The sequence below is a fragment of the Carcharhinus amblyrhynchos genome, chromosome 2 (assembly GCF_965287045.1).
Source record: "Carcharhinus amblyrhynchos chromosome 2, sCarAmb.v2.hapA, whole genome shotgun sequence".
Lineage (NCBI taxonomy): Eukaryota > Metazoa > Chordata > Chondrichthyes > Carcharhiniformes > Carcharhinidae > Carcharhinus > Carcharhinus amblyrhynchos.
In genome coordinates, this window is record NC_137325.1 from 119,832,744 (window position 1) to 120,083,359 (window position 250,616).

At 41.6% G+C, this 250,616-nt stretch overlaps 1 protein-coding gene across 3 annotated transcripts; it reads right to left on the reverse strand.

The window, feature by feature from the left end:
• Positions 1-6,074: 6,074 nt before the first annotated feature.
• arhgap12b (Rho GTPase activating protein 12b) lies at positions 6,075-226,662 on the reverse strand. Of its 3 annotated transcripts, XM_080212026.1 has the most exons (19): positions 226,472-226,662; positions 214,059-214,853; positions 127,497-127,754; positions 117,674-117,811; positions 116,846-116,926; positions 80,796-80,927; positions 66,732-66,812; positions 63,420-63,503; positions 57,280-57,341; positions 55,121-55,202; positions 37,707-37,811; positions 35,805-35,903; positions 34,507-34,609; positions 24,815-24,931; positions 21,323-21,421; positions 20,918-20,995; positions 13,999-14,133; positions 9,061-9,166; positions 6,075-7,563 (listed from the first exon to the last, which is right to left on the reverse strand). In XM_080212026.1, the coding sequence occupies exons 2-19, from the start codon at positions 214,788-214,790 to the stop codon at positions 7,386-7,388; spliced, it is 2,670 nt and encodes an 889-aa protein (XP_080068152.1). In that variant the 5' UTR covers positions 214,791-214,853; positions 226,472-226,662; the 3' UTR covers positions 6,075-7,385. The 3 variants fall into 3 exon arrangements, with proteins under 3 accessions (XP_080068152.1, XP_080068163.1, XP_080068172.1); XM_080212037.1 differs by lacking the exon at positions 117,674-117,811; XM_080212046.1 differs by lacking the exons at positions 116,846-116,926; positions 117,674-117,811.
• Between the last annotated feature and the right edge of the window lie 23,954 nt (positions 226,663-250,616).

Here is a 250,616-nt window from a genome sequence, read left to right on the forward strand (position 1 = left end):
ATGGTATTTATCTCTGTCAAATGCAAGGTGATGCACTTTGGAAGAAACAAGATGAGGGAGGACTTAATAAAAGGCAGGACACTGGGAACCTCAGAGGAAAAGATGGATCTTGGGCTATTTATTCACAGATCCTTGAAGTCAGCAGAGCAGGTGAATAGAATAGTTAAACATATGGGACACCTGCTTTCATCAGTGGTGGCACAGAGTATTGGAGCAAGGAGATAATGTTGGAATTGTACAGAGCATTGGTTGGCCACAAGTGGAGTACAGTGTGTAGTTCTGGTCACCTCAATGTAAGAAACATGTGACAGCACCCAAGGGAGTACAGAGGACATTCACCAGGATGTTGCCTGGGATGGAGCATTTGAACTATAAGGTGGGTAGATAGGCTTGAATCATTTTCTTTAGAGCAGAGAAGGCTGAGGAAGGACATGATTGAGTTGTACAAGATTGAGGGTATGGACAGGGTGAATGGCAGCTGTTCTCCTTGATTGAGGAATTCATCACGGCGGTGGGGGGGGGGGGGGGGGGCATTTGTCTTGGGATGAGGGACAGGAGATAGAGGGGATTTGAGAAAAAGATTTTTCACTCAGGGGTGCTGGGAGTCTGGAATGCAATGCCTGGGAAGGTAGTGGAGGGAAGAAACCTTCCAACCTTTAAAAAATATTTGGATGAGCACATGAAATACCATAACATTCAAGAATATGGGACAAGTGTAGGACACTTGAGTTGTCAGTGCAGACTCGATAGGCTGAAGGGCTTCTTGTACACTTTGTTTTTGCTCAATAGCTAAAATCATTCTTTTTTGTAGTTTAGCTCTTGAACATAATGCTTTTCATGGGCTCAGTCAATACTCTTGCGAGATCAAAATTATTCTGTGGGTGGAAAAGTTTGGGAAACCCCGCATTGGAGGGTACAGAGACTTACAAGAATGATATCTGAAAGGGAGAATTTTAGTTATGATACTGGGATTGTTGCCTTGGAAACAGAAGAACTTGGACGAAGATTTAATCGAGGCTATAAAATTGTGTGGCCTAGATAAAGTGGATAGGGAAGATCTATTCCCTTTAGTAGAACCACAGGATGTATATTTAAAGTACTTAGCAGAAGGATGAAAGACAAGTTGAGAAATATTTTTTCACCCAGAGATTCGGGGGATGGTGTGGTATAATCTACCCGTAGTACTGGCAAATATCTTCATATTTAAAAAAATAGCTGGAGATACACTTGAAGTGCTGTAACCTACAAGGCTATGGATCAGGAACTGGAAAATGGGATGAGGCAGGATAACTTTCTTGTCTGACATATGATGGGCTTTGTTGTACATTTTTTAGGTTTCTATGGCAATGGGTTAAGCATTTTTAAGGAGTACATTTTGCTACAAAACTCCATTCCATTTCCGGGATCAAATCTATCAGTCTGTTCACCACATCCCTCACTCATTTTGCTCTTTGCAAACTGAACCCTTTACACCTTTTATTTTAAAATGATGATCCATCCTGTGCAACACATCACCTATTTCAAGGCTTCTGACTGTGACACCTTGTCAAAAAGCTCTGATGTAAGCATGTGTCAACATGTCAACTGCATTTTCTTTCTTCTTCACCAGCATGTTATCTATATATTATCATAGCTGAAAATTTCCAAAAGCACTTCACAAGGATACAATCACCATGTCAATAATGCCTCTGAAAAGCTAGCAGTTGTTAAATATTGTCACCTTTGCTCAAGTCCAATCTGACTGCTCTTCAAGACTTGTCCTACAACCTGTTAAATTTTGACAAATGCCATGACCAACACGTGGTTTTCAAGTGTCTAGCTCCTCTGTTATTGAAGAGAGAAGCTGTGACCTTTGAATCTGATTGATTGTCGTGTTACTTTCTGATTGATTGGCTGCAGCACTGATGCATGTTTCACTTGGAATTCCATTTTATGAAGGTAGCATTTTCAAAGAAGCTGGGTCAACACAGTAGCAAGTAAAACAAACAGGTCTGGAACAAAGGGGCAGAGTTTAAAATCAGTGCTGCCCTTGTACAAATGCTCTGGTAACAAATTTCTCTGTAATATAAACAGAGACATTAATTTAATTTCAAATCGGTAAACACCCGCATTAAAACAGGAGAGCTGAGTCTGCTGTGTTTGTGTGTAAACAAACTTTGTATGGATTCGAAAACAGGCCCAACATTATAAACCTAGAACGACATTTCTGGAGCATGATTAGTTGGCGAGTGTTGAGCTAAGCAATACCAAAGCAGCAGCAAGCAATCTTGCAATGAAATATGGAGCCAACGTTGGATCAAAAACAAAAGTCTACCTTAAAAAATATGACTTGTTGCTGATAATGGATAAGGTTCCATGCTTAATAAGCCTAGTCCCTAAACTTTGAAGTTTAATTTGGGCTTTTAAGTTTTTTTTGGAAAAGGACAGCAAAAAAGACATGGATAAATTCCACAGGATGCAGAAAATGCGTTATTGGTGGAGTCAAAAGATTCAGGAAGTGTCATGTGCTTGTTTCAATTTTTCACAATTACTGAAGCATTTATGGTGCTTCAAGTGCTGACCTTATTAAAGTTTATTTACTTGTGTCACAAGTAAGCTTACATTAGCACTGCAATGAGGTTACTGTGATAATCCCCTAATGGCCACACTTCGGTGCCTGTTTGGGTGAACTGAGGGAGAATTTAGCATGGCCAAAGCATCAAACCAGCACATCTTTTGGACCATGGGAGGAAACTGGAGTACCCGGAGGAAACCCACACAGGCACAGGGAGGACATGCAGATTCCACACAGTCATCCAAGGCTGAAACTGAACCCAGGTCCCTGGTGCTGTGAGGCAGCAGCGCTAACCACTGTGCCACCCAATGTTTAGGAAAATGATCTTGTTGTGAATATCTAATTTCATGAATACAAATGTTTTATATGTGCAACTTTAAAATAGGAATTAAAATGTTAAATTTATGATAAATGGAAACACCGGAGTGAGAAACTGGCAAAAACCCAGAAGCAAGTGCAATTCAAACAAACCTGGGATAATTACAGTTTTAAGGGTAACCCATGTTTACTTAATAAGGTCAGTTAGAAATGAGAAAACTTTAAAACAAATGATTACCCCATCTCTGAGCTTTTGATAAGGATGGAACATCTACAGTTTTCTCAATAAGGAATTTAAATTATTCACGTAGTTCCCAGAACAAAAGATGCTAAACACAACTTATAAACACCAGGTTTTAGGCATAATCAGCAAGTCTGGAAAAAGGGCCGTTAACTCCAAAATACAAATTATTCACTTGGATCACATCATCAGGTTGTTTTGAAGGTGAAAGGTAATTTATATTTCTGTTGGCGCATCCCAATTATGCCACATTGCTATGGAGATGGGCTATACAAAGGTGGGGGGGGGGGGGGGGGGTCCTGTATGTTCAGGGTTTAGCTATATGTGTTTTCTCAGCTCACCGAAACAGGCTGCCAAAAGGTTTTTGGGTTGGAGCTGGAAGCAACCAAGTTAGTGTGTGTAAGCCTCGAGTTAAGGCGGCAGCAGAAAAGAATTTGCCAAAAGCTGTGGAACAGGAGAATCAGGAGCTATTAGAACCTAGGGGTGTTTCTAATTTTCTGCTTATGTCACACTGCGAGTGAAGCTTGTGCTTGAGCTGAGAAGTCCCAGACCTCACGCTGTGGATAAGTTCAGAGCTAGTCTCCACAAAGTGCAGAACCTTCAAAAATCTCTAGCAGCCAATGAGTCATAGTGAGCAAAAGTGGAAAAGGTTTGGTTGAGGAAGTTTAACTGTGGATTTTAATACTGCTTATTTATAGTACCTGTGCAGTAAAATTCATTTGTTTTGAACTGTGCAGTGTCATTCTATTTGTACATAACTGGGATTTTGAATTTCTTAATAAAAAGTTGATCTTTCTGATCCTGCGAAATATCTCAAACTTAGCAATGTACAAAAATATCAGTTAAAACTTCACTAATTTCAGTTGCCACCTCCTTTAAGATTTATGGATTACATATACTGTTTATAGCTGTATGGGCAACACAGTGGATAGCACCGCTGCCTCAGTGCCAGAGACCTGGGTTCAATTCCCGGCTTGGGTCACTGTCTGTATGGAGTTTGCACATTCTCTCCATGTCTGCATGGATTTCCTCCAGGTGCTCCAGTTTCCTCCCACAGTCCAAGGATGTGCTGATTAGGTGGATTGGCCACATTAAAATTGCCCCTTCTCGTTAGAGGGACTACCTAGGGTAAATGCATGGGGTTATTGGGCTAGGGTAGGATTGTGGTTGGTGCCGACTTGATGGGCCAAGTGACCCCCATCTGTACTGTAGTATTCTATGATAGTTGTATACAGCCTTTTTTTATTGTATTTATATTTTTAATATCAGAATTATGCAACTTCCTGAATGAAGGCTTCGAAAATATCCATCTTAAAATTAATTTTCTTTCTACGGGACTCCACTTAAAATTTCAACGGGCAGATGTATTATTTTATTTCCCTGTTTATTGGATGTATAATTGCCAATTGTAAATGTCAGCATTCTTGCATTCATTCATTGTTTCTTAATCTATTTGTTCATAAGCATATTTAAATAGGCGGACAACAAACTATTAATGCATTCCAAAACTACTTTCTACTTTGAATATTCTTTTAAAAAAAGGAAATTTAAGTGCAGTACTTTTATTAAAGTACTTGTTAGAGAATAGTCTAGGCAAATTTATCTTTGGCCATTTTAACAAACAGTTTCTTACCTCAAGTTGCTTTTATCATTTGTTCAACATGGGCATCATTGGAAATGCTAGCATCAACAGCATATTCTTAATTGACAGAATAAAAGGAACATTTTCAGGTTGGCAAATTGTAATGGCCACTGCACAAAATAAGAGCTCGTGGTGTTGGGCGTGACATGTTACAATCACCAAATTGTTACAGCACAGGAGGCGGCCATTCAGCTCATCATGTCTGCACCAGTTCTCCAAATTAGCGTAGAAAGAGGATTGGCTAAGTAACAAAGTTGGGATAAATGGATCATTTTTTAGATTGGCAAACTGTAACGAATGGAGTGCCACAGCTATTAATCTTAACTATTCACAATCTATATTGATGACTTGGATGAAGGGACGAGCTCTACTGTAGCCAAATTTGCTAACAATACAAGTACAGGCAGGAACACAAGTTATGAGGAGGATGCAAAGAATCTGCAAAGAGGTATAGGTTGATTCAGTAGAAAAGAGCTTGGCAGGTGAAGTACAACGTGGATAAACATCACGTCCATTTTGAAAGAAGCACGGAATATTATTTAAATGGGGAGACTGCAGAAGGCTATGGTACAATCGGATGGATGGGTATGTCCTGCTACATGAATCACAAAAAGTTAGCATGCAGATAGAGCAAGCAATTAGGATAGCAAATGGAATGCTGGCCTCTATTGCGAGGGAAAGAAATATAAAAGTGATATCTTGCCACAACTGTACAGTTGTAAGACTACACATAGAGGGCTGTGCATGGTTTTAGTCTCCTTACTTAAAGGCCAATATACTTGCATTGGAAGCAGTTTCAGAGGAGGTTCATTAGGCTAATTCTTGGGATGAAGGGACTGTCTTATGATAAAACTTTCAGCAGGATTGGCCTATAATTATTCGTGTCTGTAAGAACAAGAAGTGAAACGTACATGATTCACTGTGGGCTAGACAGGATGGATGCTGAGGTGATGTTTTCCCCTCATTGGGGAACCAAGAGCTCAAGGCACAATGCAGGGTTGTCCATTTAAGACAGCGACAAAGAGACTTTCTTTTCCTCTCAAGAGTGTTTTAATTTTTGGAATTCTCACCCACAGAGAGCACTGGAGGCTAGGTCATTAAATATATTCATGGCCAAGTTAGACAGATCTCTAAACGACAAATGGTTAAAGAATTATGGGAGGCAGGCAAACAAGGCCACTATCAGATCAACCAAGATCTTACTGAATGTTGGAACATGCTTGATGGGCTGAATGGCCAATCCTACTCCTATTTCTTATGATCTTACCAGAACCATTACACCAAAACACTTAAAAGCAAATTCATTCAGAATTCTGAAATAAACAGTTTTTCATCATTTTGTTTTAATTTTTGATTAGACATAGCATATCGCCATACAGCAGTTAGTTTAAAAAAATACATTCAAATGAAATCTTCAGATCATGTGCCCAGAAGCAGGTAGTATTCCAAACAGTCCACATCAGTAAAACAGACAAATCCAATTGAGCGTCAAGTGAATCTGCTTTAATACCAGTGCATACATGAAATTTTATTAAATGTTAGCACTTATTGTACAATAAATTGCTAAGCAGATTCTTTTCAAATTTTGTCTGTACATTTTAAATAAACAGCTTTTGTTGTAGTGCACCTAGAAAGCACAAGCCTACACAATACTTTCCAGTACCATTTGAAATACAAATGGTTAAGATTTGCCCTGCATCACAATTACCAATAGCTAAAAAGTGCACGCAGCTTCTTAGTATACCTAAGAATAGCCCCCCGTGTTGCCTGTCATAAAATACCCAAAAAAAGCTCTTAGTACTGATCTTTGCTGGTACACTGGCCAGCAATTGAATATTACAAGTTGGCAAAATTTGATTAGAAAATGTTACTGTATGAAAAACATACTTTGTTAAGGAACTATACACAGATTATATATACATTGTTTGAGAGCATGTTATCTTAATGTATTACACTCTATTTATCTGTACATCACTAGTGTTCTGAAACACTGGGCGTGATCATCTGACCTCTGTACTAACAGTAGGTTTGAGGGAACAGCAAGTGCAGGATTGCTTATAGTCCATATTCATCAACCAGGAAGAATCAACATTAATACTTTAGCTCTTGCCTTTCGAGTAAACCTGTAAAAAATAAATTACCACAAAACCTGGCCACGCTTTTGTATGGACTCAGCAACAATATACAGTATTAGGACTTCTGCTATGCCAAATGGCAGAGAAGGCTGCTAGAGAAGTTTGCTAACTATGTGCAGGAAATAGAAATTTCCTAAATATATCTACACATGTACAGAAGAGTACTGCCAAGTTCCTCAGGCAAATATTGTTTCAAAAGAACCCAGTGTATATAACTACTGTATACTTAGGTATCTACTCTCCATTATAACCAGGTGATATGCTTCCCTGCATCTGTCTATATCACATTTTATGCAAAACATCTGCAGCAGTGCCATCTGCTTTCAAGATTGAAAACCACTGGAAAAAAACAGATCCTTTTAAAAACCAGAGGAAGACAAGTGCAAAGATTACCATTTTCTGGTTGACTCAAGGTACAAAAAAAACACTTAAAATATATATTTTTTTCTCTCATAGTGGGTTTTGGTAGATTTGCATTTCACTTGCTCATTTTTTTCAACTTCTTCCAAATACGGTATCATACTCCGATAAGATCAACTCCACAATCTGATTCTGGTATACCATGTGAACGGCAATATTTCCTGTCTCTTTCTCTGGCCTCAAGAGGGTGGGGCCAAATACAATGGCAACGCTTTGACTGGTCATTCGGTTTACTTCAGAACGGGCAATAACTCTGGAGAGAAAAGTTTAAAAAAGTTCAAGAAACAGACACCTACAAAGCCAACAATTACTAATAACTTGGTACAGAATAGCATGTCCAATTTACTAATGGAATAAACGCATCCCAATTGTTAACCTTTCCTTTTTCAAATGCCTTTAATCTGTTGTGCATTTCCAGTAATTTGTGCCTTGCAGTTTTTCTTATACATAACAATGAAAGCTGATGCCACACAGACTATTGATTAGATCATATCAGATAAATGAATTTGTTTTTTTTTGTTTTGATGGATTGTAGCAGTGTCACAGCTCCAATATTACAGTATCACTTAAACAGTTCACTTATCAGTGTCAAGTGTTACACTAGTGCATGATCCCCTTTCAAGATAGAATGTACAACATAGTTGTGCATACTATAAAAGAAAGTTTAGTCTATATCATGCATGTACAATGGCTGACCTGGGAGTGTTTTATGACAGCAAGTGCCTGACTGGACAAAATGTCTCATTTTCTAGTATTATTCCAACGAGTACTAAAAGTATTGAAAATAAAGTCAAATAACTGAAGCAACGTATTGCAAATACTGAAAATAATTTGGGGTAGACATTAATAACATGTTATTGGGTAGGAAAGCAATTTACATAATGGGTCAGATTTTGCTGGGAACCAAAAAAAGGTTCATTATTAATGAACAATTTGCATGAATTGTGAATCACTAGTTGCTGGTTTTGCTGCTCCACTGTTAGTTTTGTGAAAACATCATCTTGCATTTAACTACCATGAAGTTGCTACATTTGCACATTAATTGTATATTAAACTTGCCAGAGGAAAAAAGTTAAATGTAATAATTACTAGCACAAGTAACCCATTAATATGGTATTTGTTAATTGCCAACCAACCACAAAACTGTGTGACATCTCATGCTTCTACTTGTGAACTGTTTTTTGAGATTTAGAATATGTCAAATATTAAACTTAATTAGTTCCCCCCACTGTTACGAGCTCTCACTACCTGTAACTTAGTGGACAAAATATTTATAAACCTAAACTTGCAGAAACAAGTCTAACCAATGGGCATACCACCAGATGCCCCATCCTAAGGAAATCTGATTGGAAAAAATAACATTAAATGCTAAAACTCAATGCAAAATGAGCTTTAAATATATGGATTTTTTTTCTTCCATTCGTTCATGGGACGTAGACATCACTAACTAGGTCAGCATTTGTTGCCCATCTCTAATTGCCCTTGAATTGAGTGGCAAGCTAAACCATTTACAGGGCAACAGTTGCCGTGGCTCTGGATTCACATGTATTTATTGAATTCAATTCTACTATGGTGCGACTCAAACATGGGTCCCCAGAGCATTGACCTGGTATGTGGATTACTAGTCCAGTGACAATACCACTACCCCATTGCCATCAAACATGATCAACATGTTATGCACAATATTTCTTTCTGACCACAGCTATGCACTGCCATAAGAAAACTCATTACAGGTACAATTCACACTTACTTGACAAGGTGCTTGAATAGAGCTTGCATAGTGTCATGGTTCGGTTTAGGTAACTGCCTGATTAGTTCAGAAATACCCTGAATACGGTGCTTGTAGTCTTGAATTTCTGAAAACCATTAAATACAATTGGTTTTTTGCTTGCTGTTTTGTGTATATAAATATGAAATATACAAAGTTATATTTTGTAACAAAATTCACTTAAGAACTAGACAACATTCTGGCCCAGTCTGATCACTGGTTAATGGATTAAGTACAAGTAGCTTTGTAGATATAATAATTTGGAATGTCATTTTTTAATTATTAGTTGCTACTCATGTTTATTATAGTATCAACAGAGGTAAACTTAACTAAAAAAACATAACTCTTCAAACATTACCATGATTTTTCTCTACACAGATATCGATTGACCCACTTTGTATTTCCAGCATTTTGTGCCATCTGTTAGATTTTATACAGTATTTGTCTGTTAACATGAACAGACAAGATGAAAGAACAAATTTATGGGGTTGCAGTTTTTTTTCCAAAAATGCACTCAGGATATGGACGTCATTGACAAGGCTGGCATTTATTGTCCATCACCAGTTGCCCTTGGGAAGGTGGTAAGGGGCCATCTTGACTCGCTGCTATCTGCATGGTGAAGGCACTTGCACGTGCGATTCATAAGGAGGTCACGAAAGAATTTTGATACAATAAGAAAGAAGAAATGCTGACGTGCGACTTGCAGTGGAATTTGGATGAAATGATACTCCCATGCATATGCTGTCCTTGTTCTTCTTGATGATAGAAATCATGGGTTTAAGAGATGCTGTTGTAGTAGTCTGGGAAAATTATATCAACGTATCCTATAGGCACAATTGCCCACTAATGGTAGAGGAAGTTGATGTTTTAATCAGTGGATGGTGTGTAGATTAAGTGGACAACTTTGTCCTGGATGTGTTGAGCTTATTTAGCGTTGCTGAAGCTGCACCCATTCTGGAAAGTAGAGAATATTCAATCACACTCTTAATTTGTGCCTTCTAGGTGGTAGAGTGCCTTTGGGTAGTCACTGGCCAGAAGTTACCTGTTTAGTTAGCCACAACATTTATGTGGCTGGTTTGTGGTCAATGCTGCCCTCCAGGATGTTGATGGTCAAAAATTTGCTGTGGGTAACACCCCTGAATGTCAAGGGAGGTGGTTATGTGCTTGTTCAAGGTAGTCATTGCGTGATATTGTATAGTGTGAATGTTACCTGTCACACGTGTCCAGCTTTTGCAGCATAGCTGCATGGAATACTTTATCAGCAAAAAATACTGTCACTGGAATTGATGCAATTAGCTAACAGCCACACTTGTGACTTTCTGATGGAGCAGGCAAAGATAACTGAACCCTGCCAAAGATTGCACCTCATGAGCTTTAAACTCCTTGTTCAGATGTATTTAAAAGGTCCCAAAGAAGGCAATGAGAATCTTTCCTGTGTCCTAGTTAGTACAGATCCTTCAAACAACAACACCTGTAACAAGTTATTTGGTCATTTCTCTCCTTATTCTTTGCAATTGGATGCTGTATTTGCCTAAACTGCCATGACTCTAAACTTTGAAAGTTCAGTTGAGTATCTTTGATCTGTAAATCCAAAAGCCGAACTCAAAACCAAACATGTACAAAAACTGCACTTTTTTGAACCTCAACCTTTAACAGGGGAAGACCCGGGCCCAAAGCAATATGGTCCGAGCGAACACGAACCCCACCGATTGCATTTAACTTATAGCCTGCAGATTCACATCTTGAACGCTTCCTACATACTGGATCGCAGATGGCGCCATGGGTGGCGAGCTATTACAGTAACCCTGTATTTTATTATTCATACATCTTACTTTTCTAGCCATCTTATTTACTTCAGATTATAACTAACCTAGACTTAGTGTTGCAGGTAGGCCTAGTCCTATAATGCAATATTTGAAAAACAAAAGTATCCGAAATCCGAAATGTTATCGGCCTCAAGGATTTTGAATAATGGATACCTGACCTGTACCTCACTGGCTGGAAACCTGTTTGAGCACAAGAAAGACACTATGCAAGTCCTTTCCTTTCTTGGAAGGCAAAAATTAAAATTAAAAATTAATTGCAGGAAGTTTTTTAATACCATATATATTTTTCCAAGTACATCTGGAAAAACTGGCAAAATCAGTCCATCTTTGAAGAAATAAATGTTTTAAAGTTTATTGATTAGTGTCACAAATAGGCTTACATTAACATTGCAATAATGTTACTGTGAAAATCCTGTAGTCGCCACACTCCGGTGCCTATTCAGGTACCCTGAGGGGGAATTTAGCATGGCCAATGCACCTAACCAGCATCTCTTTCAGACTGTGGAAGGAAACTGGAGCATCCGGAGGAAACTCACGTAGACGTGGGGAGAACGTGCAGACTCTGCAAGATAGTGACCCAAGCTGGGAATCAAACCCAGGTCCCTGGTGCTGTGAAGCAGCAGTGCTAAACACTGTGCCAACAGATGTTAGAAGTGGCACTGAATTTACGGCTTCAAACTCAACCTGTCCTCTTGGTTAAATTTTTCTTTATGGTAAAAGAAAACTGAAGGACCTGAATGGGGAAATAAACTGCATGAAACAATGAAAGTTTTAAACTGATTTAATTTTATCCTTTTTCTGAGGTTCTTTTAATATTTACTTGGATTTTTATAATTTTTCCCATTATATTCAAAAGTTAACAGTGCAAGAAATTATAACTTTGTCACTGTCTATAACAGACTGCCAGGAGGAATACTCGAGAGGCAAAGTCAAAAATATTGGAATGTTGCAAATGCCACTCTGTGGCTGAACTGTGCACTACAAGTTTTTGAAAAAAGGGCAATGCGCAATGATAAAATACTAGTGACCAGCAAATCCTTTAGCCACCAATCCTGCTAGCTTATAAACCCTCCTTTTCCATAGTTTCTGAGTGTGGCTGAATTGTAAACTTGCCTGCTTTCCAGCAACGAGTGGATGTGGTTTCCTTACCTCCAAATCCTTTGACTGAACCTTTGACTGAAGGCCTCAGGTTGGGTGAGAAACTATAAGAACATAAGAACATAAGAAATAGGAGCAGGAGTAGGCCATCTGGCCCTTCGAGCCTGCCCCGCCATTCAATAAGATCATGGCTGATCTGTCGTGGCTCAGTTCCACTTTCCCGCCCTCTCCCCATAACCCTTAATCCCCTCTCTTATCAAAAACCCATCAACCCGCTTCTTAAAAATATTTAGCGAGGCAGCCTCCACCACTTCAACGGGCAGAGAATTCCAGAGATTCACCACCCTTTGAGTGAAGAAGTTCCTCCTCAACTCCGTTCTGAACCGCCCCCCCTTTATCTTGAGGCTGTGCCCCCTAGTCCTACTGTCTTTTTTGAGCGGGAAGAGTCTTTCCACCTCTATCCTATCCATCCCATTCATCATCTTATACGTCTCAATGAGATCTCCCCTCATTCTTCTAAACTCTAACGAGTACAAGCCTAGTTTATTCAGCCTCTCCTCATAGCTCAACCCCCTCAACTCCGGTATCAGCCTAGTAAACCTCCTCTGCACTCCCTCCAAGGCCAAAATATCCTTGCGCAGGTGCGGCGCCCAAAACTGCACACAGTACTCCAGCTGCGGCCTCACCAGTGCCCTATACAGCTGCAGCAAGACCTCCCTACTTTTATATTCAATCCCCCTCGCTATGAAGGCCAGCATCCCATTCGCCTTCCTGACCACCTGCTGCCTCCCTGCATAGTTCTTCCCTGGCCACAGTCAGAAGGCTGGGTGAAAAAGAATTGGTTGGACTTCCAGTTAGGAAGCAAGGAGTCGAGTGGCAACCCAAATCTGATTCCTATCCTGCAGAAGTTCAGCTTCTAACAGTTTTGGCCCAATCAATTATACTCAAAGTCTGAATTCATCTAAACTACAGTTTAGGGGATCTGCAATAATGAGGCAGTTTTACATGACTATTTTCTGGCAAGTATTAAAATACCCATCATTATTAACAGTCCTTAATAACGTAAATAACATTAATAAATACAAGTATTTTACATTAATTTCACGGCATGTGGTGGACTTTTTATTTGTTCCTGGGACATGGGACGTCACTGAATTGGCCATCATTAATTGCCCATCTCTGAGATCTTTTAATTGTTAACCACACTGCTGTGGATCTGGAGTCCAGTGTGGGCCAGACCAAGTAAACACAACAGATTTCCTGCCCTAAAGGACATTAATGAACCTTTTTATGTCAATTGATAACGGTTTCATGGTCATCATTAAACTTTTTTGCAACAATTACTGTGACAAGGCATTTTTATCTCATTCATAAGAAAAACACTAATGTCACAAAAGCAATACACTGTAGACGTTTGAAATGAGAGTTCTTTTATCACTCCTGACCATCATTCAAAAAGAATGGTACACTGTAGGTACCAACTGATAGTTCCAAAATCCAAACTATTAAAAAAGCAGATGTTTTTAATTCAACAAAAATAAAAGGTAATGTAAATACCAGAAGTTGACTATCTGGGTGACTTAGGCTACCTAATTAGTTAAAGCATACAGACCAAGAAAGTTTCATACAATCCCTATTATGTACTAACTTAGCTACTCTCAATCAAGGTAGCAATAGGAAGAAAAGAAATCGGAAAGAAGTCTAACAGTTAGTTCACAATGTTTGTTACCAGATAAGAGATATGAATTCCAGGTTTTTTTTTGGAGGGGTGAGAGAAGTGGATTGATGCTGCCGAGGTCTCAGTTTAACATTTCCACTGACAGCACTACTGTGCAGCACTCCCTCAGTACATCAGTGCAAGTTTTGCCTAACTTGTTGTGTTCAACTTTTGGAGTAGGTTTCAAAGATGACATACTACAATCAAATGATCATAAACTCTTTAAATCAGCAAGTTTAAAAATTAGGTCAAGACAATATCATTGTGACTTATACTTACTGATTGCATTGACAAAGTCATTAAAGAGATGATACGTGAAGAGAGGTTCTGGCAATTCTCTGAAAAACATCTTGAGGGCGCCGGTAATAACATTGATATCCTCCCACTTACTATCACTCAAGTCCAGCTTCTCATCTGTAAGGAAGGCATAACTGATTGGCATATTTAGGTAGTAAATCTGTATTTCATAACTACTGTTTTAAAAATGGAGGAATAATAATTATTGTGCATCTTTTCACCTACGAATCATGAAATCAAATCTGAGCCAGAATGTTAGGTATTAGGGTCCAATAAGGAATGGAGTTTGGGCAAACAGAATAAAGGATCAAATCCTCCTAGAATCTGGAGAGAAGTAGCGGTCTGAATGATCATTAGGGTGATAATGAAGAATGGGAAAATGCATATGAATGAGCAAAGATTCACCAACGCCCAACCAAAAAAAACCGAGATTGGAAGATTAAGCAGCAGCACTGAAAGCACCAGTGCAGATATGGAATTTAGCACAATTGAGAAAAAAGGAAAGAAATAGGGAATTTGATTGGGAAAAATCACAATCTCAGCATATACAATAGCTTATTTCTTTAAAAGTAAACACTGCGGGCTCAAAATTTGGCCGTCCTTGCTCCAACACCACAAACTGCAGTTATGAACAGCTTATCCTATATTTAGGGGTAGGATCATTTTCATTCTCAGAATAGGCAAATTGTATCAGCAAGAGACCCCGCTCCAATGGAAGCTGAGTGGCATCATGCTAATTTGGCCATACAAAAGTCCAGGACAAGCTGAAGAGAGGTTATGTTTCTTTCCATTATTCAGTTTCTCATTGAGACATCGGACACAACTGTAGATAACCAATTTCAGGATCTATTTTCTTTTTCAAAATTTTGGAGTCTTAGGAACATATGAGAGTTCTCAACTATCTGCTGTAGCTCCAAAACTTGAAAATAGCCACATTGAAAACAAGGAGAGATTCCCAGTGGAACAAGCTCCCCCCCAACACCATTTTCTGGTTTCTAGTCAGGTACATAAGAATATAAGAAATAGGAGCAGGAGTAGGCCATCTAGCCCTTCGAGCCTGCCCCGCCATTCAATAAGATCATGGCTGATATGTCGTGGCTCAGTTCCACATTCCTGCCCTCTCCCCATAACCCTTAATCCCCTCGCTTATCAAAAACCCATCAACCCGCGTCTTAAAAATATTTAGCGAGGCAGCCTCCACCACTTCAACGGGCACAGAATTCCAGAGATTCACCACCCTTTGAGTGAAGAAGTTCCTCCTCAACTCCGTTCTAAACCGCCCCCCCTTTATCTTGAGGCTGTGCCCCCTAGTCCTACTGTCCTTTGAGTGGGAAGAGTCTCTCCACCTCTATCCTATCCATCCCATTCATCATCTTATATGTCTCAATGAGATCTCCCCTCATTCTTCTAAACTCTAACGAGTACAAGCCTAGTTTATTCAGCCTCTCCTCATAGCTCAACCCCCTCAACTCTGGCATCAGCCTAGTAAACCTCCTCTGCACTCCCTCCAAGGCCAAAATATCCTTGCGTAAGTGCGGCAACCAAAACTGCACACAGTACTCCAGCTGCGGCCTCACCAATGCCCTATACAGCTGCAGCAAGACCTCCCTACTTTTATATTCAATCCCCCTCGCTATGAAGGCCAGCATCCCATTCGCCTTCCTGACCACCTGCTGCACCTGCAGGCTGGGTTTTTGCAACTCATGCACAAGGACCCCGAGGTCCCTCTGCACCGTCGCCTGCTGCAGTTTTTCGCCACGTAAGTAATAGTCCTTCCTACCATTATTCCTACCAAAGTGGACCACCTTGCACTTGCCAACATTAAATTCCATTTGCCAGTTCCTGGCTCATTCGCCCAGCCTATCTAGATCCTTCTGCAGACTCTCCACACCCTCCGCACAATTTGCTGTTCCACCAATCTTGGTGTCATCAGCAAATTTTGACACCATACACTCGGTTCCCTCCTCCAGATCATCTATATAAATGGTAAATAGCTGAGGCCCCAGCACCGACGCCTGGGGCACTCCACTAGTCACCAACCGCCAATCCGAATAGCACCCATTGGCCCCCACTCTCTGCCTCCTATTTGACAACCAATCCTCTATCCACGCTAACACCCTACCCCCAACTCCATGCCCCCTTACCTTCTGCAATAACCTCGTGAGATACCTTGTCAAACGCCTTCTGAAAATCAAGAAAGGCCACATCCACCGGCTCTCCTCTATCCACCGCCCTAGACACATCCTCATAGAACTCCAATAAATTTATCAGACACGACTTCCCCTTAATGAAACCATGCTGCGTCTGCTCTATCAAGCAATTCCCCTCAAGATGCCTCGCTATTTCCTCCTTGATGACGGATTCTAACATTTTACCTACAGACGTTAAACTAACCGACCTATAATTCCCTGCCTTTTGCCTGCCACCCTTCTTAAACAACGGCGTAACATTAGCCGTTTTCCAATCTTCCGGCACTTCCCCGGAATCCAGCGACGTTTGGAAAAAAACCACCAAGGCATCCACTATCACCTCGCCATTTCTTTCAGAACCCTCGGATGCATTCCATCCGGTCCTGGGGACTTGTCCGCAATCAGTCCCTCTAGTCTATAATCCACCCCAAATCCTCTATAGGAATTACAAGTTTTACATATTGGAGAATCAGCCCAAATCACATTTTGAACAAATAAATTGCTGATTTTAGTGTTAAATAGCTTTCTTTCTGCACAATGCTTATAAAACACATTTCCCTTCCATCAACACAGTTTAATCGAAAATAACCATGAACTCAACACATAACTCTCTAAAAATAAGTGCACATTGATTAAGGCATACTAGAAATTGTTTTATTTATGAACCTCTCCTTCAATACACTCACTATCCAATGGTTAGAAAAATACTTTCCACTTATTCAGTCATTTATTTAGTACTGAAAATTTGAGCAGAAATAATCTATACAATGTTGCAATGAGGCATGGTACCATCTATCTTGTTTATAAGTTGGCCATATTTTGTAGATTTCAATTTACAAATCGGAATTGGTCAGTTTTCCGAAATCACCATCCCTTTTCATGTAATCAGGCTCTCCTGATTTGGTAGCTAGAATCTTCCATGCAACAGGACAAGTGTGGGAAGATTAGGTCAATCACAGTTAAAGGGGAAAACCTTTTTGTATGTGAAGCAGAAGTAGACCACTGTGGTTACTGGAGGCCAGTTATTGCAGCCACAGAACAATTTTCAGGAAACTGGCAATGACCAAGGCACTGCCCACCAGGCATCAGGCCTGCACAGAGATCAGTGGCAGAGGGAGGGAACAGGGTGGATTGGGGCTGGCCATCTGGTTTTTTTGCGGGTGGAGGGGGGGTGTGCATGAATCTTGCTAGGGCACTCTGCAACGCTCAGATTGTCAGATATTAAGTCTGAAAATCCAGCTTAAAAAAAATCAGCAGGAGTTATTCCAGTTTTCGTGCGAATTTGGCATGTAGAATTTTTTTTGGGAGAATCACCACCCCCCCCAAATGCAAACATATCCACTTCTGACCCTATGACAGCAGAAGACTGCAGTATGTGTAATCTCCAATGTGCAGGGCAACAATCGATCGAAGTGTTTTTAGTAAGACCTCCCTTCCCTCTATACCCTACCACCAGAAAAGAAAAAACTGGCAACTATATGTAACAAGTTCATTTCCAAGTTGCATATAACCATGACCTGGACATATATCACTTGGTTCATTATTAAGAAATCCATAAGATTTGAGGTAGCCATGGATAAGGGTACTTATTTGGGCGAGGGCTAATTACATTCAATTTAGACAGGAACTGGGGGATGTGGATTGGGAGTGACTATGAGGGCAAATCTACATCTGGCATCTGGTAGACTTTTAAAAGTCAGTTGATTGAAGTGCAGGACATGGCATATCCCCACAAAAATGAAGGACAGAAATAGCAGGATTTGGGAACCATGGATGACAAGGAAAACTGTAAGATTAGTCAAAGGAAAAAGGAAGCATACAATAGGTTTAGGCATCTAAAAACTGACAAAGTCCTTGAGGAATATAATGAAAATTAGGAAGTAAGTTAAATGTGGAATTAGGATGGCTAAAAAGGAACCATGAAATATCTTTAGCAAACAGGGTCAAGGAGAATCCCATGGATTATTACGTACATGTTGGTAGCAAGAGAAAGAGTAGGCCCACTCAAGGGCCATGGAGGCAAGTTATGTGTGGAGCCACAGGAAGTAGGTGAAATCCTTACTCAGTAAGTACTTTGTATCAATATTCACCAAGGAGAAGGACATGACAGATGTTGAAGTCAGGGATAGGTATGTAAATGTTCTAGAGAATGTCAATGTCTAAAGAGAAAGTGCTGAGTATTCTAAATTGCATTAAGGTAGAGAAGTCCTTGGAGCCACATGGGATCTATCCCAGGTTACTGTGGGAAGCAAGGGAAGAAATAGCTGGGGCCTTAACAGATATCTTCACATCCTCTTTGACCACAGGCGAGGTTCCAGGGGACTGCAGAAAAGCCAATGTAGTTCCCATGTTTAAGAAAGGAAGCAGGGATAATCAAGGAAGTTATAGGCCAGTGAACCTGATGTCAGTGATGGGGAAGCTTTTGGAGAGATACTGAGAGACAGCATATATGCACATTTGGAAGAAAATAGACTACTTAGTGACAGACAGCATGGTTTTGTATGGGAAAAGTCATGTCTCACCAACCTGATTGAGTTTTTTGAAGAGATGACAAAGATAATTGATGACAGAAGCACTGCAGATAAGTTTATGTGGACTTTAGCAAGGCACTTGACAAAGTCCCACATGGCAGACTGGTACAAACACTAAAATCACATGGGATTCAAGTTGAGCTGGCTGGACGGATACAGAACTGACTTGGTTATAGAATGATGTGCAGATGCCGGCATTGGGCTGGGGTAAACACACTGAGAAGTCACACAATATTTTAACCTGGTGCTGTGAGACTTCTTATTTGGTTATAGAAGACAGTAAGTAGCAGTGGAAGGGCATTTTTCAGAATAGAGATCAGTAGTTAGTTTGTTCTACAGGGATCAGTGCTGGGTCCTCTGTTGTTTGTAGTACAATAGAAGGAGAACGTAGGGGGGTCTGGTTAGTAAGTTTGCGGATGAATGAAGATTGGTAAAGTTGCTGATAGTGCTGGGGATTGTCAGAGGATACAACAGGATATGATAGATTGGAGACTTGGGCACAGAAATAGATGAAGTTTAATCCATACAAATGCGAGGTGATGCATTTTGGAGGATCAAATTTAGGTATGAATTATACTGTAAATAGCAGGACCCTTAGGAATATTAACATACAGGGGGATTTGGATGTGCGAGTTCACAGTTCCCTAAAAGTGGCAATACAGGTGGTCAAGGTGATTAAGAAAGCATATGGTATGCTTGCCTTTATCAGCCAGGACACAGTATAAGAGTTGGGAAATCTTGTTGCAGCTATATAAAACCTTGTTTAGGCTGCATTTGGAGCACTACATGTAGTTCTGGTCATCATATTACCGGAAGAATGTGGAAGCTTTGGAGAGAGCGCAAAGAAGGTTCCCCAGGATGTTGCCCGGCTCGAGGGTGTTGATAATGAGGAGAGGTTGAATAAACTAGGATTATTTTCACTGGAAAGATGGAGACTGAGGGGAGACCTGATTGAGGGCTACAAAGTTATGAGAAGCATAGACAGGGTGTATAGTCAGAGGCTTTTCCTAGGATAGAAGTGTTAGTTGTAAAGGGCCACGAGTTCAAGGTGAGAGAGAGAAAATTTAAAGGAATGGGCAGGGGAGGTTTTTCATGTGATGGGTGCCTGTAACGCATTGCCAGAGGATGTGGTGGAAGCAGGCACATGAACAACATTTAAGGGGCATCCAGCTGGGTACATGAATAGGGAGGGAATAGAGGGATATGGACCAAGTAAGGGCAGAAGAATTTGAGAGTTTGGTTAGAGCATCATGATCAACACGGGCTTGGGGGTCTGAAGAACCTGTTCTTCTGCTGTACTTAACTTTGTTTTAAGTGTAATCAAAATTTTGAAACTCTCTACCCAAACACCATTGTGGGACCATCATTATCACAGCAACTGGTCATAAAGAAACTTCTCAGAAAAGTTAGGTAGGTCATCAACACCCACATTGAGGACAATTGAAGAAAAATCTGGATCAACTGAGGTGATCTACATTCTCTGTTGCCCATATGCCAATCTGTATGTTAAGCTTCATCTTCATAGATCAGGTATCTTTCTTGATAAACATAAGTTGCTATCAACTCTCAATTTCTTCCTCACTTAATAATGTGGTATGGTTAGTTACTTCTAATTCTGCTCAAGTAACATTTCTTAGCTTGCAGCTGTGGAATACTAAGTGGAAATCAGTTTAAAAACCAACCAAAAATCAGTTTAAATACTAAAAGCAACGTGGTTTATATTAATGAATCTATGTGCTATGTTCATGATTTTAACAAGTTTCTCAGATCTAAATCTAGGTGCTACATATAAGGAAGAAAATAAAAGTCTGAGGGCACCTAACTTTGAAGTGTCATTCCACACTTCAGTGACTGGATCTACAGAAACTAGAAGCAGGAGTAGGCCAAGTCTATTCCATTATTCATTTTGATCATTAATTCAATATTTTATCCCCTCATATTCCTTTAGCCCCCAGGAGCTATTTCTACAGCTCAAGAGAATCAATAGCAGAGATTGAGAAACAGGCAATTTACCATGCCTCTTGCTTTTCACCTCATTTGCTTTTTTTTTTGTGCGCATTCAAGATTTAAATGCTCTGAACTTGAAGGTGTGCTTAACCAAATTTACAAACATTAAATGCTCTACTGCCAACTAGATACATTATCACTGAAAAATTTCACGTGGTTAATAAAATAACTTACCATGGTTGACTGCAAAGCGAAGTTTTTGTATCACAGCTAGATTGCCACTCACTCTATACAGACCATCAATGTTTAAGCCTGATGACATAATAGAACAACATAAGAACAGGTAAGAGTGTCAAGGACCAGAAACTCCGAGACTAATGGATCTGAATTGCAAAATATTATAGTCCAACATTATCAGAACATGTGCTTTTTAATCATGCAAAAAAAGTAGCAAAATATGATCAATTTAAATTTATACTACAATTAAAGGAAACACAGATATTGAGAGCCAGACACAGTATTTTTGTGCTATTTTGTATCGTTACTCTGAATGAGCAAACAATTCTGGTTATATAGAAATTAGTTCATAAACAATATACCACAGTAGTTTAAAAAAAATCAAGTCTTAGAATAACATACCCTCTTTCTCCACATGATCAATACACATCACCACAAATTTTGGTATAGTTGTGTTCTCTCTCTGACAAAGACTATTTAGATTGCATCCAAACACTTGATCTGCACAAAAAAATTTACAGGCAAACTCATTTATTTTCAGATAATGGCTCAGAATTTATATTAAGTATAACAGCAAGGCAAACAGTGATCATTGTAATTAAGGAAAACAGTAAACAACTTAGGCACCTGCAGATGCATAGTTAACTGTCGAGTTGTTGTTCGAGTGCCCTATTTCTTGCCAAGCTTCACTATATGTATCTTTCGAGAAAATGCAGCATTATACTGGAATGGTGATGTTGGGGTAATCACCAACTAAATACAGCAGAAAATGTTAGATCTTGTATAGTCAAATGTAAATTATTTTTAATGCACAGAATACTTAATTACTGTGAAATAATCCATCTAGAACTGAAAATTTACTTTTATTGTAGTGTCTCATTCCTTCCAATTTTAACTATTAGCAAACATTTTTTAAACATGTATTTTTTGACATTTTCTTTCTGTGCTTTATCATGATCTCTTAATCCCACTATTTTTTCTGCAATGATTTGGCATTAAATGAAATATTCTAAATGATGTTTCCTGGTTGAGACACTGCACGATTCAGTAAAAATTTGTCACTCTGATTGAAGGAGGCAGAATTCCATTTGTTACACTCTTTATACAGGCCAAAGAGTCTGAGGACCACTAAGTGCAATGAATGTTCATTCACCACTCATTGCAAAATCTGGGCCAATATTACTTTAAATAACATGGTTTGTATTCATTTGTGAAGTTTTAAGAAAATAATTAAATCTGTGGTTTATATAAATGAATTCCTTCAAAACCATGATCCCTATGCCAAAACACTTTTACACTTCACAACCTCAGTATAAAACCATTGTACAAATACATCATGATTTCTCTTGAAAAAATAAATTCTTTACTTAGTGGTTCAAACTAAGGGAAGTGTGTGTGAAACTTGGGGCAGGGGGCACTGGCCATAACTTTTCAATCTTTCTTCAATTCTGAGGTGATGCCAGATGACCAGAAAATTGTGGTACAAGGTACAACCTTGTTGAGAAAAAAAAAAGATAAGCTCAGCAACTCCAGGTCTGTCACTTTAATCTTGGCGATAGGGAAGCATTCGAAGATAATAACTTGGGACAAAATTAATAGTCACTTGAGCAAAGAAAGCCATCGAGAATTTGTGATGGGCAAATTGTGCTTTACTGCTCGAGATTTTTGATGAGGTCACAGAGAGGTTGATGAGGGTAATACTGTTGATGCAAAGTACATGGACTTCCAAACGGCTATTAATAAAGTGCACACAACAGACTGATGGGTTAAGTTGGAGCTCATGGAATAAAAGGGACAGTGGCAACAGGGATACAAAATAAGCAAGATTATTGGTGAATGAAATAAAAGCAGTATTCTGCTTTTATTCTAGTAGTGGTGAACAGTTGTTTTTCCAGATCGGACAGAAGTTTATAGTTGCATTCCCCAAGAGTTGATGTCAGCACCACTGCTCTTCCTGGTATAATATCCTGGTGTACATGGCTCAATTTCAAAATTCTCAGACAATCTGAAACTTGGAAGTATTATGGACAGTCAGGAGGATACTGTATCACTTCAAAAGGAGGTAAACAAGTTGTTGTAATGAGTAGACAAATGAGAAGTGATTTGTTTGGATAGGAAGAACAGAGACGTGATACCAAATAAAAATTACAATTCTAAATGGGCTATACCATCAGAGGGACCTTGATGTATATGTGCACAAATCATTCAAGTTGGAATGACAGGTTAATAAAGCACACAGGATCCTGGCAATTAAAAGTAGTGGTATAGAGTACAAAAGCAAGGAAATTATGTGAAACCTGTATAAAAGACGTTTGGCTTCAACTGCAGCATTGCATCCAATTTTGGGCACCGCACTTTGGAAAGGTATTACAGAGGCTGCAGCAAACATTAATGATTATGGCTTCAGGATGAGCAACTTCAGTTATGTCGCTAGATTAGTGAAGCTTGGACCATTCTCCTTGGAGAATAAAAGGTTGAGAGGAGATTTAATTCAAAATCACGAGGGCTCTGATCAGAGGAGAAAGGGAGAAACTACTCTGACTGCTGGAATCAGTCAGATCAAAACCAGAGGTCGCAGATTTAGGTAATTGACAAAAAAGTACAGACAAATGAGTAAAGCCGTTTTCATACAATGAGTGGTTAGGATTTGGAATGCACAGTTGGTTACTGTGGTGGAGGCAGTTCAATAAGACATTCAGAAGGGAATGTGATCATTATCTAAAACAAAAAATGAAATATGCGGTGTTACAGGGAAAGGATGGCTGATTGGCATTAGGTGAGTTGCTCTTACAGAGATGGCACAAACAACGGGCCAATTGACTTCCTTCTGTGCTGTAACCATTCTGTTCTACAATCCAATGCTCAGGTTTACCCGCAGTACTGTGTTTAATAGAATGACATAAGAACATAAGAACATAAGAAATAGGAGCAGGAGTAGGCCATCTAGCCCTTCGAGCCTGCCCCGCCATTCAATAAGATCATGGCTGATCTGTTGTGGCTCAGTTCCACTTTCCCGCCCTCTCCCCATAACCCTTAATCCCCTCTCTTATCAAAAACCCATCAACCCGCTTCTTAAAAATATTTAGCGAGGCAGCCTCCACCACTTCAGCGGGCAGAGAATTCCAGAGATTCACCACCCTTTGAGTGAAGAAGTTCCTCCTCAACTCTGTTCTAAACCGCCTCCCCTTTATCTTGAGGCTGTGCCCCCTAGTCCTACTGTCTTTTTTGAGCGGGAAGAGTCTCTCCACCTCTATCCTATCCATCCCATTCATCATCTTATACGTCTCAATGAGATCTCCCCTCATTCTTCTAAACTTAAACATATTACATTAAACATATTACACAACCTGCACTTTTGAGGGGAAGTAATACTACAACTGAATAAAATAAAGCATTTTCTTAGCTTCCAATTATGAATTTATGTAGACTTAAAAAAAAAATCAGTGTTTTAAAAGTCTGACATTTTAACATATTTAGAGTTTGGTAGGAAACCACAATGCCACTGACAGGAAGGATATGAGTTATTCTGTTCACTCTGCTGAATTCCCTTGCTCTTACATAGGGGGTCGGAGGAAGAGAATTGTAGGGAAACATACACTTCCTTGCGGTGTGTTAAATAGCAACTTTGCCAGAGATCTGTGAAAAGAGCTAATGTCTGCTTAGATGTAAAAGGATATGACCCAGTGAGAACTTTGAGAGAAGGGAAGGAACAGATTACTTACACGTACTCAGTAGAAACAACAATAAAAATCTAAAATGTTTAAGCAAAATTGAAATACATTTATCCCTGAAATGCTTGCAATAAAAATAACTGGACTTCTTTCACTCATACTCAAAAATTCATTGTACTGCCACTTTGCCTTGAAGAAAGCTATGGTACATAGTATTTCTTACCTTTTATATAGCCTTTGTCTCGAACTGCTTGCAGTGTTGGTCTTCGGGTCAAGAACTTCTTCAATTTTGTTTTTGTCTTCTTTTGATCTGCAGTATCTATGCTACTAGATTTTATTGCTATAATAAATGGGAACAAATAAAAATGATTAAGTTATGAAGTAATTAAAACTACAATATGATTAAATCCCATTAAGAAATGAGTGAGCAAGATTCTATCATTAAGAAAAAATAAGATGACTGGTTGTCAGTCATGGCTCAGTTAGTAATATTCTCACGTCTAAATCAGAGGGTTGTGGGTTCAAGTCCCACTCCAGACGAGCACAAAAGTCTAGACTGACTCAGCAATATAGTACTGTGGAAATGCTATCAAATGAGCACTGAAGTTGAGCGTCTGCCTGTTCTCTTAGTGGATATAAAAGATTCCACGGAATTATTCCCAAGAAGAGAGTTGGCTTAATCAGCTAAATTCTTTGGTCATTGTTCTACTGCTGTTTGTGGGATTTTTCTGTGCATAAATTGGTTGCTGTGTTTCTGACACTATTAGCTGTAAAGTGCTTGGAATGTCCCAACATCATGAAAAGTGACACAGAAATGCAATTCTTTATTTTTATTACTGGTATAGTATGTTAATGTCTTTAACACAGAGGGCAATAATGTAATCGATTTCCCCAGTGCTTCTAATTCCATTGGCACGAATAGCCAACAAGCCATAGCATTTTTAAAAAGTAGCTGAATTAAAAATTCGTTCATTTGATGTGGACATCACTGTCTAGGCCAGCATTTATTGCCTGCCATCCCCAGTTGCCTTCAGGTGGTGGTGAGTTGCCTTCTTGAACTACTGCAGTCCTGGAGTTGTAGGCAGGCCCACAGTACTGTTAAGGAGGGAGTTCCAGCATTTTGATCCAGCAACAGTGAAGGAACTACAATATGTTTCAAGTCAGGATGGTGAGTGGCTTAGAAGGGTTCTTCCCGGTGGCTGTGTTTCCAGGTATTTGCTGCTCGTGCTTCTAGATGGCAGAGGTTGAGAATTTGGAAGATGCTGCCTATGGAGCTTTGGTGAGTTCCTGTAGTGCAACTTGTAGATGGCGCAGACTGCTGCTACTGTTCAGAGGTGCAGGGAGCAAATGTTGTCGAAGGGGTAGCAATCAAGTGGGCTTTGTCCTAAATGGTATTGGGCTTCTCAAGTGTTGTTGAACCTGCACTCATCCAGAGAAGTGGAGAGTCTTCCACCACTCTCCTGACTTGTGCCTTTTAGATGGCGGACAGGTTTGGTTTGGGGAGACAGGAAGTGAGTTACTTCCCTCAGGATTCATAGTCTCTGTAGCCACAGTATTTATATGACCAGTCCATTTGAGTTTCTGGAGTGGAGTCTCATTGCTGATAACCCCATTGATTGTCAACAGGAAATGATTAAATTCGTCGTCAGAGATGGTCATTTTTTGGCACTTGTGTGGCACAAATTATGCTGAGTCAGGAATTTGGTACAGGTGGCATATCTCTGGTAAGTTTCTCTAAAACTATAATTTACATAAATAGTCAGACTCTAATTTCAAACTTTAAAACTGAAAGCTAGTCAAGATATCCAGTTTAACAGAAATTGCCTAGTAATGGCCGTTTTCCGCCAATCAGTGAAAGTGGTTGCCTGATTAGGCTGGAAGTCGACTTCACAGCTGCAACCTGGGTGACAGTCATCAACTCACTATAAACACAGACAAGTTTTGCAACAGCACGGAGTGAGATGACGAGGCTGAGTGCGCTGGGGAATGAGTGCTAACTTAGGGAATTTGGTACTGGTTGTGACCTCTTGCTCAAAAACGGGTGTAGAATGACTGGTGGCTCTAACATTCATTATTTTGAAGTGCTTCGATAGGTTAATCATGGCACGAATTAATTCCAGTCTCCTGGACTACCTGGATCCACTACAGTTTGCCTACCGCTGCAACAGGTCCATAGCAGACGCCATTTCCCTGGCCATGCTCTCAACCCTGGAACACCTAGATAACAAGGACACCTATGTCAGACTCCTATATATTGACTACAGCTCAGCCGTCAACATTATTATTCTCATAAAACGCATCTCCTGGGTCTCGGCACCTCCCTCTGCGACTGGATCCTGAGCTTCCAAACGCACAGACCGCAATCAGTCCTCAACACTGGTGCCCCACAAGACCGTGTTCTCAGCCCCCTACCATACTCCTTATACACCTATAACTGTGCGGCCAAATTCCCTCCAATTCGATTTTCAAGTTTGCTGACAACACCACTGTAGTAGGTTGGATCTCAAACATCGAGACAGAGTACAGGAATGAGATAGAGAATCTGGTGAACTGATGCGGCAGCAAAAATCTCTCCCTCAATGTCAGCAAAATGAAGGAGATTATGCTTCCTGAAGTCGATGATAAAGAAGAACATGCCCTTGTCTACATCAATGGGACGAAGTAGAAAAGGTCGAGGGCTTCAAGTTTTTCAGTGTCCAGATCACCAATCTATCCTGGTCCCCCCCATGCCGACATGATAGTTAGAAGAAAGCCCATTAACAGCTCTACTTTCTCAAAAGACTAAGGAAATTTGGCATGTCAGCTACAACTCTCACCAACTTTTATAGATGCACCATAGAAAGCATTCTTTTTAGTTGCATCACAGCTTGGTATGGCTCATGTTCTGCCCAAGACCGCATGGAACTACAAAAGGTTGTGAATGTAGCCCAATCCATCACACAAACCAGCTTCCCATCCATTGACTCTGTCTACACTTCCTGCTGCCTCAGCAAAATTAAGGACCTCACACACCCCAGACATTCTCTCTTCCAGCTCCTTCCTGTGGGAAAAAGATACAAAAGTCTGAGGTCATGTACCAACCGACTCAAGAACAGCTTCTTCTCTGCTGCTGTCAGACTTTTGAATGAACTTACTTTGCATTAAATTGACCTTTCTCCACACCCTGGCTAAGTCTGTATCACTACATTCTGCACTCTCTCATTTCCTTCTCTATGAATGAGATGTTTTGTCTGTATAGTGTACAATAAACAATACTTTTCACTATACGTTAATACATGTGACAATAATAAATCAAATCAAAAATTTAGTGCAAAAGGGGAAAGAGGTGCTACTTTCTATACTCTGGTGACTATTCTTCTGTCTCCAAACAAATAGACTTGCTATTACTTTAGCTGTACAAGTTAATAATTAACTGACTACTAAAAAAAATAAGGTTAGTCAAGCATGGCAGGAATGGTATTGCGTTGTGAATGCAATGTGAGAATCTGTGGAACGTACTACAACCTTAGATAATCATATGGTGGAAAAGGTTTATAGTGTGAGCAACTTGGACAAGAATTGGAGTCTGAGCTGCATACATGTTGGAGCATTAAAGATAGGGACGGTTACCTGGACACTGTTTTAGGAGTCGTCGCAACCCTTAGGTCAGGTCAGGAACAGGGAAGTGTGACTGCCAGCCAGGGAGGTATGGGGATACAGAAGATAGTGATGGAGGAGCCTCAGCCTTGACCTTGATGAGCAAACTGACCATGGCACCATGGTAAAGAATGCCATTCAAGTCGGCAGGAGCAAAAGGGAATATGGCAATATTATGCGCTTAGTATAGTTAGTGGGAAAGTCGGGAGAAGGACACCAACGAGTTGCAAAGAGATGTAGATAGGTAAGCAAATGGGCAAGGTGGCAGCTGGAGTATCATCTAGGCGTGTGAGGTTATTCATTTTAACCCTAAGAATAGAAAAATAGAACATTTTCTTAAGGCCCACAACTTGGACGCTGATGTTCAGAAAGACTTGGGTATACAGAACTAATTTGGCATACAAGTACAAGCAACATCTTCACTCAAAGGGTTGTGAATCTTTGGGTTTTCTGCCCCAGCAGGGGTTATGGGTGTTCCATCACTGACTATATTTAACGGGGGAAGAGAGGGATGTGTAGCTTGGTTGGCTGGATGACAATGCCAAGTGACGCAACAGCACAGGTTTAATTCCCATACCAGTTGAGGGTCTCCAGGAAGGCTCCATCTTGAGTTGTGGTGACCCACAGGTTTAATCACCACCAGTCAGCTCTCTCTCTCAAAAGGAGAAAGCAGCCTCTGGTCCTCTGAGATTTTCACAACTTTCATTTAAGACTGGGATTGACAGAGTTGAAATGGAGCAGTCAAACGCGTTCTCTTTCCATGACGTACTAGTTGAGAAATCTTTCCAAGATGTTTGTTATCACAGTCCGTAAGCTTACCTTCAATGATCAGCTTTTAAAAAATTTATTCATTAGTGTCACAGGTAGCTTACATTAACACTGCAATGAACTTACTATGAACATCCCCTAGACGCCACACACTGGTGCATGTTCAAGTAGGCAGAGGGAGAATTTAGCATGGCCAATGTACCTACTACAAAATTGGCCTAATCAAAAATCTTGTAAAGGGTGCCTGAGCCATTTTCTCACAATGCAAGCTTGGATGCTGAAATAGGATGTATCAAAGGACTTGGATAACGGCTACCTTGCTCAGCTTATTTTGCGCTGTACATCATGCAAACTCATGAATAGGCTTAAGGCTTCGCTTTCAGGTCCAAAAAATGCCCAGTCTACCTCAGCTAATCGTGGAAGGGAAAGGCATCTCAAATTTGAATAACAGGCGAAGCGAGCTGTTTCATGCTGCTATTATGCTGTAGCAACACATGTGCTATCTGCCACTAACAGGACACTGCCATCAAACCAAAAAGGCATTCTGCCCATCACACAATTTAAGTCCCAGTGTGATGCTAGGCATATAGGCTGTACATCCCAAAGTGTGGCAAATCATATCAAACACATGTCCCTTCCATTCTTTGCAATGGGCAAGGTACTATACCCAACCAGACTGTATTTACAAAACTCAAAACAGTGTCCAAAATTAGATGTCATACTGTGATTGGACAATATTTGCTAACTAATCCTCCATGGGCTAAGATTGTATGCTGGCAACCAATTTAAGATCGTTAGCTGGGCTCGTACTGTGGCATATTTACAATGCACTAGAAGCTACATACACAACAGGGCCCTGTTCCTTGCCGGCAGATGGGATATATAAACACCGTGTGCCAGTTTCGGCTAGAAAAAAAAATAACTGACAGCTATTTGCTGGTTGATTCCTCAGGGAAATGTCCTGACTAATCCGAGTTAAGCTGCCTGCTTTAACTGTCAGTCACCATGAACTGGGGGGCATTCTCATAGCAAAGCATCTACCAATCTGAGTCTACATGCCAACCAAATCAGCATTCTCTTTTCATAACAGTATAAACTTGTTGTTTCCCTTGCATTGGTATTCTTGAAAATTATCCTGATGAGTGTAAGACAAAAAGCTCTAACAAAAAAAACCTCTTTTTTCTTTGAGGAAGAATCAATGGATATGGCGAGCAGGCAGGCAAGTAGAGTAGAAGCCCAAGAACAGCCCTGATCCCACTGAATGACAGAGTACTCTCAACAGGCTGTATGGTCTACAATTTTTTACCCCAGTGACCCAGTTTTGCAAATGGCTATCTCTGGCAACCCATGTCACATTCACTTACTAATGTGTCAGGTGAGCCTGCTTGGTTCTCATGATCTCACTCCAATCAGGTTCACAGGATGTGATGATAATAGGCATATCAGGTGCGGAATTCAGCCAGTTCCTTTGTGCTGTCACCTTAGTGAGAACAGAAAATCCCACCTCGCACGTGTAGGTTGTTGTGAAGGGCAACAGCAATAAAATGCTTGTTTTATTCAGCACTGGATACTTCCGGTAGATACTAATCCAAAGATTTGTTCCCCACATTGCCATGATTAGTCTTCAAATGTCTTTGCTGTTTTGACGATTTTATACTCTCATTTGCCAGTATTTTCCCACATTTTAACACACATGGACTTTGCACCCTGATTTGCACCGACACAATTAACAAAATCATACCTCAAAGACGTGGAAATGCCAGCATTGGACTGTGTGGGCACAGCAAGAAGTCTCATAATACCAGGTTAAAGTCCAACAGGTTTATTTGGAATCACGAGCTTTTGGAGCACTGATCCTTCCTTAGGTGAGCAGAAAGTTGGGTTCACAAACACAACATACATAGGCAGAGATGCAATTGCAAGATAATGGTTGGAATTCAAGTCTTTACAGGTACAGACAATGCGAGTGGTCAGAAGGATAATCACAAATTAAAGAGGTATCAATTGTCACAAGCCAGGACAGTTAGTGGGATTTTGCAAGCCCAGGTAAAATGGTGGCGGTTACATGAAGTGTGACATGAACCCAAGATCCTGGTTGAGCCCAGCCTGTCTATACATGTTCTGTTTATGAACCTAACTTTCCACTTACCTGAGGAAGGAGCAGTACTCTGAAAGTTCATGATTTCAAATAAACCTTTGACCTGGTATTGTGAGACTTCTTACTACCTCAAAAAATTCGTTTTTATACTCCTTTGTTCCTGATTTTAGTTCTTTCTTTCCAGTTGGACATTGGAAGCCCTGCTACTCTGCTCATAGCTGATGTTAGTCCTGCTCTGTCCTGTATGGACTAGACAGAGTAATTAATGCTCTCTCTGCCAGATACAGATACGAGATCCTGGCCAGTAGGTTTATCGTCGGCTGGTGTCTCTGGCCATCTTTCATATAACAAAACAACCATGTCTACAACCGGCTTACTAGAAAGGGGAAGAAATTTGGCACCAAAGTGCACGCACGTACAGAATGCATGGTATCAAGTGTCGGTGCACTGCAAACTCTATACCCATCTTATGTTCTTGTGATGACCAATACCTATTCTGTATCTCAGCAGCCTGGTTGTAGCACAGAGAACTATCATTGATTGAATGAGTCATAACCACTGATGAGTTAGTGTTTACAGGCTGCACGATGCATTAACTGCACACTGATGATTCACTTTTCATTGGTGAAGACATCAGGATGCTGACAGGGATCACTAGCCACTGTGAATCAATGGTACCATGCACCACAGGAATTCCTGCCATGAGACTGGGAAACCTAATGCTTTCTCATCCTGCTTTTCTGTCAATAGAGAATGAAAAACTGCATCCCTCAGCACTCTACAGCCAAACTAAATACTTTTGAAGTACAGAGATTGTTATAACGTGACCTCCCTGATATACTGACATGCTTTGAACTGTCAGATGTTATTGATATTGCCTGTTGCAGCCTAAGAGTCCACAGCATGAACTTTACGCTTCCTGTAACCTTTAAAGCCACAGTTTTTAAGGGTGGATTTGTGGCTGACAACCTCCTTGGTGAAACAAAAAATCTTCTGCTCTGGTGTCACCAATGTCAGACTAAACTTATTCTGTTATGCTAAAGTAACTGTGGATTTAATGTTACTGGAGGAGAAGGAAAATATAAGGTTTCAATTATGTACCGGAAAATGTTTTTAATTTCCTTTCATCTATATTGCTGGAAGTTTGATAATTAGTAACATACAAGTTGGCCTAAGATAGTAATTGCATCCATTTTAATATTGGATTGGTGCCATCAATACATCGTGAGACATTTGCTATTATGCTCAGAAGAACAATGCATTTTTACACATTGGTAGGTGTTTTATTATTTCCCTACGATTATAAAACACTGCTCTAACGGCAAATACCCTAATTGATGGAGTGGGGAAAATATCAGCCGAGTGTACCGTACATCCATCTTCTGTTCACAGAAACATAGAAAATAGAAATTGATTGAGTTTTAGATACAACAGTGCACCTAAAAACAACTGCAAGTGAAATCACCATGGTATAGTCAAGAAGGAAAAAAGTTAGCAAATGTTGACCCTTAATAAAACTTTCTTTGATCAGTCATCATTCAATTTATGGGGGTGATTCTCACATTGCAACCTGCAAATTTTCTGGCGGATCCAAACGGGAGAATCGAATATTGGCCATTTGGTGGGATTTGCACATAAATTCCTGATGCATGCGCATCTCCCAGAGCCAGGGGGCACGTGCAGTCAGGACCGCGCTGGAAACTGGTGGGAAGAGAGGCAAGTAATTTTAATTTATTTTAAATATATTTTAAATGTAGTTAAATGTCATTATCAGACTCAGCATGGAACTTGCTGGGCCCGATAGCATCTTCTGTCACTCTGACAGGGTTTAGAGTAGCTCCCCACTCGCAGGGAACCAGCAGGAGATCCCGGAGTGACATGGGGGCAATTTATGCCCCCCCAAGAGTTCAGGCAGCAGGGAGGGTGATGCTCTCTGGGTATGGGCAACCTGGCAGTGCCAGCCTGTGCTCCCACCACTGCTCAAGGGGCAAAATGTCCATGATGAAGGGGCATCACCCCCCGCTGGGGGCATGGGACAGTGTCAAGGCAGGTGGGACTATTGTGGGTGGGACCTAGGAGGAGATTAGTGGGAATGGGTGGTCCTGCTCCCACTCTGCATGGGGATTGGTCTGGGCTGCCTCCGGTGGGAGTGGGGGATGGGGAAGTGGATTGGTCTGCTAGGGAGAGGTCAGCTGTGGTGGTGGGGTTATTGCCAGCGCTGGTGAGGCGTGGGCTGAACATGGAGTGTGGGATGGGGTGCTCCAGGACGGAGAGCGGAATGGGGGAGTAGGGAGGGAGCTGGAGGGGTAGCACTGCAGTGGTCCTGGGCTGGCCAGCAAACGGGGAGACTGACAGATCAGAGCCACTGCGCATGCGTAGAGTTCCAGGACTGTCAGATTCTGGCGTGAATAGGCCCTGCCCCCTGGGTTTTTAATGATATTCACAATTGCGACCTCTGCATTGCAGAGCGTGGAGAGATTCGGGTCTGAAGTTGCACTGAAAGAAAATGGTGTGATCTAGACCAGTTTTCTCGCCAATTCAGCACTTCTGGGAGAATCACCCCTATATTACAGCAGGCCATTGCATTTTTACCAACAGAAAACCGGCAAGTTCTCTTACCTCAAATAAATGTGTTTTACATACAGGACATGCTGAGCACTAACCTACAAAACTTACTCTTTCTGGTTGTATTAGAATTCCTGCTCTGTCCAAGACCACAAAAAAAACTACAAAGCGTCATGAACAAAGCCCAGTCCATCACTCAAGCCAGCATCCCACCCACTGACACTGTCTACACTTCCCGCTGCCTCAGAAAAGCAGCCAGGACATTCTCTCTCCACCTTCTTCCATCGGGAAAAAAGATGCAAAAGTCTGAGATCACGTATCAATCGACTCAAGAACATCTTATTTCTTGCTATCATCAGACTTTTGAGTGGACCTACCTTGCATTAAGTTGATCTTTTTCTACACCCTAGCTATGACCATAACACTACATTTCACACCCTCTCCCTTCCTTCTCTATGTATGGTATGCTTTGTCTGTATAGCATGCAAGAAACAATCCTTTTCACTGTATACTAATACATGTAACAATAATAAATCAGTATCATTCCCAAAGGAATAATTCAGCTTAAATAGAGCAGTGATGTTTGGTATTAAGCTGTTTACGCTTGCATATAAAATACCTTTATTGGCTATACCAATGAAACTATTCACCAGTCTTATTAAAACTATAAGGAGCAAGTCCAAAATGGCAATTTCAAACTCAACTCTCTTTTTTAAACTGTTGCAAAAGTTGTGCTTGTGGGGAGAAAGTTAAATGAGAATTAATCACAACTTTTTCTTGTAGACCAAAACTATAAAACACATACATTTAGTCTAACTTTGTGAAATTATTCTGTTTTTATGACTTACGGCGTGATTTCTTTAAGTCTTTATTAGTTTTATCCTTATCATGTTTTTCAATTCCAGGGGACTCTGGAGTATCATCTTCAGCAGCTTCATCAGACTCCACTGTCTGTAATGAAATTAGTTGCAGTATCAAAATCCGTTTTCATACAATTTGTTTTCATCTTTCACGGGGAGGGGTGCTGTTGGCTGGCCCAGTTTTTTTTGCTCATCCCTATGTGTCCTTGAGGTGGTGGTGCTGAGCCATTTTCTTGAACCGCTGCGGCCCATTCAGATTTGGCATACCCACTGTGCAGTTACAGAGGGAGCTCCAGGATTTTAACTCAATAACAGTGAAGGAATGGCATTACAGTTCCAAGTCAGAATGCCGTGCAACTTGAAGGGAATTTGCAGGAGGTGTTCCCATGAATCTGCTACCCTTGTCATTCTAGTTGGAAGTGGTCACGGGTTTGGGAGGTGCTGCTGAAGGAGTCTTAAAGTTTCAGCAGTGTATCTTTGTAGATGGTACACACAAATGCCACTGTGTGTTGGTGGAGTGTGTATATGTTGAAGGTGATAGATGGGGTGCCAATCAAGAAGGCTACTTTCTTCTGGATGGTGTTGAGCTTCTCGAGTATTGTTGGATGCCGCACTCATATATACACGAGTGGAGAGCACACCATACCATTGCACTCCTGACTTGTGTCTTGTGGATGATGGATAGGTTTTGGGGAGTCAGGGAAAGAATTACTCTCTGCAGTATTCCCAGCTTCTGGCCTGTTCCTTTATCCACAATATTGTATGTCTAGTTCAGTTGAGTTTCTGGTCAATGGTAATCCTCCCAGGAGACTGATAGAGAGGAGGATTCAGTGATGATATTGCTATTGCATGACAAGAGGAAATCGTTGGATTCTCTCTTGTTGGAAATTGTCTATTATTTGCGAGGCATGAACATAACTTGCCACTTATCAGCCCAAGCCTGAATGTTCTCTAGATCTTGCTGCAGAGGCAAGGAATGCTTCAGTATCTGAGGAGTTGCAAATTGTGAACTATCAGCGAACATCCCCACTTTTGATGGAGGGAAGGTCACCGATGAAGCAGCTGAAGTTGGTTGGGCCTAGGACACTGCCCTGAGGAACTCCTGCAATGATGTTGTGGGACTGAGGAGATTGACCTCCAACAACCCGAACCATCTTCCTTTGTGTTAGGTGTATTGCATCCCGTGTATGTTGTGAAGCATTTATCAGTGAATCAGTAAAAGCAAGAGAAATTAGTGTGTCAAAAACGAAGAGGTGGAAATCAAAATGTTCAAACTGAATACACACCTGATTGCCAATAGTCTCCTCAAGAGCTTTATACCATTCATTGATGAGATTGTCATTGTCCAGCTGAATTAGTAATTCTGTTCCTTGACGTGTTTTGAGCTGGAAAACAGCAAGATTTTGAAAAATAAACGTAGGATCACATTTATTCATAACCATCCTATCACTTGCAATACTAATTCTGTGTACAGCTTAGACTGTCTTGTGCTCTACAATTTAAGCCTAACATATGTAACTCTAACGACTGTTTGAATTCTGGTCAATTACATTACATTTCAGTAGAGCACCATCTCTCACTGGTGTCACCAATTATTACTTCAACATTAATATCCGACAATTCTCTGGGCCCAGAATTCGCATTAACAAATCAGTAAGCCTAATTTACATAAATATATTATGCATTTCAATTTTATGTTTTGACCAATGATAAGCTTCTATGGAGTTCTGAAATCTTTTTAGTAAGTTAAAGTTCATAAAAGTTTCAAAATTTTAGGCAAGTGTCAATCTGGCTCATTTTAAGAAAATCACTGATGGAATACTGGAGGAGGTAGGTTGCTTGCCATTTTAGTTGGGGATGTTGGTATAACAAGCAAAATCTGTGACCATCAGTAAAGAATAATTGGATGCACTTCTGTTGATATATTCCACAATTTATATCACAAGTGCAAATGCAAGCTTTATTCCCAATAAAGTCTCAAGATACAAATGTTGCCACCATTGTCAAATTCTAACTGCGGAAACCATCAAGACAACAAAACTAATTTCTGAAACAGGTTACAGCCAATTTAAAGCAAACAGCAAATTAACAAACTTACAATCCATTAGTTTTTAAAATTAGAGTCAATTTGTAAAATTTGTGTCAGCTTCTCTACCATACACAGCGCACTGAGATCACCAACTGTTATCCCTTCTTGAAATCCAGATTTCAATCTTGTTCCCCTGCTAATCCAGGGTTTCAAAATCCATTTCCTTGTATTCAAAGGAATACATGCATCAAAATGCCTCTGGCTGAAGGCAGCATTTGAATGTTGTGCTTTCTTTGGGAAAACCAGAACAGAAAACACATTAATTAATTAATTCTGGGTTTGTATATAATGAAATTGAAGCTTTGTTAATTTCTCAGTATGGAATACTCTGCTGTTCTCCTCTCAATCGGCTAGTTTACCTCGAAGTTTCTGCCTTTTTTTCCTGAAGGCCCTTGTTAAATGGCAGTTGAATTAACATATCCATCATTTAGTTTTACAGAACAGGTGATGCTGCCTCTGGGGCATTTCTGGAAACTATCAGTTCAAGAAATGATAGCTGCTTTGAACATTACAAGGGACTAGGTTTCATGTTACAAATTTGATGACGAACATCAATGCAATTGATACGAAGTTTGTTGCATCAATCATTAAGCTAAACCATTCTATCCCCGACAGAAAGGAGCACCTTACATTGACTTGGTTTATAACTCAACATCTCATTTGGTATATTAGATATAGTGGTGTTTGAGTGAGACAGCCAATTTCTAAGTCATGCTCTCAATCCACTGGGCACTGAGGCTGACACCAAAATTATTTCATACAATAAGGAAAGGAAACTTTCATTTGCCAATTTGGTGTGGATTAAAATCTCAGATCCCAGAGTCGTCCATCTGAGGGCCGTGTAACTCGTCTGACAAGTCTTTAGAAACTAACCAAAACTGAGCACTGGGGAAAGTAATCAGGGAAGTACTGAAAAACACCTAAGAATAGCAGAAAATGTAACTAATCTGGGTTTGCACCACATCCCTTGATTGTTATCATATAATAAAATACATTACTCTAAAAAGTTAGTGAGTAGCAACGAATAATGCAACAAAGCATTGATTAGGTGCTTAGAACATGGAACATACAAACTGCATTGATAAACTAAAAGATTTACCTCAATCACATTCTTCTTACTGGATTTGTCTTTTGAAGCCCACTCTAATGCAGCTCCTTTCAGATCCACAGTGAACTCAGGTTTGGATTGGTTGCCACCAAATTTCTAAAATGTCAAAAATTGAAATTGTAAACGTTCACTTGAATTATAACCAATAACTATTAAAACATGAATTTGTTTATATTTTGATCAATCTTGTCTCCTCTCTTTCTGATGTCATGGACCTCTTCACAAGGTAGCATTTTCTAGGTGTTGGTCTCTCAAGTATTTTCCAAACTATCCATCTTACACTTTAGAACCTGACTTCTGCACAACATTATAATTGAACTAGGCCTCATCAATATGTACACTTCAAACAATACATTCTGGATAGTGATATCATCTCCAGTCAAAATGGCTCAATTAGGGGCATGGAATTGCCAAAAAACAATGAGAAAATACTTACCAACATGAATCAATGAGTTTGAAATGAAATGTTAAACCTGTTTCCAAAGTTCCACCAACGTCTTCCGATATCATGTTTATGATCATTATAATAGAAATTTTATGGAGCTGCAATGGTATAATTTTCACCCATATTGATTCTGGGAATTCCAGGATCAATCTGCCCTATTAAAAACTTATTTTCCATAAAACAATTACTTGCATATAACTTTTAACTACACTAAAACTGAATATTTAATATATAGTTCAAAATGCACCACTGTGACCTACAGGATTTGAATTCTATCAAATATGTATTCCTCACTACAACTCAAGTGATTGTTTAATTACATATTTTTAGATCATATTTTAAGATAATTTCAAACTCTATACATAAATACGGCCTGATGTAATTTCACTAGGGAATGACTAGTCATTATAAGACCCTTGTCAGACCCCATTTGGAGTACTGTACGCAGTTCTGGTCACCTCACTGCAAGAAGGATGTGGAAGCTATTGAGAGGGTGCACAGGAGATTTACAAGGACGTTGCCTGGATTGGGAGGCATGCCTTATGAAGATAGGTTGAGGGAGCTGGGTCTCTTCTCCCTGGAGAGACGAAAGTTGAGAGGCGACCTGATAGAGGTTTATAAAACGTTGAGAGGAATAGATAGGGTGGATTCTCAGAGGCTATTTCCCAGGGCTGAAATGGTCACTACGAGAAGACACAGGTTTAAGGTGCTGGGAAGCAAGTACAGAGGAGATGTTAGGGGTAAGTTTTTCACTCAGAGGGTGGTGACTGAGTGGAATCAGCTGCCATCAGTGGTGGTAGAGGCGAACTCGCTGGGGTCTTTTAAAAGACTTCTGGATGAGTATATGGGATTTAATGGGATTGGGAGTTACAGATAGTTCTATGGCTTGGTAGGTATGGATGTGATTGGCGCAACTTGTGGGCCGAAGGGCCTGTTTGTGCTGTAGAGTTCTATGTTCTATAAGGCAGGCAGTGGTGGCCGATATGAATGATAGGGTTGGGACTCTAGTTTATTTTTTAAATTATACCCTGGATAAATGCTCACTTCTCGAAAAAGCACTAGCGATCATTGAATAAGAAGAAAAAAAACGAAGCGTCACAATATATGCAAACAATGACATTAGAGCCAGAATCCATGAGCGAATCCAAAACTTCATCTGGAAAATTTTGAAACCATCGTATACAAGTTAACATGTACCTGGCTCAGGACTTTGACTCAACAACAATGAGAGAAAGGTGGTCTATGTCCATATTAGGTTGATTTGTGACTTGGAGGAATTAGGTGATTGCTTTTTCCTGAATGTTGTTGTTCTTGTTTTACTGGGTGGAGGTGGTGGACTAGGAGCTGCTGTTGAAGTATCCATGGTAAGTTGCTGAAGTGCTTCCTGTAAATCATGCATATTGCAGCCATTGGTGATGGAGGGGGTGGATATCCAGTACTCAAAACACTAAACAAACAGACAGCTCCAAGCTGAGTTTTATAGCTGCAGCCATTGAACAAGTGGTGAGTATTACATCACACCCAAGTTTGTGCCTTCTTATTGATGGTGTAAAGGGTTTGTTGGGTCAGAAAATGAGTTCACTTTCAGGATATTGAACCTTTGGCCTGCTCCTTAGCATGGTGTCGATGTGACTGATGACAGCCGTTCTTCCAAAGATGTTTGTGGTGTAGTGGTCAGTAATGAAGTTTTGTGATGGAACAGCTTTCTTGTTGGGAGTTATTGCTTGGCATTTGTGTGGCAAAAACATTACCTATCATTTATCAGGAAATTTGTTGTCCAGATTCTGCTACAGGCTGACATAAGTTGCTTTACTATTCAAAGATTTGTAAATGTTGAAATACTAGTATTGGCTAAAATGCTTATTTCTTGTCTTTATGACAAAGGGAATCATTGATAAATTATGGCGTGTGTCAAAGCTGCTGCCCTGAGGAACTCCTACAATAATGTCCTGGGGCTGTGATCATTGGCTTCTGACATTCAAAATTATCCTAGTTTATGTTAGCTATGAATCAAGCCACTGATTGGTTTGCCACTAGCCTCAATTTTGTTAAGTCTCATTGGTGCCATAATTACTCAAATGCTGTCTTTATGATGTAAGGATAACCTTTCTCACCTCTCCCTGGCACTCACTCTTACATCCATGTTTGGATCTAGACTGTAATGGGCTTTGGAGCTGAACGGTTCTGGTGAAACAAAAACAGCATCATGGAGAATCACTGAATATTAGGATTTTTTTTATTTCATAGGTTATCGGTCTTGCTGGCAAGGTGTTGCCCATCCCCAATTGCCCTGGAGAAGGTGACGGTGAGCTTCCTTTTTGAGTCACTGCAGTAAACATGGCAAATCTTTTGACTTTTCTGCTTAGTAAAACTAGGGGACTTATTAGGCCATTTCAGAGGGTAATCAAGAGTCAACCACATGGCTGTGGGTTTGGAGTTACATATGGACTTGGCTAGATAAAAATGCCAGATTCTTTAGAAGACACAAGTGCATTTGATAAATTTTTGCAACAATACGTGATGGTTTAATGGTCAGCATTATTGGGACTCACTTTCATAGAATCATAGAAGCCTACAGTGCACAAAGAGGCCCTTCAGCCCATTGAGTCTGCACCGAACACAATCCCACCCAGGCCCTACCCCACATCCCTACATACTTTACCCACTAATCCCTCTAACCTACGCATCCCTGGACACTAAGGGGCAATTTCTTAGTATGGCCAATCAACCTAACCTGCACATCTTTGGATTGTGGGAGGAAACCAGAGCACCTGGAGGAAACCCATGCAGACACGGGAAGAGCGTGCAAACTCCACATAGACAGCGACCCAAGCCGGGAATTGAACCCAGGACCCTGGAGCTGTGAAGCAGCAGTGTTGACCACTGTGCTACTATGCCACCCAAATTTCAATTCAAGATTTTTAGTAATTGAATGTATTAATTCTGCTAGGATGGTATTTCACCCATATTCCAGGAGTATTAATCAAGGCCTTTGTATTACTTATCCAGTTACATTACCGCTAGGCCACCATCTCCCTGATGTGCAGAAATTGGCTGTGTTAAGTTTGTCAAGTTTTGGAGCTAAGACATACCTCAAGTTATCAGGCAGATGTCAGAGTGCCAGCTGCATTGTAAACTTAACTACATCTGGCATTTAGCCAAATTGACAGGATGCTGTAAAAGCCTGAAGCCTTTGGCCATGTCCAATGCACTCAGCACTTTGTAAAATCAAACTGACTTGTCACTTGCATCTGAGGATCATCCTTTTGACATTTTTGGCTGAAGATGCTTACAAACACCTCTCATTAATACAAGATTCTGCCACAATGGCTTGAGCTTCTAATTATTTTAGAACTAGTAATGACACTGGAACTTGTGTTACAAATGAGGCAAATCCGGCTAAATGGATGAAATAATCCCTTGTAGAAGGATAATATAGAAGGGACCCTTTGAAAAATCCTAGGTAGGGTTTTCTCCTTGGCAGGTGAATTATAGGTGGGAAATTTAATGGACAGTAGCATAGTGGTTATGTTGCAGGATTGGCAACCCCAGAGAATGGTTTGAAAATTTAATCTATTTGACCACACCTTACCAATATAGCTGTCGCACGTTCATCTGTGCACAACTGCATTTGTTGGTATGACGATTGCACAGTCCTTGTAGAGAGTAAGACTCGCTTTTGTGTACTGCAGCACGACCATCACACCATAAGAATGCCTTTTATAGTCCAGAACTGGGTATCCATCCGACACCAGCAGCAAAAAGACTGTACACCATCACAATGTGTAATCTCATGACTCAGCATATCCTTCACCCTCTCATCACCACCAAGCCAATGAGCTACACTGGGTGCAATGTGGATTGCAGAATGAAAGCAGCACCCAGCATTGCTTAATATGAGAAACCAATCTGATGAAACTACAGCACAAGGTGTGTTCATACTAAACAGTGAAAGAGACATGCTGTGGACATTAAGTGATCTCACAACCAGCAACTCATTCAAAGCCTAAAAATACTACTATATCCAGTCATGAATAGTGATAGATAATTAAGCAACTAATGGGAGGAGGAAGACCCATGAATATTCCCATCATCAATGACAGTGGAACCCAGCACCAAAGTCCTAAAGACAAGGCTGATACATATGCAACCATCTTCAGTCAGGAGTGCTGAAGCTCTGGTCCTTTTCAGTGTCCTAAGGTCCTCATAAATAGGTTTTCAGCCAATTTGATTCATTCTGCATGACAGGAAGAAACACTGAACACAGTAAACAACATTATAGCACATACACATAACATTGAAGGTTTGCACTCTAGAATTGGCCACATTTTTTAGTACAGGTACAGCACTGGCATCTGTGCCACAATGCAGAAAATTGCATATGTATATGTTGTCCATAAAAAGCAACACAAACCCAATCTACCCAATTACTGCCCACTCTTAAAAATAGCAAAGTCATAGAAGGGTCTTTCCAAATTTTACTTGCTCACCAATAACTTGCTGCAAATTGGTGTTTGATTTCAAGAAGAAATTAGAAATAGCTCGTGTGGCTAAAGGGATCAAGGGATATGGCTGGGGGGGGGGTGGAGGGGGAAGAATCTCAGACTGTGTCCCAACAAGACCACCCTACTCCAGGCTTCATTACACCCTTGGTCCGATCATGGATGCAAAATCTAAGTTCAAGAAGTGAGATGAGATTGACTGCCCTCGAAGGAACAATTGGAACAAATCTGGCAGAATTAGCTGAATCACAGAAGGTTAGGGGCAGCAGATGCATGGAAACACAATCATCTCCAAGTTTATCTTCAACTGGCTCAGCTATATGTCACCATTCCTCCATCTCACTAGCTCAAAATCCCAATCAAACATTACCCCCAGCATCTGAAAAACATCAACTTCTCAAGGGCTACCAGCATTGCCCCAACCCAAGAACGTTTTATTCTTAAAGGCACTTGGAGTTGCTTCTCATTGTTGGCCTTAAGTATCACTATTAACCTGAACTGGAATTGGTGCTTCAGAAGGTATGGGATATTAAGATGAGGTTTTGAAATAATGTTGGTGCCCTGAATTCCCTAAGCACTCTCTAAGATCTGATATTGGGCAGGAATGTATCAACTGCCAACCTAAAGTCTAGAAATGAACCCTCTTTATAGCTCTCAAAGTTTACAAACTGGCATTGAACTTTACTTGTTTGGTGTATCTTTCCTGAAATGCTCTTACAGAATATTTCCTTACTCAAGATTTTTTATTCAACTCAAAATCTGAAGTCCACTTTTCAAAAATGATTCCCAAGGTCACTTTCCATTGATAGGAATCTGATAATCAGACTTGCTTTTGGGTAAAAGTAATGTCTAACCAGTGTGCTGAATTTGGACCAATTTCCCTGTTCTGAATGCTGTATGGCATAAAGTGTTGTATGAGTTGCTCACTGAAAAGGCTCAACGGCATTCAATAGAGATTTTGAGACTGGAGAAGGGCTTAGACCAGAATGATAGAAAAAGTGTGATTTTTTTTTCCTTTCCATGACAAAGTAACAATTGCCAAGCAGAATAAACAAGATAAAATATAGCATCTACATTCCTACACTGTTGTTCTTTGTTTATGCAAAATTAGACTTCAGTATTCACTCTATTGTTTACTTTTACACTATTTTTATAACGAAGTTATATGTATTTTAAAGTTGGTTATTACAATCAACATAGATGGACAGCAACTCCAAAGCGAGTCATACTGCAAAAACCAGGTAGAATTTTTCAAGGCAATCACTCGTGGCTGAATACCATTAATGATCAACTTTGGCTTGATCTTGATCAGAATTCCAATCCGATGTTGATGAAGAATGTAGTACCACCAGAATTAACACAAATCTCTCCTACAGAACTATATCCTAAAACAGAGTACAGATTAGGACTAATGGCAGCCACAAAGTATTATGCATCCCCGTAAAAGATGGTAACATGACCATTTGTTTTTCTGCTGTGGAAGGAGACAAAAACTCAATTCCATTGTAATGTAATGATGTAGGCTTTGTAGTAAACTCTATATGCGCAAGTGATGTTAAAAGGCCCATTTATTAAAGCATTTTTCTAGAAATTGTAATATTGGAAAGTACAGCAAAGTTATTTAGACTGGTACCACAAAAGGCTTAAACATAGCAGAAGCAAGCAAGCAAGCAAAGCAGGTGAGATTCTCTAGCTAAGCACACCCCAAATTACTGCAGCCTATGACATGCTGATGAAATGTAGTTATGCGCTTTTAAATGTCACAGTGCATGCAGAAAGAACATACAGTGGCAGTTGGACAGTTTACATAGGTGACTGCAGGCCGACACTTGACAGCACTTTTCCACGTGGCAAGGAGAGAAAGCAGGAGCTCTGGAACTGAGCTCCAATGGTAGAATGACTTGGTGGAAAGAGGGAAGAAAAGTGAAATCACAAATGAAATGCACAACACAGTAGCAACAATATATTTTGCAGATATACAACCAAAATATCCACTGAGAATTTTTTGCAACAATGAATGATTTTCCAAACACTTAGGTGATAACTAAACCAAGACTTGTCCCACATTAGTTGTTATAGGTACAGTAATGCCAAATCTTTAAACTGTGCAATCTGTCAGCTACATATGTATAAACAGATCCTCTTCAATGTTACTTTGGCAAAACCAATTTTAAGAAAAAGCTCAACAAACTTACTATTGTCATATCAAGGGGAAGCTCTTACTTCAATTACGCAATAGGAAGGAAAATTAGTATCCAGTTCCCATTAGAAAAATAAACACATTTTCTCCTTGTGAGCAATCAATTAGGTTTGCCACATTGACGTAGATAGTTGTGTAAAGAATGAGGAAATTTCTGGCCCATTAGATTTGTTGGTACTACAGCATTGATGGATTTCATCTGATGTAAAGTAATAGTATCTTTTGCACTTACCTAAAAATTTTCTCAAACAAAATTCCCTCAAAACAAAAGTCTGTCTGCTTATTTTCCACAGTTCTAAACAAATTTACAGCTGATTGCTGTAACAGCTTTGTTTTCTGTAGCGTTATTCAGAATGTTTTGGATGAAATCTGGTGTGACTGGAAAGACTTGCGTGGCACTGGTGTCTACTTGGCTAGTTTGATTATGAATGAACTAATCCAAACCTCTTAATAACTTCCATTTATGTGATCTCTTCACTAGAGAAAAACATCCCAAAGCACTTCACAAACAATTAGGAAGGCTAGCAAAAGGCTGCTCAAGAAGTGGGTTTTAGGAGAGAGGAAGGTAGGTAGTGCAAGAGCTTTAGGGAGGCAATTCCAGAGTGTGCACCTTAAACAGTTGAAGGAATAGTGTAAACAGTGTGGTAATGGGCAGAAGAGGCCAGAGTCAGAGTCACAGGGATAGTGGCATAGATTAGGGTGGAGTTTAAAGGACGAAGAATATCGTAAAGACAGGATGAGGCAAGACACAAGGGCATGAATAGACTTAACGGTGATGTGAATCAGAAGTTTCCTCTGTGTGCACAGCTACTTCTTTCATGAAGCACCCACAAAATGAGCACTGGGAGATTTCCAAATTACCTGATCTGAAACCACTTAAAGTTAGGCTACCAATTTTAAGATTTACATTTTGATGGCAGGAATTTTTGTTTCAGTTTGAAGCAGTCCTAGTGTTTTGATCCAGCAATAGTGAAGGAATAGTGATATATTTCCAAGTCAGGATAGTGTGTGGTTTGGGGCATATAGAATCATAGAACCATACAGTGCAGAAGATGCCCTTCAACCCATCAAATCCATTCCGACACAAGAAACACCAGAATTCCCACCTAATCCCATCTGCCAGCAGTTGGCCTATAGAACTGAATGTTATGATGTGCAAGTGTTCATCTAGATACTTTTTACAGGGTGTGAGGTAACTCACCTCTTATCACCCTCCCAGACCTCTCACCACCTTCTGGGTAAAAACATTTTTCCTCACATCCTCCCCTAAACTTTCTGTCCCTCACCTTGAGCCTATGTCCCCTTGTAACTGACTCTTCAACTAAGGGGAACAGTTACTCCTTTTCCACTGTTCACGTCTCTCAATCTTGTACACCTTGATCAGTTCTCTCAGCTCCAATGAAAACAACCCAAGCTTACGCAACCTGTCTTTATAATTTAAATATTCCATCCCAGGCAGCATCCTGGTGAACGTCCTCAGAACCCTCCTCCCCCCTCCCCTCTGCCACGCCATGCAATCGCATCCTTCTGATAATGTGGCGAACAGAACTGCACATGGTACTCTAGCTGTGGCCTCACCAAAGTTCAATACAACTCCAACGTGACTTTGCTGCTTTTCTAATCTATATCGCGATTGATAAAGGCAAGTGTCCCACAGGTCTTTTTCACCACTTTACTAATACGCCCTTCCGCCTTCAGAGATCTTTGGACAAACGTGCCAAAGTCCCTTTGTTCCACAGAACTTCCTAGTGTCCTAACATTCATTAAGTACTTTCTTGTCAAATTACTCCTTTCAAAATGTATCACTTCATACTTTTCAGGGTTAAATTCCATCTCTACAATTAGTAAATAGGTGGTAAAGGAGGAGTTGTGCCCATTAAGAACCGAAGGGAGTTTACCTATGGAGACAGAGGGTATGGCTGAGTTATTAAATGAATACTTTGCATTGGTCTTTGCCAAAGAAAACGATAGACATCTGGAATAAGCTTCCTGTGAGGTTGGTGGAGGCAGAACAGGTTGAGAAAGCAATTAATAAAGTGCACAGTTTCTCGACTTATTTTAAAGCATCAGGGGTCTGGACAGAGTAGATAACAAGCAATTGTTTCCACTTGTGAAAGGATTGAGAATCAGAGGGCACAGATTTAAAGATAATTAGCAAAAAAACACCAGAGACATGAAGAAAAACATGTTTACGCAGCACGTAGTTAGGATCCAGAAAGCTATGCCTGAGAAGGCAGGTTTCACCGACGCAAGGGGGAATTAGATAATCTGAAAAGGATAAACGTGCAGCATTACAGGCAGAAAGCAGGGGATTGCTTCTCCAGAGAACTAGCACAGATATGGATGGTCCAAATGGTCTCCTTCTGTGCTGTAATAATTCTATCCTCATATATTACCCCCAACATTATCTTGTGTAGCAGCCTTGTAAGTGGCATCTGATCAAATGCTTTTTTGAAATTCAAATACACCATTTCTACTGGTTCCCCTTTATCCACCCTACTTGATATATTCTCAAAATAGCTATACCAAACTTGTCAAAAACAATGGAGACATAGTGGCATAGTGGTATAATTGTTGGACTCTTAATCCAGACACCTGGGTTCAAATCCCACCACAGCAAATGGCAATATTTGAATTTAATAAAAAATCTGGAATTAAAAATCTACAGATGACCATTAAACTACTGTCGATTATTGGAAAAAACAATCTGGTGCGCTATGTCCTTCTGGGAAGGGAATCTGCTGTCCTTACCCGATCTGGCTCACGTGACTCCTGATCCATACCAACGTGGTCGATTCTTAAATGCCCTCATGGGATGTGCAACAAATGCTGGTCCAGTCAATGACACCGGCATCCCATGAATGATTTTTTAAAATATTCCCTTTCATAATACTACAATGACTCTGTTTCATCGTATAATGATTTTCCTGCGACTACTTTTTCATAATGGGTTGCAACATTTTCTTGCTATCTCTCCCCTTTCTTGAAAAGGGGTATTGCAGTTGAATTTTGGCAATCCACTGGAACCATTTCAGAATCTAGGGAATTTTGGAAGATTGCAACTAATGCATCCACTGCCTCTGCAACTGCTCTTCAGACTTGGATGCAGGTCATCAGGTCCAAGGAACTGTCAGCATTTAAATCCATTAGCTTTCCTAGTAGTTTTTCTCCAGTAATAGTGACCGTTTTACATTTGCCTCTTAATTTTCTATTATTCTTGGAATGCTTTTTCTGTCTTCCACTGTGAGGACAGGTACAAAATACCTGTTCCACATCTCTTCCGTTTCTTTGTTTCCTATTAATTCCCCAGTCCTGTTCTCTAAAGGTACCAGTGCTTACTATAGCTACTCTTTTTCTTTTTATATACTTGTAGAAGCTTTACTTGTCTTTTTTTTGCTAGCTTACTTGCATACTCTAATTTCTCCTTTAAGTATTCCTTGGCCTGTTTCTAGTATTTATTTAGTTTAAGACACTAGCTTCAGACCCAGATTTCATCTTCAAACTGAATGTGAAGTTCTATCGTATACTGAACACTTGCTCAGAGGGTCCTTTACTCTGAGCTCATTAATTAATCCTGTTCATTACCTCCTGCCAGCTCAAAAGAAGCTTGTTTCCTTGTTGGCTCCAGAATGTATTGTTCTAAGGAACTGTCCTGAATATACACTATGCACTCATCCTCCAGAGTACCTTGATCAATTTAATGCATCTAATCTATATGATGATTGAAACCGTCCACAATTATTGCATACAATATCTTTCCTGCAAACATTTATTATTTATTGATTTATAATCTGTCCTGTGGCATAGTCACTGTTGGGGAGTGTATAAACGACACCCTTTAGTGACTTTCCAATACATTTTTTCATTCAAACTTATTCCATTTTATCTACCAAGCCAAGATGATTTCATAACACTGTACAGTTCTCATCGTTTATTAACAGCTCACCAACTCCCTTTCCTTTCTTCCCATCTTTTAGGAATGTCAAAAACCCCTCGAATATTCAGTTCTCAACCTTGGTCATCTTGCAACCACATCTCTAATTGCCATCATATTCATTTATTTTGATTTGAGCTACAAATTCATGCATCTTGTTATAAATGCTACTTGCATTCAGATAAAGACGTAGTAATTTTGCCTATTATTTTCTCTATTCTGACCTTATTGTTGCTGCACTTTTGTGTGTGTATGCTCTGCTCCTTTCTGTCACGCTGTGGTGATCGTTACTTGCATTAGCTACCCTGCACTATTGTCTTGTTCTTTGCCATTAACTTTCCAGATCTCTCATGTAAGCCCTAGGAAATGGATATATTGCAAAGGGATGGTGGGTCAATTTTGAGGGCAACGATGAAGTTCTTTGCAACTGAAAGGAAACCTCAACATGCAGTCTCTTTCGTTATGCCTAGGTACAACTGATGCATGTAGTCTTCTCTCTCTCTTCTCCTCGTCCTCCTCCTCCCAAGAATCTCAGGAAATAGCAGCCTTCATGATAGCAAGGCCATGGAAGATGCAAGACATGAATACAAAGAGGGCGTCTGCAGTGTTATGTAAAGATCCCCATAGGTGATTCAGGCAGTCACGTCTCTGCTTTAGCAGACTCATGGCTTGCTCTACAGTGTTAGCGTGGATACATTCTGACCTGCATGGTGGGATGATGGAAGGGGGTCAGGGGCCACGCCTGGAGGAGATGTTCCCCCACCTCAAAGCAACAATTTTGTTGTTTGTCCTGCAGGCCCAAGCTCCATCAGTGGCACTGACTGTTGAAGGGTGAAAACATATTTTAGCTTCCAGGGAAGTAGCTACTCACTATTGAGAACAACAGCCATGAATGTGCGATTTGTGGAGCACGACAACACTACAGTAAGCTCTCAATATTAATGAATTCACTTGCCCTTATTGTGGTCTTCCTTCATCAGGGAAAAGAGAACGAAATCTCCTTGTGGCTTGTGGGGGACCTTATTTATGTTGCTGGTTGCTGCCTGAAAGGAATTGACTGCACAGAAGGAAGCAACAATGGTGATCTTCACTGGTACTGGGAAGGCCAGGTCTTACTGAAGTAAGTGACAAAACCATCTTCTTACTCAAGTGAAGCATTGAAGGACTGCTTCTTGCTCATTCCAATGTAGGCACGTTATGCCATCTTGGGGTATGATCTACTCAAAAAAAAATTTATTTTCCTCCAACCTGACAAAGGCTCCCCTCTTCCTCTTCTTCTCTGCTGGTTTTGTTGCTGCTGCAGAGCAACTGGCCCTGCATTACCTGCCTCTATATTTATCAAAGGCTACGCAATTCTCTCAGCCTGTGGTCAGCAGAAACCTTCATAATTCCCCAGCAATTCACGACAATGCTTTCACCAACCTGGAACATAAGTCAAAAGCGTGTCAGCTGAAATTTTTTGGATGGCACTTTAAATAGCCCCAGAGCCAGGCCCATCGTTGTTGTTTCAGGGTAAATTAGAAACACAATCCCTGCACATTCATTTGCCAATATTTACATTTGTGCACAGCATTAGCTTGTTGATTGTGATATCGCGCTGTTCAATGCACAAAGGGTGCTCCTGAGTGTGTCACTTCTGTCACCTGACACCGCACAATGTTCCCATGCCAATAACAAGTCTATCTAAAACTGACATGCAACTGAACCGCAATGCTACAGTCATTCAGTATCGTTTTGGAAGCAATTCCTTCTTGTATGAGAAACAAATCTTAAGCAAGAGGCCATATTATGCTTGGATGAAAGTGGCCATTACTAACAACAAAGTCTGGTTAAGCTCAACAGTAGGCAATTTTGATAACCATAGAAGAATCTCTCCATAAATTTCTTGATATCCATGAAAAAAAAATTTCAAGTTCTCTCTCATTACTTTAAACTGTCCTGGTATCAACTATGTGATTTTTCACTCTATTCTTCCCATATTCTTTCTGAATGAAAGATTTAAAACAGCAAGTTGTTCAACTATGCTCGAATCATTGCTTTGTACAAATGTATGTGCCTTGCTCTAATTGAAACATAGGTCACACTAAAAATGTACAGAACCTTACTCAAACCATTCTCAGTAAGTGGGCATGTCTTTGATCACCATATTCAAAAAGATATATAGGAGCATTGGAAAAAGTCTAAAAAAAATTTATAAAGATAAAACCAGAAGTTATAACTGTCAGAAAAGGCTGAACAGGTTGTGTCGTTTTTCTAGAAAAGTGAAAGTTTGGGGATGACCTAGTAGAAGTCTTAAAAATAATGAAGGGGGTATTATAGAGTAAGTGGAGAAAAGGTGTTTCTTCTTGTGGAAGAGAAGACATGACTAATGATAGTCGCTAATAAATCACAACAAGGAATTCATGAAAAATCTCTGATCAATAATGTTTCAGTGTGGAACTTGTTACCACACAGACTAGTCGAGATGAACAGTACAGATGCACTTAAGGGGAAGAAACAAGTAAGAGAATATGCTCACATGAAGTAGGATAGTGGGAGTCTTGTCAGGAGCATAAACAGCACACACTAATTGGGAAGAACTGACCATTCCTGTGCTGTATATTCTATGTAATGTCCAATGCTCTTAAGTACAAAACTCAGGCTTGCCAAGGCCTTGCATTCTCTATGTTTCTGCCTCCTTAGATTTCTGATCCTGTAATCTGAGTTTTACCATTTTTTATTACCATAATTACTTTACATAGACACTTTTTCAGAAATTTAAAGCTTTATATTTTTCTGTGTCAAATTGCAACTCCCAAATTCTGCATTTTTTCTTAGCTTGTCATGACTCAGTTTTGGGAATCATAAGTAAACTTCAAACTTCCAAAATGGAAAATAGAAGTCGCCCCAGTACCAATGCCTGGGACACAATGTTATCTACACCCTACCAATCTGGCTAAAAAAAAAACACCATTTAAAATTGCACATGGATAAAACACTATACTTTCATCCAAGTGTATGAAACAATTTTGTGTGGTTTTATTGATTTAAAATCAAAAGAAATGGCAATGGAATCATACACATGGTTCCCCAATTATTTTCTCAAAAGCTAAAAAAAATTCTAGGGATAAGTATTTCCATATTTGCAAGGTATAGATATATTACAGAACTCCTTGGTGGAATCCTAATTGTTTGTTTTCTCAGAGTAATAAAAAAAGCATAATTCTAGGAACATAAATTTAGGGGAACCTTCTTGCATTTTTCGTTTTCTGGTCCTTGGGCAGGTATGCTAAGTCTGTAAATAGATTTATTTAAAAATTTAAAACAATTTCAAAAGAAAATAATTGCAGCCTCTGGGATACAAAGGAAAAAAATAGCTGTGACCACTTCAAAATATGCTTATTCATACCAATTTACAATAATTTTCCTTCTTATTTCACTTTAGATTTTTACAGTTTGATCTGAGAATGCTTTAGTACAAGTTAAATGTAATTGTAGCATGATAGGGCAAGGTTAAATTAAACAAAACATATTGGTGACATGAGACATATGGTGATGTAAACGCACTGCATAGCTTCAGAAAATATTGCAATTTTAGATTTCATTTTGTCCTTACAAAATGTCAAAGCTTCACACAATGAGCTACTTTTGAAATGCAGTGCCTATCATTACATAGATAATTGCTACAAACATTCTGTTCTAGTCTCATCCCACAAACAGCAACAATATGAATGACTGTCAATCTGTTTTGTGATGGTATTGACTGACTGTTGATCCAATACCGATCATTTAATATACTTAAGAGTATCTCCACATATGCAAACATACTGTTCAGTAAAAATTAACATATTAGTGGAAGTACAGGTGTGCCATGTACAGTTAACAGGTGTTAGGAAAATAAAGGTAGTCTTAAGGAATTTATATTTGTAAACGTTATACATAAAGATGTCATCTTACATCAGTTTATTTTATTGTGTGTATCTTTGGAAGGGTAAAACCTATAGTCAGATTCATAAAAGGCAAAGGTCTTTATATATGTGTAGGGCTTGGTTTCATATTGTGCTTAAAAGGGCTACAGTGTGAAGAGTAAATTAGCTAGCAATGGTCGCTTAGCAACTGGGGCTTCATAAGGTAGAGAAGCTTTTAAGTTTTAATTTAGAACATTTGATTGCAGTTGGAGATAGGTACTGAGAGGCAATTTTAGCTCTGCTAGGAGCAGTTGATTTTAGAAGGTTAAAGAGGGAATGTATCTCTCAATTTTGCTAGAAAAGCCATACTATGGTCAAGAAAACAGACGTCTAGTTAGTTAAGGAAAAGACAGAAATGATGAGAAGTTTCCAAGAGGTATGGAGTTAACAGAATAGAGAAAACTGGGGACCAGAACACAATCAATGTGGGCATTGCTGGCTGGGTCAACATTTGTTGTCCATTTATTACCCAATTCAGAGCGCATTGTAGAGGCAATCGCATGGCTGCTGACCTGGAGTCACAAATAGGCTGGACCAGACCAGCTAAGGACAGCAGATTGGTTTTTAACGACAATGGTTTTATGGTCACCATTAAAATTTAAATCCATTTTTGTTTTAATCAAATTCAAATTTCACCATCTGGGATAGGATTTGAACCTGGAACCCCAGATCTTACTCTGGGTCCCTGGCTTACTTGCCCAGTGACAATACCACTATGCCACTGAGTACTGTTCAGTAAGTCACAGGGAGTTGAAAAGGCATTAAGCCATGAGAGACCAGTAAGGTTTCTGTTGTAGGGCTAAGGTTTGAGAAGTGGATTGAGATGTTAAATTCTCTGTGGACCTGAACAGGCACTGGTGTGGGGCAAATTTGGGATTTTCACAGTAACTTCATTAAGCCTGCTTGTGACACTAATAAATAAAAATTAAATTACCAAAGTTCGGGAGACATTATTTGATATGATTGTGGAAATAGGTGGTTGGATCTCTGAACTTATGTAGAAGCCTTTTGAGACAAAGGAAAATTGAAGTGAGAGGTGGAAAACCTAAATGTGAACCCTTGATGGAAGCAGTAGAGAGAGCGAAAGCATTAATTGAAATAAGACTGAAAGTGTGACTTTCAAAAGGGGAATTTTAAATCATCCGTGGGGGAGCCAGAGTTCAGTGATACAAGGTGGTAGAATAATTATTTGGGGGGACCCTGAGGAGAAATCCATAGGTATTCATTTAGGTTCAGAGAGGAGTGTGCTGTACCGCTGTCATCTTATGAGACCATTGTAGCTTAAGATGCATCTTGTAATCCACATTAATCTTAACGTGTGGGGAACTGGTGAGCTAAGGCGGGGGTAAAGGTCTATTGTACTATAATCCAATATACGTTTAATAGTTTTGTCGTTAAAACTAATTAGCAGTCCTGAGACTCTGTTCGTCAACATTTTATTAAAAAAGTTAGTGTTTTGAGCCACGGGTCCATTCTGCGAACTTCCCCTCTAATTATATCATCAGCTAGGAACGTAACACATGTCTGAGCTAGTAAAATATGCACTTTTTTTATTTATGAAAAACGGTATCAAACATTCTTTTAAATATTTTCCACTTTCACTACTGCCCTGCACCAAAGCAAATAAAGTATAATAGGTATATAAAAGGAATACAATCAAGCCCTTAGCTGTGCAATAAGACATCACCTACCAAACCCTCCTCACTAGTATGACAACACAAAAGACCAGCAATAGCTCAATCTGGGTAGCAGTTCCAACTGAAGTGATATGATGATTACCATTTATAATTTAAAACTAATTTCTGATTAGTATTTTGACTATCTTCTCAATGCTAATTACATGAAGGTAAGATAATGCTAGATTTATTTTACTTGCAAAAGGACCACATAATAATGCATATTTCAGGAATGTGAATGAAAATTCCAGAAAACTGCAAAGAATTATTACTTTACTGCTGAACCCATTGGGCACAACTAATGAAAAATTAATAACACCCATCTTTTAACAACTTGCATCACTGCATAAAATTGCACATTTTAAAAGATTTTTTAAAAAGATAAATTATAAATTGCAATACAATGTACCTGCTTATATTTATGCATCAAATTGTCAAAAAGAAATGTCCATTTAAGAGTTGGATATAGGTATTTGCATTCACTAACTTGTGATTTTCAAGAATCCATGGTTGAGAATGACAGGTGATCTCACGTGCTTATACTATAATGCATCAATGTTGCATACCATCATTCCTGTTATTGGGCCGTGATCTAAATAGTTCATATACACTGCAATAAAATTTACTCTGAGCATCATTACTGTAGTGGAAGGACAATGTGTATGTACTACATTATAAAGCATGTTAGAAATATTTATTACCCAGCCACTTCCACTGCCTTGATTTTTGGCAAATAGCAGAGATGACCCTTGCAAGACTGTCCAAGATGATGTCCAATTCTTTCTATAAGTAAGTTTGTTAAAACACACCCATTAAAATACAGAGAATTACTGTGACAACATATATTTAAATAGCATATATTTCAACCATACATACTCTAAGCATAATTTTAATAACTTCCTTTGAATTATAAATACATATTAATTTTACAGTTATATTTACACAGAATCAAATTAATAATTACTAAGCTAAAGACATAAAATAGTGAATAATCATTTTTATTCATCTTCAAGTAGTTGTAATATTTCAATTTCTGATATAAAACTATTAGAACATAAGAACATAAGAAATAGGAGCAGGAGTAGGCCATATAGCCCTTCGAGCCTGCCCCGCCATTCAATAAGACCATGGCTGATCTGTCGTGGCTCAGTTCCACATTCCCACCCTCTCCCCATAACCCTTAATCCCCTCTCTTATCAAAAACCCATCAACCCGCGTCTTAAAAATATTTAGCGAGGTAGCCTCCACCACTTCAACGGGCAGAGAATTCCAGAGATTCACCACCCTTTGAGTGAAGAAGTTCCTCCTCAACTCCGTTCTAAACCGCCCCCCTTTTATCTTGAGGCTGTGCCCCCTAGTCCTACTATCCTTTCTGAGCGGGAAGGGTCTCTCCACCTCTATCCTATCCATCCCATTCATCATCTTATACGTCTCAATGAGATCTCCCCTCATTCTTCTAAACTCTAACGAGTACAAGCCTAATTTATTCAGCCTCTCCTCATAGCTCAACCCCCTCAACTCCGGCATCAGCCTAGTAAACCTCCTCTGCACTCCCTCCAAGGCCAAAATATCTTTGCATAAGTACGGCGCCCAAAACTGCACACAGTACTCCAGCTGCGGCCTCACCAATGCCCTATACAGCCGCAGCAAGACCTCCCTACTTTTATATTCAATCCCCCTTGCTATGAAGGCCAGCATCCCATTCGCCTTCCTGCCCACCTGCTGCACCTGCAAGCTGGGTTTTTGTGACTCATGCACAAGGACCCCGAGGTCCCTCTGCACCGTCGCCTGCTGCAGTTTTTTGCCACGTAAGTAATAATCCTTCCTACCATTATTGTACCTCCTCGTATAATTATAATGTTATGCCTAGAATTGTGATGCTACTACCTCTTCAGTCATGTTTCAGAAACTGTGAGCACTATCCTTGTAATTAATTAAATCCCACAACCACGTCTGTACCATTTCTGGTTTAACTGTTCAACTGAAAACGAGAGTTTGGTTCTATCAAGAGAAGCTTTGCAAATGGCATGACAATTCTCAAGCTCTTGGGCATTACATTTCAATCTCATTTGCATCCTCAATCCCAACTTCAGCCATTCAAGATAATGGCTGTTCACAGGCTACACAGTGTGAGCTTCTGTCACTCCGATACGTGACCCAACATCCTGTTATCACTGCAGCTGCACTCTCAGCACTATTCCTTCCCACTTTGGGTTCCATCAACAATCCTGAGTTTGCACCTCTATGAAACAAAATCCCAATTGTGATTTTCTGCTTAGAGAAAAAACAAGATCTTTTTTGATAATGGAGCAAGGGGGCAGGAGGAGAGACACAGAGAGACATTCCAGATGGGAAACTACTTCTGCTCCTTGTAGTCCATAGGCAATGCTCTAAACCCTCTAGAAAACGAGGTCTCCATGGATTTAAAAAAATCCTATTAGAGGGAAGGTATGTAACCTTCTGAAAGGCTTTTTGCTGGCAGGCTTGCCTGTTAACAGCTGTTTAGTCACCTTTGACTCATCACCAATAAATCTGCAAACGGATGTGTTGAAGGTCAGTTTGACAATATAAATTTTCTTCTTCTAATCTTTCCACCCATCCTTTGGAGTTCAAATTTTTAATTGAAATTGTCTTTGAGGTACACATTTTCAACAACATCTTCTTTAGAAAGTGGCAAACAGACCATTAATTTAAAATGTCATAACTGAAAATTGGCTCGTTGAGTCAGGTAACAAATTGGAAACATGTTATCCTCTGATGCATAATCAGTTTTTCATTAAAATGTCATATTTACCATTGGAGTGGAAAACATTAAAGTATTTGAATTTTCATACAAGTTGCCTGAGTCTTGTGTACGCACCTGACTTTTTTGCCATTCTCTGTGATCTTTGTTACGTTAAGTAATCCATATTTTTCAGAAACCTGCAAATTTAGTGAAAGACAAGTTTGTTTGGCGTTGCAAGACACAATAACATTTTACCTACCACAGACGTTAAACTAACCGCCCTATAATTCCCCGCCTTTTGCCTGGCACCCTTCTTAAACAACGGCGTAACATTAGCTGTTTTCCAATCTTCCGGCACTTCCCCGGAATCCAGTGACGTCTGGAAAATAACCACCAAGGCATCCACTATAACCTCCGCCATTTCTTTCAGAACCCTCGGATGCATTCCATCCGGTCCTGGGGACTTGTCCACAATCAGCCCCCTCCAGTCTGTCGAGCACCGCCTCTCTAGTAACAGTAATGTCATTAAGACCCTCCAGTCCTACCACCTTTCCATCGCTAACACCCGGCAAATTATTCACGTCCTCCTCCGTGAAGACAGAAACAAAAAAGTTATTCAAGACCTTAGCCATATCCCCATCCCCTACCACTAGGTCCCCTTTCTCATCCTCTAAAGGACCAACGTTCACCCTAGCCAGCCTCTTCCTTTTTACACATTTATAAAAACTCTTGCTATCCTTTTTTATATTAAGTGCTAGCCCAGCTTCCTAGCTTCTCCTACCCTCCTTTATCAACTTCTCTGTCAATCTTTGTTGACATTTAAACCTTTCCCAATCTTCTTCTCGCCCACTGCTCTTAGCTACTCTAAATTCCTCCGCTTTTAATTTAACACGTTCCTTCACCTCCTTCGTTATCCACGGCTTATTACCTCTCCTCCTACGGTCCTTTTTGACCATCGGAATAAATTTCTGCTGAGCACCAAGAAAGATCTCCTTAAAGATCCTCCACTGCTCCTCAGCAGACCTACCTTCCAACGCGCTCCCCCAGTCCACATTCGCCAATTCTTCTCTCATCCTACCATACTCCCCTCTATTCAAACAAAGGACGCGTGTCCGGGAACCCACTTTCTCCTCCTCCATCTGCACCAGAAACTCCACCATACAATGATCACTCTCTCCAAGAGGATCCTTCACCGCAAGGTCCCTAATTCTACCCGCCTCATTACATAGCACCAGATCCAAGATAGCTTGCTCCCTCGTCGGCTCCAACATACACTGTTCAAGGAAATTATCCCGGCAGCATTCCAAGAACTCCTCCTCGAGCCCACCTCGTCCAACATGGGTCGACCAATCAATATGCAGATTGAAATCCCCCATAACTACGGCTGTCCCATTCCTGCACGCCGCACTTATTTGCGCGTTAACAGCCCACCCCACCTCCAGATCATTATTCGGGGGCCTATAGACGACACCCACCAGCATCTTCCTCCCTTTGCTGTTCCTAATCTCCACCCACAACGATTCCACTTTCTGCTCTTTGGCTCCGATATCATCCCTTGCTACCACCTTGATACTATCCTTAATCAGCAGAGCTACGCCACCCCCTCTTTCCTCCTGCCTATCCTTCCTAAACACTTGATGGCCCTGTACATTCATCTCCCAGTCCCTGTCACCTTGCAGCCACGTCTCTGTAATGGCCACCAGATCGTATCCATTTGTGTTGATCTGCGCCACCAGCTCATCCACTTTATTCCGAATGCTTCGTGCATTCAGATAAAGCGCTTTCATCCCAGCCTTCACCTGGACCCTATTTGCCGTAACGCCACCAATTGGGACATCCTCGGCCTCTTCCCTTACCTGTACCCTATCCTTAACTTTAGACCTCGTAACGTCACCTACCCTCGCACCCTCCCCCCCCCTAATTAGTTTAAAGCCCTGTCTACAGTCCTCTTTACTCGATTCGCCAGCACTCTGGTCCCAGCACGGTTCAGACCAACCCCATCCCGCCCGAACAAGTCCCACCTACCCCAATACTGGTGCCAATGCCCCATAAATTCGAACCCATTCCTCCCACACCAATCCCTGAGCCACCCATTCACTTCCTTTATCCTGTCAACCCTACGCCCGTCTGCACTCGGTTCAGGCAGTAGCCCAGAGACGACCACCTTGTCGGTTCTACTTTTTAATTCCATTCCCAGCTTCTCATACTCCCTCCCCAGATCCTCAGTCCGCACTTTGCCTACGTCGCCGGCACCCACATGTACTACAACGACCGGGTTCTCACCCTCCCACTCCAGATTCCTCTGCAGCCCAGCTGCGACATCCTGTACCCGAGCACCAGGCAGACAACACACCCTTCTGTGCACTTTGTCATTGTGACAAAGGACAGTGTCAATACCCTTCACCCCACTATCCCCAATCACTACTACGTTCCTTTTCCCCTTCTCTTTGCCTATGTCCTGCTGCATCACTGTACCGTGTGCAGTTTGCTCACCAACCTCACCTACCTCGTCCTCTTCCAGAGTGGAAGCAAGAACCTCAAACCTGTTATGCAGATTAAGAGGCTGAGGCCTACGCTCCTCACCCCCCTTCCTCCTCCCAGCAGCCCCCTTTTGTCCCTGACCCTTAGATTTAGCCAGTCTAGGGGGGGGGTGGATGTCACTTGCACCCCATTGACAATGGCACCCTCTCTCCCCCTGATGAGCCTCAGTGTCTGTAGCTCAGAGGCCAGCTCATCCACCTTGAGCTGGAGCTCTTCCAGCAACCTGCACTTACTGCAGACATGGTCACTGGGAAGGACCCTGGGGTCCACCAGTTCCCACATCATACAGAAACCACACATCACATGCCCCTCCATTATTCACTGTAATTTTTTATGGGGAAAAATTTTTTTTCCTTGTTTCTTGCTGTAGTAGTTTTGAAAAAATTTTTTTTCCTTGTTTTTTCAAACAAACTCACCTGGCCTTTTTTCCTTCCAGCCCTTTTTGATATTAAGCCCTATTAGCTCACTCTGCTTCCCACTCACTCCGCTGCCCGCTGTCTACACCAGGCCTCCTTTTAAACCTGGCGCTGATTTAAAGCAGGCTGGTCCACAAATGCCTTTTAACCACTCCCTCAGAATTCTTAAAGCAGTAAATACAATAAATAAATGCTTTAAACAGTTCTACAAAGAGTAAAGTGCTTTAAACTTATTTTAAACAGGTAAAATCTTAGCTCTCTCTCTGCTCCAGCAAACAATGGAAGACTTCACCGTGTGGCCCCTTGATAATTAAAGCAGGCTGGTCCACAAATGCCTTTTAACCACTCCCTCAGAATTCTTAAAGCAGTAAATACAATAAATAAATGCTTTAAACTTATTTTAAACAGGTAAAATCTTAGCTCTCTCTCTGCTCCAGCAAACAATGGAAGACTTCACCGTGTGGCCCCTTGATAATTAAAGCAGGCTGGTCCACAAATGCCTTTTAACCACTCCCTCAGAATTCTTAAAGCAGTAAATACAATAAATAAATGCTTTAAACAGTTCTACAAAGAGTAAAGTGCTTTAAACTTATCTTAAACAGGTTTTTAACAGGTAAAATCTTAGCTCTCTCTCTGCTACAGCAATCAATGGAAGGCTTCCGTCATTAAGGAGGAAATTGCGAGGCATCTTGAAGGGAATTGCTTGATAGGGCAGACGCAACACGGTTTCATTAAAGGGAAGTCGTGTCTGACAAATTTACTGGAGTTCTATGAGGATGTGTCTAGGGCAGTGGATAGAGGAGAGCCGGTGGATGTGGTCTTTCTGGATTTTCAGAAGGCGTTTGACAAGGTACCTCACAAGAGGTTATTGCAGAAGGTCAGGGGACATGGAGTTGGGGGTAGGGTGTTAGCGTGGATAGAGGATTGGTTGTCAAATAGGAGGCAGAGAGTGGGGGTCAACGGGGGCTATTCGGATTGGCGGTTGGTGACTAGTGGGGTGCCCCAGGGGTCGGTGCTGGGGCCTCAGCTATTTACCATTTATATAGATGATCTGGAGGAGGGAACCGAGTGTAGGGTGTCGAAATTTGCTGATGACACCAAGATTGGGGGAAAGGCAAATTGTGCGGAGGGTGTGGAGAGTCTGCAGAAGGATCTAGATAGGCTGGGCGAATGGGCCAGGAAATGGCAAATGGAATTGAATGTTGGCAAGTGTGAGGTGGTCCACTTTGGTAGGAAGAATGGTAGGAAGGACTATTACTTACGTGGCGAAAAACTGCAGCAGGCGACGGTGCAGAGGGACCTCGGGGTCCTTGTGCATGAGTCGCAAAAACCCAGCTTGCAGGTGCAGCAGGTGGTCAGGAAGGCGAATGGGATGCTGGCCTTCATAGCGAGGGGGATTGAATATAAAAGTAGGGAGGTCTTGCTGCAGCTGTATAGGGCATTGGTGAGGCCGCAGCTGGAGTACTGTGTGCAGTTTTGGGCGCCGCACCTGCGCAAGGATATTTTGGCCTTGGAGGGAGTGCAGAGGGGGTTTACTAGGCTGATACCGGAGTTGAGGGGGTTGAGCTATGAGGAGAGGCTGAATAAACTAGGCTTGTACTCGTTAGAGTTTAGAAGAATGAGGGGAGATCTCATTGAGACGTATAAGATGATGAATGGGATGGATAGGATAGAGGTGGAGAGACTCTTCCCGCTCAGAAAGGATAGTAGGACTAGGGGGCATAGCCTCAAGATAAAGGGGGGGCGGTTTAGAACAGAGTTGAGGAGGAACTTCTTCACTCAAAGGGTGGTGAATCTCTGGAATTCTCTGCCCGTTGAAGTGGTGGAGGCTGCCTCGTTAAATATTTTTAAGAAGCTGGTTGATGGGTTCTTGATAAGAGAGGGGATTAAGGGTTATGGGGAGAGGGCGGGAAAGTGGAACTGAGCCACGACAGATCAGCCATGATCTTATTGAATGGCGGGGCAGGCTCGAAGGGCTAGATGGCCTACTCCTGCTCCTATTTCTTATGTTCTTATAAGAACATAAGAAATAGGAGCAGGAGTAGGCCATCTAGCCCTTCGAGCCTGCCCCGCCATTCAATAAGATCATGGCTGATCTGAAAAGGCTCAGTTCCACTTTCCTGCTTTCTCCCCATAACCCTCAATTCCCTTGTCTGCCAAAAACCTATCTACCCGCGTCTTAAATATATTTAGCGAGGTAGCCTCCACCACTTCAACGGGCAGAGAATTCCAGAGATTCACCACCCTTTGAGTGAAGAAGTTCCTCCTCAACTCTGTTCTAAACTGCTCCCCCCCTTATCTTGAGGCTGTGCCCTCTAGTCCTGCTGTCCTTTCTGAGTGGGAAGAATCTCTCTACCTCTACCCTATCCATCCCTTTCATTACCTTATACGTCTCTTTAACATCCCCCCTCATCCTTCTAAACTCCAACGAGTACAGACCCAGTCTATTTAGTCTCTCTTCATAGTCTAACCCCCTCATCTCCAGTATCAGCCTAGTGAACCTCCTCTGCACTCCCTCCAAGGCCAGAATATCCTTGCGCAAGTGCGGCGGCCAAAACTGCACAGTACTCCAGCTGCGACCTCACCAGTGCCCTGTACAGTTGAAGCAAGACCTCCCTGCTTTTATATTCTATCCCCCTCGCTATAAAGGCCAGCATCCTATTCGCCTTCTTGATCACCTGCTGCACCTGCAGACTGGGTTTTTGCGACTCATGCTCAAGGACCCCCAGGTCCCTCTGCATCGTAGCATGCTGCAGCTTTTCGCCCTTTAAATAGTAATCCCTCCTACTATTATTCCTGCCAAAGTAGATAACCTCACACTTGCCAACATTGTACTCCATCTGCCAGGTCCTCGTCCACTCGCTCAGCCTATCTAGATCCCTCTGCAGACTTTCCACACCCTCTGCACAATTTGCTTTTCCACTCATCTTTGTGTCATCAGCAAATTTTGTCACCCTACACTCAGCCCCCTCCTCCAGATCATCTATATAAATGGTAAATAGCTGAGGCCCCAGCACCGATCCCTGCGGCACTCCACTAGTTACCAACTGCCAATCAGAACAGCACCCATTGATACCAATTCTCTGCCTCCTATTAGGCAACCAATCCTCTATCCACACTAACACCTTACCCCCAACTCCATGCCCCCTAACCTTCTGAAGCAATCTTTTGTGCAGCACAACAAGCAATGGAGTTGATTAAGTAATTTGTAGTTAGGTTAATTCATTGCTGTTAGCTAGAAATAATAATTTTCTTTCACATGACATTTAGACTAACTTTAACTGGTTGTCTTTTTTTTGCTGCTTAACGTATACTTACAGTTGGTGAAGACTGCAAATACTTTGGTGATGAGGGTGGTTCATTGTTATTGTCGTGGATTAACTTTGGACTAGTCGCAGGCTCCTAAAAAGACCAAAAATGTTGCAACATTATAACTGACTTAAAGAAAGATCATGAGGATCAAACCATAAACAATGTCTACTTCAATGTCATTTTCAGTGAAATTTCAAAATCCCGGAACTCAGTTCCTAACAGCACTGTGCACAGTTACATGGCCTGCAGTACTTCAAGAGAGTTCATCATCAGCTTATCAAGGGTAATTAGGGATGGGCAATAAATGCTGACCTAGCCAACAATGCCCAGATTCTGTGAATAAATAAACATAAGAACATAAGAAATAGGAGCAGGAGTAGGCCATCTAGCCCTTCGAGCCTGCCCCACCATTCAATAAGATCATGGCTGATCTGTCGCTGCTCAGTTCCACTTTCCTGCCCTCTCCCCATAACCCTTAATCCCCTCTCTTATCAAACACCCATCAACCCGCGTCTTAAAAATATTTAGCGAGGCAGCCTCCACCACTTCAACGGGCAGAGAATTCCAGAGATTCACCACCCTTTGAGTGAAGAAGTTCCTCCTCAACTCCGTTCTAAACCGCCCCCCTTTTATCTTGAGGCTGTGCCCCCTAGTCCTACTGTCTTTTTTGAGCGGGAAGAGTCTCTCCACCTCTATCCTATCCATCCCATTCATCATCTTATACGTCTCAATGAGATCTCCCCTCATTCTTCTAAAAAAGTCAATTAATGTTGTGCTAATAATTTAAAACAAGATGCAGTCATACTAACAGTTCAGGTGGGTAAGTAAACAACAAACTGTCATAACTTATGGAAATATGTTAACAGTGAAGATGAAACCAAGGTTAGTCAAAGCAAAGAGTTAAAGCTGAGAAATTGACAATCCTTTACAATTATTTCCCAGGTTAATTCCAGCACAGAACTATACCTAGTCAATACAACAACAGCAATGTTCAAATAACGGATTATCTTGCTTTTGACTTCTTTCCAAAGAGTCAAATACAGGTCAAGTAATTTTCACAACAATGCTTACAATTTTGCATCTACTCACACTTAAGGGCCCTGACTACAGGTACAATTTGGTCTGATTTTACATTAGTTTGACATTATTTATTAAGACTAAATGACAGATAATGTAAGCAAGTATGTTGGCATTGTAGTTATATTTATGGAATAGCAATCCAGAGACTTAGACAAATGATCTGGTAGACAGACAAGTTCAAATCCCACCACCACAGCTGGGGAATTTAAATTCAGTTAATTAAATAAATTTGGAATGAAAAGCTAATAGCAGTAATGGAGATTAGGAAACTATCAGGTTGCCATAAGAAGCCATCTGGCCTCAGGTTTTATGATAATTTTGGAGAAATCTCCTCTTCCACTATTTGATGCTGACAGACAAGTGGTGATAATATAATCTGGTTAGTAGCAGTGGTAGTATAACAATGAGAGAAGAAAATAAAAGGCACCCACACTGCGTAACTACAGGACGAAAAGCCATGGTAAGTAATATAATGATTGTGCTAGACAGGCAGAAGTGCAGCCAAGGGATGACAGTGCTGCAGAGGTGAACCACAGAGAGGGGATAATGGAAGAGAATGGGGTGCTAAATATTATAAAGATGTCAGGAAAGTATGTACTATGGTTGCAGTCAGAAAGAATGGCCACAGGGAACTAGAGCGATGATAATTCAATAACTTTGAGGCAGTGAATTCTAACGTATTAGACTGAAATGCTGTTGATGCAACGCCTTGCACAGGGAATAAACAGCCCCAGTCGAAGGCCTTATTGGGAGTGAAAATATCGCCATCTGAGGGGCAAATTTCAATCAAAATCCCTTTGATGCAATAATTGCAAGTTTCAAAGTTTGAAGCAAACTTTGCTTTTTATTCATTCATGAGATATGGACGTCGCTGGCTGGCCAGCATTTATTGCCCATCTGTAGTTGCCCTTGAAGGACAGTTGAGATTCCACCACACTGCTGTGGCTCTCGAGTCACATGTAGGCCAGCAGATCTCCTCCCCTAAAGGACATTAGTGCACTAGGTGGGTTTTTCTGACAATCAAAAATGGTTTCATGGTCATCACATTATTAAATTCCAGATTTTACATGGGTAATAAATTCTACTCCAGAATATTTTTACTTCTTTGATAACTTAAAGTTACAATAGGTGGATAAACTCTAACTTCTTTAGAAATAAGTTACTGTGTACCTCATTCTTACTGCTATTATTTTATGAACTCAGTGTAAACAATATTATAAAGCAATTGTGTAGCAATAGAGTTATATCGGACTTTTCCCTCCCACTGGAATTTGAAAGTTACTTCTCTATACAAATTGTGGACACAAAGAAAAATGCATGGTTATTATTTAGTAAACTCAGCATGAATCAATCAATTCAATTTCAACCAAAAATACAAAAACAGTTTTAGAATATAAATTTGCAATTTTGGTGATGCAGTACAAGCTGCACAATGATTAATTTTTACATTCTCCTGTACAATTCATAGTTACATATGGTATACATACATGTTAAATGCATCATTGCTCAGAAACTGATGACATTCTCTACGTTTTAACGTCATGGTCAGAAGTTGGAGCAAATGCATCAATTACATTCTTAAAAAAAATGCTTTTAAATGCTTTGTGTCCCTGATAGCAAAACAAAGCGACGTTTACCAATCTTTTGAATGTTCAGCTCAAAATTTAGACAATTGCAACATCAACTGTGTATTTTACACTTTCTCTATATATCTGCGTGTTTCCTCTGGGTGCTCCAGCTTCCTCCTACAATCCAAAAATACGTAGTTAGGTGGATTAGCCATGGTAAATGCATGGAGTTACGGGAATAAGGCAGGGGTGAGGGTGGACTTGAGTGAAATGTTCTGAGTTGATGCAGATTCGATAGGCTGAATGGCCTCCTTGTGCCTTGTATGAATTGTATGGGATTCGATGACACATCTACTTCACTGAAAGTATAATTGTTACTTAGTAGGCCAATAACTTCCTCAGCAAGAAATTCAAACTATTATACTTTTTCAAAATAACATATGTACTGTAACAAATTTCAAGTCAAGACAAGACATCATAATTCAAGAACACCATACCGTAATGAGAATTGTCCAGAATGTCAATGTTAGTTCAAACAGAAAAACTCAGAAGAACTGAAATTCATTAAGACTAACACAAATCAAAAAAAAATAAAAACAATGGAAACTTAAGAGATGTATTTACATTAAAGGGCATTTCAGGATAATTTATATTAAAATAAAATACTAACTTGATCTGGGTGCTGCGAAGGCAATGAAGACGGAGCACAGAGATGTTCAGAGGAATTGCGCTTGTGCTTTTTTGCAGTGAACTGGAAAATCAAGATGTTTCTCATTGGTTACTCATGTATCCTCAATTTGCTATGGCTTTAAAAATTCAAAAAGAACTTGGATCTTTATCAAATAAACAAATATAGGACTGATACCTACTTTACTAATGACTGAAGTTACAGTACCTGCTATTCATTTTTCCCAGCTTGATGATCTCTGAATTCATACATTTTTAAATTATTTGTAATAACAAATTATTTAGCCTACTGTTTACTAAAAACACTATTCAAAAAGTGTCACAGGTATAATACCTATCTCCATAACAATGAAACCTATTGGTGGGAACATAGCAGCCATTTTCTTTGATCAGAGCCGTAAATGATGGTTGTGTTACATACTCTTGGCAAACTGATTTACTATCCAACTTTTTTTTTCTACAAATTTTTTCATTTACTGGAGTGTCACTCCCTAGTCCAGGGAAGAGAGATGTAGCCTGTACGTCTATCCACCATAATGAGATTAACTTCAGATCTGGCGACATTCTCCAAGGTCATTTTTGCACCTTTTACATGGCCTCCAACGCAAGTTCAAAACAACATCAGCATAACACATCTACTTTTCAACTTTAACCCTCTAAAATAAACTCTAGTGCTTAATTTACTATTGATATAAACTTACCACCCTGTGGCACAACTTTTATTGATCTGTGCACTGGCTTTCCCAGATCCCTTTGTTCCTGTATCTTACTTAGATTCTTATTTCCTTACCAAAATGCAGTGTCTCACATCATGCCAATTAAAAGTCAATTCTTTAAGTTTATTGATGTCTTCTTGCAAACTGTTGCAGTCTCTTCAATATTCAGTATCCCTCCCAGTTTGGTGTTGCCTACAAATGTGGAAATTGCAATTTTGATTCCAAAGTCCAAATCGCTGTTATGAATTGCGAACATGAATGGCCCCAGCACTAATCCTCATGGGAACCCAATTCCTACTTCTTGCCATTGAGAATTGCGATCCTGTAGCCCTTTGCATTCAGGCTTTTAGCTGGCCACTAATTATTCATTCTGCTACTTTACCCCCTGATCTTGCGCGCTGTAACTATATTAGTTCATTGTCTAACTAAAATATTATCAAAAGCTTTTGGAAATCTAGATAGATTTCAGCAAATAAATTGTCCTGATCTATTCACCTGTCTTCAATGAAGAGTTTTATCCAGCAAGACTCTCTCTCTCTTCTGAATGAATGTTGCATATGCATTCTTATCTTTCAAACATAGAAAGATGGAAAATAGGCAATTTGGTCTTTCGAGCCTGCTCCGCCATTCATCATGATCATGACAGGTCATCCAACTCAGTAACCTGTTCCTGCTTTCACCCCATATTCCTTGATCCATTTAATCCCAAGAGCTATACCCAACTGTTTCTTGAAAACATATAATGTTTTGGCCTCATTTGTTTTTTGGAGTAGAGAATGCCATAGCCTCACCATCCACTGGGTGAAGAAATTTCTCATCTCAGTCTTATAAAGTTTATCCCATATCCTTAGATTATGACACCTGGTTCTGGACTCCCACACCATCACGAACATCATTCCTGCATTTACCCTGTCTAGCCCTGTTAGAATTTTATAGGTTTCCTTAAGGTTCCCACCTTATTCTTCTAAACTCCTGTGAATTTAATTCTAACCGATTCAATTTCTCCTCATATGTCAGCCCAGCTATCCCAGGATTCAGTTTGGTAAACGTTCGCTGCATTACCTCTCTAAGCCTTCCACAGATAAGGAAATCAAAACTGCAAACAAGATTCCAGGGATGGTGTCACCAAGGCCCTGTATAACTGCAGCAGAACATTCTTGTTCCTGTGCTCAAATTCTCTCTCAATGAAGGCCAACATACCAATTTGCCTTCTTCACCACCTGCATACTTAGTTTCAGCAACTGCTCAAGTCCCAGATTTCAAAAATAATAACCTGCTTTCCTGTTTTTACTCCCAAAGTAGATAACCTCACATTGTAGACTGCATCTCTTATGCATGTGCCCACTCACTCAACTTGTCCAAATCACACTGAAGCATCTTCGCATCCTTCTCACAGCTCACCCTCCCACCCAGCTTTGTCTCATCTGTAATTCTGGAGATGTTATATTTAGTTCCCTCATCCAAATCATTAATATAAATCTTGCATAATGGACTCTAGCATTTTCACCAGTCAGGATGACTGGTCCATAGTTCTGTTTTTGTTCTACCTCCCTTTTCATCAGCTACCCTTCAATCCATAGGAACTGAGCCAGGGTCTATAGAATCATGGAAGGTGACAATCAATGCATCCACTACTTCGAGGGCCACTTCCTCACGTACACAGGGATGTAGGTTATCAGGTCCTGGCGATTTATAAGCTTTCATTCCTATCGATTTCCCCCAAATCATTTCTTTACCAATGCTGATTTCCTTCAGTTCCCTCTCACGAAACCTAGTATTCCCTAACATTTCCGGTGCATTATTTATGTCCTCCATTGTGAAGAGAGAACAAATGTATGTACTTAATTAGTCAGCCATTTCTTTGTTCCCCATTATAAATTCCCCAGTTTCTGACTACCTTCATGATTCATTTTGTCAATCAGTTTTTATGTTCCCTGCAAGCTTACTCGCGTCCTTTATTTCTTGCCTCTTCAATCTCTCTTTCCTCCTTTGTTCAATTCTAAATTGCTTCCGATCCTCACGTCTGCTGCTTTTTGAGCTATTCTGTACACCTCTTCCTTGAATCTAATACTATCTCTAAGCTCGTTTGTAAGCCATGATTTGGCCACATTTCCCATTTTAATTTTCTGCCAGACAGGAATGAACAATTATTGCAGTTCACCCATGTGGCCTTTGAATGGTTGCCAATGTCTATCAACTGTCATCCCTTTTAAGTAACATTTCCCAATCCATCATAGCCAATTCGTTTATACCATCATAGTTTCCTTTATTTAGATTCAGGACCATAGTCTCACGATCCACTATGTCACTCTCCATCTTGAAGAGTTCTATCATATTGTGGTTGTTCATCTCTAAGGAACCTTGCACAACTAAATTGCCAATTATTCCCTTTTCATCACACAATACCCAGTCTAAGATGGCCGATTCTCTAGCTGATTTCTCAACATATTGGTCCAGAAAAACATCCATACGCTCTCCAGGGATTCCTCCCCTATGGTATTTTATTAATTTGATTTGCCCAATCTATATGCAGATTAAAGTTATCCATAATTACAGATGTTCCTTAATTGTATGCATCTCTAATTTCCTGTTCAATGCCTTCCCCAACATCCCTACTACTGTTTGGGAGTGTAGATACAACCCTCACTAATGCTTTTGGCATGTGGTTTATCTCAGCCCTACCTGTGCAGATTCCACATCATTTAAGGGAATGCCCTTCCTCATTATTGCATTAATTTCTTCTTTGCTCAGCAGTGCAACTTCACCACTTTTTCCTTTTTGTCTGTCCTTTTTAAATACAGAACACGCCTGTTGTTCAGTTCACATCCCTGGTCACCCTGCAGCCATATCGTCGTAATACAAATGGCATCATACCCGTTTACATCTATTTGCACAATTAGTTCATCCACTTTATTGCGATTGCTCCATGCATTAAGGCACAAAGTCTTTAGGCTTGTCTTGCTAACATTCACTGTCCTATTCCCATTATTTTTCACCGTGGCCCTGTTTGCTTCTGGCCTTTGGTTTCTCTGCCACTTTTCTTACTCCTGTCTTTTGTTTTCATCCTGGTTTCCCCCTCCTCTGACTCCTTACGTAGGTTTCCACCCCTCTACCACTTTAGTTTAACCACCACCACCCCCACCCGCCCTCCAACTACTCAAGCAAATATCCTTTAGATGTTTCTAAATCTTTTAATATTTTCTTGTTTAGTATGACATTACTTTTCCGACCACCAATGTAAAGCTGAATAGCCTATATTTTCATCCTCAAGTGGCCACACAGCTTGTCCGACAACTCTTTTACTGTTAATTAACTTGAAGATCTTTAGATTCAGGCAGCACGATGGCACAATGGTTAGCACTGCTGCCTCTCAGCGTCAGAGGCCTGGGTTCAATTCCCAACTTAGGTAACTGTGGAATTTGCACATTCGCCGTGTCTGTGCGTGTTTCCTCTGCTTGCTCCCACAGTACAAAGATGTGTGTGTTAGATGGATTGGCCAGGCTAAATTGCCCCTTATGGCAGAGGGATGAGCTAGGGTAAATGCCTGGGATTATGGGGATAGGACTTGGGTGGGATTAAGGTCAATGCAGTCTCAATGGGCCAAATGGCTTCCTTCTGCACTGCAGGATTCTATGATTCCTTAATTTAACTGCCAGTCCATTCCTGTTGTTGCTTTGCTCTGTGAATTTTAGATTCAAACTCGTATGTCAAGCTGATATCTATCATACACCCCCATTTTTGCTTCATTCTACTTTCCATCAGCTTTGTCATCCAGGGAGCTCTGGTTTTTGGTTGCTCTCCCTTTCCTGTTTGTGGAATGAACCTGGGCTGTTCAAGCCACCTCCTCTTAAAGATCACACACTGCAACATTACATTTCTGTCTGCCCATCTTTGACTCTAATTTATCCGAGCCAAATCAGTCCACAACTAAAATTAGCCTCCCTCCAGTTGTTTGTGGACTAGAAATCCACAGAGCCTGACTAATGCCCTGGGACTATGAGTTCAAATCCCACTACAGCAGCTGATGCAATTTTGATTCAATGAATTACTAAATCTGGAATTAAAAGCTCATCTCAGGAATGGTAACCATGAGATCATCAGTAGGTGCTGAAGGGACCAACAAGAAAAAACCTATGAGACCTCACTCACCAATCTTGTCTCCTAGTCACAATCGCACCCACCCATGAAAGTATGGATAGAAATGACCAGCACACAGCCCTTATGGGCGAAATACTGAATTCACATTGAGGATTCAACCCATTGCTTTATGTGGTATTATCACCATGTAAAATGGGATAGATTCAGAACAGATCTAGTAGCTCAAAATTCGGCATCCATGAGGTGTTGGGAATTATCAGCATTGAACTGCATTCAACCACAATCACTGCTCAACAAATCCATCAGGATACCATTACCATCAAGCCAAGGGATCAACATTCAGTGAGCAGAGTGCCAGAAGAAGCATCAAGATATCAAGAAATAGCTGAAGGCAAAGGATGTGGACCCTGACAACATGAGCAGAAGACTTCTACTTGAGAACTAAGCAGGTTGTGTCAGTACAGCGAGAAATGCTCAGTCAGGTTCTGCCAGGGCCACCTGACTGTATCCTGACGTCGGACCAAACGTTGACAAAAGACCCAAATTCAAGGCAGCAGCTGGCACAGTGGTTAGCACTGCTGCTTCTCAGTGCCAGGTACACAGGTTCAATTCCGGCCTCGGGTCACTGTCTGTGTAGAGTTGGCACTTTCTCCCAGTGTCTGCGTGGGTTTCTTCTGGAAGTTCCGGTTTCCTCCCACAGTCCAAAGATGTGCAGGTTGGGTTGATTGGCCAAGCTAAATTGACCTTCATGTCAGGGGAATTAGAATGGCAAATGTGTATGGTTATGAGAAGAGCGCCTGGGTCAGATTGTGGTCAGTACAGACTCAATGGGCTGAATGACCTTCTTCTATACTGCGGGGATTCTATGAGGTCCAAGTGACAGCCCTTGACATCAAGTTGAATTTGACTAAATGTGATACCTTATACAAAGCAAACTAGTTCTCGTTTTTGGAGACCAATCATCTCAATCTCAGGACATCACTACAACAGTTCCTCAAAGTGGCATTCTAGGCCGAATCAATTTGAGCTGCTTTATCGTAAGTTCAGAAGTGGGGACATTTGCTGATGACTGCAGTGTTTAGTACTATTCACAACTTCTCAGATACTGAAGCAGTCTGTGCCCATATGCAGCACGGCCTGAACAACATTCAGTGGCAAGTAACATTAGTGCCACACAAATGCCAGACATCGACCAAGTCCAAATAGAGGGAATCTAACCATTTCCCCATGCCATTCAATGGCAATGCCATCATGGAATCCCTCACCAACAATACCCTGGCGTTACCATTGACCAGAAACACACTGACCTGCTTTGGTAACTACAGGATGTATGTGGCAAGTTGCCAGTGTATATACTGTATGTCTGGTGGATGCATCATCTCACGTGAGAACACCATCCACCAAGTACACAGGATATACTTTTGCAACTTGGCCAATGTCATCTACCTGATACGCTGCAGGAAAGGACGTCCCGTGCCATGGTACACTGGGGAGACTATGCAGACGTTATGACAACAGATGAATGAACACCGCTCAACCATCACCAGGCAACAATGTTCTCTTCCTGTTGGAGAACACTTCAGTGGTCACAGACATTCAGCCTCTGATCTTCAAGTAAGCGTTCTCCAAGGCAGCCTTCACGACACACAAAAATGCAGATTCGCTGAGCAGAAACTGATAGCCAATTTCCGCACACGAGGACAGTCTCAACCGGTATCTTGGGTTCATGTCACACTATCCGTAACCCCTATGACTTGCCTGGGCTTGCAAAATCTCACTGTCTGGCTGGAGACAATACACATCTCTTTAACCTGTGTTTAACACTTTCTCCACTCACACTGTCTGTGCCTTTAAGACTTGATTACTTACAAAGACTCGCACTCCAACTATTATTTTGTAAATTGAGTTTGGGTCTTTATATGCCCTGTTTGTGAACAGAACTCCCACTCATCTGTAGGGGCAGCACTCAAAGCTGGTGGCTTGTACTACCAAATAAATCTGCTGGATTTTAACCTGGTATTGAGAGACTTATCATGGCAGATATTAGAACTTATGAAATACTCTCCACTTGCCTGGATAAATGAAGCTCTAACACGCAACAAATGCTGTAAACCTCTGACTCTGAGGAACTCGACACCTCGCAGGAAAAAGCTGGTACCCTATTCACTACTTTAAACATTCACTATCCGTACCAGTGGCACCAGTGTGTACCATCAAGTTACATTACAGTAAATCAGAAAGACCCATTTGATGTCATCTTCCAAGCTGCCAAATTCTATCACCCAGAAAGATGAGAGCAGCTGACACGTGGGCACACACTACCTGCAAGTTGCCTTCCAAGCCACACATCATCCTTACCCGAGACTATATAGTTTGTTTCATGGGCCATTGCAAAAAATACCTGGAACTCCCTTCCTAACAACATTTTGGGACTGGATGGGCTACAGCAATCAAGGTGGTGTCTCATTTCTACCTTCAGAAGGACAATTTAGGAATGGCAACAAATGCTGGTCTTGCCAGTGACTTTCATACTTAGATTACTGTTTGTCCTTCTCCATAACTGACCTGAACCTTATGGATACCAAGATTGGTGGCATAGAACATAACAGTACAGGCCCTACACAGTCCTCGATGTTGCGCCGACTTGTGAAACCAATCTAAAGCCCATCTAACCTACACTATTCCAATATCATCCATATGTTTATCCAATGACCATTTAAATGCCCTTAATGTTGGCAAGTCCACTACTGTTGCAGGCAGGGCATTCCACGCCCTTACTTCTCTGAGTAAAGAACCTACCTCTGATATTCATCCTATATCTATCACCCTTCAATTTAAAGCTATGTCCCCTTGTGCTAGTCATTTCCATCCAAGGAAAAATGCTCTCACTATCCACCCTATCTAATCCTCTGATCATCTTATACGCCTCTATAAGTCACCTCTTAACCTTCTTCTCTCTAACGAAAACAGCCTCAAGTCCCTCAGCCTTTCCTCAGAAGACCTTTAAAGTGGACAGTGAAGAAAGTTATCTCCAATTGCAATAGGATCTTGATCAATTCAGCCAGTGGACTAATGAATGGCAGATTCACTTTAATTTAGATAAATGCAAGGTGATGCATTTTGGTGGATTAATCCAGGGCAGGACTTATTCAGTCAATGGTAGGGCACTGGGGAGAGGTATAGAACAAAGAGATCTAGGGGTGCATGTTCATAGCTGCTTGAAAGTGGAGTCACAGGTGGACAGAGTGGTGAAAAAGACATTCAACATGCTTGGTTTCATCAGTCAGAACATTGAATACAAGAGTTGTGATGTCTTGTTGAAGTTGTACAAAATATTTTAAGGCCACATTTGGAATACTGTACACAATTCTGGTCACCCTATTATATAAAGGATAATATTAAACTAGAAAGTGTGCAGAAAAGATTTACTAGGATGTTACTGGGACTTGATGGTTTGAGTTATAAGGAGAGACTGGATAGACCGGGATTCTTTTCTCTGGAGCATAGGAGGCTGAGGGGTGATCTTATTGAGGTCTATAAAATGAAGGACGTAGATCAGCTTGATAATCAATATCTTTTTCCAAAGGAAGGGGAGTCTAAAACTAGAGGGCATAGGTTTAAAGTGAGAGGGGAGAAATACAAAAGTGTTCAGAGGAGCAATTTTTTCCACACGGGGTGGTGAGTGTCTGGAACAAGCTGCCAGAGGTCGTAGTAGAGACAAGTACAATTTGTCTTTTAAAAAGCATTTAGGCAGTTACATGGTTGAGATGGGTATAGAGAGATATGGGTCAAATGTGGGCAATTGGGATTATCTTAGGGGTTTATAAAAAAGGGCAGCACGGACAAGTTAGGCCGAAGGGCATGTTTCCATGCTGTAAACCTCTATGACTCTATACTCTGATTACGACTTTCCACAATGCTTCCCAACTGTTTCGTTTTCCATTTGATCCACCTACTTCCCCAGGAAGGGACTACTTCTTCCTCATTGGGAAGGAAACATTCTGATCAAGAAAATTCTTCCTTTGAACACAATCATCGCTCCATTCAACACTAGGATATTGGAGTTCTTGCATTATTACTTAGTTCTTGTACCTCCCAGTAATTTCTTTACAAATCCATTCCTTTATCTCCTTCCCAATATTTGGTGGTTTATAAAGGATACCAAGTAGTGCAGTAGCTCCTTTATTGTGTTTCAACTCCAAACAAATTGATACTGGCCTTAATGCCTCAAAGATATTCCCTTTTTCCAGCACCGTAATACTTCCTCAACCAAAACTGCTACCCTTCCACACCATTTATTCCTCCCCATGATTTCTGAATACCCAGTACCCAGAAATACTGAGCATCCAAATTCTTGCCTTTTTTGAATGTCTCATTATCACTACATCATATTTGAACGTGGCATTTATGTTTGCGAGTCACCAGCCTTATTAGCTACCTTTCATGCATTTATATCCACTCCAAGCTAATATTTAGACCTCTTCATAATTCCTATGTTCTGACCTCATTCTGTATTATTTATAATTTTGCCTCTTCTAGTCCACTATGCATCTTTTCTTCTACTTTTTAGTACTATAACTTGGTGCCCAGCCACACGTCATTTTAAACCTGCTTTCTCATTCAGAATTTACCTTATACATTGGGTGATTGCATTGAATTGCTACCCTTCCCCTGAAATTACAGAACTGTGGGTGTGTGCCTTACAGATACTAAAACACTAACACATACAGTTCAGAAAATGAGGATCTGTCATGCGTGTGCGCTTTTGCCTACACTATAACTGGGCACATTATATCTGAAAATCTACTTAAAATATCCTCCTCACAATTCTATCATACCTCTGTGAATTCTCACCAATTCTCTCCATGTTTGCATAACATTTCAAGTCCGTTAAACATTTAATGATAATACGCAGTCAACTATTCTGTTGGCACAAATTACATTTAAGCTATTTGAACAAATAAAATTATGCAAAGAAATTATATTAAAAAATGTAATTGCACTAAAGCCAGAAACTAAAATATGATAAAGGGATAAGTGAATAATGTACATTTCATTGAAGTAAATACTTGATTTCTTTCTGTTATTATATAGCTATTTTAAAAAGTGTGTGCACTTTTGTTAGATTTCCCAAATGAATTTATTCCACCTGAATACTGAGTGAGTTTAAAGTCAAAAAGCCAATTTTTAAATTGAATGTGGTCCGTTTGTACCATGAAGTACTGAAACCTATTTGTGAACACAACAGTTAAAATGTTTTTTTCCAGGTCCCTTGGGTCTAGCAGATAAGAGCAGATTCAATTTCAGATACATTACTCAAATCAATACGAGAAAAATCACATTCAATTTTAAAGGTTGGATTGTGGGGGTTGGGATGCAGTGAAAGGAGATACCAGGGTGTGTATGTACACAAATCTTTGAAGGTAGCAGGACAAGCTGACAAGGTCACTTGGAAAAAAAGGCACATGGGATCTTTGGCTTTATAAATAGAGGTATAGGAAGAGTACAAAAGCAAAGAAGCTATGTTAGACCTTTATGAATCACTGGTTAAGCCTCAGCTGGGGAATTTTGTCTAATTTTGGCTACCGCACTTTAGGAAGGATGTCAAAGGATTAGAGCAAGTAGAGATGAGTTTCACTAGACTGTTAAGGGATGAGAGACCAGAGAAAGTGGAACTGCTCTCCTTACAACAGAGGAGAATAAGGGGAGATTTAGCAGAGGTGTTCAAAATAATGTATGTTTTCAATAATGTAAATAAGTAGAAATTGTTTTCAGTGGCAAAAGCACCAGTAATCAGATTTAAGATAATTAGCAAAAAGAAGCAGAAGCATGATAAGGACTTTTTTTTTTAAATTAAAAATGAGTTTTGGCCTGGAATGCATTGCCTGAGAATGCTGGGAGCAGATTCAATAACTTTAAAATCAGAATTAAATTAAGATTTAAATGGGAAAAATTTGCAGGGCTCTGGGGAAAGAAAAGAATGAGACCAACTAACTGGATAGCCCTTTCAAAAAGCCTGCACAGATAAGATGAATTGTCCTCTCTCTATCATCCTATGACCCTATATTGCACCACTTTCCATATGGCACATTGCCATTAAGCTGAATTTTAAAGACATCGATACTTCTGTTAAAATTATGGTTGGGCAAAAAAAACTCAAATTTAATTTATTATGGATACTCAGTTGTGCAGAGATGGAATAATATTCCATTCAGTCCATGGACTAGCTCTGCCTATATATCGGAGCTGATATTTTTATTATAAAAATCCAGCACTACGTTTTGCAGAATGTAAAGAATTTCACCTATAATCAAGATTAATCTCTATTTTAAATAAATTAAATTTTTGCTTGCCCCTTGTCTCCCATATTGGCAGGTGTGGGGGTGATATCAGGCAGCCCACCCACCCTTGAACCTAAGAAAGCCCTTGAGCAGCTGTTAATGGCTACTTAAGGATCTCATGCTGGATCTACAAAATTGAGAAGATGGCAGCTATCAAGGTGAAGCAGGACCTGCCTCCTCAAAGGGGTTGTGAATCTGTGGATTACAAAAGGAACCTCCCCAGGGGGAGTCAACAGGTTTCAGCATGTTTGGGACTGGATTAAGTTTACTCTGTGGATATTGGAAGCTGTTCAGGTGGAACATGGAGGGGAAGGCACCTTCAGTTTGCATGCATCATTGCTACCTCTGCTGCATGCTAAGCAGGATTGGAGGTCTCTGCCTCTCAAAGGGGCAAGAAGCCCTAATTATGGAGGATGTTCCAGGCTGGAAAGTTGGCCAGACTGTTTACAACTCTAACAGCTGGCCCACACCATCAGCAGTGGAGCTTTATAACTACAACCCGAGGAAGAATACCACAGAGTAAAGATCAGATTCCAGCGGTACATATGACTGCTGTGTGAGAACTTCAACCAGGGATCTGATGTTTACTTACACACACACACACACACACCACAGCAGCAGCACCACCACCCCCCCTCCACCTCCCCAGTGGTTAACTTCGCAACAAATGCGGTATTGCTAATAAAACTGATGTATGTAGTTTCCAAAAAAAAGGAAGCAAGGCAGGAAGTCCACCTGCTTTCACTGCATGGGCTGCTGGGGGGCCGATAGGGGTTCTACCTCCTCTTAGGCTTTCCTGTGTTAATCAGAGGCACCCTCAGACCTCTAAAATACTGCCCACACAAAAATCTGCCAGGCAGGCCCAATTAAATTCCCCAGGCTCATTTTAAGTGCAGCATCCACAACATTTCTTCCACAGGGACTACTTTGTAGTTCTAGCAGTGGCCATTACTTCACCCTCACGCTACTGCGATTAAAGAGCTGCCTGACAATCAGGTTGGATGGCTGCTCTTTAGGATGGGAAGGAGAAAGAGGTACAATTTCCACCCTTATTTATTTAAGGCTGCCCCCAGCTGCTTTGTGTTGCATTTTCAGCTGGTGCAACACCAGCAGACTTTTCAATCGTTGGGGGTGGGGGGAGGGGTGTGTGTGTGTGTGTCAGTCAGTCAGGGATGATGGTGGTGGGTTTTTGAGGGGGGGGCAGGGAGGAGGGCCACACAGAGTTGGTTCAAGTGTTTTCTGTTGTTATTACACCAGATTCCTATCATCTGCAATATCTTGTTTTTATATTTCTGCCCAAATCACAGAAAAAAAAGAAAAAGATCAATTTATGTAGTGCTTTAATCATGTCACCTCAAAGTACTGTCATTATTGTCAGTAAACTTGGCAATAAGCAAGCACACAACAATGCTCCACAGACAGCAATGTAGTTACTTTAGGTAAAATGTTAGAATCCGTCATCAAGGAGGAAATAGCGAGGCATCTTGAGGGGAACTGCTTGATAGAGCAGACGCAGCACGGTTTCCTTAAAGGGAAGTCGTGTCTGACAAATTTACTGGAGTTCTATGAGGATGTGTCTAGGGCGGTGGATAGAGGAGAGCCGGTGGATGTGGTCTTTCTGGATTTTCAGAAGGCGTTTGACAAGGTTATTGCAGAAGGTAAGGGGGCATGGAGTTGGGGGTAGGGTGTTAGCGTGGATAGAGGATTGGTTGTCAAATAGGAGGCAGAGAGTGGGGGTCAATGGGTGCTATTCGGATTGGCAGATGGTGACTAGTGGAGTGCCCCAGGGGTCGGTGCTGGGGCCTCAGCTATTTACCATTTATATAGATGATCTGGAGGAGGGAACCGAGTGTAGGGTGTCGAAATTTGCTGATGACACCAAGATTGGGGGAAAGGCAAATTGTGCGGAGGGTGTGGAGAGTCTACAGAAGGATCTAGATAGGCTGGGCGAATGGGCCAGGAAATGGCAAATGGAATTTAATGTTGGCAAGTGCGAGGTGGTCCACTTTGGTAGGAATAATGGTAGGAAGGATTATTACTTACGTGGAGAAAAACTGCAGCAGGCGACGGTGCAGAGGGACCTCGGGGTCCTTGTGCATGAGTCACAAAAACCCAGCTTGCAGGTGCAGGAGGTGGTCAGGAAGGCGAATGGGATGCTGGCCTTCATCGCGAGGGGGATTGAATATAAAAGTAGGGAGGTCTTGCTGCGGCTGTATAGGGCATTGGTGAGGCCGCAGCTGGAGTACTGCGTGCAGTTTTGGGCGCCGTACTTACGCAAGGATATTTTAGCCTTGGAGGGAGTGCAGAGGATGTTTACTAGGCTGATGCCAGAGTTGAGGGGGTTGAGCTATGAGGAGAGGCTGAATAGATTAGGCTTGTACTCGTTAGAGTTTAGAAGAATGAGGGGAGATCTCATTGAGACGTATATGATGATGAATGGGATGGATAGGATAGAGGTGGAAAGACTCTTCCCGCTCAGAAAGGATAGTAGGACTAGGGGGCATAGCCTCAAGATAAAGGGGGGGCGGTTTAGAACAGAGTTGAGGAGGAACTTCTTCACTCAAAGGGTGGTGAATCTCTGGAATTCTCTGCCCGTTGAAGTGGTGGGGGCTGCCTCGCTAAATATTTTTAAGATGCGGGTTGATGGGTTTTTGATAAGAGAAGGGATTAAGGGTTATGGGGAGAGGGCGGGAATGTGGAACTGAGCCATGACAGATCAGCCATGATCTTATTGAATGGTGGGGCAGGCTCGAAGGGCTAGTTGGCCTACTCCTGCTCCTATTTCTTATGTTCTTATGTTCAAATCAGCATTGAGTTAACCACTGATGTTGGGAATAGCAACTTTATGCATTAAATAAGTTTTCACTTAGTTAACTGGGTACAATTTCCTACCTTTTCAAGGTCCAATTGCCCAACTCCATATGTGCTATGTCTCCAATTTGTCAACACTAACGGCTCAGTTGGCTTCCTGTCCAAGCTTCTACTTTTACCAACAGCTTCCTGTTGCTTGGCTGAGATGTTGTACTATTAATAAAAAAAATGAAAACGTGATGTTCATCATTTACTAAAACTAGCAAAAGCTAGTTTTTGCTACTTCACCTTTAACTTACCTTCTGTAAATCTGACACAATGGAAAATTGTTAACTCAAAAGTGTCATTCAATATTAAGCCATGAAATAAATTATTATACTGAAGGTAGAGCAAGACATCAGGCTGTGGTATCTAATCTTCTCTGGCCACATTACTGTGGTCATTGTCCAAGAAGCAACTACATGGAGTGGGAAGACCGACATCTCCCTACAGCTAGAAAAAACTCTGGACAGGAATCAGTTTTGTGCAGGCACCATATCTTCTCTATAGTGCTCAAATTGTTTTCTGTCTTGTGCTTGTAGAATGCTTTCAGTGTGTGCTTAGAGTTGGAATAGAGGACACAGGCAGCATTGCTTCCCCCCAACCACCACCACTACCATCACAATATCCCTTCCACTGGAGCTGGAAGATTGGAATCATGCTGTATTAATACTTAAAGGAGCAGTGAGGCTTCACCATTACTGGGTGTTTTTCCTCTCCTTTTGATTAACTCAATAGTGGCAGCGATTAGTGCTGCTGCCTCAGTGCCAGGGACCAAGGTTCGATTCCTGGCATGGGTCACTGTCTGTGTGGAGTTTGCATGTTCACCCTGTGTCTGCATGGGTTTCCTCTGGGTGTTCGGGTTTCCTCTCAGTCTGAAGAACATGCTGATTTGGTGTGTTGACCCGAAAAGGCGCCTGAGTGTGGCAACTCGGGGGAATTTCACCGGAACTTCATTGTCGTGTTAATATAAACCTTACATGTGACTAATAAACAAACTTTTTTTTAAAACTTGTGTTCCCAGTAGCTGACATGCAAACAATGAGTAGAGATTCCAATGTTTCATTTTGTTTGAGGAAGTATAATGATCCTTCTCTTGACCTCCCAAAATCTCATTAATACACATTCAATAACAAGCAACAATTTAACTTTCAAATTGTGGCGCACCTTTATTTATAGCTTTAATGGAAAGTCTGGCATCAGTCCTTGCTTCCATCTGTCCCACTGAACGAGTCAAATGGAAATGACTGTAGTATTGACATTACAAAATGGATTACTACTTTTTTTTAATGGAACGTCTGAGGAAGATGGGATGTTTAAGTACACAGGCAAGTGTGGACAACTAGACAATGATCATGAGTTGAAATACATTGTAGTGTTTTGTTTTATGGTTCATGACCCTTCAACCAGGTTTCTTAAAAAGAAATAAAATGTATGGCACACACTGGGGTTGGTTTAAGCTCAGTTGGCTGGACAGCTGGTTTGTCATGTAGAGCAACATCAACCGCAAGGGTTCAAATCCCGTACCAACCGAAATTCTTCATGAACGCCCCACCTTCTCAATCTTGTCCCTTGCCTGAGGTATAGTGATCCTCAGGTTAAATTGTCAACAGTCAGCTCTCCCCTTCAAAGCAGCTAAGGTCATCTGTGACAATGCTGACTTTATCTTACACTTGTTACATTTCCCTACTTGCTGGAAAAAAATGCTTTCAAGCAGCATACAAATCATCAGTTTTACAGTATATTTTTTACTTCCGTTCCTAAAAGGAAACATCAGTTCACACACAGCCTCTAGTTATGGGTTTTTTCCAAGAAAATTCGAACGAACAGTTCAAATGCAGGACTTGAAAACAACTTGAGGAATTCCACTCACGTGAAACAGATGGTAATTTACACACATCTGGTTCTTTCCCTGTCTGTCCTGCATTCCTCTGCCTACACAGCAGGAAGTTAGCTTTGCAGCACTTGAATTGGTGAGCAGGAAGTTAGTGATAAGCATATGACTCAAACTGACAAAAAAACGGGAATGAATATACGAATCAAAGGGAAGGGAACATAAGCATGGGGCATTTGAATCCCTGCTGATTTTCATCAACAAATATGGGCAATTGGACACCGATCAATGTTCACATAACATGTACAAAACAACATCACTGAACTTTTTCCCCCCCAATAGTATACTTTATTTTATTCATTATACTTGTAATGTTAAGGCACAGTACATAACAGTTCAAATTTGACATTACATCAAGTACAAAATAGATCAGTGTGGTAAATTTGCCACAAAAAGGTAGTCAAATATGTTGTGATATTCAATCTTCAATATTTAAAATATGAGGTCATCCATTTTCATAGGAATGACAGCAAAATGGATTATTTAAATGGTAAAAAATTGCAGCATGCTGCTGTGCACTTGGGTGTCCTTGTGCATGAATCATAAAAAGTTGGTTTCCAGATGCAGCAGGTAATTAAGGCGGCAAATGGAATTTTGTCCTTCATTGTTAGAGGGATGGAATTTAAAAACAGCGAGGTTATGCTACAGCTGTATAAGGTGCTGGTGAGACCACATCTGGACTACTGTGTACAGTTTTGGTCTCCTTACTTGAGAAAGGATATACTGGCACTGGAAACAGAGGACACTCACTAGACTGATTCCAGATTTGAGAGGGTTGGCTTATGAGGACAGACTGAGTAGACTGGGGCTATACTCATTGGAATTCAGAAGAATGCGGGGAGATCTTTTAGAAACATAAGATTATGAAAGAAATAGATAAGACAGTTGCAGGAAAGTTGTTTCCACTGGTAGGCGAAACTAGACCTAGGGAGCATGGCCTCAAAATAAGGAAGAGCAGGTTTCGGACTGAGTTGAGAAGCAACTTCTTCACAAAGGATTGTGAATCTATGGAATTCCTTGCCCAGTGAAGCAGTTGAGTGTGCCTCACTGAATGTTAAGGTAAAGACAGATACATTTTTGAACAGCAAAGGAATTAAGAGTTATGCTGAACAGGCTCAGGACTGGAGGCAGCTTATTACACAGGTCCCTTGTATTAAGACTAGGCCTGCTAAAGATATCAACATTCAAATAAGGACATGCTTACTGTAACACTTCATCATCACTCGCTGCCAAACTTCCCTCTTAATTTTAATCCCCTTTAAGGAAAGAAACATAAAACTCAGGTCTCAAATTATACATTAGTGTTTCAGGAGCTTTACAACTACACTGACCCATGACTTCCACTTTCAATGGAGCTGAACTTGTTGGCACATGAGATGGTCAGTCATCGGTGCAAGAATGCCCCTCCCTTTACTGGAGTAGGGTCCGCTGGAAATCCTTGTGTATTAGAAACCACTTCTTGTCAAGTGTCCATGGCAGCATTTTCTTCTAATGTGTGTCTGGAAATTTTGCTGTCTCCGAGTCACGTCATAGATGAATGTGACCCTGAAGTCTGAAGAACTCTTCCATTGGTCAGTTTCACTACCAAAGATACTGGAACAGTTTTGTTCAGTATAACTCCAGGCAGCCAACACTGGTTACTGCCAACATGCCTTACATCAGGTTGAAATGTCTCTCCTCCTGCTTTTCCTGCCTCTTTCCCACTCTTGCTTTGGCATCTGGATGTAGCAGATCCAAGTAAGACTGACTTCCTAACCACCAGTAATTCAACTGGTGAGAGTCCCGATGTTGTTTGTGGCTTGGAACAAGCACTGAGTTTGGTTCCCAGGGTATCACCTGCCATTATCCTCAATCCTTTTCTCAGAGTCTGAACAGCTAGCTCCGCTAAACATTTTAAAGTTGGATGTAAAGGCACGATACGCACATGATGCATTCCATTCCTTTGCATAAACTCTTGGAACAAATTATTTTGATTTGATTAATTATAGTCACATGTATTAGTATACAGTGGAAAGTACTGCTTCTTACAAGGTATACAAACAAAACATACCGATTATAGAGAAGGAGAGAAGAGGGTGCAGAATGTGGTGTTATAGTCATAGCTAGGGTGTAGTAACAGGTCAACTTAACACAAGTTAGGTCCATTCAAAAGTCTGATGGCAGCAAGAAAGGTGGTGTTCTTGAGTTGGTTGGTATGTGTCCTTAGAGTTTTGTATCTTTTTCCCTAGAGAAGGTGGAAGAGAGAATGCCCAGGGTGCGTGGGATCCTTAATTATGCTTTTCCGAGTGTCAATGCATGGGAGACTGGTTTGTGCAATTGACTGGGCTTCATTCATGACCCTCTGTAGTTTGTTGCAGTCTTGGTCAGAGCAGGAGCCTGGCCAAGCTCTGACACAACCAGAATGAATGCTTTCTATGATGCATCTGTAAAAGTTGGTGAGAGTCATAATGGGTATGCCAAATTTCCTTAGTTTTCTGAGAAAGTAGAGGCATTGACCGGGTTTAACTGTAGTGTCTACATGGAGGGACCAGGACAGATTGATGATGATCTGGACACCTAAAGCCTTGAAGCTCTTGACCATTGCAACTTTATCTCCATTGACATAGACAGGGACATATCCTCCACTATGTTTCCTGAAGTCGATGATTACTTCCTTCCTTTTGTTGACATTGGAGGGAGAGATGGTCGTTACAGCAGTTCACCAGATTCTCTATCTTTTTCCTGTACTCCATCTTGGCATTGTTTGAAATCCGATCCACTACAGTGTCATCAACAAACTTGAAAATCGATTTGGAGGGAATTTGGCCACACAATCATTGGTGTATAAAGAGCATAATAAGGGGCTGAGGACTGTGGGGCACTGGTGTGGAGGGTACATTCATAGGAAAAATGGTGTGGAAGGCTGAGCTGTAGTTGATAAATAGGAGTCTGACATAGGTGTCTTTGTTATCCAGGTGTTCCAGGACTGAGTGCAGGGCCAGGGAGATAGCATCTGCTGTGGACTTGTTGCAGCGGTAGGCAAACTGTAGTGGATCCAGGTAATCTGGGAAGCTGGAATGGATTCATGTCATGACTAACCTTTCGAAGCACTTCATAATGATTGATGTCAGAACCATCGAATGATAGTCATTAAGGCAGCTACCTGGCTTTTCTTTGTAAATATTTTACCGTTATCAGAAACATGAGAACCCCGTAAACCATGAGGAGCAAAAAGCCTGGCATAGCTTCTTTTTTGTAATGGGAGCTGCAATGTTGCTTATGACGTGTACTTCTACCCACTAAGGATGTGCACCCATGATGACTAGAAACGTATGACCCATGAACAGTCCTGCAAAGTCCACAAGAAGCCTAGACCACAGATGAGCAGACCACTCCCATGGATGTAATGGTGCTGGTGTTGCCATCCTCTGATTGTTCTGACATGCAGAACAGGATTTCACCAAGTTCTGATCCACCTTAAATATATTATCTGGCTAAACTTTTCATTTGGGAGGCACCTAGGTGACCTTCATGAAATTCATTCAAGACTTGTGAAAGACCAGAGGGTGGGATGACTATTCTGGACTCCGAGATTACAACCATTCTACACACTCAGCTCATCTTTTCACTTTGCATGTGGTCTCAATTCATCATTCTCTCCAACCTTCGGCCAACCCTGCATCAGGAATTTCTTCGACTAATTAAATCTTTCACAGCAAAAACGACGGCTAGACTTTTCCTGGTTAACTGCAAATATCCCTTCTCAACCGTTGTCAGCGTACATGATGTAAAACCAATGTGTTTTTTGACCAGCCCTCCATCAAATGCCAGAGTACTGCCCCAACACAGTAGGGTGGGGGATTGCATGTCAAGAGTTCTTTGTCTTGATCAAAGTGAACCAACAGGTTAGCTAATTCTAACAGCACTTGCATGTCTTTGAAACTTTTTATGTAAGCCCTCACTTCCATTTTGTTTCTGCGTGCAGTAGATACAGTGGCACCAACACTACTTAAAGGCCTGGCAGAAACTTCCTGCAGTAATGACCTGAACACAAACGCACTTCTGGGGTTTGGAACTTCCTTGATGGAAACATATGTAGAAGCATAGAAGATAGCAGTAGGAAGTCATTTGGCCCTTCGAGCCTGTTCTGCCATTCATCACAACCACAACTGATCATCCAACTTAATAGCCTAATCTGATCCTGCTTTTTCCCCATAATCTTGGATCCCATTCGCCCCAAGTGCTATATCTAGCTGCCTCTTGAATACATTCAATGTTCTGTCACCAATTACCTCCTGTGGTAATGAATTCCACACATTGACAGCTCTGACTTCGCCTTCCACTGAGGACAGACACTGCATTGTGATTTTGTGACACAAATATTCCAAACTCTGTGCCTGGAAGAAGCACTTGCTATGCTTCAGGCATGGTTCTGCCTCTAAAAATCTTCTTAACACTTGATCTAGGTTGTTGAGGTGCCCCATCTCAGTTTTCAAGTAAACTGCTACATTAGGATTCCCCTGCAACTGATTATCCATCGTCTTCTGGAAAATCACCAGACTAGAGGACACTCTCAAAACCAGACGACTGCATTTGAACAAACCATTAGTGTTGATTGTGACACGTTTCGAGTCCTCCTCTAACAAAAGCTGTTAGTAGGCATGGCTCATGTCAAGTTTAGAGAATGTCTTGCTCCTGCAATGGGGGAAACAGATCTTCTACCCTTGACAATAGATAGACATCCAGTTTAGAGGTCTGATTAATGGCAAATTTGTAATTCATAGAATCATAGAACCCTACAGTGCAGAAAGAGGTCCTTCAGCCCTTCAAGCCTGCACCAACCACAATCCCACCCAGGCCCTACCCCCATATCCCTACATATTATACCCACTAATCTCTCTAACCTACGCATCCCTAGACACTAAGGGGCAATTTCTTAGTAATGCCAATCAAGCTAACCCGCACATCTTTGGACTGTGGGAGGAAACCGGAGTACCCGGAGGAAACCCACACAGACATGAGGAGAACATGCAAACTCCACACAGAGTGATCCAAGCTGGGAATCGAATCCAGGTCCCTGGAGCTGTGAAGCAGCAGTGCTAACCACTGTGCTACCATGCCGTACTGTAATTCCCACATACGTGCACAGTACCATCACTTTTAGAAACAGAAATAAATGGAACTCCCAGATGTGAGAACCAAATGGGCTCAATGATTCCAAGCCTCTGCAGCCATTCCAATTCCTTTACCACACTGCTTTTCATGACATAGAACACTGTCCTGGCCCTGAAAATGCTTTGAGAAGCCAGAGAATTTACAAATAACTGTACTACCATGCAAAGTACCCAGTTAATCTTGAAAACGTCAGGATGTTTCTGAATTATACTCTGTTACCTCTGTGCGTTTAACCTTTCTTTTAAAATTTAAACCTCATGTATTACTCACAAGTAGGCTTACATTAACACAGCAATAAAGTTACTATGAAATTCCGCTAGTCACCACACTCTGGCGCCTGCTTAGGTCAAAGCACCTAACCAGCACGTCTTTCAGACTGTGGGAGGAAACTGAAGCACCTGGAAGAAACCCATCCAGACACTGGGAGAACATGCACAGACTCCACAAAGATAGAGACCCATGCCAGGAATCGGACCCAGGACCCTGGTACTGTGAGGCAGCAGTGCTAACCACTGTGCCGCCCCAATAACACCATGTTGCCCCGATCCAAAAAAAATTTTAATTGAACCAGTCGAGTAAACGAGTCCAGTTTCTTTTTAACCACCAGGAGCCCTGCTCTTGCTTCTTGACTGTTGTAGGTAATGTCCAACTCTAACACCTCAAGCAGTGATATAGCCTCTCCGGTATATATTCAAAGTTGGATCCTTGTCCGAGTAAAGGCTGGTACCTACTTAGAGCTCCAAGTCTTCCTGTAGGACTCTGTTAATTATTGAAGCGGGGGCTTGTGTGTCCACCACCATCTTGATTTGTTTTCTATCGATCTCTACTGTAGAATAGATAGGCTCCACATGCTCATCACTCACATTTAACAGTGCTTCTCTGCCTGCCCTGAGCTTTTCAGGCAACGTGTCACTGACAAAGGCTTTCTGAATCTGAATTTCCCGTTCAGCCTTTAACCTGATCTTGGCACTTCTGCAATTCCATTTCTTTGGCCATCTTTATTGCAATGGTGGCAAACAGCATCCATAAATTTGCAATGATTTGCATAGTGTTCTTTCATACCTGAAACATTCTACGGCTTTCACCTTATTGCTTGCAGCTTCAGTCTTCACACGATGCATTGTACCTGCCTGTGCACCACCAACGGCCTTTTGAATATCTTTTGCATTGCTGGCAGCCATCTCTATACCCTTAGAAATTTCTAATGCCTTCTTGAAGGTCAGGGTGGCTTCTCCAAACAAGTGACACTGAATGTGGTACTCATTACTGTCACAGACTAGTCTGTCCCAGAGCATGTCCACCAATGCTACTCCAAACTCTCATATTCTGAGAGTTACCTTAAGTCAGCAACAGGGCTAGTCACAGATTGTCCTGTGTTCAGAAAATGGCTACGGAACTTGAAGAACTGGACAATCACTGAAGGCTGAGGATTGTGGTATTCTGAATGAATGGAACCAAATCCACAAATGAAATATCCCAGTTTCTGTGGTGTTGCTACATCCCTCAGTAGTTTCTAAGCCTTTGCACCATACACACTCAGGAGAATTGAGCACTTTTTAGCATTAGCTGCAATTCCATTTGAAAAAAAAGTTTTCCAACCTTCCCACAAATTGAATCCAGCCCCCTTTCTCTTCAACAAATTCACTGGTAGTTCCAAACAGTCATGGTGCTGCTAACTTGTTTCTAATTAGTAAACTTATGAATCCACTGATCAGAGTCACTGACCACCATTCATATTGCAAATTATCTACTCACTGTGCAAATCTTCATAGCACCAAGTTGAACATTGAATATTTATTTTCCAGTTTTCTCCTCGTTGGGAAAAAGATTGCTTACTTGGTCACAAAAAAAGGTAGTCAAACACATTGTGTTATTCAATCTTCTTCACTTATAAAGAAGTGGTTCCTATTTTCAAGAAAGGGCACAGGGATAGCCCTGGAAATTACCGACTGGTGAGTCTGACTTCAGTGGTTGGTAAGTTGATGGAGAGTATTCTGAGGGACAGGATTTATGAGCATTTAGAGAAGTTTAGAACAATCAGAAATAAACAGCACGGCTTTGCCAAGGGCAGGTCGTGCTTTACGAGCCTAGTTGAGTTCTTTGAAAATGCAACTGAATACATGGACGAAGGAAGAGCAGTGGACGTGGTTTACATGGACTTCAGCAAGGCGTTTGATAAGGTCCCCCATGCAAGACTTCTTGAGAAGGTGAGAGGGCATGGGATCGAAGGGGCTTTGGCCTTGTGGATCCAGAACTGGCTTGCCTGCAGAAGGCAGAGAGTGGTTGTGGATGGGTCTTTTTCTGCATGGAGGTCGGTCACCAGTGGAGTGTCCCAGGGATCTGTTCTGGGACCCTTGGTGTTTGTCATTTTCATAAATGACCTGGATGAGGAAGTGGAGGGATAGGTTAATAAGTTCGCTGATGATACGAAAGTTGGTGGTGTTGTGGATAGTCTGGAGGGATGTCAGAAGGTGCAGCGTGACATAGATAGGATGCAAGACTGTGCGGAGAAGTGGCAGATGGACTTCAACGCGGATAAATGTGTAGTGGTCCATTTTGGCAGGACCAACGGGATGCAGGAGTACAATATCAGGGGTAGGAGTCTTAGCAGTGTTGAGGAGCAGAAGGATCTTGGGGTCCGGGTCCATAGGACTCTTAAATCGGCCTCGCAGGTGGAGGATGCGGTCAAGAAGGCGTATGGTGCGCTGGCCTTCGTTAATCGAGGGACTGAGTTTAGGAGTCGGGAGGTAATGCTGCAACTTTATAAGACCCTTGTCAGACCCCACTTGGAGTACTGTGCGCAGTTCTGGTCGCCTCACTACAGGAAGGATGTGGAAGCTATTGAGAGGGTGCGCAGGAGATTTACAAGCATGTTGCCTGGATTGGGAGGCATGCCTTATGAAGATGGGTTGAGGGAGCCAGGTCTCTTCTCCCTGGAGAGGCAAAAGTTGAGAGGCGACCTGATAGAGGTTTATAAAATGTTGAGAGGAATAGATAGGGTGGATTCTCGGAGGCTATTTCCCAGGGCTGAAACAGTCGCTACAAGAGGACACAGGTTTAAGGTGCTGGGAAGCAAGTACAGAGGAGATGTTAGGGATAAGTTTTTCACTCAGAGGGTGGTGAGTGAGTGGAATCGGCTGCCGTCGGTGATGGTAGAGGCGAACTCGCTGAGGTCTTTTAAAAGACTTCTGGATGAGTACCTGGGATTTAATGGGATTGGGAGTTACAGATAGTTCTATGGCCTGGTAGCAATGGGTATGATCGGCACAACTTGTGGGCCAAAGAGCCTGTTTGTGCTGTAGTGTTCTATGTTCTATATAAAAAAAAGTACAGCATGGACTCAGAGCTGCAGGCAGTTAGTTACACAGCTCCTTTGTGGCAAGACTGAACCTGCGAAAACCATACTACAGATAATTCCACTTGCGCATGTTCATACCCATTAAAGATATTAGTACATAAATTCAAATAGAAAGATGCTTATTGTAATTCTTTTAATTCAGCACCAAATTCCTAACTAAATGTACAAATAGAAGTCATACCTACAAGTGCATTAATATCTTACGTCAAACGTTCACTTATACATATAATTGGAGGGGTTTTATATGGGTTCCAGTACCTTGGTGTACTATAGCAGAGGCCGTGGCCTTTCCTCTGGAGCCTTTCTAGCAACTGCATCAAGTTTTACTGTAATCCTGAGTATATGGTTCTGAGCCGTGGAGTGTGCCAGTCTGCAACACTATGCACTGGAAGACAAGTTTAGGGCAAACCAAACAGCACCTTTCACTGAGTTAATAGTTCTCCAGCAGCAGGTGATCTTTATTTCAATCTGTTTTCCTGGAAAAGCCTATTGAGTTACAGAGCTGCATGGGATGAAGACAAAAATTTACTTAACACTTTGCAGAGGCGGATTCCAGGTGGCGGTAGGGGATGGTCTCCTCCCCACCACAGCGACCTTGGGGGGCAGTATGTGGAGAAAGAGAGACTTTTGGCATGAAGGAATGATATGACAAGGAGGGCCTTTCTCACCACCATCCAAGCTAGACCTTGGTGCTTGTTTTAAAGTTCTGGTGATGACACATTCTGCCAAATAACTTGACAGTTCGCTCACTGTTGGGTCTTTGATTCCTATATTGTATTATTAATCTTACATTCTCCAACAATAAAATGCTGCACTGTACTGCCCAGGGCATGCATTTTAAAGTAAATATTGTTAGGGTTTTGTAAAATAAATCAAGTCCAAAGCATAAAAGTAGGTTATTTGAGGAGGCGGCAGTGGAAAAGAATAACGAAAAAAGCTGAACTTTTAAGACTGAACACTTGTGTACGTACATAATTCTTTGAAGACTGCAGGTCAGGTTAGAAAAGGCCACAAATCTGATGAATGAGATTCTAACATTTATGCACAGGGGATTATGTAGAAAAGCAAGGAAATTATCAACTTGAATTAATGGGGAGTACTGGTGCAATTCTGGACCCCGTTGCAGAAAGAACGGTGGTGAGACCACACAAATTACCATGCACTGGTTTGGTCACCATGTTTTTAGGATATAAAAGGATATAGAAGAATGGACACGGAGTTGAACAGAAAAGGAATTATAACGATTGGCGTTTTTCAAACCAGGAATGCACTAAAATTTGGGACAACTCAAACTCAACGGGAAAAGGCCACAGTAAGGCCCTCCCACAGCAAAGGGCTGGAAACGGTGGAAAACCCTGGGCTGTATACTTCAGTGGTTTGACATGAAATGGATATTTTAAACATAACCAGTAACTATATTGAATAAAACAGAACTGTACTGCACTCTGATATCAAAACTGAACTTTACATAATGTACTTTTGCAATAGAACAAGAGAGAAAATATAGCCTGTGTTACTCATAGTACAATCATTGTACTGTGCAGTGATTCCATATATTGATGTCTATACCTTCAATGTTAAAAATTCTGCACGGATAAAAATGATGACAAAAAGTGAGGTAGCTGCATTTCAATTATCTTATATCCTAAATATCTTGAAAGATTAGCTTGGCTTTCAAATCTACATTTTCAAATGATATTTTAGTTTTCTAATTTCAGAAGCTTACAATTCTTGATAAACACCTGCCTTAATGTCAAATACAATAATCACATAATAAGATTCAAATTTACTTATCCATTCAATTGCATGTTTAATTCTCAAAGGTTTATACCTGCCTGTGAAATAATTTATCCACATTTAACTCTGCCAGTCATCTTGTATCCTACAAAACTATAGTTGTAGTGTCATGGACATGTTTGGCATATTATGTAAATGCTCTGAATTAATTATAAAGATATGCAACTGTGGCTCTGCAGTCACTCTCTTGTACACAAGAACAATGATGCAAGAAAAACTCAACTCTGTGACAGACTGAACCCAATTCCCGTTGTTCCATCCTCCAACACATCGATGGTCTAATACACAATATTTCTGCAAATCAGTTATCAAAATTTCAAGAATACAAAACATGGGCTGGAATTCTCTGGTTGTTCACACCCTGCCAGAGGGGAGAGAGAATTTGGCACTCAGTCAAATCTCCATTCACTGCAGTGGGATGAAGTGAATGGCCGGAGAATCCTGCCCATTGTCTTTTATGATTAAAACAGAATTTTTTGGACATTAGTGTAAAAAGAGTTTTTTTGAGTTATAAAATTATTTAAAAATATACAGATTTTGCTTATCCTATCAAAATTGTACAATGCGTACAAGTGCAACATGATTTTCATTAATCAGGTGATAGCTTAATGGATAAACCTATAGACAAATGGTGGGAAGTATTCAAACAAGTATTTGGTATGATACAAAACAAGTCCAAATGAGTAAGTATCTTTGCAGCATGGGTTAATAACTGGTCAAGAGGTAGAAGACAGAGTAAGGATAGAGATAACATCCTCTGATTCGTGGAATGAAACAAGTGGTGTTCTACAGAAACATATTAGGTCGTCAGAACTTTATCTCAAAGCGAAGGGGCATGCAGACGAAGCACAGATTAATCAGCCATCTAACAACAGTGTAAAGGTTTGAGGGACAGCATCATCTTCTTCTGTTTCTACATTACAAAAAGTTAAGAAAGCCCACCAATGCCTCTACTTTCTCAGAAGACTAAGAAAATTTGGCATGTCAGCTACAACTTTTATAGACGCACCAAAGAAAGCAATTTTTCTGGCTGTATCACAACTTGGTATGGCTCTTGCTTTGCCCAAGACCGCAAGGAGCTACAGAAGGTCATGAATGTAGCCCAATCCATCACGCAAACCAGTCTCGCATCCACTGACTCTGTATACACTTCTCACTGCCTCGGCGAAACAGCCAGCATAATTAAAAACTCCCATGCACCACGGACATTCTCTCTTCCGCTTTCACTGACAGGGAAAAAGATACAAAAGTCTAAGGTCACATACCAATCAACTCAGTTTCTTCCCTGCTGCCATCAGACTTTTGAATAGACCTGCCACGCATTTTTATCTTTCTTCACGCCCTAGCTATGACTCTAACACTACATTCTGCATTCTCTCATTTCCTTCTCTACGAACGGTATGCTTTGTATAGCGTGTAAGAAACAATACTTTTCACTGGTGGTTTGAGGGAATTGTTTTTCAAACTGGAGGCCTGTGATCAGTGGTGTGCCTCAGGGATCAGTGCTGGCTCCACTGTTACCTGTCATTTAGAGTAATGATTTGGATGAGAATATAGGAGGCATGGTTAGTAAGTTTGCAGATGACACTAAGACTGGTGGCAGAGTGGACAGTGAAGAAAGTTATCTCCAATTGCAACTGGATCTTGATCCATTGGGCCAGTGGGCTGACGGACAGCAGATGGAGTTTAATTTCAAATCGCAGAATCCTACAGTACAGAAAGAGGCCTTTCAGCCCATCGTGTCTGCACCGAACACAGAGGGTAGGGTCCACCCAGGCCCTACCCTCATATCCCTACATATTATACCCACTAATCTCGCTAACCTACGCATCCCTAGACACTAAGGGGCAATTTCTTAGCATGGCTAATCAACCTAACCCGCACATCTTTGGACTGTGGGAGGAAACCCATGCAGAAATGAGGAGAATGTGCAAACTCCACACAGACAGTGACCCAAGCCAGGAATCGAACCCAGGACCCTGGAGCTGTGAAGCAGCAGTGTTAACTACTGTGCTACCGTGCCGCCCCAAATTTAGACAAATGTGAGAAGATGCATTTTGGTAGATTGAGCCAGGGCAGGACTTACTCAGTTAATGATAGGGCATTGGGAAGAATTACAGAACAAATAGATTTAGGTGTACATGTTCATAGCTCCTTGAAAGTGAAGTCACAGGTGGACAGAGTGGTGAAGAAGGCATTTGACATGCTTGGTTTCATTGGTCAGAACACCGAGTACAGGATTTGGAATGTCCTGTTGAACTTGTACAAGGCATTGGTATGACCACACTTGGAATACTGTGTGCAATTATAGAAAGGATAATATTAAACTAGAAAGAGTACAGAAAAGATTTACTAGGATGCTACCAGGACTTGATGGATTGAGTTATAAGGAGAGGCTGGATAGATTGGGACATTTTCCTCTGGAGTGTAGGAGCTGAGAGGTGATCTTGTAGAGGTCTATAAAATAACAAGGGGCACAGATCAGCTAGATGGTCAATATCTTTTCCCAAAGGTAGGGGAGTCTAAAACTAAAGGGCATAGGTTTAAAGTGAGGGGGGGGGGGAGAATAAAAAAGTGTCCAGAAGGGCAATTTTTTCACAAAGGGTGTAAGTGTCTGGAATAAGCTGCCACAGGTAGTAGTAGAGGCAGGTACAACTTTGTCTTTTAAAAAGCATTTAGATAGTTACATGGGTATGATGGGTATAGAGGGATATGGGCCAAATGCAGGCAATTTGGATTAATTTAGGAGTTTTTAGAAAGGGCAGCATGGACAAGTTGGGCCGAAGGGCCTGTTTCCATGCTGTAAGCCGCTATAGCTACGTATACAGGTGACAATAATAAATTAAAAACAGTTATTTGCATGAGATAAAATACATCTTAACATTTCAATTAAATATTGAGCAAATAGGGAAGGATGATTTGTTTTTCCCGAACATGAAGTGGGTAGATGGTTTTAGAACAATAGTTAATTGCTCGAGGAACAATAACAGTTGAGGTTTTCCTTGAACTATTTGTTCGCAATACGAAGAGGAGCCATTTTTATGCCACTGGGTGGCACTAGTGCACAAACCTAAATTTCATTACTTTTCCCACAGCAAGATAATTGTCTGGGTTGAAATTACATTTAACTTTAACGGCAAATAGGGTCCAGGTGAAGGCTGGGATGAAAGCGCTTTATCTGAATGCACGAAGCATTCGGAATAAAGTGGATGAGCTGGTGGCGCAGATCGACACAAATGGATACGATCTGGTGGCCATTACAGAGACGTGGCTGCAGGGTGACAGGGACTGGGAGCTGAATGTACAGGGCTATCAAGTGTTTAGGAAGGATAGGCAGGAGGGAAAAGGGGGGGGCGTAGCTCTGCTGATTAAGGATAGCATCAGGGTGGTAGCAAGGGATGATACTGGAGCCAAGGAGCAGAACGTGGAATCGTTGTGGGTGGAGATTCGGAACAGCAAAGGGAGGAAGATGCTGGTGGGTGTCGTCTATAGGCCCCCGAATAATGATCTGGAGGTGGGGCGGGCTGTTAACGTGCAAATAAGTGCGGCGTGCAGGAATGGGACGGCCGTAGTTATGGGGGATTTCAATCTGCATATTGATTGGTCGACCCATGTTGGATGCGGGGGGCTCGAGGAAGAGTTCTTGGAATGCTGCCGGGATAGTTTCCTCGAACAGTGTGTGTTGGAGCCGACGAGGGAGCGAGCTATCTTGGATCTGGTGCTATGTAATGAGGCGGGTAGAATTAGGGACCTTGTGGTGAAGGATCCTCTTGGGGAGAGTGATCATTGTATGGTGGAGTTTCTGGTGCAGATGGAGGAGGAGAAAGTGGGTTCCCGGACACGCGTCCTCTGTTTGAATAGAGGGGAGTACGGTAGGATGAGAGAAGAATTGGCGAATGTGGACTGGGGGAGCGCGTTGGAGGGAGGGTCTGCTGAGGAGCAGTGGAGGATCTTTAAGGAGATCTTTCTTGGTGCTCAATGGAAATTTATTCCGATGGTCAAAAAGGATAGTAGGAGGAGAGGTAATAAGCCGTGGATAACGAAGGAGGTGAAGGAAAGTGTTAAACTAAAAGCGGAGGAATTTAGAATAGCTAAGAGTAGTGGGCGAGAAGAGGATTGGGAGAGGTTTAAATGTCAACAAAGATTGACAAAGAAGTTGATAAAGAAGGGTAGGAGAAACTATGAAGCTGGGCTAGCGCTTAACATAAAAAAGGATAGCAAGAGTTTTTATAAATATATAAAAAGGACGAGGCTGGCTAGGGTGAATGTTGGTCCTTTAGAGGATGAGAAAGGGGACCTAGTGGTAGGGGATGGGGATATGGCTAAGGTATTGAATAACTTTTTTGTTTCTGTCTTCACAGAGGAGGACGTGAATAATTTGCCGGGTGTTAGCGATGGAAAGGTAGTAGGACTGGAGGGTCTTAATGACATTACTGTTACTAGAGAGGCGGTGCTCGACAGACTGGAGGGGCTGATTGTGGACAAGTCCCCAGGACCGGATGGAATGCATCTGAGGGTTCTGAAAGAAATGGCGGAGGTGATAGTGGATGCTTTGGTGGTTCTTTTCCAGACGTCGCTGGATTCCGGGGAAGTGCCGGATGATTGGAAAACGGCTAATGTTACGCCGTTGTTTAAGAAGGGTGCCAGGCAAAAAGCGGGGAATTATAGGCCGGTTAGTTTAACGTCTGTGGTAGGTAAAATGTTAGAATCTGTCATTAAGGAGGAAATTGCGAGGCATCTTGAAGGGAATTGCTTGATAGAGCAGACGCAGCACGGTTTCATTAAAGGGAAGTCGTGTCTGACAAATTTACTGGAGTTCTATGAGGATGTGTCTAGGACGGTGGATAGAGGAGAGCCGGTGGATGTGGTCTTTCTAGATTTTCAGAATGCGTTTGACAAACTACCTCACAAGAGGTTAATGCAGAAGGTCGAGGGACAAGAAGTTGGGGGTAGGGTGTTAGCGTGGACAGAGGATTGGTTGTCAAATAGGAGGCAGAGAGTGGGGGTCAATGGGTGCTATTCGGATTGGCGGATGGTGACTAGTGGAGTGCCCCAGGGGTCGGTGCTGGGGCCTCAGCTATTTACCATTTATATAGATGATCTGGAGGAGGGAACCAAGTGTAGGGTGTCGAAATTTACTGATGACACCAAGACTGGGGGAACGGCAAATTGTGCGGAGGGTGTGGAGAGTCTGCAGAAGGATCTAGATAGGCTGGGCGAATGGGCCAGGAAATGGCAAATGGAATTTAATGTTGGCAAGTGTGAGGTGGTCCACTTTGGTAGGAAGAATGGTAGGAAGGACTATTACTTACGGGGCGAAAAACTGCAGCAGGCGACGGTGCAGAGGGACCTCGGGATCCTTGTGCATGAGTCGCAAAAACCCAGCTTGCAGGTGCAGCAGGTGGTCAGGAGGTCAGGAAGGCGAATGGGATGCTGGCCTTCATAGCGAGGGGGATTGAATATAAAAGTAGGGAGGTCTTGCTGCAGCTGTATAGGGCATTGGTGAGGCTGCAGCTGGAGTACTGTGTGCAATTTTGGGCACCGCACCTGCGCCAAGATATTTTGGCCTTGGAGGGAATGCAGAGGAGGTTTACTAGGCTGATGCCGGAGTTGAGGGGGTTGAGCTATGAGGAGAGGCTGAATAAACTGGGCTTGTACTCGTTAGAGTTTAGAAGAATGAGGGGAGATCTCATTGAGACGTATAAGATGATGAATGGGATGGATAGGATAGAGGTGGAGAGACTCTTCCCGCTCAAAAAAGACAGTAGGACTAGGGGGCACAGCCTCAAGATAAAAGGGGGGCGGTTTAGAACGGAGTTGAGGAGGAACTTCTTCACTCAAAGGGTGGTGAATCTCTGGAATTCTCTGCCCGTTGAAGTGGTGGAGGCTGCCTCGCTAAATATTTTTAAGACGTGGGTTGATGGGTTTTTGATAAGAGAGGGGATTAAGGGTTATGGGGAGAGGGCGGCAAAGTGGAACTGAGTAGCGACAGATCAGCCATGATCTTATTGAATGGCGGGGCAGGCTCGAAGGGCTAGATGGCCTACTTTTGCTCCCATTTCTTATGTTCTTAAGAATTTTAACTAAAAGAGCAAACAGCTGTTAACAATGAAAACTTTTAAAAAAATCTGCATTGCAGTGCCAACATTAGGACACAAACTCTTATTTTTGCTTTCCAACAAAAGAAATTCCTTCAATCTCAATGCAAGTGACAGCTCAGTGACTATCATTGTTTGTTGTGCACAATGGATTTGGGCCGGTGTCTGTGGGAGTTTGCACGCTCTCCCCGTGATTGCATGGGTTTTCTCCAGGTACTCCGGTTTCCTCCCACATCCCAAAAAACATGCTCTTAGGCTGATTGGTGTAACAAATTGTCCCTAAATTAGTCTTCCCTCAATCTTCCCCAATAGGTGTAGACAAAGGTCATGGGTAGAGGAGGGCACTCAATGTTAAAATGGCAGCGTGGACTCGTTGGGCCGAAGGGCCTGTTTCCTGTGCTGTGTTGTTCTTTGTTCCTAATCAAAGGTGTCTTTTAAGAAATTATTTCATGGGATGTGGGCTTCTCTGGCCTTGCCCATCCTTAACTGCTCTCGAAAGGTGGTGACCTAGTCATCTTGAAATGCCTCAGTCCAAATAGTGTTGGGACACCACAGTCGTTGTGGTAGGAAGACAGTTCAAGATACTTTGACCCAATGACAGTGACTATATAGTTTCAAGTTAGCATGGTGAGAGATGTCGGAGGGGTACTTACAGATGGTGGCTTTCCACAAGTCTGTTGTAGTTCTTCTTGATGGTAGAGGTCACGGGTTTGGAAGGTGCTGTTGAATATGCCTTGGTGAATTGTTGCAGTGCATTTTGTAAATCATAGCATCCCTACACTGCAGGAGGCCACCATTTGGCCCACTAAATCTGCACCAACTCTCCAACAGAGCATCTTCTCCAGGCCCTATCCTTGTAACCCCACCAATCCCATAACCTACACATCTTTCAACATTAAGGGACAATTTAGCATGGCCAATTCCACGTAACCTACACATCTCTGGATTGTGGAAGGAAACCAGAAACACATGGAGGAAACCATGCAGACATGGGAAGAACGTGTGAACTCCACACAGACACACATCGCCCAAAGCTAGAATGAAACCTAGGCCCTTGGCACTGTGATGCAGCAGTGCTAGCCATTGTGTCATACTACACGCTACCAGTATTGTGCATTGGTGACAGAGGGAGTGAACCCTGAAGGTGGAGAATGGGACTTTGATCAAGCCCGCTGCTTTGTCCTGGATTGCGTCAAGCTCCGAGATACTTGTTAAAGCCACATTCACCCAGGCCAATTGAAGAATATTTCATCAAACTCCTGACTTGTAATTTGGGAGTCAGAAAGTCAGTTACTCACTGCTGAACACCAAGCCTCTGACCTGTTCTTGTAGTTACAGTATGTATTTGGCTGGTCCAGTCCATTTTGTGGTCAATCAAAACTCCCGGGGATGCTGATGGTGGGGATTTAGTGATGCTAAGGCCACTGAACATCAAGAGGAGAGGGTTAGATTGCCTCTTCTTGGATATGATCATTACCTGGCACTTCTGAGGCAGGATCTGACTTTGTACTTATCAGTCCAAGCCTGAATGTTGTCAAAGGGCAGAACTTTATTGACCGCCATAATCAAGTCTAAGGCCAGCTAGGTGAAGAGGAGATTGTAAAACACAACATGCGGTCTGTCCACTGCCTTTCCATCTGTCCCCCATTATATGGTAGGTGAAGGCAGCATTTGAGTGGTTCACCCACCTTTGGGCCAATAACACCTTGAAGTGTCTCATCATGCTCCCACCATTTATTTCACATGTGGTGGGGGAAGGTGGAAGCCATGTACCCTGGCAGTTTTCGTTGTGCAAGCTGGGTGTCAACCAATTGGCAAGGGGCATGAGGTGCACAAACACGCAGAACAATGACTGTGCTGCAAAAGTACATCATTGCTGTTAAAACAGTTTGGACATGCTGAAACGAGTGATATAAATGCACTTTTTTTTTCTTCTTTCATTATGCTTTAATAATTTAGTTTGCACCTTAGAAACAACTGGTGTCCACAGAGTCTCAGAAACAAGACATTCTCTATTTGTATTGTGTCATCAAGCTTTTGAGCTGCAGCAATAATCTGAACTACGTTCTAAAAATCATAGAGGCTGATTGCACAGGAAAAGGGTGTTGAAAGCCAGGAAACACCTTCTCGTTTACACATCTACTAGTTCAACAATGGAGTGCTTAACCACAACTGACCGACCAGACATGAATATGTCCAATCGGGAAACTCAGAGCCAAATATGCAGCTAATTCCAGGCGTCTTTATGCACATCTCCTTACTGCAAGCAGTACTGCAATACTGGAAGGGCTGAAAGAAGTAGACCAGAATGTCCTCAAAATAACAGCAACTGGAAAAGGCTAAATGGAATATCACATGTTGGGATCTGATAACTTTAGACTTGCATCAGATATTTAATAACATTCTTTACCTTTTATAGACTAAGTACTTCACACACAGCAATAAGCTAGTAACTGTAATTTTAGACTAAAGTTTAGTAATCTTACCATCAAAACTAGAAAAGTTTTTAAAAAATGGTAACATATTTGAATAATAAACCAAAAGGAAAATTAACAAAAATAAATAAATTATTATAATTAAAATGTAAAAGGGCTGCATTTGTGTGAAGACATCACAAGACTATTTAGGTGATCTTTGCATGTTTATTGGTCTGATAAATCAAGAGTCAAGATGGACGAAAAGGGATTGGTATAGGCTAGTGGGTCATTGTTTTTGTAACTGGTCGGCGCAACATCGTGGGCCGAAGGGCCTGTTCTGCGCTGTAATGTTCTATGTTCTATGTTCTAACTGGACTTGTGTGTGATGTGGAGTGAGACCGCTCTTCCAGGAAGTCTCATTCCAGTTTGTACTGGAATTTCGTCCGGCACTGATTCCAGATTTAGACAACATTACTATAGCCAGCATTTCTGTAAAATACTGATTGTGTATGCACAGGAAATACATTCATTTAATTGTCTGCTTTTCCCACGTTAATCCATTGTGACTCAGATTTCCTACTTTCACTTCCTTGCATATCTTCTGTTATGTGATTAATTCACAAATTGTATTATTCTCAATGACGTCACCATAAATAACATACAGGCATAAAACACAAGAAAAAATGTGCTTTTGCTTCATAAAGAAGAGCATTAAACATTTATTTTAATGACTTTTATATAAAATCACCTGCATTTGAGTCATAACGATGCAACTTGTGTTGTTACTGAAGCATTTTAGAGAATTGTGGCCACATTATTTTGTACAAGTTTTAAAAATATATTTCTAAAGAATACATAAGAACATAAGAAATAGGAGCAGGAGTAGGCCATATAGCCCTTCGAGCCTGCCCCGCCATTCAATAAGATCATGGCTGATCTGTCGCTGCTCAGTTCCACATTCCCGCCCTCTCCCCATAACCCTTAATCCTCTCTCTTATCAAAAACCCATCAACCCGCGTCTTAAAAATATTTAGCGAGGTAGCCTCCACCACTTCAACGGGCAGAGAATTCCAGAGATTCACCACCCTTTGAGTGAAGAAGTTCTTCCTCAACTCTGTTCTAAACCGCCCCCCCCTTTTATCTTGAGGCTGTGCCCCCTAGTCCTACTGTCCTTTCTGAGCGGGAAGAGTCTCTCCACCTCTATCCTATCCATCCCATTCATCATCTTTTATGTCTCAATGAGATCTTCCCTCATTCTTCTAAACTCGAACGAGTACAAGCCTAGTTTATTCAGCCTCTCCTCATAGCTCAACCCCCTCAACTCCGGCATCAGCCTAGTAAACCTCCTCTGCACTCCCTCCAAGGCCAAAATACCCTTGCGTAAGTACGGCGCCCAAAACTGCACACAGTACTCCAGCTGTGGCCTCACCAATGCCCTATATAGCCGCAGCAAGACCTCCCTACTTTTATATTCAATCCCCCTCACTATGAAGGCCAGCATCCCATTACAGAATTACAGAGCTCCCCCATATAGGCCTGCATGCTTCCATAAGAGTGAAATCAGTGCACTGGGATAATATTTAGCAAAACTTGGATACAGCATCTATGACATTTGGTGTGAACAAGACGGTGTGTTTACAATTCTCCTCCCACCCCAATTTCCAGCCAGCATCTACAAATACATAGCAAAATTCAGCATCGACAATAAAACAAGAAAAGGCAGAATACAATCACAAACCAGGAAAAAGTGTGCACGTGCAAGGACACACAAAGAAAATAAGAAAGGCAACAATGAGAGAAGATTAACAGATAATATGAAACATAACCAAAGTAATAAGATAGTTAGAAATCATGGAGCGGAGTGGGGGCAAAAATGAAATCTCGTGGAGGCACAGGACAGGAGTACTAAAATGGTTTTACTTCTGAAAATTAACACAAGCTTTGAATTTGTTTCTTCGGCCATGCAGGCTATTAGCACCATAAACCACATCTTAAGCTTGTCGCTGTCACTGGAACGGTTTTCAAACTTCTGTACTTCAAAGTTTAGCTGCTGGGCACAAAATTCATGGGCACTTCATCCATGTTGCCAAACGATTCAGTGGGTACTCATGTTTATGCTGCTGTCTGATAAACTGGTGGAAATTGATAATTTTGGCTGAGATCATTTGGTAGCCTCACAGAGATCTTGGATTTCTGTCCCACACAGTTTCGTTCCATGAAGCTGTTATGGTAACTAACTGTTGGTCTGAAACCTTGGCTGGAGTTGAGGGTTTGATTTGAAACGCTTAAATGCATTTCCGGTGATGTAACCATTATGACACTTTTCAAGGATCCATTCTGATGCATGCTTTTCAATATCTGAAAAATGATTGGTCTTTGTCCTGTTAGCACATTTGGTCTTGGACATCATCTTCAGGGCAGATCCTGTCTTCTTTCATTCTCACTACAGTTTTTCATTAACACTAAATTCTACTGCTGACAAGTTAGCAAATGTTACAACTTTTAGCTTCAAACTAGTTTCATACTGCATTCTTCTTGCATAAGGATCCATTTCTATTCGTTACCTGCCCTGCCACGAGGATCTGCTTTGTGTGGACAAATTAAACTCCTACTTCTATCTTGCAACACAGCCTGTATGGTCCATGCAGCGACTTACAGTACAAGATAAATAAAACATGTTTCCTAGGGTGAGGCTGATGATTAATACAAATAAGGCATTTCGTAGCTGAGAAGTGGGGTCATCTTATATGGCAGGTCAACTTGTACACCATGATCAATGGTAAATGTGAAATGATGTACTTTGGAAGAAACATATAGAAAGCCAGCAGGAACTAAATAACGACTTAAATAATGACTTAAAGTAAATAACGACTTTGAATAGAAAATCCTGTTGCCTATCAATGCAAGATGGTCACCGATACCTGTCAGCACTTGCGCACTTAGCAGCACATTTGCAGAATTCTATGTTGTCATTTATAGGAGACAGTGCTGATTGGAAGTCATTCACCCAGTCTGAGCCCTGCAGCGGGCAGGCAATTAGGGCACAGCCTCTCGGCAGTTTCCTGGGATCAGAATGGGGAAGGGAGTGGAGGCTTCTGATCCACCCAGTAACAGCTGCAATTCTGTTTGCAGCTCTGGGGCTCGATTATCCCAGGCGACCACATTAAATCATTTACAGGGCAGTCAGATGGTGGAATACAGGCTTTATTAGCCAGCATCCTTCCCATACCACTGAGATGTGCTGCAATCACAGGATGATTTATTAGAAGAAAGAATGGGGGAATCAAAGGCTCAAAAAATGTCAACGAAATCAAATGAGATCAAAAAAGGTCAGACCAGAGAGATCATGTTGCTGGCACTGTAATATTTGCAACTCCAGGACCAGTGGTCACTGTGCATGCACCCTGCTACATATTGTCTTCTATAAAGATGGTGACCACACATTCATGGCGTTGACAACATACGTAGCCAATACAAAAATAAGGACGCCATGTTGAAACTTTGCATGTCATGGTTAGACTTTAGCATCAAATTTTGAAAAGGGTCGTGGAAGAGGAATCAAGAGCAAGTTTATCAGGATGAGTTGTGTGTACACGTTGGTGAAGGTGGCATTACTCTCCGTGGAGCAGAGAAGGCACTAAATACCTAAAAGTAGGTATTTAAAGTTATAAACATTTTAATAGAATAAATACGAGGAAACCAAGTAGGTAAAATGTTAGAATCCGTCATTAAGGAGGAAATTGCGAGGCATCTTGAAGGGAATTGCTTGATAGGGCGGACGCAACACGGTTTCATTAAAGGGAAGTCGTGTCTGACAAATTTACTGGAGTTCTATGAGGATGTGTCTAGGGCAGTGGATAGAGGAGAGCCGGTGGATGTGGTCTTTCTGGATTTTCAGAAGGCGTTTGACAAGGTACCTCACAAGAGGTTATTGCAGAAGGTCAGGGGACATGGAGTTGGGTGTAGGGTGTTAGTGTGGATAGAGGATTGGTTGTCAAATAGGAGGCAGAGAGTGGGGGTCAATGGGTGCTATTCGGATTGGCGGTTGGTGACTAGTGGGGTGCCCCAGGGGTCGGTGCTGGGGCCTCAGCTATTTACCATTTATATAGATGATCTGGAGGAGGGAACCGAGTGCAGGGTGTCGAAATTTGCTGATGACACCAAGATTGGGGGAAAGGCAAATTGTGCGGAGGGTGTGGAGAGTCTGCAGAAGGATCTGGATAGGCTGGGCGAATGGGCCAGGAAATGGCAAATGGAATTTAATGTTGGCAAGTGTGAGGTGGTCCACTTTGGTAGGAAGAATGGTAGGAAGGACTATTACTTACGTGGCGAAAAACTGCAGCAGGCGACGGTGCAGAGGGACCTCGGGGTCCTTGTGCATGAGTCGCAAAAACCCAGCTTGCAGGTGCAGCAGGTGGTCAGGAAGGCGAATGGGATGCTGGCCTTCATAGCGAGGGGGATTGAATATAAAAGTAGGGAGGTCTTGCTGCAGCTGTATAGGGCATTGGTGAGGCCGCAGCTGGAGTACTGTGTGCAGTTTTGGGCGCCGCACCTGCGCAAGGATATTTTGGCCCTGGAGGGAGTGCAGAGGAGGTTTACTAGGCTGATACCGGAGTTGAGGGGATTGAGCTATGAGGAGAGGCTGAATAAACTAGGCTTGTACTCGTTAGAGTTTAGAAGAATGAGGGGAGATCTCATTGAGACGTATAAGATGATGAATGGGATGGATAGGATAGAGGTGGAGAGACTCTTCCCGCTCAAAAAAGACAGTAGGACTAGGGGGCACAGCCTCAAGATAAAGGGGAGGCGGTTTAGAACGGAGTTGAGGAGGAACTTCTTCACTCAAAGGGTGGTGAATCTCTGGAATTCTCTGCCCGTTGAAGTGGTGGAGGCTGCCTCGCTAAATATTTTTAAGAAGCGGGTTGATGGGTTCTTGATAAGAGAGGGGATTAAGGGTTATGGGGAGAGGGCGGGAAAGTGGAACTGAGCCACAACAGATCAGCCATGATCTTATTGAATGGCGGGGCAGGCTCGAAGGGCTAGATGGCCTACTCCTGCTGCTATTTCTTATGTTCTTATGTTCTTATGTAACCAGAGGCCAGAGATTTAAAATAATTGAAAAACAGGGGAAATTAGGAGGTTTTTTTTCCCACAGAAAACCTGGAACTCTCTAACTGAAAGGATAGTGAAATCAGATTTCATAGCAACTTTCAAAAGACAATTGGGCATGTACTTGAAGAATGGCTTGCATGATTATAGGCAAAATGTTGGACAATTTCTAAAGCTCCTACAAATGCACAACTGGGCAAATGCCATCTTTGTGCCGTAAGATTCTATGACCTCACTGAGATTAGGAAGTGCAAAAAATGTCTGCATAGAGTTACCAGAACAATGTGCCCATGCCAGCTCAGCTCAGATTTTGTTTGCACCAAAATGGTGTATTTGGCACCCACTGCCGCAGAACAGCATCTGCAGAGAGCTGGAAGCAAGACTCTAAAATCATCCTCTCTTTCCACTTGTGCTACTCCACTTCCTTTCTTGTCTTCAATTCTGCCCAAACTTATTACATTCCAAGGTGTTTATTCCCCATTCATGTCTAGATTTTAGCCAATTTCTGTAAATGCTTTTAAGAGCTAGATGTTTCTGGTGCTTTCAATTCCTCTGACTTTAGTTCTCAAAATGTGCACTTATAATAAATCATTATAACTTTTTTTTCCTTAAAAAACCCTTTACTCACTTTCCCGTGACTTTTTTTGTCCATGCTACCTACTAATTTCCAGGGGTCAATTAGCTCAACTGGCTAGATAGCTAGCATGTGATTCAGGATAACACCAGGAGTGTGGGTTCAATTCCTGTTCTGACTGAGGTAGATACAGACCCTGCCACCTCATCCTGCCCCCCAAGAGCATAAGGCAATGGCAAAAGACCACTGACAAAAATTGACAAGTAAATAGCTCCAAGTGATGCATCAGCCAGCAATGAGCTAAGGACCTGCATTCGGGCACAGCACACATCGTATAACTTTACCCAAGTTCCAACTGCCATTCCTCCCCACCATACGTAATCAGTCAATAATACCGTATACATCTATTCCACACACTCATGGGTTAAGGTGACCCATGACCTCCAGGCCTGTTATATTGATTTTTTTTTAATGAGCATAGATTAAAAACTTGAAATGTAGAAGCCAAGTTTAAACCTAGCCAGACTCTACAATTTGCAAACTGCAAAGCTGGAGCACACAGCATTCCTGCAGCCAACCCTTGGACAATCAACTTCCCATCGAAACCAGACAGACCTGGAACTGCCTGGCCATGTGCCTGCAGCCACATTGCTTCAGAGCAAACCACTGCTTACACCTCCAGTGAACCTACTTTGTTAGAAGAATGCTACACAGCCTTGGTGGCATCCAGCTCAGACTGAGGTCAGAGGCACAGCATGAAAAGAACAGCTGAAGATTCAAAAACATGCCCTCTGCTTCTATTGGGCACAGAGTCTTCGAGAGGGATACGAAGAAGGGGAATAAAAGGAACAACTGGAGCCCCTCTCTCTCCAATTTTGCACCTTCTTTAACAGTGCCTCCAGAGAGCACCTTCAACTAGCAGCTAAGCAGTACATCTTGGTGAGGATCACCAGACTGACCAGACCTAGATGATTACCCCGGTGAGACAACCTGAAAACCAGAATCCTGTAAATCTCGAAACATCAGTCAACCCTTAAAGACCGAGACACAGCCTGACCCAGCTTAACTCAATGCGTATTACTTGTCTTTTCAGACAAACAATTCAAATACAGTGATAGGGACCTGTGGATAGGGTGTAGCAAATCCTTGGAAGCACGTGTCAGAAGTAGATAGCTAGTGTAGATTTAAGACTGTTTACTGAAAAGTCCCGTGAAGTGATTGATAGAGTTTAAAGTCCAATAGTAGAGACTGATAAATATTATTTTTTCTTAATTGAGTGTTCAATCAATGTTTTGGACATTCACCTGACTCTTGTTCCCTATGTCTACCTCACTGCATAATACACCCCAGTTAAAAAGAGTTACTGCAAACTGGTCAAGGTTAGTCTCAGCACATTTACTCATGTTTTGCTTTACAACACCCTACTTGGCTAAATACTTTTCAACATGAATATTACCGTCATGTACTTCTTGATTTTTTGTTTGCCAATCCTGGCTGGTTTTATTTTGTAGCAAACGCCGCAAGCTTTCGGAACTGGCTGTCCCTTCATCAGGTGGCTGGAAGTTCAACGCCCAGCCACTTGACGAAGGGACAGACTATTCCGAAAGCTTGCAGCATTTTTTCTGTTCTATTTTTATTCCAATTCAATCCAATCAAATCCAATTCAGAGTCTCAACAAGTTGAGACATTCCAGATCCAAGCTGACAAGACAGGGCTCTCACCACCTGTCTTGGGCTTGATCTACATGATCCAAGCTGATCGGAGTAGGCATAGCTCCTCCTCCAAGGCTTGATCTTATTTGCATCTTAGCCAAAAAGTTGAGATGCTGCTTTAAAAAATTACTTCAAATGAAGCTAAAATGTAACCTAATGACTTCAACCAAGCACAGCATGTCGATACTACGCTTGATCTTAGCCAAAAGGCAAAGCTTGTGACATTTTTTGTTACTACAAACAAACTTGTTGGACGTCAAGCTGGTATTGTGGGATTTCTTTCTGTTTTACCCCAGTCCAATGCCGGCATCTCCACATCATGGTTTTACTTTCGCTGCCTTCCTTGTTTAATTACGCATCACTTCACGATGTAACCATCTTGTTGGTATATTAGCATCCTCCATGATCCATGCAGCTGATCTTTGTTGAATATCCTTCAATGCCAGAAACATTGCCAAAATGGAATCCCCTTCAGTTATACACTGATTTCTTTAAATTTCCTGTGCTTCCCTCATATCACATTACTGGGGAAGTAATCCGGAGAAATCCTGCTCTAATCTCAACAACTGGATCCCTAAATTCAACTTAAAGGATTACAGACCTTTCTTCACCAATATAGTACACTGCGAAGTGGACCACAATTACACGTTGCTATTGCTTGCTTTGCACAATCTTTTCCATTCTATTCAATATGTTGGTTAATCTTGCACTATGGAAGTAACAAGACAAAAACTCATGAAAACCCATTTACTATTAAAACCCCGATCACCACTGCATTTCCAGCTATGCTGCTAATTTACCAGTCTGCTATTTACTTCATGTTGTCTTTCACATCCATTTATCTGGCTTGTCTAGAGTCCTCACGTTGCCACAGAAGATTAGAGATACAAATCTATTTGAAAGCATAAATTGCCCTGGGTACTTCTGCTTTTTCCCGTTCAACAATCCCCCTCCACTGCTTTATCCATGTCTCTATATAAAGCTCTCAAATACTCCCTCTAAAAATTATCTGACCTGTCAAATTGGCTCCAGCAACTTCTCCCCTTAAAATTTTCAGCTTAAGCAATGAACATTGGGGGCACATTGTGTTACTGTTTGCTTAGGTCATCACCTTGTGCTTGAAATTTTCATATCTTACAGAAACGTGCCAACAATATTCCTTCCTGTGTCTACATTTTTAGATTTTTTTAAATTTTGAAGTTTGTATTACTTGCCAATATCTGCTAGCCGTCTTAACATCTAATTGTCACCTCCTTCGCCCTTTGCATCAGATTTTAATTTTCACCAAATACACATTTTAAGGGTCTTTTTCTGAAATTATCAAACTGCTTGTCTAGTGTCCAACACTGGGTAAGCAGTTTTTTCCTAAAATTAAACACTGGAAAGACTAAAGCCATTGCTCTGGTCCTGAGCGACTGTCTCCATTCCTCTTTCTGGTAATTGTCTGAAACTGACTTAGGCTGTTCACAACTTTGACTCTGCTGACCACAGTTCTACACAATCACTAAGATCACCTGTTCACACTTCGACAAAACTACCCATCTCTGTCCTTTCCCTAGCTCGCTTGCAGCTGAAACTCTCATTCAACCTTTCTTACTTTAGGTGTCACCATTCCAACTCTGCTGGAATTTCTGCTGCCCATGTCCTTACTTCTAACTTGTTCACTCATCACAGCCATTACTCATTGGTCGACATTAGTTCTCAGTTAAGCGATGCCTCGATTTTAAAGTTCTCATCCTTGTTTGCCAAGTCCCTTCAAGGCTCATCCCTACTTATCGCTATAATCTCCCTGGCCCCACAAACCTCTGAGATACCTGCTCACTGCTTTTTATCTGTTGCATATTCCCCAGTTTTAATTTATCATTGATGGCTCTACCTTCAGCTGCATAGACGCTAAGTTCTGGAATTCTATCCTAAACCTTTTTAGCTGTCTTTCTCACTGTCCTTCTTAATGCTCCTTAAAATCTATTTCTTTTAAGAAGTTTCAGGTCATCTACTCTGATATTGCCATATGTGGCTCAGTGCCAAATGCTGCTTTACAAAACTCTTGAGAATATTAAACAAACATTCTTGTTTAATATGTTAAAAAGTTGTGGTCATTTAATCAATCATTCTTTTCTCACTTCACTGCATTACCAGTTCAAGCTGATGCATTTTCGGCTCAAGCTCGACTCCTACAACTCCAAAAGGTGTGTGGGTTAGGTTGATTGGCCACGCTGCATTGCCCCTTAGTGTCAGAGGACTAGCGGGGTAAATATGCAGAGTTATGGATAGAGGGCCTGGGTGGGAATGCTGTTGGTGCAGGCCTGACTGGCCAAATGGCCTCCTTCTGCACTGTAGGGATTCTATGAGCTATCTTACTTCATATCAGGCAGACAGAAATCATTTTCAATTAGTTACTTGTTCCCTTCTAACGATACCCAATTAACATCAAGCAAGTGATCTACTTACAGTTGACAAACAGATGGAAGAAAGTGGTCTGTGGTTTGGGAACAGATGGAAAGGGGAAGGAGAAAGATGAGATGTAAAACAGTTACATTGATGGTCTTGAAAAAAATTCCACTAACTCCTTGAACTTGCAAAAAAAACTTGCATTTTTATAATGCCTTTCATAACCACATGACATCGCAAAGCTTGGGATGTCACCCAATGAGTTACTTTTGAAGAACAACGTGTAATATTATAATGTAGGATGTAAGCTGGTTTTCCGTGATAATGGAGTTTCCAGCATGGAAACATGCCCTTAATCTCAACTTATCCATGCTGCCCAGTTTTTAACCACTAAGTTAGTCCCAATTGGCCACTTTTGGCGATATCACTCGATACCCATGTTACCCATGCAACAATTTAAATGCTTTTTAAAAGATAAAATTGTACCTGCCTATTACCTCTGGCAGCTTGTTCCAGACACTCACCACCCTTTGGACCCTTTTGTAACTCTTCCCCCCCCCCTCACCTTAAACCTGTGCCCTCTAGTTTCAGGTTCACACACCTTTGGGAAAAATACACTGATGTATCTATTCCCTCATTATTTTATAGATCTCAATAAAATCACTACGAAGCCTCCTACGCTCCACAGAAAAATGTCCCAGTTCATCCAGCCTCTCCTTACAACTCAAACCATCAAGTCCCGGTAACATCCTAGTAAATCTTTTCGGCACTCTTTCTAGTTTAATAATATCCTTTCTATAATAGGGTGACTCGAACTACACACAGTGTTCCAAGTGTGACCATACCAATATCTTGCTCAACTTCAACAAGACATCCAACTCATGTATTTAATATCCTGACCAATGAAACTAAGCATGCAGAATGACTTCTTCACCACCTTGTCCACCTGTGTCTCCACTTTTCATAAGCTATGAACCTGTACTTCTCGTTCCCTTTGTTCAGGAACTCCCCAATGCTCTACCATTAACTCAGTAAATCCTGCCCTGATTCAATCTACCAAAATGCATCACCTGCCCTGGTTCAATCTACCAAAATGCATCACCTCACATTTATCTAAATTAAACTTCATCTGCCATTCATCAGTCCACTGGCTGAATTGATCAAGATCCTATTGCAATCCTAGATAACCTTCTTTACTGTCCATTATACCACTAATTTACCAAACCAGCCTCCCATCTCTAGTCTCTGTCTACACTTTTCACTGCCTCGGAAAAGCAGCCAGCATAATTAAAGACCTCACACGCCCCGCGCATTCTCTCTTCCACCTTCTTCCTTCGGGAAAAGATACAAAAGTCTGAGGTCAAGTACCAACTGACTCAACAACAGCTTCTTCCCCGCTTCTGTCAGACTTTTGAATGGCCTTACCTTGCATTAAGTTGATCTTTCTCTATACCCTAGCTACAACTGTAACACTACATTCTGCACTCTCTCGTTTCTTTGTCTTTGAATGGTATGTTTTGTCTGCAGAGTATGCAAGGAACAATACTTTTCACAGGATGTTAATACATGTGACAATAATAAACCAAATCAAAAAAATGCCTCCTAAATCCTCATCCAAATTATTGATAAAATGACAAACAACAGTGGACCCAGTGCCAATCTCTTAAGCACACTACTGGTCACAGAACTCCAGTTTGAAAAACAATCCTCTACAACCACCTCTGTTCCCATAAGATATAACATTACGCAACAACCTACCAAGCAATACCTTATCAAAGGCCTTGCTAAAGTCCACGTAGACAATGTTGACTGCACTGCCCTCATCTACTTCTTGGTTACCCCTTCAACAAAGTCAATCAAAATTTGTGAGACATGATTTTCCAATCACTAGGCCACACTGACTGTCCTTAAATCAGTCCTTGTCTTTCTAAATATCTGTAGATTTGGGCTTAATGAAGATGGAAGTGAGAAAATTGGATTTTAGGAAGAGGTAACAGTTTTAATTTAATTTCCAATTCTCAAATTTGACATTCAGAATAAAAGGTGGACATAATACATAATTTTAATATAGGTCCTTTTGACCTAAATATGCATTCAAGAAGAATTTCTAACTTTAAAAGAAATATTTAGCTAAATAAATTAGACTCAGTGAAGACAAAGTCTCAGAACAAATGTTCAAAAAAAAACTTTGTTTAAGTTTACCAAATGCAAAAAAGTAACAAGTTTCAACATTAGAACTACTCATTTACACTAATATTGGGCATTCAGGAGCGAAAGAGACAATATTTTCAACAATATAAAATTGTTAACGTGATAATATTGTTTTAATATGAAAAACATATATAATAATGCAGTGATTGAGTTTAAAACCCAATTAAGGAAACAGCAGTGAACATTTCAAGGATTATTGCTGCAGTAAGTGCCTGAGAGGATAAAACAGTCATAAAACATAGAACAGTACAGGCCCTTCGGCCCTCGATGTTGTGCTGAGCTATGTCCGAACCCAAGATCAAGCCATCCCACTCCCTATCATTCTGGTGTGCTCCATGTGCCTATCCAATAACTGCTTGAAAGTTCCTAAAGTGTCTGACTCCACTATCACAGCAGGCAGTCCATTCCGCGCCTCAGCCACTCTGAGTAAAGAATCTACCTTGGACATCCGTCCCATCTCTCACACCATGAACCTTATAATTATGTCCCCTAGTAACAGCTACATCCACCCAAGGAAGTAATCTCTCCCCCTTGTCATCTTATAAACCTCTATTAAGTCGCCTCTCATCCCCCTCCGTTCTAAAGAGAAAAGCTCCAGCTCCTTCAACCTTTCCTCATAAGACCTACTCTCCCAACCAGGCAGCATCTTGGTAATTCTCCTCTGCACTCTCTCCAATGCTTCCACATCCTTCTTATATAGTGAGGTGACCAGAACTGAATATAATACTCCAAGTGTGGTCTCACCAACGTCTGGTATAGTTGCAGCATAACCCCATGACTCAAGCTCAAACCCCCTGTTAATAAACTCGAACACACTATAAGCCTTCTTCACGAGTCTTTCTACTTGACTGGCAACCTTCAGACATCTATTGATATGAACCCCAAGATCTCTCTGTTCCATCAATTCCTTAGAACCCTGCCGCTGACCCTGTAATCCGCATTCAAGTTTGTCCTACCAAAATGAATCACCTCGCACTTATCAGGGTTAAACTCCATCTGCCACTTTTTGGCCCAGCTCTGCATGCTATTAATGTCTCTTTGCAGCCTACAAAAGCCCTCCATCTCATCCACTACTCCACCAATCTTGGTGTCATCAGCAAATCTACTAACCCACCCTTCAGCCCCCTCTTCCAAGTCATTGATAAAAATCACAAATAGCAGAGGACCCAGCACTGATCCTTGTGGTACACCACTGGTAACTGGCCTCCAGTCTGAAAATTTTCCCCTCCACCACCACCCTCTGTCTTCTATAAGACAATCAATTACTTATCCAATCAGCCAAATTTCCTTCTAGCCCACACCTCCTTTCTTTCTTCATGAGCCTACCATGGGGAACCTTATCAAACGCCTTACTAAAATCCACATATACAACATCAACTGCTCTACCTTCGTCTGCGCACTTCATTACCTCCTCGAAGAATTCAATCAAATTTGTGAGGCAGTCCACGAAATCTTGCTTAAAGACCATGTTCAGAACAATCATAAAAGGTCTCCTAGTCGGCACCAATTAGAAGAATTTGATTTAAAGTCTTTCATGACATTGTCATCAATTAAATACTTTGAAGTCTAAATGGCTTAAATACTATAGCATCCAATTTGCACAAATCCCATAAAGCAACAATGAGACAAATGATAAAATATTTTTCAATGTTGGCTGAGGGAAAAAGGTTGGCCAGGACACTGGGAAAATCTCCCTGCTCTCCTTCGCGTAATATAGTAGGGTCTTTTATATTGGTGACTAGTGGGGTGCCCCAGGGGTCGGTGCTGGGGCCTCAGCTATTTACCATTTATATAGATGATCTGGAGGAGGGAACCGAGTGTAGGGTGTCGAAATTTGCTGATGACACCAAGATTGGGGGAAAGGCAAATTGTGCGGAGGGTGTGGAGAGTCTGCAGAAGGATCTGGATAGGCTGGGCGAATGGGCCAGGAAATGGCAAATGGAATTTAATGTTGGCAAGTGTGAGGTGGTCCACTTTGGTAGGAAGAATGGTAGGAAGGACTATTACTTATGTGGCGAAAAACTGCAGCAGGCGACGGTGCAGAGGGACCTCGGGGTCCTTGTGCATGAGTCGCAAAAACCCAGCCTGCAGGTGCAGCAGGTGGTCAGGAAGGCGAATGGGATGCTGGCCTTCATAGCGAGGGGGATTGAATATAAAAGTAGGGAGGTCTTGCTGCAGCTGTATAGGGCATTGGTGAGGCCGCAGCTGGAGTACTGTGTGCAGTTTTGGGCGCCGCACCTGCGCAAGGATATTTTGGCCTTGGAGGGAGTGCAGAGGAGGTTTACTAGGCTGATACCGGAGTTGAGGGGGTTGAGCTATGAGGAGAGGCTGAATAAACTAGGCTTGTACTCGTTAGAGTTTAGAAGAATGAGGGGAGATCTCATTGAGACGTATAAGATGATGAATGGGATGGATAGGATAGAGGTGGAGAGACTCTTCCCGCTCAAAAAAGACAGTAGGACTAGGGGGCACAGCCTCAAGATAAAGGGGGGGCGGTTTAGAACGGAGTTGAGGAGGAACTTCTTCACTCAAAGGGTGGTGAATCTCTGGAATTCTCTGCCCGTTGAAGTGGTGGAGGCTGCCTCGCTAAATATTTTTAAGAAGCGGGTTGATGGGTTCTTGATAAGAGAGGGGATTAAGGGTTATGGGGAGAGGGCGGGAAAGTGGAACTGAGCCACGACAGATCAGCCATGATCTTATTGAATGGCGGGGCAGGCTCGAAGGGCCAGATGGCCTACTCCTGCTCCTATTTCTTATGTTCTTATGTTTACCTGAGACAGAGGAGAAAGCAGTTTAACATTTTGCTTGATAGTCTCCCTCCTCCAAAGATGCAGCATTCTCTCAGTACCACACATACGTATGTGTCAGCCCACTTATGTGCTCAAGTCTAGGGCTTACAGGTTCTTTTGACTTAGAATGCTTCAACTGAGCCAAGATTAACATCAGTACCCATAATTGGAATGTGCATTCTCCAAGTTTTAAAACGTATAATTGTCGACGTCAATATCCAATTTAGTCATTTTTGTTATTCATCTTTACCCAGTCAAAAATTGTATTTGAAATCAAACATCTCCCAAAGAACATGCAGACATATATAAGTGATTTTACAACTGATTCTCCTTACTCCCCCAAAATGGTTGCCAAAAAGCCACCCACACTTATTATGCACCTACACTAGGATTGCACACGTTACTATTTTCTTAAGACAAATATTCAGCAAATACTAATAAATATTCATGAATCCCTTGGCTGAATCAAGGACCAATCACCAGGATTACAAACAACTTTTTAGAGCTGCCTGAAACTGCAAACTCACTCAACCAGATGCACAATCAGGATTAAGATTGCTCAGCAATTGTGAACTTAATTATACATACCTGTGGCAATTCCCATTCAGATTTGGATCCATCTGTGCGATAGTAATACTGTCGGCCTTGATCATCTGTATGTTTCATCCACTGCAAACAAATACATTGTTTTACATTTTTGAGCAACTGTTCATAGGATTCAGCAACGCCTTGACGTTATAAAGAGGAAATTGAAAATGCTGCTACATTGCACGAGTAATGATCCACAAAAGTTTAAGTCCTAATTCTTTAGCCGACAGAAAATTTTGAAATTGAGACAATGTAAATCAATACCGAGCTTCAATCATCAATTGCAATATTGACAAGAAACTGCCAAAGCCTTTACTATTTCGTTGGATAATGGAGGCATATTAATTTCTCTAAAAACACTTACATTCTCATAAGCAAATACTTAAATTTTAGAAATATAAATAATCTGTTCTAATGACATTAAGAAACGATAACGAATCTGCTCAACCTCTTGCAACCTACAAGAAGCCAAACAGAAACTTACAAGGACATGCAAAGCTCTTCATATCCAATAGAATGTATGTGTAAATTTTAGCTTGCCCCCAAAATGTGACCCTCACTTCACTGAAAATGTTGTCAACAAATATTCAGTTGATTAATAGGAATCCTTCTAATTTATTTGCACCCGACACTAATCATTCACAATATTGCCGACTGAAAATGGTACTTAATTTAACAGAGATTGTCAATCTAGGGAAATTTCAAATGCATTTGTCTCCGTAATAGAAATTTACACGAGTAATAAAAGTTGTACAGTTGCCTTTTAATTAATATAGTAAGAGCAGACCGATAAAGAGCAAATCAACTGAAGAGAAGAAATCAAAGTACCTTTTCATCAGTATATTCATTGACATACAAAGTTTGGCCACGCTCATCCATTTCTTCTGACCAACCACGTGGAGGTAAATCAAACTGATCTGAATGGCTGGAGTAAATGCTGCGGTAGCTCTCTTCTGTGTTGTGATGCTGGAAGCATTTAGAGAAGGAACATGTTGTGCTTTATGTGTCTGATTATGTAAGCTTCAGGCATTTGAGAACTGCTGTTACTGAAAAAATATAGAAGTAGATACAGATTTCCCTTTGACAGAAAGTATCCCCTTAATTTAAAGAAATGAGAAGTGAAGGAAACACTTAATTCTGAGTTCTCCCAAAACATACCAAGAATCACAGGGAAGAGAGAAAGTTCCAAAATTCTATCACCTTGTATACAAAGAAGTGTTTCCCAAACACGCTCCAAAACCTGGCTCTAATTTTTAGACTATGCTGCTTAACTTGAGGCTCCCAAGCTAACAGAGTAATTTCTCCCAATCTATCCCATGTGCCCCCTAATATCTTGATCAAATCACTCCTTAGCCATCCAAATTTTAAAAAATATAACTTTAGTTTATGCAATGTATTCTCAGTTTAACCAAGTACCATTCTAGTAAATCTACATTGCACTCCCTCCAAAGCTAATGTATCTTGCTACGGTGTGGTGCCCAGCAGTGCTTCATATTCCAGGTTTGCTCCAATTAGAGCTTTACATAAAGGAACAATAACATCCACCTCCCCATATTCTATTCCTTTACATATAAAGGCCACTCTATTAACATTTTTAATTTTCTGAACTTGTTTGCGAAATTTTAATGATCTGAGTACCTGGACTCTCAAAGTTTCTTTGGATTTTCATAGTTTCTCACCAGGGAGTACTAGCAACACAAAGTACTTTGTTCCATCCTTGATAGATTGTTTGCCAAATATATTAGAAATATTAATAGAGCAAAGGTAGGTACATAGAATTAAGCTGCAGATGAGCCATCATCTCTGTGACTGGCAGAATAGGCTTGAGGAACTAATTGATCTATTATGTTCTTTTGCAAGCATGGTTACTATTTTCAGGTTACAAATAAGCTGCTTTAAATCAGTGTGTTTAAACAAAAATCAGCACTACTTTAGCCCTCAGCAAGCCCTGCTCGCCAATAACTGCCCACTTAAATTGGTTCCTGGTTCCCAGTGCCTCAGATTTTAAATTGCCATCCACATATCCATACATAGTTTGTATTCAGAAGGCATTTGATAATATTCCCAATAAAGGCCCATTAGCTAAAATTATAGCTCATGGTAAAGAGAGACTTGTCAAAGCTTTTCATTTTCCATTCATCAGGACAGGTGCAAGAATGCCTCACCAAATTTTCTTCCACAGCACCTCCTAAACCTGCGACCTCTACCATCTAGAATGACAAAGGAAGCAGATGCATGGAATATCGCCATCTTTCCCTTTCAAGCTCCCCTCCAAGTTACACACTACCCTGTCTTGGAACTACATTGTTGTTCCTTTAATGTCACTGTCACTTGACTGTCCCTGCATATGAATATTTGTAGCTTCCAACAAGGTTAAGTGCACTACATTGCGAGCCTGACTGCTAATCTTAAAATGGTCGGTAGTTTAATTCTTGACACATTCAGAATTGGCCAGAAGAGCCTGGAACTTACTTCCTGATTGGTGGCACGGTGGCTAGCATTTTTGTCTCATAGCGCCAGGAACCAAGGTTCAACTCCTGGCTTGGGTTACTGTGTGGAGTTTGCATGTTCTCCCTGTGCCTGCATGGGTTTCCCTCTGGGTGCTCCGGTTTCCTCCCACAGTTCAAAGATGTGCAGATTAGGTAGATTTGTATGCTGAATTGCCCCTTAGTGTCACAGGGACTAGCTATAGGGTAAATGCGTGGGCTTGAGAGGATAGAGCCTGGGTGGGATTGTGATCGGTGCAAACTCAATGGGCCAAATGGCTTCCTTCTGCACTGCAGGGATTCTATGATTCTAATGGCATTGTGGGTGTGCCTATAATGGGCTGCAGAGGTTCAAGGAGGCAGCACATCACCACTTCAAGGGCAATTAGGTTTGGGCAATAAATGCTAGCTTATTCAACAAAGCCACATCCCAATAACAAATATTTTTAAAATTCAAATTTCAAAAAGGGACAATATTTAAATTATGAGAAGACAGAAACTAACTGGCAAGTCAGCTCTGATTTTTGAGACATCACTAGAGTAAATGCAGAAGGAAACCATGCTTTTCTTTATTTAAAAAAGGTACAATGTCTGCAGAGGACAGGTCCCTGTATATGAATATGTGTAGTTTCTAGCAAGGGTAAGTCAGCTGCATTGCAATCCTGACTGATCATCTTAAACTGGTTGGTAGTGTAATTCTTAGCAAACTCAGAATTGTTCAGCAAATGCTGCCCAAGTGCAGAATCACATCAAATGTTAGACATATTCTGAGTTTTGCAAGCAGAGGTTAGTGAAATAAAGTCAGTATGCTGCCTTTTATGAACAGCCAAAGTGACATGCTTTTTCTTAGGCTGTGCCAGTTATTGAGACATACGGCCTACATACCTGGCAGTGCAGCGAAATTCATAAACCATGTTACTCGTGTGTGTCTTAGGCGAACGTTGTTTTGCTTTGACAACAGCATCTTGTTCGCGGAAAACACTACTTGTATTGTCACTGCATGGTAGCAACTTGAAATAGCCAGCTTCACCTGTCATTCAAATTTTTGGAACACTTCATCTGTGGTAGGGTGAGCACTTTAAGTCCAAAAGTGGCAGCCTTAGGCCCATTCATGAATACGTATGATATAAAGCAAACAGTGATCTGATAAGGGGACTATTGTGCTGCAGGATAACTTGCAGTTATATTCTACTACGGCCCATTTCATTGTAAGGTTTGGTCAATAAGCAATTGGCTCAGGCCCTTCTTAGAAGTTTGTTGTTAAGGCTTCCCTAGCCATTGCATATTTCTGATATGCAGATCACATGATTGCTTTAACAAAATATGCAGCTGCATGTAACAATTTCCTTGCATACCTTAGTGTGCTCCAAATTCACCTTTGAAATGGAGTAGCCTGTTAAGCTTCCTTTCCTCGACATGCTAGTTGAGAAATGTGTTAATGGGGTCTTGCCTGCTGCCTACCATAAGCCTATCTTCATTGGTCAATATATGCATTGCAATTTCTACAGTTCCAATATGCTACAGGATTGGCCTTATTGCCAACCTTTTCTCATACAGTTGAGATTATTGTTCCCTTTGAAGTTTGGTATTTTCCCATCCATCCTGATGAGTGCAAGACATGAAGCTTTGATAGCCTGTCTCTTTTTTTCATAAAATTACTGACCTAGTTAGAAGATTGGTTAGATAGTAAAAATCAGAGTATGGATCATGAGTGAATTGGAAGGCTTGACTAAATAGTGTCTGGAAATAATGCTTAAGGGGTGATTTGATAGCAATTTTAGAATTTTGAAAAGGGTTGCTAGGGTAGAGAGAGAGAGAGAGAGAGAGAGAGAGAGTTTAGTGGTGCAGGAATCTAGAACAAGGGAGCATAAACTTACAATCAGATCCAGGCTATTCAGAAAGCACTTCTTTATGTAAAGAGCAGTAAAATTGTGGAACATTCTCCTACAAACTGCAACAGATGCAGGCTCAATTAATTAATAGATTTTCCCAAGGCAGGAGTATAAAAGGATATGGAAAAAAGGTGCATGGGTGGAGTTAAGATTCCGGTCAGTCACGATCTCATCAAATGGCAAACAAGCTTGAAGGATTGAAAAGCCTATTCCTCTGGATTGTGTTTCATTAAGTTATTCAACTATGAGCATAATCCTATCCTTGTCTGACTTTCATAATCACATACATTTTCCACTCAGTAACTACTACAAGCAGGGTCTTCAGTTATTTCCCTTTGTCGAGAGAGAGAGTATTTAGTGGTGCAGGAATCTAGAACAAGGAAGCATAAACTTACAGTCAGAATCAGGCTACTCAGAAAACACTTTTTTACATAAAGAGCAGTAGAACTGTGGAACACTTTCTCACAAATTGCACAGATACAGGCTCAATTAATAATTTCAAATCTGAAATCAATAGATTTTCCCAAGACAGGAGTATAAAAGGATATGGAGCAAAGGTAGACGGATGGAGTTAAGATACTGGTCAGTCATGATCTCGCCAAATGGCAAACAAGCTTGAAGGATTGAAAAGCCTATTCCTGCGGACTGTGTTTCATTAAGTTATTCAACTATGAACATAATCCTATCCTTAGCTGACTTTCACAATCACATACATTTTCCACTCAATAACTACTAGAAGCAGGGTCATCAGTTATTTCTTTGTCACAGGAACAGGATAACTAAAAGCAGCTAACACCGTAGCTAGTTAGAGGTTGTAGTTCAGTACCATATAGAATTCAAATAAAGCCTTAACAGAAAGCTTTGAATACATTTTTATATTTAAAGGACTCAACAGTTTCTGGTTCTTAACTTGTAAATTTCAGCAAATAACGATACTTTAGTTAGCAGATACATTTCATTTATCTATTCAGTGCTAGACTTAAGTAAAGAATACTGCATATAACCTACACAGATGAACCTCCGCAATCATTTAAGACTTAAAATATCAAGGTATGACAGTTCACATAATGCCACATATACTTAGTTACTCAATAATATGTATTTCACCAATATGTGCATCTCAATCGCTTGGTGTACCTACTGCACTAAATGCAATTATAGGATCAAAATAAAAATGCAAGCGCTTCTGTAAAACTTAGTTTAAAATTCACATAGTTTTAGTGCTCATTTTGTATGTCTTTAAAACTAAATATAGCTGTACAATCAGTAAAAAGTGATAATTCTTCAAACTGCCTATAAATTCTAAGATATCTTAAACAACAATAGAAATGTTGAGGAATTTCACAATTATGACAACATTACAACATTTTGAAACGTCCAGTATTGTGTACTCCACATATATCCAGAACTCTCAAATGCTCCAAGTAGCACATCATCATCTTCCTCCCCTCTGAGCAATCATGAGGCTTAGCTCTCTCTGACACTCTGATCCACTCCTCAGTTGCCCTCAACAACTCCTCGTCTACCAATACATGCATGGGATGAAACATCTGTCATTTTACTTGCTCCCTTCCCATCACATAGAGCCCCAAACACACCTTCACGAGAAATAGCATTTATTTGTATCTACTTCAATTTTCCATACTGCATTCGCTGCTTATGTTGTAGTCTCCTCTATTGCTTTGAAATGCAATTGGGTAGTTGCTTTGTGGAATTCCTCCATTCAGTTCACGTGAGGGTCTGAGCTTCTAGTCACTGCTCATTTTAATTCACAAATGGACTATCCGCCAGTTCAGACAGCGTTAGGCAGATGGGACACTTCAATAGTTTAATCCCTTCGCTAAATTTGTGGAGAAAGGAATTTCAGGTGAATATGTTATGCATTAATGTGTAAATTACTGATACTTTCATGACCAGTATTTTAACTTGAATTAATTAGAACGCCAAATTTCAGGAAAAACATACAAGATAAAAGTCTGTGAACTCATAAAACGTACACTACTGTATGGGTTTCCTCCAGGAGCTCCAGCTTCCTCCGACAGTCCAAAGATGTGTAGGTTTCGTGGATTAGCCATGGTAAATGCACAGGGTTTATGGGAATAGGACAGAGTCAGTACAGATCTGGTGGACTGGATGGCCTCTTTCTGTCCTGTAGGGATTCCATGATTAACATGTTCACCCTAATGTGAAATCAATTTCTGAAACTGCAATATACTATACTCTGGGCTTTCAGATTCAAATAAATGCTGAGAGCCACACACGACTAAAATACAAACTATTTATGAAGAAACCGCTCAGACAAGGATACAGCATATAGAATCCCTACAGTGCAGGAGGCGGCCATTTAGCCCATCAAGTCTGAACCGACTCTCCAAAAGCCCAGAATCGAAACCGGGTCCCTGGCACTGTGAGGCAGCAGTGTTAACCACTATCCACCGTGCAGTCCTTGTTACAAAAAAAGGATTTTATTACTGCATGTTTTGATCCTTTTAGAATTTTTGCAAACGCTGTGCTCATTAATTTACAAATTTTCATATAATTTACACCGAAAAACCAAGCTCTCATGAGCCAAGTTCTTTAGTTTAGCGTAGTGGCACAGTAATGAGCACTGCTGCCCCACAGCACGAAGGACCCAGGTTCAATCCCCAGCTTGGGTGACTGTGTGGAGTTGGCACGTTCTCCCCACGTCTGCATGGGTTTCCTCCAGGTGCTCCAGTTTCCTCCCACAGTCTGAAAGACGCGCTCATAAGGTGCATTGACCTGAACAGGCACCGGAGCGTGGCAACTAGGGGAATTTCACAGTAACTTCATTGCAGTGTTAATATAAGCCTTACTTGTGACTAATAAATAAAACTATAATTTTTAACTTCAGCACAGCTTAATCTTTCGGTCTGCAATCACAAAAACAGTCACAGAAGCATCTCACATAAATCACTTCAGCAATAGGAAACAATTATATATCTGGTAGTGAAATAGGCACATTTTGACACATTTGAACATATGGATTAGGAGAAGTAGGCCATTCAGCCCCTTGGGCTTGCTCTGTCATTCAATAAAATCACAGTCGATTGTAATCTTAGCCTCAACTTCATATTCCTGTCTAGCCCTGATAATCTTTCAATGTTTATCAAAAGTCTATCTACTTTTGCCTTAAAAATAGTCAAAGAATCTGCTGCAATCACCTTTTGAGGGAGAATTCCAACAAATCACAACCCCTCAGGGAATTTCCTTCAGGCGTCTTAAATGGGTGATCCCTTATTTTTAAACAGCGGCCCCTATTTCTAGATTCTCCCACTAGAGGGAACATTCTTTCCACATCCACTGTGTTTGGTCCTCTCCAACATTCGGAACACTGCATTTCTTTTTTTAAAGAAGCTTTAAATTATATCCTTTTGGAGTGAGTAGAATATATACAGATTTATAAACAAAATTTCAGTAGAAATTTGATCTGACGTACATGCAATAGAGACTATTGGTGAAATAATGGTCTTTGACCTCTGCTGTTATACTCCTTGGCCCACATGTAAAAGAAAAAAATACAAAAGGCCTTTTTGATGTCTCTATCTGCATGCACACTTCAAAACAATTTTCAATCTCTACATTCATCAGTATTTTTTCATACTCACATTTCTTGCTTTTCCTCAGAAAATGCTTCTGTGCATTAAATTTTATGATAACTATTAGGTTACTCTGCCCTACTGTTGTACCCTCTGTCTACATCCAAATCACATAAGCGTACACAGGTCCAGAAGATTTGACAGAGGCTCTCAATGCTCATGATTTTTGAGGGGTTAAGCATTTGGCCCATCGTGTCCATGCTGCCTCTCTGCAAAAGCAATGCACTGAGTACCACTGCCTTGTCTTGCCTTCTGTCCACTGCCCTGAAAAATCACACCCAGAGACTTGGCATTCAACATATGGAATGATGTGAAGCTGCGGTAATTCAATGATAGATATCCACTTTGCACGCAAGAAAAAAGTTATAGCTTTTTTGTTCAAGAGTGAATTTTCAATGCTGTACCAAGTCTTAATTACCAAATTCCCTAGCACCAAAAATTAACAAGCGTAAAGCATTCATTTTTCATAATCATAGTGCAAGAGGCCATTCAGCCCATTGAGTCTGCATCAACCAAAAACCCACCCAGGCCCTACTCCCTCATATTTACCCTGCTAATCCCCTTGACACTTGGATCAATTTAGCACGGCCAATTAACCTAACCCACACATCTTTGGACTGTGGGAGGAAAGCAGAGCACCAGGAGGAAACCCACGCAAACACAGAGAACATGCAAACTCCACACAAAATGGTTTTTCACAAAATCTTTCTCATCTTTATATTGTATGTAACTTGACACTGAAGCTACATTACTATTCAAGCTTACACTTTCAGCTTAGATGTGTAGTTTACTATGGATTGTTTGATTTCATTGATTAAGAAGAAATTCCATTACTTGCCCGATTCACACAGGCCCACATCCCCTTTAGATGGCGCTGGCTTTTTCAAAATCTCAAAAAAACTAAAACCTTTAGTGCAAAAGCCTATGGCTTTGTTCCTTTGCGGCTAGCATTGTTCCTTTGCTGCTGATCACAAATTCCAGGATGAGACAGAGAGGAAATAGGTTGAAAAACAAAATGGACCTACACAAATCCAGGAGGAAAACTGCGGCCTACCTGAGCCACACCCATTGTCTCCTATACATTAAACAGCAAGCTGAAATTATCAATAAGTTGTAGATGATTTGACTGTTTAACTTACAGTTCTATTCCTTTACAGTTGTTACTTTAAACAAGTCCTCAATCATCACTTAATATCTGCATTGCACTTCACATTAATTACATAAGACTTCTAATTCACAGGAGTATACAGCTGCACCTCAAGTTTGTAGATCATAAAAACTTCCTTGCTAGTACCCCTTATGAATTATTTAATTAGTGAAATTATTCTACAGCATTTCTTTAAAAAGTTTCACACTTGTTATTCAACTTACTCCAGGGAAATTAAAAGAAATGGGGCTGACTCTTATAATGGATGCCTCAGCACTTACACTAGATAAATAATATCTGCTGTCAGCTGTAAGGATCTTAAAGGAGTTACGGTTACCTGAATCCGGTTACTAGTGCAGGTGGAGTCCTATTATAAAAGTCTACCAAATCAGTACAAAACTGGGTATCTCACTTGATTTTTCAAGACGGCTAGCATAAGAAGCAAAAACTATGACAGGTGCAATTTCACCAATCTCAAGAGTATGTTGCGTGGGTAGTACTAAGAGTCACAGAATCCCCAAAGTGCAGAAGAGGCCATTCGAACCACTGAGTCTGTGCCGAGTCTCTGACAGACTATCATACCCTGGCCTCCAGTCTGAAAATTTTCCCCTCCGCCTGTCTTCTTTGAGATAGCCAGTTACTTATCCAATCAGCCAAATTTCCCTCTATCCCACACTTCCTTACTTTCTTCATGAGCCTACCATGGGGAACCTTGTCAAACGTCTTACGAAAATCCATGTTTACGACATCAAATGCTCGACCTTCATCCATACACTTAGTTACCTACTCAAAGAATTCAATCAAATTTGTGTGGCAAGACTTACCCTTCACGAATCTGTGTTGACTATCCCAGATTAAGCTACAACTTTCCAAATGGCCATAAATCCTATCCCTCAGGATCTTTTCCATTAACTTACCGACTACTGAAGTAAGACTGACCAGTCTATAATTATCAGGGACATTGCTATTTCCTTTCTTGAACAGAGGAACAACATTCGCCATTCTCCAATCCTCTGGCACTATTGCAGTGGACAGTGAGGACCCGAAGATTAAAGCCAAAGGCTCTGCAAACTCCTCCCTTGCCTCCCAATGAGTCCTAGGATATATCCCACATGGCCCAGGGGATTATCAGCCCTCAGGTTTTTCAAAAGGTTTTTCAGAGCATCTACCTCCTTTAGCCTATCAGCCTGTATCACACACTCATCCTCAATAACATAGCCCCTCTCCTTGGTGAGCACTGAAGAGCACTGTGTTGCATTGTTCTATGTTCTAATCCATCTAAATTTAGACATCTTGGGACACCAAGGGGCAATTTAGCATGGCTGATCCACCTAATGTGCACATCTTTGGATTGTTTGCCCTAGCTCTGAAACGGTATTACTGCTCGAGTGATATGTCATTTTCGTAGCTAAGACAGCTAGCAATTTTGTCCTCAACAACAGCAGGAATTTTGTAGATAATGCACTATAATAGTATTAGTAAATCTTGTTTGTAAACGCACGTACTTACTCCATGGTTTACAGAATCCCCCTGGCTATCGGGTTCTTTATTTACAGAGTCTCTGGTCCATCGAGGTGGCTTCCAGCTTCTTTCTTGCGTTCCCCTGTTGTAATAGTACGTGCGTCCTGTTGCATCTTTATGCACCTCCCATTCACCGTGAATTTGCATGGGAGGGCTAGTGGGGGTTGGCGGCGTATTAGCTAGAGTTATTTTCAAATCCTGCAAATTTGCATACACTGGAGATTCTGGTCTTGCAGGTGGAATGATCTGCAAAAATAAAAAGCAATATCTATTACTAAAGAATATTTGAAAACGTGACTGAACACATTGACGAAGGAAGAGCGGTGGATGTGGTTTACATGGACTTCAGCAAGGCATTTGATAAGGTCCCCCACGCAAGACTTCCTGAGAAGGTGAGAGGGCACAGCATCCAAGGGGCTTTGGCCTTGTGGATCTAGAACTGGCTTGCCTGCAGAAGGCAGAGAGTGGTTGTGGATGGGTCTTTTTCTGCATGGAGGTCAGTCACCAGTGGAGTGCCCCAGGGATCTGTTCTAGGACCCTTGCTGTTTGTCATTTTCATAAATGACCTGGATGAGGAAGTGGAGGAATGGGTTAGTAAGTTCGCCGACGGTGCGAAAGTTGGTGGTGTTGTGGATAGTCTGGAGGGATGTCAGAAGTTGCAACGTGACACAGATAGGATGCAAGACTGGGCAGAGAAGTGGCAGATGGACTTCAACGCGGATAAATGTGTAGTGGTCCATTTTGGCAGGAACAATGGGATGCAGGAGTACAATATCAAGGGTAGGAGCAGAAGGATCTTGGGGTCCGGGTCCATAGGACTCTTAAATCAATCTCGCAGGTGGAGGACGTGGTCAAGAAGGCGTATGGTGTACTGGCCTTCATTAATCGAGGGATTGAGTTTAGGAGTCAGGAGGAAATGCTGCAACTTTATAAAACCCTTGTCAGACCCCACTTGGAGTACTGTGCGCAGTTCTGGTCACCTCACAGGACGTGGAAGCTATTGAGAGGGTGCAGAAGAGATTTACAAGCATGTTGCCTGGATTGGGAAGCATGCCTTATGAAGATAGGTTGAGGGAGCCAGGTCTCTTCTCCCTGGAGAGGTGAAGGTTGAGAGGCAAACTGATAGAGGTTTATAAAATGTTGAGAGGAATAGATAGGGTGGATTCTCAGAGGCTATTTCCCAAGGCTGAAATGGTCGCTACAAGAGGACACAGGTTTAAGGTACCGGGAAGCAAGTACAGAGGAGATGTTAGGGTAAGTTTTTCACTGAGGGTAGTGAGTGAGTGGAATCGGCTGCCGTCAGTGGTGGTAGAGGCTATCTCGCTGGGGTCTTTTAAAAGACTTCTGGATGAGTACATGGGAGCCATGATCTTATTGAATGGCGGGGCAGGCTCGAGGGGCTGGATGGCCTACTCCTGCTCCTATTTCTTATGTTATGATTTAATGGGATTGGGAGTTACAGATAGTTCTATGGCTTGGTAGGTATGGATGTGATCGGCGCAACCTGTGGGCCGAAGGGCCTGTTTGTGCTGTAGTGTTCTATGTAATCGGAATATCTGTCCAGCTTGACAAATGATTTTATTTGTATCTAGAATATAGGAATTGGAGAAAAACAGACTTTCAATTATGCCGTAGCCCTTAAGTAACTTTCCTAGTCTCAATATCACTTCAATACCATCAACAGTATTGTAACCAAAGTAGCAAGTCACATTTCTCACTATATTAGAAATTTAAGTACCACCAGATAAGAAACATTGTCTAATATTTGTTTTATCTTCTGGTTGATGGTGTGGGTCCCATTTTTTCTGGCTCTGCTTAGGACCTCAATACAGTGAAGGACAATACATCTTCCCAGTCTGTGGCACTACACATCATTAATCCAGGCAAGGAACTACCAAACAACAACAAGCTTTACTGTGGATTTGCCCACTTCTCCGGTTGATCTTTTTTCAAAGCTTGTTTTACAGAAAAGCTATGAACATTGATTTTCTAGACCCCAATAAGCATGTGACACTAACTACAGATTTTGTCAAAATAACAGAGGTTAACTGTGCTCTCTGCCAGGCTCTCTCTCCCTTCCACTTGCCCATTTTCTTCCAGGTATGTACTTGGATATCAACCTTGAGCTGACAGAACACTGCCTGATTGATTTGTGACCTTGAGTTGTTCTAACAGACAACGAAGGCTGCTTATTTTTGTTCCAGGCAGTCACATATTTCTGCAACATTTTTGTTGAACCAGTCCTGGTGATGGCAATGTTTGAACCCAATGGTCTGGGCACAGGAATCTAGTACAGCTGGTTTTATTTTGGCCTTGGAGGGAGTGCAGAGGAGGTTTACTAGGCTGATACCGGAGTTGAGGGGGTTGAGCTATGAGGAGAGGCTGAATAAACTAGGCTTGTACTCGTTAGAGTTTAGAAGAATGAGGGGAGATCTCATTGAGACGTATAAGATGATGAATGGGATGGATAGGATAGAGGTGGAGAGACTCTTCCCGCTCAGAAAGGACAGTAGGACTGGGGGCACAGCCTCAAGATAAAGGGGGGGCGGTTTAGAATGGAGTTGAGGAGGAACTTCTTCACTCAAAGGGTGGTGAATCTCTGGAATTCTCTGCCCGTTGAAGTGGTGGAGGCTGCCTCGCTAAATATTTTTAAGACGCGGGTTGATGGGTTTTTGATAAGAGAGGGGATTAAGGGTTATGGGGAGAGGGCGGGAAAGTGGAACTGAGCCACGACAGATCAGCCATGATCTTATTGAATGGCGGGGCAGGCTCGAAGGGCTAGATGGCCTACTCCTGCTCCGAATTCTTATGTTCTTATGTTCTTCTCCTCAGATTGGGCTGGATTTGTGAACATTTTCAAGACTGCAGCTGGAATACCATATTGAGGTCCTAACCAGAAATACTGATCATCTTCATCTTGGTTCTCACAATGCCTCGATGCTGGATGGGTGTACATCGCCAATGATGATCTGTTCAGCAGGCATCATGCCCTCGTGTGGATCAAGTGATGCAGACATCATTTAGATCTTTGACTCGAATAGTGACATAATTTATGACTTAACAGTGCTTTGATCAAGGATACCACAGTGTGCCTTTGTATTTGTCCTTCTGGTGTTTATTATAACAAGGTCACGCTGAGCATTCTTTGTTAGCGACAGGATGCTGTTTCAACAGGCTTTCTCCACCCAGATTTTCCCCAGCAGTTCTGCTCCAGGCATCAGTCACGTCAACCATGACATTAAAAGGACCCCAAAAAGATGATATTTTCTTCTTTTGGGATGGCAGTGAAGATTTCACCAAGGACAGGATAGGACTTTTCCTTAACATTTTCATCCAAGTTGAGGGACGGGGCAAAAACAGTGGCATATTAATTATGGCAGAGCTATAGGGGAAGTTTCATTTCTCAATTGGGCAGTGCAGCCAAGATCTGATTCCAGATGGCAAAACCAACTCTGCAAACGTGAGTGTCATTATTAACCTTTCTTTTCCTTTCCAGACCATGGTGCATTTTCCTGCTTGTTCTATCCCCCAGCCTCACCAAAAATGCATGAGTCGCTGAGGGAAAAATGTCAATTTCAACTTGATAATTCACGTGATATCATGAACAGGTCTTCTTTCCATATAGTCCCTCGCAAGGTTATTCATGAATGCTCTAACAGTCCCCATTTGCAAAATTTGAAGAAGTTTACTTTGACCGTGGAGATGGTAATCCCACAGATCATGGTTCTCTAGCCCATACAATGGAATAGCAGCTGTATGTAGATCTGCAAAATGCATTACAGCAAGTCATTTTCAAAAGCATTTTCCACACATGACCTCCGCAAACTAGAAGAGCAAGAGAATCACCGCAAGTTCTCCTTTAAATGACACACAAAACTAACCTGAAATTTTATGACCATTCCTTCATTGTTGCTGGTCAAAATCTTGGAACTCCCTTCCCACCTACACTGAAGGAGTCCCTTCAGCACATAGAACATAACAGCCCCTTGATGTTGCGCCGACCAGTGGAATCAATCTAATGACCCTCTAACCTAAACTATTCCAATATTATCCATATGTCTATCCATTGACCATTTGAATGCCCTTAAAGTTGGCGAGCCCACAACTGCTGCAGGCAGGGCATTCCATGCCCTTACTACCCTCTGAGTAAAGAACCTACCTCTGACATCTGTCCTATATTTATCACCCCTCAATTTAAAGCTATGTCCCCTCGTGTTAGCCATCACCATCCGAGGAAAAAGGCTCTCACTATCCACCCCATCTAATCATCTTGTATGCCTCAATTAAGTCACCTCTTAACCTCCTTCTCTCTAACAAAAACAACCTCAAGTCCCTCAGCCTTCCCTCATAAGACCTTCCCACCATACCAGGCAACATCCTGGTAAATCTCCTCTGCACCCTTTCCAATGCTTCCATATCTTTCTTATAATGCAGCGACCAGAACTGTACACAATACTCCCAGTGCGGCCACACCAGAGTTTTGTACGGCTGCGGCATGATCTCATGGCTCCGAAACTCAATCCCTCTACCAATAAAAGCTAACACACCGTATGCCTTCTTAACAACCCTATCAACCTGAGTGCCAACTTTCATGGACCTATGCACATGTACACTGAAATCTCTCTGCTCATCCACACTACCAAGAGTCTTTCCATTAGCCCAGTACTCTCTAATCTTGTTACTCCTTCCAAAGTGAATCACCTATAAATATATAAAAAGGAAGAGGCTGACTAGGGTGAACGTTGGACCCTTCGAGGATGAGAGGGGGGACTTAGTGGTAGGGGATGGGGAAATAGCTGAGGCCTTGAATAACTTTTTTGTTTCGGTCTTCACGGAGGAGGGCGTGAATAATTTGCTGGGTGTTAGCGACGGAAAGATGGTAGGACGGGAGGGCCTGAATGACATTATTGTTACTAGAGAGGCAGTGCTCGAAAGACTGGAGGGACTGATTGTGGACAAGTCCACAGGACCGGATGGAATGCATCCAAGGGTTCTGAAAGAAGTGGCGGAGGTGATAGTGGACGCCTTGGTGATTATTTTCCAAACGTCGCTGGATTCCGGGGAAGTGCCGGAAGATTGGAAAACGGCTAATGTTACGCCGTTGTTTAAGAAGGATGGCAGGCAAAAGGCAGGGAATTATAGGCCGGTTAGTTTAACGTCTGTTGTAGGTAAAATGTTAGAATCCGTCATCAAGGAGAAAATAGCGAGGTATCTTGAGGAGAATTGTTTGATAGAGCAGACGCAGCACGGCTTCGTTAAGGGGAAGTCGTGTCTGACGAATTTATTGGAGTTCTATGAGGATGTGTCGAGGGCGGTGGATAGAGGAGAGCCGGTGGATGTGGTCTTTCTTGATTTTCAGAAGGCGTTTGATAAGGTGCCGCACAAGAGGTTATTACAGAAGGTCAGGGGGCATGGAGTTGGGGGTAGAGTGTTAGCGTGGATAGGGGATTGGCTATTAAATAGGAGGCAGAGAGTGGGGGTCAATGGGTGCTATTCGGATTGGCGGTTGATGACTAGTGGAGTGCCCCAGGGGTCAGTGCTGGGGCCTCAGCTATTTACCATTTATATAGATGATCTGGAGGAGGAACCGAGTGTATGGTGTCGAAATTTGCTGATGACACCAAGATTGGTGGAACGGCAAATTGTGTGGAGGGTGTGGAAAGTCTGCAGAAGGATCTAGATAGGCTGGGTGAATGGGCCAGGAGCTGGCAAATGGAATTTAATGTTGGCAAGTGTGAAGTTGTCCACTTTGGTAGGAATAATGGTAGGAAGGACTATTACTTACATGGCGAAACACTGCAGCATGCGACGGTGCAGAGGGACCTTGGGGTCCTTGTGCATGAGTCGCAAAAACCCAGCCTGCAGGTGCAACAGGTGGTCAGGAAGGCGAATGGGCTGCTGGCCTTCATAGCGAGGGGGATTGAATATAAAAGCAGGGAGGTCTTGCTGCAACTGTATAGGGCACTGGTGAGGCCGCAGCTGGAGTACTGTGTGCAGTTTTGGTCGCCGCACTTACGCAAGGATATTTTGGCCTTAGAGGGAGTGCAGAGGAGGTTTACTAGGCTGATGCCGGAGTTGAGGGGGTTGAGCTATGAGGAGAGAATGAATAAACTAGGCTTGTACTCGTTAGAGTTTTGAAGAATGAAGGGAGATCTCATTGAGACATATAAGATGATGAATAGGATGGATAGGATAGAGGTGGAGAGGCTCTTCCCGCTCAGAAAGGACAGTAGGACTAGGGGGCACAGCCTCAAGATAAAGGGGGGGCGGTTTAGAACTGAGTTGAGGAAGAACTTCTTCACTCAAAGGGTGGTGAATCTCTGGAATTCTCTGCCCGTTGAAGTGGTGGAGGCTGCCTCGCTAAATATATTTAAGACACGGGTTGATGGGTTTTTGATAAGTGAGGGGATTAAGGGTTATGGGGAGAGGGCGGGAAGGTGGAACTGAGACACGACAGATCAGCCATGATCTTATTGAATGGCGGGGCAGGCTCGAAGGGCTGGATGGCCTACTCCTGCTCCTATTTCTTATGTTCTTATGTTCTTACCTCACACTTTTCCGCATTAAACTCTATTTGCCACCTCTCAGCCCAGCTCTGCAGCTTATCTATGTCTCTCTGCAAACTGTAACATCCATCCACACTGTCTACAACTCCTCCGACTTTAGTGTCATCCACAAATTTACTAACCCATCCTTCTACACCCTCATCTAAGTCATTTATCAAAATGATAAACAGCAGTGGCCCCAAAACAGATCCCTGCGGTACACCACTAGTAACTGAACTCCAGGGTGAACGTTTCCCATCAACCACCACCCTGTCTTCTTTCAGCTAGTTAATTCCTGATCCAAACTGCTAAATCACCCTCACTCCCACGCATCCGTATTTTCTGCAGTAGCTTACCATGGGGAACCTTATCAAACACTTTACTGAAATCCATATATACCACATCAACTGCTTTACCCTCATCCACCTCTTTGGTCACCTTCTCAAAGAACTCAATAAGGTTTGTGAGGCACGAACTACCCTTCACAAAACCGTGTTGACTATCCCTACTCAAATTATTTTTCTCTAGATGATTATAAATCCTATCTCTTATATTCCTTTCCAAAACTTGGCCCACAACAGAAGTAAGGCTCACTGGTCTATAATTTCCAGCATGGTCTCTACTCCCCTTCTTGAACAAGGGGACAACATTTGCTATCCTCCAGTCTTCCGGCACTATACCAGTTGACAATGATGACATAAAGATCAAAGCCAAAGGCTCTGCAATCTCCTCCTTAGTCTCCCAGAGAATCCTAGGATAAATCCCATCCGGCCCAGGGGACTTACCTATTTTCACTTTCTAGAATTGCTAACATCTCCTCCTTACGTACCTCAATCCCGTCAAGTCTAAAAGCCTGTATCTCAGTATTCTTCACGACATTGACTTTTTCCTCCGTGAATACTGACGAAAAATATTCATTTAGTGCCTCTCCTATCTCTTCAGGCTCCACGCACAACTTCCCACTACTGTCCTTGACAGGCCCTAATCATTCTTTTATTCCTGGCATACCTATAGAAAGCTTTAAGGTTCTCCTTGATCCTACCTGCCAAAGACTTCTCATGTCTTCTTCTGGATCTTCTTAACTCTCTCTTTAGTTCTTTCCTGGCTAACTTGTAACTCCAACGCCGGCATCTCCACATCATAACTTGTAACTCTCCAGTGCCCTAATTGAGCCTTCATGTCTCACCTTTAAATAAATCTCCTTCTTCCTCTTCACAAGAGAGGACTGCAATGGTTCAAGAAGGCAACTCACCATTTTCTTAGAACATAGAACAGTATAGTACAGTACGGACCCTTGGGCCCTCACTGTTGTGCTGAGCTATGTTCAAACCCAAGATCAAGCTATCCCACTCCCCATCATTCTGGTGTGCTCCATGTGCCTATCCAATAACCACTTGAAAGTTCCTAAAATGTCTGACTCCGCTATCACAGCAGGCAGTGTATTCCACACCCCAACCACTCAGTGAAGAATTTACCTCAAACATCTGTCCTATATCTCACACCATGAGCCTTATGGTTATGCCCCCTAATAACAGCTACGCCCACCCGAGGAAATAGTCTCTGCACGCCCACTCTATCTATCCCCCTCATCATTTTATAAATCACTATTCAGTCACCTCTCATCTGACTCCGCTCTAAAGAGAAAAGCCCCAGCTCCCTCAACCTTTCTTCATAAGACCTACCCTCCAAACCAGGCAGCATCCTGGTAAATCTCCTCTGCACTCTCTCCAATGCTTCCACATCCTTCTTATAGTGAGGTGACCAGAACTGAACACAATATTCCAAATCTGGTCTCACCAACGTCTGGTATAATTGCAGCATAACCCCACGGCTCTTAAACTCAAACCCCCGTTAATAAACACTAACACATTATAAGCCTTCTTCACGGCTCTATCCACTTGAGTGGCAACCTTCAGAGATGTGAAATGAACCCCAAGATCTCTTTATTCCTCAGAACCCTGCCGTTGACCTTGTAATCTGCATTCAAGTTTGTCCTATTAAAATGAATCAGCTCGCACTCATCAGGGTTGAACTCCATTTACCACTTTTCGGCCCAGCTCTGCATTCTATCAATGTCTCTTTGCAGCCTACAAGAGCCCTCCACCAATCTTGATGTCATCAGCAAATTTACTAACCTACCCTTCAGCCCCCTCTTCCAAGTCATTGATAAAAATCACAAATAGCAGAGGACTCAGCACTGACGCCTGTGGTACACCGCTGGTAACTGGCCTCCAGTCTTCAAGGGCAATTAGATAGTCAACAAATGCTGGCTGTGCCAGCAACACACATCCCGTTAAAGAATTAAAAAAAACACGGTAGATATAAACTAAACTCTGCACTGCCACGACAACAGATTATAGCCCTGAACTTGTGGACATACTGAACTTTGAAGAAAGATTTGTTTTTAAAAAGCTAAGGGCATACAAGCCAAACTGGTTGAGACTGCAAAGTGACAATTTGCTGGAATTCCCATGTGGATTAGACTCAGTCTTGAAACAGAGACAGAGACACTTCAACAGAAGAAGCAATGCAAAAAAGAGATCATGGAAGCTGATTATCGTCTAGACCGAAACCATCCTGAGCGTTATATCCCAGACATGTTTTTGATCTTCCATTTCCAGGAATACACGGGGAACTGGGATAAAAGCCAACTGCAGATCTAATCAGGGCACATTGGTGCTGGGGTGTCACAGTACGTGACACAGAAAATAGAGGAGACATGTCAGTCACCCTTGCAAATGAAACTCTAATAGAAGAAAGCTCAGCAAAAGCCACAAGCTAAAGGAAACCTGAAAGCTTTCCAGCTACCCTAAAGAATCTAATGTCTCCGAACCAGCTGCAACTCTGGTCTGCTATTCTAGTTCTATTGTGCTAGTGTATGTTGTGAAAGGTCACCACCAAAGAACATTGATGATGTATCCTCATTGCTAGCAAGTTCTCACTCTGATTGTTGGAAGCGAATCAAATCTGTAAAACCATAGCTGAAGAGGAAGCTGAACAACTTCTTTCAGCTAACCCGCTGAAACAAGAATCTCCGAATAAGAATCTCTCAACTGCCGAAATCAGCAATACTGGATCCACGCATCTTAATGGCTACAATGTTTCACCGTTGCGTTTTTATTTTACTTTTAGTTTTAGACTCAAATTCTCATTTCTGATCTGTGTGCGTGTATGTTGCTTATTATTTTCTTGTGTTCAATAACTAATAAATTCACTCTCTCTTTAGCTCAAGAAAATCTGGTTAAATTGGCTCCTTTTAACACAAATACATTTGGACTTGGAGGCACCGACAAGGGAAGGGATCCTTTTTAAAATAACCTTGTTGCGACCAACTGAGGGGCTGAATAAAGACAGTTCTTCCCTCCTCACCTGGGAGCATAACCATTTGGGGTAGCTCATCCAGAATCAAATTGTGAGGTCCAATTCCTTCAAGTATTAACTCTTGTTGGAGACTAAGTGTAAGATTTCTAATCTTATTCTTTAAAAGTGCTTCCCTTTGTCTCTTTTTCTCCCCCCCTCCCTCAATCAAATCTCTTCCCTACTCTCTCTCTCTTTTTGTATTCGCCGATTCAAATTTGCACTTCATTCTCAGTCCTTGAACAGTTAATTTCAGTACCCTCCAATCCGATCTATTCAGAAAATATACAGATGCTTGCCCTTTTCACTTAGGTCCCAGATACATGCTGCTTCCTTTGCTGTGTTGTCATAAGTTCACACTTTCGGCAATATGACACAAAGAAGTGTAAAAACTAAATATGCAAGGGAAAGTCTAACCTCACGAGAGACACTGTTGGATGGGCTGCTATATCAATTTTGGCTCATAGGCATTACTTGGAAAGATTCAAGTCATGATTAATGTCAGAGGCTTTCCTACTTCCTGGCATTTCAGCCAATCTTTACTCAGTTGGTTGTACACAACAATGGAAGAGTCTGAGTAATTCAGAGGAATATGTATCTTTGTTAAGCCATAACCTGAACATTAACTGATAAGACACAAATTAGGTCACTTCTTTAAATATGATATAAAAAATCAAAATTATAACTCGCAAGTATTGTAATAACATTACAGCATCCCTGACATGTTATCAAACTGGGGGGGGGAGAAAAGAGAAGAGAGAGAGAGAGACAGAGACAGAGACACAAAGCATTCAGCCCATCAAGTACGTACAGACCACAATTCCCACCCAGGCCTTAACCCCATAACCCCACATATTTACCCTGCTAATCCCCCAGACACTAAGGGGCAATTCAGCATGGCCAATCTGACCCACACCTTTGAACTATGGGACGAATCGCAGCACTTGGAGGAAACGCATACAGACACAGGCAGTAGCTGCAAACTCCACACAGAGTGACCCAAAGCTAGATTTGAACCCGGGTCCTTGGTAGTGAGGCAGCAATGCAAACCACTGTGCCACTATGTCCTTCCAGAGGAACTTTTAATTTTCCAAAGCACAGAAAACCAAATGAAATTAGTAGAAAATGTATTTTATTCAATCAGCCTGCAATCTATAATTAGTCAACAGCCATTTCCTGAAGCAGATTGTCTTGGAAAAGGAACTGGCTCAGCAGAATGGCTGCAGTGAGCAAAACAGAACTCCAGTCTGACACCTCATTTGAACAGTTTGCCCAAATTGGTAAATGTAATAGTGTACACCATTTTAACTACAGATAATGATTAGGATTGCCTCCTAAGTTTATGGAGATGATTTTAAAATTGTATGTAATTTTCTGAACTTTGTTTGTTCATTAATTGCGTCACACTTTACAGATCTGCTTGGCTAATACCACAAAGTTCCTGATACAAGGATTAACCATTTATATAGTACCTTTAACATTATGTAAGCAACCCAAGGTATTCAGAGTGAAACCAAGCAAAAATTCCTAAGAAGCCAAAAGGGGAAAAAAAGGAGGAATGGTGATGAAAAGCTTGATTGAAGAGGTAGTTGTTAAGAGTGTCTTAAAAGAGGAGAGAAATAATGATGAAGGGGGACAAAGTTTCAGCGACGGATGAAGGCACAACCAGCAATGGCAGGACAACAGTGTCTGCTGAGAGTTAGACTTTCCCTTGCATATTCAGTTCTTATATTTATGTGTCTCATGTTGCTGAAAGTGAGCGAATGGCAATACAGTAAAGGAAACAGTGCATCTGGGACCAGAATGAAAAGGGCAAGCATCTGTATAACTTCTCAACAGATTGGATTGGAGGGTACTGAAATTAACTGTGCAAGAACTGGGAATGAAGTGCAAATTTGAATGGGTGAAAAGTACAAAAGAAAGAACAAAGTTGATAGAACACAGGCTTCTTGGAGGGTTGTAGGGCGGTTACAGTGATAGATAGGTGCAAAGCCATGGAGGGGATAGGAACATGAACGACATCTTCAGACTGATACATACAGTTTTCAAAAGAACATTAGGAAAGTTACATTTTTACAAGAATTCAGTTGCAGCATTAAAACCACACAACTAAAACTTCCTTTCCTGCTTCAATCAGCACTCTAAAGAACATACCCTTGATAACTTCAGTGACACAACACCAAATGTTGCAATGAAAATGTTTGGTTTATTTTCAGTTGAAAAAGTCAGGGGTGGGGGTGGTGATGCACAAACAGTTAAATTGCCCAAGTTTTTTTGTCAATCCATAGTGCAGTTATATTAGGTAATGCTCAAACAAAAGTACAAATGGGGGTCCAACTGATTAAAGTTTTAAATGAAATTAGTTTTTCAGTACTAGCATTTTACTAGTGTACCAAAATTGCTCAACAGTTCAAGAAACTGCCAGATAGCAAATCAACAGTTTATTGCCACACCAAATAAGCCGAAAACTGTTTTGTAATTCTAACATGACACTATCCGCAAAGAAAGCTGGATTAAAATCAACAATTTAGAATAAAAACAAGAGAGTGCTCAATAGTAGAAAATAAATACTGTGTCTCCTCTTACACATTTCAACACACTAAGACAAAATGATTGAATCATAGCACTTTGTTATGATCCCAGTTGATGTAACTGGATGGGAAAAGATTCCAGAATGGAACTCTGGCTCAAAAGACTAATTGTTACTTTTTTTAAAAAAGAAAATGTGGAGGAAGAGAGATACAGGATACACAGTTTTATGGTTAACATAACTTACAAAGCATATCTTAGGTTATGATGGTCTTAGTAACACAACATCCCTTTTAAATACAATGGAATGAATTTTACAGTCCTGCCTGCCACAGGAATCGAAGCGGGTAAGGGACAGACCATGTGAAGGTCCGTTAACCTCGAGCAGGGTTGTCTGGTTTCGGGACAAGCGAGGCCATGCATTCCCACCCACTGTGGCATAGATCTAGGGCTAGATCACAAGTCTAAAGACTTTTACTCCTTCCAGTGCGTCCAGGGGTCTCTCCACATTTACGAGTCAAATGCGTTGTGTTGACCCTTTGCGCTTCCCAGCTGCAAGGGATATTTCCTACTTTTCTTATGTCTACAATGCTTATTCACACTGACTACTACATCTTAGATATCTCTTCTTCCCACAGTTAAAACTGCTGAGTATTCGGTCACCATGATATCAGATCATGCACTCCACTCCAATAACCTGGCTCTTACGTCCAAAGCTAAAGGTCAGCTGCCATGGAGATTTAACACAACCTTACTCTGACAAAGATTTTTGTAAGTGCACCAGTGTAGATTTTTGTTTTAAAAAACAAATTAATCTAATTCCACCACCCCATCAGTACTATGGCAGACCCTCAGAACTGCCCTCAGAGGAAATTAATTTCTTTACAAGCATGTATTACTAAACAAAGAAAATTGAAACAGGAATTGGTGGACTCAACTTTACAAATAATACTCAAGGTACTTCCCACGATCTAGAGGGACCTGACAAAGGCGCCCTTTCTCTGCACGCCTTTTTGCCTGGTGATAGAACCCCTATCCATACTCAAAGTCATCGACACTGCTAAAGGGTATCCACCGAGCTGGTGCGGAAGGCCCTGTGTTCTTATATGCTGATGTCCTCCTATTATATAGTACCTAACCTATTGCCTGTATTGACAACATTATGAATATTCTCAGCACATCTGGCTCATTCTCTGGCTATAAATTGAATATCAGCAAAAATGACCGTTTTTCAATTAACTATTACTAAACAGAATCCCCCAAGTGTTTTCCTATTTTGTACATCTATTGTTGGTGTTTGCCAGATGGGTGCAAACATAAGACATTCTTTTGCAGCTCTTCATAAAACAAATTTTCAGACCTGGTCACCAAAATTAAAGTATTTACAGCACAGGCATAAGGAGCCAGCTAGCAGGCAGGATTCAATTTATGAACCTTCCATTCAGATTCTTGCTCCCTTTTCAATGCCTCCCTATCTTTTTATGGAAATTATCTTTTGTTTTTGTTAACATGCTGATTAACAGGGCTCACTCCTACAGCCCATGGAGCAATACTTCAGAGAGGGAAGTGGGATGGTGGACAAGCATTACTTAACCTCATGCACTATTACTGGCGGCCTACATTCCAAAGATTTTAATATGGTCTCACAATCCACATATGAATTAGTTTATTACAGAAGTGCGTTCCTGCTGCTTCATCCTCTCCTTTTGCCTTAATTTGTGCTCACTTTCCTTATCTCAAAGACAAAAAACAGCACAGCACAGGAAAAGGTCCTTCGGCCCACCAAGCCTGTGCCCATCATGCAAGCTAAGCTTGCAGGAAAGAAAGTTACATTTTCATTTCAAAATAGAAGAACAAAGTACAGCCAGGAATAGACTCTTCGGCCTTCCAAACCTGTGCCGATCATGACACCCTAATTAAACTAAAAAAATCTTCTGCCCTTAAAAGGTCTGTATCTCTCTATTCCCTCCCTATTCACATACCCATCCAGATGCCTCTTAAATGTTACTAATGTACCTGCTCCACCACCTCCTCTGGCAGCATGTTCCAGGCATCCACCACACTCTGCGTGAAAAACTTCCCTTGTACATCTCCTATGAAGCACGGCCGCCCCCCACCCACCCACCTTGAACCTGTGCTCTTGTAATTGACACTTGCACCCTAGGAAAAAGCCTCTTGCCCTCCACTCTGTCAATGTCTCTCAATTTTAATCACCCTCTAGCAGGTCTCCCCTCAGCCTCTGTCTTTCCAGTGAAATCAATTCTACTTGATTCAACCTCTCCTCATAGCCAATACCCTTGAGACCAAGCAACATCCTGGTCAACCTTCTTTGCACTCTCTGCAAAATACAAGCAGTTGTTGCCTGAAGAAAGCAGTCTCTTTCTGTCTTTCTCTCTAAAGGATTTCTAAAAGCTCTAAACCCAATACCAAGTTAAAGCAAGTATGCCTGTGTTTCGCTAACTAGTTATAAAGAGAGGTTTAAGTCTGTAAGAAAAACATTGCTTGATTGGAATGCATAGTGATGGCTAGCAGTTAAGAATTGTGTCTTGTTGTGTTTAATTGTTAAAAATTGTTAACAATTGTTTTAACAATTGTTCAATTGTTAAAAATTAAACTAATTTGTTATAATTAAACAGTTTATTTAATAAAGTGGTTTTTGTTTAAAAGTTTCGTAGTTTGTCAGTAGAATCACACCTGGAGTGAAACATCTTATCCTCACACTAATGACAAAATAGAAAATTGTTGGAGTCTAGCCTCACTTGGGGTATCTGATCTAGTACCTTAACAGAAATTGGGGGCTCTTTTCCAGGATCAAATACTATAAGACAATGGGTACTGGGGATCAGTAGCTTAAGGTTTCCTGAGTGTCAAAGAGGTCACTCAGAGTGGTTTACAAAGGGTGGTTAAAACAAAGCTTTTCGATTTGACAAGCAAGCTGCAGTTGACTGCATCCAAAAGGCTAAGGAAGGCAGAGATAGTTTCAGTGATAGCTCAACAATTAAAACTGCCAGAAACAAACAGTCTGCATTGGAATTGTCGAGAATTCAATTACAAATGGGACAGCTTGAATTAGAAGCACAAGGGAAAAAGAGAGAGTAGCTATTGCAGCAGAAAGAGGTAAGGCAAAGAAAAAGGATAGCCCTGGCAGAACAAAAGGAAAAAGAATAAGGCTCAGGGCAAACAAAAGAGAGAAGAGAGACCATTAGCACTTGAGGAAATGGAAAGAAAATTTCAACCTTAAATTGCAGAAATGCAAAAGGTTAAAACTGCAAGTAGAGGCAGAAATGACAGATGAATTTGAGTTAGTTCATGAATCAAGGTTTGGATTTCGACATCCATTTCAATTTGTCAGGAATAGAAACAGGGGAAAAAGAGAAATCCTCAGGTGGTCAAGACAAAAGGAGATAGTAATGGGGCTGGAAGAGAAATAAGAAACCTTAGATGTTCTCACTGAAATAAAGTCAGATGTACAAAGTCAGAGTGTTAGTGGCTTCAGAAAAGTACTGGGAAGGCAGACATAGTGAAACAGGATAAGCCAGAAAGGTTTGTAAAATTAACAAAGGAAATCATGGTTGAAACTAAAGAGGTGCAAAATAATGTACAACTTGTTCAGAGGTTAGTTGGTAGGCAAAGGCCAGGTCTCTTCAAAAAGTTTATGTAGCTACAGTTTACTCATGTATTTTGGATATAGTTCCTTTGTCAGGAGTGATATTTGGCTTTATTTTGATATTTTTCATTCTTACTAAAAAAAGCTGTCCACTGCAAATTTGAAGTTGATTTAGTGAAAAACTCAGCAGGTAGGTTTAAAGAAAAGTCTGAAACCTATGTTTTTCACTATCAATTATCACAAGCTAGGAAGAATTGGCAGTCTGGATAAAAGCCTTTGATGGGCTGGAATTTGTCCTGCAGGCTATATGTTCGACAACCCTGTGACCGGGTCATTAAAGTTTTTTTAAAAAACTGACAAAATAGTCCAAACTGAAAAGTTTGAATTGAAAACTCAAAGTAAGGGAGGAGGCAATGCAACATCCCAATAAGCTGCTTTCTACTGCACTTCATTATGTCTGGGAAAACAAATAAGAGATACAAAACCATTTTGGCCATGAATTTTCATTTCAAAGCAACACCCAAGTCTTCCTGGTTCCCCAGTCGTTTCCTTCACAACCACATCTCTTTGGCAATATGATTCCCATCACACTGGCATTTTGGGGAACCTATCTAGACGTATGTAAACAACGAGTACCAGAGGGTTACTGACAACTGAAGAAATGCAGCTAAACCTAATCTTGCCCACACTGAACATTCATGTATAGTTATATTTGGCCCAGCTTACTACCAACAAACTGAGTCTGTGGGGAGTACATTTTAAAAGATTGTTTTAAATAAGAAGTTATACTCCAGAATGATTAGTAACATTGAGACTTTAAAAATTACATCATAAAGCTTTTAAACATCTGGAAACTTAATAAAAACAAACACAAAACTGCCCTGTTAAGCATTAACCACGACAGAATAATTGATCAGTTCCAAGCAAATATACACACGATCAGCCTGTTTTATCGTAATTATGTGAGCAGGACAAAGTGGGGGTATTGAATTTCCTGGTTGTAATTAAGTATTCAGTGCATCTTACACTGGTGGCACAGTGGTTAGCATTACTGCCTCTCAGCAGCAAAGGCCTGGGTTCAATTCCCCGCTCGGGTAACTGTGGAATTTGCACATTCCCCATGTTTGCGTGGGCTTCCTCCTCTTGCTCCCACAGTCCAAAGATGTGTGGGTTAGGTGGACTGGCCATGCTAAATTGCCCCTTAGTGTCAGGGGAATTAGCAGGATAAATATTTGGGGTTGCAGGAATGGGGCCTGCATGGGACTGTGATCAGTAAACTCAATGGGTTGAATGGCCTCCTCTGCACTGTAGAGATTTTACGATAGCAAACAAAGGCTGTCTGTAGTACTGCCTTTCCTCAACACACCAGGTAAAGACTGAGGTAAACTGGGGAGGGTGAAAAACAAGACCTTAATGATCAGGACCCACTCAATTCCAGTCACAGAATACCTAGAGAACTACCTCAAAGGCCAGGAAGATAACAGTGACATGGAAGCCGATGCTGGACATTTAAGTGTATTTGCAAAGCTTCCCACAGCACCCCGACTAAAGCTATGGGTCTGGCATAGAAAGGTGGCTATATTTTTGGTCCTATAAAACAACCAACAGAAATCCAAAATGGAATATATCCAATACGCCCAAGGTTAAATCCTGGCTCTGGGCAGCCTGGATATTCCATCCTAATCTGAAAAAGAGTTCTTTGTAATCAGAACAGTATGCCATTGTAGTCAAGAAATGCTCAAAATTATTAAGAATAGACATTAACCAATCTCTCCATCATCGTAGTTCACAAGGAAATATGGTAGCTTTAGGGAGTCCAAACTCCATTCATAAAGGCCTGGCTATACACTCTCTTGTTCTCCCTTTGAACTCTAATTGCAGGCAATGACTAGTAGTATCCCGCTTAGATCAGTGCTTGGGCCTCAGCTATTCACAGTATATATTAATGATTTGAATGAAGAAACCTCAAGTAATATTTTCAAGTTTGCTGACAACACAAAACTTGGTTGGAATGTGAATGGTGAAGAGAATGTTAAGAAGTTTCAAGATTCAGACAAGTTGAGTGACTGGCCAAATACTTAGCAGATGCAGTACAATATGGATAGATGTGAAATTATCCGCTTCAGACAGAGTTTTATTTAATTGGTACCGATTGGGAAATGTTGACGTCCAAAAGCATCTGGATGTCCTAGTGCCAATCACTGAAAGCGAGCATGGACTGACAGCAAGCAGTCAGTAAGGTGAATAGTACGTTGGCCTTCATTGCAGAGGACTGCAGTACAGGAGCAAGGGTATTTTACTGTGACTATAGGGGGCCTTAATGAGATCACACCTGGAGTAGTGTATATAGCTTTGGTCAAAGGCAGTACAGTGAAGGTTCACCAGACTGCTTCCTGGGATGACAGGATTGTCAGACAAGACTAGACTGGGTTAACTCAGCTTGTGTTCACTAGAGATTAGAAGAATGAGAGGGAGTTTCATTGAAATGTGTGAATTTGACAGCATTTGACAGACTGGATGTAGGGATGCTGTTTCTTCTGAATGGAAAGGGTCCAGAACAATGATCACAGTCTCAGGATGCAAGGATACAGGCCATTTAGGACTGAGACGAGAACAAACTTCTTCACTCAGAGGATCATGAACTTATAGAATTCTCTACCATAGGAGGCTGTAGAGGCCAAATCACTGAATATATGTAAGGAGGAAACCAATTTCTAGACTCCAAGGTGTCAAGGGGCATGGGGAGAGGATCAGCCATTATCACACAATATTGGAGCAGGCTTAAAGGACCAAATGGCCGAGCCCTACTCCTATTTTCAATGTTTCCTTCAGGTACAGTACAGCCCTGCAATCCTGAGCACACTAAATTGCCTTAATTGATTTCATGAAGGCCTTCGCTTTCATCAGCAGAGGCAGGCTTTTTAAACTGTCACTGAAGATAAGCTGCCTTCTTGGAACTCCTGGGCATCATTTCTTTTTTCCACAACAACATGCACAGTTCTATTGTTTGCAATGGAGTAACATCAAATACTCAAGATCAGCAGCCTGACAAAGCACTTGTGTCCTGGCACCAATTCTCTTTGGTCTATTTTGCTCCATGCTGCTAGTGTACATTTTCAGTGACTCAACTGAGGGCATCTACCTGCATGCTAGAGCTTTTCTTTCATTCATTTAGAGGATGTGGGTGTCGCAGACTAGGCTAGCATTTATTGCCACCTTTCATTGCCTTTCACAAGGTAGTGCAAGATGCCATCTTGGAACACAGCTGTCCATTAGGTGCAAATATACCTACAGTGCTGTGAGGGAGGAAATTCCAGGATTTTGGCTCCGCGACAGTGAAGGAATTGCGATATATTTCCAAGTCAGGATGGAATGAGTGACTTGGAAGGGAACCTACAGGTGGCGGTGTTTTCAAGTATCTGCTGCCCTTGTCCTTCAAGTGGTAGTTGTGGATTTGGCACGTGCTGCCTAAGGAAACCTGGTGAGTTCCTGCAATGAATCTTACAGATGGTTCACACTGCTGCCAATGTTTATCAGTCATAAAGAGAGCGAATGTTTGTGCAAGGTGTAGCAGTCAAGCAAGGTCAACCCCCAGAATGTTGATGGGGAGAGATTCAGCCACTGAGTGTCAAGGGACAATGGCTAGATCCTCTCTTGTTGGAGATGGTCATTGCCTGGCAACTGTGGGGTAATGGCAAAGCTGACAGTAACCTTTCAACTGGCAAAACAGTACACCAAGACCAAACTACGTTGAGTTGCTGTTTACTAATGATGCTGTACTAGCATCCCATATTGAAGTTCACTTGCAGCAGCTTGTTGATCAGTTCTCCCATCCCTGCAAGAAATTCGGACTGACAATGTCAGGAAGACCAAAGTTAGGAGACAAGGTATAGGGACCTCATCTTTCATCAATTTCAGCAACCTCATTCTGAGAGTCAACAGCTTCATATACCTCGAATCAACAATTGTCTGCAACCTATCCTTTGATGCTCAAATCAGCATGAGAATCATCAGAGATACATGCACTATTATGTCAAAGGTGAGGGGTTGAGCAGGAACTCACAGCAAACTAACAAAGTACAAAGCTCCATGTGCACCAGGATTCCGTTCTCAGCACCGCCCTTTGCATTGTGAGAAACAAACAACTTGTTAAGTCTAGGGCAGCACAGTAGCCCAGTGGTTAGCACTGCTGGCTCACAGTGCCAGGGACCCGGGTTCAATTCCCAACTTGGGTCTGTGCAAAGTGTACACGTTCTGTTCGTGTCTGCATGGGTTTCTTCTGGGTGCTCTGGTTTCCTCCCCCAGTCCAAGACACGTGCTCGTTAGCTGCATTGGCCATGCTAAATTCTCCCTCAGTGTACCCAAAAAGCACCAGAGTATGGCGACCAGGGGATGTTCACAGTAATTTCACGGTAGTGTTAATGTAAGCCTACTTGTGACACTAATAAATTAAAAAGAAAAGCAACTGATCCTGAATCCATTGCCTCAGGTGAATATTAGGCATCACTGGCAGGACAGTGGCAAATATGGAGGTACACCAGCATGCACGGATGCCGACCAGGCTTGAGGTTAAGTCAGCAGCAACTCCAATGGCTGAATCATGCAAGCCATGTGGATGATGGCTGCAAGCCCAAAGACATGCAACATGGAGAGTTTGCAATTAGCATCAGACCAACAGGTCACCCACATCTGCAAAATTGTTAGGATACCTGAGCAGAAACCCAAAAGTATGTTGTGAAACCCAACTAGACCTCAACAGTTTTTCTTCCTTTGATAAGAGTGCAAGGAAAAGGTGTTTCATTCCCGGTGTGTTTCTATTAGCATTTATGAAAACACACTTTATTTAACAATACAATTTAACTCTCATGAATGAGTTAGCCTAACTTGTATTTGCTAATTTGACAGAGTTGCTGAATTCTGGACAATTACATAAGCTAGAAACAATAGTGACCTCAACATTAAGCCCTGGGCACTCTTGTAAAAAAAATGCTAATCCTTTCCTACCCTTTATTTAGTTTTTTTAAATCCATTCCAAGGGTTTATCATTATTCCTAATTGCCTTGAATTTAATTAATCAGCTTCTGGGCAGCGTTTTGTCAAAATCTTACAAGATCCAAAATTCTGCTGAACCTTTTGAACTACTTATTCTTCACTTGATCTAGAATTTACAACAATTTATGTTTAAATAGCATCTTTAATAAAGTACTTCAAGGCACTACACAAACGCATAATAAAACAAAATCTGTTACTGAGCCACATAAGGGATCTTTGGGTCAGATGCCAAAAAGCTTGTTAAGAGATATATTTAAGAGATGCATTAAAAAGAGGAAAGGGAGGTGGAGAGACAGGTGTAGGGAAGTAGTTCCAGAGTTTAGGTACTAGACAACTGAAATCATGGTTATCAATAGTGGAACGGTTAAAACAAAATCAGGAATTCTCAAGAGGCTAGAGTTAGATCGAGATACCTCAAGAAGCTTGTGGGGTCAGAGGAGATGATAGAGAGGGGCAATGCCACAGATTTGAAAACAAGGATAGCAATTTTAAAACTCAAGTCATTGCTTGCCCAGGAGCCAACACTGGTCAAGGTTGTGAACAGAGTGGTTTAGTCTCAGACAGTGGCGAGGGAGAGGAATGGAGTCAGCGTTTGGAGCTTACACTGAAAACAATTGCTTCTATCTTCTCAATATTTAAACCGGAGAACATTTCTGCTCATCTAGTATTGAGTTTTTGATAAGCATTCTGATAATTTAGCAACAGCGGAGGAATCAAAATAAGTGGTGCGTGGTAGAAATGAGTGTTGTCAGTGTATATAGAATCCCTACAGTGCAGAAGGAGGCCATTCAGCCCATCAAGTCTATACTGACTCTCCAACAGTGCATCCCATCCATGCCCTATCCCCATAATCTACACATCTTAATAAGAACATAAGAAGTAGGAGCAGGAGTAGGCCATCTAGCCCTTCGAGCCTGCCCCGCCATTCAATAAGATCATGGCTGATCTGTCGTGGCTCAGTTCCACTTTCCTGCCCTCTCCCCATAACCCTTAATCCCCTCTCTTATCAAGAACCCATCAACCCGCTTCTTAAAAATATTTAGCGAGGCAGCCTCCACCACTTCAACGGGCAGAGAATTCCAGAGATTCACCACCCTTTGAGTGAAGAAGTTCCTCCTCAACTCCGTTCTAAACCGCCTCCCCTTTATCTTGAGGCTGTGCCCCCTAGTCCTACTGTCTTTTTTGAGCGGGAAGAGTCTCTCCACCTCTATCCTATCCATCCCATTCATCATCTTATACGTCTCAATGAGATCTCCCCTCATTCTTCTAAACTCTAACGAGTACAAGCCTAGTTTATTCAGCCTCTCCTCATAGCTCAATCCCCTCAACTCTGGTATCAGCCTAGTAAACCTCCTCTGCACTCCCTCCAGGGCCAAAATATCCTTGCGCAGGTGCGGCGCCCAAAACTGCACACAGTACTCCAGCTGCGGCCTCACCAATGCCCTATACAGCTGCAGCAAGACCTCCCTACTTATATATTCAATCCCCCTCGCTATGAAGGCCAGCATCCCATTCGCCTTCCTGACCACCTGCTGCACCTGCAAGCTGGGTTTTTGCGACTCATGCACAAGGACCCCGAGGTCCCTCTGCACCGTCGCCTGCTGCAGTTTTTCGCCACGTAAGTAATAGTCCTTCCTACCATTCTTCCTACCAAAGTGGACCACCTCACACTTGCCAACATTAAATTCCATTTGCCATTTCCTGGCCCATTCGCCCAGCCTATCTAGATCCTTCTGCAGACTCTCCACACCCTCCACACAATTTGCCTTTCCCCCAATCTTGGTGTCATCAGCAAATTTTGACACCCTGCACTCGGTTCCCTCCTCCATGGCCAATGCCTCTAACCTGCACATCTCTGCACTGTGGGAGTAAACCCATGCAGTCATGGGGAGAACATGCAAACTTCACAGAGGCAAATAGTCACCCAAGGCCGGAACTGAACCCAAGTCCCCGGCCCTGTACTAGCTGCTGTGCCAGCGTGCCACCCCATGTGTGAAAACTAATGCAGTGTTTTTGGATGATGTTATCAAGTGGCAGCAAATAGATGAGAAATAAGGCGGCGTTAAAATATAAATCTTTTGGGAGACACAAACAGAAAGAGAAGCCACTGGAGGTCATACTTTGATGACTACTCGGTAGATAAGAATGTAGAAAGTCCATCCTAGTTGAAAGATAGTGGGTAGGCATGGAAAGAGGATCATGTGGTCAACTGTGTCAAAGGCTGCTGACTGGTTCAGAACAGCAAGGAGAGATAGTTCACCTTTGTCACTGTCTGATTGGATTTAATTTGGGACATTAATAAGAACAATTTTGGTACTGTGGTAATGGAGTGAAACTTGGTGCCAGCACTTTACATCAACAGTCAACTTATTATGTTATTGCAATAAACATGCACCAACTGCAAGCTGTAACGCAACAGGAAATTAAGCATTCTGCTATTTGTACTTTCTGCAAACGGACTACGCACCCCAGAAGTTAAAAGTAAAATAAAGTTTATTTATCAGTCATAAGTAAGGCATACATGAACATGACAACGAAGTTACTGTGAAATTTTCCTAGTCGCCACACTTCGACACCTGTTTAGGTCAATACACCTAACCAGCATGTCTTTCAGACTTTTGAGAAAACCGGAGCACCCAGAGGAAACACAAGCAGACATGGGGAGAACATGCAAACTCCACATAGACTGTGACCCAAGCCAGGAATTGGTCCCTGGTGTTGGGGGGTAGCAGTGCTAACCACTGCCACCACGCCGCCCCGGTTCCATAGTGACCTGTACAAACTTTGGCAATTTGATTAGATGGAGACAAGGAAATGATTTTTTTCTAAATATGTTTAAACGAGTTACCAGAGCTTCTCTACTTTTGAACAGGAGCGCTCGGCCATAAGTGGAGTGGAGGTGTCTATACTTAACTATCTGCATATTTTTGCTTTAAGTAGCTTTTTTTTGTTGAAATTCTTCTGTTTTCTTCATCTTTTTTTAAAAAAATTAAATTTTCCTTTTCTTTAACGGAGGTTCAAGAGGATAAATAAACTAAAACAGTTGACTACGCAGCAAAAACAAAAGCAGCATTTAACAAAAACAACACGGTATGCAGCATTATGAAGAAAATTGCTGATCTATTGCTGATCTATAATAGATATGATCTATCTATTTTCACTTATTCCAATTGCCTTAACGAAATAGATTTATTGTAATTTGTAAGATATTTTGATCAGAAATACATTATAACTCGGAATCAAAGTTTTGTTTTACTTTGAACTATTCAGCAGTTATTCAGTCATATTTCACTGCTGCTGAAAACATGATATCACATCACATTTTTCCACTGATTCCTAATTTTCTACTGCTAATCAATCATTGAAAACAACTCAATACATAGTTGCATCCAGCTAGAACTATCAGCAAGATATTGTATTTTCACTTCTGCCAATTTTCAAGCTAAACTCAGCTCTGGTCCTTTCATATACATTAAGGAATAAAATTTTATAGATTATACTTCAGCAAAACCAGAAACACCAGAACTTATTAGTACAGCAGTTACCACATATTATGCACTAGTTTGTACCATTTGTGGTCTTGTAAACCAAAATATGCGTTTGTGGTTTAGCACTAAACAATTTGTCAGGTGACAGGCTTAAACTTTCACAATAATTAATATCGGATTGAGGGCTTTCCGAAAACCAAGTGAATTTGGTTTATTTATGGAGAGTAAATGAAACAATTTTGAAGACAAGTATATAGCTTTAAAAATTCCAGTGCTTCGATGCTGAAATTCAAAAAACCGACCATGCTATTGCATCAGGCTGATTTCCTTTGCATAGTGTGAACTCAGAAGGCTCAATCTGTATACCATTAAATATGAGGATATTAAAACCTACCAATTGCAATCATTTTACTAAAGACACTGCCCGATTACATTTATTTTTATAAGCTGCTGTATATTTTTTGCATACAGCAGACAGCTGGATCATAGCCTGTGTATGCACAGCATAACATGCAGAGGAAAACAAAAATCTGCAATTCTGCTGGACAAAGTTCAACTTGGAGAAAAACTTTTTTTTAAACTATACCTTCAAAGGTGAAGTACAGATAAAAACATCATCCTCCCCCTCCTCCTCTCTGCTGGTGCTTCTAAAAGTTGAAAATTGCATCATGCTCGTGTCTTTGTGGATGACAGATTCACATGGTACAGTAGAATGAACATCCCTAATAGCTGTGTGGAGGTTATGACTTGGCAAAAACAGTAGATCTAAGTAAGACTGAGCCAATGAAACACTAGCTTGAATGTGCTCTCCAAAACAAAGCTGTGGTTTACGTTGGTATGCTATCATGTGACTAATTAATGATTTTATCTCAACATCCTCCCTAACACAAAAACAAGAACGTGAAAGAATATTTATGAGATAGATGGTATATCAGACTTTAAGTAAACTGAATTATTTACAAATTTGCTTTTTCATGAAATATAATACATATTTAGAAACAAATTTGATTAACAATTTTGCACTACTTAGCACGTGCAAAATGTAACCACATTACAACAGTTCAGGATTTTGCTTCAAGTACATATCTATATTAATGTTATTATGACCATGCTACAAAGGAAGCAAGTCTCTGTTCTCAATAACAAGACAATTTCAAAGGCCTGGGGGGTTGGAGGGCTTCGAGAACAGTATGGCATTTTAACTCCAGGACCTGTTTAAATTTGAACAGCAGACTGGTTTTTGGGCACTTCAGTGGGGTGGAGAAAGCAGGGCACTCACAGCAGTCTGGGGAGCACAGACATGGTGGTGGAGATTTTATGACGGGGAATCCATGGTCACTGGGGTGTTGAGAGGAGATTGGGATTTAACAGGTAGGGTGGTTTTAAGGAATAGCTTGATGGCCTTAGAGGAAGCATTCCTAATTTTCCTAGGCTAGCATTACCCAAACTGGGTTCTGTGAGACCCATCCAGGGTTTCCAGTAGGGCTGACAATTTTAAGTTGTTCTTCTACCTTGCCCAATCGAAGGTGATTTCCACACCGCTTTGGCTACTGATAGGCATATGTGTCAGACTATAAGCAATCGATGCATTGAGGTAACAGCCTCTGATTGGACAGGCTGGAACGAGATTTGAATTCAAAACGAAAGCAAAGACGACTAGACAATGAAGTGGGGCGGGGGGTGGGGGTGGGAATAGAGGGAGCGGGGGAGAGGGGGAGGGAGGGGGGGGAGAGGGGGGAGGGAGGGGGGGAGAGAGGGAGGGAGGGAGGGGAGAGAGGGAGGGAGGGAGGGGGGGAAGAGGGAGGGGGGGGAAGAGGGAGAGAGGGAGGGAGGGGAGGGAGGGAGGGGGGGGAGGGAGGGGGGGAGAGAGAGAGGGAGGGAGGGAGAGAGGGAGGGAGGGAGGGGGGGAGAGAGGGAGGGAGGGGGGAGGGAGGGAGGGGGGAGGGAGGGAGGGAGGGGGGAGAGAGGGAGGGAGGGAGGAGAGAGGGAGGGAGGGAGGGGGGGAGAGAGGGAGGGGGGGAGAGAGGGAGGGGGGGGGAGAGAGGGAGGGAGGGGGGGGAGAGAGGGAGGGGGGGGGAGAGAGGGAGGGAGGGGGGGAGTGAGAGAGCGCGCAGGTGGAAACCTACCATTGTTTGTGGTAGGTAAAAATGTTACAATCTAGGAAATTGCGAGGCATCTTGAAGGGAATTGCTTGATAGAGCAGACGCAGCACGGTTTCATTAAAGGGAAGTCGTGTCTGACAAATTTACTAGAGTTCTATGAGGATGTTCCAGGGCGGTGGATAGAGGAGAGCCGGTGGATGTGGTCTTTCTTGATTTTCAGAAGGCGTTTGACAAAGTACCTCACAAGAGGTTATTGCAGAAGGTCAAGGGACATGGAGTTGGGGGTAGGGTGTTAGCGTGGATAGAGGATTGGTTGTCAAATAGGAGGCAGAGAGTGGGGGTCAGTGGGTGCTATTCGGATTGGCGGATGGTGACTAGTGGAGTGCCCCAGGGGTCGGTGCTGGGGCCTCAGCTTTTTACCATTTATATAGATGATCTGGAGGAGGGAACCGAGTGTAGGGTGTCGAAATTTGCTGATGACACCAAGATTGGGGGAACGGCAAATTGTGCGGAGGGTGTGGAGAGTCTGCAGAAGGATCTAGATAGGCTGGGCGAATGGGCCAGGAAATGGCAAATGGAATTTAATGTTGGCAAGTGTGAGGTGGTCCACTTTGGTAGGAAGAATGGTAGGAAGGACTATTACTTACGGGGCGAAAAACTGCAGCAGGCGACGGTGCAGAGTGACCTCGGGGTCCTTGTGCATGAGTCGCAAAAACCCAGCTTGCAGGTGGTCAGGAAGGCGAATGGGATGCTGGCCTTCATAGCGAGGGGGATTGAATATAAAAGTAGGGAGGTCTTGCTGCAGCTGTATAGGGCATTGGTGAGGCCGCAGCTGGAGTACTGTGTGCAGTTTTGGGCGCCACACCTGCACAAAGATATTTTGGCCTTGGAGGGCGTGCAGAGGAGGTTTACTACGCTGATACCAGAGTTGAGGGGGTTGAGCTATGAGGAGAGGCTGAATAAACTGGGCTTGTACTCATTAGAGTTTAGAAGAATGAGGGGAGATCTCATTGAGACGTATAAGATGATGAACGGGATGGATAGGATAGAGGTGGAGAGACTCTTCCCGCTCAAAAAAGACAGTAGGACTAGGGGGCACAGCCTCAAGATAAAAGGGGGGCGGTTTAGAACGGAGTTGAGGAGGAACTTCTTCACTCAAAGGGTGGTGAATCTCTGGAATTCTCTGCCCGTTGAAGTGGTGGAGGCTGCCTCGCTAAATATTTTTAAGACGCGGGTTAATGGGTTTTTGATAAGAGAGGGGATTAAGGGTTATGGGGAGAGGGCGGGAAAGTGGAACTGAGCAGCGACAGATCAGCCATGATCTTATTGAATGGCGGGGCAGGCTCGAAGGGCTAGATGGCCTACTCCTGCTCCTATTTCTTATGTTCTTATGTTCCTATGGAAGAGAGATAGAGGCGAGTGTATGAAGCAAGTTTACGAGTGTAGTGGGTGCCTCAAACTCATTGCCAGGGAAGATTGTAGAAGCAAATATGATACAGACTTTTAAGGAGCATCTTGACAAATACCTGAATAGGATGGGAATAGAAGGATATGGTCCTGAAAGGGTGGGGGGTTTTAGTTCAGTTGGCAGCACGGTCGATGCAGGCTTGAAGGGCCGGAGGGCCTGATCCTGTGCTGTAATTTCCTTTGTTCTTGTTCTTTAGGTGTGCGAGAGAGAGAGGCGGGTGTGTGGGTGGGAGTGGTAGCAGTGTGTGAGAGATAGATGGGAATTCAGGTGGGAGAGAAAGTGCGCGCATGGGCAGGCATGTTGGTGTGATGTGCATGCATACACACACATCTAAGCATGTGCATTGTGTCTGTGCACACGTCTGATGAGAATCCAGCTCTACAGCAACACTTCTAATATTAGACAAATTTATAAGTCATAAAATGACTTTAATTGTTAAAGAACTTTTTAATTGTAAATGTACACATATAATAAATAGAAAATGCTTTTATCAAGTTGTTTTTGTATGTTTGTACCTATTGTGCACAATCAATTTTTTGTGCTTTAATTCTTCAACCTAAGAATGTTTCTTAGTAATCATGGGAGGTCAAAAGGGTTCATGGCGGGACAAGTTTTGGAATACTGTCCAAGGCTTGTTTCTTGTAGGCGGTAATCCCCTTGCATCTCTTTCACTCTATGTGCAATATTACATTCCTATAAACTGTACTTGTGAAGCATTTACTTTTTCACACGAACAGCAATATTAAAGATTTAAGAACATAAGAACATAAGAAATAGGAGCAGGAGTTTTAAAATATTAAGTAATGATTATCAGCTTTTTTGAAGAGAGGGGGTAAATTAATTTCAAAATAAACTAGACTTAGTGAATTGAGAAGAATGCTTCCACCAGCAATAGATACTGGTTTGAGTCTGAAAAATGTTGCTATAGTCTTAGCCATCTTGCTCAGTCCCTGCTTGCAACCTCCTTACACAGATTTCAAGCATGTCAAAGAGCATGCAAAATAAGTCAGGATTTCTTGAATCCGTGAAAGTTCAGTTCAAGATTAATGCAGGTGGGAAAGAGAGAGAGGCAGGATGGAGAGAGATTAATACTATTCTGATGTAGGGTACCTGCTGTGCGAACATTATAATGCATGCCAAGGTGGTCATTCACCACGGAAGTCAAGAATTGTAAACGTACATGGAAGTTGAATCAATGAGGATTAGTTGGTTTAGCTATGCAATTTTACAGATGCTTGAAAATAGAAAACCATTTGACTAACTAGAACAGAAACCAGATACCAGATATTTCAATATCATAAAAGCAAAATACTGCAGGTGCTGGAAACTGAATCCAAAACAGAATGCAGGAATACCTCAGCAGATCTGGCAACATCCATGGAGAGAGAATAGAGCCAACGTCAGAGGAAGATAACCCTTCGTTGGAGCTGTGCTGAGATTTTTCAGCAATTTCAACCAGTTTTGAAGACTTTTTTTGGGTCAGACAATAATTAGCAAATAGCCACCAGTGGGAAAAAAAGGTAAGCCAATTCGATGTACGTCTCGAAAATCACTTTGGTTGCCATTTTGAAATCTTTACTGGAAATAAAGGCATGCAACAAAAGCAATAATTAAATTTTCAGTAAAAATGATTAAACCCATGTTTCATTTAAAATGCTACTAGCAAGTTTTCCATCAGAATTCTGTGCCACAGAAGTCGTCTGAGCCTTGAACTTATGTCAGTTCTTAATGCATCTTTCTAGATGTTTGGTTCACAGCCAAACTAAGCCATTTAAAGCATGCTAGGAATTACTGTTTACAAGCCTCACCAGGCCTGTGTATTCATAATATGAGCTCCCCTGTGTATCTTTTTAAATAATTTGCTGCTTTCCCCAAACATCAGAGCCACTGAATGTTTTGGGCAAATTGCTACACACTATAGTATTCATCAGTCTTTTATTGCAACAGTTAAGCAATTTTCATTTTAAATATATTTAGCACCAGCCAAAGTCGTAACTCCAAAACCCTCCAAGGGTAAAACTACTCATTAATTACTTCTGACATGCATGGCCTTAAGACAAACTAGTGATAAGATCCCAAATGTTTTGCAAATTGTAAGTGTCACAATAAAATCTTGCCTATCCAGAAGCCTACAGACAACTGGTATCAGTCTTGAATACCTCGCTATTCTTTAACTCTATCAACGGCATCTCCATTGCCCAGATCATTACCATCACTATATTTTTTTAAATTCATTTGTGGGACATGAGCATCGCTGGCTGACCAGCATTTATTGCCCATCCCTAGTTACCCTTGGAAGGCAGTTCAGAGTCACACTGCTGTGGCTCTGGAGTCACATGTTGGCCAGATCAGGTAAGGGTGGCAGATAGAACATAGAACATAGAACATAGAACATAGAACATTACAGCGCAGAACAGGCCCTTCGGCCCACGATGTTGCGCCGACCAGTTACAAAAACAATGACCCACTAGCCTATACCAATCCCTTTTCGTCCATAAACCTATCCAGAGATCTCTTAAACGCCCCCAAACTAGACGCATTTACAACTGCAGCAGGCAGGGCATTCCAATCCCTCACCACCCGCTGGGTAAAGAACCTACCCCTGACATCCGTCCTGTAGCTACCCCCCCTTAATTTAAAGCCATGCCCCCTCGTGCTAGCTTTCTCCATCCGAGGAAAAAGGCTATCACTATCCACCCTATCTAAACCTCTAATCATCTTATATGTTTCAATAAGATCCCCTCTTAGCCGCCTTCTTTCCAACGAAAACAACCCTAAATCCCTCAGTCTCTCCTCATAGGACCTCCCCACCATACCAGGCAACATCCTAGTAAACCTCCTCTGCACCCTCTCCAACGCCTCCACATCCTTCTTGTAATGCGGGGACCAGAACTGCACACAGTACTCCAAGTGCGGCCGCACTAGAGTAGTGTACAGTTGCAACATTACACTGCGACTCCTAAATTCAATCCCCCTACCAATAAACGCCAAGACACCGTACGCCTTCTTAACAACCTTATCTACTTGATTCCCAACTTTCAGGGATCTATGTACACACACACCTAGATCCCTCTGTTCATCCACACTATTCAAAGTCCTCCCATTAGCCCTATACTCGACACATCTGTTGCTCCTACCAAAGTGAATTACCTCACACTTCTCCGCATTAAATTCCATCCGCCACCTCTCGGCCCAGCTCTGCAACCTAAGTCTCCCTGCAGACTATGACACCCTTCCTCACAATCTACCACACCTCCAACTTTGGTGTCATCAGCAAATTTACTAATCCACCCAACTATACCCTCATCCAGATCATTAATAAAAATTACAAACAACAGTGGCCCCAAAACAGATCCCTGAGGCACACCACTCGTAACTGTACTCCATGATGAATATTTTCCATCCACCACCACCCTCTATCTCCTATCTGATAGCCAATTCCTGATCCAACTTCCTAGATTACCCACAATCCCATACATCTGCATTTTCTGCAGAAGCCTACCATGGTGAACCTTATCGAACGCCTTACTAAAATCCATGTATACCACGTCAACTGCCTTGCCCCCATCCACCTCTTTGGTCACCTTCTCAAAAAACTCAATAAGGTTAGTAAGGCACGACCTACCCGCTACAAAACCATGTTGACTATTTCTAATCAATTCATTACACTCCAAATAACTATAAATCCTATCCCTAATAATTTTTTCTAAAACCTTGCCCACAACAGAAGTAAGACTCACCGGTCTATAATTCCCGGCAAAGTCTCTGTTCCCCTTCTTAAACAATGGGACAACATTCGCTATCCTCCAATCCTCCGGGACTACACCAGAGACCAATGACGACCTGAAGATCTGAGCCAGAGGCTCTGCAATCACCTCTCTAGCCTCCCAGAGAATCCTAGGGTAGATCCCATCCGGACCAGGGGACTTATCTATTTTCAGCCCCTCAAGAATTTCCAGCACATCCCCTTTATCAACCGTAATACTGTCTATTTTACACCCCTGCAACCCAATGTCCTCCTCAGCTATATTCATGTCCCCCTGCGTGAACACCGAAGAGAAATATTGGTTCAATACTTCTCCAATCTCCTCCGGTTCCACACACAACTTCCCCCTGCTGTCTGTAACTGGCCCTAATCTTGCCCTGACCAACCTTCTGTTCTTGACATACCTATAGAACGCCTTAGGATTCTCCTTAATCCTATCAGCCAAAGTCTTCTCATGTCCTCTTTTAGCCCTTCTCAACTCACTCTTCAACTCCCTCCTAGCCAATCTAAAGCTTTCTAGTGCACTATCTGAGCCCTCCAATCTCATCCGAACATACGCCTCCTTTTTCTTTTTAACCATCGACTCAACTCTTTTAGTGCACCACGGTTCCCTAGATCTACCAAATCCACCATGCCTGACAGGGACATACCTATCAAGGACTCGCAGTAGCTGCTCCTTGAAAAAACTCCACATTTCAGACGTTCCCAGTCCCTGTAATCCCCTAATCCAATCCATGCTTCCTAATTCACTCCTGATAGCCTCATAATCGCCCTTACCCCAGCTAAAATTGCTGACCCGAGGTTCATGCCTATCTCTTCCCATCACTAAGGTGAACGTAACCGAATTGTGGTCACTATCACCAAAATGCACACCAACTTCCAAGTCTAGCACCTGGTCTGGCTCATTTCCCAGCACCAAATCCAATATAGCCAAATCCAATATAGATTTCCATCCCTAAAGGACATTAGTGAGCCAGAAGGATTTTTCTGACAATCGTCAATGGTTTCATGGTCATTAGTAGATTTCTAATTCTAGAATTCTTTTATTGAATTCAAATTCCACCATATGCCACAGTAGGATTCGAACCTGGGTCCCGAGAACATTAGCTGAGTTTCTGGATTAATAGTCTAGCAATAACAACACTGGGCCATTGCCTCCCCACAAAATACCTCTTTCTACTGCATTAATTGTCTTCTATCAATAAAGTCAAATGTTTTTCTAAACCTATTACCCTTTATTTCCCAATTTCCCTGTCCTTTAAACAGATCCTATAGTCTGGAAAATCCATCTAACAAGCACACTTAGATTGCATTCCTATTAGCTAAATTTGTGCTGCTAACCAATATTTCATTTGCTAGGTGCAGTTTGCTTATGACACTTTGCAGTCTCTTTTTGCTGCAAGGCCGTACAAATACACATCTTGAAAGGAACTATTTCTTGCACCTTGAGTGTTATGTTCTGGATTGCTGCATGGGTACACTTCTATGCAGCTTAAAGGTCTGAACAATTCCTATCCACCACCACTCTTCTCCATCAGGCTGAACTGGTTCTCTCACGCAATGATTTCTCTTAATTCTTCTTACTTCCTCCAAACAGAAGGTGCGACAGCGGGCACCCGCATGGGTCCCAGTTATGTCTGTCTCTTTATGGGTTATGTGGAGCATTCCCTGTTCCAATCCTACTCTGGCCCCCTCCCACAACTCTTTTGTCAGTATGTTGATGACTACTTCAGTGCAGCTTTGTGCTCGTCTGGACCTGTCAATTTTCCTTCCAATTTCCACTCCTCTATCACCTTCACATGGTCCCTCTTCCCTTTCTTGACCTGTGTCTCCATTTCTGGTGATCAACTGTCCACTAGTATCCATTACAAGCCCACCAACCCTCACAATAATCTTGACTACATTTCTTCACATTCCCCATCCTGTAAAGACTCCATCCCATTCTCAATTCCTGTACCTCCGCTGCATCTGTTCTGATGATGCCAGTTTCCAAAGTAGCATTGCCAATATGTCTTCCTTCTTCCTCAATCATGGTTTTCCAAACCACTGTGGTTGACAGGGCTCTCAACCTTGTCTGATCTAGCAACTGCCCTCACACCTCCCCTCTCTTTCAGAACCAGGATAGGGTCCCCCTTGTCCTCACTTTTCACCTTACCAGCCTCCACATTCAAACAATCATCCTCCACCATTTCCGCCAACTCCAGCATGGACTCACTACTCAACACATCTTCCCCTCACTCCCCCATTAGCACTCCTGAGGACCACTCTCTCCAGGACACCCTGGTCTACTCCTCCATCACATCCAACTCTGCCCATGTCACCTTCCTATGCAATCACTGAAGGTGCAAGACCTGCCCCTTTACGTCCTCCCTGCTCACCAGCCCAGAAACTAAACACCCCTTTCAGGTGAAGCAGCACTTAACATGCACCTCCTCAATCTAGTTTACTGCATTCACTGCTCCCAACGAGGCCTACTCTATACCAGAGAGAGCAAATGCAGATTGGGTGACCACTTGGCGGAATACCTGCAAGCAGGAGCCAGACTTCCTGTCATTTGCCACTTCAACATACCACCTTGCTGTACTGTCCACATGTCCATCCTTGGCCTTTTGCAATGTTCCAGTGAACCCCAATGCAAACTGAAGGAACAGCACCTCATCGTACGAAAGGGCACTTTACAGCCTTCTGGACTCAACAACGTCAAAGCTCACAAGAAGGCTTATATTATCACTGCAATGAAGTTACTGTGAAAATCCGCATATCGCCACACTCTCGTGCCTGTTTGGCATAAAATGAATTAAAAGCAGTACCTCCTTTAAGCTAAGTGAACTCTCTTCTCCATCTTCATCCCATTTCCATTTATTTTGTTCCATTTTATTTCTTCTTTTCATCTCATTCATCCATTTTTGTTATCTTTTTTCTCAAAGGGCACTTTTAACACCCTTTCTCAGCCTTTTTATCCTCATCTACATATTTATTATCCAATTACAGCCCCTCCTCCCTCATAATATAATTCTGATTTTCTTTGCTGTTAGCTCTGATGAAGGGTCATCCAGACTCAAAACGTTAGCTCTATTCTCTCTCCACAGATGCTGTCAGACCTGAGATTTTTCAGCGTTTTCTGCTTTTGTTAATAGCTTAGAGGAGATATTGGTTTTAATTCATTTTATTTCCTGCACTGATGTGATTACCGTTTGTGCAAATTAGAAATAGAAAACAAGGGCAACACGGTGACACAGTGGTTACCACTGCTACCTCACAGCGCCAGGGACTGGGTTCCATTCCTGGTTTGAGTCACTGTGCGAAGTCTGTACATTCTCCCCATGCCTGTGTGGGTTTTCTCCGCATGCTCTGGTTTCCTCCCACAATCCAGAAGATGTGCTAGTGAGGTGCACTGGCCATGCTAAATTCTCCTTCGGTGTACCCAAACAGGCACCAGAGTGTGGCGACATGGGGATTTTCACAGTAATTTCATTGCAGTGCTAATGTAAGCCTACCTGTGACACTAATAAATATAAACTTCTATAAACTACTAAGTTCCGGGATAATTAGAATAGCCATTGCGTCAAAGCGGGAAAACCATTTTGCAGCAGGCAGGCAACAAATTGAAAATAACGTTTACATCTTGCCTGACAAAACACGAAATGATAAGAAGCTTCCTTAAATAGAACTGCCTACTTGTTTGGACACCTGGAAGTAGCAGGAAATTAGATTTCCCTTTTGATAACATGCTGCATGTGTCAGCTATCAGTGTTTCCATCTCCAGCATAATTGGTTTCTGAACAAAAGATATCTGCCTCACTTTTTGAGGATCTCAATCTTCCATTTTAAATCTTAATGGAAAACAGTCTTTGTTCTAAACTCAACCATTTAAAAATAAATTAAGAAATTCCTTTTCATCACATTCTGCCCACCTATTGTTGCGCGCTAAATGAAAGCTGTGGTGCAATGGATTTTAGGGTGGATTGTTTCATATCGCGGTTCTTCATTTAAAATTCCTGAAGGCTAGATATTGCCCCAACAGCAAGAGAAGGAACAAGGAGACATCATTTACTTTTGTGTTCTAAGATTTTCCTAGTTTCTGTATTTAGGGAAGTCCAAAAAGAAGAAATATACTCTTGATCTTATTTGGAGTTGAGGGGGATTTTTTTGTTCACTAACTCCAGGAATTTGAAATCATTTGACTAACAAGAAATAAATTATTGCTGACAACTGAGGTTTGTACGCATTTGCATACATTTCAGACGAGTGCCCATATTCACAGCAACTATTTTGTGCTTAGAGTAAAGGTTTACAGCATGGAAACAGGCCCTTCGTTCCAACTTGTTCAATTTTTACCGTTCACCCAAATGCCCGCGTTTGGCCGATATCCCTCTATACTCATCTTACCCATGTAATTGCTTTTTAAAAGACAAAATTGTGCCTGCTGCCTCTACTACCACCTCTCGCAGCTCATTCCAAACACTTACCACTCTGTGTGAAAAAATTGCCCCTCTGGACCCTTTTTGTACCTTTTCTCTCTCAGCTTAATCCTATGCCCTCTAGATTTAGACTCCCCTGCCTTAGGGAAAAGATCTTGATTATCTATTTGATCTATGCCTATCGTTATTTTATAAACTTTTATAAGATCACTCCTCAGCCACCTACGCTCCAGGGAAAAATGTCCCAGTCAATCCAGCTTCTCTTTATAACTCAAACCATCAAATTCTGGTAGCATCCTAGTTAATTGTTTCTGCACTCTTTCTAATTTAATAATATCCTTTCTATTATAGGGACACCAGAACTTTACACAGTATTCCAAGTATGGCCTTACCAATGTACAACTTCAACAAGACATCCCAACTCCTGTATTCAATGTGTTGATCAAAAGTTATTTAAAACAATTTTATATACTTTATCACTTCACCACTCTACCTCATATGTTTCTGCTAATACTTCACACTAGAACTTCTCACTAAATGTCTAGTAATTCAATTGCCAGACAAAGTAAGTGATTTAACCATTGCGTTAGAAATGCAATACTTGAGAATAAGACTTAGTGCATAAGTTTCATGATCAGCTGTACTTATTCTTTGAATCAAAGTTCCCCACTTTGCACCGAATAATTTTGATTGAAAATGTTCCTTTCGGATGCTTCCCCACATCAGAACCATGCCATTTCTCATATCTACTTTTTTTGCACTTAGCCATGTCTGAAGAGGCAAACACATATTGTAACCATTTTTTTTAAAAAACAAATAAATAAAGGAATTTTAGCTCTAGAAATAACAGGCAGGTTAATTAAAAATCTGAAGCGTACTCTGAAGGACACACAAAAAACAATGGAATGGCAACCACTATGTCAAGCAAATCTAGGATAATGATGGAAGACATATTGCTCCTGTTTGTTCTTTGGCAGGAGGTTAAGGAGCACTGGCAATTTAAAAAGCAAATTAATTCTGGCCTACTTTGTCGTAAAATAAAACCATCCCAGTGCCTGCAGAGACTAATGCAAATGTAAATGAACTCAGTAAGCAGGATGTTACAGCTGAGATGGCAAGAATTTGCTCCACAATTTATGCTGATGAAGCAATGGTCAATAATCCACCATCATGCCGCAGCAGCAAATAAATTCTACTCAAAGGATTGTATAATACCACCCTAATCAGCATTTGAGGGATCAATCTAAACTATAGGCCTTTAGAAAAAGATTTAATCAGGACAAGGCTCTGAGTATAGTTAGATTATACCAGTACCAAAATCTCCAATCTATTATAATTTGGCTCATGATTTTTTATAAAGACAAAACCAGTACTGTAGTTTAGTGTCCACTATTACGCTTTTGCTAGTCAAAAAGGATTATTAATTATTTCCCTTGTACAAAAAAATGGTTCTTACAAGATACAGTGCAGGCCTCAGTGCAGAGATTGGAGTACATAGTCCAGGTGGACACTGCAGCACAGTACGGAACAAGTGTTGCGCTTCAAATCACCACCTTTCAGATATTAAACTGAGGCCTTCACACTCTGCTGGATGTAAAAGATCCCATAACATTATTTGAAGAACAGGGAAGTTCAGTGTCTTGGACAATATTTATCCCTCAAACTATCAACTCAGCCAATTTATTTCTCAATGGATCAGACCATAGGTCTATAAGCTCAGTCAGCTGAATGGTGGAAGACAATTAAGCAATTAGCCAGAGGAGAAGGCTCCACAAACACTCCTTTCCTAATAATGGCAGAACTCAGCAGGCAAGTGCAAAAGAACGCATTTCATCTTCAACAAGAAATACCAAGCAGATGATCCATCTTGGTCTCCTCCTGAGCTTGGCAGCACACAGATGCCAGTTTTCAGCCATTTCAATTTGTTGTGATCTTGTGAAACGGCTGACGGCACTGGGCACAGCAAATACTTTTTTTTTTAAGCATATCTTCACACTCATGTTTTTTCATAGTCGGGAGGGAGTGGTGGAAAGATTCCCAAGCTGATCATCAGCCTGCTGAACTGTGTTGTGAATGCTCCTTCCACGGAAGACAAGTTTTAGTGTCGGACTTAAACCCAGAGCTTCCAGAGGTAGGGGTGCTACCACTGCCACAAAATCTCCTTAACGATGCAATGGGCCCAGATAACATCCAGGCTATAGTACTGAAGACTTCTACTGCATAAGAGGAGCTGGATATAGCATTTGGGGTGAATGGAATCAAAGGTTATGTGAGAAAGCAGGATTAGGCTATTGATTTGGATAATCAGCCATGATCATAATACATGGCACAGCAGGCTCGAAGGGCCAAATCCTCCTGCTCCTATCTTCTGTGTTTCTATAACCAGCTGCACTATTAGCCAAGCTGTAGTCATGCAGCTACAACACTGGCATCTACCCAACAATGCAGAAAATTGTCAGGTATATTCTGTCCAGAAAAAGATAAATCCAATCTGAACATTTACCACCACAGAAGTCTATTCTCAAGCATCAGCAAAGTGATGGAAGAGGTCATTAGCAACCCCATCAAGAAGCTCAAAACCATCAAGGGCAAAAAAAAGCAGTCTAATTAATTGATACGCTATCCACCACACAATCAAAGAATCTCTATAATGCATGAGGCATTCAGCCCCACGAGTCCGCACCAATTTTCTGATAGAACATCCCACCCAGGAGAATGCCTCATCTCCAGAACACCGTGCATTTACATCTAATCCATCTAACAGTGGCATTTACTCAGCAATAACCCGCTCACTGGTGCTCAGTTTGGGTTCCACCACCTTCAGTAGGCTACAGAACTTTTTATAGCTTTGCTCCAAACAAGGCTGAAAGCGCAGAATTCCACAGCAAGGTCAAAGATTGCCTTTGAGATCAAGGCAACATTTGTCTCGAGTGTGGTTATCAAGAAGCTGCAGCAAAATTGAAGTCAATGGGAATCAGTGGGAAAACTCTCCTTACAAAGGAAGATCATTATGCTTGTTGGATGTCAGTGTCACAGGGGTTCATTAGGGTAGTTAGTATACGAAGCCCAACGTTCAGCTGCTTCATCGGTGTCATTTCTGCCAACATAAGCTCAAAAGTGATTTTGTATCCATACACAGCAAGGCCTGGACAAAATGTAGGCTTGGGCTACAACAACAAACATTTATGCCAAGTACAAACAATGACCATCTCAACATGACAGAATCTAACCATCAGCCTCTGATGCTCATTGACACAAGCATCTCCAAATCCTCCACCAATATCCTGGGGATTACCACCGAATACAAACTGAACTTGCCATAAAAATACTGATGCCACAAGAGCTTAGAGGCTGCAAACTTTGATGCAAGTAACTCCTGACTCACAAAAGCCTAACCACCAACTACAAGGCACAAGTCAGAAGTATGATTAATATCCAACATTCAAGGAGCTCAAAACCATCAAGGACAAAGTTGTCCAATTCATTGATACCCTATTCACCAAACAATCAGAATCCCTGCAGTGCAGAAGGAAGCCATTCAGCCCAACGAGTCTGCACCAACTCTCTGAAAGAACATCTCACCCAGGAGTATGCCCCATTCCCAGAACCCAGTGCATTTACCATGGCTAATCATCTAACCTACACTGTGGGAGAAAACCAAAAGCACCCGGAGGAAACCATGCAGACATGGGGAGAAAGTGCAAACTTCAGAGTCACCCAGGGCTGGGATCAAACTTGGGTTCCTGGCACTGTGTGTTGGAATGCTAACCACCATGCTGTCCCACATTAAAACATTCACCTCTCCACTTCCTGTATACTGCGGCAGCAGTGTGCCCCATCTACAAGTTGCACTGCAGCAACTCAAAGCTTTTTTGACAGAAAACATAGAAACACTTCATCCTCTATCACCTAGAAGGTCACAAACAGCAGATGCGTGGGATCACCATCTGCAATCATCCCCCAAGTCACACGCCATCCTGATTTGAATATATATTGTCACCCTTTCACTGTCGCTGAGTCAAAACCTCACAAATCCCTATGAATAGTGTACTTCTTCCACAAAGACTGCAGCAGTTCAAGGCAGCTTCCACTACTACCAACTCAAGGGAAATTAGGAGTGAGCCATAAAAGCTAGCTTTGCCAGAAAGCCTTGCTGCCCATGGACCCATGAAAAAATAACACCAAACATATGATCTGGTCATTCGTCATCTTACAGCCTTTTCTAGAACTTTGTTGCCTTTGTTACAGCCTTTTCTAGAACTTTGTTGCCTGCTACTGAGAAAAACAAAGACATTACACCTATTACAAAGACATTACACCTACCCTTAATCAACATTACAAAAACTAATCATCTGGTCATTATCATGTTGCTGCTTGAGGGAGTTAACTGTGTGCCACATTTCCCTACATCACAACAGTGTTTATGCTTCAAAAGTATTTAATTAGCTTCAGAGAATGGAGACATCCTGAGATCATAAAGGCATTATGTAAATACAAGTTCCCCTAATACAAAGCAATTCTCTCCACTTGATCGTCAACATGTAACACTAAGAAATCTCAAATTATATAATAGAAAAATGTCTTTCTGGAACACCTTTCACATAAAATGCTCTTAAGCACTTCAAACATAGTTTATTGTTAAAGAATGCACTCTCAAGATGTGAACATTGCTGGTGATGCCAGCATTAGCCATCTCTGGTTACCCAATACAGTAGTGGCTTGCCAAACCAAACAGCATATAGAGAGGCTAGATCAAATAAGAACAGCAGATTTCCTTTCTTAAAGTACATTAGTGAACCAGTCGGCTTTTCTTTTTAAATTACAATCCAACAGCTTCATGGCCTTCATTCCAGAAGTTTCTTTACTTTCAGATTTTTTGAAAACAATTCAAAATTTCAAAAGTCATGGTGGAATTTGAACTGGCATCCTCTACAGTCTAGATTATTATTATTCCAGTAACATGAATCCGATATTACAGCACCCTCAATCAGAACTGTGGTGTTTGTTAAAAAGACAAACACAGTAGCCATTCTGTGCTAGCATGTCCCGCAAATAACCAACCAAGGCATAAAACAGATTAAACAAGTAAGACTGTTCAGAACATTATGCCTCATTTGTCTGAATCACCAGAATGGCCAGGACAGGCTCAAAAATAGCACCACTGTAAATTCAGTAATAGTTTCATATTGCACTAAATACCAAAGCTAAATTATGACCTCAGGTATAAGATCAAAAACGAATACACTCAGAAATCAGAATACCACCAACCGCAGTAGGGGAATAAAAAATACATTTCTATTTGGAATGCTAATTATGTTTGATCAGAAACAAGAGATGTTACTGCATTTATTTTAATTCATTATAATAAGTAACTGAAGTCACAAGTGCAGCATTCAGTGAAACATCAATGCTTGTAAATATACGAACAAGTCAGATAATTAGTTTCACACACATCAGATATTAATTCAAAACAAAACAAAACAAGTTTAGCCAGCAAATACAGTTTCCCTCTCTAATTTAGTTACCCTTATTTTGCTGTTCCAGGGCATCAAATGGTGCATTCCGTTAATTAGGTCTGTTCACACACATTTAGCTTTTGTTAAAAATTGTTGCAGATTACTGCAAGCTCAAATTAATAACAATGCACTGAGGGAACCGGGACTCAAGTAAACTAGGTAATCAGCTGCGCATCCCTTTAACCAGTAAGATTAAAATGATTCAGAAATAAACAGAAGTATAAATTAAAACCAATGACTTTACCATCACATTAAATAGAGACAAAAAAGGAAAGGGGGTGGGGGAGACTGTTAGATTGAATGAGACGCAGAAAAGTCAGAAGGAAGAAAGGTTGAAGCAAGCATTTTAAGTTTGACATTTTGAAAATTTCCAACACTAAATCCCTGAAGGAATGAGACTTCAGACTTGTAATAGTTAATTTTCTATACCAGAGATTGATTGGCATTAGTTAACAATTATCACATTGTTATAAAGGTATTTGGGCTTGTAATGACGAGGCTTAAGTCTGTGCAGCAAATTTAGTTCCCAATCAACCAAACACAATTATAGCAACTTCATGATATTCAGTACATGTCAATTCCAATTTTGTAAAGTTAACAGCGGAATGATGTCACAACTTTAGGATATTGGTGTTTCACCGCTCGTCTGTACCTTATCTGAAGCTCCTGCACCAAATATACAAATAGTTATGATCAACATTAGGCTCATTCTTATTTTGACAACATCTGATCCTTTATTAAAATATTATAAGAAAACTGGATTAATGCACATTCTCACCATCCTGGTGTGGGTTTCCTCTAGATAATCCAGTTTCCTCCCATAGTCCGAAAGACACGGTTAGGTCTGTCTAAACTTCCCACTGCCTCGGCAAAGCAGCCAGCATAATTAAGGACCACACGCACCCCAGACAGACATTCTCTCTTCCACCTCCTTCCATCTGGAAGGAGATGCAAAAGTCTGAGGGTGAAACCATGATCAAGCAGGTGATTCACCCAGGACAAGGCTCGACCATTGCACTTCAGGTGTACTGATGCCTGCGATGTCCCCAAATGCGGGATACTCGACTGCAAGATTTCTGAGGTCACATACCAACCAACTCAAAAACAGCTTCTTCCCTGCTGCCATTAGACTTTTGAATGGATCTACCTTGCATTAAGTCGATCTTTCTCTGCATCCTAGCTATGACTGTAACACTAGATTCTGCACTCACTTGTTTCCTTCTCTATGAGTAGCATGGTCTGTCTGTATAGCGTGCAAGAAATGATACTTTTCACTGTATGTTAATACATGTGACAATAATGAAATCAAATCAAAAAAGGAGTATTGGCCATGCTAAATTCTTCCTCAGGGTACCCAAACAGGTACATATGTGTCGTGACTGGGGATTTTCACTAACTTATTGTAGTGTTAATATAAATCTGCTTGTAACTCTAATAAATAAACATTAATATTTGAAATAATATTCTGGAAAGCCAGGTTCAAATGCTGCCATGGCAGATGGTGGAATTTGAATTCAATAATAAAAATCTGAAATTAAGAATCTATTGATGACCACAAAACCCTTGTCGATTGTCAGAAAAACCCATCTGGTTCACTAATGTCCTTTGGGGAAGGGAATCTGCCATCCCTACCTGGATTGGCCTACATGTTATTCCAGATTCACAGCAATGTGGTTGACTCTCAACTGCCCTCCAAGGGCAACTCGGGATGAGCAATAAATGCTGGCCAGCCAATGATGCCCCTGTCCCACAAATGAATAAAAAAATGCTAACGGCAAAAGAGAAACGGGAGTAGTTTTGGATCATTCTACAACAGAGGTTTCCAAAGTTGGGTATTACGGACAAGGATAGTTAAAGAGGATGTCAGTGTCCAGCAAATTCCACAAATCTACTCCTGCTTCACAGACTACACACTTCCAGCCTAGTAATGAAGGATTAGCAGATCCAAGGAATTGCCCAGCCAATGAGTTCTTGTGAGGAAAGTTATAGCTCAGGGAACAGCCACAGAACAGAAGGCACATAGATATAAAATTGACTGTGACAGGAAGCAGAAGATAATGGTTATTGTTGCTTTGGGGCTAGAAGATGATTTGTGGTGGAGTTCCTCAATTGTTGGTATTGGAGCACTTGCTCTTCCTGATATACATTAATGACCTAGAAATTGATGTAAAGGGAACAATTTCAAAATGTGTGTGCGATGGAAGGAACTTGGAATTGCAAACTGTGCAGAATTTCAAAAGGACAGTCAAGTTGGTGGAATGGACAGAAAGGTTGCAGATAAAGTTCAATGTGGAGAAATGAGAGGTGAAACATTTAAAGTTGATTTATTAGTGTCACAAGTAGGCCCAGAACAACACAAACTTCTGTGAAAATCCCCTAGTCACCACACTCTGGTGCCTGTTCAAGTACTCTGAGGGAGAATTTAGCATGGCCAATGCACCTAACCAGTACATCTTTTGGACTGTAGGAAACCAGGGCACCCAGATAAAACCCACATACAGGGGAACATGCAGACTTCGCACAGATAGTGACCTACTGAACCCGGGTCTCTGGTGCTATGAAGCCACAGTGCAAAAAGTGGAGACAGATTAAAAAAAAAGTACAACTCTAAACAGGCTGCAGAAGTCATCTTTTAATGACTTATCTGTGGCCTCACCACTGATGCCAACGTCCTACAAAAAAAAGGATGTAAAGTCATTGGAAAGAGTGCAGAAGAGGTTGAGAATGATTTCAGAGATGAGAACCTTCAATCACGAAGACAGATTGGGAAACTTGGAACTCTTTGTAGGAAAGAAAAAGGTGGGAGGAGATTTGATATAAGCATTCAAAATTGGGAAAGGCCTGGACAGACGAGATAGGGAGAAACTGCTCCCATTGCTGAAAAGATTGAAAACCAGAGACACAGATTTAAGACAATCAGTGAAAAAACAAAAGTAATATGAGAAATAACTTTTTTTACATACTGAATGTTTAGGTTCTGGAGTGCACCAAGTGTGGTGGAAGCAGGCTGAAATGAGGCTTTCAAGTGGGATTATTTAAGAAGCAATAAACAGGGTTACAGGGCAAATACAGGAAAACGGCACTTGGGTGGATTGCTCAGAAAGCAAGTGCAGACATGATGGGCTGAATGGTGTCCTGTGCTGTAATGATTCTAATTATATTATATGACTGGACTTCATGTTAAACTTCCAAAGTATAAGGGAGGATAATGTTAACAGCTGGAGTGTCAAAACTGTTGAAGTATTGGTTTATTCACATTAGTTTTTATATTAATGCTAATCAAGCTAAAATAAAGTTTCTAAGAAGACATGACTCTCCTTCACTGTCACCAGTCAAGTAAAAAAAAAAGTTTGGCAGGCCGTTATTTTGTTCGATTCTGTGGATTGCAAATCTGCTGTACAGAGAGTACATTTACTGGCTCTAGTAGAAAATAAATTGATCTGCCTGCCAGTCTATTTAAAAAAATAGGCCATCGATTAGAGAAAATAGGCTGCCGTCCCTTTGTGTTAAATTTTGAGGCTTTTTCAAATCCAACTTTTATCTTCAGCAAGACCGTTCAGCCAGGCCTTGTGTTCAAAGTGCCAAGTTAATCTTAAATTCTGGGTAGTATTCTGCAATGAAGTCTGATTCGGAAGTTGTAGTTCAAAGTAATTGCATATCCAATGCTTTACATGTGCACAAAAAACTACAAAGTTAGGCAATCCAACAGAAACACTTCATTTAGGAAAGGAAACCAAGTATGCAAACATTTGTTGCAAAATGCACCAAGGGCCTCTAGTGGCAAAATCTAAACATTGCATTTAAAAAATGTGGGGTACATAAAGCTACTGATTTATCATAAGATAAAATTATTCTGCAAGTTCTTTCTGGATTGTCTTCAAATATTTGTTGCATATTCCCACTCTCTCAGAAAAGCAGCCAGCATAATCAAGGACCCCATACACACACACTCTTCCACCTAGAAAAAGATACAAAAGTCTGAGGTCAAGAACAGTTACTTCCCTGACTTCTGAATGGACCCACCTCATTATGTTGATCTTTCTACACCCTAGCTACGATGATAACATACATTCTGCACCCTTTCTTTCCCTTCTCCCCCACATGCTCTATGAACTGTATGCATTGTGTATATTGCACAAGAAACAATACTTTTCACTGTATACCAAAACATGTGACAACAATAAATCAAATAGTGAACAAGTAGAGTAATGATAAAGTGCCATATTCCTAGATGACCATAGGTTGCTCTCCCCTTTGAAGGGGAGAGCTGACTGTTGATGCTTTTAATCTGAGGATCACCATGCCCAAGAGAAACAATGCAAAAATTATGTTCCCAAGAATACATGGCTCTCTGTAGGAAAGGTTCAGTCAAAAAAATTGGAAATCTCTGTTCTTTAATTTAAACTTCAATAATACTTTGGAATGTAGATTTGCTGCAGGGACAGTACATTCACTATGCCCAGGCCACAATGAAACTGCTTAATTTGAAGGCTTTTTTTATTCATTCTTAGAATTTCAATTTTGCTGGAAAAGCTGGAATTCATTGTCCATCCTCAAATACCTAAGAGTTTTTCACAATGCACACTGATTTCAGTTTTGCTATGATTCCTTGACACCACAGTCTGTCCAATGCTGACTTGATGTCCAGCAAAGTGACTTTTACCACAACTCTGGCATTCAGCTCTTCTATCCTGCTGAGACCAAGACAGCAATGAACTCTGAAGCTGAGTAGTTCTATCTAACAGACATAAACTTAGCAGTAGTGATCAGGACATTGCTGGAAAAGTGCTGCTCGATTGCACTGTCAACAACACTCGCATTTCTTTGCTGGCAATTTAGAGTAGATTGATAGAGCGCTAATGATTACTAGATTGGATCTGTTCAGATTATTGTGGACACAACATACCGGACATTTTGCCACTTTAATCAGATAGACGCCAGTATTATGGTTGTACTAATATAGCTTAGGTAACAGTGGACTAGTTCTAGACCACGTCTTTAGGACTATAGCCAGGATAATGCTGGAATCCATAGGCCTCTGCTATATCCAATACACCCATAGATTGAGTCAAATGATTGGCATCTGTGATGCACAGGAGGTTGAAATGAATCACCCACTTGGCACTTTTGCCTGAAGATAATTGCTTGCAAACGTATCAGACTAATCTTATGTACTTACATGCTGTGCTATGCTCTGCTGTCATTTAAACATGGGGATTTTCATGGAGCAACATCCATCCATTACTTGGTTAACTGTCTAACTCCATTCATGACCAGATGAGGCAGGACTGCAGAGCTTTCATCTAATTAATTTGATGTGGGAACTATAGTTTGATACTTCCACTATTTACACGCATTTAGTCTTACGTAGCTTCATTAGATTAGCTTCACTAGGGTTGGCTCATTTTAGCTATGCCCAAGGGTTGAGTGAGGGATATGCCATATCAGACTAGGGGATAAACCAGATTACGGTGCAATACAATTCTGCTCTATGACGTATGACCTCACGTATGCCCAGTTTTCAGCTTTCATCTTCCAGATCTATCTATCTGTAGGTGGTAATGTCATAGAACACAATGTATGATGCCTTCAGAGTGAAGACTGGACCTGGTTCAAAAGGAATTGTGCACTGGTCATTCCAAACAACCGTGTCATGTACAGATGCATCTGCAATAGGAAGGTTGGCGATGTTGAGGTAAAATGGGTTCTTCCTTCATGCTATTTACATCAACACCTGCCACAGACCCAGTCCAGCAGTTGTGTCATTTTTTAAAAATAAATATTCCTTCATGGGATGTAGACATCACTGGCAAGGCAAGAATTTATTTCCCATTCCTAACTGTCCTTGACAAGGTGGTGCGCCACATTTACACCCACAATCTTATTAGGGAGTCCCAGGATTTTGATCCAGTGACAGTGTAAGAATGATATTATATTTCCTAATCTTGATATGTGGGTTGGAGGACATCTTACAGATGGTGTTCTCATGTGTCTACAGTCCTTATCCTTTTTTGTGGTAGAGGTCTTGCGTTTGAAAGGTGCTGTTGGAGAAGCATTGGTGAGTTGCTGCAGTGTGTCTTGTAGATGACACACTACTGTGACTCTCGAGTGTTGTTGAAGCTGCACTCATCTATGCAACCGCAGAGTATTCCATTAGAATCCTGGCCAGTGCCTTGTAGATTTTGGACAAGCTTTGGGGAGGCAGGTCAGAAACTCATCTCAAAATTTGCAGCCTCTGAATTAATCACTTCAACATTTAGAACATTAAAGCACAGAAACAGGCCTTTTGGTCCTCTTGGCTGCGCCAAACCATTTTTCTGCCTAGTCCCACTGACCTGCACCTGGACCATATCCCTCCACACCCCTCCCATCCATGCCCCTGTCCAAGTTTTTCTTAAATATTAAAAGTGAGCCTGCATTTACCACTTCATCTGGCAGCTCATTCCACACTCCAACCACTCTGCGTGAAGCCCCCCCCTAATATTCTCTTTAAACTTTTCTCCCTTCACCCTTAACCCACGTCCTCCAGCTTTTTTTCCTTCTAGCCTCGGTGCAGAAAGCCTGCTTGCATTCACTCTATCTATACTCATCATAATTTTATACACCTCTATCAAATCTCGCCTCCAGGGAATAAAGTCCTAACCTACTCAACCTCCGTAACTCTATTTCTCAAGTCCTGGAAACATCCTTGTAAACTTTCTCTGCACTCTTTCAACCTTATTAATATCCTTCCTGTAATTAGGTGACCAAAATTGCAAGCATAATCTCTAAATTCGGCTTCACCAATGTCTTATACAACCTCACCATAACATTCCAACTCTTGTATTCGATACTTTGATTTATAAAGGCCAATGTACCAAAAGCACTCTTTACGACCCTATCTACCTATGACGCCACTTTTAGGGAATTATGAATCTGTGTTCCCAGATCCCTCTGTTCTACTGCACTCTTCAGTGTCCTACCATTTACCATTAAATTTCACCTCACGCCGGCCTACCTATTCTAACCTACAACTTCAACACTATTTTCCTCTATAAAAGCATTTATTCCCAATGCTTCCAAATTGTCTGATCTGGAAATTTTGAAATTGTGTGCAGCACACCAATGCCTAGATCATTTTTGGACATCAAGAAGGGCAAGGGTCCCACACTGATCCTGAGGAACTTCACTACATACTTTCCTCTGGTCCATAAACAAGCAGCAATCTCTACTCTTTGTTTCCTGTTATACAGCCAATTTTATTTTCATGTTGCTACTGCTCCATTCTCCACTCACTCCGACCTCGTCTCTTGATTTAAGTTCTTTTGTCCAAGTTTGAACAAAGTTTGTATTACATCAGGAGCTGAGCAGCCCCAGCAGAAGCCAAACCTGAGCATTAGATGCAGAACAGCATTTAACCACAACTGCTACTTGTTACAAATGGAAAAGGCACCTTCAAATACTTTGCTGATGATAGAGAATAGACTGATGGGTTAGAAATTGGCCAAATTGGATTTGTCCTGGCTTTTTTGTGAACTGGTCATACCCCCGCAATCTTCCAAATCATGCCAGTGTTGTAACTGTGCTGGATCAGCATGTCTAGGAGTGTGGCTGGTTGTGAAACACAATTATCAGGACCCATGGCATGGCGTTTGCTATTATGCAGTGCCGTCAGCCATTTCTTGATAATACGTAGAGAATATCAAATTGACTTGAAATTGTGATAACAAACAGAAGATGCTGGAACATCTCAGTAGGACTGACAGCATCTTATGGAGCAAGAACAGAATTAATGTTTTGAGTCTCGATGACCCTTTTTCAGCTCGGTTTCTGTTTCAGATTCAAGCATCTGCAGTAATTTGCTTTTATAGGAATTGTGATGTTGAGGACTTGAAATAGCAGCCAGGGGAGACCATTCATCTGGCACTGCTGGCTAAATGTTTTTTGCGCCGATGTGTTGGGCTGATGCACGTACCTGTGGAGCCTTCTCTGTTTAGTTGTCCACACCATTCATGGCTGGACATGGCAGAACTGCAGATCTTTGATCTTATCCATTGGTTGTTAAATCTTTTGGCTGTTTCCATCACCTGCTGCTTGGCGTACAAGTAGTCTGTGTAGTAGCTTCACCAGATTGATACCTCATTCTTAGATGTGCTGTGTTGGTCCTAGCATGTCCTCCTGCACTCTTCATTGAGCAATATTGGTCCTCTGGCTTGAGATATTATTAAAATAAGGCATTTGCTAGGTCAAGAAGTTACAGATGGGGTTGACTAGTTTTACTGCTTTTGCCTGACTTGTCCAACACGAGAATTACTGACAGTACCTTTATTATTTAATGTGCTCTCTTTAACTTCTGTGCTGTCCACCACCTTCTCTTCTGTCTCCCTACTGCTTTGGGTCTCACCCCACTACCAAATTAGTTTAAGCCCTGTTTAGTGGCTCCAGCAAATCTCCCTGCCAGGATATTAGTCCCGTTCCAATTCAGGTGTAACTCCTTCCTCTTGAACAAGTCACCCCAGCTCCAGAAGAGATCCCAATGATCCACAAATCAAAATCACTGCCCCCATAGCAATTCTCAAGCCACACATTCACCTGCCTAATCTTTCTATTCCTACTCTCAGTAGCATGTGGCACTGGCAGTAGTCCAGGAATTACTACTCTCAAAGTCCTGCGCTTTAGCCTTCTGCCTAATTCTCCATATTTACACTTCAGAACCTCACCCCTTTTCCTACCTATGTCATTGGTACCATTGTATACAACCACATCTGACTGCTCACCCTCCCCTTAAGAATGTCCTGCAACCGCTCAAAGACATCCTTGACCTTGGCACCAGGGAGGCAACACACCTTCCTGGAGTCTCGATTGCGGACACAGAAACGCCTGTCTATGCCTCTAACTAGTGAATCCCCTATTACTCCTGCTCACTTACTCGTTGCCCAACCCTGCTCTACAGCAGAACCAGGTATGATGCCATAGGCCTGGCTGCTGCTAGTATTTTCCCGAAAGCTATACCTCTCAACAGTATCCAAAACGGTATACCCGTTTGAAAGGGAAATAACCACAGGAGACTCTTACCCTACCTGCCTGACTCTGCTGGTAATCATCCATCTGCCTGACTGAACAAAGAACGAAGAACAATACAGCACAGGAAACAGACCCTTTGGCCCTGCAAGCCTGCGCCACTCATTGGTCCAACTAGACCATTCGTTAGTACCCTTCCATTCCCAGTCTATTCATGTGGCTATCTAGGTAAGTCTTAAACGATCCCAGCGTGTCCGCCTCCACCACCCTGCTTGGCAGTACATTCCAGGCCCCCACCACCCTCTGTGTAAAATACGTCCCTCTGACATCTGAGTTAAACCTCGCCCCCTTCACCTTGAAGCTGTGACCCCTCGTGATCGTCACCTCCGACCTGGCAAAAAGCTTCACCCTATCTATGCCCTTCATAATTTTATACACCTCTATTAGGTCTCCCCTCATTGTCTGTCTTTCCAGGGAGAACAATCCCTGTTTACCCAATCTCTCCTCACAGCTAAGACAGGCAACATCCTGGTAAACCTTTTCTGTACTCTCTCCAAAGCCTCCACGTCCTTCTGGTAGTGGGGTGACCAGAACTGGATGCAGTACTCCAAATGTGGCCTGACCAACGTTCTATACAGCTGCAACATCAGATGCCAATTTTTATACTTTATGCCCCATCCTATAAAAGCAAGCATGCCATATGCCTTCTTCACCTGTGGTGTGACAACTTCCCTATATAACTATCAGATTCTCTGCCCTCTGTATACTCACAATGCATCCAGCTGCTGCTCCAACCGAACAACGTGGTTTGTGAGAGGCTGAAGCCGGACAGATTTCTTGCAGACAAAGCTATCAGGGAGCCAGATTGCTCCTTGATTTCCCACGTGGCAGGAGGAGCGTACCACTGCCCTGTCATATTGCCCTTTTATAGTTAAAAGGGTGAAAGAATCTCAACTCACCTTTGCCTTGCTTGTGTTCGTCACAGTGTCTTTTTTTTGTTAGGAGGAGGAAGTAGGGAAGGAAGCACAAGTAGTATTTGGGGTTTTACTATCCCTTGACAAAAGCTCCTCCACAAACCACTATCTGGAAGCTGTGACTGCGATGTAAATCTTACCCATGACAGCCAATTAGCATCACCACTCTGATGCTTGCCTTCCCTTGAACACGGAGGGTGTCTTGCTGAGGTCCGCCTTCTGGAAGCAGTGAATGCATTGATGCAAAATCTTCTCCATGACAGCCAGAAAGCATTGCCAATCTGCTGTGTTGACCTCAGATACAGGTTCGTCCAGGGCTTCCAGGGTGGAGGGCATGCTCTCACTGACCTCTTGCTTAATACGGGCGTAGAACGCATTGACCTCATTAGGGAGGGGTGCGTTGGAGCTGGCGATTTTACATGCCTTCATATTGTAGCCTGTCATGTCTTGCAGGCCTTGCCATAGTCGACAGGGTTGGTGTGGCCAGCCTAGGACTCGAGCTTGGTCTGGTGCTGTTTTTTGGCATCTTTGATGGATGATCTTAGATTATATCTGGCTTTCTTGTATAGACAGTAAAAAGTCTCACAACACCAGGTTAAAGTCCAACACGTTTATTTGGTAGCAAAAGCCACTAGCTTTCAGGCCTCTGACCCTTCATCCCTCACCTGACGAAGGGTCAGAGGCCCAAAAGGTAGTGGCTTTTGATACCAAGTAAACATGTTGGACTTTAACTTGGTGTTGTGAGACTTCTTACTGTGTTTACCCCAGCCCAACGCCAGCATCTCCATATCTTTCTTGTATAGGTCAATGTCACCTTACTTGAATGCCTCAGACCTGGACTTGAGCAAGCAGTGGATATCTCTGTTCATCCATGGTTTCCAGTTGGGGAACACAGGGATTTGCTTCTTTATTTCCAGTTGGGTGACACACAGATTTGCTTTTTATCTAGGATTACAACCTTGTTAGCTAGGGTTGCAACAGGATCTTGATCAATTGGGCCAGCGAGCTGATGGAGTTCAATTCAGATAAATGCAAGACATTTTGATAGACTGAACCAGGGTAGGACTCACTCAGTTAATGGTAGGATGCTGGGCAGAGTTATAGAACAAAAAGATCTCAGGGTACAGGTTCATGGCTCCTTGAAAGTGAAGTCACAGGTGGACAGGATGGTGAAGAAGGCATTTGGCATGTTTGGTTACATGTATTCAGTTTTCTGATCAAGGAGTTGAGATGTCTTGTTGAAGTTGTATAAGATATTAGGCCAACACTTGGAATACTGTGTACAGTTCTGATCAACTTATTTTAGAAAGGATATTACTGAACTAGAATGTGCAGAAAAGATTTACTAGGATGCTACCTGGACTTGATGGTTTGAGATACAAGGTGAGGCTGGATAGACTGCAGCTTTTTTCCCCCTGGAGCATGGAGGCTTAGGGGTGATCTTATTTGGTCTGTAAAATCTGAGGGGCATAGATAAGGTAGAGTGTAAACATATTTTCCCTAGAAAACTAGAAAGCATAGGTTTAAGGCGAGAGGGGAAAGATACAAAAGGGTGCAGAGGTGCACTTTTTTCTATAGAAGGTGGAGTGTGTCTGGAACAAGCTGCCAGAGTAGTAGTAGAGGTGGGTATAATTTTGTCTTTTAAAAAGTATTTAGACAGTTACATGGGTAAGATGGGTATAGAGAGATATGGGCCAAACGCAGGCAACTGGGAGTAGCTTAAATGGTAAAAACTGGGCAGCATGGACAAGTTGGGCCAAAGGGTCTCTTTCCATCCCGTAAATCTCTATGACACAATGATTCAATGTCAGACCACAGCAGCTCATAGGTGCTCAGTTTTCAATTGCTAGATTTCTCTTTTTTTAAACTCAGAGACTTGGAAATCTTTGGAATTTTCTACCCCAGAGGGTTGTTGAAATTCAGTCACCAGTATGTTTAAAACAGATTGATAGATTTCTAAATACCAACACTGTAAAGGGATACGTGGATGTTGTGGGGAAAAACCACTGAAGTGGATGATCATACTGAAGGACAAGTGAGCTCCTTTTGCTCCTATACTATGTCCTTCTTCCAAGTAAAGCCCATTCGATTTTATACAAATTTCACTTTTCATAGCAACTGCAGCTTGCTAGGACATTTTCACGGGCAGTTAGGAGTTGACTATACAATGCTTTGAGCTGGTAAATTAAAACAGGGGAGGACAGCAGGTTTTACCGGTGAACCAGATGGATTTTTAGGGCATTTCAGTAGATTCATAGTAACCACTTGCAGGACTAGTTTATATTCCAGATTTATACAATTGAATTTAAATTCCCCAGCTGCCATGGTGGGATTTGAACTCACATTGCTGGAGCTTTAGTCCAAGTCTCTGAGTTGTTAGTCTCGTAAGATAATCATATCATTCCTGTAATAGTTTTATCTGGTTGAAACTTTCACATTTCGTTGTTTCACAAATTCCTGTTCCACAAGTGTGAGATGCACTCAAAATTAGTTCAAAGATGTTTCACTATATCATCTTAAAACTAATGTACACATGCACATGTAATCTACATAACATAAAAAACATAAATAATGGGAGGTTAGTTAGGAAGGTTCCGTCGCTAGGAATACACGGAGAGGTAGTAAATTGGATTAGACATTGGCTCAATAGAAGAAGCCAGAGAGTGGTGGAGGATTGCTTCTCTGACTGGAGGCCTGTGACTTGTGGTGTGCCACAGGGATCATTGCTGGGTCCATTGTTGTTTGTCATCTATATCAATGATCTGGATGATAATGTGGTAAATTGGATCAGCAAATTTGGTGATGATACAAAGATTGGAGGTGCAGTGGACAGTGAGAAAGGTTTTCAAAGCTTGCAGAGGGATTTGGACCAGCTAGAAAAATGGCAGATGGCATTTAATGCAGACAAGTGTGAGGTATTACACTTGGAAGGAAAAACCAAGGTAGAACATACAAGGTAAATGGTAGGACACTGAAGAGTGCAGTAGAACAGAGGGATCTGGGAATACAGGTACGTAATTCCCTAAAAGCAGCGTCATAGGTAGATAGGGTCATAAAGAATGCTTTTGGAACATTGGCCTTTATAAATCAAAGTACTGAGTATAAGAGTTGGAATGTTATGGTGAGGCTGTATAAGACATTGGTGAGGCTGAATTTAGAGTATCGTGTGCAGTTTTGGTCACCTAATTACAGGAAGTATATTAATGAGGTTGAAAGAGTGCAGAGAAGGTTTACAAGGATGTTGCCAGGACTTGAGAAACTGAGTTACACAGAAAGGTCAAATAGGTTAGGACTTCATTCCCTGCAGCGTTGAGGAATGAGGGGAGATTTGATAGAGGTGTATATAATTATGATGAGTATAGATAGAGTGAATGCAAGTAGGCTTTTTCCACTGAGGCTAGGGGAGGAAAAAAAACTAGAGGACATGGGTTAAGGGTAAAGGGGGAAAAGTTTAAAGGGAATATTAGGGGGGGTTCTTCACACAGAGTGGCAAGAGCATGGAATGAGCTGCCAGATGAAGTGGTAAACACGGGCTCACTTTTAACATTTAAGAAAAACTTGGACAGGTACATGGATGAGAGGGGTATGGAGGGATATGGTTCCAGATGCAGGTCAGTGGGACTAGGCAGAAAAATGGTTTGGCACAGCCAAGAAGGGCCAAAAGGCCTGTTTCTGTGCTGTAATGTTCTATAACAAAATATCTCCCACTTGTCCCACTTTATATATTTTGATTCTTTTTTCAGCCTTCAAGTAAGTATAACCAATTCAGTATTTAACTAATGCTGGGCTATTTCTCACTTTTAATTTCCTGAAGATTACTTTCTTTCCTCATGTTTCATTCTGCAAAAGACAAGCATTGTTTTGGCCCCATGCATCAATTTACTGATGATTGAGAGCAGACTGAAGGGATGATAATTCGTGGGGTTAGATTTGTCCTGTTTCTTGTGTACAGGGTGCACGTAAGCAGCACATCTTTCGAATGGTGGAAGGAAAAGTTAAAGTTTATTTATTAGTCACAAGTAAGGCTTACATTAACATTGCAATGAAGTTACCGTGAAATTCCCCGAGCCACCACACTCTGGCGCCTTGTCTGGTCAATGCACCTTACCGGCACATCTTCGAGAACGTGGGAGGAAATTGGAGCACCTGGAGGAAACTCACGTAGACACAGAGACAGTCAGTGACCAAGCCCAGGGCCCTGGTGCTATGAAGCAACAGTGCTAACCATTGTGCCACCATGCTGCCCTCTATAGGGCAAGAGGTCACAGATTCAAGTTAATAAAAGACAAATTTAAAACTGATATCCAGAAATAGTTCATCATTCAGAGAGTATTCAACATATGGGCATGCAGCTGAGGAGAGTAGAGTAGTGAGTTCAAAAGCACGAGAATTATTTAATAAACCATTGTTTAACACAATGCCAGAACTTTAGGATCTCTCTGGATGGTGGAACTAAGATCAGCTGAATAGCCTCCCTTATCTCTAACTATCTGGTGATATTGTATAGCTTGTGCACATGGGGAAGCAAAACAGGGAAAACCACATGATAATGATTGGACATTATTTTAAATTTGGTCATAATAAGCTGCTTAACTGGAAACTGCTGATGTGATATTGAAAATGCAATTTAAATATGTTCTGAGTTTACTCAAAATGCAAAAATAAAATGGGTGACTGTCTTATAATGTCTGTCAAACCATAGAGTTGATGGACTTTTTTTGAAAAAAAAGTTATTTTAATACTCCCAGAGGGTGATTTTAACCCTCCACACTCTGCTTTGGTAGGGCATAAAAATGTCCCAGGATTACTCCACGTGATTTTAACTCTGGCTTGATAGGTGAGTAGATCAGGTCTCCTTATTTACAGATATAGATTAACAAGCAATTAACATGTCAAGCCCTGACTACTGTTCTGAACAGAAAAGTCACTTTGTAAAAGCAAGGAAAAGATCTAGGATTGTAAGAAGCCATTAAAAACTTGTTTTCTTTAGGGAATTATGAGGAGCACCAATATATTTTCAGGATCCAAATGCAAATTTTTGACCTTTAACACAAGATCCACTCAGAACCTGCTCCCTTGCAGCTACCTGCATATTGACAGGGATTCATGGGATTTTCTGCAGCGTGCCAGCCATGTTAATGGGGTCAGGAATTTAGAATACTGTTGCCTATTGTTTCCTCCTATAAGATGGCTTGGATTGGTGAGAGGAAAAGTTTTTTTTTAGACAACCCAGACCTGACCGTGTGCTAATTAGTTGGCCATGTAGTACATGCTTGACTGCGTATATAGAGTCATTAGTGGTTTACAGCATGGAAACAGGCCCTTCAGCCCAACTTGTGCATGTTGCTCTTTTTTTAAACCCCTAAGATAATCCCAATTGCCCACATTTGGCCCATATCCCTCTCTACCCATCTAACTTTCTAAATGCTTTTTAAAAGACAAAATTGTACTTACCTCTACTACTACCTCTGGCAGCTTGTTCCAGTCACTCACCACCCTCTGGTGTGAAAGAATTGCCCCTCTGGGGACTTCTGTATCTCTCCTCTCTCACCTTGACCCTATGCCCTCTAGTTTTAGACTCCCCTACCTTTGGGAGAAGATAGTCACTATCTGACCTTTGCCCCTCATTATTTTATAGACCTCCATAAGATCACCCCTCAGCCTCCTACGCTCCAGAGAAACAGTCCCAGTCTATACAGCCTCTCTTTATACCCTAATCCATCAAGTCGTGGTAGCATCCAAGTAAATCTTTTCTGCACTCTTTCTAGTTTAATAATATCCTTTCTATAATAGGGTGACCAGAACTGTACAGAGTTTTCTATGCGTGGTCTTACCAATGTCTTGTCCAACTTCAACAATGCTATCAAGCAAAGTTACTCAGCAATAATCAGCTCACTGATGCTCAGTTTGGTGATGGAATACTCTCCACTTGCCTGGATGAGTGGAGGCCCAACAAAAGAAGCTCGACATCATCCAAGACAAAGCAGCCCTTGTATGCTACCCCTTCCACAAATATTCACTCACTTCACCATCAACAAACAGTAGTAACGGCAGGTACTATCTGCAAGATACACTTCAGGAACTCATCAAGGTTCTTTGGGCAGCACCTTTCAATCCCACAACCTAGAGGACAAGGGCAGTAAATACCTGGGCACACCATTACCTGGAGGTTCCCTCCAAGTCACTCACCCTCCTGACTTGGAAATATATCACCATTCCTTCACTGATGCTGGAACTCCCTCCCTAACAGCGCTGTGGGTGTGCCTACACGTCAGGACTGCAGCAGTTGAAAAAGGCAGCTCACTACCACATTCTCAAAGGCAACTAGGGATGGGCAATAAATGCTGATGAGCCAGCAACACCCATATCCCGTAATGAATTTTTAACAGCAAGTATACTTTAAATCCCAATCCATTTTTTAAAAATCTATCTTTTGTTTGAGAAACATTAGTCTACTGCAATATTATAGATCTGATACACAACTTCTGAAAAACAAACTGATTTTCCAGTTTCTTCATACACTGCACCAGCAGTTTAGTAAGCAGCTTATACCAACTGAGCTCCTGCAGCTGTGCATGCAAACATATAATCAAGCTCTGACACGAGAAGAACAGTTCAGTAATCAGAAGTATAATTCCTGGGAAACAGATAATGCTTCCTAATAAAGAAGGTGCAGATATCAAATGCTGGATGTCAAGTTCCAGGGTTGCCAGTCTCAATCACAGATCTGGTTCTTGGTTAAATTTATTCTGATATTTGGTCTTCAATGTGACAAGCCCAGAAAATCCAGTTTTGTAAAGGTAGGTTGTCAGAAAAGGCATCAGAAACTTTCCTGTCTTATTGGACAGATCTGGGTGTTCTGAAGCAACTTTAAACCAAATGTCAGTGAGGTAGTTCAGAGAAAAATCCAGCGTTAAAGCACTGTGTTAGGACAGTTCCACAGCCATTTTCAGCTCTCCGCTAGGTCAGGCTTGAGAGAGTGTTATCATCAAGGCTCACAAAGGGATTTTGTGAGAACTTTATATTAGGAATGGAGAAGTACATGCATAGTTGTGTTTTCAAATTTTGAAGGTGCTCTTTGTCATGTTTAGAAGCTGCATTTCTGCTGTAGCCAAAAAACATGACAGATTTGCAAACGAGTCATAATTTGACTGCTCAAATTGTTTGGTCCACCAATTCTATTTTCACCAAATCTATTTTCTAGATCATCACTTCTTTTGTACTGCACATTAAAAACAGTCACTGATTTCCCCTGAAGACTCCGATTGAGACCATTTAAATGGCTGAAAATATCTGCTATGTGTCAATTTTGCAATAAGAAGTCTCACAACACCAGGTTAAAGTTCAACAAGTTTATTTGATAGTAAACCCACAAGCTTTCAGAACGCTGTTCCTTCATCAGCTAAGTGGAAAGAACTGACGAAGGAATAGCATTCCGAAAGCTTGTGGGTTTACTATCAAATAAACTTGTTGGACTTTAACCTGGTGTTGTGAAACTTCTTACCACGTTTACCCCAGTCCAACGTCGGCATCTCCACATCAATTTTGCGAGCCACTGAAAATCAATGAAGCTGCGTGAGAATTCAAACTGAGTCAAGTAAAAAATTCTCACTTCATCATGCAACCCAAAGACTTGGGACAGCCAGTGGAACTCAGTGTGCAAAATAGTTAATGGTGATCCCTGCCCACCTTGTCACACAGAGCTGCAAATATTTGTGAATTCAGTGGACAGACCTTGATAAAATTAGCTGTTTCAAATGCTTGCTCCAAAATGGTCATGGAACCAGCTGGCATTTTCTTTGCAGCTAACACTTCTCTAATGGATGTTGCAATAAATGAATGTTGCTAGCAGAGCCACGACTCTTAGACACAAAACCCTCTTGCATTGGCCTAACATCACACAGGTCCTCTGTGGGCTAACTCCTACACATTTAGGCCAATCAATCCCAGTGAACTCTTTCATAATTTAAAAAATGTCAATTAGCCTCTGCAGTTGAGTGCATAGGCAACGATTTATAAAAGGGGTCCTCCTGTATCTCTCCATTGTGTTCATATCTTACATAGGTGAGCAGGTTTGAAACGTTTGAAATATCCAATGATTCATCCAGTTGAAGTGCATGAAATTGACTTACTTGTTGAATTCCAGCTATCATTATAGGCTGATTCATGTTAATGTCATTTGCTTGCAGGCCTACTTCCCTGTCTTTGCTATGAGCAGAACTACCCAATTTACTTTATTCATTCATGGAATGTGGGTGTTGCTGGCTGGGCCAGCATTTATTGCCCATCCCTATTTACCCCTTGAACTGAGTTTCAGAGGCATGAAGAGTCAGCCACATTGCTATGGATCTGGCGGCACAGGTAAAGAGGAGAGAATTATACAATCCTACAGTGCAGAAGGGAGGCCACTCAGTCCATTGAGTCTGCAGTGGCCACGTGCCCACCCAGCCCCTACCCCAAGATATTTACCCTAGCTAGATCCCTTGACACTATGGGGCAATTTGGCATGGCCAATCCACCTAACCCACACATTTGAAGATGGCAGGTTTCCTTCCGTAGTGAACTAGATAGGTTTTTATGACTATTGACAATTTTTCATGATCATCATTAGACTTTTCCAGATTTTTTTTTGAAACTGAACTAAAATTTCATCATCTGCCATGGTGGGATTCAAACGCAGGTCCTGGGTTTACCGTGGGTCTCTGGATTACTAGTCCAGTGCCAATACTGCTATGCCACTGCCAATATGAGGCTGCCATGCCCTAGCATTACCACTGCCTGTGGATGTGCATTCCATAATTTTCTTGCTACTCCGAAATTCTTTGAGCGTGTTTTCAAAAAAACTTGATTTGCTTTGATATCTAGTCCCCATGTTTACAAAATGAAGATTAGCAGGCTTTAAGATTTCATTTGACACGACTTCATAACACATGACACATAATGGCAATGGTTGATTTTCAGTGCTAAGTAACTCTCAGTTCTAAGTATTTACTGCTATATTTTTTCTACACTCTGCTTACTTTTGTTACGCTGAGTTTCATTTGTTGATGCCTCACTGTCATTTTGACCATCTGTCTCTTTTCTCTCAAGTGTGCCATATAAAAACCACCAATTCAATTTTTTGCCAGGCTAATGTTTCTTAACCTAATGTTGAGAGGGAAGCATTGGTTCAAACTGACGTCATGCAAAAATGCAATGTAACATTAATCATGATTCAAAAGACAGACAACTTGCCACTTATACAATTTGTCTTTTACAGTTGATAAAAAGCACCAACAGGCCCTTCATACGGAGAAGAAAGATTACCAGTAGAGTCGTCACTCACTTGGACCTTCTCTTTTAATATCTTCTATTGGACGTATTCCCACAAATGGGGCATGCTCTGTCGATGTCCCTGGGTGAACCAATGCCAGGACTTTATGGTTTGGGAATCCATGGGTCTCATAATAGTATTGTTATCAGGATCTAATGTGCCTTTGGGTTCACCAGTAAGCTGAACTGAGCTGCCCTTTTTAACGTTTTGGTGTTGCCTATTTCTGCGGAATGGAACTTTGTCATTATTGTTTCCAGGTTTGTTTACTTTGTTCATCTCACATTTACAGTGCACTATGAGATAACATTAGAATTGTCTTTAAGCCACTGATTTTCTTATGATGGAGTTTCAGCTGTTTTGAGGTTTCAATGCTGATTTCTTTCTGCTCTTGTTCTTTGACACAGTTTCTTTACACAAGTTGTTACACAATGCACTGGGATATTCACCTTTGGATTTAGTGTGACTCATGATTTACTTGTGTGAATGCCCTGGCTACCACTCGATTCGCTTAGAAGCTTCACCTCTGCTATTCTGTGTATTTTTGGATGTGATAACTTTGTTCATTTGGATATTTGTCAGCTGTCCAACACCTATTGCTTCCGCTTTACAACTGTGACTCTTTGGACTCAGAAATACCACTCTGTTTACCCCCCAGAAACTGATTGCTCAATGGCAATGTGCAGAGCAAATCTTCCTGCTCAGTTTTTGCTAAGCTGGGGATGTGGATTACTTAATACTTTATTTAATATAGGTTGCAAACCATTTTAGATATCAGTCCACATGCATCATCATCCACGAAAACTTGGCTTAACTCTTTGTTACAATGATTCTTTAATTCAAGATTTTCTGATGTTAGTACAAGTTTATTAGCTCATGACCAAAACTCCCTTATAATCTTTCCCTATTGTTTTTAATGATCCCCATGTTTTAGTTTCAGTACTGTTTCTTAACTCTGCACGATGTTCTCCAGAGTACCCTAAAGTTACCATTTTGAACAGCCATTTCTGTCAATGTGTGATACTGATTCTAATCGGCAATAAAGTAATTGTTTGAGTACGGTTATCAGCAGATTAGGAATTGCTGTTTGACTGCAGGGTATTGATAATTTTGCACCAACTAAAGCTGGATTCTTGGATCCTTTCATCTTGACCATCTGCAAACTCTGAACAGTGACAAGTCAGTTGACCAGATTTAGTTTCTGTTTGAGGTGGAATTTTGTTGATCGGAGTTCTTTGGAATTGCGGCTGCTGTGGCCAGTTCTAGACTTGCTTTCAGCTCATTATCTTTTGACCTTTCAAACAGGTTTTCCCGTTCACTTTGCACCACGAAGAAACAGAGGAAAGAGTCCATGTTGGGTGGTTCATCTGGGTACTTACTGAGGTGACTTCCTCCAGCTGAAAGCTAGAAAACAATCTGTCTTCATTGAACTCTGTCTTTCCATGTGTTCTGCATGTCCTCTGATACCATTACGTCATTTAAAGGTAACCCAACAATTCTGTTCTCCTCGGAGATCTCTATTGGGCATCTCATGCTCTGTGCAATCTCCATATTTTGTGATCAGATTAGTGATCAACAGTGCCAAGGAAGTTGAGCTGCGTTCCCTCATTACTTACTTCCAAGGAATGCCTTTGGATAATAGATGGGAAATCTATCTGCCTCTCGGACTTGGTGGCCACTGATGCATTTTCAACCATTCTCATTTCTTTATTGTCAAGAGAGAGCTTTGCCACTCTCACTCCTATTCTCCAACTGTATTGCCCATTTTAGGAACAATTTCTTCGGTCAGGTCAAACCTTTTGGTATTGCATCCTCTGCACTGTGCAAGACCCCAACGGCGGCACAACTTAACCACATAACTCGTTGTCTGGTGCTGCAGTGAACATCTGCACACCTCCCATCCACGTATCATCCATCCCTTTTGAATCAATGTGTTTTCAGTTTCACTTGGACTCAGACAGCCAGCAGTGGCACTAAAAGACCAGCTCAGTACTGCAACCAGAGGAACCACCTCCATGTGAGATCCGGGCATGATGAAACTGCAGCACTTGTCAAGGCCAAACTTATTCTGATATCTTTCTTTCAGCCTAAGAAAGAAAGAAAATTGCAGCACAGGAACAGGTCCTTCCGCCCTCCTAGCCTGCACCAACCATGCTGGCCGAGTGAACTAAAACCCTCTACCCTTCTGGGGACCATATCCCTCTAACCCCATCCTATTCATGTATTTGTCCAGGTGCCCCTTAAAAGTCACTATTGTATCTGCTTCCACTACCTCCCAGACACCCTCTATTAAAAAAAAACTTGCCTCATACATTTCCTTTAAACCTTGCCCCTCGCACCTTAAACCTATGCCTCCTAGTAATTGACTCTCCACCCTGGGAAAAAGCTTCTGACTACCCAGTCTGTCCATGCCCCTCAATCTTGTAGACTTCTATCCCGTCACTCCTCAACCTTCGTCATTCCAGTGAGAAGAAACCAAGTTTCTTCAACCTCTCCTCGTAGCCAAAGCCCCCCATACCAATCAACATTCTGGTAAATATTTTCTGTACCATCCCCAAAGTTTCCATATCTTTCTGGTAGCGTGGCAACCAGAATTGAACAATGTACTCTAAGTGTAGCCTAACAAAGGTTCTATAAAGCTGCAACATGACTTGCCAATTTTTAAACTCGATGCCCCAGCCGATGAAGGCAAGAGTGCCATATGCCTTCTTGACGACCTTCTCCACCGGCGTTACCACTTTGTGACCTGTGTGCTTGTACACCCAGATCCCTCTGCACTTGTACACCCAGATCCCTCTGCCTATCAATACTCTTAAGGGTTCTGCCATTTATTGTATATTTTCTATTTTTATTAGACCTTCCAAAATACATCCTGATTACTTAACTTCTCCAACAATTAAATCTTTAAGATCTTCTCCTCGTCACACAGCACCAGATAAGCTGAAGAATAAAGAACAAAGAACAATACAGCACAGGAACAGGCCCGTCGGCCTTCCAAACCTGCGCCGCTCATGAGCCCAACTAAACCATTTGTTTGTATCCCTCTATTCCCAGTCTGTTCATGTGGCTATCTAGCTAAGTTTTAAATGATCCCAGCGTGTCTGCCTCAACCACCTTGCTTGGCAGTGCATTCCAGACCTTCACCACCCTCTGAGTAAAATACGTTCCCCTGACACCTGCGGTGAACTTTGCTCTCCTCACCTTGAACTTGTGACCCCTTGTGTTCACCACCTCCGACCTGGGAAAAAGCTTCTCACTGTTCACCCTATCTATGTCCTTCATAATTTTATATACCTCTGTTAGGTCGCCCCTCATCCTTGTTCTTTCCAGGGAGAACAACCCCAGTTTACCCAATCTCTCCTCATAGCTAAGACATCATACCAGGCGACATCCCGGTAAACCTTTTCTGTACTCTCTTCAAAGCCTCCACGTCCTCCTGGTTGTGTGGCAACGAGAACTGAACGCAGTATTCCAAATGTGGCCTAACCAATGTTCTATATAGCTACAACATCATAAGCCAACTTTTATACTCTATGCCCCATCCAATAAAGGCAAGCATGCCATATGCCTTCTTCACCATTCTCTCCACCTGTGCTGCCACTTTTGCAACTTTATATTCACTTGACATTTGTATAATTTTATCTTCAAGAAAGTATTTCTCTATATGGAGTACGCATAATTGCATTTTCTCCCCCCCACAGACCACCTGCAGTACCTAAACCACTGTTCTAGAAGACGGCCACCCCACAGGCAGAGAGACTTCAGGATATTAGATGATGGCTGTCCAGAAGAGTTGGAAGAAACCAGAATAATGAGATTTTTCAGAGTATATGCCACTTTCAAAACAGTACTCAGTATTGGGGATTGCTGGGAGTGATGGCACCTTGAAAGAGTGCAGTCCAGATCATTGCAGTGATGGACAAGGGACAGCAAGGAGGGGAACAGGAAAGCATGAAAATTATGGAAGATTTCAGAATTATACGGGGGAAATGAATAAACCAGACGATGTGGTATTTACTGGTTCTAATGATGTGGACAGGACAAATAGAGTCCTATAGTGAGGACTTCAGGAGCCAGAAGTTTAAAAAGGAAAATCTGGAAGGTAATAAGCTTGGTTATTTTGAATGTCACATGCCTGTGAAAATAGAAATAGGAAGATAGAAAGGATGAAAAAGGAATGGTGTAGGAGAGAGGGATTCAGATTCATAAGGTGTGGTTAAGGAGCAGAAAACACTGGTTCAAAAGGGACAGCTACAGGTTCCACATGAACAGGACTAGGATCTAGAGAAGTGCATGAGTGATTGGTGAGTGTTTCAGCGAAATTAGCAGGAGGATGGACTACTTCATTTAAAAATAGAAAAAGAGGAATAGGAGCATGTTGAATAGCACAAGAGAGGAGGAAATACCGTATTAAGCACGGCCTACAAGTAACTATGAGAAATATGAAGAAATGTATGTAACTGCATCAGGTGTGAATAAGGTGAGGTACAAACCCAAATAGCATATTGGAAAATGACGTGGCAATGACACGTGTGATTTGGATTGGGCACAGGGAAGGAGGTAGGATGATGGTACTGATTAGGGAAGGAATTGTAGTGTTGGAAATAGAGATGTCCTTGAGGCAGAAGGGATAGACATAATCCATTTGATTAGAGATCAGAAGGAAGAAATCAATGAGGGGGGTAGGGGAAGGTTTTAGAAACAATACCCAAGGGAGAGAATGACAAACACTTGGAGAGGTTTGTGTGAATTAGGGAGAGCATGCATGGATGTATCAAAGGCAAATCATGCTTGACTCATGTAATATTTTGAAGCAACAGAGAAGCTTGATGAAAGGAATTCAGTGGATGGTATCTATATGGGTCTCACAAACGTGTTTGAGAAAGTACTGCACAAAGACAGGTCAACACAATTGAGGCTCTAGGAATATAAGAATCAAGTGTCGATGAACAAAGTCATGATAAGCAGTTTTTCAGACTGCAGGATGTTCCCCAGGAGTTTGTATATATGTATAACTTGGATACTGGTATATTACACAGAATAAAATTTTAAAAATTGCCAATGGTGGCAAATGGTGAGAATGATACCAATTGCTAGCAGAATGGGCAATGTCAGCCAGAATTTAAAACATGGGTATGTAAAGAGATGCATTTTGGCAAAAAGAACAGATACAGGTAATATATGCTTATAAGGTACAGTTCTAAAATGAAGGGGGGGGGGGGAAGGGGTGTGTGATGATGGTGGTGGAATAAAGTGACACATGGTTCATATGCTTAGACCTTTGAATGTGGGGAGGACACATGTCTGTTGCAGGACAAAGGCAGGGAAATATAGGCTAGTGAGCTTAATTTCTGTAGTAGGGAAAACACTTGAATCTCTCAAGGAAGAAATATTGAGATATCTGGATATGAATTGTCCCATTGCTAAGACGCAGCATGGGTTCCTGAAGGGCAGGTCATGTTTGACTAAATTGGTGGAATTCTTTGAGAACGTTACATGTGCCGTGGACAATGGGGAACCTGTGGATGTGGGATATCTGGATTTCCAGAAGGCATTTGACAAGGTGCCGCACCAAAGATTGCTACATAAGATAAAGGTACAGTGTTACGGCTAATGTATTAGCATGGATAGAGGATTGGTTAGCTAACAGAAAGCAAAAAGTGGGGGGTAAATGGGTGTTTTTCTGGTTGGTGATCAGTGACTAGTGGTGTGCCTCAGGAATCAGTTTGGGACTGCAATTGTTTACGATTTACATTGATGATCTGGAGTTGGGGACCAAGTGTAGTGTGTCAAAATTTGCAGTTGACACTAAGATGGGTGGAAGAGCAAAATGTGCAGAGAATGCTGAAAGTCAAAGGGATATAGATAATCTAAGTGAATGGGCAAGGACCTAACAGATGGAGTACAATGTTGGTAAATGTAAGGTCATCCATTTTGGTAGGAATAACAGCAAAATGGACTATTATTTAAATAGTAAAAAATTGCAGCACGCTGCTGTGCAGAGGTGTCCTGGTGCAGGAATCTCAAGGAGTTGGTTTGCAGGTAATTAAGGTGACAAATGGAATTTTGTCCATCATTGCTAGAGGGATGGTGTTTAAAAAATAGTGAGATTATGTTGCAGCTGTATAAAAGGTGCTGGCGAGGCCACACCTAGAGTATTGTGTATAGTTTTGGTCTCCTTACTTGAGAAAGGATATACTAGCACTGGAGGGGGGGCAAAGGAGATTCACTAGGTTGATTCCAGAGTTGAGAGGGTTGGCTTATGAGGAGATACTGAGTAGACTGGGGCTATATTCATTGGAATTCAGAAGAATGAGGGGAGATCTTATAGAAACTGACATTATGAAGGGAATAGCTAAGAGAGAAGCAGGGAAGTTGTTTCCAGTGGCGGGTGAAACTAGAAGTAGGGGGCATAGCCTCAAAATAAGGGGAAGCAGATTTAGGATTGAGTTGAGGAGGAACTTCTTCACACAAAGAGTTGTGAATCTGTGGAATTCCTTGCCCAGTGAAGCAGTTGAAGCCACCTCACTGAATTGGAATAAAAACAAAAAAAAATTCAATCAAACCAAGTACAATTCAGAGTCTCAACAAGTTGAGACAATCCCAATCCAAGCTGACAAGACAGGGCTCTCACCTCCTGTCTTGGGCTTGATCTACAAGATCCAAGCTGATTGGAGTAGGCACAGCTCCTCCTTCAAGGCTCAATCTCATTTGCATCTTAGCCAAAAAGCAGAGATGCCGCTTTTAAAAATTGCTTCAAATGAAGCTAAAATGTAACCTAATTGCTTCAACCAAGCACAGCATGTCGACACTCCACCTGATCTTAGCCAAAGGGCCGAGAAATGTTTTTAACGCAAGGATATATAAATTTTTGAACAGTAAAGGAATTAAGAGTTATGGTGAGCTGGCGGATAAGTGCAGCTGAGTCCACGAAAAAAAAACAACCATGATATTATTGAATGGCAGAGCAGGCTCAAGGGGCCAGATGGCCTACTCCTGCTCCTACTTCTTATGCAAGCCTACTGCAGATAAATGTGCTGTGATGAGTGCAATGTATTTGAGTGTGCACATCATAAACTATTTGAAATAACTGCATTTTTAATATCTATTGTATACAAGTTTGACTCCCATCAGCCACAGGAAAAAAAATTAAACAATTTGCATACATTGTAGACCACAAAAGCTTTTAATGACGATCTAGAGGCCCAAATAAAGGCAAAGGTTGGGAACCACCTACTAAGAATTTACAATCCAGGAAATTCTCATCCTCTCTGGCAATTCCAATGGTCCCTCATGCTCGGAAGCCATGAGCTCAAACCCAAGCAGCTAAAGATGCTTCATGCGCACATGATCCCTAAAGACACATGAAGTGTACTGAAATTCCCACATGGCACAGAAGTTGCAAGCAACTGCCCATCCACGATTTAAAAAAATTCTCCATTCCCTCTTTTAGAATCCAACTAGTACCTCGTTTAAACTGTTAATTTTATTTAACGATGTGTTCAAGTATATAACTATTAAAATAAATGGACAGATTGAAATGGTTTAATTATTTATTTAATATCTTGTAACTACAGTTTGATATCTTCTCTAGTCTACTAATTAATTCATTATATAGTTCTTAGGTATCTTAGTCCATCCTCACGCAAGCCATCTCATTAATCGTGGATGTGCACACGTTGTAGCTAGCACAGGATAAGAAACAATTATCTCTATACTAGCCAAATTTTTACTTCTGATCAACATGTGGATTAATAAAGTGGATGTATCTGAGCATTAGGAAAAGACAGATGTCATGGTCAACAATGATACCCCACCTGCACAACCTAAAAAACATTGATAAATACTTGCTGGGGTCAGATACAGAACAAAAATACCACAGGAATGTTAAAATCCATAATTTTCCACAGCAAACAGGTTATCAACTTTTAAGATCAGAACACGCAAAGGGCAATATCTACTATGGTGCATTTGCATCACAGTAAAGCTGGGCAAAATTAAAATTAATTTTAAATAGCATAGAAAGAAAACATCAACAGAAAATTAAAATTTAAAGACTGCTCCAGCCATTCCCACTCACTCACCACCCAAGGAGGTAATGTGGCATTGATAGATACCAGAGACTGCATTGTTCAAATTAATCAAAACCCTGGAAAATTAACTAGGGGTAAAAGCACAGTGAGTTATCCTGCCCTGTCAAAGTTGCACCATTATTGCAGCAAGGCACTTGCCAAATTTTGCATTAAACTAACAGATATGGCGTACAGTGAAATAAATCGGATATCTGGTGCCAGCACATGCTTTGTTCAGAGAAATCAGGAGGTTCTTGTCCAATTGGCCTCACTACAAGCTTCACAACAATGCTCACTGAAAGACCGCTCAGTGAAAGACTCCTCACTGAAACACATGAACGACATGAACTTGCAACATTTTTCTATTTGCTACCCACTAAACGCCACAGAAAAATACAGGGCTTGTGCATTCAAATGTAAGAAAATGTGGCATTTCTGAACTTCTATGGCACTGAAAATTTACTTTTACATAAGAACATAAGAAATAGGAGCAGGAGTAGGCCATCTAGCCCCTCAAGCCCACCCCGCCATTCAATAAGATCATGGCTGATCTGATAGTGGTTCAGTTCCACTTACCCGCCTGCTCCCTATAACCCTTAATTCCCTTATTGGTCAAAAATGTGTGACTTAAGCACATTTAACGAGATAGTCTCCACTGCTTCAATGGGCAGAGAATTCCAAAGATTCACTACCCTCTGGGAGAAGTTGTTCCTCCTCAACTCTGTTCTAAATTTATTCACCATTATTTTGAGGCTGTGTCCTCTCGTTCTTGTTTCCATTTTAAGTGGAAATATCTCCCTGCTTCTACCACGTCTAGCCCTTTCATTATCTTATATGTCTTTGTAAGATCTCCCCTCAGTCTTCTAAACTCCAACGAGTACAGGCCCAGTCTAATCAATCTCTCCTCATAAGCTAATCCCCTCATCTCCAGAATCAATCTGGTGAACTTTCTTTTCATCCCCTCCAGAGCTAATACACCCTTTCTTAAATAAGGGGACTACAATTGTACACAGTACTCTAGATGCGGCCTCACCAATACCTTGTACAATTGCAGCAAGACCTCCCTACTTTTATACTCCATCCCCTTCATGAAAAAGGCCAACATTCTATTTGCCTTCTTGATCACCTGCTACACCTGCTAACTGAGTTTTTGTGATTCATGCACAAGAACCCCCAGGTCCCTCTGCACAGTAGCATGTTGTAATTTTTCACCATTTAAATAATAGTCCATTTTACTATTACTCCTTCCAAAGTGGATAACCTCACACTTGGCAACATTATATTTCACCTGCCAGATCCTTGCCCACTCACTTAGCCTATCCAAATCTCTCTGCAGACTGTGTCCTCCACACAATTGGCTTTCCCACTTATCTTTGTGTCATCTGCAAACTTTGTTACCCCATACTTAGTTCCCTCCTCCAGACCATCTACGTAAATGGTAAACAGTTGAGGACCCAGCACCAATCCCTGCAGCATGCCACTAGTCACTGACTGCCAACCAGAAAAGCACCTATTTATTCTGACTCTCTGCTTTCTGTTAGCTAGCCAATCCTCAATCCACGCTAACACTTTACCCCCAACTCCATGTACTTCTATCTTATGCAGCAACCTTTTGTGAGGCACCTTATCGAATGCCTTCTTGAAATCTAAATATACCACATCCACCGGTTCCCCTCTGTCAACTGCACTCGTTATATCTTCATAAAAATCCAGTAAATTCGTCAAACATCACTTTCCCTTCATAAATCCATGCTGCGTCTGCTTGACTGATCCACTCTTTTCCAGGTGTCCTGCTATTTCTTCCTTAATGATAGTTGAAAATGCTGGAAATCTATGGATGTTAAGCTAACCGGCCTGTAGTTACCCGCCTTTTGTCTACCTCCCTTTTTAAATAGTGGCGTTACATTAGCTGTTTTCCAATCAGCTGACACCGCCCCAGAGTCCAGCCAATTTTGATAAATTACAACTAATGTATCTGCTGTTATTTCTGCCATTTCTTTTCGTACCCTGGGATGCATTCCATCCGGACCAGGGGACTTGTCTACTTTTAGTCCCATTAGCCTACCCAGCACTATTAATAGTTATCGTTTTAAGGTCCTCACCCCCTACAGTCCTATGACTGTCAATTATTGGTATGCTATTTGTGTCCTCCACTGTGAAGACCGACACAAAAAACTTATTTAAGGTCTCAGCCATTTTATCATTTCCCATTATTAAATCTCCCTTCTCATCTAAGGGTCCAACATTTACTTTAGCCACTCTTTTATATATTTGTAAAAACTTTTACTTTCAGTTTTTATATTTTGTGCTAGTTTATTTTCATAATCTATCTTTCCTTTCTTTATTGCTTTCAGATTATAATTGGAGATTATTTTAAAAATTAAAAGAATGTTTCACTTTTTTATTCCATCTCTTAACGGACTCTTAATTCCATCTTCCTTTCCCTTGCTTTAGAATCTAAAGCACTGAAAGAGACTACTGGGCCCATTAAGCCTGCACCAACAACAATCCCATCTAGGCACTATCCCCGTAACCCCACATATTTGCCCTGCTTATCTCCCTGGCACCAAGGGTTAATTTGGCATGCCCAATCAACCTAGCCCGCATACCTTTGGACTGTGGGAGGAAATCGGAGCACCCGGAGAAAATCCACGCAGACCAAAGGATGTGCAAATTTCGCACAGTCACCCAAGGCTGGAATCGAATCCTGGTCCATGGCGCTGTGAGGCAACAATGCCAACCACTGTGTCGATTTATTTACTTCTTAAATACAAGCTTACAAGGAACTAAACCGTCGAATTTATAGTTCCTGATTTAAATTCTGCGTGTCTCATTAAAAGATCCTCGAGTTTGATTGATCGAATTGGGCGGCTCCTTACAGTGCTCATACAACTCCTGGGTTCACAGAGTCAATCATTAAATGTCCCAATTAAGTAAGACCATAAACAAAAGCAAACCACGCCCTAGTTTTTATTTTTTGAGGGATAAGATTGAATAGTAGGGTACATGTTAAACCTGCACTTAACCTTGGTTATGTTTAAGTTTGTGTGTCACAAATAGGCTTACATTATCACTGCAAAGAAGTTACTGAAAATCCCCGAGATGCCTGTTCGGGTAAATTGAGGGGGAATTTAGAATGGCCAATGCACCTAACCAGCACATCTTTTGGAATCTAAGGGGAAACCCGAGCATCTACAGCAAAGACACAGGGAAAACGAGCAGACTCGACACAGACGGTGACCTGAGCCAGGAATCCAACCAGGATCTCTGGTTAGGGAGCAGTGCTAACCACTCTGGTTAGACCATTCTGAAATGCACTGCAAGCTATTCTGATCACCATATTATGTAAAAAGCACGCAGTTAAGATTTACAAAGGTGGAACCAGAAATGTGTAGACGTACATGTCAGGAAAGTATTGGCTGGCTGTGACTTTCTCGAGGAAAGGCACCTAACTGAGGTGTGAATTTTGAACAATATGGAAGGTATCTTAAATCGGCCTCGCAGGTGGAGGAGGTGGTCAAGAAGGCGTATGGTGTACTGGCCTTCATTAATCGAGGGATTGAGTTTAGGAGTCGGGAGGTAATGCTGGAACTTTATAAGACCCTTGTCAGGCCTCATTTAGAGTATTGTGTGCAGTTCTGGTCGCCTCACTATAGGAAAGATGTAGAAGCTATTGAAAGGGTACAGAGGAGATTTACAAGGATGTTGCCTGGACTGGGAGGCATGCCTTATGAAGTTAGGTTGAGGGAGCTGGGACTCTTTTCCCTGGAGAGACGAAGGTTGAGAGGCGACCTGATAGAAGTTTACAAAATGTTGAGAGGAATAGATAGGGTGGACTCTCAGAGGCTATTTCCCCGGGTTGAAATGGTCGCTACGAGAGGACACAGATTTAAGGTGCGGGGAGGGAGGTTCAGAAGTGATGTTAGGGGTAAGTTTTTCACTCAGAGGGTGGTGAGTGAATGGAATCGGCTGCCGTCAGTGGTGGTGGAGGCGAACTCGCTGGGGTCTTTTAAAAGACTCCTGGATGAGTATATGGGGTTTAATGAGATTGAGGGTTATAGATAGGTCTGTAGGTTGGTAGGTGATGATGTGATCGGCGCAACTTGTGGGCCGAAGGGCCTGTTTGTGCTGTAGTGTTCTATGTTCTATGTATCGAAAGAGTGGATACAAAAAGAACGTTTTCTCTTCAAGGGACAAGCATAACAATAGGCCATCAATATATGATAGTCACTAATAAATCCAGTTGGGAATTCAGAAGAAATTTCATCGCAAAAGTTACAAGAATGTGAAATTCACTACCACAGGTGAGGCAATGAGTGTAGAAATAATTAAGGGGAAATTAGATAAGTGAGGGAGAAGAGAACAGGTGCTTATAGTGTGGATTTAGATGATATAAAAGATGGAGGAGGTTCAAGTGGAGCATTAACACTGGCATGGATTGGTTGGCCTCAATAGCTTGTTCCTGTGCCTTATAGCTTCTGTAATTGTTTACAAGTTCAAAGTACCTCTGAACATCGACATTTTGAAGTTTCACTTTTTAAAACACTGACTTCCTACTCTTCCAACCAAAGTGAACAACTTCACACTTCCCCTCATATATTGTCCTCTTGTTGCCCGCTCAATCTTCCATATTTCTTTCCAGTCTCAGTGTCCTTCTCATAACTTAAATTCACATCTAACTTTGCATCATTCGTAAACAAATACATTGCTCTCTATCTCATCTACCAAGTCATTAATATAATGGGTAAAAAAACAGATAGCCCAGTACTGATTCTTGCAAATTTTACATAGTTGCAGCCTACTAACTTAAAAAAGCCACAGGTTTCACTGATCCTTGCTTCCTATCTACGAATAAATCCTTCATCCATGCCATTATTCCCAATTCCATGCTTTTTGAAAATCCAAGCATACTATAGCTATTCGTTTCCCTTTGTCAAGTACTTACATTCTCCTCAAAAACCTCCTTTAAAACTTGTCAAACAATTTTTCAATTTGTAAAACCATGCTGACTTTATCCAATCATACAATGTTTTTCTAAGCACATTAAGGCTCTCTCAATAATAGATTCCAGCATTTTTTCAATGACAGATGTCAGACTAACTGTCCTGTAGTACACTTTTCTCTCTCCTTTTCTTGAATAGCAGCGTCAGTGTAAGGACAGCAGATTTCCTTTTCTATAAGGCATCAGAGGGCCAGTCAGATAGTTTCACGGTCATCAACACTGATACAAATTTGTTTTCATTCAAAATCTATTTAGTTAACTGAATTTAAAATTGCCAGCTGCATCAAATATTAGAGTAACAGTGAAGGAAGCTACTGCATGCTGTAATATAAAAGGGATGGCAGAGTAGTTAGCGCTGCTGCCTCACAGCACCAAAGACCTGGTTCAATTCTTGCCTTGGGACACTATGTAATTTGCATTTTCTCCCTGTGCCTGCATAGATTTCTTCTGGGTGCTCCTGCTTCCTCCCATGCTCCAAAGATGCGCAGGTTAGGTTGATTGGCCATGCTAAATTGACCCTAACGTCAGGGGGATTAGCAGGGTAAATATGTGGGGTTACAGGAATAGGGTCTGGGTGGGATCATGGTCAGTGCAGACACGATGGGCCAAATGGCTTCCTCCTGCATTGTAGTGATTCTATGATTGGAATTCAAATTGCTGAGTTAGCATTCCAAGCCTTTGGATCATCTTATTCCTTAACTATTATACTACTGTACCCTAAGGAGACAGGGAGGGAAAAAATCCAAAAGCTAACAGCTTTCAGTGCAACATTTCCTCAGTATTGATTCTAGAAGTGTTGACCTGGGCTTTGCACAGAAGTTGCTGGATCGGAACTTGAAAGCTAAGTCATAGCAGACATCTGGGCTGTATATTACACTCAATTTCAAGCACAATTTGTTATTCTAATTAACGATTTTTTCAAATTAAAAATTGGAAGTCCTGATGTGCTACATTTAACTTCTTAACCTACAAATGAGCAAAGTACAATGAAACAAAACAGAAAACATTCAATAGAACACAAAGAAAAGGAGCAACATTTCAAATGTCCTGCACCCTTAATTATTTTCCTTTCCTTATAGATGTGACCTGTTCCACTGAGTTTTTCCAATCTTTTTGAGGGGAATGACTACCTTCTTACAAAAAGGGTAGTTGCACTAAAGTAGGGGAACAAGAAAGGTCAACTGGGAAAACACTTTTGGAATGCACTTTCCTTTAAAGGGCAAAGAGTTTAGTTCTAGAAAATGATGCATACAAAAATCAGATCACTTTTAGTAACTATCCTCCAGAAAGTTCTTCATAAAGATCTTGTCATTTTCACTTAATCTGGAGAAGGATTTCAGAGGATATGGGGCAGACAAGTAAATGGAGTTGAGGTACAGACCAGCCACAATCTAATCGAATTGTAAAACAAACTCAAGGGAATAGTTTACCTAATCCTACATACGCACTTATATTTATTTTGCTCCTTAACCAAAACCAAGTTTGGGTGGGCGGGGGGAATTGGTAGACAAAGCAAATCTGCACATCTGACATTTCTAACTTGCCTGCAGAACTGTTCTGTTTAGACAGTTAATTTGTAAAAACAGATAGACAAACTATGCTTACAATGTATCAATTTCACCACTGTGACCTTGTAACAAAGCAGCACTGATTTACTGTTGGCTAAAATATTTATCAATAAACAAAAATCTAAGCATTTGTCTCTAACTCCCAGTATCCTACAGAATAATGCTTTACTTTGGGTCCTCCTGGTTACACAGAGAAAACAGATACTGATAGCAGCATGTCAAGATTCTAATCGTTTAAGCTACAGGAGAATTTGATATGCCAATTTGCCACGTGACACGTTCTTAGTGCGATCATAAGAACATTGGAATCTTGTTCTCAAAATGATAAAAAGGATGGTAAATAGCTCAGAAAAATAAAATTGCAATTACCATGGTGGAAGCCTTAACACAGAAAAAATGGTTTGCAGCTTGATTTTTATTATCATGCCTGCATTCATAGAATAATTGAATGGTTACAACACGAGGCCATTTGGCCTGCTAAGTCCATGCCAGCAAAATACGCTCAAATGCAATAAGTTAACAGGAATGGGATTCAGTTCTACAGGAAAAATATGCTTAAATGTATTACTCTAGTTCAATCTTTTATTCTGACAATAAAGCAACTGGCAACATAGTAAATAGTAAAGGATTTCCCAAAAGCATAATTAGACAAATTAAACACCAAGCCAAATACGAAGCTGTTCAGACAGGTGATAAAATGCAGAGAGATGAGTTTTAAGAAACACTTGAAAGAAGCAGAGATGGATAGACGCAACAAGGTTTAGGAAGGCAATTGAGTTTAGGACCTGGACAGTTGAAAGCACCACTGCCTGTGGTTGAAATGAGGGCGGTGATTCAGCAGCAACGTAAATCAAGAATGCACAATGAGACAGAATTGAAGGAATCTGAAGTTCTCAGAGGATTGTAAAGGGTTACAGAGATAAGGGAGGTATAAGGTCTTGGAGGATGTGTATTTATTAGTCACATGCAAGGCTTACATTGCAGTGTTAATGAAGTTACTGTGAAACTCCCCTAGTTACCACATTCCAGTACGCCTGTTCGGGTCCATGCACCTAACCAGCACATCTTTCAGAATGTGGGCGGAAACCAGAGCACCCAGAGAAAACCCAGGGAGAACATGCAAATTGCACACATCCATGCCAGGAATCGAACCTGGGTCCCTAGTGCTATGAAGCAGCAATGCTACCGCGCCAGCCTGAATGTAAGCCAAAAAGCACAGGGATGATGACAAACAGGACTTGGCGTGGATTACAAGATAGATTTAAGACTGTGAAGAGCAGAAATTGGGAGGACAACAAGGAGAGCACTGTAATGGCTAAATTTCGTGGTCAAAAAAAGGATGGTTGAGGGTTTCAGCAACGGAGAGGCTGAAGCAGAGGCAGAAAAAAGCAATAGGCAGTATTGATGATGGATAGAAGTCAGAAGTTGCAAAAACAGAAAGATCAAGGCTTGCTAGACAAGAGGATGGGAGTGAACTGATTTGGTGGTCACCATCAGTGATAACAAAGCTTATCAGCTCTGCCCACTTGTATCAGGTGAGCTTGAAAGGAGATGCAGAAAGGTCAGAGATGTTTGGTAACAAATAAAAGATAATCCTGGAATAGAGAGTAGTTTCAATGGAGTGCTGAGCCAGATATGTGGCCAAGCTGCATCTATGTATAAATGGTGTGCCAGATTACACTGAAGTCTACACTACTTAAGGGAATGAAAACAGGAGCCATACTAGACAGAACGAGCAGCCTGCGATGGAAGGAGCCCATCAGATTTACATAAGTCTTTCAGAGAGCCATCTACCTAGTCTCATCCTGTAACCTTACCTGTTCTTTTCAGATAACAAGCCAATTTCCTTTTGAATACCTCAATCGAATCTGCTTCCACCACCTCTTAAGGAAGTTCATTTCAGAGTCCAACCACCGGTGGGTGAAAACTTTATTCCCCACATCACTTTTGCTCCTTTTGCCAACTTTGACTTTGTGCCCTTAAGTGTGAGCAATTTCTCACTTGAACCCTGTCAATACCCCTCAAGATTGTGAGCATATCAATCAAGGATCCTCTTAGTCTTTTCTGCAAGGAACAGTCCAACCTCTTCAATCTATTGTCTACACTATCAAGGGCAGAAGTCTGAGTAGTGTTGAAGAGCAGAAGGATCTTGGGGTCCGGGTCCACAGGACTCTTAAATCGGCCTCGCAGGTGGAGGAGGTGGTCAAGAAGGCGTATGGGGTACTGGCCTTCATTAATCGAGGGATTGAGTTTAGGAGTCAGGAGGTAATGCTGCAACTTTATAAGACCCTTGTCAGGCCTCATTTAGAGTATTGTGTGCAGTTCTGGTCGCCTCACTATAGGAAAGATGTAGAAGCTATTGAGAGGGTACAGAGGAGATTTACAAGGATGTTGCCTGGACTGGGAGGCATGCCTTATGAAGTTAGGTTGAGGGAGCTGGGACTCTTTTCCCTGGAGAGACGAAGGTTGAGAGGCGACCTGATAGAAGTTTACAAAATGTTGAGAGGAATAGATAGGGTGGACTCTCAGAGGCTATTTCCCCGGGTTGAAATGGTTGCTACGAGAGGACACAGATTTAAGGTGCGGGGAGGGAGGTTCAGAAGTGATGTTAGGGGTAAGTTTTTCACTCAGAGGGTGGTGAGTGAATGGAATCGGCTGCCGTCAGTGGTGGTGGAGGCGAACTCGCTGGGGTCTTTTAAAAGACTTCTGGATGAGTATATGGGGTTTAATGAGATTGAGGGTTATAGATAGGTCTGTAGGTTGGTAGGTGTTGATGTGATCGGCACAACTCGTGGGCCGAAGGGCCTGTTTGTGCTGTAGTGTTCTATGTTCTATGTTCTATTCTCATAGCTAATTCTTTACCCTGGAAATCAATCCTGAGCGTATTCTTCTGTATTCTTTCCAATGCATTCACATCCTCCCTCAAGTATGCTTCCCAGAACTGGAAGCAGTACTCTAAATGAGGCCTAACTAGTATCTTACACAAGACACTATACAAAATCTGTTTGAATGGCAGAATAGGTACGATGGGCTGAATAACATACTTCTGTTCCTATGTCCCCATGAAGTATTTTGTAATTCCTCAAATAGGCAATGTCTGAAGAACACAGTGGAGTTATAGACATAACTGAGAAAACTCACAAAAATATATGAATCCAGTCCAGAGAATAAGCAGCTTCAATCATGTAGTGGCAAGAAGTGAAAATATTTTTGAAATCTGCAGAAATGGTTTCAGGTTGCATCTTTCAAAAGAACTTCCTTTTAATTACATGCAGATACTTGTCTGGTGCAGCTCTAATAGATATACCTAAAGTATGGTGTCATGGTGTTTTGGCAGGAGATAACCATTTTTTTTCCGACTGTGTTATAATAATTAGACCATTTTCTATCACACAAACTTTGATCTAAATAGGCAAATCACAGAATTTTAAATTTTGCTAATAGCAAGTTTAAATTTGAGTTGTGCCACCCTAATTCATGAATATAGTAGTTAAAATATTTTGAGGACACTGCTGAAGTACAGCTCTTAATTTCTTCAAGAACTTGTCTAATACTGGTGAACCTTTGCAGTGAACGTTGGCAATGTACTGAACTGCAACAGGCTTTATTGTTTATAGAAGCCATTTCTGCCCTACTCCCTGTTCTTAATAACACTAGTACACAGATGCAGCAAGGGTTACTGCAGTCCAGAGTGCAAATTCACTACCCAGTGCTCCCCTCCCTAACCTGGGGCACTGACACTAATTGTAGCGTAAATTAGATCAATAAGTTTCACACAGAGCAGAAAGAAATATCCATGCAGTAGATTTTCTGAGCAATCAGCACATCCAACTTTTTAACTTAAATTGGAACACTAACCTATAATACTGAACAGGCCAACTACTTGTTTTTACTCAAATCTACAAACTTTTAGAGATACAAAAGCTAAATTAGGATTTCACCTTTTACTGCAAAGAACTTTTTCAAATGTGTAACAATTGAAATTACTTTGAACTTTATTTTGCCAATCCTTAGCCAAGTGAAGCACCTTACCATGGTAAGGTATTTCATATTTAAACTTACATTGTCTTGCCTTCTATTGAGAAGCTAATTTTTTAAAATGGCTTACAGATGTCAATGATGATATGACAAATTATGCCCACCGTACTTTGCAAGGTGGAGGAAAATCTAAATAAACTTTTTGTGGATGTGACTGCGATTTGAAATTAATCATACTTGAAAAGAATGTTACAGGTCGCAAATCTAAATGCAATCTTTAAAATCAAGAGAACTGCAGGTAGTTTACCATCCAACAAACAAAATCAAGGGACAGGCTGTAGCTTTTTGCTCAGGATCTCCCAATTGCCAAATCCTCAATCACAGCCATATGCCAAATCTTAACCTCAGCTGTAAGGACTACACAAGATGAGCACAGCGTTGACAACTCTACAAGAAATTTGTGACAAGTTACCCTGGGAAGCAATTTCTAATTGCTGGTTCAAGACCAGCATAGATAGAGCCTGCTCTTAGCAGCCATATATAAAGAAAGCGAGGAAAGAAAGCAAGCTTCAGCTCATGGGAAAATACATTGTCAAATATCAAAAGGATATATTTATGTGGTGGACATTAAATATTTCATCACACGTGGCTGCAATGATTTTAATTTCTTTAATTAGAGCAACGGAATGGGGAAATGAAAAAAAAAATCAAAAAATGGGTAACTAAATATTACTGTTATGCATTTAGATACTCCTCTATGTTCTTGTCCAGAAAATCAGATCGTGAAGGATAAACTGCAGCCAATTTTAAATTTATTTATTCATAGTTATACATTATCATGCATATCTTCTGACTCCAGCAACTGCAGTTTCCTTGTACTTATCTGTAGGAGCTCATGTAAAGCCCTAGTTAATGCGCATCCCCTGCACATAACTAATGGTCATAAAGTGGACTTAATGTTAATTATCATTTTAGTGAAAGCAACAAGAGTTTTGAGCTTTAACGTATATGTATGCTTGGGTATGCACATACCCAAGCAGCTCCTTTTTGGGGAACTCTCTGCAGGTTGACGTTCACATGGAGGGTAGAAGAAACATTACAAAGACATGCTCAAGGCTTCCCTGAAGTCGCTTGACATAGACATGACCACCTGGCACTGCCTCATCCACAAGGGCTATCAAGCTTAAGAAGCAAGCTGCATTGCTGAAGCACAACTTAAGCATGAGCTGCACAAGTCCAGAGCCACCAGCACAACAGTGCCAACACGTCTGTCCAATGTGGGCATTCCATGCCCAAATTGGCCTGATCAGTCATCTTCGGACACCCACATCGAACCTGAAAATGACTAATGGTGTCGCAGTCCTCATTGACAACAATGGATGAACAACATATATATAGTGGAGTGCCCCAGGAGTTGGTGCTGGGGCCTCAGCTATTTACCATTTATATAGATGATCTGGAAGAGGGAACTGAGTGTAGGGTGTCGAAATTTGCTGATGACACTAAAATTGGTGGAAAGGCAAATTGTGCGGAGGGTAGTGAGAGTCTACAGAAGGATCTAGATAGGCTGGGCGAATGGGCCAGGAAATGGCAGATGGAATTTAATGTTGGCAAGTGCGAGGTGGTCCACTTTGGAAGGAATAATGGTAGGAAGGATTATTACTTACGTGGAGAAAAACTGCAGCAGGCGACGGTGCAGAGGGACCTCGGGGTCCTTGTGCATGAGTCGCAAAAACCCAGCTTGCAGGTGGTCAGGAAGGCGAATGGGATGCTGGCCTTCATCGCGAGGGGGATTGAATATAAAAGTAGGGAGGTCTTGCTGCGGCTGTATAGGGCATTGGTGAGGCCGCAGCCGGAGTACTGTGTGCAGTTTTGGGCGCCGTACTTACGCAAGGATATTTTGGCCTTGGAGGGAGTGCAGAGGAGGTTTACTAGGCTGATGCCGGAGTTGAGAGGGTTGAGCTATGAGGAGAGGCTGAATAAATTAGGCTTGTACTCGTTACAGTTTAGAAGAATGAGGGGAGATCTCATTGAGACGTATAAGATGATGAATGGGATGGATAGGATAGAGGTGGAGAGACTCTTCCCGCTCAGAAAGGATAGTAGGACTAGGGGGCACAGCCTCAAGATAAAGGGGGGGGCGGTTTAGAACGGAGTTGAGGAGGAACTTCTTCACTCAAAGGGTGGTGAATCTCTGGAATTCTCTGCCCGTTGAAGTGGTGGAGGCTACCTCGCTAAATATTTTTAAGACGTGGGTTGATGGGTTTTTGATAAGAGAGGGGATTAAGGGTTATGGGGAGAGGGCGGGAATGTGGAACTGAGCCAAGACAGATCAGCCATGATCTTATTGAATGGCGGGGCAGGCTCGAAGGGCTAGTTGGCCTACTCCTGCTCCTATTTCTCATGTTCTTATATGCAGCTTTCATTTTTGTGCCTTTAATAATGTACGTTTCATTTTACTTCCCACTGCTTCACAAATAAGCCAATAGCAAAAAGGCAATTAATGTCAAATACTCACAGAGCAAAGATCAAATATGCATAAACCATTCTGGCTTAGAGTGGTCTTCTGTTCACAATTACTTAGGGCACACACAGTTATGCTGATGAGCTGACAGTATTATGTAAAAGATAAAATATATACAAATACATTCACACAAACATCCACATATAACACATACATACATATTCACACGCATAAATTCAATACAAGCACTCCCTATTTTACCAAAAGCCACACCCACAGTTTCTAACATGAAGCCAGCAAACATTCATTAATTCCACTCCCCTTTTGCCAGAAGCATTGAAGTATAATGGGTCCAGGTTTTGTGGCCATCAGAAAACAAGCAGTGTCAGCCATTGATTACATTTACACTTGCCCATGGCATTTGCACTGTTATTAGAAAACAAAAATAATACAGGGTTGCTTATGTGAACACGGCATTCAAACACTGTCTCCTTAAATTGGACAATGTTTATTGAGCAGTTGGGTGACCAATTTAGGAACTGTGAATTAGAATAGTTAATTTCGCGCAAAATAGGGTACGAAAGATAGAGAGATGGATAGAAGACAAAATTTTTTTTTGTTGATTTTAAGTCTCCAACAATAATTCAGAAGGAATGAGACTGGAAGCTTTTTAAAAGGTTACTTTTCAGTGTTCATGAAGTTGTTTGGCAGTAATTAAGGCTCATCATACCATTTAAAAATTCGCTCTCATTTAATTGAGAAGTACTAACTCTTTCTGCCTTGTTTATTGGATATCTGACAGGTAAACTCAACTTTATACCATTGCATATATTTCAGTGCGGAGACTCTGCAATTTAGCAAACTCCTGAGGGAGTATGGCAGCATTTACTCCCTCATGTTATGCTTCCTTTAAATAGGTAATTCAGCAGACATGCACAATACTCTGATCAATATGGCTCAGTAGTGTGCACCAAGAAACATCTTACTAGAATTTGATTTAAACTTTTACATTTTGGCCAGGATTTCATGGTACAAATTACAGTGAGATATTACCATAAATAAGGAAGCATAAACTGGACTTCAACTTCTGTGCTCACAGATGAACAGTTAAATACAAATATTATGAAGCTGCTGTAAATGCTGCCATACTCCCTCAGAAGTCTGCTAAATTGCAGAGTCTCCACGCTGAAATATATGCAATGGCATAAAGTTGAGTTTATCTGTTAGACATCCAATAAACAAGGCAGAAAGAGTTAGTACTTCTCAATTAAATGAGAGCGAATTTTTAAAAGGTGTGATGAGCCTTAATTACTGCCAAACAACTTCATGAACACTGAAAAGTAACCTTTAAAAAGCTTCCAGTCTCCTTCCTTCTGAATTATTGTTGGAGACTTAAAATCAAAAAGAATAATTTTGTCTTCTATCCGTCTCTCAATCTTTCGTCCCCTATTTTGCACTAACTATTCTAATTCACAGTTCCTAATTTGGTCACCCAATTGCTCAATAAACATTGTCCAATTTAAGGAGACAGTGTTTGAATGTCCTGTTCACATAAGCAACCCTGTATCATTTTTGTTTTCTACTAACAGTGCAAGTGCCATGGGCAAGTGTAAATGTGATCAATGGCTGACACTGCTTGTTTGCTGATGGCCACAAAACCTGGACCCATTATACTTACGTCCAAGAAAGCTAAAAGTTTTTTGAACAAAAAGTAGTACACTAATTCAAGTTGCATTTACTGTTCTTGTATTAGCTGAAGTACGCAATCACTAGAGTGACCTTTTTGAGGAAAGATAACTGGACAAGTTATCTTTGTTGGACTGTACACCCAAATCCTGATTTTTAAATAGTTTAAGTATTCCAGTCATAGTCTGAAATCTGATATTGATGCATTAAATGGTTGTTTGATAGTGTAGGGCTATGAGGCATTAAAGATCACTATGCACCACTCATAGACAATACAAAAATCACAAAATATAACAACCAAACGTAGAAAATGCCATTATCCCATTTCAATTAAAATGGCATTTGTCTTGTTCACTGCAAACCAGCAGAAAATGTAGACTATGATGCACATACACTAGTAGAAGCTTTTGACTACCACACAATAAAAATGGAATTTGACTTATTCAGTGACTGCAAAACAACAGATGTGCACATAGCTCTACCCTCCAGCATTTCTTCACTACTCTAGGAATTGCTGCAGTCTCTGCTAAAACAAATCTCAAACGAGAAACTGAGGGACATGGGGATCAAGTACGTATTTACTCTACACTCAGACTCTTCAGCCCTCATACACTTAGCATTGCCAAGCAAGCTTAATTAATTTAAAGCAAGGATTAAGAATCAATTTAAAGCAATTCCTAGCCAATCACCGCAGCAGATCCATAGCAAATTCCATCTCCCTGGCCCTACCCTGAAACACCTGGATAACAAGACACCCATGTCAGACTCCTATTTATTGACCACAGCTCAGCCTTTAACACCATCATTCCTACAAAGCTCATCTCCAAACTCCATGGTCTAGAGCTCCTCCCTCTGCGACTGGATTCTAGACCTCCTAATCCACAGACCGCAAATCAATAAGAAGGGGCAATGACAGCTCCTCCACGATCATCTTCAACAGCTGTGCCCTGCAAGGCTATGTCCTCACTCAACCCTTTACCATACTTGTTGCACACTTATGACTGTGTGGCCAAATTTCACTCCAATTCCATTTTCAAGTTTGCTAATGATATGGGTCGTAGTGGGTCAGATCTTAAACAAATGATGAGATGGAATAAAGGAAAGAGATCGAGAATCTGATAAAATGGCACAATGAAAATAATCTCTCCCAGGATATCAGTAAAACAAAGGAGATAGTCATCGACTTCAGGAAGCGTAGTGGAGGACATGCCCCTATCTAAATCAACAAAGGATGAAGTGGAAATGGTCGAGCGCTTTAAGTGCCCAGATCACCAACAACCTGTCCTGGTCCCTCCATGCTGCCGCTACAGTTAGGAAAGCCCACCAATGCCTCCACTTTTTCAGGAGGCCAAGGAAATTCGGGCATATCCACTACAACTCTCACCAATTTTTATACAGATACACCTTAGAAAACAGCCTTTCCAGATGTATCACAGCTTGACATGGCTCCTGTTCTGACCAGGACTACAAGAAACTGCAAAGGGTTATGAACGTAGCCCATCATGCAAAGCAGTCTCCCATCCATTGACTCCTTCTACACTTCTCACTGGCCCAGGAAAGCAGTCAACATAACCAAGGTCCCCACACTCCCTAGACTTTCTTCCATCGGGAAATACAGAAGTCTGAAGTCACGAAGCAACTGACTTGAACAACTTCTTCCCTACTGCCATCAAACTTTTGAGCGAACCTATCTTATATTAAGTTGATCTTTCTCTACACCTAGCTATGAACTGTAACAATACATTATGCACCCTCTCCTTTCCTTTCCCCCTACATACTCCATGAACAGTATGCTGCAGTCTGTATAGTGCACAAGAAACAATATCTTTCACTATATACCAATACATGTGACAGTAATAAATCATATCAAAAAGTCTTTCAAATACTGGTACTGATATCTATTCTAAATGGTTTTCTTCTCATTATTAGTACTTCAATTAATCTACACAATGAACTAATTTGTTTACCATTTCACAGGAATGGTATGCGACAAGATCACTAAGGCAGATAACAGTCAAAATGATTGGATCAACATGGCAAAATTTGTATCACTTCCACGTTCTAATTGGTAGCTCTCAGGTGTGGATTGTAAAAGAAATCCCAAAGTACATTTCAGGATATTTTTCTTGCAATCTAATAACCATGAACCAACATCAGTATATATTTACTGATTGCTAGTACAACAGGTTTGATCATGTAAAACATTTCTGAACAGTGTTTTTATAAATGTGTATGCATTTTAAACATTGCTATTCTATCAAGCAAATACTACATCATTCTATTGATTCAGAAACCTTAAAAGAACATCACTTCTAATTTCAGGAACGATAATTCAAATGACTATCAAGTTGACATTTAGTAAATCAGGAAGCTGCAGTATAGGGTTACTATGGTGTGGGCTACAGCAGACAATACATCAGCATGAAAAGATCACGTTTCCAAAATTTGACCTTCCATCATCAACCCAAATTTTTTAAATCAAACACAGGGACAAAGGTCAATCTAATAGACAATAGGTAACTAAAAATTCCAGGACAAGTTTGTACAAAAGATGCGAGCCTCAATAAAAATGAGGCAATACAACTCTATTCCTTTTCTAAAAAAGCAAAACCATAATCTTTAATATGGTAATATGGAATTCATACCTGCAATTGTTCTGTGGAACTGCTACTATGGTCATCTCCAGATTCAGAGTCTTGATGATGCTTTTCCAAACTTTCTTGGGTGCATTCATATGAAGGCTCATGAAACAAGTTTTTATTTCTCTCTGCATCCAGGGTTTCAAAATCTTGTGGTTGTCCCAAAATTCGGTTTGGATTTGTAACTCTTAAATACTGCAACGTACTCTCTCCATATCCTTGACTATGGTTGCTAGCTTTGGCACTACTTTGGAGTCCAGAATGCAAGTGGCCTATCCCTTGAACACAAGCCTGGTCTTGGGATTGGCTTGTGCTTTGGTTTTTTGTCTGGTTCTGTGCGGAAGTCTGAGCAGTTGATTGTCCCATAGAGGACTTAAAAGAGCTGGAGTAATCTAGTGGTTTGGAAAGATTTTCAGTAGACACTCGCATTAGCTTGGCATCTGCATTTAAACTAGCAGATTTGATTTTAACAGAAGTGGGTACATGTTTCACTGGTGGCATTAATGCCTTCCGAGGTAGTTCTTTAACATACTGTGCTGGAAGATAAAACGGTTTTGAGGCATCTTCCTTCTTAACTTGCCACCAATCATTATTTGTCTTCTTCAATAAAATATATCTTTCACCTTGCCTTATTGCAATCTTTCTATCTTTTGCCTCGTACTCATAGTCATACTCCACCTCAATATATATCTGTCCTGGAACAACAGATACATCTACCTTTCCGTCTTTCTCAGCCATCTCAAATAAATTTTCACCTTCTGTAGCTGGCAGTAATCCACATGATTTGTTTCCAATATTGTGCTAAAGTTGGGGGAAAAAAACACATTAGTAAGCACTGCCCACTTATCCTCAAAATACTGAACATCATTGTCAATGCTTATTACTGAGGCAGTTTTAGAAAAGATGAGAATGAAGGCAATTTAAATAGAAAACCATATTGAAAAACATCATGCTAAAAGCCATGTTTTGAGCTGTATGAAAACATTAACAGCAACAAGATGAAAAGCTACAGGATGAGTTGATAATTATTAAACAAAACAAACAGTTTCTGAAAAGAATTGCAAAACGTGAAGATGCTGAAGCAGAATTCTGGGGAACTTGCGCAGGTTTCTCTAGCCAAGTACAACAGGGTTTAGATTTTCAGGTGCTATGGTAACATCTAAAACCAGCAGATCTTGCATTCTTCAGTGAATCAGATAAAACACTATTTGAAGAGTGTAGTAGAGTTATGTTGTCTAATGAAAAATAGAACGTACATCTGTAATCCAATGTCAACCTAATTTTGGTCAGCCCTAAACCTCAAACTTGCTGGAAGTTATTAAACCACTTACTATTCATTTCAGTTTCAGGAAAAGGAAACATTTTAACTCAAAACTGTTCCCTAGTCGGTCAGGAAAATGATTTATTTGGGGTATCTCAGCGATACAAAGTAAAACAAAAAGCTTCAAGACCTTAAAAGGAGAAATTTAACACTTCCTCATTATCTTTTTCTGAGTGATGAGCAAAAAGGCAATGGTACTCAATGTGGGAGTGAAATAAATATGTGAAGGCTGTAAGCATTCTTCAGGCCTCCCTCTCAAAAGTTCTATGAAATGTCTTCCCCAAGACTGCATATTGCAGTCATACTAATAAGGGCCAACTCTATGTCCATTACAGCATACGTGCAGTCTGCGATTTAATGTGCAGAATTTAACTCACCAAGGCAGGTCTGATGACAGGGGACACGCCTCTAAAGCCTGCAGCAGGAAGGCATGCGGATAGCTTCCTTGTCAGGCTGCCTACTGAAATCTACCTAAACCTGCTGCCATGGATATTCATTCAGCAGCAGGTTGGAGATTCAGCACACAGAAAACCTGCAAAACAAACATTTTTGGGATGGCTTGCAAGCTTCCAGTGGCAGGGGGTGGGCCTTGTTTCAATTTGAAGGACCTCATACTGGGAAGGGGACCCACTGGGAGCCACCCTACTGTCCTTGCTGTCATACACCTTTCTGCCTCACTCATCTGTGGTCTGAGTCCCTTGGCAATCCTGGACCTCAAGTGGGTGCAATACCCACAGTAGCCACCGCTTGCTTGGTGTGTTGCCAGGCAATGCACACTTGCTTGTCTCCAATTGGCCAGCAGCACTACAGGGGAAGGGATTTATGCTCACAGGACTTTTCACCCCAGAAAAGGCCCACCACTACTCAGTTTGGTTCTCAACTCATTGCAACTTCACTTAAGTTGGCAATTCACCTGCTCGAGAAGCTTGATGAGTTTTGCCTGCACTCTATTCCACCCAATTTGTGGAAGAGCAGGTTTACACAGTAAAAAAAAGCTAAAAGACACAGGCGATCATTGGGTGTAGGGAGGAAGAGGGAGGGGACTGAAAGGAAATAAAGATTGTAAGCAAATATCAAATTTCCACAACCCCCCTAGTAATGAGGTAGAAAGCACCTACTATTTGACAAGTTATTATTTAGTTTATAGGTTTAAAGATTCTTCCCGACTCAGGAATCATAATCTGCATTAAAGAAAAAAGTAAAGTATTTACCATCATAGCTAGGAGCTTTTTTTGGAGAAAAAATATATAGCTGGTTTCCAGTCAATGTCAATGGCATAACTGACAAACACAATTCATTGGGGTTAGGCCAAGAAGTGACCAGATATAGAAAGTGGACACAGCAATTAGGAAAGGACACCTCAGGTCAGTGACAGAATGGTAGGAGGGGACAGAAGATTTATTTTTAAAATTAAGAAATCTTGTGGCTGCCAAGAGGACCAGCTACCTCAGTCACAGTACACAAAAGATCAATACAGCATGACCAAAGATTGTTCAAAAAGTGACACAGCAGGTTCAGACTGTATTTAAATAAAATGACATAACATACATACAAGAGCATTACAACTCATTATTAAACATAGCTGGATTTCAGCAAACACGTTTTTCAAGTAGGTGACACTTTTATAAGCTTGGTCAACTATCAGTCCTGTGAAATTGTTCCCAAGGGGATTTTCACAGTAACTTTATTGCAGCGTTAGTGTAAGCCTACTTGTGACTAATAAATAAACTTAAACTTTAAAATTATTCTGGTGATTATATTTTCAAGTTTTAATATACAAATACATTAAACATTACTTTTATCATGTTTATATAAAGGTGGTCCATCATCTCAGGAATCCACTTACAGTTCAAGTCATCTGAGCTTTTAAATTGTTCCGTCTGATCTATTTAACTTGAGAATATTTACAGGTTGCAATTATAACTCCAGAAGTTTTCTGCTTGCTTGACACAATAAAAAGTCTGACAACACCAGGTTTCAGTCCAACCGATTTATTTATAGTAAACTCACTAGCTTTCGGGTTAGCCCCTTCGTCAGGTGAATGGAGAGTTCTGGCCTCAGACAGAGCATATAAAGCACAGACAGATTACTGATGAGAATGCGAATCTTTACACCTAACTTGCTGTTCAAGTCTTAAAGTGACTAACAATGTGAGTGGAAGGAGCACTGATCACAGGTTAAAGAGATGTGTATTGTCTCCAGACAGTACAGTAAGTGAGGTTTTGCAAACCCAGGCAAGTCACGGAGGTTACAGATAGTGCGACATGAACCCAAGATCTCTGTTGAGACCATCCTCATGATAGCCAAGTTCCGCACACATGAGGACGGTCTCAACAGGGATCTTGGGTTCATGTCGCACTATCTGTAACCCCCGTGACTTGCCTGGGTTTGCAAAACCTCACTTACTGTATTGTCTGGAGACAATACACATCTCTTTAACCTGTGATCAGTGCTCCTTCCACTCACATTGTCAGCCACGTTAAGACTTGAACAGCAGGTTAGGTGTAAAGATTCGCATTCTAATCAGTAATCTGTAAACTGTCTGTGCTTTATATGCTCTGTCTGAGGCCAGAACTCTCCATTCACCTGACGAAGGGGCTAACCCGAAAGCTAGTGAGTTTACTATCAAATAAATCGGCTGGACTGAAACCTGGTGTTGTCAGACTTTTTACCATGTTTACCCCAGTCCAATGCCGGCATATCCACATCATGCTTGACACAAGCCATGTGAGGCAACTTAAATTTAATCAATGCAAAACTATATTGTAGCAAGTGGAAACCATGAAGTTTAAAAGGTTACTTATACAATTGTGTACATAACTATTTTTCCTAGTCACGCAGAAATGGAGAACCAGTGTTAGAGCTCAGTTTTACAAATGATATTAAACAATAGGTGCACACAGAAAATGCTGGATATACCCAGAAGGTCTGGTAGCATCTATAAACAGAGAAACAGAGTTAATGTTTTGAGTTCATATAACCCTAGTACAGAACTGTACCTCCACCACACACTTATAGACTCAAACCTCTTGTCATGTGAAAAAGTCATATCATATCTGCTTCTTTGGAAAATCACTTCAAATCGGCGCCAACGCATTTTTCATCCTTTTACAAGCAGGAACAGTTTCTTCTTACCTACTCTATCTAGCCCATTCATGATTTTGAACATCGCCGTCAAAACTCCTCATAGCCTTCCTTTCTTTCAAAACAGTCCCAACCTCTCCAATCGATTCTCAATCTTCGACTTCAGGAAACGTAGCGGAGAACATGCCCCTGTCTACATTGATGGGGATGACGTAGAAATGGTTAAAAGCTTCAAGTTTTTAGGTGTCCAGATCACCAATAACTTGTCCTGGTTCTTTCTCTCTCTCTCTCTCTCTCCCCCCCCCCCCCCCCCCCCACCCCCCACCACCACCCCCGCTATAGTTAAGAAAGCCCATCAACGCCTCTACTTCCTCAGGAGGCTAAGGAAATTTGGCATGTCAGTTCTGACTCTGTCCAACTTTTACAGATGCACCATAGAAAGCATTCTCTATGGCTGTATCACAGCTTTGTACGCCTTCTGCTGTGTAAGACCGCAACAAACTACAAAGGGTCATGAACAAAGCCCAATCCAACACTCAAACACCTCCCACCCATTGTCTACACTTCCCGCTGCCTCAGAAAAGCAGCCAGAATAATTAAGGATCCCACACACCCCGAACATAATCTCTCTTCCACCTTCTTCTGTCAGGGAAAAGATATAAAAGTCTGAGCGCACATACCAAGTGACTCAAGAATGGCTTCTTCCCTGCTTCAAACTTTTGAATGGACCTACCTCAAATTAAGCTGATTTTTCTCTACACCCTAGCTATGACTGTAACATTGTATACTCTCTCCTTTCCTTCTCTATGCAAAGTATACTGTCTGTATAGCACGCAAGAAACAATATTTTTCATTGTACACCAATACATGTGACAATACTAAATCAAATAATAACTGAAGTTTCTTATCCTTGTGCATGAGTCGCAAAAACCCAGCTTGCAGGTGCAGCAGGTGGTCAGGAAGGCGAATGGGATGCTGGCCTTCATAGCGAGGGGGATTGAATATAAAAGTAGGGAGGTCTTGCTGCAGCTGTTTAGGGCATTGGTGAGGCCGCAGCTGGAGTACTGTGCGCAGTTTTGGGCGCCGCACCTGCACAAAGATATTTTGGCCTTGGAGAGAGTGCAGAGGAGATTTACTAGGCTGATACCAGAGTTGAGGGGGTTGAGCTATGAGGAGAGGCTGAATAAACTAGGCTTGTACTCATTAGAGTTTAGAAGAATGAGGGGAGATCTCATTGAGACGTATAAGATGATGAATGGGATGGATAGGATAGAGGTGGAGAGACTCTTCCCGCTCAAAAAAGACAGTAGGACTAGGGGGCACAGCCTCAAGGTAAAAGGGGGGCGGTTTAGAACGGAGTTGAGGAGGAACTTCTTCACTCAAAGGGTGGTGAATCTCTGGAATTCTCTGCCCGTTGAAGTGGTGGAGGCTGCCTCGCTAAATATTTTTAAGACGCGGGTTGATGGGTTTTTGATAAGAGAGGGGATTAAGGGTTATGGGGAGAGGGCAGGAAAGTGGAACTGAGCAGCGACAGATCAGCCATGATCTTATTGAATGGCGGGGCAGGCTCGAAGGGCTAGATGGCCTACTCCTGCTCCTATTTCTTATGTTATGTTCTTATTGCAACTGTTCCTGTAAACCCCTTCCTGCATTCACTCCAATGCATTCACCTTCTTCCTACAGTGTGGTGCCCAGAACTGTACACAATATTCCAGCTAAGGTCTAATTAGCTAGTGTCTTGAGTAATAAGTTCAGCAGAACCTCCTTGCTCTTGTACTCTATGCCTCTATTAATAAAACCCAAATTACTACATGCTTTATTTACTGCTCTTTCAACTCATTTTGCCACCTTCAATGATCCAATGCATACATACACCCAGGTCCCTCTGCTCCTGCACCCCTTTAAAGAATGTTACCCTTTATTTTGTATTGTCACAGCATCTTTTTCCTATCAAAAATCGTCACCATGAATGTGGATGATGTTAAATTGAAATCTGCTCCCTCGGGTGGACATAAATGATAAATTGTTCAAGGAACTGGGGAGTTCTCACCAGCTTTCTCTATAACCTGACACAGTACTTACAGCATAGGAACAGGCCATTCAGATCCACTCCAATATTTCTGCTACACACCATCCTCCTCCCAGTTTTTTTTCACTAAACTATCCCTTCATTACTTTCTCCCTCATGGGCTTATTCAATATTCCCTTAAATACATCTATGTTAGTTGGTTCAACTATTCTTTATTATAGTTGTTGGTCCACATCCTAACCAATCTCTGGGTAAAGAGCTTCTCCTCAATTTCCTACATGATTCATGATTATTTTATATTTACAATCCATAGTTTGGTCTCTATTAAAAATATTTTTTCCGCCATGGGCTAGCATTTGTTGTTCATCTCCTACTACCCTTGAGAATATGGTGGTGAGCTGATTCCTAGAAACACTGCAGTCCATGTAAGTGACAGTGAAGGAGCAGTGATCCGGTTCAAAGTCAGGATGGCATGTGGTTTGGAGGGAAACTTGCAGATGGTGGTACTCCCATGCATCTCCTGCTCTTGTCCTTCTGGGTGATACAGATTTCAGGTTTAGAAGTTGAAGGAGCCTTGGGAGTTGCTGCGATGCATTTTGTAGATGGTACACACTGCCAATGTGGAGGGAGTAAATATTTAAGGTTCCAGATGGGGTGTAAATTAAGCAGGCTGCTTTGTCCTGGATGGCATCAAGCTTTGTCAATGTTTTTGGGGTGCACTCATCCAGGCAATATCCTAGGTCTACCCCATTAAACCCTTTCATAATTTTAACAGCTATATCAGGTACCTCTTCAGACTTCTCATTTTCAGAGAAAAGAGCCAATAACCGGTTTGATTTTTATTGATCAATCTGGCCTCTCAGTTCTGGTATCATTCTAGTAAATCTATTTTTGCACCTTCCCCTATGCTCAATCACTGTATAACTATAATACTGAGACAAAACTGTTCATGGGACTCCAAATGTGGTCTAGACATTTCAAGACCAGTTTAATGTAACTTCTCTATTTTTTAATTCTGTCCCTCTAGAAAGGAATCCTTGCTGTATTCTATTTTATTTTAAACAGACTCATTAATATACTTAATTACATTATGGTGTGTCTTGGGCCAATATTTATTGCTCAACCTACATTACTAAAACTAATTCATTGTCCAGCCATTACCTCATTATGGTTTGTGGTGACAAGCTGCATGTGTATTTGCAGCATGTTTTCCTACATTAAAATAGAGGCTTTAATAGCTCTTTGGAATGTTTTGAAGTCCTGAAAGGCATGTCATGAATGAAGACTTAGACTGATTCACCACTCCTCACTTTTTTTTTGTGGGATATGGGCGTCGCTGGCTGGCCAACAATTATTGCCCATCCCTAGTTGCCGAAGGGCAACTGACAGTCAAGCACATTGCTGTGTCTCTGGAGTCCATATAGGCCAAACCAGGCAGATTTCCTTCCCTAAAGGACATTAGTGATCCAGATGGGTTTTTATGACAACAAACAATGGTTTCATGGTCATCAGTAGATTTTTAATTCCAGATTTTTTTATTGAATTCAAATTCCATCATCTGCTGTGGTGGAATTCGAACCCGGATCCCCAGAATATTAGCTGAGTTTCTGGATTAATAGTCTAGCAATACCACTGTTAGGCCATCGCCTTCACTCTGAAGCAGCCCATGTCCAAATGCAACAAGACCATGACGATATCAAGGCTTAAGCTAATAAATATCAAGTAGCATTCATGCCATGAAGTGCCAGGTAAAGACCAACTCAAAGAGAGAATCTAACCATCCCCTTGACATAGAAAAACAAAAAAGGCCATTCTGCCCATTGAGCCTTTTCCATCATTCATTGCTGATCAAACTTAATAACTTGCCCCACTTTAGCCCCAAGCAATATATCTATTTTCCTTCTTGGAAAACAATGTTTTGCCATCAAGTGTTTTGTGTGAAAGTGAATTTCACATGCTCACCACTTTCTGGGTGAAGAAATTTCTCCTCACCTCAGTCCTAAGTGGTTTACTCCATATCATTAGATTGCAGCTGCTGGTTCTGGATTCCCCACCATCAGGACTATCCTTCCTTCATCTACCTGTCTAATGATGTTAGAATTTTATTGGTTCCTATGAGATCTTCCCTCATTCTTCTAAATTCCAGTGAACACAACTCTAACTGATCCAATCTCCCTTCGTATGTCAATCCCGTCATCACTGAATCAATCCAGTAAACCTTTGTTGCACACTTCTTTAAGTAAGAACATTTTTCTTCAGATAAGGAGACCAAATCCGCACACAATATTCCTGCATGGTCACATCAAGTTCCCTGAAGGACAACATACGATTTGCTTTCTTTAATACCTGCTGCACTAGCATGCTTACCTTCAGTGACTGGTGCACAAGGACACCCAAATTGTATTGCACATTCCCCTCAATTTATTGCAATTCAGATAATCTGTCTTCCTGCCTTTGCTACCAAGTGGATAATCTCACATTTAACCACATTGTGCTGCATTGTTACGCATCTGCCCACTCACTAAGCTTGTCCAAATCACACTGAAGCATCTCTACCTCCTCCTCACAGTTCACCCTCCCACCCAGCTTTGTGTCATCAGCAAATCTGGAGATTTTACATCTAGTTCCTTCATCTAAATCATTAATATATATTGCGAATAGCTAGGGTCCTAGCAATGATCTCTGTGGTACTCCATTAGTCACTGCCTGCCACTTGGAAAAAAGATCCATTTATTCCTGTCTGCCAACCAGTTTTTACCCATCTTAACGTACTACTACCAATCCCATGCACTTTAATTCTACACACTGATCTCTTGCATGGGAAGATGTTAAAAGCCTGAAATGCCAAACAAACATATCCACTAGCTCCCCTTGAACTCTACTCATTACATCCTTGAAGAATTGTCTTTTGTAAATCCATGCTGACTTTGTCCGATAGTGCCACTGCTTTCCAAGTGCTCTGCTATAAGATCTTCCACAATGGACTTTTTTCCCCACTACTGACATCAGGCTGACTGTTCTATAACTCCCCATTTTCTTTCTAACTCCCTAAGGTGTTGCATTTGCTACCTTCCATAGATTCTGGAAGTGTTCCAGAACCTATAGAATCCTGTAAAATAACCAATGCAGCCACTATTTCTAGGGCCACTTTACGTAGCCTGCATTATAGATGATCAGGCCCTGGGGATTATTTGACTGAGGGACCTACATTTGTCTTCACCAATCTTGTCCTCTTCACATACTTATAGAAAGTTTTACAGTCAGTTTTTATGTTGCCCACAAGCCAACTCTATTTTTGCCTTCTTAATCAATACCTTTGTCCCCCTTTGCTGAATTCTAAACTGCGTTCAATCCTCGGGTCTGCTTTTTTTTTTTGGCCAATTTGTATACCTCTTCCTTGGGTCTAATATTATCTCTAATCTCACTTGTAAGCCGTTGTTTGACCATCTTTCCCACTTTACTTCTGTGCCAGACAACAATAAAACAATTGTCACAGTTGACCCATGCGCTTTGAATGTTTGCCATTACCTTCCCACCATTACCCATTTAAGTAACATTCCCCAATCCATCATAGGCAACTTGCACTTCATTCCATCAATTTCCTTTACTTTCAGGATCCTCGTCCCAGAATCCATTATGTCACTCTCCATTTCGATGAAGAATTCTATCATATTACAGTCGCTCATCCCCAAAGGCCTCGGACACTTAGATTTCTAATTATTATTTTCTCATTACACAACAGCCAGTCTAGGATGGACTAGTCTCACATTGATTCCCAAACGTATTGATCCAGAAATCCACCTCAGATACACTGACGAATTGCTCCTCTATGGTGTTGTTACTAATTTGATTTGCCTCCATGCAACCTCTGAAGGATGCCAAGGCAGATATAAAAAGAAAAAGCAATCTAATTGAGGAAGGAGTCAAGCTTGGGATGGCAGAGGGACAGGAAAGTCAAGGATAAGGAAGGGTTGAGTACCTGAAAGAGGAGAAATGTAAGGTGCCTAATGACAGGAGAGAAGGGTCTTAAAGGGATAGAAAAGCACAAGATGGGAAATAACAAGGTTAAAATGGAATCATCAGGCTCAGATCTGCAGCATCAGGAACGTGCGCATGCAAATTGACAGAGAAAACTTAAATTACATAAATAAAAGCAAATTACTGTGGATGCTGGGATCTGAAACCAAAAGAAAACCCAGCTTTGACAAAGAGTCATCTAACCTCAAAGCATCAGCTCTTTTCTCGCCTTACGGATGCCACCAGACCTTGAGATTTTCCAGTGCTTTCTTTTTTGGTCTTAAATTATATAGGCTGGTTATGTAGCTCGTGTTGTGTTGAGAATATAAAGGAAACAATAGGGCGAGTCCAGAGTTAAAGTCATAACTCAGTGGATTAAAGTTGACAAGTTAGATGGGATCAGTGTGGTGCATTAATGAACCACTGTCCAAGTTTGGTGACAAATGCCACCAAACAAATGAGAATGAGTCTCAAAGGACATACTAAGGGAGGAATTCCTGCCAGAATGAAGGTCCAGGAAATGCGTAGAATCGGCTGCAGGACAAAAGATGGCAGCAAAGTTAGAAGTCACCATACAATCCAGAAGTGACAAAGCAATGTGCTTCAGTTCAGAATGATATATAGCTCATCAAGAATCAAATTATAACTGAGGCAGACAAACCAGAAGAACCAGTCCAAACACTGGCTACTGGCTCACCAGGATACTGAAGTCCCTCAGACCCTCCACAGCAACAGGGAAAAATGGCTGAAGCTGATCAAAATTACTTTAAAATATATGCAACAGAAAGTCAAAGATATGGTAGCTGCGTCTTGCAGTGCAATCCAGTGCAGAAGCATAAACTTGATATCCAGAGGATTCAAGAATTTGAAACTATAATTCCGAGGATAAAAGCCCAGAGTTCAGAGGAATTTGGTGAGCATATGGTGAGGGCTGGGCAGTTGAGCCAAGAGAATTCAATAGTGAAACAGGGAATATTTGGGGAGAAAAAAGCCAGCAAGTATGACGGTGGTTGGAGAGGGACTTAAGTTCACAATAAGCCGATTTCCCTGGAGCCGCCGGGGGAGGGGAGGCGGGGAGAGAAAGCTACAAAGTAAAAACCTTGCGTCCCTGGGTCATGTCGCAACTTGCCACCCAGTTCATTCCTGATCAGTGAAATATTTCCAGTAGTAGGGGCAATGTTTTTAAAAGCAATACAAAAATTATAGGCAAAACACACCTTGTAACTCGGTTTTAACACTGCACGATATTCACAATGACGCTTATCAGGAGAGCAATAACTGGTATAATAAACACACGTACAGCTTCAGGGTAAGACAGCGAGCAAAGAGAAACCCTGCCGTTCTGGCGATGAAATAATAAGGCAGAGGGGGAAATGTGCACGCAACTCAAGCGTGTGAAGATTTACGAGTTCCTCTCAATCTTCAGCACGATTTCTGTCGATTTAAAACAAGTGTGTGCGGGGAGGGTTGTGGTTTGGAGGGTGGTGGTGGTGGATGTGTTGAGGATTGTAAGGGAAAGGGTTATGGGGAGAGGAGTGGCTGTGGGTAGGAGTAACAGTGCACGGAGGGAGAGTGGTTGTTGTGTTCAGGGTGGAATAAATCTGCCAGTGCACGGAGCCCAACTCGGCGCGATGGTTGATATGTCTGTATGGTTGATAGATCTGACCTTTAAAAGGGGGGCGGGGGGGGAAGGAGCGCGGCCGCTGAGTAAATCTCAGGTTAATCTTGTGGTTGCCGCTTCCTCCTTCGTTTTAACCGAGGCCCCGGTCCCGGCCTCCTCGCCCACACACACACACACCCAACCGGGAGAGGCAGGAGAAGGCGATCACACTCACACTGGCGACAAGCGAAGAGGAGAAAGACAAAAAAAAACAAAGGGAGACAACAGAAACTTTTTCGCTGCAAATTCACTTCACGCATCAAACTTTGAGTAATATAACGTTTTTTAAAAATTAAACCACCACGCACCTGCTCCGGGACGGTGGCGACAGCAGCCGGGGAAGGGGGTGATTGGTGCAGGTTTAAAATCACTGGAAACCTGGTTTAATGGCTGTAAACTGACGACTCCCTCACTGATGTGATTTTATTTCTTTGAATCATTATTCTAATCCCTCCAACAAACAACATCTCGCCTCGTTTCCACTGGCGGCGCATGCGCCCACCCGCCACTCTGCCCCCGTCCGCCCGGGCTGCGCGCATGCGCCTCTCTTCCCTGTGGGGGGAAACCAACGTGCGCGCATGCGCCTCTCTTTCTCGGTGGTGACCCAGTGTGCGCGCATGCACCTCTCTCCCTATTCTAAACTGAAGGGCCAGTGATGTCGTTCAAACACGCATGCGCCTCGTTCTCCCGTTTCCCCCTCCGCCGTCGCTCCAATTCAGACTGCGTGTGCGCGCGCGGCGCCAGCCGTTGCCTGGCAGCGACGCCTCGCGGCTGCATGGGGTCAGAGCGCCGGGCGAGTGGGCGCCGCCACCAACGGACAACAAAAGGCCCCGAGGCCCCTCAGGGTCTAATCATGGCGCAAGATTAAAAGCCGCTTTCCTGGCTCTTCCCCAGCGCACCAAAGCAAAATAAATCGCACTCGCTGCGGTTGGATGTGAGGGTTGGTTGAAGAGGCGAGCGATTACTAATTGTAAACTGTTAGCAAGCAATGCAGCCTGTTGGATTCGCTGTGTTTCCCCCTCTGACTGATATTATTGACAGGACCCCGGGATCAAAACCTCGAGAATTACCCTTCAACCCCAGCCCGTATCTGAACTTGTACAAAGGAACAGGGTCATTCTGGTTTCATACTTCAATTGCACATGGAAGTCTCGAAGTGTAAGCCGCTTTGCTGCAAGCGGTTAACCTCAATATAATCACATCGCAACCGTCCACACAAATGGAGTTAGACTGCATAGGGCATTGATAGTTTATGAAGAAAATGACCCTGTGAATTTTCACAAAATAAACTGTGGCAAATTCATTAGAACGTCTTTTTTAAAAAATCACTATGTGGCAACAGTGGAATACCCAATTAGCAAAGGAAACTATTCTGACTTCTCCGGTACATAGTAACAAGCTCAATTAAGTAATCAGGGACACCCAAAAACATATTTGAACATCCTCCTCTAAAAATAATGACAGTAAAGGCGCCACTTCTGTTATGTCAGCAGTTGCTCTGTACCCCAATGTTCCAGCTCTAATAAAGATTTTTAAAGTTTCATTTTAAAGTAATAATTTCATTGATTATTTTTATTCCACATTGTGATTTTGCACAGGGTTGACAACAGCTAACACTGAGGAACATAGGAATAGAAGCAAAATTCAATGAGATAATGACTGATCTGCAACCTAACTCCAAATACCCACCCATGTGTCTTTATTATTTTGCTTTTATTGTGCTTTAAGCCTGTTGGTTAACAAAAATCTATCTATTTTGGTTCTAAAATGAATATGGATCCAGGCATCAATTGCAGACAAAGGTTCCAAGCCTCTATTATCTTTTTAGTCAAGAAGTGTTTCCTAATTATATTCCTGAACATTTAGTTCAAACTTTCAGGCCAGAACTTTCCATTCGTTCACACCCCGCTGCAAGGACAGGGAATTCGGCACTCAGCCAAATCTCCATTCACTGCAGTGGGATCGGAGAATCATGCCAGAGTGAATGGCCTGAAAATTCCTGCCTCAGACTATTCCCTCTAATCCAACATGAATAGTTTCTTACTATCAACCTTACCTAATCCCTGTTTTTGAAAGCTTTGATTAAATCACCTCTTAACCTTCAAATTTCCTAGGAATACAAGATTTCTTTGTGTAATCTCTCCTTGCAGTTTTGACAAGGTACCTCACGAGAGGTTATTGCAGAAGGTAAGGGGGCATGGAGTTGGGGTAGGGTGTTAGCGTGGATAGAGGATTGGTTGTCAAATAGGAGGCAGAGAGTGGGGATTAATGGGTGCTATTCGGATTGGCGGTTGGTGACTAGTGGAGTGCCCCAGGGATCGGTGCTGGGGCCTCAGCTATTTACCATTTATATAGATGATCTGGAGGAGGGAACTGAGTGTATGGTGTTGAAATTTGCTGATGCCACCAAGATTGGTGGAACGGCAAATTGCGCGGAGGGTGTGGAGAGTCTGCAGAAGGATCTAGATAGGCTGGGCAAATGGGCCAGGAACTGGCAAATGGAATTCAATGTTGGCAAGTGCAAGGTGGTCCACTTTGGTAGGAATAATGGTAGGAAGGACTATTACTTACGTGGCGAAAAACTGCAGCAGGCGACGGTGCAGAGGGACCTCGGGGTCCTTGTGCATGAGTCGCAAAAACCCAGCCTGCAGGTGCAACAGGTGGTCAGGAAGGCGAATGGGATGCTGGCCTTCATAGCGAGGGGGATTGAATATAAAAGTAGGGAGGTCTTGCTGCAGCTGTATAGGGCATTGGTGAGGCCACAGCTGGAGTACTGTGTGCAGTTTTGGTCGCCGCACTTACGCAAGGATATTTTGGCCTTGGAGGGAGTGCAGAGGAGGTTTACTAGGCTGATGCCGGAGTTGAGGGGGTTGAGCTATGAGGAGAGGCTGAATAAACTAGGCTTGTACTCGTTAGAGTTTAGAAGAATGAGGGGAGATCTCATTGAGACGTATAAGATGATGAATGGAATGGATAGGATAGAGATGGAGAGACTCTTCCCACTCAGAAAGGACAGTAGGACTAGGGGGCACAGCCTCAAGATAAAGGGGGGACGGTTTAGAACGGAGTTGAGGAGGAACTTCTTCACTCAAAGGGTGGTGAATCTCTGGAATTCTCTGCCCGTTGAAGTGGTGGAGGCTGCCTCGCTAAATATTTTTAAGACGCGGGTTGATGGGTTTTTGATAAGCGAGGGGATTAAGGGTTATGGGGAGAGGGCGGGAATGTGGAACTGAGCCACGACAGATCAGCCATGATCTTATTGAATGGTGGGGCAGGCTCGAAGGGCTCGGTGGCCTACTCCTGCTCCTATTTCTTATGTTCTTATGTTATGTTCAATCTGTGTTGCACTCCTCCAAGGCCAATATATTCTTCCTGAGGTGTAGTGCCTAAAACTGCATGCAGTACTCCAGGTATTGTCTAACCAGTGCTATGTATATCTGAAACATGACTTTCTACCCATCACATTCTGGTTTTCTAGGTATAAAGGGCAGCATTCTAATGTCATTTTTGATTATTTTCTGTACCAGTTCATGCCATTCTAGTGATCTGAATACCTCAAACCCCAAGTGTTTGTGGACCTTTTGAATTTAATTTGATTTGATTTTTTATTGTCACATGTTAGTATACAGTGAAAAGTGTTGTTTCTCATCATTCAGAAAGTACCCCATTCTATCCTTTGTAGGTCCAAAGTAGATTACCAGTTGCCTACATTGAAATCCATTTGCAACAGTTTCACTCAACACTTCATCTAGCAATGTTTCTTTATAATTTTATGCTTCCATCTACACTGCTTAGAGTGTTACATGTCTTTATTTCATTGGCAAATTTGGATCGATGGCTCTCAGTTCAATATTTAAATCATAGAAACTAGAAGCAGGAGTAGGCCATTTGACTCTTTGAGCCTGCTCCGTCATTCATCTTGATCATAGCTGATCATCAAATTCAACATCCCGATCCCCCCTTCCTCCCATATTCCTTGATCCCTTTAGCCCCAAGAACTATATCTGATTTCTTCTTTAAATCAGACAACGTTTTGGCCTCAACTACATTCTGTGGTCACCGATAAATACGGTGAATAGTTGTAGTCCCAACACAGATTCTTGCGTGACTAATTATATTGTGCCAATTAGAATACCTGCCCATTAATCCTACTCACTGTCTCCTGCCACTCAGCTGATTTCCTAATCAGGTCAATAATTTTATTTGAATTCTGTGAGCTTCACCTTGAAATAACAACCTCTCATAAAGGCATTTACAAAATGCCTTCTGGGAGCCCATAATATAACATCCACAGACATTCCCCTACACACTACTTTAGTCACAACTTCAAAATATTAATCAGATTCATCAGGCACAACTTAACCTTTACGAACGCATGCTGTTTTACTCTGATCTGCCTGCAGTTTTCAAGGTGTTCACTCCCCCTATCCTTAATTATAGATTCAAGCAATTTTCAGACAACAGATGTCTGATTAACTGGTCCAAATTGTCTGGTTTCGCTCTCTCACTTCTCTGAATAATGGAGTGGATTGCACTATTTTCCAATTTCACGGAACGGTTCCTGAATCAAGAGAAATTTGAAAGATTCTACTTAGGGCATTTTCAATGTTCTCATCTACTTTTAAACCCTGGGGTGGAAAACATGTAATCTTGGGCATTTGTCTCTCTCTCTCTCTAGAGCAATTATTTTCTTCCTTATTGTTATTTTACTTCCGTTAATTTTGGCAGGTTCCTGACTCTGACTCAATACTAGTTTTCTTGGAAGTCTGGCATGATGACCTCTTCCTCTACTGTAAATACTTGTACAACATAGTCATTCAGCATGTCCACCATTTTCTTATGTTCATTAACAACATCACTTATTAGTTTTCCAAAGGCCCATATTTATAAAATCCCTCATTATCATGTAATCCCCACAGTGCGGAAGGAGGCCATTCAGCCCATCAAGTCTGTACTGACAACAATCCCACCCATGCCCTATCCTTCTAACCCCACATAATCCCCCTGACACTAAGGAGCAATCCCACCCAGACCTGTTCCCCATAACCCCAAGTATTTACCCCGCTAATTCCCCCAACCTACACATCTTGGGACATTGATGGTCAATTTAGCATGGCCAATTCACCTAACCTGCACATCTTTGGACTGTGGGAAGAAACTGGAGCACTCTGAGAAAACCCACACAGACACGGGGAGAAATGTGCAAACTCCGCACGGGCAGTCACCTGAGGCCTGAAATGAACCCGTGTCCCTGGTAGTAACCACTGCTGCCATATTGTTTCTGACCATTCTTTTACCTCTGCCACTGAAGGTGGAGGAAGCATAGAAACAGGAGTAGGCCATTCAGCCGCTGAGGCTGCATTGCCACTCAATACAAACATGGCTGAGCAGATACTTCAGTGTCTTTTACACCCATTACCCCCATAACCCTTTATTAATTAGAAATCTATCAATCTCTGCTTCAAACATACATAATTACTGAGCTTCCACAGCCCTCTGGATAGACAATTCCAACCCTCTGTGTAAAGAAATTTCTTCTCATTTCGGTGCTAAGTGGCACTCCCCCTTCGTTTCACCCCTGTTAGTCTGTTTGCCTGTAAACAATATATCTTAGAAAATAGTGGACAGATTTAAATGCAACTTGGTGCACAGATAAGGTGTGGCTCAAGGAAAAACTGATTCATCTTTCCGAATCTGCATCCTGAATTCTGTTTTTGTTATGTTACAATTGTGAAGTTAGTAAGATTATTATGTTTTGGAATCGTATATTTAAATTTTGGGTAAATGAAGAGGGTCATGTGACCTAATCTGAAGTCTACCTGACAGTAAGCCTGGGTGGTTTGATTGTAAAAGATCAAGTGAACAATTGTTTTACTGGGAAGAACCTGTAAAGGATTTGTGCTTGGAAACAATGGTTGCAGTCTTTGAGTTCAAAAGGGTAGACTCCAAGTTTCCCAAAGTCTCAGAAATATGTTTCAGGTATTGCATTGTAAATAGTTGTGCTTTAAACTGACAATTTATTTCTAAAATGAAAGAGAATTGGGATCAAGGATAGCTAATCACATTCCCACCTGGATATGAGGTTAACATGTTTCATGTTGCCATGGAGAAGAGGGCAGAGGGAGCCATTTTTTGAGAGCAGGTTACAGGCTGTCCTATAAAAAAACAATATCTCAGAAAGAAGTGTTGCAAGAGAAAAGACTGCTTGCTTTTGTGAGTTACCATATCTGCAAGAAGGAGATGCTCTCTAGTCAAAGAGACACATCCTGTGGCCCTCTAAGGATTCCAGGAGATTTGCCCAAGAGGAGAAAGAATAATTAGAACAGGCTTTAAATGCTGGTTAAAACTGAGCAAAGCTTTGAGTAACTCAGCAACTGAGTTAAAATGGGATATAGGCATCCATTCAGAGCTGGAAGCAACTGTGGACTATTTGCTAAAAGGATCTAATTCTGTGAAAAGTGCGATATCTGATTAGTTACAATAGTCTTTAATCAATAGTGCTTTTATGCATTTGTTCCAATTAAGCTTTAAAACATGAAATCTTGTTCATAAGTTCATAATTTCTGATTTGTGAATCCAGTGTCATGACAATGGGTTTTACTGAAATAGAAAGGCGACACAATGGAGGGGGATGGGATTGTTGCTCATTCTGAAGGTCAGGACAAAGGGATAGTCGTATCTGGTGTATTGTTTCACATTGTTTGATCGTGGCATTTTTTTAAGGCTGTGGAAAGGGTACTGGTGATGTAAAGATAGATCTGTGGGAAAGAGTCTGGTCAGAAGGGAATTTCTCCTAGCCCTTGTGTAATGGAACTCAAATTTCAGTATGACTCCACAAACGTCATCAGCTCTCCATCTCTCACTCCAATGACTATTCGTAACTTATGCCAATGGATATCAGCAAAACTTTTAAGCTGTGAGGAGCAGCAGGGCCAGGAACAATGCTATCCTCACCCAATACTTACATATGCATAGCAATAATAATAATCATAAATGAATAAATATTTTCCCTCTCTGACCTAAAGATGCTATTATGTTCCACTCTGGTTGAGAACCATGTATCCAGTGTAAATTGGGAATCAAACTGAGGATCAGTGGAGCCAACAGGGAGCTTGAAGTCCTGTAATTTTTATGCATCACATATACACAGGGCAAAGGATCTGCAGCAGGAAATGGATAAATAACATCGAGCAATCAATCTCCATTTAACAAAGTAATATCCTGTCATATTTAATTTCATTCCTATTTCTCAAAACTGTTCAAAGGGATAGCAGGCTCAGATTACATTTATCACAGATGTGTGCTGGATGATGTTTGATAATCTGTGTTTTAAATCTCAACCACAATCAAACTGACATATGTACAATTCTAATCGTTCAATTACCAATAGGCAATTTGTTGCCAAATCTCAACTTTGCTATTTATGTCATAATAATATAATTCTCCTGATGTGCTATGAGACATGTGATGCAAGCCAGTGAGATTCAAAATAATATGATTAGGAAGAGATTATCGACAGGGAAATTAACTGAACTTCACTCTGCAAAACAGTGTACAGCATGGAAATCGAAGGATACATGTGCAGTGCATTATAATATTTGCATTATCTATTTAAGCATTAAGATGTAAGGGAGGCTCATGATCTTCAATTGGAAACAAAAGTATAGTAGAACCTATAGAAGCCCTACCATGCAGAAAGAGGCCATTCGGCCAATCGAGTCAGTACTGACTCTCTGAAACAGCCCACCCAGGCTCACCTCATGCCCTATCCCCATAACTCCACACAATTACCATGGTTAATCCAGCTAACCTACACATCTTTGGACACTAAGGGTTAATTTAGCATGGCCAATCCACCTAACCCGCACATCTTTGGACTGCGGGAGGAAACCAATGCAGTCACGAAAAGAATGTGCATAGTCCATATCGACAGACACCCAAGGCTGGAATCGAATCCTGTTCCCCATGAGGCAGCAGTGCTAACCAATATGCCACCATGTTGCCCAGTATTAACATTAAAGTGAAAATAAAGGGTAATATTTACAGAGTAATTACAAGGGAGTAATCTTACTGAACCTACAGTTGGGATTATTTTTATTGCCATTTCTATTTACACTTTGCTTTGTATATGTGTATTAAATTAGATTAAATGATAACAAAAATAGCTCTAGCTTGCTGTTGGCATATGCTACTTTCCCTATTCACTTGATGTAAAATGTTTCACAGGAATGTAATCTGTAGTAAGTTCATGGTAAGTCGCACTGCCTTGTGTATTTTGTTTCATGGGCATCACTAGCAAGGCCAGGATTTGTTGCCCATCTCTTATTGCCCTCAAAATGAGTGGCTTGCCAGGCCATTTCACAGGGCAGGTAACAATTAATCACATTGCTGTGGGAGTCTGGAGTCACATATAGACCAGACCAGGTAAGGACAAGCAGATGGTCTGAGAGTAGGGCCAGAATTCTCCAGCCGTTTACGCTCCACTGCCACTGAAAGCAAGGACACAGAATTTGGTACTCAGCCAAATCTCTGTGCACTGCAGCGGGATCAGAGAATCCCACTGGTGTGAACAGCCAGAGAATTCCAGCCTAGGTTTCAATTCCTGTTTCGAAAGAAATTAATCAATTGAATTTATTAATTAATTGAAATCAAATTCCATCAGCCGCAGTGGTGGTATTGAAAACTGTGTCTCCTGGGTATTAGCCTGGGTATCTGACCAGTGAAAATACTGCTACACTATCATCTCCCCTGTATGATACATAAACCAATACAAATATAAGAAGCATACATGGCTCAGCACTTGACACATTATAACATTCAGGGCTATGGGCCAAGTGCTGGTAAATGGAATTAGGTAGTTCAGGTGTCTCTCAAGTGTTAGTGCAGATTCAATGGGCAGAAAGGTGTTTTCTGCACTGTATGATTCTATGATTTTGCATTTTCACCGGCATAATTGTGAATTTATGCTTGTATTCTGGTAAACAATCATTAAAATAAGATAGATTAATGATAGAAACAGTTTTACAGTGAAAGCTCTTTATGAGCATACACAGTAAACAATAAAACCATGCTAAATACACTTATCCAAACGAAAAGGTCTCATATTTCAGGGAAAGCAAGAAAAGGCATTCAGATGTATCAAAGCATAGTTATCTACATTAAATGCCCAATCTCTTTTGTTGAAAATATTGTTCTGTTATTGCAAAGCACTCGCAAATGAAATAAATCAGAGATAATGACAAACAATTATCATTGTGATGTATAAGGGTAACAAAAGATGAAAAGCCATCAGATTTAACTGGGATGGAAGTCAGCTAGGATTAAATTCCACAAGAAATGCAGAGTAACAGGGTCAGTGGAGCAAGCAAGTTGAAACTGGAAAATCATAACTATTTTCAAAATATTTTGATTTTTCACATATTGAACAAATAATCGATGTGGTATATTACATTGATGCATTGACTGAAAAGCCAATAAATAATGGACTATTTGCTTGGGTCATTGAAGGTTTCACAAAGTAAGCCAACCGAGGTGGGTTTTGCAAAATGCTAAAGGTGTAGCTTGAACGAGTGATTGTACAAAATATTATGTCAACATGTATTGCATTAAAAAATATTCCAGCTATTCTAGCATTAAAGGCTGAATTGCATAAGTTAACACAAAACATTCATATGGTTGGTTGAGCATTAATGCACCTATATAACGCAACCATTTAGTAATTTAGAAGCTGCAACCCAAACCAGTAGGAACTGTTCTTGATTGGCCAAAGATTAAAATGCCATTAGCAAAGCCAGATTTACTGAACTTCTTTGTTTTTAACACATGGTTCTACAATGATATAACACAAATGTCTTGACACTTCTTTAACAAGGGCTGCACCTAATCCCTGTCATTTGTTAAATGTGAATCTTATGCAGAAACGCCAGCTCTGTATTTACTGACAAAGCACAGCTTTCAGAGCAGAAACGGCTAAAGGGTGTGCCTGGCATTCTTCAACAGCTGCAGGGTGACATTAGTAAGAAATGTTTACAAAGAAGGTGTGTGGTTGTTCTCACCAAGCTTGATAGGAGATAGTGAGGTTTTGTTGCAATGTTACACATATTTTATACAGAAGCTTCCTCTGAAGTACTTAGTAATAACCAATAATAACGTTTTTGTTTGCTGAAAGAAATATTCCAATTTATGGAAGCGGGAATATGGATCCCGATCCTGGATTTTTTAAAGGACCTGTTAACATTAGGAGACAGGGCAAACTGACTGCTGTAAATTTTTTACCTTCATGACTGAAGATGGACGAAGGTCATGTTTTTTAGTCTGTTCATCTGTTTGTAATCAATACATCTCAAAAACTAATGGATGTCAACAAAACTGTGTACTCCTTTCCTATCCCACCCCCTCCCCTTCCATCTCCTCCCCCTCCCCTTCCATCTCCTCCCCCTCCCCTTCCATCTCCTCCCCCTCCCCTTCCATCTCCTCCCCATCTCTTGCCTCCCCCTCCTTCCTCTCATTCACCTCCCCTCTTTCCCCTTCCTTCTCCGTTCCTCTCCCCCTCCTCCTCCTCTCCTTGCCTTCCCATTCCCCAGTCCTCCCCTTCCCTCTTCCTCCCCCTCCCCTTCCCTCTTCCTCCCCCTCCCCCTCTCTCAGCCTCCCGCTCCCCCGTCCCCTCCCCTTGCCTCCCCTCTGCCCATTCTTTCCTCCTCTAATCCATCCCCCCCCACCCCCCCCCCGCCCTCCGTTAAAGCCTACTCCAGGATGTTATCTCAAGCTGTCTCTTAGTTGGGCAGTTTCATGGGAAATGTGTAAGTTAATTACTCCCAGAACTCCGAAAAAGTTAACTGACCAGTCTTCGGCACACAAAGAGACTGCAGATAAATGCTGCCGCTTGTACACTTCCTTCCTTTGAGGCACAAAGCAAAATAATCGAATATATTATCAAACAAAACTGCAATAGAACTAGTCTTCATTCATTTCAGTCTAACGAAGTATATTTAATTGTCCATATTTGAAGAATTAATTGAACTCATAAATCTATTCTAATGAAATACTGAAGGAATTCACTGGGCTATGTTAAACATGGCTTGATCTTTCACTGGAGATGAGATTTGTCTGTTTTGGGGATTCATTTGGGAGAACTCTTGGTGTTACATAACATGTTGGTTTTCAGTTTTGGTGTTTAATACTACATTGCCTCAAACCAGTCAGATCAGATTGTGTTAATTCCATTTTTTGAGGTTAATTTCCATTCCAGGAAACAGTTTTCCAGCTTGAAAGCGACAGGTGGCTTTCTGTTTGAACTGTGCCAGTTTCTGGCACACGCTGCTTACTGGAAACAGTGTGCCTGTGATATCCCAATCCCCCTGTTTCCGCTCCACCCTGTGTGAAAGTTCTTGCCTTCAGTCTGTTGCTTTCCGCTGATGACATGTTCCAGATTCACAATATTCCACAAAGACAAATTCATATCCTGCAGTCTGTGACAAGGAGCTGTGACAATTTGCACGTTTTTTTTTCCGCGTGGTACTTTCACCATTAATGTTTTGGTTCTCACTGCGTGTTATGGCAAGAGGACAGCCATGTATGTTGAAAGTAGAAGAGAAAAGAGCTGACGTTGAGTCCAGATGATCCTTTGCCATGCATATTGGTCTAAGTTGGATTATGGCATTAAAAAAAATATTGGGATGTGATATTGGAAAAATATCAAATCAATAGCAGGCAGTCGGAGTGAGTGCAATTCCTGTTCGGCATGTGATGGAAAGGAAATTGGAACTTCTACAAATCCATAGCTCCAGTTTGCAGCCTGCCTGGAAAAGTGCATGTTGCCACAGTACTCGGATTCCCTGAGTAAATTGTAACACATCACCACATCGGCCAGAACAGACAGATGCAGAGGGAGGTTGGATACGTATCAATTCCTTTCCACTTGCCCTTGGACTTTCCACGGATTCGTTGCCTGTGAGGTGATCCATCTCCCACAGGAAGGCACTGAGCGTTCAACACATCATCATTGCAGCACTCAACTGCCACGTTCCACCAGCCTGTCTCTATCGTGTAGTGACACCCATATCCTGAGTGATTTTTTTAAAAATAGTTGCAGGTCTTATGCTGTGACTCCCAGCACCAGGGAATCATTAGCAAGTAACATTGGATAATGGAATCATCCTGAATTCATTCACTTGTATTGGACAGATTTTTGATTTGGTTTGATTTATTATTGTCACATGTATTAACATACAGTGAAAAGTATTGTTTCTTGCGTGCTATACAGACAAAACATACTGTTCATAGAGAAGGAAACGAGAGAGTGCAGAATGTAGTGTTACACTCATAGCTAGGGTGTAGAGACAGATCAACTTAATGCAAGGTAAGGCCATTCAAAAGTCTGACAGCAGCAGGGAAGAAGCTGTTCTTGAGTTAGCTCGTACGTGACCTCAGACTTTTGTACCTTTTTCCCAAAGGAAGAAGGTGAAAGAGAGAATGTCCGGGGTGCGTGGGGTCCTTAATTATGCTGGCTACTTTGCCGAGGCAGCAGGAAGTGTAGACAGAGTCAGTGGATGGGAGGCTGGTTTGCGTGATGGATTGGGCTACATTCACAACCTTTTGTAGTTTCTTCCGGTGTTGGGTAGAGGCAGGAGCCATACCAAGCTGTGAGTCAACCAGAAAGAATGCTTTCTATGGTGCATCTGTAAAAGTTGGTGAGAGTCATAGCTGACATGCCAAATTTCCTCAGTCTTCCGAGAAAATAGAGGCATCGGTGGACTTTCTTAACTATAGTGTCAGCGTGGGGGGGGGAGCAGTTCAGGTTGTTGGTGATCTGGACACCTAAAAACTTAAGTGGGTGAGGCAACATTCTTGATGTGGAAATTTGCTGGATGAAGTGTGTCAGAAGTAGGACTATAAAACATTGAGCCAAATCTGAGATCTGCCTTGCCATCTAATAAGATTCATCATTTTGAAGACATCGCTCAAAATCATCCCTCAGATATAAATGTTTAAGCAGTGGTTCACAAACATGCACATCTGCTGACCATTTAGGCGGGGCAAAGTAACTCTCGGGAACGAGTTCTAGCCCGCCTTTTTCCTGTCACCACAAAAGCTCAACAGAATAATTGGGAAGAATGGGATGGCCTCTGATCAGACACCCGATGAGCTGATGTCTGGTCAAAGGTAGAGAGTTCCACATTCAGCTGCTTCCCGCTCCCTGTTTTCAATGCCTCAGAAGTTGAAATCTGATCTTGCAGTTGTTTGCTGTAACAGTAACATAAATCTTGCTTATAAAATGACAGCATTATTGCTTGTGCTTATGATGACTCATACAGCAGACACCGTTCTGCTTGTCTGGCCTTATGCCAGCGATGAGTGTTCTGGCCTGTTCTCTGGTACAGCTACCTATGTGCTGTTGCACGTCAGTGAGTTGCAAGGCATAAAATATATCCTTCTCAATGATATTTTTTATCTTTTACACTTCAGTTGGGAGTATTCCCCAGCATTTGGGAAGCTATTGTGTCCTTTAAGCCAGAATAACGTGAGTTACAGGTAGTATTAAAATAAACTAACTGACTGCAATCCAATTTTCTACATTTAAGGTTTCCTCCGGTGAAAATTTAACCAACGTTTTATACAAATAGAGTCTGCTTCTACACTTTTGCATGTAAGCAGCTGTATTCATCTGAGATCACCCATTAATCACCTCTGCAGTAATTCCAGTGTGGTTGCACAGATTATTGGGGGTAGAGTGGAGGTGGAAGAGGGGGACAGGGTGAATCCTACACAAGGTTTCGGTTGAGCTAACTCTTTTAATAGCATTGCCATGAATGACTAACTTTATTTACACACAAACCATTTTTAATTCATTACAATTTAATTATTACTTTTATCTTCCCAGCATGCAGCGTGACTAATTTTAAATCAGATCACAATAATTAATATTTATCACATTACGATTGTTTATACATTGCAATTACATCCACATAAATCACCTAACTGAGCTTCTGTCCCGCTGCCGGGAGAGAATAATGACACTCTCAGTGACTTTTCATTTCAGGGGTTGTGTGTATTGCCGATGAGGCGCTTTAACCTGAGTGGCTTTTTTTTTCGGCTGTTTCAGAGAACTGTTTATTAAGTGTCAACCACATTGCTGTGTGGGTCACGTGTTGTCACATGCATTAGTGAACTGTTGATCTTTTCATGGTCACTATTACTGTAATTAGCTTTACAATTCCAGATTTATTAACTGAAATTAAATTTCACCAGCTACCGCGATGGGATTTGAACCCACGTTGCCAGAGCATTAGCCGGCGCTGCTGGATTACTAGTTCACGTTAGTACTATACGCACATTGGTGCTACCGTCCGCCATGCAGAGCAGCTGTGAATGCAATAACAGTCATCAGACTTAAAGACGTTAAACCTCTGGAAATGTTCATTATTTGAATGAAGACATCCCAGGAGCAGGATCCCTTTTTTTCTGTTTTCATGATCTTAGCACTGTTTTGAAATGCTGAATTGAAACCCTGGCTTGTCACATGACCAGATTATAAGCACTTGAAGGGGTAAAGTTGAGCACACTGTAGTTAACATTTTTGTTACAAACTGTGCCAGAAAATATTATCAGATTGTAAATCAGTGTCAGCTGCAGCCAAGTGTACCAAGCAGGAAGCTGTTCAGGGAGAGAGAGGGTAAGGGTCTAGTGCTTTGTAGCACTAAACCCAATCCACCTCCCTGTTGTGACAAGTGAAACTTTGCATTGAACTTTTCCTTATTTTGTAACTGAAAAATTTCCCTTGGGTTGCACACATTAAATCGGAGAATGTGCTGATTCCTCTCAACTCCTTCCTGTTGGTCATCTGAAATCATTTCTTTGGCTGGTCTTCCATCTGTTAGAACCAAATCTTCAAGAACTAATGTGCTTTTAAAATTTAAAAGGACATTATATTATTTGGATGCCTTTGAACTAAATGCTGACCCCCATTGTTCCCACTTCCCCAAATCTGTATGTCTCCTGCTCACTCCTCCACTCACCCCATTTAAAGGAGCAGATAGGAACCCTCTATCTTTGGGCACCTTCACCCCACCTGTTTACACCATCCATCTTGCTGACTTCCATCTCTGTTTGCCTCACTATCACAATCCTGTGTATACTCCCACATTTTGCAGCATTTGAGTTCAATGTGCGGAAGCACGAGGTCATCCACTGCAAACATAAGGTCACGAAAGCTCGAACACATAGTCAAAGCTGCAATATTGAAGGAATGCTGCAGAAATACATAAAGGGCAAAAGAGTAACAAGGGAGAGAGTAGGGCCTCTTAAGGATCAACAAGGTCATCTATGTGCAGGTCCACAAGAGATGAGTGAGATCCTAAATGAATATTTCTCATCAGTATTTACTGTTGAGAAAAGCATGGATGTTAGAGAACTTGGGGAAATAAATAGTGATGTCCTGAAGAGTGTACATATTACAGAGAAGGAGGTGCTGGAAGTCTTAAAGTGCATTAGGCAGTTAAATCCCAGGACCTGATGAAGTATATCCCAGGACATTGTGGGAGCCTAGGGAGGAAATCGCAGGTCCCCTAGCCGAGATATTTCAATCATCGATAGTCACGGGTGAAGTGCCTGAAGATTGAGAGTGGCAAATGTTATGCCTTTGTTTTAAAAGGGCAGCAGGGAAAAGCCTGGGAACTTACAGTCTAGTGAACCTCATATCTGTGGTGGGTAAATTGTTGGAAGGTATTTACAGGACCTGCAGGCATTTAGAGATGCAAGGACTGATTAGGGACAGTCGGCATGGCTTTGTGAGTGGCTCAGGGATCAGTGCTGGGCCCACTGTTATTTGTCATTTAGAGTAATGATTTGCATGAGAATATAGGGGGCATGGTTAGTAAGTTTGCAGATGACACCAAGATTGGTGGCAGAGTGGACAGTGAAGAAAGTTATCTCCAACTGTAACTGGATCTTGATCAATTGGGCCAGTGGGCTGATGAATGGCTGATGGAGTTTAATTTAGACAAATGCGAGGTGATGCATTTTTTACTCAGTTAATGGTAGGGTGTTGGGGAGAGTTACACAGCAAAGAGATCCAGGGGTACAGGTTCATAGCTCCATGAAAGTGGAGTCACAGGTGCACAGAGTGGTGAAGAAGGCATTCGGCATGCTTGGTTTCATCGGTCAGAACACTGAATACAGGAGTTGGGTTGTCTTGTTGAAACATAGAAACGTAGAAAAACTACAGCACAAATAAGCCTTTTGGCCCACAAGTTGTGTCGAACATGTCCCTACCTACTCAGCTTACCTATAACCCTCAATCTTATTAAGTCCCACGTACTTATCCAAAAGTCTCTGAAAAGACCCTATCGAATCTGCCTCCACCACCACTGCTGGCAGCCAATTCCACGCATCCACCACCCTCTGAGTGAAAAACTTATCCCTGACATCTCCTCTGTACCTACTCCCCAGCACCCTAAACCTGTGTCCTCGTGTGGCAACCATTTCAGCTCTGGGAAAAAGCCTCTGAGAATCCACTCGATCAATACCTCTCATCACCTTATACACCTCTATCAGGTCCCCTCTCATCCTTCATCTCTCCAAGGAGAAAAGACCGAGTTCTCACAGCCTATCCTCATAAGGCATGCTACCCAATCCAGGCAACATCCTTGTAAATCTCCTCTGCACCCTTTCAATGGCTTCCACATCATTTCTGTAATGAGGCAACCAGAACTGAGCACAGTACTCCAAGTGGGGTCTGACCAGGGTCTTTTACAGCTGCAGCATTATCTCCCGACTCTTAAACTCAATTCCTCGATTATGGAGGCCAGTACACCATATGCCTTCTTAACCACATCCTCTACCTGCGAAGCTGCTTTAAGCATCCTATGAACCCAGACCCCAAGACCCCTCTGATCTTCCACACTGCCAAGAGTCTTACCCTTAACATTATATTCTATCACCCTGTTTGACCTGCCAAAATGAATCACCACACACTTATCTGGATTGAAGTCCATCTGCCACTTCTCCGCCCAGTCTTGCATTCTTTCAATGTCTCGTTGCAACTTCTGATATCCCTCCACACTATCCACAACACCACCAACCTTCGTGTCATCAGCAAACTTACCACCCCATCCCTCCACTTCCTCATTCAGGTCATTTATGAAAATGACAAACAGCAAGGGTCCCAGAACAGATCCCCAGGGCACTCTACAGGTGACTGACCTCCATGTAGAAAAAGACCCATCCACAACAACTCTTTGCCTTCTGTGGGCAAGCTAATTCTGAATCCACAAAGCAATATCCCCTTGGATCCCATGCCCCCTCACTTTCTCAATAAGCCTTGCATGGGGCACCTTATCAAACGCCTTGCTGAAGTCCATTTAAACGACACCAACTGCTTTTCCTTCGTCAATGTGTTTAGGCACATTCTCAAAGGCTTGTAAGGCATGATCTGCCTTTGACAAAGCTGTGTTGACTATTCTTGATCATACTATACCTCTCCAAAAGTTCATAAATCCTGCCTCTTCTCCATCAACTTACCAACCATTGAGGTTAGACTCACTGGTCTATATCTTCCTGGGCTATCTCTTCTCCCTTTCGTGAATAAAGGAACCACATCCACAATCCTCTGGAATCTCTCCCGTCTCCAATGATGATGCAAAGATTATCACCAGAGGCTCAGCAATCTATTCCCTTGCCTGCCACAGTACATTCCATCCGGTCCCGGTGACTTATCTAACTTAATGCTTTTCAAAAACTCCAACACATCCTCTTTCTTAACGTCTACATGCTCAAGCTTTTCAGACTGCCGCAAGTCTGCATGACAACCACCAAGATCCTTTGCCACTGTGAATACTGAAGTATTCATTGAGTACCTCTGCTATTTCTACTGGTTCTATGCAAACTTTCCCACCGTCACACTTGGTAAGTCCTATTCCTTCATGTCTTATCCTCTTACTCTTCACATACTTGTAGAATGCCTTAGGGTTTTCCTTAATCTTGCCTGCCAAGGCCTTCTCATGACCCCTTCTGGCTCTAATTTCCTTAATTCCTTCCTACTCGCCTTAGACTCTTCTAGATCTCTGACATTACCTAGCTTCCTGAATCTTTTGTAAGCTTTTCTTTTCTTCTTGACTAAATTCATTGCAGCTTTCGTGCACCATGGTTTCTTTAGCCTACCATAACTTCCCTGTCTCATTGGAACGTTGCTGGGCAGAACTCCAGGAAAATATTCTTTGAAAATTTGCCACATTTCTTCTGTACGTTTCCCTGAGAAAACCTCTTTCCAATTTGTGCCTCTAATTTCCTGCCCAATAGCCTCATAATTCCCCTCACTCCAAATAAACACTTTCCTAGCTTGTCTGATCCTATCTTTCTCCAATGCTAATGTAAAGGAGATAGAGTTATGATCACCATCTCCAAAATGCTTTCCCACAGAGATCTGATACCTGTCCAGGTTCATTTCCCAATACCAAATCAAGTACAGCCTCTCCTCTTGTAGGCTTATCCACATACCACGTCAAGAAACCCTCCTGAATACACCTAACAAACTCCTCCCCATCTAAACTTCTTACCCTAGGGAGATTCCAATCGATATTTGGGAAATTAAAATCTCCCACCGCGACAACTCTGTTATTATTACATCTTTCCAGGATTTGTTTCCCTATCTGCTCCTCAACTTCCATGTTACTATTGGATGGCCTATAGAAAACACCCAATAAAGTTAATGACCCCTTCCTGTTCCGAACCTCCACCACAGAAACTCCGTAGACAATCTGTGTATGGTGTCCATCTTTTCTACAGCCATGACACTATCTCTGATCAACAGTGCCACTCCCCACTTCTTTTGCCTCCCTCCCTGTCCCTTCTGAAACATTTGAAACCAGGCATTTGAAGTATCCAGTCCTGTCCTTGAGTCATCCAAGTCTCTGTAGTGGCCACCACGTCACATTTCCAAGTAGTGATCCATGGTCCAATCTCATCCACTTTGTTCGCAACATTCCTTGCATTAAAATAGACATGTCTCAAACCTTTGATCTGAACACTCCCCTTGTCCATCACCTGCCTATCTTCCCTGTCATACCGTCGACAAACTCTCTCTATTTGTGAGCTAACCTCCTCTCTCCCAGTCACTTAATTTTGATTCCCACCCCCCCCAACCATTCTAGTTTAAACTCTCTCCAGTAGCCTTAGCAAACCTCCCCGTTGGGCAGAGTGGTGAAGAAGGCATTCGGCATGCTTGGTTTCACTGGTCAGAACATTGAACTGGAATTGGGATGTCTTGTTGAACTTGTACAAGACATTGGTAAGGCCACACTTGGAATACTGTGTGCAATTCTGGTCACCCTATTATAGAAAGGATATCATTAAACTAGAAAGAATGCAGAAAAGATTTACTAGGATGCTACCGGGACTTGACGGATTCAGTTATAAGGAGAGGCTGGATAGGCTGGAACTTTTTTCTCTGGAGCGTAGGAGGCTGAGGGGTGATCTTATAGAGGTCTATAAAATAATGAGGGCCATAGACAAGCTAGATAGTCAATATCTTTTCCCAAAGGTAGGGGAGTTTAAAACTAGAGGGCATAGGTTTAAGGTAAGACAGGAGGGAGCAAAAGTATCCAGAGGGGCAATTTTTTCATGCAGAGGGTGTTGGCTGGAACAAGCTGCCAGAGGTAGTAGTAGAGATGGGTACAATTTTATCTTTTAAAAAGCATTTATATAGTTACATGGGTACAATGGGTATAGAGGGATATGAGCCAAATGCGGGCAATTGGGATTAGCTTAGGGGTTTCAAAAAAAAACATGGCATTGACAAGTTGGGCTGAAGGGCTTGTTTCTGGCCTTGGAGGGAGTGCAGAGGAGGTTTACTAGGCTGATACCGGAGTTGAGGGGGTTGAGCTATGAGGAGAGGCTGAATAAACTAGGCTTGTACTCGTTAGAGTTTAGAAGAATGAGGGGAGATCTCATTGAGATGTATAAGATGATGAATGGGATGGATAGGATAGAGGTGGAAAGACTCTTCCCGCTCAAAAAAGACAGTAGGACTAGGGGGCACAGCCTCAAGATAAAGGGGGGGCAGTTCAGAACGGAGTTGAGGAGGAACTTCTTCACTCAAAGGGTGGTGAATCTCTGGAATTCTCTGCCCGTTGAAGTGGTGGAGGCTGCCTCGCTAAATATTTTTAAGAAGCGGGTTGATGGGTTTTTGATAAGAGAGGGGATTAAGGGTTATGGGGAGAGGGCGGGAAAGTGGAACTGAGCCACGACAGATCAGCCATGATCTTATTGAATGGCGGGGCAGGCTCGAAGGGCCAGATGGCCTACTCCTGCTCCTATTTCTTATGTTCTTATGTAAACCACTATGACTCTAAATCCTTCTGATTGGATTTTAAACCAAAATCCAAAGCCTTTTAAGCTAAACATAAAATATTCCCAGGCAGTATTCAAAGACAAGCAGGGAGTTTCACCCAGAGTCCTGGCTAATGCCTATCTTTTGTTCAAACAGTCAAACATTGATTAGCTGGTCATTTACCACATTGCCTCATACAGGATTCTGGTGTACACAAATCAGCTGCCATCTTTGCCTACATAGATCAGTGACGACACTTCAAATGAAGCTGTGCTCCTCTATCATTGAGAATGGGAATATTTATGGTGCCTCCTCCTCCTGTGAGTTGTTTAATTGTTCACCATCATTTATGACTGGATGTGGCGCAACTGCAGACTTAGATCTATCTGTTGATTGTGGAATTGCTCAACTCTTATCTGTTGCTTGCTGCTCTTTGTTGTAACTTCACCAGATTGATACCTCATTTTTAGGTAAGCCTACGTTCTAGGATTTAAAAAGGTGTAGTGATAATAGTGCATCGGTTTTGATCTTCCAGAATTGTCTAGATTCTAGAGCAGTCTTAACGGATGGAAAAGTAGCAAATATAAATCCTCCTGTTTAAAGCAGGAGGGAGAGAAAACAGGAAATGGCAGGTGTAATAAGTGGAATGCTGAAATGATCAGTGCTTGAACAGCTATTTATGACCCATCTCAATGTCTTAGTGAAGGGGACACAAATAACAAAGGGCTACTAGAAGGTTAAGTGATTGGGCAAGAGACTAGCAGCTACAGTGGCGATACATGAAATTAGCCAGTTTGGTAGAAAGAATGAAAAATCATCTTTCATAAAAAAGATGCCAGACTGTAAATGCTGGTACGCAAATGGATTTGGTGGTCCTTATATACCAATCTCAAAAGTGAAAGTGCAGGTATACCAAACAATTAAGACAGCAAATGGGATGGTTGAATAGAAAAGCAAAATGCTGTTATATTGGGCTATAGATACAGTCTGGCTACAGCCCAATATAACAGCATTTTGCTTTTCTATTCAACCATCCCATTTGCTGTCTTAATTGTTTGGTATACCTGCACGTTATTATTCTTTAAAAAGCCAAGAATAGGTTTGCTTTACAGAGTGTGAAAAGGTTCACTAGATTGATTCCTGGAATGAGAGGGCTGTCCTGAGGGCAGATTGAGTGGAATGAGGATATTCTCCAGAGATTAAAAGAATGAATGGTAATCCCACTGAAATATAAATACTTAGCAGGCTCGATAAGGTAGATGGTGAGAGGCTATTTCCCCTGAGTGGAGAGCCTAGAACGTGGAGGCACAGTCTCAGAAAAAGGGGTCAATTTAGGATTGAGATGAGGGGAAATTTCTTCACTTTGAGGGTGTGAATTTTTGGAATTCTCAAACCCACCTGGTTGTGAATGCTCTGATAATGAATATATGAGTTGGGGTTGGAAAATGACATGGAAACATTCAGCTTTTATCTTATTGAAATGTAGAGCAAACTTGATGGACTGTATGACCTGCTCCTGTGCCTATTTCACATGTAAGACAGTTGCTAACAATATATGTCTTTGAATCCGTGTGTTTGTGGACAGATCTAACCCGGGTGGGAAACTGCAATCCTCAATTGGTGTGTTTAGTACACAATACATGATCTTTACTCAAGCAACCAATTTATTTTGCTAAATTTACACAGACTTTACCTTGCATGACAAAATAACCTTCCATCAAACTAGACCAGAATGTTTCATGCCTAAACTATCTAGGTGGTCTTTTAGAACCAAATAATCTATTGAATTCCTCAAATCAGGTTTCCACTTGTCCCACATGTAATAACTGACATCCTATGCTCAAGGTAAATTGCAACTCCTGGCTCTTTACCTGTTTATGGCCACTGACAAGGTTGACCACACTATATTCCCTCTTCCAACACTTCTCCTTGAACGTCCAACTTGGCAAGTCTGTACTCGGTTAGCTAGCTATCCAGTTGTCACCAGACAATCATTTGCAGTGGCTTCACACTTCAACTACACTTGTGTGATCTCCAAGGATTTATTCTTGCATCCTGTCCCCCTCCCCTCCAAATGTTCATCCACCGGCTACTGTTTGGTGGCAACATTATAGAAAACAGTGCCTGTTTCCATAACTATGCAAATGACTCAGCTCCACATCACCACCATCTGTCTTGAAATGTCTTGCTATCTTTAAACTGTCAGACCATCTAAGATCGGTATTTTAAACATAAGCGAGGGCATAAAAGTTGAACTAGCTGAAGTAAATTGGGATACGAGGCTAGAGGATAGATCCATAGCGAAGCAGTGAGGAATTTCATAATATTCAGAATAAGTAACTTGAATGATGAAGTTCTAAGGGAGGACCCACCATCCGTGATTAACTAAGATGAGAGGTCACATGACACCAGGTTATAATCCAACAGATTTACTTGAAATCAGTCTTTGAGTGCTGCTCCTTTTGTCAAGTGAAGTGTGACCTTCACCTGAAGGTGCAGTGCTCCAAAAGCTTGTGATTTTAAATAAACCTGTTGGATTATAACCTGGTGTCATGTGACTCTCATCTTGTCCACCCAGTCCAACACCAGCATCTCCACATTGTGATTAACTAAAGTAAAGGAAAGCATCAAATGTAAGGAAAAGGCATATCACTGCGTAAAGATGAGTGGCAGGACAGATGATTGGTCAGAATATAAAGAATGGCAGAGAATGACTAAAAGATTAATCAAGCCATAGAAGTTAGAACATGAGGAAAGTGGCTAGAAATCCCAAAACAGATAGTTTCTACGTTATTTAAAAAGAAAAAGAGCAAGTGTTATCATTCGAGTAACCACGAGGAGTTACAAGGAAATGGCAGATGAAATTACCAAATATTTTTGACTTTTTCACCATGAGAGGATACAAAAACATTCCAGTAATAGCTGTAAATCAAAAGAGGGTAGGGAGAGAGCAACTTGTTGAAATTGACTCTGGAAATCCCTCCTTAAGCATCCCTGCCTCATTTTCCACCACTCATTAGAAATTACCTCTGACTGAGATTTTGGTCATCTCACCTAATAATACCTGCTTGGTGTGAAATTGTGTTCAATACATGCATATGAAATACCTTTGCACATTTTACTACTTTGCTGTTGCTTTTCAGACATTGAGATACTTAACCAACTTACAAAATTCAATACTGCAGTTCTAAATACTGATAAAAAATTGAAAATACTTGAAACACAGCTGGTGAGCTCCTCACTTTCATTTAATGTTTGTTTAGGACAATTAATGACTAAAGCAGTTTGTTTATAGTTAATATACATAGTATGGCCAGAATTTTTGTCATGGTGGGGGGCTCACTTCCCACCATTCAGCATTAGTGGGGTACATATCTCCACACTTGGAAGTACTGCCTTAGAGAGCTACAGACCAATTTGATTGATCAGCAACAGTGTTGTGACTGAAGAAAAGCTGCACCAGGAAGCCAAGACAAAGTACAGGAAGTGAAAGAAAAATAAATGTCAAGGGTCCCAGGACAGGGAGGGTAGGGAAGGCCAGGGAGTCAGAGGGGGATGCTTGGAGTCCCAGAGGAGGTCAGCAGGCCTCAAGAATGTGGAGGGGCAGGGGCAGTCAGAAGGCAGCTTCTGACGGAGGCACTCCTCAGACCCCCAAATCTGTCAAAAATGTTTTACTAATTAAAATTGGGTTTTAGACAAAGATTGCAATCCAAAAATGGGGTGGCATGGTGACACAGTGGTTAGTGTCTCACAGCACCAGGGAACTGGGTTTGATTCCCGGCTTCAGTCACTGTCTGCTTCGGTCACTATCTGTGTGGAGTTTGCAGTGTGTCTGTGTGGGTTTCCTTCCACAGTCCAAAGATGTGCAGGTTAGGCGAATTGGATATGCCAAATTCTCACTGTGTACCCGAACAAGCACCAGAGTGTGGCAACGAGGGGATTTTCACAGTAACTTCATTGCAGTGTGTATGTAAGCCAACTTGTGACAAATAAACTTTAAAATTTTAACTTTAAAGATCATAGATTATAGCTTAAATATAGTGTCATGAAGGAAGAGTCTACACCTCAAAAATAACTTGCTTTCATTATGGTATCAGTTTAACAAACTTTTCAGCCACACAGTAATAATC

What these genes read in the sequence shown, in the direction of transcription:
- arhgap12b (XM_080212026.1), bottom strand. Translation starts at nt 214,790, where the DNA reads ATGGCTGAGAAAGACGGAAAGGTAGATGTATCTGTTGTTCCAGGACAG. An exon ending in GTTCCACAGAACAATTGCAG is followed by an intron (nt 127,755 to 214,058) that starts GTATGAATTCCA and finishes TTATTTTTGCAG; the next exon opens with ATCATTCCACCTGCAAGACC. An exon ending in GGCAATTGGACCTTGAAAAG is followed by an intron (nt 66,813 to 80,795) that starts GTAGGAAATTGT and finishes TTGATTTTCCAG; the next exon opens with TTCACTGCAAAAAAGCACAA.